At 44.7% G+C, this 205,449-nt stretch overlaps 1 protein-coding gene across 1 annotated transcript; it reads left to right on the top strand.

Moving 5' to 3' along the window:
* The first annotated feature begins 16,584 nt into the window (after positions 1–16,584).
* On the top strand, positions 16,585–183,989 carry Sh3rf1 (SH3 domain containing ring finger 1). The gene is made up of 12 exons (XM_041674767.1): positions 16,585–16,972; positions 18,469–18,955; positions 119,160–119,435; positions 120,414–120,509; positions 143,944–144,243; positions 149,248–149,358; positions 156,910–157,094; positions 158,198–158,368; positions 162,089–162,348; positions 163,624–163,982; positions 172,736–173,088; positions 181,598–183,989. The coding sequence occupies exons 2-12, from the start codon at positions 18,563–18,565 to the stop codon at positions 181,764–181,766; spliced, it is 2,673 nt and encodes an 890-aa protein (XP_041530701.1). The 5' UTR covers positions 16,585–16,972; positions 18,469–18,562; the 3' UTR covers positions 181,767–183,989.
* The last annotated feature ends 21,460 nt before the right edge of the window (positions 183,990–205,449 follow it).

The raw sequence follows: 205,449 nt of genomic DNA, 5'->3' as shown, positions 1-205,449 counted from the left end.
GGAGAGAAGACATTGGGGGCCAGTCACCTAGCTACACAGCAAGCCACAGAGTAAGAGGTAAAGAAAGGCATATAGAATAGAGAAAGATAAAAGTCCAGGGGCAAAAGGTAGATGGGATAATTCAAGTTAAGAAAAGTTAACTAGAAATAAGCCAAGCTAAGACCAGGCATGTGTGAGAAAGAATAAGCTTCTGAGCATTTATTTGGGGGCTGGGTCATGGGCCCCCAAAGAACAAAGAGAAAAAAAAACAGCCTCAGAGGGAAACTATTATTAGCAAAATCTACTTGTGTCAATAAGGGAATACTAATATTCCAAATTTTAAAAATTTACCTGAAGGCTGGTGTGCTGGCATGAGTTTATCTGTTCCACTTGTATGTAGGTGTTATTGGAGGTCAGAAGAGGGCATAGGGTCCCCCAGAACTGGAATTACAAGCAGCTGAGAGTGACATCTGGGTGCTGGGAACCAAACCCAGGTCCTTCGTGGTAACAGTAAACTCACTTAACCACTGCGCCACCTGTCCATCCCTCATATCCCAATTTATGTCGTTTGGTTTCTCGAGACAGGGTTTCTCTGTGTAACAGCCCTGGCTGTCCTGGAACTAGCTCTGTAGACCAGGCTGGCCTCGAACTTACAGAGATCTGCCTGCTTCTCCCTCCCAAGTGCTGAGATTAGAGGTATGTGCCACCCCCTGCCCGGCCTTGAGCTTTTCTTTTCCCCTCATCTCCCAATTTTGATGGGGTTTCTATGGCTATATAAATGAATGTGCATCCGTGACAGATCATGTTAGCAAATTACTTTCAATTAGTTTAGAAAGATCAAAATTCTTCATATTGTAACTTCAACTTTTCTGTAAGTTTGACTGTTTCAATTCTTTTTAATTAAGAAATTACAGAGAAGTGAAAAGACTTCCTGCCAAACTACTTTAGCAATGCTAGTATCAGATAAATAGTTAATGTTTTAATGCATAGACTATTTTGTTACTAAGAATAAAAAGCTAACAAATTCAAACAAGGAACTGCAATGACAAATAGGCCAAAAAAGGTACTTTAGCAGTAGTCAAGATAATGCAATTTAATGCAACATTAAATTAAAATGTTAATCAAATGTCATAAAGGACCTACCGGAATTATGAACTTTTCAAAGCCAGCATGGGTTATTTGGGGCATGTTGACCGAGTGTTCTCGCACTTTGATGGAATATGGCTAAGCCCTCTGATTTTCTGTTGTGAACTTGGCAAATCCATAAAAAAAATAACCATTCATCTTGACCCAGACATTCTACTCTGTAGGATCTATTTATTAGAGAAGGAAATAGAAACAAGAATATTTATTCCATCTTTGTTTTTAGTAGCATAAAACCAACATTTAGAATGACAGCTAACTATTACGATAATGAATGAACTCTAACTATGCCATAGATAAGAATGTAACTATTACTGGAAGTCGATACCAGCTGACTAACAAGAATTCCATATATTTGTATGTGGGTCTATATGTACAGGTTTGTGCATGTGTTCCCCTCCAAAGGGGAAGAAAAATATGCAGAGAAATAGATACAATAGAATCCTCTTGCTTAAAAATAGTATATGTGTGTGTGTGTGTGTGTGTGTGTGTATGCTTACATAAATGCATAGAAAAATTTAAAAGGAATCCACATAGGCTGTTCCATCGATTAGGGTGAAGAGTTTATACAAAGACAGAAGAAGAGAAATCATTTGGATGGTATTGTACCATCTTGACTAATTTCTATCACTCTATGCGACAACTTGTACCTGGATCGCGGAGACTCTGCCCATTTGGATAAACTATTTAAGGAAGAAGACTACTGTGAAAACAGTGGGAAGTATCATCTGTAGATCGACTGCCAAGCTCCAACGTAGAAGATGAAATCTGAGAAAACCAGCAGTTGGAAGCAGGACAAGTAACTAACAAGCTCAGAGAAAAACATGTGAGGATGGAGATCAAATGCACGGGTGAAGACCAGCGTGCCAAAATCAAGAGAGATGGCTGTCTTAGCTAGGGTTTCTAGTGTTGTGAAGAACACCATGGCCACATCTCTTACAGAGGAAAACATTTAATTGGGTGGCTTCCAGTTTTAGAGGTTCAGTCCATTATCATCATGGTGGGACAAGGGCATACAGGCAGACATGGTGCTGGAGAAGGAAGTGCTGGAGAAGGAGCTGAGAGTTCATACATCTTGACCAGCAGGCAGAAGAAAATGGTCTGAGCGTCACACTGAGTGAAGCGTGAGCAAAGGAGACCTCAAAGCCCACTCCCACACTGACAGACTTCCTCTAACGAGGCCATGCCTACTCCAACAAAACCACATTTCCTAACAGTGCCACTCCCTTTGGAGGGACATTTTCTCTCAAACCATCACACTGGCTAAGAATGGATAAGGACTTAGAGCAGGGCTTGCTTGTTGTGTGCAAGTCCGGGTCCTGCTCCAGTAGTCCAGATTGTTCTAGAACTTACTATATACTCTGGAGGAGCCTTGAAATTGTGATCGTCCTGCCTCAGCTTCCTGACTGCTAGAATTAAAAAGTGTGTGTATGACTCAGGAGTTGATTGTTTTATTTACCTAGTTTTTCTAGCTTGTTTACATTGTATTGTTACTGGTTTATTACATTTACCATTGGGCAACCTAATGCATGTATATAAGGCATTTTGAGAATTCTCAATCTCTACCCTTTTTTTTCTCGTGCTAACCCTTGTCTATCCCCACCCTTCGTCCCTACAAATCTCTTTCCCCCATTCTTATTTGTTTTGTCTTTGTGACTTACTGATTTAACCAGGGTTATCTGTGTGATTGCGGTTTTGGAGCTATCCATTGGAGCCTAGTGGGCTCTGCAGTGGGTATAAAATGGAAAAATGATGACATCACCTCCCTCAGAACCCTTCATTACCCAGTAGTTCAGTAGGGAGAAGGTAGGGCTCGAGAACTCTTTGATCCATGATTGACTCTTAAAAAGCCCAATTTTGTGTGGGCCCAGTGCAGACACCTGCAGCTCCAATGAGCTCATGTTTGCAATGGCTGTATCACGTCCTGTGCCAGGGATCAGCTTTGACAAGGATACCAGTTACCAGGATAGGGGCATGGGGATTAGAAATTTAAGAGAACGAAGATGCACAAGTAAAAATAATAAAAAAGAAGCACAGTATAGTATCGAGAGGGAGTTCCAGTGACTACTGAAATTGCCTGTGGTTGATTTTCCATACACTTTTATAACCCAATACAACAGAGGGGAGAAGGCAAAAGATGCTTTAACATGATGTAAGGGACAACTCGAACAGTTATTTGCTTCAATGCTTTGAGACATCAAGCCATTAATCAAGACATCAAGAGGAAGTCATTCTGTTTAGGCAGTGAGCCCGCCTCTAGACCAAGTATCCTGTATGCAGCCACTCCATAGGTCAAACCTCCTAATTCAAAAGAAGGAGCAGAAGTATGCTTGAATTCTCTGACCTCCTGTCAGGGTGTAGAAGATCTACCTGTAAGGCCCATCTTAATGTCCAAAACACCAAGTAACCACACCCTAGGTGAGGGTGGGTAGCTACACTTGGGGTCAACAACTTTGAGCAAGGTCAGTTCCCTGACCTTCAGACAAGGTGGAACAGGCTCACATTTTCTGGGGCGGGCCTCCACAGCCCTGAAGATAACATTTTACAGCTCTTACATTCTTTTAGCTCCTTCTTCCACAATGTTCTTTGAGCTGTAGGGGGTTGATTAAGAACACTCATCCCTCACTTATTCTCAGTACCTTGTGTAGCCACTGAGTCTCTGCATTTACCACCATTGGTTACCAAGATAAATTCCCTTGGTTAATGATGAAAAGTATTTTCCTATGTGTATAAACATAAATATTTGGAAAGCTGCTTGGTCTATGTCATCTAGCTAAAGCACGGTAGTACATTCTTTCCTAGGATCTATGGATGTTAAATCTAATCAGAGAGTAATTGGTGGCTATCATTACAGCTATACCACTATTGTACCAATGGGTTCATCTTTCCCGGCAGGTCGGCATTGTAGTTCGTAGAGTTCATAGTGGCATAAGACTGTTGAGTTGTCCTCACCACCACTGCCCCAGAAGCCTGCATATATCTCCTGGCTCTATGAAAGCTAGCCAATGGCAGGGAGCTTCTAGCTCAGATATAGATATCTCAATATCTTGCAACTAAAGTGTATGATGTCTTCAGTAATAGGGTTTTTAAAAAAGATTATTTCATTTATTATGTATACAGTGTTCTGTCTGTATGTTTGCCTGCATGCCCAAAGGGGGTGTCAGATCTCATTATAGATGGTTTTGAGCCACTATGTGGTTGCTGGAACTCAGGACCTCTTGAAGAGCAGTCAATGTTCTTTATTTCTGAACCTTCTCTCCTGCTCCAGTAATAGGGTATTATTACCTAGTTTTGATGGGAAACCAAGAGAATTGACAAGAGTCTATATTATTTTTGTGGGCTTCTGGTACCTCCCTGGCCAACAATTCATAAGGAGGTGTCTCATGACTGGCACTGGCTGGGATTTTTGTTTGATGGCTTCTAGGATCAGTGTTATTCAGCAACGCAGGATATCTCTCCTCTAGATCTTCTTTTTAAACATTATATTTATTTATTTGTGTGCATGTGCTCACACATACAGGACAAGGAAACATTTTTGTGGGAGTCGGTTCTGTTTTCACCATGTGTATCCCAGGGATTTAACTCATGTTATCGGGCTTGATGCAAGTGCTTTTACCCTTCAAGTCATCTCACCAGCCCCTCCTTTCCCCTTTTAACATGCATGCACACAGCACACACACACACACACACACACACACACACACGCACACACACACTTGGTTTTTCGAGACAGGGTACCCTGGCTGGCCTGGAACTCACTTTTGTAGACCTCAAAGTCTCTGAAATCTCCCTGCCTCTGCCTCCCAAGTGCTGGGACTAAAGGCATGCATCACCACTCTTAAAATACTTATATTTTTTTAATTGGCTTGCCAAAGTAGTGGTTTTTTTTTTTTTTTTTTTTTTGTCTTTTTCAGGCACCTTTGTTTTGGTTAACCTTTATTCCTGCCTCCTGGTTTCTTGCATCCTCTCACCCTGTGCAGTAGTTTATACACGTGGGAGACGGGTGTGCAGTGTTGGTCAATTATAGTGGAGAATATGGACAGTATGGCGTTGCTGAGAGGGACCCTGAAAGACTCCTCCTAGATAACGCTTGTAAATTTACTCTGTTAGAAGCTTCTGGTTCCTGCGCAAATGGTACAAAAAGAAAAAGGAAAGAGGAAAAAAAAGATAGTAAGTACAAATATTTATAAACATAGAATTCTAGAGCCTGGTGTGATGATGCATGCATTCAATCCCAGGGTGTGGAGGCAGAGGCAGGTGGATCTGTGTGAGGTCAGCTAGCTTAGTTTACGTAGAGAGCTTCAAGTCGCCAGAGCTCCATAGTGAGATCTTGACTCAAAAACAAACCAAACCAAAACAACAGACAAAGCAATAAAAATATGATATTAGTAAGAGATGTTCCCATGGAATAATAATCCTATCAGCACTAACACTAGGACTAATTAAGTTTTCCTGAGCTCTAACATGGCCGTGTTAAAATACACTAAGGATTTCAATGTATCATTTCCTTTAAGCTTCCCTGCAGCCTACATGGTCGAAGACATTATCCACACTTTCTATGCAATGGAACTGAAGTTTATAGAGGTCACAGTAATAATCTCAAAGTTACAAAGGTAAAACTTCCCACCCAAGACTTAAACCACCAGTCCATAGTTCCCTACTCCACTCCTGCCATGGCTGCTGTTTGTGACCATGGCCCAGAGGAAGCTGGAAACACTGTCGTTTTCAGTGTCTTCTGCTCCAGAGCCGAGGGACACGTGCTACCCTTGGTTTGCTTTATCCAAAACAGAAGCCAGAGTGACCCACTATTTGGAGATTCTGGATAGATGAAGCTGTAACTGTGTTTTGTAAATCCTTATGAGATTTCAGTAACTGGAGCTCTACAAAATTAATTAAATTGCAAGTAAAATTTTTATGAATTGTTATAAAATGTATCAGTTATACATTCTGAGTGCCACGTAGATTAAATATATTGCATTTTTTAAAAAAAAACCCTCAATTTAACAACAAACATGCATCTTTGGTGTTTCTAAGCAGAAATTTTTTTCAAAATAATATTTCACTGTGGACTTTTCCTTGGCAATTCATATGATTTCCTAGAGGCTCCTGCTGAGTATACATTTACTATGTAAACATAAAACTTGACTCCCCTAGTCAGAGCAACAACTGCCTGTGAGTGTCGGTGCACTTTATGGATATGTGCAGTCTGAATAAGGCCTTCCCTGAGCCCTGCCCTACTTCCTTGGTATTTCATAGTTGGTCTCCAGAAGCTATTTGTCCCAGTGTTTTGACTAAACATTCCTTTATTTTCCTAGAGTCAAGAATATAATTTTAAAACTCTTCCCCGATCACATTTCTTCCAATATGTCTGTCAAGTCAGCCATAATTGCTTTGAACATCTAACCTTTCCCTAACCCTCCACCACATCCACACAACTACACATAACAATATGCGCAGCTCTTTTTCATTTTCCAAAAGAAAGGAATCCTTGGGGGGAAAAGATTTGACAGTCCCTGTTATAAGATAATTGTAATATTAAAAAAAAAAAGAGAAGAGGAAAGAGAAAGAGAAGCGAGACAGATGGTGTACGCTGGAGACGTGTGAACGCTTACTTGAAAAATAGCTTCAGAAATTCAATTGAGACTGAAAGGAAATTATGCAAATCATCATTTTTGCACAAAAGCATCATGGAAAAGAAGGAAATTGTCTTGGTCTTTAGTCTTCCACAGTCCTGTCAAAGAAAGATTGTCAACTGGACTGTTAACATCCTGAATTCTGATTAAAGGAAACAAAACAAAATTCTATCGCCGCTCATTTGAATCACAAGGAAAAGAGATTATTTTGAGTGAAATCACCAAACGTTATTTTCTATATTGCTCTGTTCAAGTTTCACTCAGTACCATAACCATTACTGCATTCTTTGATGAGGTCTTCGGTATTTCTATTAATATAATACACATAGGAAGTGCTTCATAATAAACGTATCGGCTAGCCTATTGGTTTAGTTTATGTGCCATTAAATCATGATGAAAATTTTATTTTTTAAATTATGCTGATTGCTTTAAGAAATGATTTTCAAATTTCCCTCTTAAACTTTATCTGCTCACCTAATTCATATATTCCATGAAATTTCAAGAGATGTGTAAAGGAGTCATGTACATGTAGTTTTCAGTCTTCCTTACACTGTGGCCTTTGAATGTGGTTCCTCATGCTTTGGAGCCCCCCGACTATGAGATTATTTTCATTGCTACTTCATAACTGTGATTTTGCAGCTGTGAAGATTCATCATGTAAATATGTGTGTTTTCTGATGGTCTTAACAACCTCTGTGAAAAGATCGCCCGAACCACAGGGTCGCGACCCACAGGTTGAGAACCACTATCTTGTAAGACCTGAAATTCTGAGGAATAAGGTAAATGCTGGTGGTAAATTTTTTGTAATATTGGTTGTTTGAGGGAAACAAGGAACAGAAAAAGAATAAGAAAATTTATTATAAGGGATGAAGAAAAATAATGACCTCAGGCTAGTTTTCAGGAAGATGTGGCTGAAGTGAAGTGTCATTAGTGGGCTAGCTCGTGTGGATAGTCACGTGCTTTATTTAGGATCAGGAGAAAGCTGAGGTGAAGAGTTAGTTATAACAAAGTAAAAGGTTCCGATGAGACCTTTTCTCCTGTGACAAGACAGAATATAGGTTTCTGCTTTATTTTACCCAAAACTTAGGGTGGGTAATCTGATAACGTCCACAACTTTCCCATAATATCTTTAAAAAGGAAGGAAAGGAAAGGAGGAAGGATGGAAAGCAAAAAGAAGAGAGGGCCAGTGTGGCGGTCCACCTTTAATCTTAGTACCTGGAAGGCAGAGGCAGGGGCATTTCCAAGCGGTCCAGGCCAGCAGACCTTACACGTTCCATTCAGGCCAGCCAGGACTACACAGTGAAATCTCTCTCTCCTCTCTCTCTCTCTCTCTCTCTCTCTCTCTCTCTCTCTCTCTCATGGTTAAGAGTGTAGTGCTCCTGCTGGAGACTTGAGCTGTGTCTACCACCAATGTCAGATTGTTTCTAGCTACCTGTAAGAGCAAATCCAGCTCCAGGGGATCTGGGACCACATCGGGCACCTGCTGGCACCTGCACACACCCTCCCCTGCCTAATTTAAACAAACAAAAAAGGATCTAAACATCAAGAAGCCCTGGCTCCTAACTGTTTCCTCTCTAGTGCATTCCCGTATTTTCTCTATGTGTGCATTTTAAAGCGACCTACTCGCTGGCCTTAGGAAGGCCTACATTTATCTTTAAATTTTATCAGAAAGAAAGAAGGCTGATAAATAATTCTTAATATAAAAAGACAGTTTACCGTGGAAGATTATGAAATTTCATTTCCCAAAGATGATAAAGCGATGGATATTTATCGACTTTCTCCCTAACAGCTCGGATTAGGTGACATTTTCTTGGAAGCAAAAAGTCTCCTTCAAAGATTTAACTTTTCAAGTAATAATGGGATTTGACAAGATAAAGTATTTCTAATAGAAATGAAGAAATCCTATTATTTTTCTCTCATATAGGTTAACGTTATTTTCAAGTGAACTTGGAACTGAAAATATATTAGGGAAATGTTTTCTTTGTAATTTAATAGTACTAAGCAAAATTATTTTCTGAGGCTTGCTGTATGTGGCTCCCACGCACTTTCAGAGCCCTGGCGTGAGCTTGTGTCCAGCAATGTGTGTCTGTCTGGGCAGGCCAGTATTCTAGCTTCCCCTGAAAAGATTCCTTCACAAGTGAGTTCAACGTTTACTAAGACAAGATAGCACCGGCTGAGATGCGCAGGGCGCAGATGCAGGCTGGAATCAAAGGAGGTAATAGCACTCAATTACTCTTATTTTTCTTGGCAAACCCCTCGTTCCAAGATTCCAATGCCTTCTCAACAAAGCCCAAGTGCTGTATAGTCCTTTCTGGTCTAGCTCCGCTGCTCAACACTTGACTTACTTCTCCAGTGACGTTCCTGGAGGGACTCTGCGTTCGTGTTTCTCCACTTGACGTTCCCAGTGTCACCTATGTTAAAAATCACCTGACTCTTGAAGCCAGGCTGGAGCTACTCCAGCGATGAAGCTGGGGCATCGGAACAAACGTTTAATGAGCCCCACAAGTGATTCTGACTGAGCTCAACCCTAGGAACCCTCCCCGGAGGCTCGCTGGGTTAGACTTAGTCAGTTTCGAGAACTCCGACTCTCCCCAGGTACGCTGCTGTCAAACACAGCTCCCCAAATGTTCAGACCTGTTTCAGAAAGGCTGGCTGGCAGAAGAAGCAGTTCGGCTGCCTCCTACTCTCTCACTTGACTCTCTCCTAGCGCCCGCCCCCCAAACTTCCTCTCTGACTGAACTGAAATCCATGGGAAGAGGTGCTTATAAAAACTCCATCTGCTCAGAGTTTTCGCCAGACAGTGAAGTCGGCGCCATCTTCCCACCTCTGCAGACCAAAGTAGCCTTTCTGGGCCTGTCTAACTCTAAGAGGCCTATTACCTGATAATTGCCACACCTCATGGCCACGTGGGTTCTCACAAGAGGGACTGCTTTGCCCTTGATGCAGTTAGGATGGAAATAAACTCTTAATGCTGGGAAGAATGTTTATAGATCATGAACTTACAGTAGATAATATATTCATTGGTATAAATAAGGAAGTTTAAACTCAGAAAATCAATCTGTAGCCATTTAGTCAACAGAGATTAGACTTACGGCTTCAATAAAAATGGGAGCTATTTGGAGGTTTTTTTGGGGGCTCCTCTAATCCTAGCATTTGGGAGACAGAGGAACTCAATCGAACTAGCCTTGAATGGCTAGCTACATAACAAGGTCTCTTTTCAAAAACACAAATAAAAAGGGGAAAATAATCTCGTAAACCTATTATTCATTGTCTTGGTCAGTCTGTTGCTGTGGAGAGACACCATGACCATGGCAACTCTTATCAAAGAAAGCATTTCATTGGGGCTGCCTCACAGTTTCTGAGGTTTAGTCCATTGCTGTCTTGGTGGGAAGCATAGTAGCGGGCAGGCAGACATGGCACTGGAGGAATTCTATGTCTGTATCCACAGGCAGCAGGAAGAGAGAGACACTGAGCCTGGCTTGAGTGTTTGAAACCTCGAAGCCCACCCCCAGTGACACAAAGTCTCACCTCCTAATACTGCCTCTCCCTGGTGACCAAGCCGTCAAATCTATGGGGGCATTCTCATTAAAACCACCACACTTATTAACACTTATGCTGGGTGTAATTCTGAACATTAAAAAAATTACATACAGTTGCCACAATCCCTTGAGGTAGTCTCATGCCCTTTTTACAGATGACATTTTGACACAGAAGACTTAGAAACTTTCCCAAGATCACCTAGTTAGTGGGTGGTGCTAGATTTAATCTCTATGAAGCAGGTACTCTGGGAACTGGCTCGGCAGTTAAGAGCACTTGCTGCTCTCCCAGAAGACTTAGGTTTTCTTTCCCAGTACTCACATGGTGGATTAAAACAGCTCTAGTTCTGGGGAAATCTGATGCCCTCTTCTGGTCGGTATGAGTACTACATACAACATGGTGTATATGCATACAAGCAGGCAAACAGTGTATACATGAAATGAAAATAAACAAATTTTCCTTTAAAGAATCTTTTAAAAGATCAAGTAACTTGAAGCGATGGGCCTGGGCAAGTTGTTACTGTCTAAGCAGATCTACGAGCAGGGCAGGAATTAGGATTGGAAGGTTGGCGAAGTTAAGGACCCCCCCCCCCCCCGGAAAGCTGTTGCACAAATAATAAAAACCGAGAGACAGACATTGGGGTTCAACCTGAGGCTCAGAAAATAAAGCATCCAGCCACTAGAGATACCTTTTACCTCTAGCAAATCTTTAGACCGAGAGGGAAAGATCCTATTTCCATGAATCCTCAGAGTCCACACTCCAGTGATTTCCTGTCTCTTTCCCTTCATATTCCTTTCTCTGCCCAGCCATAGAGCTCCTGTCTCTACCTCCCTCGTGCCAGGATTAAAGGTGTGAACCACCACCACCTGGATCTGTTTCTGGATCAATCTTGTGTAGCCCAAGGTAGCCTTGAACTCACAGAGATCTGTCTGCCTCTGTCTCCTGAGTCCTGGGATTAAAGTTGTGTGTGCCACTACTCCCTGGCCTGTATGGCTGACTAGTGCAGCTGTTTTGCCCTCTGATCTTCAGGTAAGCTTTATTTTTTAAAACACAAATAATATCTCACTATAAAAAGCTGGTAGACTAACCAACCCAGCTACCACCCAGGCCCAAAATCAGGGCTGTGGGTTGACCCACCCTATCATCCACCTCATCTATGTACTGTTGGAGCAGGCAAAGGGGCCAGGCCTGCAGATCCAAACATGCAGGCTCTCCATGATGCAGGACAACACCCGGATACCTAAGAGGAGCCCCAGTGAGAGCCTTTATTGATGATGTAGCAGAGGCCAGAGGCCTGGAACCCTTTCGAGGGGAGATGAAAGGGCCAAAGGATGACCTGTGTAACCCTCTGGGCCACACTACAGCTTCCATGGTGACATTCTTCTCTCTCCTTTCTTTTTTTTTCTTTTTGCTTTGTTTATTTGGTTTCATTTTTGGTTTTTCTTTTAAATTTTCTTTTGTTTTGGAGGGGAGGTTTTGGGGTGACAGGAAGATGGGTGGACAAGATGCACAATATGAAATCCACAAAGAATCAATGAAGATTTTTTTAAGCATCCCAGATAAGCATCATCTCTCTGGATAAAAGGATGAAGAAGAGGGATCAGAGAAAGAAACATTGAGGTAACAGCACTCTCTTGCCTGTTTGAGGAACTAAGGTACTAAGATGAATACATTGCTAACTAAGGCCTCACGTGAAGATAAACTGACATTAAATTTATAGTCGGTATGAAAGAGCTGGTATTCATTTAGCCAATCCCTCAGTTTCACTATGAAATAGAAGAGGAAGTATTATTGATGGAAAGAGTATGATAAAGATGCTTAATGAAACTGGGGATATTGCCTGTCTGGTTTCCCATCTATAGGACAGTGAAAAACTACACATATATCCATCCATCCATATGTATTCACACATATATATGCATACATCGCCTCAGGATAGCTGTAAATAGAACCCTAGTGGATTGATTGCTCAGCTAAGAATTACTGATCGCCATTATGAGTTGGCTGTCAAAGGTCTAACGGTAACAGAGACAGCCCCACCCTGTGCTCTGGGAAGCATTCATATGTTCAGACAAAGGCAGGCAATAAACAGAGAAGAGGGGGATTAGCCAAGTGCCATGAAGAAGAGGAATGACGTGTTGTGGTGGAATATGGTGGCATAAGGTCTGAGAGAAGGGAAGATGCTCACTTTTCACTCTACTTTTGAAGGGAAGAAATAAATGAGCCTGAGCAAGGGAGTGACATCTTCTGTAGCCTGCTCTGAGATATCACTACAGTCAGGGCAAGCTACGGCGGCGAAAATGGAAGGAGCGAGCTGGTTAGAAGGGCAGAGATAAAAGGTGACAATGGCTTAAACGAAGGTGTGACGGAGTCCTAGTCTGTGTTCTGTTGCTCTAATAGAACAATGGAGTCTGGGTGCTTTGCTTGGTTTTACTAGCATGTGCATGAGCTCACATGTGAGTGTGTGGGTACGTGTGCACATGTTCTGTGTGTGGAGGCCAGAGAAAACCTCCAGGTCCCCTTCTTTTGGGATGGAGTTGCTCACTGGCCTTGAACTCACCAAGGAGGTCGGCTGACCACCGAACTCCAGGCGTCTACCTATCTCCTCCTCCCTGGTGCTGGGTTTAGTATCATGCACCATTACATATGGATTTTATTTATTTACTTATTTTTAAACATGGGTCCCGGGAGTTGAACCCAAGTCTTCACGCTTACAGTGAGCGATTTACCGACTGAACTCTCTCTAGCTCCGGTAGGACTTATAAAGGAGAGATTTATTTGGACACATGTTTCTGTTTGGGTTTTTTGTTTTGTTTTTTCAAGACAGGGTTTCTCTGTGGCTTTGGAGCCTGTCCCGGAACTAGCTCTGTAGACCAGGCTGGTCTCGAACTCATAGAGATCCGCCTGCCTCTGCCGCCCGAGTGCTGGGATTAAAGGCGTGCACCACCATCGCCCAGCTTGGACGCATGTTTCTGGATGATGGGAGGAGCAGAGACCTGCTATCTTCATGGATTCTGCTAAGGCGTGTGCTGCATCTGAGCACGGGACACAAAGGGACAAGGCTGACTTATAGCATCCACTTTCATGGGGTAGCTAATCCTGCAGCATTATCTCGGTCCCCTTAGAGTGCCGTTAATTCAGTCATGACTCAAAGGTCTGTTAAAGGTCCTTCAGGGCTGTTATATCAAAGACCAGACCTCGTGAGTTTTGGAGAGAACAAAACACATCCGAGCCATAGCAGAAGGCACAGGGCAGTAGGTAGACTTGAAATGTGTTTGGGCAGGTGATAGTAGGCTTGTTTAAGGAAAGAGGTAGACAGAAAATAGGGGGGTCAAGGGTGGCCTCTATATTTCTAGTTGGAACAACTGGATATACGCTGCAATCCTTTACCAGTATCATGACAACTGGAGGAAGAACTAAATTTGAAGAAAAATGATTAGACACATGTATGTACATGTAAAAAGATATAAACACTACAGTAAGGTTTATCAGAGCACTTGAGACTGGGAATTTACAGGCCTGGTTTGAGTTAACACTAGAGGCAAAAGATTCTCTAGTCCTCCCCCTTCCCCGTTCCCATCTGAAACCCGGGGATAATTATATGTCTTGCTGCTTTGGCGGGATGCTGAGAAGATAAATGAGATAATATACACGAGAAGACTTTGAAGTCTTTGGAGGATAAGAAGCTGTCATTATTATGTCACCAAGTGTGCTTATATTTTTCATGTATCTGCTCAAAGCCTCTCAGGACGCCAGCATAGCAGACATTCTTTCTCCATGCTCCCTTCCCAGAAACAAGATGAGCATGCTTCTCTGGCCTCGCTGTCCCTTCCCCTCTCAATTCCCCCCACAGGACTTCCAGGCCATGACATTTTTAAATGTGGGAAGAGAGAGAGTCACGGGTATAGCTGCAACGTTAGCTGTTAATGATAAAGATCCCTTCGTACGGATTACAATGAACCTGCAATCTTCTCACCAACGTCAGATGTCATATCAGCCTAATACACTTTTTCCTATTTGACAGAAAATAGCTCAAGAAATTAAAGCCACGTGTCAAAGACGTCCTTTGACAGAGCAACACTAGCAGATGTCTGCTTCAGAAGCCATAGCTAGAATCTACCAGGGCGTTCAAGGAACATAGCTACATCTCAGGTAATATTCCTGGAAGGCATGTACTTCTTTCTTTATCATGTCAGTTTTGGGAAACGTTGTCTTCACTTGGCCACACCTGGCCAACAGGTGAGTCTTCATGAATTCTAGGCCTGCCAGGGCTACATAGTGAGACTTTGTATAAACAACAACAAACAAAACAAACTTAAAAACCCAAACAGGTGGAAATAAGAAATAAACTTCTTTTAGATTTTGAGACATTACGGCTCGAATATAAGATCTCTCCATAGGCTCCTACGTTGAGGTCTTGGTTGTTAACTCTTGTATTTTGGGAAGGTGACAGATTCCCATCAGTGTATGAATCCCTTCATGGGAGGAGGTGCCAAGAAGGAAGCAGAGCCAAGCTGTAGTCACTGGGCGTTTGTTCGTGGGGGGCTGTATCTTGGCCTGGTCCCTTTTTTGGGTTCTCTCTCAGCTTCTTGTGTGTGAAAAGGTGAACAACTCTCTTCCACAGTGATGTCTTGTGCCAGTGCTCGGGGACAATAATCATGGTAGAACCCTCTGAAACAGTGAGCTAAAATAGCTTCTCTCCATTTAGATGGTTTCTGTCTGGTATTTGGCCACCACTATATAAAAGTAAATAGTGCAGCAGATTAATTATATGATGAAGCTTTCCTTTTCACTCGGAAGAAACACCGACTTGGCCTCTAGTTGGCCTGTGGTGGGTGAGATAATGGTGAGGACAAAGCTGAGAGCCCACAGGTCTCAGAGTCAGGAGAACCGAGTTGAGTTTTCCTGTGGGATGTAGGGAAGTCACCCAACCTGATCTTCAGTTTTAATAACTACGAAATGGGTGTTTTCTGTCTATGATTTTTCCAGTCCGCTTGGTCTTCATCTTCTTAGCTTCAAATGCAGGGCTCACTGGGCCAAACAGTCATTTTCAGGGTGCTGTGTTTGTAGGTGATTGTATTGCCCCTTGTTCTATTCATCCATTCCCCCTCCCTTGTCTTTCTCAGCTCACTCCGCACACATATGTCTTCCCTTCTAGCCGAAAAGGAAGTGGGCAATTATTTTTGGCATTCATACAGTATAATTCTCGGCACATTAATCTCTCTAGAACAAAGTTGAGGTAGGCTGACATAAAGGGCTGCTGGGAGAATTGAATTAATATGTATAAGTGTTTAGCACAGCGCCTGGCTTAAAGTGAGTGATAATTGTTACTTGTTATAATTTTTTTTCTTAACTTAAATGATCCTCATTTATCTCAAATGGTTTAGCTGTGGCTCTAGCTGGAGACTAACTGATAACCTGAGATTACTCTTCAAGCTGTCTGCTTGGTTGGTGGCCTGGCAGGAATTTCTTTTATAATCTCTTGCAGCCCTTTCTTGCCTGCTCGCTGGTTCATGTTCATTCTTTTTCCTGCCTAGTTTCTGCTCACTTTTGAGGAAAGAAGTAACTTTTGGTAAACTGACAGTCGGTGTAAAGGAAGTCATGCACCCTCTGACAACATTTTAACTTATCTCTGAAATAAGTTTGACAAACACACACACACACACACACCCTTGGACACCACTGTTTTTCAAGCCCACACTTCAGAGTATACAGGTGTGCGCTCGGGGCAACAAAAACAGATTACAGTGGTGGTGATGACTCCCTCCAAGGCGCAGATGAAAGAGGTGCCTCCCATCCAGCTTCAAGGCACCGGCCCACCTGGGTCAGACTTTGTATTCACCCCATTTTAGGCAGGTAGGAAGAGCCTACCCAAGACCGGCTTTTATAGCACACCAGTTTTTCTAGTTGTTTTTTTTTTTTTTTCTTTCTCGTTTGAAATTTTGGGATCAGCAATTCTTCAAACTTGCTTGGATTTGTGTCCCGGTCTGCTACTGATGTGGGGTTCAATGCTGGGTGGAGGAGGAGGCCCCGGGGATCCACAGGGTGGTCAGCAGCTTGGACCCCAGAACTAAGGGGGTTCCACTTCTCTCTGCGTGCATCTCCATAGGGAGTGTGCACGTCCGAGTAAAGCCTTCCCGCCAGGTCCGCTCCCTCCCTGACCCTGGCCATAGCCAAGACTCGGTCTCCAGGCACCGGACAGGCGGAGCCCGAGGCCGGCAGGGCGCCCTCGTCCCAGCCTCTTCCTGGTCCCCTCGGCGCCACTCCCACCGCCCTCCTCCGGGGTAGTTCCAGTCGCTCCAGGCCCGCGTCCTCGGGGTGAAGGCGCGGTTCCCCGAGCTCCGCTCCCGTGGCTGCTGTCCCCGAGGCCGCCGCCCGCTGCGGGGGTCCCACGCGGGTCCCCGAGCGGCGGGTGGCGCTGTGGCGCAGCCCTCCAGCCCCGGGCGCCCGCTGCGCGCGGCCTCCGCCTCCTTGGCGCGTCGTGTTCCCCCGCCCTCCTCGCTGGGCGGGTGGGAGGCGGCGGCGGCGGTGGCGTGCTGTGTGAGCGCGCGCGAGGGGGGCGGCAGCAAGGAGGCTCCCGGTGCCACCGCCGCGGCCGAGCCACACGGGCGGCGGGCACGGCGGGGTCGCATCTGCCGGCGCTGCGAGGCCGCGAACAAAGACCAGCCGCCGAGGCGCGAGGTAGGGCGCTCGGCGAGTCGGGGACGCAGGGCGCGGGGTGGTGGCCGGTGGTCGCCGCATCCCGGTCCTGCGCGCGGGCCGGTCCCCCGCGCTTCCACTCCTGGCTCCCCGGGACCTGTCGGGAACGAGCCCTGCAGCCTCACTCGCCTCCTCCGAAGCTGCCCGGCCTCGGGGCCGCGCTCTCCCCAGACGCAGCCCTGTGCCTCCGGGATGGCAGTCTCTAGGGACTGTCGCTGAGCTCATCCCCGCGGGGTCACTGCTCTACTTCCCGCCGCACTCCCAGTCCGTGGCGCTGACTTTCGTCAACTTAGGCTGCATCTTTATTTTTCTTTAAGTCCTTGAAAACTTCCAGCGATCCGTGTTGGGCAATTTTTGTCCTGGATTTGACCTAAAGGGAGGCTTAGAGGAGGCGTTTGGGCGAGATCCCCTATTCCTGTAGGGACCCGGCCGCAGGCTCATGTCCAGCCCGGGACCGTCCTCCCTGTCCCCGGTTGGCGACACCTGGCTCCGGGATGTTTCTGAGGCGAGCACCACGCCATGCTGGTGGTCGGGGACTACCTGTGCCCCACCGAGTGAAGAGGGGCGCACCCTGGCTCTCCCTAGAACCGACTAGCCGGGAACAGCTGTTAATGCAGCCTCCAAATCCTCTCACCTCCTCTAGGCTTCCACATTTAAACATTGATTGAGGTGGTGGTTGTGGGGACAGAGACGAACCTTCAGATATTTTCTCCACCCCCCCCCCCCCACTCCTGAATGGCCCGTTTTTCAGATTCTACCCAGAGTTTTCAGGCCAGCATTCCATCGGCGAATTCTTGGTGATCATTTTGCAAGATTTTCTGAATGGGATTAGGACAAGCCGTTCAGAAATCTGTTTCAGAGTTTGTCAGCCCTGCCGCGAAGGGTGGATATGTTTTAGCTATTTTCAAGCAATCCTTGGTTATATCTTTTAGAATTACCCACCATCAGCTCTTTTTTTCGGGGGGGGGTGTTGGATAAGATGAAGATGTTCTGTTTCTCAGACAGGAAAGAAACATATGTATTTAATATTGGGGTCATTTTCCACAAGGATCACCCAAGGCATGGCTTCTTTAACCATAACGTGGCTTAAAAATTGGGGATGTTGTTGATTTAAAAGTATTATTTTAGAGGAAACTTCGTAGTCGATTTTGCTTAGCTTCTCCACCAAGTTGAAGACTTCATCAGGCAGCTGATATCAAACCTTTATTGCTTTCTCATAAGTCCTGCTTATTGCTTGCTAGTTATTTCTGCCCAGTGAAGTTCTAGATATCTTAAGGGATTAAGTCACAATCGTTTAAGAAGCCTGTTTTGTTTTTAATTGTTGACTTTGGAGTTCAGAAACCACATTCCAAAGCCAAGCTACACCATGCAGAGGAAGCACTTTTGTGTACTTTCTGGTTCTTGGCTCCACTGTGAACTTTTCCCCCAGATAACAACACTCATTTTTCTCTTTCCTCCCTCTCTCCTCATAACTCCAGAGCAAAGTCTGAAATGGATGTTACATGAATCACTTTAAGGGCCGTGCACGACTATGAACGTTTCGAAGCATTTTTCTCAGTAAAGGAGATCACGATGGATGAGTCTGCCTTGTTGGACCTTCTGGAGTGCCCCGTGTGTCTAGAACGCCTGGATGCTTCTGCAAAAGTCTTACCTTGCCAGCACACGTTTTGCAAACGATGTTTGCTGGGGATTGTGGGTTCCCGGAATGAACTCAGATGTCCCGAGTGCAGGACTCTTGTTGGCTCTGGCGTCGAGGAGCTCCCCAGTAATATCTTACTGGTCAGACTTCTGGATGGCATCAAGCAGAGGCCTTGGAAACCTGGCCCTGGTGGGGGCAGCGGGACCAACTGCACCAACGCATTAAGGGCTCAGGGCAGCACTGTGGCTAATTGTGGCACAAAAGACCTGCCGAGCTCCCAGTGTGGGCAGCAGCCTCGGGTGCAAGCCTGGAGCCCCCCAGTGAGGGTGAGTAGCTAGCTTGTCGTGGCATTTGGGTGAATCCAGGTGTTGATGACCACAGCTGTTCTTTATTCTTAGCTCATTGCTCAAGAGGCCACACCTACCTGGGCAGATAGGAGACTAAACCCCAGGATCTCATTTTCTCTTGAAATGAGACTGGATATGGCAAAAATAAATCTTGTTTTTAAAATCTTCTCTGATAATCTCTATTGTCTGGTAGGATGCGTTTTTAGGAAGCAGGTACCAAATGCAATGTGAACGGCAGCCTTTTGATTTTGTCTAGGAAAATTTGGGTATGGTCTCACCCTTTTGGTGGCATTGGGAGAATCCTCTGTATGTGTGGTGTGTATACATGTGTATGTTTATCCAGTAAAGATGCATACGAGCAAACCACAGGTAAGAGCGCAAGCCTTGATTTTTTGTGCTACTGAGAGCCATTCTGTTGGTTTTATGAATGCACAGCACAGAATATACTGGTTGGAGGAATTTTTAACAAATCATGGCCACAGGTAGCAGCTCCGTTGCTATAGCAACAGAACGTCACGTAGGACTATACTATTCCATCTAGCTGCGTGCTGGGCTTTGTAGGGAGTCAAATGAAATACTTCCAGCAAAATGTTTTTTTTTTTCCTTGGTGTTGGGCGGAAACAGTTCTAAGTGAAGTTAAATATCTATACCTTTACTGCAACTTCATTTTGTAAATGAAGATTCTAAACGAGTAGGAATTACGTTTCACTTACTGGATCGCCGATTAGATGGGCTTTCGTTGTTTCTCCTAAGTGGAGGCCTCGTCTTTGACATCGGCTAATGAGACTCACTCCATTTTGGTTGGAAGGAGCAATTTTGATAATTGACCCTATTTTTGGCAGATGAATAGATTTTATAATCTATTAATATTTTATTGTTTTAGATTTCAAAAATTGTTATTTGTATGAGTGTCTTGCCTGCACAGGTGCGTGTGTAGCACATGTGTGCCTGATACCCACGGAGCACAGAAGAGGGCATCAGGTCCCCTGGCACTGCAGTTAGAGACAGTTTGGAGCTGCCATGTGGGTGCGGGGAATTGAACCTGGGTCCTCTGCAAGAGCAGCCAGTGCTCTTAACCACCGAGCCATCTCTCCAGCCCCCAGCCTTTTTAAAAAACAGCTAAGCTGGTTGAGATTTTTCTCACCTACAGATCTATAGTCAGCACTGATGACTTTTCGTTTAATGAGGAGCTATGCACCCGGATGGCGCTGCGTGGTATAAATTCACACCTGTGGCTGTCAGACACCGCATCCTTGCAAGTGATATAAATGATGAAGAACATTTACATCACCAGATGAAAATTATAGAGTGTCTTAATCCTTGAGCTCTTTATATATTACTGGAAAGCAGTTCTATCATTAGGCACCCAGATTTCTTTTGATTCATATTCATGATTTATAATTAATATTTTTTTTTAAATTGACCTAGGATGGCTTTCTTCCTTCCTTTCCTCTTCTTTCTATAACTTAGGCTAGCCTGGGATTCACTGTATACCCCAGGCTGGCCTCAGTGTCATGCTCGTGCCTCAGCCTACCAAGTCTGGGGTTACAGGCATGAGCCATCCAGCCTTTGGGAAAGCTTTCTTATTTGGAGCCCTATGTATGAACTACTAGATCTCTCGTATGGTACCGTTTCCTGGCACTTGGGTTACTACATACCTGCTCGTGAATGTTTTAATCCCATAACTAGTGGTCAAGTTGATCATTTCTGAGCCGTGGAGCCAGGTCTGCTTACCGCAAGGAAGGGGCAGATTTGCATCTTCGGACGGCTTTTGTTTCCTGTTAATTAGACCTGGAGTGCCTTCTGGCTATGAACAGGAGTGTCCCAGTTGTTGCCTTACCTGTTGTGAGGAATGCTATGAACGTCTGATTGCTGATAAGGAGGAACTTAAGGAGAGGCCTCAGCAGCCCACGGCTCCAATGTTCTTTCCGACATAGACATCGACTAGGAAATACTGCAAGCGGAGGTCCTGTGTCTGACTGGCTGCGCTTTCAAAACCGGCTTTCACTTTTCTTGGATACTTGGAGGTTTTGGTCGTGTTGATAATACTTTTCGGGTTTATATGATTCTCAGTTTGCTTTCTGTTTTTCTTTGGCATCTGACAAACACTTTGCAAAGAAGAGCACGTATGAACTTGAACATAAGCTTTATGAGTTCATGTAAAGTTCTTGAGGACTTTGTAGAGAGTGGGGGTGGGGAAAAACCGACAAGTGAAAGTCTTCAGTCTTAGAAGCAATGATTTCCGGGTTACTTCTGCATTTACTAGTGCCCTTTGCTTTCAAGTATTTAAAGCACCTGTGGCTTCATATGTATGGAATAAGCACCCGGAAGGTAAATAGATCCTCAGAACATCCCACTTTACAGAGTCACAAACTGGTCACTTCACCGCATGGAGACCTACTGTGCCCCTTTGGATACTTCCCCAAGGTGAACAACAATAATACATCACAAACGTTCATCCTCTATGCTTAGATATTCTGACAGAGCCAAGGGGTGAACTGAGCCCGTTTTCAGGGGCTCTGTGGAGCTGAAAGTGAGAACCCGTGCCAGGTCGTTCCTGGGGAGGTTGTGGCCATGTGGCTTCCTTATGTTGCTGGCCGATAGATTCAGTGTTATCAGCAGACTCAAATATTTCCAATGTGTGACCCACATCTTATTCCCAGAATTTTAGTGTTTCCTGCTTACTAGAAGAGGGATGGAGTCCCTGTTGGATCGGAGTCACCATGAGCCTTGCCAGCTCTTAGTTTAAGCAAAGAATTCCTGGTGGGTTTTGGTCAGAGTCAAGCAGGAGAATGAACCACAGGAGGAGACTAGATATTGTTTCAGTGGATGGAAGGTGTACCTATGGGCAATTACTGTTGTCTGCTCATATATCTTTAAAGTATACATATATATTTTACCTAATGATTATGTATATATCCACACACATACACAGACATAGGGATGATGTAGAAAATTAAATATGTTTAAGTAATTTCTACAGAATTGTAACCTACAAGGATAAACTTCTGCTTTCTGAAGTCATTTGGGTTTGGTTATTGTTGTCATTATTTTTTTATTTATTTTTTAGGGGATCTTGCTATTGTAGCTCAGGCTAGCCGTGAACTTAATTTAAGTCCCAGCCTTCTAGAGTGCCAGGAAGATGATGATGGGGAAGCCCGATACGGATTCTGCTCATGAATTTCAGAGTGTGTGGTCAGTCTCGGGGGAGAGATTAACAGCATTGCGGCAATGCAGGGGTGTAATAAACATGGCAAGGTCTATGCCCAGAGCTCAGGAGCTTGCACGAGGAGATCGGAGAGGCCTGAGCTCAGGGTGAAGGGAAGGATGCTCATACGTGAGGCCCTCAAAGCTTCCTCAGGGGAGAGGCGTTTGCTCTGAGATCTTAATGATGATAGTGTGATTGGATGGCTGGGCAGAGGAAGGGGCAGAAGGGAGGAGCATTCTGAAAACATTGGCTTATAGAGCAAGAGGGGGCTTGTCTTCCAGGAGAAATGACGGAAGGTGAATGTGAACTAAGCAAGCCACAGGGACTGTGACCTAGACGAGGCTTCAAACGTGAGAGCCAGAGCTTATAGGGGCCACGGCTGGATCCAGCCTGGTGGATAGATGGTGCCAAGAGTAGGGCTCTGCGTTGGGACTGAAGAGACGGATCATTGGGGCAGCAGCGATGACTCAGGCTTTAGAACAGGTAGAGGGTTAAAGGTGAAATCCAGAAGTGAGACTGTGAACAGAGAGGGACATCTAGATGTGGCGCACAGACTTCCTTCCTGCTGGAGATGGAAGATGTGCTTTCATTCCTTAGGGCTGCAGTTCTGTTCCTTTGTCTCCCTGTTGTCTGTACTGGCTGGGGCTTGTGTTGTGCAAAGTTCCTCTTGTGGAAGTGCTCCCTTCAAGTACCTTAGAGTGTGGCTCTATGTGGGGAAGTACTAGCCCCAAGTACCTCAGAATGTGGCTCTGTGTGGGGAAGTACTAGCCCCAAGTACCTCAGAATGTGGCTCTGTGTGGGGAAGTACTACTCCAGGTACCTCAGAATGTGGCTCTGTGTGGAAGTACTAGCCCCAAGTACCTCAGAATGTGGCTCTGTGTGGAAGTACTAGCCCCAAGTACCTCAGAATGTGGCTCTGTGGGGAAGTACTAGCCCCAAGTACCTCAGAGTGTTGCTCTGTGGGGAATTACTAGCTCCAAGTACCTCAGAATGTGGCTCTGTGTGGGGAATTACTAGCCCCAAGTACCTCAGAATGTGGCTCTGTATGGGGAAGTACTAGCTCCAAGTACCTCAGAATGTGGCTCTGTGGGGAATTACTAGCTCCAAGTACCTCAGAATGTGGCTCTGTGGGGAATTACTAGCTCCAAGTACCTCAGAATGTGTTTTTGTGTGAGGATAGGACCCTTAAAGTGGTGGGGAAGATGGGTAAAATGAGGCTACAGGAGTGGCCATAATCTAGTGTGACTGGTGTCCTTAGCGGAAGAGATCATAGCCTGTAGAGACACAGAGGAAAGGCCATGGGAAAGCACACAGAGAAGGCGGCAGACCACGCGCTAAGTGGAGAAGCACGAGAAGAAACCGTCTTCCCAAACCTTCTGTTGAAGCTGTCTAGTCTGTGGTATTTTATGGCAGAGACCAAGTACCCACTTCTAAAGTCAGCCCCTTGAGTGACCGACTTGTCGCTCTCCTGCCAATCCAATCAGTCCTGGTTGCCCACAGAGACGTGCCATGATCCATCCAGCCCACTTACGTCTTTATTTCTGCCATGGAACCTGTGAGAAGTTACTTAGGCCCCCTCTACCCCTTCAGCTGGCCAGATTGCCTGGTATAGTTTCATAAGTTTGGCAGGGATTTCAAGAGAAGATTGGCACTCACATGACAATGTGCCAAGCAGAAAGTTTTGTAGGAGAAGGAACACATTGGGCAGGGAGCAGGACTCCTTTCCCATCTCCCTACTCTGCCTCGCTCTGTGACTTAAGTTTGGGGAGGCTGGACGCACCGTTGCTATGGTGTTGCATAACAAAGTCAGCAGGAAGGGAATTGAAAGAAGGGTCTTGGAGTAAAAGCTCCAGGTACAGAGGGGAGGTGGAGGTTGCCCCTAGATTGTATTTGGCATCCCAGGAGCCAGCAGGTGTCTGTGGAAAGCTTTCTAACTCAGTTCTATGCTGTGATCTCTACTATGTTAGGACAAAGGTGACATCCGGCGTTAGGGACTTGTTGAAAATACTTGCGTTGGGTGGCGGTGGGAGGGGGAATGGTAAAATTCACAGGAAGCAGCAGGCTGTGGAATAAGATGGAGAGTGTCTGTGTCTGAGGTTTGTGTTCAGTGGTCACTGATTAAATACACCTGGTGGACCAAATGTGGTCTAGACACGCAACGCCTATGTGTGAAAGGGTCAGTACAGATGCTGTCACAGGGACTGACGTCCCTCTCATTGGTTGAAGCAAGAATCTGTCGTAATTCTTACTTGATCTAAGAATAATATTTAATGGAGTTATTTGAGTGAGGATGTTTCGGCAATTGCCCAACTGAAGTAGAAAAAGTAAGATTTTTTTTTCTCTCTTGAACATTTGTATTTTATTTACCCTGGACACTTACTTGTGACTTCTCTAGGTTTCATCCTAGAACTCAGTGGTGAGGCTCTGGGGTGTGCCCTTCTCTTTTGTGTTGATGTAGGTTGAACCCAGGGCCTCACACCTGCTACATACGTTCCCTACCCCTGAGCTTTTTCTCGCACATCTGTGTAGCCCTGGGCTCTGGGGTCTTCAGTGTGGCAGAAGGCAGGAGTAGGGAGTGGGGTCTTTGGCGCTCACCTATTGGGAATTTAAAAAGTGAAATGCTTTTAAGTCACACTCATCTTGCATTAATGGCATCTCTCTGGGGGCGGAGTGGATCATTTCAAAAATGAAACTGTAAATTTCAGAATAAATAAATTTATTTATTTATTGTATTTAAATACATTTAAAAACAATTTGGTTTAAAAATTTCATTGTTAGAAAAGTATATGGTGTTAAGTGTTTGTATCTGTGTGTGTGTTTTATATAATATATATTGTATAAAACATTCTAGATCACCTTGTAGACCTTTGTATGTTTTATGTTTTTCACATAAATACTTGAGTTGCTAGATTCTTTACTCTGTGGAGTCCTTTCATGTTGGAGCACAGATCAACTTCATTAAATGGTTTGTGCATAACAGACACGCAGAGACGTGCACAGAGTAGAAGTGTGTCCCTTGTGAGTCACCGTGCTCCATTCTTCTTAAAACGATGAGAGTGGTTTTCTTTCTGTTTTCAAAACTGAAAGTCAAATGGGCTCCCAGCAAGACATTTAGTGCAGGAAATGGTGTGTCGAGGATAATTGAAGCACCCAGTCTTTGTATTCCTTCTCCAAGGGGTGCGAACTGTAAAGAGGTTCGTGTGCTCCACCTCACGCCTCCTGGAACAAGGAATCAATAGAAATGGGAGCATTTCCCACACGCCACTCCGCAGGTTGAGGTTGTCTCCTGAATGGTATTTCTTGACAAGCTTCCTCCGTGTTCCCACAGCCACCTGTAGGAAGGCGTTTTCTATCAGTACTCTCATACATAGATGTAGGAAGGCATTTTCTATCAATACTCTCATATATAGATGTAGGAAGGACATCTAGAGTACTTCTAACGTTCCTGGATTCTCCTAGCTGGCAGTGGTGGAGCTAAGATTGTACCTTGGTCTGTAAAACTCCAAATGCTTCCTTTCCATCCGTACCACGTGGGACTTCTTCTTGTTCTCATTGGGGAACACGTTGCCCAGCCATAGCTAGGAGCAGGTTTTTTTGTTTTTTCTCAGCATGCTTACGACCTGTGAGTGTTTTATTGTGGAAAAAGAGATGTGTGTGTGTGTGTTGGAGAAGGGGAGAGAGTACGAAGAAAACTCAGTCATAATGAAATTGGACAAGGAAGCAGTGTACTTTGAAGGTTATAAATCCACAGTCTCTGGTTCCAGCACTGCAACCACCTGGGCTTCATTTCTTCAGCACACAAGTCCAGGTCCTTGGCAGACTTAGAGACCTTCTCCAGGCGAGGGAGAGGAGGACATGGTGGTGAGGGCACATGCCGTGAGTTGAGTTGAGTTAAGCTCATTAAAAAAAATACTACCTTAAGTTTTTTCCTTTGACATTCCTGTCCATGTGTCCTCTACATTCTGATTGCTTCTTTTTCATCCTTATCAACCCGACTGCACACACCCCTATTGCACATCCACGTCTTGGCTTTTCTTTGTGGCCACTGCGTCTTCCCAGGGCTCTTTGTTAGGAGCCTGGTGGGCACACTGTGGGCACACAAGCGAGAAACAGCGACCGTGTCTCTTCTAGAACCCACCAGGAGAGGGTCATCTTTGGTTTTCAGAATCCTTTCTAGCCCAACACAGGACACACTCAAACGGGGCTTGCTGTGTGAGGAAGACCCAGGGGAATGAAGGCCAGCTGCTCTCCAGAGAGCCTCAGTGGCGCATTCAACAGTTCCTATGTGCATACTAATTTTTGTTAATTTTAGTCTTGTTTCCCCCACAGAGGGTAAACAAGGATAATACTCGCTCATCCTGTCTATGGGTAAGCACAAGGAATCTAGGCACAAGAGTTTTTGAAGATTGTAGAGACTAAGTAAATAACTGTGTTGTTATACAATTAAGTATTCATTTTTTATTAATACTTAGTAGTGATGAGAGGCTGAGTACAGAAAAAGGATAATCATAAAGGGGTGGCAGTGTTTCGATGCAGACCTACCCCAATGGGCATCCGAGTTAGGTATTTGCTGTCACGCATGTGGGCAACAGCCTGACGGACATCCGTTCTCTGCCAGCCTCTGGGGTTGCTTTAGGTCCCCTGCTTACAGCCATGTGCTTAACCATGAGCAATGCTTTGTAAGAAATGTTTGCTGTGCGCCTTGTCATAGAAACGTCATGGGGATAGAGGTCAGTCATGCAGCGCTTTGGAGGCAGTCAAAAAAGATGGTGGAGTGTGTGTATGTGTGTGCACGTGTGCGTGTGCCCTGCAGGCGCCCATGTATGGAAGCCAGAGGACAACCCCCGATGATATTCCTCAGACACCATCCTGTTTGTTTGTTTGTTTGTTTGAGACCAGGCCTCACTCTGGCTTGGAGCTCCCCGAGGAGGTTAGGCTGGCTAGCTAGCCAGCTGCAGTGATGGTCTGTCTTCATGTCCCCAGTACTAGATAATATCCATGCACTACCACGCTCAGCTTGTTTTTAAAATCTTATTGATTTTTGTTTTTTGAGACAGGGTATCTCTATGTAGTATTGGCCGTCCTGGAACTCACTCTGTTGACCAGGCTGGCCTTGAACTCATAGAGATCCTCCTGCCTCAGCCTCCCAGAGTGCTGGTATTAAAAGTGTGCGCCACCACGCCTGGCTTTTTTTTTTCTTTTTGTGCTCCGTCTTCATGCACACCAGAAGAAGAAATCTGATCCCATTACAGATAGTTGTGAGTCACCATGTGGTTGCTGGGACTTGAACTCAGAACCTTTGGAAGATCAAGTGCTCTTAACCACCAAGCCCCCTCACCAGCCCCAAGCTTAACTTTTTAAACATAGGTTGTGAAGATTGAGTTCAGGTCGTCACACTTGCGAGTCAGGCATTTTGCTTACACACTATCACCCCAGCCCTGGTAAAGATGTTTTACTGTAAACTTTTCTCTCAGTAGAGAACACTCTAAATATGATAAAAAAATGAATATGTAAACCAGGAAGTCGTTTGTTATCGTTATGACATATTACTTGCTATTTATAAGAGTATTTTTAAAAATAGGACTGGCAGTGTCGTAGCCCTCTTGACACTCTCTTCATGAGTAATGTGGGCACTGGAGTCTTAGGACGGCTTCAGTGTTATTAGATGGGAGGAGAAACTTCAGCCACATTATAGTCCATTGGATATGCACGTGACTGTATGTCACGTCACCCCGCCTCCTTTGGATGGCTGAGGAGGGAAAGGGGAGCACAAGAACGGGAAGAAAGGGACTCTGTGTAGCACTGCTTGGGCCAGAGGTCCTCTCTGTTCTTGGGAACGTCCCCACTCTGTCCAGTCAGTCATCGGCTCCAGCCCCCACTCTTGGCTTCCACCTCCCCAGGAGTGGAAACACCACAGTGTTTACTGGTCTGTCTCCCATCCTCCTGCGCTGCCCTGCCCTGCGACTTTGGTTTGCTCTGCCGGTGTCTGGAAGGGTGGGGGTGCGGAAGCCGGGGAACTAGTGGAAGACAGTGGAGGGGAAGGGAAGGAGGGAGACTCTTGCCTTCTTTGACCCTTAGTTAGTTAATGGTCACAGAAGGAGAGGTCAAATCAGAGAGGCAGAAAGGCACCGTTCCCTCCCCCATATCTTTCTCCTTGGCGAAGCTTCCCAGCGTCCCTCACTCCTGGTCGCAGGCGTAACTTTCTCCTCTCCCAGGAAGAACGGCTTTCCCCCGGGTACAGCCGACTACTCCATTTGGTCCCTCATCTTCTCTCCAGTCATTTGATAAGGTTTAAGCTAATCTATAAGAGCATATGGAAAAACTTTTTATTTAGGGGCAAAGGGCAGAGCACATTGTAATTCATTGTAGCAGGATTTCCCATAAGGATCCATAACTGTATAGCAACCCAGTGCGCGTTACCTACCTAAGACAGACGGTAAACACAGCGCAGGTAGAGGGGCTCAGGCAGCCGGCAAGCCTCACGTAGCACCCGGTAGAGGCAGGCATACTTACTGTAGAAATAGGACCGTTATGGTTAAGGGAAGTGAGGAACTCAGCCGGCAAGTCTCACTTAGAAAGCAGCAAAGTCGAGAGGGGTATAAGCAGGGTAAAAATGCCGGGCTCAGAAACAGCAATGTCAGAAAGTCTCCCTCTGCGCCCAAGGCCCCCTTCTTTGTGGGTCCCCAGTCCTTTCCAGGATGTGTGCCTGCCAATGCCTAGTCAAGAGGGTGGTAACAGTTGCTCTGTGAATGATGACATATGGGTGGCTGTAAACACAGCCATTTTAAAGCCAGGCGTGTGAGTGGTCTCTTAGGGTATCAGGGAAGGCAGCGGCGGTGCCAGTTCAGATGTTTGACAGTAGCAGCTAAGGAGATGATTTGCATGGCGAAAACACGGAGAAAGTGAGCAATGGGGGTAGGTGCAAAATGAGTTTTTAAGTCACATCTGATGTCGGGCAGAAAAGCGAGGGCTGTCGAGTTTGACTATGTCCCAATTAGCCTAAGGAAATAAATGCTTATGTATTTTTAAATTTTTGCTTATGCACTTATGTATGTCTGTGTATGTATACCGCAGGGACATGGGTGCCCTCGGAGGCCGGAAGAAGGTATTGGAGTCCCAGGCAGTCGTTAGGCATTTGACATGGGTGCTAGGACTTGAACTTGGGTCCTCTGGAAGAGCAGCGATGTCTTAACTACTGATACATCTCCCCGACCTCCTTTGGCCTCTAAAGGTTTTTTTGTTTGTTTGATTTTGTTTTTTAAATTGATTTTTATTGAGCTGTGTATTTTTCTCTGCTCCCCTTCCTGCCTCTCCCCTCCCCTTCAATCCTTCCCCAAGGTCCCCATGCTCCCAATTTACTCAGGAGATCTTGTCTTTTTCTACTTCCCATGTAGATTAGATCTATGTAAGATTCTCTTAGTGTTCTCATTGTTGTCTAAGTTCTCTGGGGTTAATTGTGGGCTGGTTTTATTTGATTTATGTTTAAAAAATACCTATGAGTGAGTACATGTGATAATTGTCTTTCTGTGTCTGGGTTACCTCACTCAAAATGATGTTTTTTAGCTCCATCTATTTTCCTGCAAAATTCAAGATGTCCTTATTTTTTTCTGCTGTGTAGTACTCCATTGTGTAAATGTACCGCATTTTCACCATTCGTAATTTATCCTCCAAGAAAGAGGGAGCAGAAACGGTTTCATTATATGAAATGTAGTGTGCAGTCCCTGTCCAGTGCGTGCTGCGGAAAGGAGCTTGCTGTGGAGTATGTCGGGTCTTGTCCCGCTCCCCACTTTTGAGCCAGAGTCTTGCTATGTACCCCAGGCTGGCCTTGAACTCACAGACTCCGAGTGCTAGGATTACAGGAGTGCGCCGCCATACTCCGTTCCATATCTAGTTTAATTTAGGTGATATCTGACAAAGGTGGTGGCGTACATCTTTAATCCCGCATTCAGGAGGCTAAGGCAGGCGGATCTTCATGTTCTGAGTTTGAGACCAGCATGCTCTGCAGAGTGAGTTCCAGGACAGCCAGGACTACACAGAGAAGCCTTGTCTTATCAAAAAAAAAAAAAAAAAAAAAAAAAAAAAAAAGAAGCTCATGTTGGCTCACAGTGTAAGGGTGCAATCGCAATCCATGATGACTGGGAAGGATGCTTTGCTTTGCTAGGCTGTCCCTGTTATGCAGTCTGGGAACCCCAGCCTTGAAATGCTGCAGCTACTTCAGAGTGCGTCTCATCTAGTCTCATCTAGATAATCTATAACAGCAAACCTGGAGTCCACCCTAATCTCGATAACTCCTTATCGGCATGCTGCCCGGAGACTTTTCCCTAACGATCTAGATTTTGTCAGATTGACAGCGTTGTCCATCACAGGGGTTGTACCCCAGACCCATAGCGAAGCTTTAGAGGAAGAAAAAAGGATTTGTGCAAGTTGGTAGTTTTGCAGGTTTCCTGCAAGCGAGTTTGAGCACTAATCACTGAGAGAGTTGAACATTAGCTGTCTTCTAAGGACCTTTCGTTCCTCTAGCCCTAAATAGTCTCATATAGTTTGCATTTCTGTGTGTTCTTTTAGGCAGCTTGGGTTGGTCTCAGACTCCCCAGGGGGTCCTGAACTCCATTCTTCTGCTTCAGTTTATAATCCCCGGTAGGATGATAGACATGTGCCATCAAGATGGCTACCGTTGTTTTTATCTTGAAACAAGTAAACTCACATTTTGATCATTAATGCATATGATAAAATTACATTTCAAACTTTAAATTTTATTTCTTCAGTCAGTCCATTTGTAAGTTTGCTCATCCGTCTTTTATTAAGCTTATGTCTTAAGTGCAGCCTTTGGCGACTCCCTGCCAGCCCCTCCTATGCCCTCACTTCCCCCGCAGCGACACACAGTAGAGGAGCCCGAGCCCATGAGGCTAATATTTTTGGCAGGCCTAATTACTTTTATTTTGCCAGTGTCAGCACTCTGCTTGTTATCTACTTTTATAAGACAGATCCAGAAGATTGGAAGCTACACAAGGTGTCCATACTGTATGGACTGATGTGCTGGGATGGAAGTCGCTTTATGGTCACCATCATGTCACCTGTTTCCAGGAAGCTGATGTTCTCTGACCTACACTTGTGTGCTGAGGGTTGTGTGTGCCTGTACCCCTAGATAGGAATCCCTTCTTACACACACACACACACACACACACACACACACACACACACACACACCAAATCCCACAAACACTAAAACAAAACACACACATACACACACAATCACCACAAAACCAAACCCAAACACACACACACACACACACACACACACACATCCCAAATCCCACAAACACTAAAACAAAACACACACATACACACACAATCACCACAAAAACAAACCCAAACACACACACACACACACACACACACACACTGACATGGCATCAGAAGCATTGATTCTCTGTGTTTGGGGCCTGTGTTGAGACTGCTTGTCACTGTGACAAATGCCTGATTTAAGCTCTGTGGGAACGGACTGACAGCTCATGATTCCAGTGCACCCGGTGAGAGAATGTGGTTGGGCAGAACAGCTCCTGTTACAGCAGCCGGGAAGTGGAGCAACAGAAGGGCACACCGCACGTGATCTCAGTTTCTCTTTGACTCTCTTTAGGTCCTTAGCCTGTGGAATAGAGCTCCCCGCGTTCAGGACAGGGCTCCTCTGACTTGGTGGCTTGGGTCTGGAAACTCTGTTTCTGACACGCTTATAGGTGTGCCTCACCAACTTCTTGAGAGCTCTCCAAGGCCATCCAGTTCATGATCAAGTTAGCCAACCGTCACAAGGCAGGAAACTGCACTAAGGAAGGTCTGCTGACTTTGTGCTTGTAGGCCAGTGTTTTTCCTTCTGTAGGCCACACTTTCTTTTCATTAAAGGAGGCTTAACCGGAGATACTCCCTTGTAGCCCTAAGGTTTTAAACATAAGCCCTAGGAAAAAGTTGACTTTGAAATTGGATATTTATTTTTTTAATTAATGGTTTAGATTAGCGTACAAACTTTCCTGGTTTGCTTTTTATTGCTGTGATAAAACACTGACCCAAAACAGCTTGGAAGAGTTTATTTCAGTTTACAATTTGACTTCCTGTCACTGGAGGAAGTCAAGACAGGAACCTGGAGGCAGGAGCTGAAGCAGAAGCCTTGGAGGAATGCTGCTTACTGGTTTGCTCCTCCTGGCTTGCTCAGTTGTTTCTTATACAACCCAAGACGTCTTGCACAGAGGTGGCACCTCCCACAGTAGGCTGCGCCTTCCCACATCTATCATTAATCAAGACAATTCCCTAAAGACTTACCTATAGGTCTGTCTAATGGAGGCATTTCTCAGTCGAGGTTCCCTCTTCCCAGATGCTGTTAGCTTGTGCCAAGTTGACAACACATACACACACACACACACACACACACACACACACACACACAAAACTAACTGGCACACAAAATAATAGGCTCCATTATGACATCTTCATGCATACACTTTACTCATGGCTGTACCTCCTCCTTCTCTTGTTCCCATCACTCTGGTTCCCGATCAGTCTCCCTTGAACTTTTATGTCGTCGTGTGTGTGTGTGTGTGTGTTAATGTGTATGTCGTCTGTGAGTTATGTGTTGTGTGTGTGAGTTCTGTGGTGTGTGTGTGTGTGTTGTATGTATGAACATTTAGAACAAACTGATTGGTATCTCAGCATCATCCTAGATAAACATGGTTTCTTATGGTCACCCGCGGACAGCAATATTTAGCCTCTGCCTTCCCCTTAGAAGCCTCCTGTCTGCCACAGGAACATTTAGGTGCACTTTTGATGATCTATATGTACATTTGGGGGCGGGGAGAGGAAGAAGAGAGAAGAGAGACAGTTAGAGAGCCTGACTTAGGCTCGAGCTTTATGCAGGTCGAGTTTAGCATGTAAGTCTCATCTGGCTGCAGTGACTGACTTCTGTTCTGCTAAATATTATCCTTATGTCCGATTGTCACTCTGAGATTCCAGCAGTCAGATCCCGCTGAAACAGGCTGCTGCGGTTGGGATGAAGTTCGTGGCCCAAGAACTGCAGCGATGCATCCAGATAGCATCTGGTTGCTTGAGTGGAGGGAATAGGAGGGGCAATGTGTGTTTATGGGGAGAGGGCATGTGATGTTGGTTATTGATCTCATCATCCACAGGGGGACACTTGTGAGGGTGTAGAGGGACGCTGTTGGTAATTTCGCAGAGTCCGAAAGGGTAAGCCGGGGCAGTCTGGGTCAAATAGGGCCATATGTTAACCCGAGCTGAGGTTAGGGTATACAAGCCCAGGAGACAGAAGGAAGTTTCATCAAATGAAGGAGATGCCAAAGGGCACGGAATCCTTAAAAACGTAGTTGGGGGGGGGGATGCTGAGGAATTGATTTCTTCCTCTGTTTCATTTTTTATGAACTCTGCTTCTTGCTGAGCAGAAAATGTAAAGCAGGAAACCAGGGGATTTACTTAGCATTGCCCAAAACTTCTAAACATTGTTATCTGTGTTGCTCTTGGGCAACTTATTTCCGTGTGTGTGTGTGTGTGTGTGTGTGTGTGTGTGTGTTCATTTACTGAAGAACTGTAAAGAACCTTGGGTACTTGCCCAATAACCAGAACCCTTCGTTTTACCTTCCTGGAAATGAGAACTTATAGTTCCGTGTGGCCTTGCGCTATAAAATAACGCACTTGAGAATGTGTGGGAACCTTGCTGGTTTAATTTGCTAGCATTTGCGATGCTAATGTGGTAAGACCCTTCGTATTGTTTTAAACAGCAAGCTTACACTTTAGGCACTCAAGCGGTTTATAGTTCACGACTCCAAGTGATAAATTACTGCTCAGTTGTGATCCTGCTACGGGATATAGAATGACTAGAATGATGCTGGTTAAGTCAGCTTCTGTGGGTCGGCCGTTCTCCTCTGCAGGAGATGATGGTGAGCAGCAGTGTCTAGGACCCCTTCCTTTCCTGTCCTGTGATGTCTGGCCAGCAGAATTCTCCCTCTGATAGGTTATTTCTGACCGTGGTTATCCTCCATCTCCTCTCTTTCCCCTTCCTTCCCTTTCTCACTCCTGGTGATGTAGGTCAAAAGTAAAAATAGCTCTAGGAGTTTAGGAAATGTATTACTTAATTCTTTAGAGGAAAATGAAGACGACTTAGGTCCATGCTTACGAGTCAGCAACTCTTTTCTATGACAACATGCTTGAGAAAATCAACCTAAAAGGAAAGGGTTATTTTGACTCAGTGTTGGGCTCACTGTGGCAGGGGTCTCACTCCATGATCTTCTGGGCCTGTTGTTCGGGTCCTCTGGTGGCGCAGCATCCAAGGAAGGCATGAATGGGAGCATTGGTTCCTTCACCTCATGGTGTCTAGGAACAAATGAAAGATTCTAGGCCCCTGTAACCACTTCAGGAGCATGTCGCCAATGGCCTTCTTTTCTCCAGAGCCCATCTTCTAAACATGTTATACCTTTTAAGTGTAATAATTTTACCTGAGAGGGGTCTTGGCGGTGGCTAAGAGCCCACAGCGGGTGAGAGACAGACAAATACGTCATATAGAAAGAGCTTAGGTGAGGATTTTATTGAGATGGGGGAAAGGTTAGAACAGAGAGAGAGACAGAGGAAGAAAGAGGATGGGGTGCAGAGACCTGTTTGCCTCTTCAGAATAACACCTGGAAAAGAGCAGGAATGGGCAGAGATTGTCTCTTAAAGGGACCTTTGTACCTGCATACAGACTACAGCCATAGAACCCTGTGCTGACTGTCCAGGGTCTCCTGAGTGCATGCTGCCAGGTGACAGGGGACAGCATAATGCTTGGATCCTAACACTAAACTTCACAGGGTGGAAGACAAGCCTTTGGGAGGGAGTCAGAGCCACTTTCCAGCGGTCCCTGGATCTTTCTGTAAGGGAAGCTGTGTGTGCATTGTAATGCCATTCTGGTTCTCTCCCTTTTATTTCATTTATTTATTTTTTTTTGAGGCCCAGGGATGATTTTATTAGAGTTTTAAAAGAAAAATACCACAGGGCAGCAAGCCTTAAATCTCAGCAGCTGCCCAGAGGAGGAGGACGATGGAGAGAAGGAAAAAAGCCACACTGTTTGGGTTGTCATCTGAAGGGCTGCCCCATGGCAGCAGGCAGCCACATGACAGGGATGGGGCTTAGAGGAGGAATAAGGAAGCCCAGAGTATCAGGAAAGTTTCTATAGGTTCTAACTAGCATTCAAAAGAGGGGCAGCGGTGAGATGGGGAACTTGAGCCTTTCTGGGTCGGGGCTTCCTATTTACCCATGTTTCAATGGCTGTTACATCTCTCATCTACAGTGACTGAGTCCTTTTTTTTTTTTTTATTTAAGTGTGACTGGTGCTTTCCTGGTCTTACATATACGCCAGGGCATTTACATAATCGATAGCTTTCTGATCAGTTTTGGAGATGCAGCTCTGGGCGAGAGCCCCAGTATGCTCCAGCCTTCAATAGCTTTATGCATTTCCTAATGAGCTTTTATTTATATGTACTATGATCCCTTACTGATTTCGTAGGCTAAGGGCACCGGGTGCACACTTCATGACAATAGTTGTTACTGTATTTCCACAGCTCTCTAGTAAAGGGTGTCTCAGAAGCTTGTTGGTAATTTATCCCAGAGCCTTGTGGTCCTCCTAGCTTTGGTTCTTTTTGTGTCTGGTTTAAATCGCTGTCCTTGCTCTCTAATCTCATCCCCTGCTCCATTTTAATGGAAAGGAAACTCCCTCTTGTCTTGTCAGCCCTTGACCTTGCGGGCCATTTTCCAGCCCTTGCTCCTTTATCTCCTCTGAGTAACTGTTTCTTTTCCGTGTCCCCTCAGGACTTGGATCTGAGCATTTCTGTCACCTCACTCACCTTTGGACATTCTCCAGCTCCTGCTTTTCTTTTGTGGGTTCAAGTCCCCAAGTGCTCTTAGTGTGGCGATACAGTTCTGCAAAGGGCTCCAGGTTATCACGTGACACTCCTGAGCATGCTGCGTGTTTCGGCTCGGTTTTATGTGCCTTTAAGAATGCAGGACTACATTGCTGTTGCTGCTGATTCATACTTGCCCTAAGACCTCAGATTTCCTTTTCTTTTTACTTGAATTTAATTTTCTGTCATCACTTAAGCGAGTCTCCCCTCCACACCTTTTCAATTAAACCGTCCCCTGCTGTTTCTGTAATCTTTATGGTGGCACCAGCAATTTGCAGCTGTTAGCAGGCATTGATAAACAGTGTCAGTCTGGACTGGAGAGAGGGCTCAGCGATTTAGAGTCCTGGTTGCTCTTCTGGAGGACCTGGGTCGAATCCCCAGCACCCACAGGGCTGCTCATTGCCTGCAGGAATGCCCGCTCCAGGATATCCCAATGTCTTCTTCTGTCCTGCACAGGCCCTGCCTACACATGGGGCTTGTACGCGTAAACATTACAAAGAAAAGAAAAATGCCCATCCAATGCTGTTTCTTGATAAATGTTTGTAATTGTATGGATGCTTCCTTTTAAACGCATATATTGTGTCTCCTCTGTCAGCATTTGACATCAAGTTATTCTCTGATTAACTATGTCTCAGTTTTGTCTCCTGTACACAGCTGTAAGGAACTCTAGGGAGATAATAGTTTGTGTGTGGCTGTGTTATTTTTTTTCCTGTTGTTTCATTTGGAGGAGGAGTACTGGGGTTGACTGAATTCTGGGTTTTGCATATGCTACGCATATCCTCTTCCACCAAATAGCCTCAATCCATCCTTTCCTTTGTATAAAATGTCTTTAGGTATTCAGTTCAGGAAATGCTTCTTGATGGAATCAAGAGCCCCAAGATGTGTTTGGTCAAGTTCACGTGTTTGGAAGGGTAGGCTATCCCACCACGCATGGATGCTTAGTGACCTTACTCACACACACTTCTCCATGATTTGAGTCAGCTATAAAAGTGTTACCAATGGCTGTGTAAGCCCTCGTGAAAGCTGACTGTCATCGAACCCAAGTTAAGGTTTTCTTGAGGATGGCCCTTGAAAGAGTTGTGTTGCACCTGCCGCGGTGGCCTAGAGCTCATGTTTTCCTGGTTTATTAAAAAAGGAAGTTCTGAGTTGAACTGAAAGGTAAACTATGATGTGTTCTCTCGTGTCCCTCAGACAAACCGTTCTCACCTGGAGGAGGGTGAAATAGGCACCTATCAGGCATCTTGGTCTTTACCAAAGACCTTAATGATTTCATTGCTTGCACATCTGCTTTGGGGATGAGAATGTTCCAGTGAGTAAATGCCTGCTTCAGTGCAGGCTGACTGTATGCTAAGTGATTCCTGGAGTTAGGAAATCCTCTGCATGGTAGGAAGTGCAGGTAATGCTGTGGTTAGCAACAGTGCCTCCTCGTTTTAAATCCCAGGAGGGGCAACATGTACATTCAAAATTAAATTAAAATTCTTGAGAATGAAGAGAGAGGGAAGAAAGGGTAGTTACAAGTATAAATTAGTCTCCAGAGATCCCCTCCAATTCCCACATTAGAAGCCAGCCAGCTGTGCTATGAAACCTGACAAGAGCCCAGGGGCTCTGGAGTGAAGATCCCCGCAAGGCTGGTCCTCTGTAATCATGAATGTGTCGCAGTGTTTAACTTTATGCATGGAAATACCTGGAGTTATTATTACGTCTCCCGGGAGAGGAAGCTACCCGATACCAACAGGTACGACGCTGGAGCCACCTGATAGTTGGTTACAGATTAAAGAGAAGGGCAGGTCTGGCAGAGGAGCAGGTTGGGAGGGCCTGGTAACTTTAGAGACTTGTCAGGCGGTGCTTCTGAGTTTGCTGTGAATGAGGAGCTTTGTGTGCAGGGGGTGGGAACGTCTTAGTGGCTGTTTGTTGTGTAAATCCACATGTGTTGCTAGGTTTATTTGAACTTAGGTTTGTTATTTGTAATCCACACCTTCTTTCTCTTCCTGGACTAAGGGGAATTTTCTTGTTCACATTGACCTTATATATAGACTCCCCAGACGCCCATGCTCACCTCCATTCTTTGTGCAGATGATTAGTGTCTGGCTAGTTAGTATTTGGGCAGAGGGTACTTCTCCTTAACAATGAGTATCTGGTTCTTTTTTGTGATGGTCACTATGTTACAGTCACACATCCTGTCTGCTAACTCTGGACTGTTGACAGTCTAGAACTTATTCAGCGATACCTTATATTCAGAGATGTGTATTGAACTTTAAAATATATGGAAAATTGTGTTTTGGTTATAAATATGTCAGCGCACCAAAACATATTCTGCACCTGGATAGAAAGACCACATTTTTTTGTTACTACTGCTAGACATACAGGGATCATAAGACAAAGAATAGAGGATGTGGGTCAAAGATAAATTGAGGCAAAACTTGATTTAAATTCAATGACTAAATCTATTGTCAAGTCAATTGAATGTTATCTGAAGCTGTATGGTTTATGCCCAGGGAGAAGTGGACAGCACCTGGGCCAGCAGATGGCTTAGTGGGTGAAGGGGAGAGGCAGCTCCTGAAAGTTGTCCTCTGGTTTCCCATGATGCATGTGTGCCACTTTCTAGTCACATACACGGCAATCATAGTAAAGGAAAGAAAAAATGCAAGACAAAAAAATGAAAGAAAAAAATAGCAGTCATTTATTGATAGTTTCAGAATAAAAACAGCTTGTAAAATTTGATAGGTGAGATCAGGAGACTATTTTACGAGCTAATCCTATGGAATATTTGTGTATCTGATTCCAGAAACTAAACTGTCACCATATTACCTTGGAGGGGATATGCCACAAAGATTTTTCTATGTTAAAGAAGGAAGAAGTGTTCTTTAGCAGTGCCCTGTCTGTTGTTGCACCTGGGTTTGTACACTCCTCAGCGCTCTTGGTTTGTATTGGCTGTCACTGCTTGACGAAAGAAGCGTTGATAATTTCATAAGCTGGCTCTGAATCGTGTACATGCATTCTGCCTTAAGTGCAGCTTGTAACAGGAATTTAATTGCCCTGTCTGCCACATCTCACTCGATTCTCGGCTGTCTGGACAGTTCCTCCAGGCCTCCAGGCTGCCACTGATAGACTCTAGTCACTGAGCGTGCATCTCCTTGGTGTAGACAGCTGTGATCAAAGGTGATTGGAACAATGTATCGCTTTGATTAATTATTATGCAAGGCTTTTTTTTTTAATGTTTGAGCAAGGAACGATCCCACAAACAGTTTCATTAATAAAATAAATAGAGGTTAAAGAACAGAACTGTTTGGGATGACTGTCCAACCCTGAGTCATTCACAAGTAATGAAGCTGCTCCCTGAGACGGATTGAGTTTCTGCAAGAAGGAAGCCACCTTTGTTCCTAGTCCCCAGCGCATTTCTTATAGGTGAGGTCACACTACAGGGCAGATAGCTCTCTGTTTCCTAAAGAGAGGCTGCCGAGGCCCCCAGTTTCTCACAGACCCTAAATGAGGCTTAAATGTACCTGTCCATTAAAAGCTTTTGAAGGACAAAGGCAACCTCAGAGGCTTTGTGAGCCCTGAGTTGACAATAAAGGACAGTAAGGTCTGTTTTTCAGATAGCCTCGTTAAGAACAAAGGAGCTATTCACGCTGACATGACTTTCATGTGGTTCTGTGAAAAGGAGGCAGATGGTCATCTTGTCATGTGCATGAGTTTGAAGGCTGCTTGACTGGGATGATTTGAGACAATCGTTTTAGTTACTCTGATTTAATGAAGTCCTGGAGAGGAATTGTGTTAGGGATATATACACATTGCCACTTCTGTTTCTTAGACAGGGAAACTTTAAAAGTAATTCCCTCAAAAAATCCTAAGAGCAAAAATGTTTGCTGAACAGCAGCTCAAGCTGTCGGCCCTGGAATATTCTCCTTGCTGACCTTGCTCCACCTGTGTCTTTTATTTTTTTGAGACAGGATCTTGCCATGTTGCCTAAGTTGGCCTTGGATTCCTGGCCTCAACTGATTTTCCTTGTCTCAGAAGGCATATGCCACCTGTTTGATCCTAGAGAAGCTCCCCTCCGCCTCTGTTAGTGTGACATGCCACTCTTAGACACAAAGCTACCTGATATAGTGACCAACCAGATTTGAGCCATACAGCCGAGCCTTGCCTTTCCCTCTCCCTTATCTCTTCAGTTTATATGGTAGCTTTAACCCATACAGGCTGTTCATGAAGCTATGAGGGCCGCAGGCCTTTCTTTGCCCCTGTGCTTTGCTCTGCTGGTTGGATGAGCCACCATTACTTCAGCTGTCATGGCTGCTTTATATCTGTTTGGTCTCTTCTCAAATGTCACTGAACAGAAAGGTCGTCTTAAACCACTCTTTCCAAAAAAAGTCAACCAACCAACCAACCAATGAACCAAGCAACCAACCATCCAACAAAAACAAAAATAACCAACCCTCAGGTTTCTGTCAACCTTCTTAGATTTTCCCTTTTTAATTTTCTCTGTGACACTTCTGTTACCTACCATGGCCCTTGTGTGAGAGCCAGGACTGTGACCAGCTATTACCAGCAGCTGGAATATGGCTAGATAAGGTATTTATGTCTTCTTATTGTGACCATAAATACCTGTGAGTCAGCATCTAAGGGAGGAAGTGCTTGCTTTGGCTTTCAGTTTCGAAGATACAGTCTGTATAGAAGGGAAGGCATGGCCATAGGTAGCCTGAAGTGGAGGGGCCTGTGCAGCTGTGACTTCACTTCCTCTTGTCTTGGGGGGGGGGACAGGAAATAGACAGCAGACAGGAAGAAGGGCCTGTTCTAAATCTTCAAGGCCCGCCCCTGGTGATCCAATCCTCCAGTGCCACTCCTAAAAAGGTTCTACAACTTTCCGAACCTGGGGTGGCAGCCGAGGACCAAATGTTCCGACACGTGAATGATGGGTGGGCAGGACATTTTTCCTTCAAACCTCAGTTGCTTATGCATAGTTTGCTCCTTTACGAATTCATCAAATTAACAAGCCAGCGACTTGAAGCGTGCTGGTGTTAATGATTCTGAATGGCTTGTTAAAATGTGGCAAGGAAGACAATGACTGGTAGCCTCCGTTTCAACTGGATCATGAGATTTTGTTGACGGGTGGATTAAGTTGTCACGTATGCTTATTTGGTACGTCACTATGTACTGCTTTATGATTGTCACTGTAGAGTGATTTCGGCAAATGATGTTGTCATGAGATATCTTTTTTTTTTTAAACCCAACATCAATATGGAGCCAAACTATGGCAGCAACTGTGTTTGACTCCCATTGACGAACACAGATCCTTTATTACGAGTGCCATTGGTGAGCTTCCGCTCACCAATGCTCTCGATAGTGAGGGCAAGGGTGGGAACACTTTTCATGCATTTCTGCAAAGCTCTATGCTAACATATTCTTGAGAAGTGACATTGTTTTCTGTACCTAAAACTGTTTAAGGTGTGGGTGGAAATCCCTATTCATCTTGGCTGTGTCGTGACTTCTGCTTGTTTCTGCGTACAGTCTAGTGTAGGTTCAAATTAGCCTTCCGATATCCTTTTCTTCCCCCGTGGTAAAATAATACAACCACATCGGGGGTGGATTCTTTTTGAGTGTCTGGATCCAGATGATAGAATGAATTTCTTTCTCTAACATGAGCATTCCTGTCAATGTAGATTCTATGTGCGTTTGTAAACATGGCCACAGTCACATGTTTCAACATTTGCCATTCTGACACCTGCACATGCTTTCTCCAACTTTCTTACCCAGGGAGTCTTCTTTTGCTGAAAAATTTATTCTTCCCATTATTGCCTTATCTGTGTTCAAAAGAGGAGTAGGTGCTTGTATTTTTTCCATCAATGGATAATCATGCGTTTTATGGTCGTCTCACGTAGAATTAGAATTAGAAATCTCCTATGGTATCCTACCCTCTTTCTGCGGATAGGATGCCCAAGGTCACATATAAAGAACAGACATTTATTTCCCATAGTTTAAAGTCTATGAGGTCCAAGATCTAGGTACCAGTAGTGGTAGTCACTAGGTGAGCACTTCTTCATGCGTCAGGGTGTGTTCCTCTAGGAAAATGTCTTTCTTAGAAGGCGGAAGGCAAGTTCCTAGTGAATTCTCTCTCATGCTGGTCTTCCCTAATCCCATTCCCTTGGGAGGCCTGCTCATGATCTAATAACTTCTTAAAGGCACCCCTTTCAATACTCATCACATTGAGAACCCTGGAGGCTCCCAAGAGACCCATTTAAACCAGTGTGTGGAGAATCTATCAAAATAATGTAGATGAATTTTGGAAGGTTACCACAAGTGATGTCACCTTTCAGGTGGTAGGAACCCCCACCTCAATGCGATGGCCGCAGCTGTCTAAGGACCGCAAGCCCTGTGTTGGGAGCCCTCTGTATTCTAGCCTTCCTCTTGAACTCGGGCACAGCCTGTGGTGGCCTTCCTCCATCTGTCTTGTCTTCTCTAGGCTCTGTCTGTAAAGTCCCAACCTTCAGACTTGCTTTCTATCCAGGCCTGTCTGAACTCTGTTGCATCCCTCACTTGCCACTTGGCTAAACCGTCTCCTGGACCAGGTACCACCCAGCTATATTGGCGTGAACAGCAGAGTTCCACACTCCACGAGTCCCGTGGATGTTGAGCCTGCCCTTCCTGCTGCCCTCTGCACTTCTATCGAATTCTAGTAACTTTTTTTTTTTTAATTTCTAGCCTCTTTACTTCTAGTTTACCTTTGACTCATTCCCTCCCCCCCCCATCTCCAATTTTACTATGTGAACTTTTGTGTTCAGACATGACTCTTTTTCCAGTCAGCACGTCTTTTTACTTTGGTAAATTGCAACCAGAAGCCCTTTGTTGCAGTTCCTTAACTATTTCTGATGCATGATGGGAGAGCCAGGGCATAAGGCACACACTGAAAGATCGCTTTCATAGCACGTATCTCTGATTCTCCCACACGCTGGGACTGACCGCACTGCTTTTACGCCGAGAACTATGGGATTAAGTTTTTTATTTTCAACAAAAGTTTTATAGGACTGTCATATTTACCGAGGGATTATTTTATAGATGAAATAACTTCAATGAGCTTTTAGTTTCAGAGCAGAATAATTGCCGGTTAAATGACTTTGCAGTAGAGGATCGGACCCAGTTAATGTAAGTTTGCATCTCCCTTAAAATAAAAGTTGAAAAATTGAATTTGTTGCTTGGTAATTTAATTTGTAGGAAGTGGGGGAACAAAGGATTCCAAACCGTGTTTTAAAAATCAGTTCTAATTAATTGCATGTGCAGATGCACCAGCTCCGATTGGGAGGCAATTAGTCTAATTATGTTTAAAGTACAGTTGCATGCTTAAATAGATAATCACACCCGCAGGCCTGCCTATCTTTTTCTGCCTTCTCCTTTAGGCATGTAGTAAATTTTTTGGCCATTAAGCATGACCTCTTCAGAGTCTGTGGAGCAGAACAAAGTGACAGAGTGCAGATGGCAGGGCTGCACGTACTCCTTGTGAAGTCTGATATTCGAGTGATTCTCTGTAGAAGATGCTAGATGAAAACTTTGATATATGCCAGGGAAATTTTATATCCTGTAGGTAACTTGTATTTATTTTCCTTATCTTATTTTGGGTAAATGAAATAATCTGCCCAGCACACTGTGTTATACTGCATTTCACGAGTTCTATGAGATCATTTGAATTTCGGAAAGAAACTTTAGTGACACCTTGCGGAGTTGTATCCCTGTCTCGTGAAAGCCCATTGAGCTCAGGAGGGCCCAGTAGATTCTCTTCTGTGGGGCTTCTGTAGGTGTTCTGACCTGCCGAGATTTCAGTTGCAGCCTTGCAATGGATGGGACGGACAATTTTTCTTTTAGACTTAAGCAGTTGGTATTTGGAAAAATGATTGCTCATGGGTGTTTTTGATTATTTTGCCTAGATTTCCTTAAGAACCAGTGTGACCTCTTTTTAGGGGACTGGGTTTTATCGGGAGGTCTGCTGAAGGTGGTCTCATACAGACACTCCCTTTTGGCTCCTCCTTTGGTTCCCTGCAGCATTTAAAAATGATTTAAAATCTCACTTTGATTTTACATGCCATCCCTCAGTTACAAGACTCCAACAGGTCTTCATTACTGACCTACCACAGAGAGTTTGCTCTTTATGGCTGCTATTCCTGGCCATATTTCAGCAGGAGCAGGGGTTTGCTCTCGTTGTTTTATCAGGATGGTGTGATTTGCCCAGGAGCCAAGCGTGAGATCTAGGTTGCTAGGGAGATTGGGGTAGTCCTGACCGAGTACAAGCTTGCATCCTTGGACTGGTTGGTTTTGGAAGAGGGAACCTCAGTTGAAAAAATGCCTTATCAGACTAACATTGGGGCAACTCTGTAGGATTAAAGATTGATATGGAAAGGCCCAGCCCACCATGGGCCATGCTACCCTTGGACTAGTAAGTCCTAGGTTGTATACAACAACCAGGCTGGGCAAGCCAGTAAGCCGCATTCCTCTGTGGTCTGTGTGTCAGTTCCTGCCTTCACGTTCCTGTCTTGAGCTCCTGCCCTGACTTCCCTTCCTGAGGGACAATAAACTGTAAGCTAAATAAATCCTTTCTTCCCCAACTTGCCTTTGGTCATGGCATTTATTTCGGTAGTAGAAACCTAACTAGGACTATCCTTGGTGTGCACTGTAACAAAATACAGTGGATGGAGAAAGACTATGGATGCACTTAGAGAGGAACTTGACGCGGACATTTGAGAATCTAGGTGGTTGGCCAATACGGCTTGTAGCGTGACTCCAGTGTACACAGAAGTATTAAAGCCCTCTGTTCACGCCTCATCCACACACAGGCTGAACTCCTATGGGATTTGCTCAAAGGGACAGCTCAGGTTGGCTTTCTTCTTGAGGAATTACCATCGGAGTTGGGCACACTGTGTTAAAAAGTAGATTCTTCTGAGCAGCTCTTTGCATAACATGGGACCTAAGACAATTCTTGTCCATCTGAGCTAGTTAAGACTTGAGTTCGTAAGGTAGTAAGATGCAAGTGATTGTTTTGGCCCAAGTTTGATGTTAGTCCCGTCGCTCTGGTGAAATGCTGTTTGCTGTGCTCAGCTTGGTAGGAATATATAGGCAACTATTTCTTTTTTGGTGTTGTTTGTTTTTGGTTTTTCGAGGCAGGGTTTCTCTGTGTAGCCCTGGCTGTCCTGAAACTTGCTCTGTAGACCAGGCTGGCCTTGAAATCAGAGATCTGACAGCCTCTGCCTCCTAAGTACTGGAATTAAAGGCGTGTGCCACCACTGCCCAGCCAACTGGTTTTTTTCTTTAAATTTATTATTTTATTTTATTTTGTGTGTATGTGCCTGGGTGTGCATTGTACATGTGCCATGTTTGTTGAGGAGCCCATGGAGGTTAGAAGAAGCATCAGCTCCTCTGGAACTGGAGTTACATGTTGTTATGAGCGGTCATGCGGTCCTGGAGTTGAACCTGAGTCCTCTGCGATAGCAGCAAGTGCTCCCAACCACCGAGCCATTGCTCCAGATCCGGCAACTCCTTTCATAAGCATTTTCCTAAGACGTGGATGTCTTCTATTTTGGGTTATGATTTTGCTTCTTCACGCCAAACCCATTTGTTTCCCGCTGGTAAAGCGCAAAGCGATGGTGCAATTTATGGGCTTGTATGGAAGTTTCAAGTCACAAAGGCAAGTGTCCTGGCGAAGTTTAGAAATACTCATCACTGTGGACATGACATTGTGCTTCATGACACACACATACATTCATGCCTACCTCATATACACACATACCCCCACACTCATACACACACACGCTCACACTCATGCCCACTTCATATACACACACGCTCACACTCATGCCCACCCCATACACACACATGCTCACACTCATGCCCACTTCATATACACACACGCTCACACTCATGCCCACTTCATATACACACACGCTCACACTCATGCCCACTTCATATACACACACGCTCACACTCATGCCCACTTCATATACACACACGCTCACACTCATGCCCACCCCATACACATACACGCTCACACTCATGCCCACCCCATACACACACACGCTCACACTCATGCCCACCCCATACACACACACGCTCACACTCATGCCCACTTCATACACACACATGCTCACACTCATGCCCACTTCATACACACACGCTCACACTCATGCCCACCCCATACACACACACGCTCACACTCATGCCCACCCCATACACACACACGCTCACACTCATGCCCACCCCATACACACACACGCTCACACTCATGCCCACCCCATACACACACACGCCCACACTCATGCCCACTTCATACACACACACACTCACACCCACTTCATACACATACATGCTCACACTCATGCCCACTTCATACACACACACACTCACACCCACTTCATACACATACATGCTCACACTCATGCCCACTTCATACACACACACTCACACCCACTTCATACACACACATGCTCACACTCATGCCCACTTCATACACACACACACACTCACACCCACTTCATACGCATACATGCTCACACTCATGCCCACTTCATACACACACACACTCACACCCACTTCATACACACACACGCTCACACTCATGCCCACTTCATACACACACACACTCACACCCACTTCATACACATACATGCTCACACTCATGCCCACTTCATACACACACACTCACACCCACTTCATACACACACACGCTCACACTCATGCCCACTTCATATACACACACGCTCACACTCATGCCCACTTCATACACACACATGCTCACACTCATGCCCACTTCATATACACACACGCTCACACTCATGCCCACTTCATATACACACACGCTCACACTCATGCCCACTTCATACACACACACGCTCACACTCATGCCCACTTCATATACACACACGCTCACACTCATGCCCACTTCATACACACACACGCTCACACTCATGCCCACTTCATATACACACACGCTCACACTCATGCCCACTTCATACACACACACGCTCACACTCATGCCCACTTCATATACACACATGCTCACACTCATGCCCACTTCATACACACACATGCTCACACTCATGCCCACTTCATATACACACACGCTCACACTCATGCCCACTTCATACACACACACGCTCACACTCATGCCCACTTCATACACACACACGCTCACACTCATGCCCACCTCATATACACACACGCTCACACTCATGCCCACCCCATACACACACACGCTCACACTCATGCCCACTTCATACACACACATGCTCACATTCGTGCCCACCCCATACACACTCATACCCACCCACTGTCCACTCGTCCCCCTTACTTACACACACATCATACCCCCGTCACTCTCATGCCCACCCCCACACACCCACGCACAAACATACCACTTTGTGTGCTGTTTTATTATGCTCTTCCCCTCCCGTATCAGTTTATCCTGCTTGTTCCCGCATTCCTTTCGGCTGCATTTTGTGTTTTTCCTCTCCAAATAAATGCTGACTTACGTAGATGAGTGTAGGAGATTGATTGGCATTCCAACACGGGGCAATAATATGTTCTTGAGTCCACGGAAAGATGTATTGTCTGTGTTGTGGCTTAAGAAAGGAAAAGACCCAGGAAGAGCTTTATGAAAGCAGCAGGAAGTGCTTGCTGAAGCAGCGCTGATCCGCTGTGTGGAGGGGTTTGCAGATTTTCAATTAGCTGCTGCAAGCTTACAGCCCGCTGTTCACATGAAAAAATGTAAATTGTGTGTGTGTGTGTGTGTGTGTGTAGCACGTGTACACCTGCATGTTTGAGTAGGTTAAGCAAATACAAAGACCTGACAGTAAAAATTCAAATTAATATGTGGGGGAACCGCAAGGAAAACTGAAACGAGGGTCTTAAAAAGCGAGCGGAAACCCGCCCCCAAAGTCTACATAGTTTTGAGATCAGACAAAGGGATGGCCGCAGGATGATGGGGGCATGCAGAAGCCTGTTGCTCAATCCGAGAGGAGCAGGAATGCAGATCCAAGCTTCATTTACTACTCCTTTAGTCTGTTGCCCTAGAGACAGACTTAACATATTGACTCTGGCAACCCCAGGGTAGCTCGCCATGTCTGCAGTTATTACAGAAATCCATGACTTGGCGTGCAAGTTCGCTGCCGTCCGTGCAACAAATTACGCTTCTGGTTGAGTGGGTGTCTCCAGGTTTGTACGTCACACTTTGGAAAAGAATAAAATAAATTAAGTTGATAAAATTCGTTGCATTCTGAAAGAGTTCAAATGCAGCTGGAAAGCAAGGCTTGTTGCAATCTACTGCGAGAGGCTGTTGAGGACCAGGTTAAATGCCGGGCATCTTCTGGTCTGATCATAAATGAGGTAACTGGAGAATGTGGATAACAAAATTAACAGTCAGGGGAGTATTTAAATATTATTTAAGGACGGTAATGAGAAAATTAGCCTAGAATGATCAAGATCTCAGCCAGTTCTAATTTTAAACGATTCCCCAGAACCTTGCAGCTTTTCAGCTTGCTCCTGTTCTAGTGCGCCCTGCCTTTTGATAGAGTTCTTTTTCTGCAGTTGTCCTGGGAATAATGATGCAGACATCGCCTTTGGATCACAATAATCTAAGTGTTTGAAAGCCGTGCAGCGAAAGGAACAAAGCCTAAAGTGGGAGAGGGGCCTGACGAATTGATAGCCACTTCAGAAGTGAGCCCCACTTGGCGGTATCTCCTCCAGGGCTGGTCTGAGGTCCACCTGTCTCAGGGACACTAGCATTGATACAGCTCACACCCTCTAGTCTCCACCCCAACCTGCTGGATCTGATTTCCTGAGGACTACTGAGACCTGGGGATCTCTGGTTTCCAGATTCTCCAGGGGATTCTTTCACGTGCTCCTGCTGAAGGTGCGACATTTCCACGATATTTGAGCAGTCCATAGTTGTTAAGATACAGGGGTTTCAGGTTGCAAGTCTTCTCCTGCTGGTGATAATTTTGCAAGTATTTTACCTTAAAAATATTGCTTGAGGGGGCTGGAGAGATGGCTCAGCGGTTAAGAGCATTGCATGCTCTTCCAAAGGACCCGAGTTCGATTCCCAGCAACCACATGGTGGCTTACAACCATCTGTAATGAGGTCTGGTGTCCTCTTCTAGCCTGCAGGCATATATGCAAACAGAATATTGTATCCATAGTAAATACATATTAAAAAAATATTGCTTGATAGGAAAAGTTGCAAAAGATGCTGGAACAGGAGTCATTGCCCAAGCAAGGTTTTGGAGTGATGAGTTTTCATATTTGTGTTGGAATTACACTCAGATTCATCGTGGAAGTGCGTGTAATAGTTTAACGGGGATGACCTTGATGGGTTGGAGCCAAGGGCCACTCCAAGTCACATCCTGCAGCAGAGCTTATGTGGGAGGTGGAGTGGGGGATGGTGCAGAGGCACCCTCTGAGCCAGAGCAGAAAGAAGAGAGAGAGGGCCGAGAAGGACTTGCTTTTGTATAAGATGTAGCGTGGGTGTCCAGGGAGAATTCGCTACTCAGTGGCCACAGTAATCCCAGTGTCACATCTGGCAGCTGCTAGGTCCTGGGAAGGCATGCTGCTGGAAATGCCTGACCGCTAAGGGTGGGTTTAGGCAGAGAACTCCCCCTTGATTGAAGAGCGAAAGACAGTCATTTAGCATTCTAGTTTTGGTTCCTGGGAAAATGGTGCAGAGTTAAGAGTCTGTAACTTCTTCCAATCCCACCAAAGAGTCTCTTTGATATCTAATAGTCTATAATGTATAATAACTGCTCATATATGTATATATAATTATCAGACTTTTATTAAACCAGAGGGCTGAAGAAGTGGGAAGCCCAGGGCTGACTTTGCCAAGCTGTTCGAAGATGTCCCAGGAAGAAGCCTCTTCCCGCTACCCGGAAGTGCAGTGTATCTCAGTGCTTGAGCTGTGAGATCAAGTGTCCCTGTGGGCTCCTCGGAAGACCTCAGCGTCTGCTTCTGATGGTGTCATGTTTGTTTGTTTGTTTTTAGCAATAGCTGTGGTCTTCCTTGTGTGTAGACGTGTTTCTGGTGCTTTATAATTCAAGCTCCGGCCCTATGGGTGGATGCTGGCTTCGTTTACTGCCTCCTTGGGCGGAGTACAGATGTTGGCTGTGGGCCTGTGCCAAAGCACATCCTGTTTGTTCGGATGCCGCTAACCCTTCTTCATCCCTCGGGCCCCTAATCCAGCTTGTGAGAATTTACGATACAAACAGAAGCCTCCTTCCTCCTCCAAATCAGATGAAACAGCCCTGTGCCGGACTGGGGATAACATCTGCTGCATTCCTGACAGAGAATGATTTCTTTTTCTTTTTGAAGAAAATCTATTATATCCATTTTAATTCTTTGCCTTCTCTTCCGCTTTCTGTTTTCTAAGACAGGGTCTCACCATGAAACCAAGGCTGGCTCAAGCTTCATGTCTTCCTGCCTCAGCCTCCTGACTGCTGAGATAGCAGGTGTGAGTCACCGTATCCCAGCTTTAAATCCCTTTTAAGACAGGAAATGTATGCCTATGTTAATTTGAATATTTAAATTTGGGTCCATTTTGCCTAGAGTAGAACAATAATAGTACAGGCTTAAATTTTCGTAGCTCCAAATAGATAGCTTTAAAAGGGAGGCCTTAGTGCTTTTGCAGTGGCTTCCCAGCAGTGAGAGGGAGGCTGGTTGATGGGCCTTGAGAGCCCGTAGTGGGTCACTGCACTGATGGGCTTGTGCACACACAGCGGAAGTCAGGAACGAGTGAAGTGGGTGACGGCTGCACAGTGACATGACCAGTTAGCAGTCATGCGCGGCTAACCCTGGGGATCCCCGAAAGCAAAGTCGGAGTGTTAGTATGACCAGAGCACAGCCATTGGCTCACTCAGATGGAAGGCGAGGTGATGGAGGTGCGCCTTTCTGTGGTTTGATCATGCAGGTGTCGAAAAGTATACTTGCATAAACCAGGATGAATGCAGTGTAGTAGGTGACAAGTTAAGGGACCACTATTTTATGTGTGGTTCGTCATTGGCGGAATTGCCGTTGCATGACGCATGGTGGTGTGAGGTGGTGGAGATCGCAGTCAAGTTGAGGTGGCCATGGGTTATAGACATCATTCTATATATTATAACAACGTCTCATTTGTTATCCACGAAACCAAACCTCTACCCACATAGAGCACAGTAGTATCTGTGAACATAATTTCTCATCCCAATACCTTGAGAGTCTTTAATTAACGTCAGAAGAAGTCAGCTGGCCAGGACTAGCAGAGGTGTTCCAGGGTCTGTGTTGTCGCTTGGTGTCCTTGTCTTACATGTTAGCTTTTTCAAGAGTTCCTCAGGCCTGCGTCTTAGGTTTTGCTTTACAGTTCATTGCTTGTTTACATTAATATACAAATATTTGAAAAGGTACATAGCTGAAGGGGAGAAATGGTTCAGTGTTCTGAGGCCTTTTAATTCTTTCAGGAGAGTCTTGGGTAAAAGACATGGGGCTGTGATTATAGCCCTTGCCTAGCACGAGGTCCGAGTTTGAGCCCTAGCACTGCCAAAAAGGAAGAAAAGGAGTTCCCATTGAGATCTTATTTTAAATTACAACCTGTCTGTAGACAAACTGAGTGGCAGTGACTGGTCCGAGATGTCTTTTTCTTCTTCCTGAGCAGTTGTGGCTCACAATTCACTTCATTACCCTCCCATTCTTAGCCTTTTTTTTCTTGCGCGTTGCTTGGGTTCTTGGCCTTCAACATATTTTAATAAAGATAGTGATGATAACAAAACTATTCCCCTTATATGAGGTAGGTGGATTTATAACCAGTCTTGTTGGCACAATCTTGGCAGAAACATCCATCTAACATATGGTTGTGAAAAGGGAAAAGTTCCAAGATGAAGAGGAAGGCAGGTAACAAAATATATTGATGCAGCGCTATGCGCGTGAGCCACATGCATCCAGCGTATCCCACTGAATGTAAGAACCAGCTGAGGGCGGTGCTGAACAATTCAGTCTCATTTTTGTGGGGTTGTAGAGAACTGACCTTGGATTGCATGCAAAAAAAGGACAAAACAAAATTAGCTTTGGAGTTATTTAAATTCAACTTTTATGTCTGAAATAATTAAATGGCTTCAAAAATCAGCTAGGAAGGAAACAGGGTGGAGAAGCGGTAGAGGCCGAGTCTGAAGTGATGGAAGTGGGGACCACGGGCAGGAGGGAGGAAGGGGGAGATGATGGTCCTGATAAAGGACACTTCCCTTTGCAGCAGTGAGGACGGCCCACGTGTTTCCATGGTTGAAGTGAGCATTCACTAAGCTGACAAGCCTCTAGTCACTTTTATTTAACAGTGAGATGGTGTAGGACGTAAGCCCTGGCGATATGGTTGGCCAAGTTGTGCCAGATTCAAGAGACAATGGCTTGCTCCCCAATCAGGGCAGTTCTGGACCTTTCTGCTGTCACTTCCTTACCTTGAGGAAGTCGCAGCACCTTCTGCTGCAGTTGATGACCTTGAGCCCCGTCTCCCTGAGCACAGCCTGTAAGGATGCAGCTACCCCGGCTATCCCAGAGCGTCTGTCTGCCCAGAACATCTGAGGAGCAGAGGTTTTGGTGAACTGGGGGGGTCCTCAGAGGATCTCCCCATCTCAGTATTCTTTTTCCTGTCCTTGAACATGGTTCCAGGCTGCTTGTTATGAGCTCTGTGGGAGTTGCACGCACTTCCTGTGTGCACGGCACTGGTGGCTTGCTGCTTTCCGTGCGCGGCTGAGCTGCCAACCTAATGCTGACTGAGCGTGGAGATGTTAAAGGAAAATTTATCCTGACTTCTACTAAAACACTAATGAAGACTTCAGGGAAGTTTCCCGCATGAGGGTTTTGTGATAGAAAAGAGATCAGGCTCAGTTCCCCTGTAGCTTGGGTATCGGGAGCAGAGCAAGGGGCCAATGGATAGAAAACCACTAAGAGCAAGTCTCTGTGTCAAGGATGGAGGGCCTCTGTCTGAGCTGACTCCTGCTAAGCTCAGCCTGTGATCTCTGTAAGGTCATTCTTATTTCCACTTTGAGATGGCAGCTTAGGGATGCTCTCCCTGCCACCTTGGTCCACATGATCACTTTTCTGTCTAGTGGCCTCTCGCTGTCCTTTCTGGTTCATTATTCTGCATGAATCACCTGGCAATGTCATTTCTTACAATAGCCACATTGACGGCCTTGTAATTCAAATTCACATTGAAAACCCTTTCAAAGCGCAGTAAATGAACAGGTTTTTGTTGTTGTTATTTTGTTTTTTAACATAGCAGGATGTGTGTTTTGTTTTGTTTTTATCATAGCAGGATATGTGTGGGTTTTTTGGTTATTGTTTTTGTTTTGTTTTTAAGGTGTAAGTCTAGTCCTTCTCACCACCTTTTAGGAAGCCTTTCCCTGTTTTCTCCAGTCAAATCATGTGAGCTCAAGACTTTCAAAACTTGTCTTTTGCGCCCTGGTCATTCATGTGGCTTGACACACTGTGGTCACACCCAGTCATTTCTTCTCTTGCAGTCATTTTAATTCTCTACTTATGTAAGAAAACGCCTGTTGAAATCACCGTTCCAAGAGCGTATGCCTTTTGATGCGTTCCGTGATTCTAAAGATGGTCTCAATCCAGTCCCCTCGCTGCTGTGTGTGTAGGCTCGTCCCAGGTTGGTCCTCCCCCCCCCACCACGTCATGTCTGTTCTGCTCATTGGCATAGCAGTTACTAGCTGCCAGGGGCTGCTTTTTGGGTAGACATTACTGTGCATGTCACACAGCCAGTTGGCACCACGTTTTGGCTCCCTCTGTGAATCTCTTTCTAGCTGGCTGGCAAGGGAATCTGTTCATTGAGAAGCAAGAGTGTGTGTATATTTGTGTATTTGCGCTTGTTTGCTTGTGCAATTTTGGCAGGGGCTGAAGCACACAAGCAGAAGTTGGGTCAGCTAAATACAACCATCTCTCTTCTACCTTTTAGTATTCATTAAAAAAAATGTTTCCCCTTCTTCCCATGCTTTTTTGCAACAGAGAATAATCTGTAGTTTTGTTATCTGGTTTGCTGTGCTAATCAACAAGGTATACGTTTGCATTTAGTGGGTCTTTATCATTTTGCTATTGGAATAATAAAAACAAGATAGAAGAGTTGATGTATTGAGATATCCATTCCTTGAATTGTAGAGACCTGTGGCCATAGTGATGCTGCGGGAGTTAGCTTGAGTGAGGACATGTGAGCTCACATTTGCCTGGTGATACTCTGGGTGTATAGTGCGCATTGACTTAAGTTTCACAGCGGCAATGTGAGGTCGCCACTGCTTTTACAGGTGCAGAAACAGACCCAGGAAGGTTAAAGAACTTGTTTAAAGTTACATGGCACATAGTAAAAGTATCACTCACACTAACCTTAAATTGTGGCACAGGAATGGGCAACCCTGAAACCTGGAAGGTTTAGTGTAACATAGCACAATTCTCACTCGTCACGCATGTCCCATGAGCCCTTGCTCATCGTGGGCAGTATGCTCACTCAGGACCCAGGCTGACAAACTCCATCCCAGCGCCAGCTTCTAGGAAAGCAGCTGGCGGAGGAGTGCTGGCTTCATCTCTACCTGGAAGTATTATATTTTACTTCGCACATTTTCTTGTCTGAGGCGAATTATTAGGCCATAATTCTACCTACAGGAGGTGGGAAAAGTACAGCTCTGGCATCCGTGTTTATGGTAGAGTTGGAGCTGGAATCCAGGCAGCTGGGCAGCAGAAGTGGTGCCAGGGGCTCTACTAGGAAAATGCGTGGCAGGTGTCCTGAGACCCGTGTTAAACAGGGCAGGTGAGGCACCTCGAAGTCAGAAGACATGCCAGTGGCAGAAATTAATACTATCCCTCTATAATGTGTTCATTCTACGGGTTTGCAAGTATCCATATGATGTTGTATGGCAGGCGTGTAGCACAACAGCTAAGAACATGGCTGCATCCCTCCTCCGCAGCCTTCATTCCTCTACTGCCTCTCTTTCTTCTCCCATGCTGGGCATTGAAGACGGAACTCAGGGATGTGCTGGACAGCCGCTCAACAGTTGAGCTACATTTGATTCCCACCGACGTGGATTCTTCAATTAATCTGCATGGGCCTGAGTGCCAATACCGTCAACAAGTTCACCATTTGACTATGGGAAAGATTTTACCTCCACGCTTCGTTTAAACGGAACCTATCTTCTGCGTAGAAGTGGAATAGATTTTTTAAAGTGTGTTTATGTGTACTGCTATGAGAACAGTGGTTGTGCACAGGTTGGATAAATGTGAGACTCTTATCCTTTACCGCGACTTTTGTCATGCCACTGAGAAAATGACGTCTTTAAAAACAGCTATAAACAGAAAGGTTCCGTGTTAAAGTTGATCTGTGAAGACACCACTGTGCACATAACTGGATTATAATGCATAAGTGTCGTTTTGTGTTTTTGTTTCAGTATTTGGAACCTGGCTTGGTGTCATATGCCTGAAATTCTAGGGCTTAGAAGGGAAGTTGAAGCAGGAGGGTTAGGAGTTCAAGACCAGCCTGTGCTACTTGAGATTCAATCTCAAGAAGACAAAAGTAAAATAAAATTTGTAGGTTTTGTTTTTCTATGATAAAGTTACAATTCTCCTTAAGGAATGTCAATTTAAAATAAACTTTGAATGCGCAGATTTCAGTGGTTAATGGGAGTAATCTTGTCTCCCAGACGATACATAGTAGCCCGAGGAGGCGAGGTTGCTGTAGACTTCTGGTGTGGAGAGACCAGAGAAGCCTGACATTTGACCATGCAAGCATAGCCTCCGGCTCCCACAGGAACCATTAACCTCCAGCGACACGTGGATCGACACTGACAAACTCGATCTCTCAGTTTACTAGGAATTATATTTCATAGAATCCTTAGAATACAAAGTGCATGTAGGTCTCTGCTGGAAGTATTAGGTAGTGGCTTGCTGGGCTCTACTGTCGGCCGGTTCCTAGCGCCGTCAGGGAATTCTTTATGAGGAAGCCTGCTAAGCTGTATAGTAAGGTCGTGAGATGACGAACACATGTTAGTAAATTCTTACCCATGAAGCGGACATCACTGTGTGGAAGTAATGTTCTTCTTCGTCAGGATGTTCCTTAGCTGCCATGGTAATGTAGCTGAGGAACTGTGTTTTCATTGGCACTCAGCGATAACTGGAAGATTTGGAACCTGATTTGAGATCACGTTGTCAGTCATGGCTTCTCAACCTTGGGGTGACCCAGTATGTGTGTGTTTGTGTGTCAATGTTCATGTGTGTGTATACTGTACATATTATATAATATATTTTTTTTGACAGGAGGTATAGGTATCTTTTCTGTGCATTGTGTGTGGCTTCCCTGGACCTCACCTACTAGATGCCAGTGGCACACTCTTCCCTAATCCCTCGGTTCAAAGTCAGAGTTGGGGTAATCAAAATTTGCTGTGGGCAGATGTTCTCGGGAATGGAAATCCACTGTCCGGTAACTATTTAGAGGAGGGCACTGCTTGCCCAGGTGATATGCGCACTGAATAGAGAGAATACGAATTAGCCGAGTGTGGCCGGGAAGGAAGAACAGTAGCGGGCAAGCTGGGCTGTTTTCCCTACGCCTTAGGTTCAGGAAAGTGCGGCATATTAGATTGGCAGTTGGAGGAGATTTCAGAATATAGGATACCGAGGCAGACATACATGTTCTGTCACTGCGCTGGGGCAGGGGAAGGTAGAGGAATTGTGTGGAAGGAAGAGCCTCAGATGTACCTGAGAGCTAGATTTTCAATTATTTCCCCTAATGAAATGTCAGCTTGTGAGGGCAGAGCCGCCAGCATGAAAGACGAATGGCTCTGTGGGATGACGGGATGCAGGCAGGGCCTTCGCTGATTAAGTCGCTCATTATCTGCAGGCTACAGGGACAATCAGCCAATGAATTATTGTGGTGAAATATACCTTTAATTTTTACAGACGCCCGACAGCCAAGGCAATCTCACATAACTAGATTTGTCCTTAATGACTTTACAAGAACTCTTGTTTATCACTGAGCTAAATGAAGTAACCTGTAATGCAATGAGTTAATCGGTATAAACATGCCGAGAAGTGCCTGCCAATGGTAGGCGTCACTGAATGTTAGTTATTGTTGTACGTTACAGGGAAGACCCTGAATGAGCGCATTCTGTATGGTTTTAGCCTTAAGTTCTTTGATTATAGTTTTCTGAAAATTGATAATTCTTCTATTATATATGTGCATGTATACTATATACTAACTGCCAGATAAACACATTATTAAATTAATGACAATATCCCACTTACTAGGTCTTTCAAGTCAAAGCCAGAAATTTTGGAATGTGTGTTTGTGTGTGTGTGAGTGTGTGTGGTCTTTGTGTGTGAGTGTGTGCATGTGTAAAACGGGGTCTTGTTAGTTTGCCCAAGCTAGCCTTGAACTCACCCTCCTTTTCCTGCCTTAGAGGCGAGCTCCTCTGTGCTTGTCTGTACCACAGTTTTAATGGAATTTGCTGCACACGAAGGCTTTGTATTTACAACCAGACCATTTATACTGTGGATCGACTGGTGAGTAGATTATACATTCAGAGTTTAGGCACTGAGGTCCTGCTCACTTGATTGATAGGTGTGAACCTTATTTGGAGATCACCATATATATGTGGGTGTTTTGCATGCATGTACGCCACGTGTTCCCCAGTGCACTTGGAGGCCAGGAGAAGACATCAGATCACCTGAGACTGAAATTACAGGGTAATTAGGTACCACACGAGTGCCGTGAATTGAACCCAGATCTTCTGGAAGAGCAGCCCCGTGCCCTTAACCACAAAAGCATCCCTTCAGCCCTGTATTTGGGGCTTTGAGATACATGACTGGTAAAAAGGGTGGTGCAAATATCCAATAGCAACTCATTTTCAGTACTAAATCATAGCTCCTCAAAATAATCTGGTGTGTGTGTGTGTGTGTGTGTGTGTGTGTGTGTGTGTGGTAATCAGAGTTATGAGTTATCTAGCCATCTTCAGTATATTTGCCCCAGTTATTGCCCAGGGAAGTGATATGACCTAATTATGACTTCAAAAGATTGGAAAGTGAGGGCCAGGAGAATGAAAACGCAATAGTTCTAGTGTTTATGTTCAGCCTTTTATTCATTAATTTGTGACCCTGAGAGAGCCTTTTAATCTAGTTGAGATGCTATTTCCTAGTTCGTCACTTTGGATCCTCAGTCCCCATCCAGCAGCTACTGGAGAACTGCAGGGCTGGAAAGGCGCTATGAAGACTCGCGGCTCCTCGCTTGGACCCCATACCGAATGTGAAGACATTATGAAGACACACTGCAGGCCTGTGAAGGCACTATGAAGATGCGCAGCTCCTGGCTCCATCCCCTTACCTTCCTCCATTTCTTTCTCCACATTGTTCCAGGCTCTCTCTCCAGTGTTGATGTGGACAATTAACTCTTAAAAATTCCTTTAAAGTCGACCGTCATACCTGGAACAAAGTCCACAAATTTCAGCATGTTCTACAGCAGCCCCGTGAGCTGACATCTTTCCTGGTCTTGCAAGTCGTTCCTATGCCCTTATTGGTTGTCTAGATCACCTTATTGGTTGTCTAGATCACCTTATTGGTTGTCTAGATCACCTTATTGGTTGTCTAGATCACCTTATTGGTTGTCTAGATCATACAGGGCTCTGAGCCGGGTCCTCTGACCTGCCTTGGTGTGCACTGTTCTCTTATTTGCTGTGTCTCTGTTTGGCCAGGGTCCTGGCCTTGCACAACTTTTGCTTTTTTATCCTAAATACAATTCTGTGAAGTTCTACAAACTGTTGAATCTTTCTCCTTTCCCTTTTTTTTTAAATTAAATTATTTCAAGACTTTTTAAAATTTGTGTATATATGTATGTTTGGTTTTGAGCATGTGTATGTGGGAGCTGGTAGAGGGCATCAGATCTCTTGGAACTGAAGTTATGGGTGGTTGTGAGCCACCCAGCTTGGGTGCTGGTAACTGAACTTGGGTTCTTTGCAAGATTACCAGAACTCCCAGCCTCTGAGCCATTTCTCCAGCCCCTCTCCTTTTTCCCTTTATGAACTGGAAGTCTGTAAGGTCATCACTCGGGCTAGTGAAGTACCCCAGTTGGTAGATCGCTTGCCTAGCATGCCTGAAACTGTTTCCCCATCACCACGTAAATGAATGTAATATTGCATGCCTCTAAGACATCGGTTCTCAACTTGTAGGTTGCAACCCCTATGGGGTTACATATCAGATATCTTGCATATCAGATGTTTACATTACGATTTATAGCCATAGCAAAATTATAGTTTTGTAGTAGCAAAATGAAATCATTTTATGGTTGGGGGAGTCACCACAACATGAGAAACCATATTTAAGGGTTACATCATTAGGAAGGTTGAGAACCACTGCTCTAAAGTAAGGTAGAAGTGGGAGAAAATTCAAGTGGTTTTCTAGTTATATAGTTTAAGGCCAGACTGGGAGACATGAGACTACAACAGACCTCCCCCGCCCCAACACACACAAACAAAAGAAGACACCACTTGGGACATTTAGCAATATTTGAATAATTAATACCTAATATTTTTAGGTTAAATAACAAATTTTAAAACTTATGTTTTCAATAATTCAAGAATTTTATGGACAGTAAACCAGAATACAAGTCATTTAAGAAATTTCCTAATGTTTCAAAATGCACTTTAATTTCTTCTAGTTAAATGTTTTTGCTTGCTTAGTATGCAAAGAAGGAGCCTGTGGGGTGCTTTTTAAGAAGCCTATTGGCTGGAAAGATTGCTCAGAAGTTAAGAACACTTGCTGTTTTTGCAGCACCTGTAGGGCCACTCCCAACTAACTGGAATTCCAATTCCAGGGCTCTGATACCCCTTTATGCTTGTTGGCCCCAGACATTGGGTGACATGAATACATACAGACAAACACTCATACACATCAATATAACATTTTTTTTAAAGAGTCTGCTGCTCAGTTATGTGAACGGGAGCATTCCATGGCTTTAGCTGTGGGAGAGTATCTTGACCAAGAGGCGTTTGCGTTAGTTATGAGCACAGTCACGTTTATATATAGACTTGCCCTGTTGAAAGCCCAACTGAAGTGGGCATTTGTTTGTAAATGACAGGTAACAGAACCTTCTTCGTGTTTGTGTTGTCTAGAGTAAATTTTAATCATAGTTGCAATTTGGCTTTGATCCTGTATTTGATATTTGCAAATGCTTTTCTATTTATTCGTCCCCTCCACACTTAAAGGCTGAGCTGAGGTTGGCTGTGTTCCCAGATGGGATGAGTAAGTTGTGAGTGCTTCCTAGACGAGAAATCCTTGAGGGGAGGGATTTGCTGGTCATTTCCCTCCTCTCTCTGGACTGAGGGAGATGAGGGGCAGGAAAACTTTCTGAAGACATCGGTATTAGACTCAGAGGCTTTGCTGCTTCAGGATTTCTGACAGTACTCTTCTTCATGGCCCTCTAACAGGGAGGTACGGTGGACATGCTTCTTCATGTATGTGTGCAGAACAGCTATTTCTTTTGAATGGAAGTATGTCCATCCATATTTACAGGTGTTTTAAAAGAACACACTTGGAAAAAACAAGTCATGTATTGTAAAAATAACTATTATATTCAGGTACTGTTTGAGAATTTTTATTACATTAAAATTGTAAAATTATGTTTATTTTTTATTTGTGTGTGTGTGTGTGTGTGTAGGTCAGAAAACATCTTTGGGGTGTTGGTTCCCTCCTTCAACCACTGAGGATTGAATTTAAGTTATGAGACTTAGCAACAGAGACCTTCATCCACCCAGCAACCTCAATAGCCTGATTTACGCTTCATTTATTTATTTGTTTATTATTATTATCATTATTATTATTATTATTATTGTACAGTGTATTGGGGGTGCACACATGTATGGTGTATGCGTGGAGGTCAGAGGACAACTTACAGGGTTGGTTTTCTCTTTCAGCCATGCAGGTCCCTGGGGATGAAACTCAGGTCATTGAGCCTGCCAGCAAACACCTTTCCCAGCTAGCAATCTTTGGCCCCTTAGATGCTGTTTTGAGGGTTCAGAAAATTGTCCCTGTTAGCATTTAGTGGCCAGAAAGGTATTAAAGAATTGGATTGTGTCTGACAATGATTCCTTTTTAAAAATATTTATTTTACTTTAGATATATGTACCACATACATTCCTGGTACCCAGTGAAAACAGAAAAGGACATTGTGTGCCTTGGGACAGGAGTTAGAAATGATCGTGAGCCACCATGTGGGCGGTGGGAAATGAGTCTAGGCCCACGGCAAGAGCAGCCAGTGCTCTCAACTGCTGAGCTATCTCCCCAGCTCCTGATAACGTAATTATTGATTATTAATGCGATCGTTCTATGTAAGTTACTTCTAGAAATAGAAAATGAAGAAAAAGTACAAATACAAGCTTATTTTCCTATCGATGAGGTTGGAATGAAAATATTATAATTTATTTTTATTGGAAAACAGTGACAGAGTTCAGATATCTTTGTTTAACCAAACGAAGGCCTTAAGTAATTCTGAAAAAAAAAATTGTCATTTGAGACAAAACCAAAAACGTAGCCACGTGTCCGCCTACCAATAGCTGTGTAAGTCGTAACTATGGGCAGGCCGTTGAAGACCGAACGTTCCAGTGTGATTGTGAATGGGGCCATTGTGGTTCTAAAAACTAAATTGAGCTATTACTGGTTTTGCACCTTTGGAAACATCTAGATTCTTTTTTTTTTTTTTTTTCAGAATGAGTTAAAAAAAAATCAACTCTACAGAGCCAAAGGCATCTGTAGACACATTCATCAGAATTAGGCTAGAATTCCTGAACTAGACAGGGAACTCTAACTCGTGTGTGAGCCTGAAGACCCTGTGGATGTGTGGCTGGTTTATTACCGGTAAAGCAGAACTAATGGTCTCCTCGGCTGACCTTGACATGAGGAGCCAGGGTCGCCTAAGGGTCCCGTGTAATCACGGGAGTTTTTCCAGGTGGGTGGAGGAGGCAGAAGAGCAGACGAGGGTGGTGTTGTGTGATGAGCCCGCTGTGGCAGAGAGAGCAAGGAACCACAGAACAGTGTGCAGCCGCTAGACGCTGGAGGAGCTGAGAAAGTTCATTCTCTCCTAAAGCGTCCAGAGCGGAATGCATCCCTGTCAGCATCTTGAGTTCAGCTCGGAAGGACCCCTTTCAGAAATGTGATCTCTAAAACTCTGAGTTCATACATTTGTGCGGCGTAAAGATGTGAAGTTTGTCGTAGCTGTCACAGGAAATGAGTGTGCGAACACACATTTGGCAGCTGTGCGTGTGGACCATCTACGCTTGCAGATAGTCTCTTTATGCGAGAATTTTTTAGTGTAAGATTTTTTGTTGTTGTTTTATTTTTTAATTTAATTTTTTTTGCTTTGTGTGTGATCCGCCTTCCTCTGCCTCCTGAGTGCTGGGATTAAAGGCGTGTGCCACCCCCACCTGGCCTTTTTTCTCCTTCTCCCATTCAGAGCAGGAGATGAACCCAGGGCCCACATCTTTAGCCTAGTGCAGATTTTTAACCTCACAGAAGACTCCATTAAGACTATATATTCAGTGGCGATCTAATTACAGCTTACAATGCAGAATAGTGCAGTAAGTATCAAAGGGGGATAGGAACTGAAGTACCTGGTGTAACTTTAAAAAGGCTACATTGTTTCTTTAGTATTTATGCACGGGGACACGTGACTTAGTGCAGGTGCGCAGGTCCCATGGCGACTGCAGAGTTCAGTTCTCTCCTGCCTTGTGGGAACTCAGCTCATCGCAGTTGGCAGCACCTGCTGAGCCACCTCTCTGGTGTAACTTTTATAGGAGATAAAATCCTCAATAAAATTCAACACAAGCTTTTGGGATGTCGACTCCACGCCTCGGCGGGTCCTTTCGTCCAGTCACGATTCTGCCTTTTCATTTCCCGACTCCAAGCTTTGGGGACTGCAGTACATTCTGCTTATATATCCTAGGGCGATGTGCGTTCTTTGCGCTGTGGCCTTCCCCTTTGCAACCCCATGTAAAGTACTGGGTTTGCCTGTGAGGGCAGGCTGTGGTTGGAGATATTTACACTTGTTGGGAAAATTGTTTCCAGCCCACGGGTGGAGCCAGGCACACAGAGTGATCTCAGCCCTATATGGCAGTGTGAGAAAATAAATAATGCCTGGTTCTTACAGAGCACCCAGGGATCCCAGCCACCCTGGCCAAATGGTTCAGAGCGTAAAATGCTAATTCAGAGTTTTCAGGGAACATGTTGCTGTGGCTCCTTTACAAGCTACAGGCATGAGTTCTGCTCAACACCTGACACCTGTTCGGAGCCCCCACCACATGTTTCTGTAGTCTATGGACGGTCTCCAGGGATCGGTTTTCCATATACCTGTCAGGGAAAGGTGAACTATTGTATGACAGATGCCATTTGTCCGAGGGGAACATTTTTCAACGTGAAGTGGGGAGCAGTCTTTTGTTTTTCATTTGTCATGTCCATGCTTTTAGTACCTAGAAACTCAGGCTTTTGGAAAGAGGTTATTGACTGATGGTTGGGGTTTAGTGATTTGTATTCGTTCTCACCCTCTGTGTTTTTCTTTCTCGCTCTTCTGCAGTGCTAGGCATCGAACCCAGAGTCTTTTACACGTGAGGCAAGTGCTAGACCCAGGGCCATATCCTCAGTTCCCTGCTGTCATTTTCTAATCAGAAATAGTGCGCATTTCTAATATATATTTTATATATTATAGTATAAATATATATAAACATATCTCTAATATATATACATGTGTATATACTAGTCACTGTCTTATAGATCAGGCTAGCCTTGAACTTGTCACATCGCCAAGGCTAGTGTCAACTTCTCCACCCTCCTTCATGCTCCTGAGTGCTGGTTTCACAGATGTGTGCCACCACACCAATGTTAGTTGAACTGTGATTTTTCCCCCCACGTCTGAAATGTGTTTTTAAGAGCATTTATGAGACTGAAATAGTACAATGTAGATTTAGCATTAGGGGATGACTAATGACAGTTTAGCTTACTTAGTCCATCACCTTATCATGGTTGAAAGACTAACCTCGTAGGCAATTTTGGCATAGTGTATTAAGTAGATTTACAAAGACAGGTTTTCATTATCTACAGTGGTCACTCATAAAATTGATGGATCATTGTGGAGAATGATTTAAAAGCTACTGACCTAGTGTAGTGGTACCTACTGCTGCTGTTTGCTTTCTTAGTCTGGTCTTCTCTTGGGGCATAAGGGCGTGGTTACGTGAGGTGAACATGGACCACGATTATCTCACCCATTACCAAATTGCCGTGTTCTAGTCTCCCCTTTTTAAAAAAAAGATCAAGCTGCATCAGATTTATTGCATTTTACATGATTTGTTTTTCACTGCTGTGGAATGGTTTTGTTATGGTGGTCGGGGGGAAAAACGCTTGATATGTAGGTAGTTACCACAGAGAGCAAAATCCTTTTGATTTATGACGTCGAAACTGAGCTGTAAATGTCAAGTGATGAGAGAAGACAAACCCAGTGCGAGCTGAGCTTCATTTCAGAAGCAAAACATCCTCTTTTATGTAACGCGTGATTTGTGTTGTCTGGAAGGTTCTCCTTCATTCTCGTACCTAAGTTGCTCACTTACCCGCCTCCTTCATTCATCCACGAAACAAAAGGCAAACTCTGAGTCAACAGTTGGTTTCTCTAGTGTCACGACACTAACTGGAATAATGGTGTTAGTCAGAACATTGTTTCTTCTAAGAGTGACTTTGGAAGCGTGCGGCTATGTTTAGCTCAAACTCTGCTTCCTTCGGAGAAGGCTCTGAGCAGCATGGCCCGTGCCTCGCTTGTCTGACAGAGGAAGATGGAGCCCCTCATTTGGGGGCCTCTGTCTTTCTCTTGGCTTTTCTCAGTACTTAGTGGCCTGCGTCATCCTGCAATTTCAGTCCCTTCCTTTGCAGTGGCTTCTTCTCTCCAAACATCTCAAGTTAATAATTAACTCTCATTCTTAGAAACAGACACAGCCTTCGCTCAGCTCTGCTGCTCCCTCGAGCTGCCCACCTCCCCCCCTCTTTCCTCTGAGAAGCCAGCCCTGACAAAAACCTCTGCCCTCACCTGCTCGTCCTCCCACTGACTGACTTCTGTGAATGCCTTGCTGTCAGCCTTCCCTCTTGCAGAGACTGCTCTTGTTCACAGTGGCCAGGCTGCCCTTAGTCACGAAACCTGCCCTTTCCTCTCAGCCTGGACTCTGGGCCATTCTTGAAAAGGCCTTGTTCTTCCTGTCCCCAGCCCTTTGCCTGAGGCGTTTCCTCTTTAGTCTCCTTTCTGGCTGTCATATTGAATTCTCTATTGGTACTTGTTTAGCGACTCCTGGCCAGTGTCTTGCAGACACTCCTTGGCATTTCTGACTTGGGTCTCATCTCTGGTTTCATTCAGCCGGCTGCCTTTCCTACCTAGAAGCTTGGCCGGCACTACCACCCAAAGTGTGTGATGCTGCCCTTCCTACCTTTGTTCCTCAAATCATCTTCCAGTGACGTCTACTTTGGCTTCTGATATTGTCTTCCTTCTGTTGCTCAGCATGGAGGCCCAGGGTCACCCAGTCATTAGTCACAGCACCACCTTTTTCCTGAGACAGTTTCTCTGTAACAGTTCTGACTATCCTGGAACTCGCTCTGTAGACCAGACTGGCTTCCAACTCAGAGATCCTCCTGCCTCTGCCTTCTGAGTACTGGGATTAAAGGCTTGCGCCACCACACCCAGCCAGCATCCTTGTTTTTGTGAGGCTTTTGGAAGTTATCACAGAGCCTTGTTCTCTTTACCCACAGGAGTGTGGTAGCTGGGCTCATCTTTCAGTCAGTTTCCCCTTTTCTCCTTCTTCCTCTTTCAGGGCCTTTGGGTCATTCTGCATTAGGGACGAAGCCCTTCGCTGGCACCGTGTCCTCTGTAGCATGAGACTACAGACCTATGGGCTGGTTCCCTAGGCCCTCAGAAATCTGGTTATAATTTTCCATTTATGTGTCCTCTTTGATTTTTCAAAACTCTACTCTGACCGGTGAAGTCACATTAGGAAAAGTCCCAATGGCAGAGTCTTCAAAGGATCCTGTCTCTCTGGTGGGTACAGCCCCTGCCATTACGTCACTCCAAGCTGCCAGGGTTTCCTGCACTCCTGCGGTAGCCCTGTGCCTGGCTAGCCTGTAGCCACTTTTGCCTCTTATGGTCAGTTTTCCACTAATGCATGGGATTCCCTTTACTTCCCTGTTTTTCTCCTCTTCCCCGCCTCCGCCTCCTCCTCTTCCTTCTCCTCCCCTCTTCTTCTTTAATGGAGTCTACCTAAATTGGCTAGGATAACTGTAAAATTGCATCCTCCCCTCTCCCCACCTTCAGAGTAGCTGGGCCTACAGCTTGTGGCTCTGTACCAGCCAAATGTAGCCTTTTAGAGTAAAACTTGGATCTGAGATCTATAGACATAGACTATGTACCATCTTCTCTGTTTACAGCTCTCCAGTGGCTTCTCTTGGACCCTCAAAACAAACCTCTACCAATTGTTTATATGGTCAGTCCATATTGGACCTTTCTCAGTGGGGCATTTCTTCCTGCCTGACAGCCACAAGGAAGGCTTAGAGATTAGCGCTGGTTTCTTTGATCGCTTCCATGCACTGGCCAGGCTGTGAAATGGGAACCCAGTCACACCATCGGGCTGGGAGCAGAGGTGCACAAATGGGATCCCTCACTTGGGAGTTTGGGAGGATCCTGCAGTTGAGACCTGCCTGGGACACCTAGCAAGACCCTTTCAGAAAAAGCACTATTGTTATCCTGCACCAAGTGTTAGAGGGTCTGTGGATGGAAGCACACCTCTGCTCCATTGACCTTGGCTGTGTTTAGAGCTTCGCAAGCTGTTCTGCCTCAGGGCCTTTGTTCATGCCCCCTTCTCTTTCTTTGGCTCACCTCCCTCCATTGGTCACTCTTAGAGTATTCTCTCTCCTCCCATCAGGTCCCTCTGATGCTTTATTTATGTTCTTAGTATTCATCACTGTCTGATGTTAACTTCTGTCTTCCTATAGTGATCTTCCTTCCTTCCTTCCTTCCTTCCTTCCTTCCTTCCTTCCTTCCTTCCTTTCTTTCTTTTTACACTGCCAGAAAGAGAACTCCATGAGAGCAGTGGCCATCAGTCCTGTTCCCACTGTTTGCAGAATCCAGAGCACTGGAGGATGCCGGGTGCCTTGCCCTTTCCTGCCATGTGCCCTGGTATTTTTGTCACTGATTTAGAGTGCACTTTATGTGCATCAGCCCCATCCAGAGCTGCCCCGTCTTCAGGCTGCTTTCTCTCATCGCTCCCTGGAACACCTGCCCTACCTCTTACATGTGATGCACTTTATTCGGAAATCTGGCTCCCTGCTTGTGTTTCTGTCTTCCTCATTGGTCATGCTCAGTGACCCCCATCCTGGCAGTTTTGCATGGTGAGAACAGCACCGGGCACTTGGTGGACTTTCATCACCTGTCAGTCAAATTGGTTAAGACACGCCCCCTGTAAGGATTCATGCCAGGAGACCAGGAGCTCCTTGGCTTAAAGAGGGATGATTCCCTTGTGAAGCTGGAGGCAAAATAGTGGGTATTGGACTGTTGCAAGGCTCTTGCACTGGGAAAGCCTTGCAGGCTACCGTAGAGCACCTCCCACAGATTCGCCCGAGGTTGTCCATGCTGGCATTTATCCACTTACTTGTCAGACAGTTGAAAAGTCTCCATTTCTGGACCGTGTTCTCAGCTGACCTCAAGTATTAGAAGTGTAGCTCGGAGCAGGAAGGGATAAACATTCGTGAGCGTTAAAGTGTCACAAAATAGGGAGTCGTTAATGCAAGGTTTTGCTTTTCTCACTTTTAACTGTAAAGTACATTTTAGAGGGTGAAAGATTAACAAGGGAAGCAGTAAACGGACTGAGATTTGTCCTCAGGTTACCATCCCACTTGTACGGTCGTTGTTATTATTTTATTGTATTTCCCTAACAGGCTGCTAATTGGGAGTTAAGTTCGGTTATCTTAAGTTTCTGTTAGGAAGTTGTCAAAGCCTAGGAACAACTGCTGGTATATCACTTAGAATATAATAATCTCCACAGCAAGGGTGCTCCAGGCAGAGGGTTTTTGCCTTGGGGTTGGCACTAGGTCAACCTTAAAATAGCCAGATAGATGAGTTGAATATATATTGTTATCACATAGCAAATACCCGTCCGTGCTTGATAATGTTACAAAGGAAAAGAAGACTATTGTGGGCTTTCTTCTTCTTCTTCTTCTTCTTCTTCTTCTTCTTCTTCTTCTTCTTCTTCTCCTTCTCCTCCTCCTCCTCCTTCTTCTCCTCCTCCTCCTCTTCCTTCTTCTCCTCCTCCTCCTCCCTCCTCCTCCTTCTCCTTCCTCCTCTTCTTCCTTCTTTTCTAATGGCCAAGGGGAGAAAAAAGGCTTACTTTCAGAGGGGATGTATTATGGTTTGAGGTCAGTCTGTTTACTCAGCACTTACATAGGACGTTTATAGTTTAGCTTAGCAGTTCATTACGTGTATGATGTAGTGACTTTGGGTCCCTGGGACAACAGGCATTTAGAAGGGCAGAATTCAGATATTTCAGGAAGAATGAATCTTAAAATTCTTGGCAACTTTTAGGGGCTCGAAGGTGAAGGGTTATATCATTTTGAATTGCACAGCTGTGTTCTTTGACGATAAGGCCTAAATGGTGTTCCCTTTCATGACAGATTAGAACGTATGTCACAGGCGTGCAGGGCACATGCGTTGCCGTGCAGTGCTGTCATGGAAAGCTTTCTAGCCTAACACCGCATTTACCTGGAGCCTCCGAATTAGTGTTAGTGTCTCCCAGCTTCCCTCACGACTGTTGTCAGGGTGACAGGTTATGCTGTGTAGGAAATTATCCATTGTTTGTCCTTGATAAGGCTTCAGCCCAAAAAGTCGGATGATTTCAAGCTTGATTTTTGTGGAAATTAGGTTTTTAACACTTTCCAAATCCTGCTCAGCGGGCTGAGGGCTCGGCCGGCTGCTTGTCTAGCACAGCTGGTTGGAAGGATGCAGTTGTTGGTGTGTGCAGACAATTCTCAGAGTGCTCTTTATAAATGCTGTCGGAGGTCCAGTGCGTTAGGCACCTTCCACTTGGAAGCCAAACAACAAAAAGATTAAAATCATGGCCGCCTGGCCCCTCTTCAGGGCTATGAGGATTACCCTTGCTCACTGGGGAGCTTGGAATGCTGTGTCAGCCCCAAATGCTGCCTGCACCCTCGTTTCTGATTAACTACTTCAGACATTTTCCCATTAAAGTTAACTTGTATTTCAGTTGCTTCAACACAGTGTGTTCAAAGACTCACCACCTAAACTGAACCAGAACTGGTTTTGCCAAACTTGCCTTGAAGGTTAATTTAACCTGTGCCTGACCTCCGGTCTCATTAATTTTTACCAGTAATCAAGACATTTTCAAAGACCTTGTGTTTTTGTGTGTAGACATATGTGTGGGTTTGGAAGTGCATACATGTGTGTTTGGGAGTCGTGTGTGTGTGTGTGTGTGTGTGTGTGTGTATGTGTGTGTGTGTGTGTGTGTAGGCCAGAGGCAAGCCTTGGTTGTCAGTCCTCAGGAAGCCCCCCCCCTCCAGTTCTCACAACCAGGCCAGGCCCCTTTTGCCTGAAGCCAGGCAGGCTGGCCAGGAGCCCAGGAATCTGTTTATCTCCACTTCCTGGGTGCCTGGATTCTGAGCACTTGCCTGGCTTTGTGAAATGTACTTTCTGGAGATCACACTCAGGTCCTCAGGCTTATACAGAGGGCTTCACCAACATCACAGGCATCTCCCTGGCCTGTGACTTTGTTCTTGAAAATTCTAAATGCAGTTGCCCGTGGTTTCAAATTCCTGTGCACTTTACACACCAATAAATACTACCAGGTTTTATATTCTAGCTTTGTGTCGCACCAAGGTGAACTGGAGAGATGGTGGGTCAGCTCTTTGATGGGAGGTTCTGAGGGAGCGAAAGCCTGTCAGATTGTACCCCTCGGCCCGGCTGGATGCCCAACATACTAGGAGACTTCCAGTACCAGAAATTGCTCTAGTATCTAAAAAGCAGACAGTAACTGAGCTCGCGGAACAAAGCCAGTCTTCCCACTGCTACTACCTGCCCCACTCCCTACCCTTGCCAAAACACGGGCTCCAGAAATAGTAGAAAAACGAAATTTTATTCTGCGGAGAGAGGATCAAACGAAGTTCAGTTGGCTCATTCACTTTTGACGGAGGAAGGCTAATGTAAATATTTAATCACAGACCGTGTGAAATGACACGTATTTATAATGAGATTCAAAGGTCTTCAGTGTTCACGCGGGGCTGTCTATGGGCAACTTGATGCTTTTCTTCCAGCTATGTGAAGTTCGTAGTAAGGAAGGGGAAAACTTTATCAGTTTCAGGTTTGTTACTATACTAATCAAAATCACTTGCAGCAGATAGCACACTGTTTCCTGCATGGGGGTGTCTTTTTCTCAGTTACAGACAGGCAGTGAAGAAGGAGGCCCGCCTGAGGCAGATGGTTCATTTTGATTTGAAGTTATTTCTTTGCGGCAGAAACAAAGTTCCTTTTTTTTTTTTTTTCCTTTCTCTTTTCTTTTTCCTCCCCTGGCTGTCTTTCTCCTAATTTACATGACCACATGCTAATTTGAATTAATTGCCTGGACTGTGGTTGTCAATAAGGACCTTTCTATCTGAGAGTGTCATTCCAGTCATGGTAGACAAAGTGAGAACCAGGGTGTGAAAAGTTGTCCTGTGCAAGTGAGCACGATTATTTTATCCAGAGCAACACGTGGCTCAATGAGAGAGGGGTGTGAAAGGGGAGATGCTCCCTCCTGAACACAAAGCGCTGGCATTAGTAGCAGGAGCGCGCGGATACGCAGCTCTTGAGTTATCAGAACAGCTGTCTGCTGGCCTCCAGCCTACAAACAGGCCCGAAGGAAATGGAAAACAGTGGACAGAGAAGAGCAAACACGACCTGCCCCTTCTGCCCGTTCCTCAAATATTTGGTTAGAGATGACGGAGGAACGATGGAGTTTTCTTAGCAGATAATTTTTGGTCCTTTGAAATAGTTTCTTTTTGTCGGCAAAACTTAAAAATAAATGGCTGATTCCTTTAACTAGACTGTGGTTAGGCAACAGCGGGTTCTCACGGGTATGTATTTAGCTAGCTGAAGTCTGTTTGCTCTGTCAAGTACCAGAACCCTTTAAAGAATTTTGGTGATCTTTGCTGAATATTTTCTGAAATAGATCTGTTATTCTCTGCTTTGATTGCACAAGGACAACGAGGCTGGTGTAAGCCAACCCTCCCCTGACAAGTTGTGATCACCCTTACATAGGTGTTCCTGGTGGGACCAGAGTTTCTTTCGCTGACCTTTGTCGAGGTCAGATTGTCACGGGTTGGCTTTTCTATGGTTGGGTTTCCGCCCATCAGTGACTCCTCCTTTGGACTAGTTGAGAAGTGGGCTGACTAAGCTTACCATGAGCTCCTCGCCAGGCTCGGGAGGATTCTTAGGGAGTTGCCACGCCGCGGCTTCGTGGGAAGGTGCAGAGGTAAGAGGACTCCAGGGACCATACTTCTTGGCTCAGAGCTGTTTTAGAGTAGTAGTTCTTAACCTGTGGGTCACAGCACCGACCCTTTCACAGGGGGTCCCCTACCAGGGATCTTGCTTATCAGATATTTGCATTGCGATTCATAACAGCAGCCAAATGACAGTTACCAAGTGGCAGCGGAAATACTTTTATGGCTGGGGGGGTCCCCACATGAGGAACTGTACTAAAGGGTCGCAGCGTTGGGAAGGCTGAGAACCACTGTTTTAGAGGGTTTGGTCGGTCAAAAGTACGACTTCTCAATTCTGCACTGGTTCCTTGAAACCCGGGGAGTTAAGACCTATTTACCTAAAGGGAAATTTTACGTCCAGATTAGTTTTACTTAACAGATTTTTTTTTTTTTTGCTTTTAGTGCCTCTTTCCATTAATTAATGAAGTATTTTTTGTATTTATCAAGCCCAGCGCTATTCCTTTGCCTACAAGTGCAGCTCAGTGTTTTAACCAGCTTGTAAGTAACTAAAGCTCTTGTCGACGTTTTCCTCTTTGCAGAAATGATTCCTCACGGCCCAGACTGTGCTAGCAAGCCTCCCACGTGGCTTTTCTCATCACTAAATCACGTTGACTGGGGTTGTGTTGGAGTTGCTTCCTTCAGGTTCTACAGACTCTCCTGGGATGGCGGGAATGGCTGAATCTAGTCACCCATTTCATCCATCTCTCCCTCTCCAGGGAAAGGCGGTTTATACCGGGTGTGTGTTCCTCTCTGGAGGCCGATACTCTCTATGTAGTGGTATATGTGTGTATGTAAAGCCCCTCTGATACCCACATACACATTGATAAGGCGTTGGAACTTGATTCTGGCCTGGACTCTGGCTGCTGGTTGTTCTCCAGGGACTCCAGGGACAGTAGCCATCACATGGAGTTCTTCTTTGTTTCTTTTTTTGGTTTTTTGAGACAGGGTTTCTCTGTGTAGCTTTGGTTGAGTTCATTTATTTTATTTTATTTTGGCCAGGAGAATTTTTTGCCAGCATGGGGGAGAATTTGTCATGTGACAATGGTTTGAAAGGTTCAGGGACATTGAAGAGACACAGTGACTCTGATCAGTAATACCAGAAAATATTTTTCCTTCTTTCAAAAAAATATACTCCTCTCTCTCTCTCTCTCTCGCTCTCTCTCGCTCTCTCTCGCTCTCTCTCGCTCTCCCTCTCCCTTCCTTCTCTTTTCCTTCCTTCCTTTTTTCTTTTCTTTTTCCTTTGAGGTGGGATCTCACCATGTAACTCTGGCTGGCCTAGAGCTCACCTGAAACTCACAAAGACCCTTCTGCCTCTGCCTTCAGAGTGCTGGGATTAAAGGCATGCACCTCCACGCTGGGCCAGAAACGTGTCTTTCTTAACTCCACATTCCTGTTTTAGATAGTCCTAATTCTGTTTAGAGCCCCAGCCAACCCTTCAATCTGGAACTTTCTGTCCCCTGTTCCCATTATATTACCCTCAAATTGCAAGCCAGTATCTTAGGCCTTTTGCTATTGACTTCCCTTAATTTTGCCAGCTGTTGCTTGCCCTTGGTATATGTGCCTTAGACCTGGGGACAAATAACCCCTCTCGTTTAAAGCATTATTTCCAAGCCAACATGCCCCCGCTCCTGCTTTTTCCTAATCTACTCTTGCCTGCTGCTTTATTTAACTGGGGGCAGCATTGGGATGGGCTGGGAGGAATGAGACTAGCGTGCTCAGAAGACAGCGAAGTTGCCGCTCTGCAAGCTTGCATGTTTGACGAGAAGCATTCCTTGAGATTGGGCAATGCCGCGCTGAAAGGAAATATTCTGTCTCGGAGTGTTTTGATTTCAATTACATGGGAAAATGTTAGCTTGCATTTTTGGAAAGTGTGTCAAAATACTGAAAACTTCTTAATCACGGGAGCAGGCTCGTGGGAAATCCTGGACATGCGAGCCGGTCATAAAGAAGAGTGACATCCTGACATTGGCAGGGAGATAGATGGAACCAGAGGACACCATAATAAACATACCACATCCAGAAAGAATGACTTGCTCTCACATGTGGGAATGGAAAAAAATGGGGGGGGGGGAACAAATACAAAATAAAAACCAGTCCTCTCCACATCCCTTATTTTTTCTTCTATGTTTTTATTTTTTTCCCTTTTCTCGAAGCCCAGGCTGGCCTTGAACATCTGATCCTCCTGAGTGCTGGGATCATAGGGGTGCACCACGATGCCCAGCTCTAAAACCACACCCCTAGCGGTGACAGTTTGGCTGGACCGACCGGTTCTCTGTTGCTGAGCCTCTGGCTTCCAATTTTCTTCCAAGGCCAGCATGTTCGCCCTTCATTTGCATTTGCTCCAGGTCGGTCTGGTGCTAGCCCTGTCCTGCCTACTCACGTCGAGGCTTGTCTGCCGTCAGTGGAAATATCAAGTAGATTTTAAATTCTAAACTCATTCCTTCTATTGAGGACTACCAAGGGTCTGTTGAACAGAGATACTAAACAGTATTTAACTTTACTACCTTACAGTGTTAGAAATGAATTTTGGTTACCAGCTTTTCTTACATTCTGGTGTGTAAGGTAGTCATACTGACAAGGCCCCTCTATGTGACGGAGTCAGGAACAGAAGCCATTGGGACTGGAGCTTTGGATGAGGTCGGCGAGATTCAAGTCTGGCTGGTCTCTGACAAGTTTCCCCAGCAGGAGGTGAGGTAGAATGTTAGGATACTTAGAAACCACACGGCTACATGTGATTTTCATCTTGACCTTTAGTTATGAGAAACACCTCTAGAGCACAGACCTCGAGTTGAACTGTATGAGTTTTCTTATCTTCAACTGTCCCATCCCTGTGACAAACCTTCTCCTAAAGTCTCCATCGAGAAGGCAGCCTGGTGCTGCTTGGTTTGCTTCTTTTAGAGAACGGATCGGGGGATCGGAAAACTGAGTCCTGTGAATCCAGGGACAGTGGAGATTTTTCATGGGGTTTTAGGTTCAAGGACGTGTATCCGAGGGTGACAATGGCTGGGATGAAATACCATGACCAAAGCAACTTCGGGAGGGAAGGGTTTATTCTGCCTACACCTTCATTTCGCTGTCCACCACTGCAGGCGGTGCGGAGAGGAACTCAACCAGGGCAGGAACCTGGAGACAGGCACTGACACAGAGCCCATCCATGGAGGGGTGCCGCTTAATGGTTTGCTCATCATGGCGTGCTCACCCTACTTTTTTATGGAACCCAAGACCACCAGCCCAGGGATGGCACCACCCACAGTGGGCTGGGTCCTCCCCCACTGATCACTAATTAAGAGACTGCCCTACAGCTGGATTTTTTAGAAGTATTTTCTCAATGGCAGTTCCCTCCTTTCAGATGACTCTAGCTTGTGTCAAGTTGACATAAAACCAGCCAGCATGGTTTTTTTTTTTTCCTTTTATTTGTGTTGTCCTCCCAACCCGACTTGTTCCTTTTGGACCAGTTTGTTTAGTTCAGGCTGGCAGGCACCATTGCCTTAGCTTCTTTCCTTGTTCTGTGATAAAACAGAGTGACAAGAGCTACTTAAGGGGACAGGGTTTGTGGCTCCCATTGCAAGGAAGAGGGCAAGGCTGCAGGAACTTGAAGTGGTTGCTTGCCATGTACCCACACTTAGGAAGCAGGGAGCAATGGATGCAAACTACTTGTGTTTAGTGTGCGCCTCCCATTTTACGGGGTCCAGGCATCCCTGTCCAGGGAGTGGTTCCTTCCATAGTTAAGATAGGTCCTTCTATATCAATGAATGTAATTACAATAATCTAGAATCTGTCAGGTTGACAAGTAACTAACCAGCCCCATGCACCATGCCCAGCTTAAGTCATTCTGTCTGGAGGAAACGATTTTTGATAACATTGACCCCGCCTCCCCCCCCCCCTTCTCTCTCTCTCTCTCTCTCTCTCTCTCTCTCTCTCTCACACACACACACACACACACACACACACCCCAGTCATGTAAAATTACGGATTTTTTTTTGGAAAGAAAGTATTTCATATGAAGTCAATGTAGTTCTACTTTAGAATTCTTTTAGTTTTAAGAGCGACTTCACCTATCTTGTAAATAAGTCTTTTTGATGTTTCACTGTAATTTGGAAAATTGGATTTATTCCAAGTACTGCATCATTTTAGACACAGTCATAGGTGAAAAAAATGTGAATCAGGAGGTGCGGTTCAGATTCAAGTGCAAATGCTCCTTTGTGGTGAGAAAATGGAATAAGTAAAGGAAACAGGTGAGTGGGAGGGGAAGAGCTGAGAGAAGATGGGGAGACACAGATGGGCGAGAGATGGGACCAGTCATAATGAGAGAGCGCGGAGAGCAGGAAAGTTGGTCACGTTCACCATGTACTATGGCTCGCGCCAGCTCTAGCAGGCTGTGTTATGGTTCTTGTCATCTCCTTTCATAGGCAAGGGAGCTTGCACATCTTTGAATGGCAGTGGAACTTGGGTTTGAACTGATAATGTTATGTTGGTACCTGGTGACTCACCGTGCACTAAACTCCACCTCGAGGATGCTATCGTACAATCTAGATATTTCCCACCTCATGCAGTATATTCCAGTGGGGAAGATGGATAAGTAACTATTTACGTATGAGGCTGGGTTGCCCCTATTGCTGACTGGGGATGCAGGAGGAGAAGATCTCAAAAGAAACAGGAAGCCTGTTTCGTCCTGATTGAAGGTCCTTGCTCCAGAGTTGACTACACCCCTCTCTTACAACTCACTGCTTTACTTTCTGTGTTCCTTAATTTTTCCTCATCTTTTTCCTTATTCCTTTTTATTTTCAGTTCCCTTCTTATTTTTTCTGCCACAGTGATGTTGTAATATAAGTTTGCATATCTAACTGGCAGATCTTGGGCCTCTCCAGCCAGCTTACCCTACTTGGCAAATCCCAAACCAAGAAAAGGGAAAAGAAAATGTGAGGGTTCCTGAGGAAAGTCACCCAAGCTTGTCCTCTGTCCTTTATATGCCCGTGCACATTCACAAGCCACACAGAGAGATGTGTGGATAGACGGATGGACAGACAGACAGACAGATAGATTTAGATAGATGGATAGATGGATGGATGGATGGATGGATGGATGGAGAGACAGACAGATATAGATGGATAGGTGGATAGACGAATAGATAGATAGATAGATAGATAGATAGATAGACAGACAAACATATGGATAGATGGATGGATGGATGCATAGATGGATTTAGAGACAGACAGATATAGATGGATAGGTGGATAGATAGATAGATGATAGATAGATAGGGACAGAGGAGGAGGGAGTGGAGGATTTTTATTAATGTTTAATGGTTTAACGATTGAGTTCTGGTCATTTCTCCTCAAATCATAAAGGACTTGCATTGACTAGTGTGTAAGTTTCTAGGAGCTGACCCTAAATGAAAGAGAGACGGGTGGGTGAGATAAGAAGTCCCAAGGGGGTTTTAGGATACATGTTTGGTGCCATCTCTTGCCTTTAGGGTACCAGGGTAGAATGAGTATGATTAACATGGCCAGTTATAACTGCCGGTCCTGTAGGTCATATGTTCTTAACAATTAGGAATGACGATCGTTCATTAGGACAGAAGTATTTGGCCTACTGTCCTCCCACCCACTCCTCTCTGTTCCCAAGAAACTAACTTTCCTGTTTCACCTACAAGAAAGCATAATCATAGCATGGAGCTTACCCCCACCCACCCCACCCCCAGCACTGTTTCCTCTGCTCTTCTGCTGTCTCCTTCGGGTGGGTGCAGGAGTGAAAGTGAGGGAAGCCAAGGGCACAATGGGGGTTTAGTGGGTAACAAAAGGATGAATGAAATTCCTGTAGAAGATAAAGTGGATGGAAGGCCAGAGGTCATTTAAACTCCGGGGTCAGCCAGTGAGGGGAGGGAGGGAGGCTGTTGGCAAAAGAATGTGCTTTCTTTTTAAAGGAAACAAACCCCCAAATCTGAAACCTTAGATCAGCAGCTCTGCGCTGGGTCTTTACACTTCTAAGTGTTCTTTTTCTTTTTTTAATTTCCTGTTTCATCCTGCTTCCTGCACAGGGCATACGGTCTTACCTACAGACAGCAAAGCCTGCCAGATTCCATGAGAAGTTTCTGGGTTTTATTTGGGTTCCCCAGGCCCTGTGCCCATCTTTGGGGCAGGATACACCCACCCCATCTCTGCTCCCTATGGAGTCACCAGGCCTCTGATCTGAGGCCAGCTCTGCGGGAGGGAGGGGCTTGCCTCTATTGGGGCCGAAAGTGGCACCTGTCTAAACAGCTCAGTCTCTTGTCCTCTGCTGAGGCTTAGCTGACCTAAGAGACTGGGAGTTAAGAAAAAGAAAGCTTTTTGCTGAGTGTCTTCCCTTTGCTAAGTGCTCCAGAGCCCTTGCTGTCACCGGCCCAGCCATCACATTCCATTACTGGGCTTACCTTCCCAGCAAACGGGCAGCAGCCAGAGCCTGGAGGCTGAACCCCAGAATGTAGAGGGCCACTGTGGAGCTGACCACATATTATAGACAGAGCTGCAAGCTTCTAGGATCTCTCTAGGCTATTGTTGACTCCGAGGCTGGTGTCTAACGCTAAAGGATATTAGTGCACTGTTGAGACTTGTTTGAAAAATGTAGGAAATTCGGTTTCATGGGTGGCATGCTATCTAGAAGTTAGCAGATCCACTTCTTAGATTTCTGATCTGTTCACATTGCCGCTATGATGCCCCCTGGTACTAAATGTGATCTTCTTGTTCCTCTCATGGCTTGGGTGTCTTCTACTGTGTATCCCGAAAAGATTGGACCATTGATGCTTCCAAGGTCCTCTGTGAACACGGCACACATTGCCAATGTCCTCACTGTAAAATGATTCCTTTGAGGGTATGGTCAGACCCCTGGCCGAGGTTAGTCACTAAGCTGTCATGACGAGCGTGAAGACAAGCATGAAGACTTCACTCACCCATCCTAGATGGAGTTTCTCTGTGGCGCACAGAACTATTACTTTCCAACGTTCTGGACTTCTGCCATTTGTAACAGTGGAGATTTCCTGGGTTTTGGTGTATCCTCTTAATGGTCCCCTTCCCGATGTCTTTTGGTGAAGCTTTGGTGAAGGCTGATATTTCAGGACTGTTATTAACAAATTTCTTAAAGCTATCGGTTTGGGGAGGCTTTTCATTAGGATGTACCATCTATGTTGCCACCCTTGCTGGGTTTCCCAGCTTATCACTGTTTATCCATTCATGAATATAGCCTGGAGCTGGGGAGATGGTAAAGTACTTGCCATGTAAGCCTAAAGACTGGAGTTTAACACAAGAACCCATGTGAACAGCCTGGCATGGTGTGTGCTTGGGGAGGTAGAGACAGGCAGATCCCTGGGGCTCCCTGGTCAGCCAGCCTCACCCGAAGCCCCAGTGTCTCAAAAGAACAAGGTGGCTGTCACACCTGAGACTGGCTTCCACATGCACCCGTGACATCTCCCCTGAATGAACAATATGAGCTGGGTGTGGTGGGAAATGCTTGTGTCTCAGCTAGCTAGGAAGGTTCTGAGTTCAGCCACTCTGAGACACATAGCAGGACTTGTCTCAACAAAACGCACAGAAACAAGTGAGTGTGGTTTTCTTACAGTGCTGGCAGTGGAGGAAAGAACAAATTGTAAAAGGCCCCCAATTCTAAGTATTGAAACATAAATGTCCCCAACAGATTGCAGCATCTTTTTCAGAGATCATTCTGCCAAGGCATGTCACATGTCACTTAGTCGGGTAGCTCTGCTTCCTTGGCAGGCTGTATGTTTTGTTTAGGTCTGTTCTGGTTACAAAATTTTTTGTTGTTGCTATTTTCTGATACAGGGACTATATAGCCTTGACTGGCCAGGAATTCATAATATAGACCAGACTGGCCTCAAACTTGCCGCAATTGTCCTGGTTCTGCCTCCTGAGTGATGGGATTAAAGGTCTCTGTCACCACGGTGGGCTCGGTTTAGTAACTGTTTAAATATTCTTAGGATTGTCTTTCTTTCCTCAAGTTAGAAGCGTTTTTATTTAGCACTGGTGTGGTGTGTTGGTAAATTCCGAGAAAGGGAGAGACAGAAATGAATTAGTCTAGCTGATGGATTAGCCTCCCTTGGACTTCCAGAGTGAGAAAATACATGGAGGATTTTCCCGACAAGGTGAGTGTCTGTCAGCATTTTGATGAGAGCAAATGTCCGGAAAAATAACCCGAGGAAGGACACTCTGTGGGCAGCGCTCTCCTGCTTGGGGCCATTTGTTTGACATGCCTGGAAATTCTCCTGCATTTTTCAGTGATTTGATCTTATTTTCCCTAACTCAATTATTAACCGAAAAGAGATAGAGGCTTGGGAGCATTTCCCAGGCTGATTACTGTCTTATCAATGGGATTACAAAACTATAAATTAGTTTCCTTGATAGAAATCTCACAAGCCATTTCTGTGTCTCCGAAGACATCCATGTGGTGTTAATTTTGACCTGATTCATGGGTCCTCCAATACCCCGGCACACAAAAGGCAGCCCTAAGAAAGCTAGACTTACTGGCATTAGCAATTTTATTGCTCTTGCCAAAGGAATACTGTGTACTTGATCTGACTCTGGTTTCAAAACAAATGTCAAAAACTGAAAACACTGGACGTTGTGGAACGTAAATAGGGCATTTAACGAAGCAGTTGCCCCAGGCTTCCTCCTTACCCTGTCACGTCAGGTGATCCCTTTGCTGGTCATGTCCCCTGTTAGTGTGGGATGCCTCCTCTGCCTTAGTTTTCTGTGGGGTGAGTGACGTATAGACACTTCACTTCCTCATAAAGTTTTCTTTTCTTCAGTCAGCCAGTCAACTTCTTACTTTTCAAAGATTGGTTCAAATGACAGAAACAAGGTAAGTGTGTAAGGCTGTCCTTGCACGATTCCTACCAGGCACATCCCAGGGAGTTTTTGCCTCTGATAAGACAGAAGGCTCTAATGTTAATTGTCAAGGTTAAACACTTGACTTCATCCTTTGCTTTTAGCAATTGAAACGTGAATCTTGGCTTACTTTGGGAAGTTTAGGGGTTGCTGGAGGAAAGAGGTATCGTGCTATTTGGTCATAAAAGTATGTTGTTTTGATTGGGGGGGAGGGCGGCGATAAAACCTTGGCAGAAAATGTAGTTTAATGAAATACACGTTGGGAGTTTTGTTGATTTAGTTTGATTAAAAGAAGATGTGCGCCTCAAAACTTAAACAAAATACCAATTTAAAAAAAGAATCCTGCAGGACTTAAGACCTTTGAGCTCGTGTTAAGGGAACCCAGGGGAAACGCTAGGAGATATAGTGTTACACCTTTCGAAGCTAATTCTTTCCTGAAGACCGTGCTCTATGTGCGGTTTGCTTGTTTGGGTTTCATCTCATCTGACCGTCCACAGTGAAGTTCCCTTTTCCTCAGAGCCTGTCAGGGTGAAGTAAGTTAGAGCGAGGAGCGGGAAAGGTGCTTTCTGAGTGCTTCCTGTGTGCCAAGAGTATGCTGGACCCTCTTCACTGCAGAGCTGTGGGCTAATTCTTTCTTGGCAGAGACACAGCGTTCAAGGTCACACACCATCAGACTCCAAATGCAAACCGTTTACCACCACCGTCTGTCTGTCTTCCTTAGCGTGTTCCTTAACATGTGACTTCATGGAGCCACATGCCTATGCGACCTCTTGGAAGTGGAGAGGACCCTGTTAGAAAAGTGTGTCTCTTCACTAGAACTAATGGAAACCCGGAGGGCTGGAGCTGTCGGTAGAGTGCTTGTCTAGCGTGTGTGACACAAACCTCTAATCCCAGCTATGGGAGGACGGAGGCAGGAGGACCAGACATTCAAGGCTGCATGGTGGGCTTGAGACTAGCTCGGATTCTGTGGGACCCCGTTTCAAGGAAGGAAGAAGCGAGTGAAGGAGGGTGGGCGGGAAGGCGGGAGGGAGGGAGGAAGGAGACCAGTCATTCATTCAGCAAATGTTTGATGCCCTTTCTTCCCAAGAGCCATCCCCTAAAGCATTCAAGAGAATACGTGTTACTACCCAACCTCAGAAAGCTTCATTGTCCCTTTATTTATTTTATCGTCTTCTTGCTCAGAAAGTGTGCAGTTGTCAGTATTTCAGGTTCCTTTTACTGAAGTCTACCCCAGCATTTCTAACAGTAAATTCACTGAGCTCTCCTTTAGGGGCAAAGTTTAAATATCCGAAGGCAATAACACAGCCAGGCAGTTCCGAAGGGTTGGGCTTTCCTTTCGCCCTAAAGTGCTTCATGACGTTGGGAGATGAAATGATTGCTGTGCCTGCTTTTGTAGAAACAGGCGGTTCTCCAGGCCTGGAATTAACTGATGCTTTGGTTTCTGAAGGTGGGTATTTACTTCCATTGTACTTTTAGAGGCCCAGACAATTGTGACTCTGCTTTCAACCCAAATAATAATTATAAACAGGCTGGAAACTGAAGACTTGTTCATTTTAATTTATTCTTTAGAGAGAGCTTCAGATGAGATGGCACACTGAAATCGCACTGCCCAGCCTGAGCCTGAGTTCTCATCCACACAGAGACCTACTGTTTCAGGCTGTTAAATGTGTACTCTATTTGCCTGGGTGTGTGGGCACAAGAGAAATAGCGAGGGCAAGAATCGAGGTTGATCTGATGCCAGAAACCAGACCTCTGCCGAAGTTAGTAAGCACTGAGCTAAAGCACTGGGTAAAGAAGCGGTGTTTGTTAGGGCCCAGGCGCTCACACTGTTCCTGTCTTTGCAGCAAGGAGGACGCTGTGTTGCACAAAGCAGGCCCCTCAGACTTTGTAGAGTGAAGACAAAGATGTCATCCATTCCAGCTCGTTGACCTGGGGTCAGAGATAACGAAGTTCTGGTGGACCCTCCTTGTGTTTGCTTTTGAGCTTATGTTGGTCCCTTGCTATGCTATCCATTGATACATGCATCGTGTCCTCAAATTCTCGACACGATGCCTTTGCCTTTTCCAGATGGGCAAACCAGACCTGGAGAGCATCAGATACTGTGGAGTCTGGATGTGAACCCAAGTTGACTGTCCATGCATTTGCCCTTTTGACCAGGATCCTGGCTTCCTGATTTTCCCTACTTGCTCGTAGTGATGGATGGAGGACTTTTGGCTTGAGCCCTCATCCTCAGCACTAAGAATAGTAAATCTCTGGTGCTCTTTGGAAAGAATAAAATCAACACACTACCTCAGCCGGGAGATGGGAGCTGGGGGAGAAGTCAGCAGTGTTTTCTCTCTGACATCACAGGAAGTTGCCATGGAAATGATTATGGTATTATGAATACAAAATTATAACTTTGAGCAGGAAATAAGCTGCCTGAGGAGGCAGAACACGGAGGAACAGCCACGCCGTTGTCATGAAAATGCCTTTTAGGTTTTAGATGAACAAATTTAGCAACATGAGGTCTGAATGCCTGGTCTCTTTCAACATTCCCGAAACATCAGTGTTAAATTATTCTTTTTAACTCGCCTCAATTTTGTTCCTACTTTCAGAACTTGTTGAAAGTAAAACAACTCCCATGTGTGCCTATGTGTTTTTAGTTTAGCAAATATTGTTTTTTAAGATCCTCCTTGCCTCAGCCCCTGTCAAATTCTTGCTTCAAAATATTCCCAGTGGAGATAAACTGTTTCCTGGCTTTTTCGTCAACAAGTGCTCTGCAGGAGAAGTTAGAGCTGGTCTTAGTTAATTGCTGAAGCCAACTGTAGCAATTGGTCTGGAAGGGTGTATAATACAACCCTAAATATAATTTCTTTCTAATAAAACCTTCAATTCCCAATTTCATTATCCGTGTTTCTCTTTGTGAAATATAAAGCTTTCCAACAGTGTTTGTTTAGAGAAGGTTGATCGTGTTTTAAAACTTGCCACAGGGAAGTTGTTTCGGGATGCCAGCCGTCAGAAGTGGCGACATCCCATCAGCGCCTGCCATTTTCTTTACGTTCCGAAGGGTTGGTGTCTTTGTTTATTTGCCTTACCGGCTCCAGCACACACTGAAGACAGCTGTCCTCTCACTGGTGGCATTTCCCTTTGAAAAGGCCCAGAGTTCTGCACAGGGGCTTCATAGTTGTTTGAGCTTGGGAATAGTGTTTCTCAGCCTGTGGGTCCCGGCCCCTTCATAGCTGTTCTATACCTATCAGATATTTACATTATGATTTATAACAGGAGCAAATTTACAGTTGTGAAGTGTGACCAAATAATTTCATGGTTGGGGGTCACCACAACATGAGGAGCTGTATTAAAGGGTTGCAGCGTTAGGAAGGTTGGGAAACACCGCTCTAGAAGCTTTGGTGTCCAAACCACCTTTCTCAGACTATTCTGGGATTTGCCGTATCCTCTCAGTCTGTGAATAGGAAGAAAATGGGAAGCACATTAGCACTAACAGGGGATTTTAAGATGTCGACTGGGTGCTGGGAGGGTAACGGAGCGACAGATCCAGTCCCCTACACTGCTAATTAAATAAGCAAAGACATAAGTTGGTAAAGGAGCACACATGTGTAGCTGAACTGGTCACGATGTAGGTGACAGTGCATCCCATGGTAGTAATCATTAAGATGTATGAATGGTAATGTAAGTTACATTTGGAGCATGCAACTTGCCTGTCAGTCAGGGAAGCTCCCTCCTATTTGATTGCAGATCATTTACTGACGACTGATTTCACATTGTCCCATTCTTCCCGCTCTTTCCCATCTTACGTTTATCATCCGTTCGTCTTGTAAAAGGAGCGTATAGTCCGTTGTATAAGAGAGCAGTAACGCTAGCTGTAGCCATTTTTACAAAGGCCAGTGTTTCCAATTTATCCATGTTATAGCGAGCAGGGCTCATTCCTACGGATGTGGACATTTCCTTTCCAACTTTCACTTTGAGCTGTGGATTGCTTGGAAAGGATTCACAATTTTCTAGCAACATGTGGGAACTTAAAATTCATTTTTATATTATTGATTTTTTTAAATTGCTTTGTGATTAAGGGACATGGTTTATTGAGGCTTTTTTTGTGGCTTATCACGTAAAACGTTTAGAAAATCTTTACATGAAAGTGATATTAAAGGTAGACATGGCACAGGTTTGTAAGCCTCCAACTCAGAAGGCTGAGGCAGGAGGATGGCCGCAAGTTCATGGCTGGTCTGAGGAGTCTAGTATGTCCCTGGCCCCCTTGGGCTGCAGTGTGAATAAGACACTGAAAGCAAGCACGTAAAGAGAAAGCACGCTTTATGTGCTACATATTCTCTGCTCAAACATGTTTTAGAATCTCCTGCTATTAATGGATTCATTTCATCATTTAATATTTTCGTTATAGATTGCTATATATATAGACAGCTGGAATTTTTCGTTTCTCTGTAATTCAGGCTAGCCTGAAACTCACTATGTAGACAGGGCTGGCCTAGATATGTAATGCTCCTTCCTCAGGCGCCTAAGTGCTGGGCTCACAGGCATGTGTGGCCACGCCAAACCACCTGAAGCTATTTTAATTGGTGCATGCATCATGGAATAATAGTTTTCTGTTAAAATCTTAATCACAGATGATCTCTCTCTTTCTTTCTTGGCCAGAGGGGGTGAAATCTACTTATAAAATGATAACAATGTGAGTGCTGGACTCTATTAGGTTCTCCTAGGCTTTTGCTTCATATCTGTTTTACATGAGTTTCTTGCAAATATTATAGTGCTGGATTTTATTGTGATGCTTTTAAAATACACTATAGTCTGATGTTTAACTAACAGATTAGTTTGCAATTGTGCTGCTTCATCATCATCATTATGGAGACAGGATCTCACTGTGTAGCTCTAACTGGATTGGAACTCCCTATGTAGACCAGGCTGGCCTCAAACTCACTGAGATCTCTGCCTCCTGAGGACTGGGATTAAAGCTGCGTGCCACCATACCACATTCATCTCCCCTCTCTGGCCATCATTCTTGCTCTTGTCTTCCTTTGTCTATCATCGGTAGATTTGGAAGCTTTGATAGGAGTTTCTACTGCTTTCTTAAATGTATTAGTTGTCCTGTACTCTGGCTTGGGCGCCGAAGGTGAGATCACGTGCTGTTAGTGCAGCCCATGTGACCGGGATCTGACGTGGGAGCTGACGTAGTATATGATGTTTCCTGGCAAGGTTCTTTGGGAGTGCTTGAAGCTCATCCCAAGCCCCACTCTGCCTTCTGCCTCTGGATGGGAAAGATGGGAAAATGCAAGGATCGAGTCTTGGGAGAAAAGCAAGAGTTCAAGTCTCTGTGTAGAGGAAACTTCCCAGCCAACTGGTCCTTAGACTGGAATGAGAAAGCAGCATTGTCACTGAGACCTAGGGCTTCTCACAGCGGTTGGTCTCCCTAAATGATGGAGAAATTACACACTGATTGTCTGGTAGCTACACACAGTAGAGTCTCAGTCTAAACCCAGTACCAGATTCCTCTCTTGAGATGCCTAAGCTCCACCCACCTCCTACCCACCTCACAGACTGCCTGAGGGCACAACAGGCAACAGAAAGAACCTCAGACACTTCATAACACACAGATAGGAAGTGCCCAGTATTTAGGTTTGCCCTCCTCTGACCAATTATGTCTCCTGATTGCCCTTGAAGCCTCCTCTCCAGGGGGCCTTTGCTCTCCTGAAGTCTGTCCTTCAGAAGCCACAGTTGGCCAGGCCCAGCCACTAATCCCGCCCCTGTGTTTTCATCTTTTCACGCAGATCTTTCTCTTGTTTTTAAATCTGGGTTGGTTTCTTTTCGTTTAGCACTTCAAAGATGTTTCCACAAACCTTTGGCCTCCGTTGTTTCTGTTTTCTGTTGAAGTCCCTATTGTCTGTCTTTTGCTAAATTATGGTCTCTTCTTGAATGTTTCTGTGTTTGATACTTTGAGGTTTTATTCTAATGAATATCAATGTGATTTCTTCTTACACACCCTCTCTAGTATTCATTTTGATAAATGTATTAAAATATACATTTGTAAATGTTTACATAAATTGATGCTTCAAAAGAAAAGATCATTTGGTTGATTTCCATGGAGAATACATTATTCCTAATAACAAATCTGTTTAAAAATATACAAATCAGAATGAATGACCTGACTCTTTTATTTATATTTAACATAGGAAGAAGAAAATATGACAAGTATATGTACTTTGTGATGTTTATGAAGATGTATATTTTAGAGCAGAACACTGTTGTGAATGTAACTGGGCTTGGTCGGGGTGTTCTTTGCACCAGCCTTGACAGTTAGGTCTTTCATAAGGGATTTACAGTGTGAAAACCTGCAATCATCTGTAAGACAATTCCTGATCATGGAAATGGTCTAGAAGGTGGAATCATACAACCTCGTACTCTTCTGTAACTTACTCAGCAGAGAAAACAATTAAATCATTGATCAGTATCCTACAGTTAACAGTTCTTAGGTTATATCTCCACCCCAACCCTGTGTGTGTGGTCTATGTATGCTTGTAAGGGGGGGAGGGTCATCTATTTTGCATGCAGAGGCTAAGGGACTTCTGAAGTCCTCCTCTATCATCCAACACCTTATTCCCATCAGACAGTGTCTTTTCCTGAGCCAGACGCTTGCCACTTTCAGTGAGGCTGGCTAGCCAGCAGTCCCTAGCAGCCACCACCCCCATCTCCACATCCCCAGCACCGGGATTCCAGAAATGTACAGCAACAACAGGTTTCTATGTGGGTTGCTGGGATCTGAACTCAGGACTTCACGCTTAGACAATAAGCCCCTTTGCCCACTGAGCCATTTCCCCAGTCCCAAACCCCACATTTAATCATATTCTAAAGGTTTGAAATACTCTCCTGAACAAACAATATTAAAGAAATGTCCCTTGTATTCACTGAAGGATTGCTAGATCTATAAATCTGCGATGTCAAGACAAAAATGTCAATACTTCTATTTATTTGCAGTATTGACATGCTGTTTCAGTTATGATTCTGTTGTGTATAACACACAGGGAGCTTGGCGGAGTATTCATTACCAGTCGGTTGGGGTTTAGGATCATCTGGTGTGCTATGGAGATATTATGGGGATATTCCCAAAAGGATTTAACCGAGGAGGGATGGCCCTGACTGTGGGCCGCAGGGTGATATGGGCTGGGATCCTTTTCAGAATAAATGGAAAAAGGAGGCTGAGGACAAGTAATCTGTGCCCATCCTGCAGATAGAAGTGACTGGTACCTCATGCTCCCGAGCCCTTCCCTTCCCGCCATGGTGGGCTGTACCCTTAAATTATAAACCCAAACAAACCCTTTGTCAGCTGTTGGTCCTAGAAATGAGAAAGCTAACTAGCTTGTTACTGGGCCAGATTTCTGTGGTGAAGGTGAAAGTGGCAAAATTAAAGATGACTTCTTTGAGTGTTTCTTTTTCTTTTTTAAAAAATATTTTTTTTTTTCTCAGTTGGGCTGTTTTAAGAAGAGATAAGAATTGACGATGTGGAGCATAAAAGAGGACCAAATGAAAATTCTAGAATTGGAAATTATAGTCAACACAATAAGCAGTTTGTTGAAGGGTACTGCCTCAAAGTAGACTGGATGCAAGCACAGAGAACTGGAACTCGTTCTGTAGACCACGTTAGAGCAGCACGGATTTCTTTCCTAGGAATTATATTTCTAGGAGTCAGGGAAATAATGGTCTCTTTAATGTGTCGAAAGAAATAACTGCCAATCAAGAGTTCTGCGTCTAATAGGGAGATCCCACACAGTATGCAGGTGAGGTAAGGATGTTTTCAGAGGGGTAAAACTGAAACTTTCTGTTAGCAAAGCACTTTGATCAGAGGCAGGGTGGAAGGTGTTCCTGAGGAGAAAAGCTATTTCAGAGGCAAGTTCAGAAATCAATATTGACTGTATAAAACAGTATTTTTCAATCATTGTTGACTTCTAAATGTAACATTTTTCAAGATGGGAGGCATTGGAAAAAGTGCACGGTGTTATTTATCACAGGGACACGAGAGAAAATTGCGGGGAGAGACAGTTTCACCCACCTAGTTGGGCAGGGACTGGAAGCACCTGGGGTTTTGATGGTAGTTATGAGGCCCATGCATCATTTCTGCTGCACTGGGCTCTATAATGATACAGCACTTTGACTGTTTAAAACATAGTTAAAAGATGCTCTAACAAAAGGCACGTTCACGAGCTTTCATAGTGACACCATCCATGAGAATGAAAACCAAGGGATTCAGCTGTTCTGTAGGTAATGTATAGCCTGTCATGTGGTCCTGTGTTGGAATCGTATGCAGCCCCAACAATGGTGGATAGACACCTAACTCACAAGCGTAACGCATAGCAGAATGAAGTTGTCCATAAGGTAATACCAACCGCTCAACTGCATTTTAAGATGCCCAGACAGAAGTACAGTGTCCCAAGAGGTAAAACTCTGGATGGCGGTTGCCCTTTTGGAAAGAGAGGAGTTGTGAGGGGCGGTTCTAGGTTCTAGCAAGCCCTACTTCTGGTGATGGATATGTGTTTCCTTTGGTAATGACTTGTGAACTAATATGTTGGGTTTTGTGAGCATTTAGTTCATAATTAACAAAAGGTTAACATTCTCGCCCATACAATTTTAATATTAAATTGACCGCACAGATTATTTTTTAGATGGAGAGATATTGTCATGTCCTATGCCTGAGTATGCTCTCTGTTTTGGAGACTTGCTTGGCCTGTTTCCTAACATTTGTCAGGCCGGCTACCAAGATGGACTAGTCCCCTCTTCCAAGTCGAGCCCAAACAGGAACACATTTTCCATTCTATGGGGTTCTTTAGAGCAGATGAAAAGAAAGATAGGATCAAATACCCAGGGAGGAGAAAACAGAGAAGAAAATACCATAACAACAACAACAAAAAAAAAAAGAAAAAGGAAAAAATATGCATCAACCTGCAAATGTGTCTTGTGCAGATATGGACTGTAACCACAGTTCATGGAGTCCTCAAGTTCCCGGAGGCCGTCTGTGTCCCCCATCGAGGGTCAGCTGCTAACTAGAGCCCTCACCCTCCAGTCCCCAGGCCACAGTGGCTGGCAGGGCCGTGCACTGAGACTTTGGCTCCTCATTCTATGCTGGGAGCAGAATGTTCTCCCAGTACCCGGAGAACAGTATGCTGTACTAAGCCATACAATAAGCCATAGCATCCTTAGTAACAAGGGATAAAAATCTATTTATTTGTCCCAAGGGGAACGATTTTGGAATGACAGTTTTAACTTGCAGGCTTAATATCTGTGTATACCGAAGTAGAACATAACAGTCCTGAAATAGCTGCAGGCATTTATTTATGCTTAAAAGGGGGAAAAAAAATCTCCTTCAAATAACTCTGTGGGGGTGGAGTCCTTGTGCCTTGCGTTGGAGGCTGCCACCGCGTTTCTTGCTCAAGGTTAACACTCAAGACTAACTTAGCTAGAGGAAGGGAAGAGAGGTGGAGGAGCCCACATAGAGAGTACCAGGCCTCAGTGGTGCTGGCTGCATCCCGGGGCTTGATCTTCATCATAACAACGCTTGACTGCAGAATCCAGAACGAGTCCAGGCTCAGCATGGGCAGGACAGGTGGGAGCCAGGCCTGGTTCCCCCCCCCCCTCAGCCCCGTGCCTCTTTCTCGGATGGTTTCGGGGTAATCCTGAAGGAACTAAGAAAATGTAGGGCCCAGAGCTGAGACAGCTCCGTCAGTGCAAGTGCTTGCCATCTTAAACAAGAGAACTTGTCAGGGTGAAAAACTGGGAATGGTGATGTGTGTGCTTGCAATCCTAGCATGGGGGACACGGAGCAAGAGGATCCTTGGGGTTTAACTGACTGGCCAACCTCGGTAGACAGTGAGAGACCCTGCCTCAAATACACAGTAGAAGGCATCCTCTGAAACACCACTTGAGATGTTGACATCTGGCCTGCTCTCTTTCTCTCTCTTTTTCTCTGACACACACACACACACACACACACACACACACACGCACGCACGCACGCACACCACTACCACCCTCACCTCCACCACCACCCTCACCTCCACCACTTCCACCACCACCCTCACCTCCACCACCACCCTCACCTCCACCACCACCCTCACCTCCACCACCACCCTCACCTCCACCACTTCCACCACCACCCTCACCTCCACCACCTCCATCATCACCTCCACCACCACCACCACCACCCTCACCTCCATCACCACCACCACCACCACCACCACCACCACCACCACCACCACCACCTCCTCTGCACACAGTTCTTTCTGCCCTAACAGCTCTTAGGCAGTTTCCCCATCCAGAGCTGTGATAAGGAGTAAGAAAGCTTGAGCTGGCTCATGTGACTTCTGCCACCTTGCTAACCTCAGGCATCTTTGAGACTAGAGCACCAGCACCTTAGAGGAGAGAGTTCCTGGAGCCGAAATCAGCAGCACGAGGTCAGCACAAGGTGACGGGGCTTGACTAATTGCAGGCACAGACCTTATTTTCCAAATGGATTTAAATGGCTGGGAGGGAGGACATTCCACTTGCGTGTTGGGAGAAATTTGCTTTCTTGTGGCTGCACTTGAATCCTCGAGGGGAATGGAATCCCGAGACCCCTAAGAACCACAGCTTAGATGTTTGCAGAACATTCCACATGAACCAGTAAGTGTCTCCAAGCTGTTTCATCTTCAGGAGGATTAAGAGGTAAATTTTATCCCTAGACGTTTCCAGGTGATCCCTGCCCTCTTCTGCTCTGTGTAACTTTTTGAAGATGTCAAGGCGACCGTCTCCCTAAGCCCTACAGCCACAGGCGTCTGTAGTCATTGGTGAACTGTTTCCCCTGTGACGCGGCCAGGTGATCCCTGCCCTCTTCTGCTCTGTGTAACTTTTTGAAGATGTCAAGGCGACCGTCTCCCTAAGCCCTACAGCCACAGGCGTCTGTAGTCATTGGTGAACTGTTTCCCCTGTGACGCGGCCACCTGAATGTTGACTAAGAAAAGAGCACATGTTAACCCCCCCCCCCCCCGAGAGCTTGCTGCACGCACACAGACTTGAGAGAGGGAGTATGGAAGAAATTATTTTGCCAGCGTTGGCCACTTGTGCACAAAGGTTTTCACTTAGCATTTATTGAACTGTGGCAGGCAGGTTGGAATTGTTAAACAAGCCAGAAAAGCCTAAAAGGCAGAGTGTTGTCGGTGTTTTCACATGTGGACTCCCCCCCCCCCCCCCCGTCAGATTTCCAGTGAATTATAATGATTGCAACAACATTTTCATTGCTCCTTTGCCGTCAATAACGGGAGGGCTTTCAGAAATGATTAGGGAACAGTGCGCCCTTTCTTCACGGCCAGGCCATTAGATGCGCAGGCTGTGCACACACACGGGCCTTTCTTTGTCGCAGATAGGTTTGGCATTTACCTCGAAGCAGTCTGGGGCACTGTGCTTCCTGACTGTGCGCACATCCTAGCTTCCAACCCGGGGAAGGAAATGTGAAGCTCGTACTCTTCACCGGGAGTTGGGCCAGTCCTGTGTGTCTTCGCAGCAGCCAGTGTTGCACTTTAGGGATGAACTGGTTACAGAATTACTGGTTTTCTCCCCGTCTTACCTTTTAGTTAATGATACTGTGTAATTCTAGGGCTGCTCTAACTGATTATCACAAGCAGAATAGCTTCAAACAGACATTTACTCTCGGGGTTGTGGAGTCTAGAGGTCTGGAACCTACGTGCAGCCTGAGCCATGCTCTTAATGAAGGCTCTTGGAAAGCATCCCTTCTTCATTCCTGGTTTCTGGTTGCCCCTCCCCCATGTTTACCATTCCTTGGCTTTTGTGTCTGTAGTGTCTGTCCCAGTCCCTGAGCCTTCCTTGCTCTGATGCTCTGAGTGTTCCCATGTCTTTCTTATAAGAGCGTTAGTTAGTAGATGTGTGGCCTATGTCAATCAATGTGACTCAACTCAAAGACCATATACCCAAATATGCTAGATTCGAAGGTTCCAAGATCAGATGAATGTTGGGAGAAAGGTGGACACTAAACAACCTTCTCTGTTTGTTTGATATAGCACACTTATTTCTTGTATGTGTGTATACTCTAGTGTGTGTGACGTGTGTTTGTATATGGTGTGTGCACATGTGTACACCACAGATATGTGATCTTTATGGAGGCCAGAAGAGGATGATGCATGCCCTGCTGTATTGCTCTTCATCTTCCTCCCTTGAGATGGGGATCCTCACGGAATCTGGAGCAGCTTGCCAGTCAGCAAGCCCTCATAATCCTTCAGTCTCTACCACAGTGTTGGGATTATAGGCATATACAAAGCTACACTCTTGGGGTTTTTTCTTTAATTTTTTAAAGATTTATTTACTTTATTTTATTTGTATGACTGCTTTGCCTTTATGTATGTATGTATGTATGTATGTACGTATATATGTATATGTATCTGTGTGAGCTACATGTGCTCAGAAGGGGACATCAGATCTTCTGGAACTGGAGCATGGGTGGTTGTGAGCCATCATGTATGTGTTGGGAAACCAATCCGCAACCAGGTCCTCTGTAAGAGCAGCAAATGCTCTCAACCAAGGAGCCATCGCTCCAGCCCCTGCAGTTCATTTTCTTGTTCTTCTTTTTACACGAATGTTGGGATTTGGCCACACTCATGAAGCAAGCCTTTTTATCCAGTGAGCCATCTCTCCACATTTATTTCTTTTCAATGGTAACTTTATTACGGCTGATCTGAACACACTATATCATCTTTATTTATAGATTCAGATGCTTGGTTAGATAATAAAGTTTAAAAAGACGTCATTACTTTGTTATTGGAGACTGCATTAGTAAAACGAAAATAAGCCTTGCAAACTGCACGTCAGCTGGGCATGCACATTTGCAATCCCAGCTCCTTGGAGATGGAGGCAGGTGTGTCGGGAGTTCAAGATTATCTTTGGCTCTTTGCTACACAGTGAGTTTGGGGCTAGCCTGGGCTATGTGAAATCCTGTCTAAAAAAGGAAACACACAAGCAGAACCACCACACCACTCTCCTCCTAAAAGCAACAACTAAAATAAGAAATTTAAAAGTGACTTCTGGGGCTGGGATGGAGAGGGAGAGAGAGAAAGTGGAGCAGGCAGGCGAGCACGCATGAACACATGCTCTCATAGAAGGGATCTGAAAATATCTGTCATTAAAATACTATTTAGACAATCTGTCTTTTAACTAGAAAGTAGAAAAATAGTTCTAGTAACCCTAATAGTTTGAAATATCACAAGAAGTTTTTTATGTAAATTAGAGATTTTGTGTCTTTGAACATGACTTTTATCTTTCCTTGAGTAGATAGAGTGCAATCTGACTTATTTGTCGGAACTACAGCCTCACCAGTGCTAAGCAAACACTCTACCACAGTTGTATTCCCAACCCATACAACCTGAACTTAGATGATAGGTTTTTTTATTGATAGGATATGATAGAATATTTTAATAGTCAGAAATGTTTCCGGTTATAAAAATTTTATTTTACTCTTGATATCATTTTCTTGAAAAACAGTTTGGGATCAATGAACTCAAATGTATTTGTTTTTAAATTATTAGAATGTTTTATTATATTCATTTTTGTGTTTGTATTGTATATGTATGTATGTATGTATGGATGGATGGATGGATGGATGGGTGGATGGATGGATAGATGGATGGATGGATGGGTGGATGGATGGATGGATGGGTGGATGGATGGATAGATGGATGGATGGATGGGTGGATGGATGGATGGATGGTTGGATAGGTGGATGGATGGATAGATGGGTTGGTGGATGGATGGATGGGTGGGTGGGTAGATGGATTTAATGGATGCATGGATGGATGGATGGATAGATGGTTGGATAGAAGGATTGAATGGATGGATGATGGATGGGTGGGTGGGTGGGTGGATGGATGGATGGGTGGGTGGATAGATTGAATGGATGAGTGATGGATAGGTGAGTGGGTGTGTAGATGGATGGATGGGTGGGTGGGTGGGTGGATGGATGGATGGATGGATGGATAAGTGGGTGGGTGGGTGGATGGATGCATGGATAGGTAGGTGGGTGGGTGGGTGTGTGGATGGATGGATGGATGATGGATGGGTGGGTGGGTGGGTAGATGGATGGATAAGTGAGTGGGTGGATGGATGCATGCATGCATGGGTGGATGGATGCATGGATAGGAGGGTGTGTGGGTGTGTGGGTGGGTGGATGGATGAATTGAATGGATAGATGGATGGATGGGTGGAAGGATGCATGGGTGGGTGGGAGCCAGCATGCCACGGTGCATGTGTGGAGGTAAGAGAGCAACTTACGGGACTTAGTTCTCTCCTTCTCCCTCTTCCCGGGGGACTCAGGGATGGAACTTGTGTCTTCAGGTTTGGCAGCAAGTGCTATGACCCATTGAGCCATCTCTCTCCAAAATCCTGCTTATAATAATTTAATTATTTAACTGTTTTGTGTGCCTGTAGGAACAAGGAATTTTATAGTGGAGTCAGAAAGAAAACATTATTTGATATGCTCAATTATTTTATAGTTAGTTTCTGAGAAATAGTATCATTTTAATAAACTGAGCCACATTTTTTTTTCTGGGCTGTCCTGGAACTTGCTCTGTAGACCAGGCTGACCTCGAGCTCACAGAGATCCATTACCACCCAGAGGGAGTCCCGCACTTTGAAACTACACTTTACTTGAAGTTTTGCCTGCATGTATGTATGTTACCACGTGTATGCCGGGTGTTTACAGAGGCCAGAAGAGGTCTTTGAATCTCACAGGACTGGAGTTTCTGATGATTATGCCACCGTGTGGGTGCCAGGAACTGAACCTAGGTCCTCTGGAAGAGCAGCCAGTGCCCTTAATGGCTGAGCCACCTCTCCAGGCAAACATTGCTTTCTTTGCTGATAAGAATGACCTAGGTGTCCACTCCACATACTGCCGGAGGTTGTGTCCTCCCGAGTGTTTCTAAGGATTCTGAGCCCAGAGTGGACAATGGACAGTGTGGGCGGGGTGAAGGCCTGTGTGCGGGAGCTCAGCTATGCAGTTTTCAGGTTTCGCTAAGGTCACTACCCTGCCTAGTTCTCTTTGATTGCTGCCTTCTTTTCACCACATTGCCTCAAGCAGGAAAATGACCCAGACTCTCATTCCTCAAAGCAGCATTTATTCAAAACTGCTATTATAGCAGTCGCCAGGCAGGACACTAGGGACAAAGGAGGCTCAACTAGGGACAGAGTTTTAGCTCCTATGGCTATTGGAACCTCCTTGGGTTGTGCTGTGACTATTGTATGGTCTTGGCCTCTGGCTTGGGTCCATTTCCTCTTCTCTCTTCCTAGGTCTATACATTGAAGAGAGGGACAAGACATTGTTAGTCACCTTGGGACAATCAAAATATTTCCCTATTAGAAAAAAAGATAACGCTTACCCTGAGCGCTGTTTCTTGTTCCAGCTAAAGATGTCAGTGAGATTAAACAGACCTCAGGGCTTGTGTTGGAGAGCTACCCATCCCCCCTGCCCTGTTTGTTTGAGTACCATTGGCTTGCCTTCAGGTGTGGGCTCGGTCTACAGAGGCCATATCTGCCTTCTTCATCATTTCGTGCTTGGGTTTTTAACCTCACGCGTTGGCCTGTGGTAGGACCCTAAAAAATATTTGTGGGATGAATGGGAAAAATGAGTGACTAACCCTTTTAGATAGTGATCTTAGTAACCCAGAAGGAAGGAGGTCTGAAAATTCTTCTCAACAATTTGTCCTTTGGAAGAAAGCATCACTCTAAAAAACAGATAAAGTCCTGGTCACACTTGCAAGATGCCAGGAATAAGGACGCCTTTGTCCGCCCGGTCCTGTAATACCACTACTTGAAAGAGACACCGAGGATTTGAGTCAGGAAGTAAAACCCTTTATCTCACAGATAATCACCCACCAGTACAGTCTTGCCCACTGCTGTCCCTAAAGCTCTTAGTCTCCTTCCGTCCTGTTATTATTAGTCTTATGTTATTCAAGGAATAATTTAGATTGCATCTCCTAGCACAGCCTTGATCTTGGCATCCCCACATTAGCTGGGGTGCAAAAACCAACACAACTCCTCTCACCATGGCTAAGTAGAGAGTTAAGAATCCTTGCCTCTGGCCTTTCTTGTCTTTGAATCAGGATTCCTTTCCCATTGGCTCATAGTTTATTGGTGGTTGCCATGGGCTCAAAGTTAAGGTTATGAGGTTTTCTTCAGATTATTATTGCTTTGTTAAATTTGAAGAGCTGTCTTCATGGGAAACTCAGGGCAGCAGAGGGACCTGGGATGAAATGAAGCAACCCAGACTGAAATGGACCCAGGTCTTACTTCACAGCCAGTGTGTTTTTCTAGAGCCTTCCAGGAAGGTAGGTCAGGCCATGTCCTCCGGTCCCTGCCCATGGAACTAGGAACGACTTAAAATCTGAGAAGAATTGAGCAAAGGATATGGCTGGAAAGCAATCTGTAGAGAGTTTGTCCTGGCAACGCAGATGCCCTGCATGGGACTGCATACTGAATGGATGGATGCCAGGGGCAGGGGCTGCAGCACTGCAGTCAGCCTGCAGTGGGTGCAACTGATGGCTGCACCTCCTGTGCTCTGCCAGTGCTCCTGGGAGTGGATTTTCATTAGCCACCAAGGACTGTTTGCTAACTGCTCCTGCCTCTTGCTGCTACAGCCCAGGTAACACATTTAAGTAAAAAGAATGACATCAGCTCTTATTGCTTTAAAAACAGACAAAGCTCCCTGGGAGTCACACCGATGGAGACAGTCTTGCAGCTTTATTCTTGTAGCCTCCCTCATAAATGTTCTGATGTTATAGACGTAGAGAAAGGCTCCTTCTATATTTCTATTGTTATAGCAAAGATTCTCCGCCACAGTGATACCCTGTCTTGTTTCCTGATGCTATTTCTTTTCTATTTTTTTTTTCATCTTTAAAAACTACTAGAAGCTACCTGACTCTTTCATGTTACTGAAAAGTAGTTCTTTGTCTAGCATATCTATTATCTAGTATCATTTCTTTAAGAAAGTGGTAAAATTGTCCTAATATCTGGATGGTTAAATATATTGCCATCCTCTGCACCTGAACACTGTATCCTTTGTATGTCCTTCTGCAGTTTAGCCTGCTATGAAGGGACGCAAGTGAGAGGGGAATGAATGATTAACAGTGAAATCAACCATTTGTGTCTGTGAAAAACATTGCCCATAAGACTGATCTCAAAATCACTGTAGTGGAGAGCCATAAAATGCCTTCAACTCAGAGGTTAGCTTTTATGCTGATCTGGTTTTATATCCTCCAATTGTCCATCATAATATTAGAAAAAGTTTCAGGTTTCCTTGGTGATACTGAGAAATTAAGAACAAAGTGAAAAAAGACTATTCTTAACTAATTATACCCTCCATAGAAACTTTTATATATAATATAACAGTAGTTACTTAGTATATTTTTGTTGTCTGTTGTGGTTGTGTTTTACCTGCTTTGAGTAGAAAAATCAGTTATTTTTAAGAAATCAACTGAGATAATGTACCATCTTTTCTGTCATAGAGTAAGGTGAAAGTAGCTTCAAAACTATTAAGTTGACTGTGAAGAAGGAGGGCCACTTGGTTGTTCCCGGCCACTTAGCCCTGAAATAATCACACAGAAACCATATTATTTACAAGACTGTTTGGCCAATAGCTTAAGCGTATTTCTCGGTAACTCATATCCTAAACTAACCCATCTCTATTAATCTTTGTATGACCTTGTGGCTGTGGCTTACCGGGTAAAGTTCCCGTGTCCATCTCTGGTGGGGCTACATGGCTTCTCTCCGACTCTGCCCTTTTTTCTCCCAACATTTAGTTTAGGTTTCCCCATCTAGCTAAGTCCTGCCCTGCTCTAGGTTTAAAGCAGTTTCTTTATTCATTAACGGTAATCACAGCACACAGAGGGGACTCCCACATCATGACTGCATCGGATAAAGGAAAGCTAGTACAAATTTGGCAGTTACATGTTGGGGTTCACCCGCATTTTCTGTATATTACCCCCTCAACAAACCAGCAGCAAAAAATCCATGTCTTCATTCAAAAGCAGTTGTTTGAACTCCAACTGTGTGCCAGGCACAGCCCGAGGCACTGACAATACAATAATAAAAAAATATATGCTTCTTTTCCTGATTAAAGAGGAAAGACAGGCAATAAACACCAAAGATAAGTAGATAACAAAAGAGCATTCTATAGATAAACACGAGAGATTACCATAAAGAAAAATGAAGTCAAGAGAGCTAAGGGGTTTGTGTAGCAGTGGACAGATAAATATCAGGTACTGCATAGTGGGCCCCACATCCACCCTCCTGGCACTATCATCTAGAATAGTAGCAAAGGGCAGGGAAGATGGTACCTAATAAAGATCGAATAAGGCAGCAGTATTAAATGTACATGTCTGTAGTAGATAATTACATAGGTAATACAGATGGACTATGCCGGGGAGACCTTTACATACCCTGATACATCATCACTGTGATTTTAATTGCTTGGGGCTCAGAAAGATTTTACCTCGTAGTCATCGAGAGTGAGGATGTAAAAGTGTGTTCAAAGTCAGTACTTGCTCAAGAACTTTGGAGTTACGGTGCCAGAACAGGGAAAGGATGCTTAAAAGTGGGGGCCTCCAAGAGGGAGGAAAGAGCCAGGGTTTGTACCACAAAGAGGCTGTTCTCTCCGTGTGGCTGCTTTGGAGGAGCAGGGCGGCAGCCCTCTGCCCTTACCCTAGTGAAGCGGGGGAAGTAGCTGTCCTGGAATCTTCACTCTATGGGGTTCTGTGTGTAATTGCAATAGTGGAGGGGTCTCTTTGTGAAACACGAGTGTGAGAGGTCATTTCTGAGTTCCCTTCAAACTCTAGCCGTTTGGACTGTACTCCTAGATGAGAGGCAAGAGGTAGCTACCGTCCCTATGCAGGTCTGGGCGCTCGTGTGCAGTGTGTCCAGCTGCTAGTTCGGAAACTTTATCTGAGCCTGGGCTCGGCTGTATTTCAGATGTCATTTATTTGGCTAAGAAGAGAGTATAGCACCCTCCAGTCCTTGGAGTGAATGTGTGAATAAGGACGGAAAGAAACAGTCCCTGGAAGATAAAACTTTCTTTTAGTAGGTTCCGAAGCTGTCTGAGGAATTGTTTAAAAATTATTTTAGTATTTATTTAGGTTACAGATTTTTTTTTTTTTAGTTGAAGAATAAAAGTCTCTGAAAGTGCTTGGATTAAGTGTTTTTGTGTATGTTAATGTTTATGGCTTTGAAAAATAAAGTACCCACATTTCGGACAGACAGTAATTTTGCGACTTTTTATTTTTTGCTAGCTCACAGCTTATGTGAGGCGCTTCCTGAATCTCATTTACTTAAGGCAACAACCAAAGGCTGGCTTAACTAAATAAAAGCAAAGAACAGACGGAGGTATACTAAATACCCTCAAACCCCAACCCTGGATGGGCCTGGCCCTTGTCTTGCTCGGTGGTAATCTCATTCTAATGTTTTCCTCCCCGCGTCTGCTTTGAAGACCGGCACAGATGTAGCTGGTGACAGGCAGTTCACCAAAGTAGTTAAAAATTCCTCCAGTTGTGGTGGCGTGTTAAACTGCAGTGTTATTATTGTAACCGGCTAATTACGTAATGTCAACAATTGGATGAGGCGGAGGCTCCATCTTCATCTAAACCAGACTGGGAACATGAGCCCCAGGCTCTGGTCTGGGCACATTTTTTCTCTGTAGGTATTCAGTTTAACTCCACTCCATCCCCCATCCCACCCTGCATGCCTTCCTTTTTCCTTTTCTATACTTTGTTCTTCATGGGAAATTTCTTTCCAGATTGTGACATAGTCTGGAGAAAGCTGAAAGGAGGCTATTAAAGCTTGGGTTGCGTCTTGCTGAATTTGCCATCATAGGAATGGCCTGACTTTCGTTGTTCATTGCTAACAACGGGTCTTGCTTGCTGTTCCCATGCTACGGAGATGATGTAGTCCGTGTAGGCATTTCATGCATTTATCCTTGCCTCTAAAAAGCCTATTGCAGGGCAGAGATGGAAGGGATCTGTGTTCAGGAAGTCATCTTATGTGATTACCGAGGCTTCTGGTATGACTTAGTGGGTGGAATATGTCTAAGGAAAAGAAAAGTACGTAACTCTGACAAGATGCTTTTTTGAAAACTCCAACCAGCTGTTTCGAGTAGAAGACTGTAAAATTTGTTTCCCTTGGAAGCACATGTAGTTCAAAGAATCTGCTAAAGTAAACAGTCAGATGTGACTTGCTGGGAGTTTGTGCTCTGTTGTGTTGGTCAGGCTGTTGGGAGCCTCCTCTGCTGTCAAGCTGGGCCCCGGTCTGAAGTTATCCTCATATAACCTGGGGATGGTGGGAAGGTCCTTGAAAGTGGAAGGCTAGATTTCCTCCACATGCCCTTGTTCCTCAGACGGCCGCATGAGCTGGATGGCTGTTGGCTGGTGGGGCTCTAAGTTTCCTCTTGCTTCTGGGATGAATTCCAGTGAGCCGAGTGGCCTCAGACTGCATTGATGAACTTACAGTTTATCAGACCTCTGACATGGGTCTTCCTGGGCCAAAAATCAAGGCGTAGGTGGGACTTCATGACTTTCTGGTGGCACTAGGGGAGGACTCCTTGCCTTGCCTGGCTTCTGATCCTATTCCAACATCTTCTAAGCCAGCAAAGCTGTGTATGTGTTTGAACTTGCTCAACCCAAAGCTAGGCTGGGACTGCTCTGATTTTAGAGCCCACCTGATTTCATTCAGTGCACCCAGATGACCAGGACATTCTTTCCTTGCCTAAAGTCTCTTTGACATGCAGAGTGAGAGACTCAACAGGTTCTGGGGACTGGAATGTGGGTGCATTTGGAGCCATCTTTTTTGTTTGGTTTTGGTTTTGGTTTTTTGAGACAGGGTTTCTCTCTGTAGCTTTGGAGCCTGTCTTGGAACTTGCTCTGTAGACCAGGCCAGCCTGATCTCACAGAGATCTTCCTGCCTTTGCTTCCCAGGTGCTAGAATTAAAGATGCGCACCACCACCACCCAGCTTGCCATCTTCTTTCTTGTCACCTATGTGTAGGGGCTATTTTGGAATACATTTTTTTCTTTAATCACTTCCCATATTTAACAAGAGTATTAAGCTATTAATCTTCCATGCTAAAAGAATAATTTTCAAGAATACAGTCAACATTTTAAGGATTTTTTTTGTTCCAATTGTGTGTCTAAAGGAAAGAGGGATACAGTGAAGGAAGTCTGAAACAAGAGGATAGCAAAGAAATACTCTTCTGTAATACCACATGCGTTTGTGCATGCGTGCGTGTGTGTGTGTGTGTTTGTACACTCACACAATCTGAGTCAGATTCAACTGATTCCCATACACATTCAGGAGAGAAAGGAATAAAACATTTAAAGTTTAGCACCACACAACACAGCTGAAACTCTTTCTAACTTTACTTGGGGCCCTTCTTACCAACAGCACAGCCTGGATTCTGGAGCCCTTTTACCTAGGTCTGGTCCCTTGTCTCAGCTTCACTGCTAGCTATCCATGGGCAGTCAACTCGCTTTCTTCTCCCAATGTGAGGAAATAGGGCTCAATAATCCGTTAAGTCTCTTTCAGCTCTAAATTCCTATGATTGAATGCTTTAAGAAAGGGCCTAAACATAGTTCATCTGTCCTTCTCTCCTTCCTCCATCCCTCCTTCTGTCCCTCCGTCTCTTCATATATGTGTGCCCCCATGTGTCTGAGTATGTACAGACTCAGGTCCTCAATGTCCCTCCCTCCATCCCTCTGTGTGTGTGTGTATGTGTGTGTATGCACACACACACGTGTGCCCATGTGTGCCCCTATATGTCTGAGCATGCACAGACTCAGGTCCTCAATGTCCCTCCCTCCATCCCTCTGTGTGTGTGTGTGTGTGTGTGTGTGTGTGTGTGTGTATGCACACACACACGTGTGCCCATGTGTGCCCCCATATGTCTGAGCATGCACAGACTCAGGCCCTCAGTGCCCATGCAGCATGCACTGTGCTGACTAAGCTGTCTCCCCAGCCCCCGCACATAGTGTCTGAGAAAAAACAAAAATATTCTCAAGGATCTTGCCTGTGAAAACTAAAGTTTTAGCACTTTTATCTTTATCTCCCGACCCTGGGTGTTTGTGTGTGTTCTCATTATATATACAAATATATAATACTGTCACTTTGATATATAATGAAGTGTATTTGTGACTACGTATAGCATATTTTGTCTTTTAATCCCTAAGTTCTATGGAAACGCTTTTTTATATGTAATTAAGTTAAAATTACAGAGACATGAAAACATTTGAGTAACTGTAGCTTGATTAAAATTGAGTGAAGCCGACAGCTAACACAGTTCAAATGTGTCTAATTGCAACACTGACGTAGAGAGTAACTTCTGCTCTCTTAAGTGATGTGGGCGTAGGAAATTGGTTCTTAATGTCCTTTCCTACCCATTTAGTGCACTTTTTTAGTGTACTTTTATAGCATGTACAAAGTATGTTAATCTTTCAGTGCTACAACCGGCCCAGCGCTAGGGGTTGGTCTGACCAAGGTAACGGAATGAAGAAATGACAGAGACACCAACATCCAGAACAGTTGGGGGTCTGGTAGGCTGTGTGGTCTCATGGAGGAGTCCAGCAGACTGGAAACTCAGCATGTTTATACTATACATCTGAATTGAGGAGGCAGGTTTATTGCACACAGATGAACAAGAAGGTGCACTTAGCTAATGTAGCGGGTGTCTGTGGGGGCGACTCTCTGGCTGTAGTCATCTGGGAGGAGGAAGCTGTGGTTGATAGTTTTTGGATACCCTGTCAACTTCTGCCTTGATCCCAGTGTAAGGCCTTGCCACACCTGTGGGTCTGAGGCATTGGCACCCTTGACATGGCAGTGCTCATGCTAACGACACATGTTCACTCAGGACTTCATCTGCTCCCCACACGGCAGTGCTTAATGTTATACTATCTTTGTTTCTGCTCCCACAATCTTGGCTTTTGTTTAGTTTATATCTTAGAGAATAAAACAGTTTCCTTTGTTGCAAGTGGGCGTTTGCAAAGATCCTCTGCTGTACAAGCTGAGGGTGTTGTCAGGAAAAGATGCCTGTTGTCTAAAAGTACTTAAAACGGGAGGACACCGCGATAAGGAAAACCATAATAACGGATGTGTTTCTGTGTCCCAGGCAGTGGCGTGTGCGGCTGACTTCAAGAGTATAATGCCGTGTGTTTGTTGTAGAATAACTGGATCGTATAAAGCCCTACTGAAGGATGGATGGCTTGCATCCCTTCAAACGTCACAACCACCAGACCTTCAAAGCACTGTAAAAATCACCACTCAGCGTTCTTTGCTCCGGGTGTGAAGTTGTGGAGTGAGGAAGGAGAAATAAATTGCTAAAAAAATAATGCTGAGGGGGGGAGGGAACCACAAAGGTCCAGCAGGCAGCACATGGGTGGGTGGTGTGCTGGACTCCATGTTGATTGGCAGCTTATGATTAGAGAAATTCCTCAGCTCTGACACTGAAAATGAGCTTGGGCCCTGTGTAATAACTTCCGTCTGTTGTTTTTGGTTTAGCTCTGGAGCCAACATGTGATTAATAGTTTAAAGGTTGAGATATTCTTCATTTTCACAGTTCTAGAATCTAGGAAGTCCGAGTCTGGGTGCAGGCAGCCATATTTGCTTGTAGTAAATGGGGCCTCAGGACAGAAAGCAAGAAGACCAGGGGAAGAGATTTGTCAGATATTAAGCAAGTGGAAAGCCATCATGAGACTGACAGACAAGAGACCGAATAAAGGATGAATGGGGCTGGGCCAGTAGGAGCAGCACGAGCAGGGTTGCTGGCTTAGGCGGCTGCAGTGGAGGCTATAAGAGGCGGACGGGTGCAGCGTCTCTAGAAGTTAGAGCCAGTAGGCTTACTGAGGGATTGAATAGTGAGGTGAAGAGTAGGGTGAGGTGGGTAAAACTGGTACGGGGCAGGTAGAAATCCGGAAGTCAGTTTCAGACATGCCAGCTTGAGATAAGCTGAGGCCTGAAGACTTTCGGAGCACAGGTGAGACGTGCTGGCAGGGATCGGATCTCGGAGGTATCATGCAGTGGACCAGCAGTTTGGTGAACCAGACATAGTTAGCTAAGCCTTTGGGGAGTCATCCAGGAGCTCTTAAAAATGCACAGGCTTCTGACCAACCCTAGAGATGCTGGCTTAATTGGTGGGGGGCCTTAGGAAACTTTAAGACAAGAAGGAGGAAACCGGAAACTTCCTGGTTGATTCTGGTATATCGCCATGATTGAGAAGGCTTACACACCTGGCTTCAAGGAAGGAACTACATGAGATCGTCATCTTAGGAGTGAAGTTAGGTAGTGAAAGGACTCAGAGATGGAGCCCTGAGGCAACTGAGAAAGAAGAACCAGCAAAGGAGTTTGAGGAGAAGACTGACCCTAGATCCCTTTGCTGTTCAGATTGTGGATTCCCTTGACTTGCTCCTAGAAATGCAGAAGCTACAAGTCCCAGCCTGCGCATTTAACAAGCATCTTATTAAGTAGGTTCCAGGGCTGGGCTGCTTCTCTTCAGGTATGAATCTAGTTCATTCTCTCCCTACTCTTACACACATACACACACCACACACAAACACACACACACACACACACACACAACCGCACATGCTAACCATCTAACTAGGTATCCTCTTAAAAATAGTGAGGGTCATATTTTGGTTTCTTCCCTTGCATAAGAAGGAGGTATTTTTGAAGGTGCCATGTCAGGTGCTTTCCATGTGTTCACAAGTTTAGTGAACTAACCTGTTTGGAACTGAGGGAAGGTGTTCAGGCTTTCATTATTTTCCCCAAAGTTAACATGCTTAACCCCCAGGCTCCAAGATCTGCAGTGCCATTGGATCACACTGTCAACAGAAGCCCTCCAAGTGCAGTCGACTAATTAATTGTGTCACATGAGCCTCAGAAACAGAGCACATGATTGTAGAGACAGCCTGGGTCCTATTTTCCTTTCCTTTCTTCCTATTTTGTTGTTGTTGTTGTATTGTGTTTATTTACCACTAAATTCCCCCATATCCATTAAGGAACTTAGCACAGTAAAGTTGAAAGTCTAGTTATTATCGAGAGGGAGCCTGAATAATGGGGACAGTGGGCATTGCCCTGTGGCATTGATGCTGCGTGGAAGTTGCCAATTATTTAGTGCAGCTGAACATGCCCGTCAGGGTTAGTTAGGAGCGGTTTGGAGCGGGACTAAGGGGGATATGTGCAGCCAGGAGCCAGCTTTTCATTCCGTTTAAGCTTACCCACTATATCACTGGTGAAGTAAAATGCAGGAAGTCTCGATCGCTTTTCAAGTGGTTTGTGTCTCAAGTGAGGTTGTTATTATTGGTAGTCTTTACGTGCAGTTACTCAAAAAATAATCTATTGAAATTTATAGCCGGGACACTAGAATTTCATACACTGTATTCCCCCTAGTGCAGGTTACTGTTAAAGCAGTATTGTTTATGATAGCACTCATGTTCCTTTTCTGTCACGCCGTACCCTGCCCTCCAGAGGCAAATGCGTATGCATGTTCTCGGTCCTTTAGTTCTGCTTGTTATTACTATATTTTCAGAAAATAGATTCCTGGTCCTGGGGAGATGTTTAAGTCAGCACTGTACTTGTTGTGCAAGTGTGAGGCCCCCAGATTCCCAGGACCTACATAAAAAGCCAGGTGTGATGGGACACACCTGTAATACCAGCACTCAAGAGGCAGAGGCAGGAGGATTCCTGGGGTTTGTTGGTCAGCTAGTCTATCTAACCGCGTTCAGAGAGAGAGCCTTTCTTCAAAAACTAAACTGGAGAAAGACTGCCCTGGGTGCTCCCTCTGGCCATGGACTGTGTCTTCTGCTATTACCGCTGCTCCTGTGATGTGTGACTGTCACATGAGGTTTATATTAAGCGCTTAATAAAAGTAGCCTCAAATGTGCATTTTGTGTGCTTTGCTACATAAAAAGAGATACATACATACATACATACATACATAAGAGCCCAGGCCAGTGGTGCATGCCTGCAATACCAGTGCTCAGGAGACCGAGGCAGGAGGATCACCCGACTGCACTTCATAGTGAGTTTGAAGCTAACCTGGACTACATAGCAAGAAAAAGAGAGAAGGGGAGGAAGACTATGAGAGAAGAGGGAGGGAAGGGAAGAGAGAAGGAAGGAAAAGAGAGAAGGCAGGTGGGAAGTGTTCTGAGTCTCCACTCCTCACTTTGCACCTCATTAATACGTCCAAAGGAAGAAGGAAGGGAGGGAGGGAGAGAAGAGGGGCGAGTCTGGGTGAGGAGGAAGAAAACCATTTACATAAATCATTCATTTTGTTTGGAAACATCTCTAATTCATATCTCCTTGTCTAATTACTTAGAATACAGTGAGATCTGGAGAACAAGCTTAGCCACTAAGCCTTTGCCCCCGTTATTGCACTGTTTCTTTATTCCTCATTTGAGGTGATGCTCATTCTTCAACTGGACTACTTTGTTTGGAGGGACGCTCTGATAAAACATGCAATTCCCTGCTGGTAAGGTGTTCTAATGTGGATTCTAATGTTTCGTTTCAGAGGAAGGAGAGGATAATGGCAGTTAGTGTCTTCAAGTATTTTATTACTACAGAATATTTTTTTGTGTATTCCGGAATATCCGAAAATATTCCAAAGTATTTTTCGAGCATCATTTCTCACAATTGCAGGAGGAGCTCAGCTGGGAGGTTGTTGAGCTACCATCTTGGTTACTCCATTTTGAAAATCAGAATTGCAAAGCTTATGCATATATAGGATTTGGGAGTTGGCTTTTTTTTTTTTGCATGAAGAAATTTAATTGCATTTTAAAGACCTTGGTTCTGTATTGGGGCTTTCATGGGATTGATTTTATTGTCCTTGTAATGAATTTATTTGAAACTAAGATGTTGTTTTTCTAAAGTCATTATTCAGCCTTTGCTCCGCAGCTCCACATTTAATTGACTGCCAGAGCAAGCCTTTGAAGAGCAGGAATGGTGATATATGTGTGCCCCGTGTGACTGTTTCATGGCTTAAGTAGCTGGATAAAAGGCAGTGTGGCTGGCTGGATGATGACAGCACTCCCAGATTTTCCCAATGACGCTGTAGCGGGTTACAATAGGTTTGAAGGATCCAGACTGTCTAGATGTCATGTTTCTGTAAGTTCAATGTCTGTTCTCTTTCTAAGTGTGTCCTTGCCTACCTCCTATACAGCATCCTGTACCTTATTCCTGTGCTTATTGCTTAGATACTTTCTGCTGCTGTGAGGAAACAGCATGGCCCAAAAGACCATCCTCAGGGGAAGCCACGACAGGGCTGAAACAGAGGCCATGGAGGAGCGCTATTTAATGACTTGCTCAGATTACATTTTTATACAGCCCTGGACTATCAGCCTGCCCAGGGATGGAACTATCCCCAGTGGGCTGGGTCCTCCCACACCAATCATTAATCAGGAAAATGCCCCACAGACTTTCTTATGGACTATTCTGATGAGGGCATTTTCTCAATTGAAGTCCCTCTTCCCATATGACTTTAGGTCGTGTCAAGTACAAAACAAACAGTCTAACCATTATACCTATTCTTGAGCCTACCCTTCAAAGAGATATAGGACAAAAATCAATAACTTCTATATAAATAGTTTGATTGCTAAAGAGCTCATAGTATTCCTAGAAACCCCTGCCAGTAGGCAGAGCCAAGCTTGCGAGACACTCCTATTTTCACAAGTCTCCAGCGAAGGAGCTATCATAATCCATTGCAATATTTAACAGCTCTCTGTCAGGAGATTCTCCTATCCATCTTAAATAATGCATGCGTTGGTCTAAGCTGTGTTTTTTCTTCACTATGAACCGGTCTTGCTCTCTTTGTGAGAGACCTTTTCAGAGTGTTGAAAGCTGAGCTCTGAACCCTGCTCTGTTAATGCACCTCAGTTCTGCAGCTTGTCCATCATACCGTATGAAAGTGCGGCCACACTTTATTCATCTTCTCTCCGTCCCCAATGGCCGCACACGTCGTAGTTCTCTCTTCCTTCGTCCGTGAGATTTAGAGGGCATCTTGGGTGGGGGATGGACAGGTTGCCTGGCGCTCAGTGCTCAGTCAGGCTGTAGCCGACTTTCTACATCTCTTCTACCCTGCCTGCGTGGAGAGAGCTTTGCTCTCACAACAATGTCTGTCCTCGCAGGTTTGTCCAAATGCAGCCCGCACGCCACATGCAGTCAAGGAGAAATATGAAAATGGCCTGCCACAAAGTTCTAAGCTTACTTAGAACATTATGAGGTGTGTGTATGTGTGTGAGAACTTGATCATGAAGTTCTCAAACACGAACTTTGAAGGGAACAAGGTCATGGTGCATGTTGCAGTGCCAAAATGTTGGGCATACCCACCTCATCCTTTAGATTTCTTGTTTTCCTAGCTTTGCCATTCTGTTGATGGGCAGTGTAGCTTATTCCCTCAGAAGTTTTGCATGTCCCCCACTGTGTTGATGCATGGTAACATGCCTGGTGTGTTAGGTCATTCTAGAGGTTGTTGTATTTTTAATCTAAGTGCTGCTTCTGAGTTTTATCTCTAATTTTTTTTAATTGGGGTAAAAGTTACATATGAAGCTTGATTCAGAAGTGAACAATTTGTTTCATTTTGATATGTGTTTACCTGGGTAACTCATGTCTCTGCCTGGATGCAGAAAGTCATCTTGAAAATCTTTCCCATCTTGAAAACCTTGCTGCTACACACTTGCCATTTTGCACGGACCTGCAGTTCTGATTTCTGTCACAGTTGGTTTGCCCTGCTTATTTCTGAATGCTGTATCAGCGTGATCTCATGGTCATTATGTGGGATTTCCCCACTGATGTGCAGTGTGTTTGTGAGGCCGCTGGTGGGGGTGCTGGAGGTTGAATTCAGGGCTACAGCATCACCAGTTGCGCCCATAGCCCCATTGATATAGTTGGGTAATGTCCATTGTCTGTTCTCATCCTGATGGGCGTTGGGGTTATTTTTGGTATTTGGTATTTATAAACAGTGCCCCAGTGAGCATTTTTGCACAAGTCTTTGTGTGACCATAATGTTTCTATTCCTTGTTAGTTAATACACAAGAGTGGAATTGCTAGGCCATAGAGTAAATTGTGTATCTTTATAAGAATTTGTCAGTTTCTGTCTCCTGCCTGTTATATTTGGCAGTTCCATTTCCTTCTCTTTTTTTTTTTTTTTGGCATTTTCTCTTGTCAGTCTTTAACTGTTCACTCACGCACTCTTTTATTGTCGTTGACATTGAAGCCCTAGCGAGTGAGCCCAGCGCCTCCCATGCTGGGCAAGTGCTCTATGACTGAGCTGTAGCCCAGTCATCCTTAAATTTCCTTTAGGCTAGTAAATGTGAAATCCTATCTCATTCCAGTGATATTTTGGACGCCATTACTACCCAAGGGGTTGAGTTCTGATCATGGCCATGTAATACAACTTCCTTTTCTGTATTTGAATCTTCAATTTAGAAAAAAAATATATGATTTACTTTTATCATTTTAATTGTACATGTGTATACATGTATCGCATATAGGTATGTGTTCCTATGTATCCACATGTAGGTATATGTGTGTTCCTGTGTATCCGCGTGTAGGTATATGTGTGTTCCTGTGTATCCACATGTAGGTATATGTGTGTTCCTGTGTATCCACGTGTAGGTATATGTGTGTTCCTGTGTATCCACATGTAGGTATATGTGTGTTCCTATGTATTCACGTGTAGGTATGTGCTTCCATGTATCTGCATGTAGATGTATGTTCCTGTGTATCCACATGTAGGCGTGTGTTCCTATGTATTCACATGTAGGTATATGTGTGTTCCTGTGTATCCACGTGTAGGTATATGTGTGTTCCTATGTATTCACGTGTAGGTATATGTGTGTTCCTGTGTATCCACGTGTAGGTATGTGCTCCCGTGTATTTGCATGTGGATATGTGCTCCTGAGTGCAGAGTTACGAAGGCCAGAGGCATGGGATCCCTGGAGTTGGAGTTATAGAGGGTTGTAAGCTGCCTAGTGTGGGTGCTGGGACCCAAACTCTGGGTTCTGCAACAGTGGTGTGAGCTCGTGACGGCTGAAGCATCTCTCCAACCCCCTTTTGCCCCCTTTCTAAAGCAAGTAGCTTGCTTCTGGTTGGTTCATAGGAGTTTTGTGTTTCTGGATTGAGTCTTTTGTTAGATTTTAACATTGAAACTATTTCCCAATATATCACTTACATTTTTATTTCCTTCATTGTCTTTGGATGAACAGAACTATCTAGTTATAAGAAAGTCCAGTTTATGAACGTTTATGGTTAGTTTTATTTTGTGTTTCATCTGGTCCTTTACTAAATCTCAACATATTTTCTGTTTTCCCCCTGGAGAGTTTCTACTTTCACATTTGATTATGGAAGTCGTCTGAAATCAGTTTTTTTTTCATATGGTATGAGATAGGGGTCAAGTCTCGTATCATCTCAATCGTCCCAGCATCTTTTGAAAAGCTTATCTCTTCTGCAGTCAAATCTCCTTGACCCTTTTGTCTGTTGACCGCATATGCTTGGATCTATTGCAATGTTGTTTCAATTGTGAAACTATTTTCCACATTCATTGTTTAAATTAGGTGGGCACACTTTCTCCAGGGTCCTAAAGTGAAACATTGTAACGCATAGGCGCAAATACGAGATTAAGTCATCAGATTTGATTTAGAGTCTTCTAGGGTTTTTACAACAGCCCGGCCAACTCGCACGCCTTCTCCTTGTTCTTTCTTGCCTGGGTTTTTGGGAGGGTGCACAGTTCCTGGTGTGTGGCCACTCCTGCCTGTCTAACCCTCAGCCCTAGCCCAGGTCAGATGCTTACTATGGGGCGGGGGCAGGGAAAGGACAGCTGCTTTACTAGGAACCATTTTGCCTCATGCCTTGAGTCTTCAAGCTAGCGAAGCAATTCACTGCAGGGGATTTTCCGGTGCATTTCCGTGCTTTCTGCAAAAATACTCTCACAGTTATCGAGCACATAGTGAAATAGCAAACGAACGTTCAGGACACCGAGTGACATGAATTTCCTGCATTGTACTTTAGTGACTTACATTCTCAATTGCTGTATCCCCTTAAAGACATTCATAAGATTTGTTTTAGCGTTCTGTCTGTCAGTTGGGTACTCCCCTTAAGGCCATCCAAGAAAAACGTATAAATCAGCCATAGGACTATTTCCTCATAACCGCCGCATGAATTTGTAAGGAAAATATTTGTTTGCTGTGGTTTGCTGCAGAGTGTTGTGCATTTTTCAAATGCCAGCAATTTGCTTCACAGAATGCATCTGACTGTTCATGTTCGGAACGTTTTCTGTGCATGGGTGTGGTTCTGCACATGGACGTGACTGGCAATTAGCAGGATGTTTTCTGTATGCGGACGTGGTTCCGTAGATGGATGTGTCTCTGTACTTGGATGTGGTTCTGGTAGTGGACGTGGTTGCCAATTAGCAGGACTTGTCCTATTTTTCTAGGTCTCTCTGGAACACTTCTGAGGGCCTCGGGTTTCCCAGAGCCCCAGGAGTGGAATGCTTGCTCCTTTTGAGTTCCTATGCTGTTCACACTTTGGAATCCCATGCCTACTGTGTAACATGCACAGAGGATACATGGAAGATAACTTCAAAAGGACAATGTAGCAGTCAGCCCTGGAGACTCATAATTATATGCATGTATGTACCGTACAGTATATCCAAAGCGGGCGAATCTACCTACACAACCGTCTTTTTAGTTACTTTACCTTGAATACAATTTTCTTCCACTTATCCATCGACACGTTAGCACTCAGCCCACTAGGGACAACATTTTTTTTCATTCCAGCAAGAATTTATTCTCAGACACTGAGGTCGGTGCTCAGAGGGTACTGAGAGGGATAATGCAAAGCCCCACAGTGCAGGATGCTCTGGTCTAGGGTTGGGCTTCTACACTGAGTGAGGTACATACAATGACAGTAAGAGTAGGGCAGTCTGGGTACACATAGAGTAGCACCTCAGTCAAATGGAGTGGGAAGAATATTCATAAGGAGACAGAGCCTGTCGACACAACTGAGCCTGGCCTCATTTGTGCCATCGCAAACAACAGAAACAGCCATCCTAGATAGACGAAGAATGCCAGCAAAAGAAACAATGTGTAATTATCAGCTGCAGTTTGTAGGCAGAGCTTTTTTGTCAGGACCTCTGGTCAGCTCTGTCCTGCCAGCTGACTCCCAAGTATCCACACAGAGACTTAATATTAATTATAAATGCGCAGGCAATAGCTTAGGCTTGTTACTAACTAGCTCTTACAACTTAAATTAACCCATATTTTTATCTGTATTTTACCACGTGGCTTGGTACCTTATCTCAGTATGGCATGCACATTTGCTTTCTCTGCATCTGCCTGGAGACTCCTCAGGCTCCGCCCCCTTCTTCCCAGCATCCTCCTCTTAATCTGACTCTCCTGCCCAATCTCTTCCTGCTCAGCTCTAGGCCAATCAGCTCTCTATTAACCAATGAGAGTAATATATGTTTTCACTGTACAAAGATTGTTCCACAGCAGGGTGTAGGCAGTGAAACATGGCTAAGCCCCAGACTGGGCGCAGGAGACCTGGGCTGCTCACAGTAACTCCTGCTGGTAGAGAAATGGCATGTGTGGGTCTGGAGGTGATGACAGCAATGGCTTTGCTTGCTGAGGGTAGAAAAGATGAGGTGGAATGGTCAACCCAAACTCAGGACCATAAAGCCAATGATTTAGAACATCGATTTGATTTAGGAGGCCACTGGGAATCATCTCTATTGTAAAGGCATTGTTGATGTTGATAAGACTGTGTTTCAGGAATTATTCTTGCTACCGTATTCATTTTTGCTGGTTTTGTCTACCTCTTCATCCTAGTTTTTATTTTGTTTTGTTTTGTTTTCCTGTTTCTTAAATATAAGTTTTTTTGCCGAAGTGTTCTGTGATTCACTTCTTCAGTGGGTAAAGGGGCTTTCTGTGTAAGACTGGTGATCTGAGTTCAATCCTCAGCACCCGCGTGGTGGATGGTGAGAACCAACTCCACAAGGTTGTCCTCTGACCTCCTCATGCTTGTTATGGCACATGTGCCCACATGCACTCACACCTGATGAACATGTGCACACATGCATTCACACCCGATGCACATGTGCACACATGCATTCATACCCGATGCACATGTGCACACATGCATTCACACCCGATGCACAGGTGCCCACATGCACTCACACCTGATGCACAGGTGCCCACATGCACTCACACCTGATGCACAGTGCCCACATGTACTCACACCTGATGCACAGGTGCACACATGTACTCACACCTGATGCACAGGTGCACACATGCACTCACACCTGATGCACAGGTGCACACATGTACTCAAACCTGATGCACAGGTGCCCACATGTATTCACACCTGATGCACAGGTACACACATACCCAAATAAATGGCCTTATTTTTAACATTATTTTTTTTAATCCACTGTGCTGCTTGATCTCTGCGTACAGCACCGTCTCTTATTTCTCCCTTCTCCGTTCTTTCTGCAAAGTTTTTGAAGTTGAGCTGGAACCAGGCCAAGTTAAATGCCAATTTAGATATAACTGAATTCACATTTTATAGCCATCCCCGCTGTACGAGCAGCTTTTAGACCTTCTTTTCGGTAGGTCGTTGAATCTGTTTTACTTTATGGGGCAGTAAGAAATGCCTGGAGGCATGTGAATTTAGAGAGGTTGCCGTGCATGTATATCTGGGCATTGGCATTTCGAGTCCAGGAAATAAATTGGCAGTGAGTGTTTTATTTACCTATTGGGCGCTCAGCTGGCTCATCAAGGAGCATTTTGTCAGATATATTGGAAAGTGCTTGGTGGTGCAGAGATGGAAGTAGAAAGCATTTCATCACAAATATTTGTGTGCAGATCACGTGAGGGTTTAAATGCCATCTGCAATAAAACTTGAATGTGTAAATCAGAAGCAAACATTAATTGCAAAGTAAAGTGGGCCCACTGTCCTGCTCTTTTTAACAAGCAAAATAATAATCCAGTATTTATTGGAATTACTGCCGATGAAGAATTATTCTACTGCTTCGCCTGTGTCTGTTGCCAAGGCCTTTGATAAAGCTGGCAGCGTGAGTGACAGCCGCACACCCCAGGTTAGGCTGCGGTGCGGTTTCTCTCTGGCTTTCTCTCTTTCTAAGCCTCCCTTTCATGTGTAGCCAAGTGAAAGTCTCCAAGTGAAATCTAAACCCCGCGGTTCCTCGGGGGCCTTGGCCTGGTGTGAGGATCCAGAGACAAGCAACTGAAGGCACAGAGGGCAGAGGCCGGGGTGATGCCACGACACCCAGACCTTTCGGGGAGATGAATGGGAAGGCCTCGCCTCCCTGGGCTTGGGATGTATTTTACCCAGAAGACTAGTTCCTAGGGTTTTTCAAACCAATTGTTTTGCCTTTTCCCTTCAGATGTTGCAGGAAAATGTGTTCTTTTATTGCTCTTCCAAGTCGTTAAACCATTTATCCTTAATCAGCTGCAGTCTGTATGGGAATAAGTTTTCTAAAGATCACTGAACTTTGCTCGATTTGAAATCAGGGGAGAATTCATTTTCTTTAATGTGGGAAACCTTCTTTTGAGAAACTTGACACAAACTGGCTCCTTTAGTTCCTTCGGATTTAATTGAAAAAAGAACACCATAGAAAAACACAGCCAGATGCACGAATGTCTGCCCGTGGGTTCGGTAGCCATAAGCTTTATGGCTCTTTTCTCTGTGGTTATTGATCACCGAAATAACCGTGGCAGTCAACCTTTAGCAAGTCAGTGTGAATTAATGAAGTTTTGGTTGTGTGGGGGCCAGTAACCCCGGGCTAGCCATAATGCATAGTGCCATCATCGTAATAGGTTTTCCCGTCACTACTTGTTCTATTAAGGATGCTTGATGATTTTAGGAGCACTTAATAGATTCGCTTTGTGGAAAAGTTAATAAGTCCATTAGGCCACCGGGGTGTGGAAATGATCTGTTAAGAAATAAATTCCCTCCATTTCCACATCAGCATCTCACAGAAGCTTTACGGATCTCTTCGAGGAGCAGTTGAAAGTGGTTTCTATACATCTGAATCTTGGTCTGTGGATTTGTCTGGCATGAATCTGGGGTAGAGCCGGCCAACACAGAGCTAATTGAGGTGTGTGTGGTGGAAATTGAGAGAACGGGGCCATGATGGCGAATAGAGTTATTTGTCACCAAGTTCGTAATAGGATTTCCAATTAATTCATGCAGGCCTCCAATGCCTTACATTAGCCCTGTCAAGATGAGCTACGGCCACCTCTAAAATGCCAGCCCCTATTAAACGGTGCATGTCAGTGAATTTGTAATTTCTTCTGTGCCACCAGAAGATGAATGAATTCGTCTCCGAAAACAACCGTGTGCTTCAGAAATGCACATTTCAAAGTTCTTGAGCAGTTCCTGGGAGGAACATTCTTTGTGTTGTCGTACAGTGACTATATATATATATATATATATATATATATACCATATATACACACATACACATATACACACACACATATATACATATACTTATATGTATGAAATGTGATGGCTATGTGTATCCATCCCAAAGCAAAAGGGTTCAACTGCATGAAAACAAATGCATTGTCAAGTGCCCCATTTCACTGGTGACCAGGCTTTGCACACTGATCAATAATGATGGTCGATGATGATGATGATGATGATGATGATGATGATGATGATGATGATAGTTCACAGATGTAGCATTTTAGTTCCTTCTAGGCTATTTTTTATGGGATGTAAATGCATAAACTCACCAAATCCTCACCACAATTCCAGATGACGAAGTCAGGGCACAGGGATGCCGACCTGCCCAAGGTCGCACAGCCAATAAGCAGCCCAGCTGATGGAGTCTGCTACCATCCCCTCTGGTCCCTCACAGTCTCATCAGATGCAAGACTTAGCTCAGTCTCTTGTCGTGTCCCTGCCAGTCCTTTCTATTCCCCCTCCCCAGCAACACTTACTGCTGTGCCGTTTTACATTTGTCTCCTCAGACTTGGCTTTGAGAAGTATTGCTAAGCAGTGGAAAAACAGGCTTTGGAAATACATAATATGAAGAGCATGTGGGAGGAGCCAGAGGGCACAGCAGCAGACGTACTCACAAGGGCACATCAAGGTCAAGTGACAAGAGTTATGCTGTTAGAAGCTAGGTCTCAAGGCAGGATTCAAAAAGGCGCATGAGGGCATCAGTATTTCTAGATGGTTCAGCTCTTGCCTTCCAAGGATGCTGATGTTCAGAGCCCTTTTATTTGGCTTCCGATGGTCCAAGCCAAGGCAAGACGACTGCCGAATAGCATCTTGAAAGAAAGAATTACTATTTACCTTAATTCAAACAGAAATATTTAGCAAAGAGGTTTGGATAGACTGATGATAAAACAAGTTGGGATCTATTATAAAGTTTTGTTTCTGTCAAGGGCATTAAAAGTTGATCTTCTCTGTATATATGAGTGGAGTGTGGAGAACATGAACACATGCACTGCTTTACTTTCTGGGAAAGATTAAACTTAAAACAATCAGCCATGCACAGCTCTGTTTTACATGTAGCTGTCTGATTCCTGCTATGCCGTTTTCTCTTTGACTGCGAGCCTCATCTGCCTGGACCATAGTGTGGCACAGGCATCTGTGCTTCAAGCCCTCGACTGTTGCTCGAAGGGAGCCATTGATCTAAGACTGTTAACAGTGTTGTTCAAGACCCACTGTAAATTTGACCTTATTGGCCTCTTTTGAACCTTACGTTGCTAATGCTCTTCCCGTGCCTGTGTTCCTGCTGGTGTTCCTTGCTAGTATTATTCCCTCTGAGTGGAATGCTTCCCGTTTTCATATTTACCCCTCTACCCCAACTTTGCTTAGCCAACCCCTTAGGTTTCCATGAAGACTTAGGGAAATAGGTCATTTCTCCCATCTGCTAAGTCCCGAGTTCTCTCTTCCCATTACCAGTGGACGTTTCAATCTCCCAATTTACACCACTGGATTGTCATTACTCCACCTGCCCTGTCCCTCAAGGAGGAGAACTCTGCATTATTCCTGTTAAAGACTTTAGCACTAGCACATTGCCTGGTCAAAAGTAAAAGCTTGATGAGTGTGTTCCACATGAATGGATCCATGAATGAAGATATGAGAAGCAGAAGGCTGTAATCTAATTCTGCACATCATTAGGGATGTATTATCCTCTGTGTCAGTGATGGGCAGCGGTGCTCCAGGGAGGCCAGAAAGCTTCAAGTGCTGACTCATGTTCACGGATGGGCATCAAGAGCCACTGGGAAGTGTCACACTGAATTCATTTAACTCATGTTTAAATTGTCTTGAAAGTGCATACCTTTTTTTAGCTTGCCTTTTAAAACTAAATTGCAATGTTTAAAGTCTCATCTCTTCGCTTCTTGGCCTCGCAATTCTATTTAGGCAGGAAGAACATGCTGCATATCTTAAATTGTAAAAACCATGTCTCAAATTGTTGATGATAAAGCCTCAGAGGGCGGTGTTCTAGATTCCTTTCTGTTGTGGTGCCAAAAATTCTGGCCAAAAGCAACAAGTTAAGGTTTTATTTGGCTTACACTCTGGGCAATAGTCAAAGAGAAGTTGAAGCAAAAACCATGGAGAAAAACTGGTGGGTGACTTGCTACCAGGGTCCTCCTTAGCTGGCTTTTTCATACCTCTCAGGACTGTGTTCATGAAATGGTGCTGCCCATAGTGGGCTGACAATCATGTCAATTACAAGTGACAAAAAAAATCCAACGTGGTAACTCTTAGCAATCAGGACAGTCCCTCACAGACAAACCTTAACAATCAGGACAGCCCCACATAGACAAACCTTAACAATCAGGACAGACCCACGCAGACAAACCTTAACAATCAGGACAGACCCACGCAGACAAACCTTAACAATCAGGACAGACCCACACAGACCAACCTCTAGCAGTCAAGACAGTCATCTATGATGCCTACAAACCAATCACATAAAGTTAAGTGTTCAGCTAAGACTTTCTCAGGTGCCTTTGGGCTGTATCAAGTAGTGCTACCTAGTACACTCAGGTTCTGAGAGTCTTAACTGCTGTGTTTCATTCTTGAGCATAGAAAGGTGTTTTAGTAAATACATACTAAGTTCATAAAAGATTAAGACCTGGAGCCACATCAGAAAAATGGTTGCCCCAAATCTAATCTGCTTAAGAGAAGTCATGAACCTGATAGATCGGGTTTTGGTTTAAATTTTTCTTCACCAACCGTGTCATCTAACTTGATGAATAAATCATTGGTGTAAAAACTAAGTTTGGTTTTTACGAATTTTTGAATTTCATACCAGGAAACAGACTTAGACAATAATCCCAGGCAAACAAAACCAAAGCTCCACTATATTAAATTTAGGCATAGAGGCTATCCTGTGAATAACGCAGAAATACCATGCTCTTTGTATTTGTACCGTAGTGAATGCAATTAGGTTTTTATGTAAGGTTTTCTTCTAAGTGCCAAGCTGCTGGATATGATCGTGACTTAAAGTCACAAATGTGATCATCTTTTCGGAGACGCTATGTGACTGCTATCTCACGGAAATTCCTCTCTTTCTTTAAGGGTATACCTCAGTTACCATGTGCCAAAGCACTATATAACTACGAAGGAAAAGAGCCTGGAGACCTGAAGTTCAGCAAAGGCGACATCATCATTTTGCGAAGACAAGTGGATGAGAATTGGTACCACGGCGAAGTCAATGGGGTCCACGGCTTTTTCCCCACCAACTTTGTGCAGATCATCAAACCTTTACCTCAGCCCCCACCTCAGTGCAAAGCACTTTATGACTTTGAGGTGAAAGACAAGGAAGCTGACAAAGACTGCCTTCCCTTTGCAAAGGTAAAGTGTCCACGAGATTGCTTTCAGCTTCCGTGGGTATTCCCACACACCTGGAATATGACTGGTATTTCATCTTGCAAAAAGAGAAAATAGTTTATGTGAACTCTGTCGGTGTGCTCCTAAAGATCCCAGAAAGCCGTCTGCAGGCCGCTAGGAGAGGAATTCTGTGTGTGGATGTCTCTGAAGGATAATCTGGGCTGATGTTCTTTGTAGCCTCGTTCTCCTGTTTAGAGTCAGTTTCTTTCTGAGCCGCTTTAAAAGGGGGCGTGTGTGTGCCACCCGTGGGTGCCAAAGTACAATTCCAGAGAACATATAAAGCATCATTACTTCTTACTTTATATGTAAGTTTCTTTGCTTAAAAGCATACAAGAATATATATACCGAATTGGTAAGACAGTTTGGAATTTTAAGCAGAAAGCCGTGTTTTGGGGAAGTGAAGCAGTAGGAAGTTTGTTTCAGTGATGTCAACTATAGCGAGAAATACCCGAGGACAATTTAAACAGACATCCATCTGAGATGCTAAGGGAATGGCCTTCGAGTTGCAGTTTAGGGTTCTAAAAGGAAGCACCTGGACTCTTGGTAGGCGTTTGCAGTTCTACAGATGTCTAAGAGAACATTAGGTCTTGGCGAGATGGCTCAGTAGGTGAAGGCACTCATTGCTAAGCCTGACCAGTGTTTGCTCACCGGGATCCGCATGGTAGGAAAAGCCACCTTCCCCAAATTGTCCTCTGACCCCCACGTGCACACTACCGCTCATTCCCCACCGCCACTACAAGGGATGTGAAAACAAAATTTAAAAGATATTAGGTTGATCGGTAGTCCTGTGTACTTGATGAAAACATTATATTTTTTGTATTAAAGGCATGTTACAAAATTTTTACTAGCCTACTATTAAGACTTCAGTCCCTTTATTTAGGATGCTAATTAGGTGATAAATTTAATGTGATCAGAGAGACTCATGATTGGTTGTTTCCTCAGGATGACGTCCTGACTGTGATCCGCAGAGTGGATGAGAACTGGGCTGAGGGAATGCTGGCAGATAAAATAGGAATATTCCCGATTTCATATGTTGAGGTAAGCTCATTTGTACAATGTTGAATCATATTCAGCTTACTTAATAAATCTTAATTGTGCAGATTAGGTATTAAGAGATCCTCGTGGCACAGAGAACTTGAAGGCGTAAGTCACAAACAATGCCACACCAATTCGGGGTTATGATTATTAGGGTGATATTTATTTAAAGGGGAAAAAACTTACAGATCACTGTCCCAGGCAACAGCCCTCTTCGCAACCAGGAAAGGAGTCTAGTCGAAGGCGGAGCAGGAAGTGAAGAGAGAGAGAAGAGGGAAGTGGCCGCTTTTTTAAAGGGAGAGAAACCACGCCCCAGTGGGCTGGTACCTCAGCGGTGATAGGCTGGAGGAGTGGGAGGACCTCCCGCAACACCTCCCCCTTTTGTTTAAATAAGAGAGTTCTAAACCTACTATGAAATTATATACAATAAGTACAAATATCCTATTCTAACTAGCTTAGGTCTTGTATAATAACTAACTTGGCCAAGTCATGAGAGAAAGTAACTACATTTATATAGTCTTCAACCCCATCGAAGATCTGAGAAGGGAAATAATGTTACCTGGGTAATTAGGAAGTTCAGTAGAACAACTTCCAAAACATGCAACAAATTACAGAGACAACTAGCTACCTGGGCAATCACCCAAAGTCACATTAGCAGCGTTGAAGCAACCAACTTTGGCTAAGGCCTAACATAACTGACATACCATTTTCTAAGGCAAGCAACTTTTCAAAACTATCTTACCCTGTCTTGGCAGGATATGACAGTCCTGTTTTATCCATTGATGCATGCTCTGTATCTTTGTCAGTTGTTGAGGTATGGGCATTTCTTTGCCCAAACGCCAGTTCTGCCAAAAAGAAAGGCTCCAGGTGGAGTGTCTTTGGTGCTCAACATTCTCTCGGGAATAGAGTGGTGTTGCCAGGAGCAATTGTGTCTCACTACCACAAAACTCTGAGTTAGATTAAAGGCCATTTTCTACAGCTCTTTGAAGAAGTTGAAGATTATCTATCTATACTGAGTATAATCTCTATATATCTAAAGAACCTGATTAGTCTATTATAAATGACAAACTTAGATGACTATTAGTCTATATAATTCTCAATATCTATCTAACTTAAAGACTAAGACAATAAACGACTGTGAAACAAATGAGGACAATGACCTCCAAATATAAACAATGTACAAATATACATTGCAGTAGGCAAATATATATCAATACACAATCATTATATAAGTATCTTAATCAGAGGTAGAAATGTACACTGCAATATGGTAAATATATACAATATATATATATATATATATATATCAATACAATATATGTCAATACATAAAAAAATGTTTTAAACAGAGGTAGAAACATGCATGCGTACAATAGTCAATATAATTTAACTTTGTATCAATATACAAGAATCTATACCAATGTATTTGTCTAAAAACAGTAACTCACAATTACAAATCTATTATCCCATCATCCCTCTTTTTTTTTTTTTTTTCAAAATGATCCCTGAGCGTATAAAATTCCTCCCCCAACCCTCAATCGTATACTAATTATAATCAACCCCTAAATGATGTCCCTAAACCCAAGGGCAAGTTTTACTGGGAAAGGGGACGTCGTCCTCTAGAATTACTTCCAGCTGTCATAGGGGCGACGTTCTTTCTGGGGGATCCTGTGAAAGTGAAATGATGGTTAAATTTCAAGATCAATGTCTTTTAAAATTGCCAATAGTCTCTGAGTATTTTGTGCAGGTCTGGCCAAAATGTTGTATAAGATGTGCACCATTTCAGCTAACCAAGTTGGAACTGTCTTGTGCAGCTGGTACCAAAAGCAGGTCTTGTAGTAGCGCTATCAGTATCATGACGTCATATCAACCAGGTGGAGTTGTTGTTATGGGGCCCCATCTTCTTCCTGGAAACTTCAAATGTCACTTCAGGAAAAACTCATTGTTCATTATGAAAAACTTAAACATTAATCATATAGACATATATAAACATATATATATATTCAATGAAAGACATGATAGATATATTCAATGAAAAGTATGATAGATATGAAGAAAAGCAAAGATGTTTTCTAAACTCATATTTCTTTCTGTCCCATATCATGGCTCTTGACATGAGACAGAAACTCCAGAAACTCTGGGTTTTTCTCTTACTAACAGGCTTGGAATTGGAGAGGGACTGAGCCAAAGTCCAACTTCAAAACCAGCTTTATAAAAATTTAGAAATATGGTTTAATATTACTTACACAATCCATTCAGTTGTCTTCATATTTCCTATTGGGCAGGTATTTTTCCATTTGTCAGTATCCAAACATCCAGGGTCCCTTGAATTTCTCAAAGATGAGTGTTTTCCTGTGGAGATAAGAACAGAACCCTGCCCCCATTCTATATGTTTTTCTTACCACCTGTATGAATATCATCGTTGTGGATGAGTTGTCATTTCTCCTTTCCAAGAGGTTTCTCCTCTTCAAATCGAAACTTTATTAATTTTGATGGTATCCACAATTTTTCTTCTCCTGTGGAAACAAGAGCAAAACCCCTTCCCCAACGTAGCACATCTCCTGGCTTCCACTGAGAGGTCAGCACATCTTTGAAATAAATCGGTTGATTTAGTTCAGCAGACTTTTCCATTATCCAATGTCTTTCTGCTGCTGTCGTTCCTTTCTCATTAGCGTTAAGAAAATTCAAGGTTAATAAAGCATTATGTAATCTATTTCTGGGGGTATTTTCAGTCCCTTTCTGTTTGTTCAGCATATCCTTTATAGTACGATTTGATCTTTCTATAACTGCCTGACCTGTAGGATTATTTGGTATACCTGTAATGTGTTTTATATTATAATAATCAAAAAAGCATTTCATTTTCTTAGATACATATGCTGGACCATTATCTGTCTTTATTTGCGCAGGTATACCCATGATGGCCATAACTTCCAATAAATGTGTGATTACTGAATCAGCCTTTTCTGAGCTCAGGGCAGTAGCCCATTGAAAACCTGAATACGTGTCTATGGTGTGGTGTACATATTTTAATTTACCAAATTCCATAAAGTGGAACACATCCATCTGCCAGATTTCATTTCTCTTAGTACCCTTTGGGTTACTCCCTGCAGGCAACGGTGTTTGATTATAGAAAGAACAAGTAGGGCATCTCTTTATAATGTCCTTAGCTTGTTGCCAAGTAATGGAAAATTCTTTCTTTAGGCCTTTACTATTGACATGATGCTTCTTATGAAATTCCGAGGCCTGCAACACACTTCCAATCAATAATTGATCAATCTCAGCATTGCCTTGGGCTAGAGGACCAGGCAGACCTGTATGGGACCGGATGTGTGTTATGTACATCGGACAAAGCCTGTTCCTGATTATGTCTTGTACCTGGATAAACAATGAAGTCAACTCTGTGTCATCTGGTATAAATTCAGCGGTTTCAATATGCAAGATAACTCTTTCTGCATATTGTGAATCTGTAACTATATTAAGAGGTTCTTTAAAATCCCTTAGCACCATAAGAATGGCATATAATTCTGCCTTCTGGACAGAATTATAAGGGCTTTGTTCCACCTTACTCAATTCATCTGACTTGTAACCTGCTTTCCCTGATTTATTTGCATCAGTATAGAACGTACGGGCTCCAGTTATTGGAGCATCACGTACAATTCTAGGAAGAATCCAAGAAGTTCTTTTTATGAGATTAAGTCTATCACTTTTGGGATAGTTGCTATTAATTTCTCCCAAAAAGTTAGCACAAGCTCTTTGCCACGGTTCATTGTCTTCCCATAACTTTTTTATTTCTTCAGTAGTAAAAGGCACTATAATTTCTGCTGGGTCTATACCTGCTAGTTGACGAAGTCTCAGCTTACCTTTTATAATTAATTCAGAGACCTTTTCCACATAAGTTTTTAATTTTTTACTTGGTTTATTAGGTATAAATATCCACTCTAAAATAATATCTTCCCTCTGCATTAGAATCCCTGTAGGAGAAATTCTGGAAGGCAATATGACTAGGATGCAGCTAAGATTTGGGTTCACCCTATCCACATGTGCCTCCTGTAATTTTTCCTCAATCATTGTCAGTTCCTTTTCTGCTTCAGCTGTCAGTTCTCTTGGACTATTCAAATCTTTATCACCATCTAAGGTTTTGTTTAAATGAACTATTAGATCAGGTGTTATCCCAACAGCTGGTCGTAGACTGGAAATGTCTCCTAACAATCTTTGGAAGTCATTAAGAGTCTTTAACCGGTCTCTCCTAATTTGTGCCTTTTGCGTTTTAATTTTCTCTAACCCTATTCTGTAACCTAGGTAATTAATAGAATTTCCTCTTTGAATCTTTTCAGGGGCAATTTGTAATCCCCACCTAGGCAAGACTTTCTTTACTTCTTCAAACATCCTTTCTAAAGTATCTTTATTTGAATCAGATAATAAGATGTCATCCATGTAATGATAAATGATGGACTTGGGGAATTGTTTACGAATTATTTCCAATGGCTTACTTACAAAATATTGGCACAGTGTAGGACTATTGAGCATACCCTGTGGGAGGACAGTCCACTGATATCTCCTATTAGGCTGAGAATTATTATAAGTAGGCACTGTGAAGGCAAATTTTTCTCTATCCTTTTCTTGTAACGGTATAGTGAAAAAACAATCTTTCAAATCAATAACTATAAGAGGCCATCCTTTTGGTAACAGAGAAGGCAAAGGAATTCCAGATTGTAGTGGGCCCATAGGTTGAATTACTTTGTTGACAGCTCTTAGATCTGTCACCATTCTCCATTTACCAGATTTCTTTTTTACAACAAACACAGGAGAATTCCAAGGGCTGGTTGATTCTTCAATATGGTGAGCATCTAGTTGCTCTTGCACCAGCTGTTCCAATGCCTGTAGTTTATCTTCAGCTAGAGGCCATTGTTTGGTCCATATTGGCTTCTCAGTTAGCCATTTTAAAGGTAGGGCCGTTGGTACCTCTAAAGGTTTGGTATTTGCTGTATGTTCTTGTACAGCCTGAATGGCTGGTGACCTTTTCCCATAATACCTCATCATATCCTTCCCAGAATTATGAGTTCCTGGAAATACAGGAATGTTAATCTGGGTATTCCATTGCTGTAGCAGGTCATGGCCCCATAAATTTATGGCAATATTGGCTATATATGGCCTTAGTCTTCCTATTTGCCCTTCGGGCCCTATGCATTCAACCCATCTTGTGCTTTGTTTTACACGAGATAGGGTTCCAATTCCCAGGAATTGAACATCTACCTCTTGAAGAGGCCAATTCGGATGCCAAGATTCTGGGGTAATGATACTTACATCCGCACCTGTGTCTAATAAGCCTTCAATAAAAGTGCCATTTATACAGACTCTTAGCTTTGGTCTTTGATCATTAATAGAAGTCTGCCAAAATATACGTTTACTCTGTCCTATTGGGTTTTTTGACTCATCCTCCACACGTAATTCTTCATTTAGACCAGTATTACTTTTTACAGCAGAAATTGGAGCTTTTAATTTTCTTGGTGAGGCACGTTCTCCACTGTGACTGGGAATGACTGGGCCACTGTTGGCTTGGGGGCCTGCGAGAGGCCCCCCAAGGAGTTTCCCGATGATATCGGATTGCCCCGTCTGTCTGTTGTTGACCTACATTCGTTGGACCAATGCCTGCCTTTACCGCATCTCCTACATATACCTGAAGGCCGAGGTCTCCTATTTTTGTCATTCCCAGAAGAGATATTATTCCTAGAACTTCTTTGCCTGCAATTCCTTTGCAAATGTCCTAATTTACCACAATTAAAACACCTGGCAGTTTGATGTCTCCTCATTGCTTTGGAAATCGCTTCTCCTACCCAAGATTCATCATTATAGCTAAACGTCTCAACATTCATCGTATGCTGAATCCATTCATCCATAGGTGCTGATCTAGACTTTAAAGGCCCAATTATCTTTTTGCATTCTATGTTTGCATTCTCAAAAGCTAGAGATTCAAGAAGTATTCGTCTAGCTTCTGGGTCTGTTACCCCTATGTCCAGAGCCTTAATTAATCTTTGCAAAAAGTCAATAAAGGGTTCTCTCTGTCCCTGCCTAATTCTGGTATATGATTCAACCCTTTTTGCTGGATCTTGTATCCTATTCCAAGCATTTAAAGCTGCTTGGTGACATAGACACAGTACTTCATCGTCATAAAGAGCTTGGACCTGTGGATCAGCATATTCTCCTGCACCAAGAATTTGATCTTGGGAAACCTCAATACCTTTTGCTCTTCCTTGCTGTTCCATATGTTTGGATTCTTCTCTGAAATAAATTCCAAACATCAAGGAAGGTCCATTATCTAAAACTGCAGACACTAACTGATGGAAATCATGGGGAGTAGCTCTAGCATTAGAAGCCCAAGTCCTTATCATTTCCTTTACATATGCATTGTGCAAGCCAAAATTAACAACAGCTTGCTTAATTTCTTTCAGATCATTCATTGCTATTGGCGTCCATCTAGCTTCTCTGACTCCCTTTGAGCCTTTAGAAGTTGATGCTTTTTCAGAATTAAGTATAGGGTATGTCGCTAGAACCCTGGGTAAGCCAGTTCTAATAGCTGGTGGAGGCCTTGTATCCTGTCCTTGTGCCTCCTTACTCTGTTCACCAGCTGCAATAATTTCCCCAATCTTTTCAAATCTTTTTATCATTGTCTCTCTTAAATCCTGAATCTCCTGACCTGTATATATTTCCAGTGATTTCACTGAGGTATCAATTTTTTGGTCCCCATTCTGCACCTGTGATTCCAAAGCTTTAATTTTTTCCTTCAAAGATAACATGTCCTCCTTAAACTTTTCTTGTATATCATGTAGATTCCCATCTTGGAGGTACATTCTGTCTGTTACCTTATCAAAACTTTGTGATAAAGTCTGAACGTCAAATTCAACAGCCTGAACCCTTTCAGGTAACTTTCTAATACCCTTGGATATGGAATCAATTTTGTCTGTCATAGTATCCACTTGTTCAGATAACCTCTGATTTTCAATAATTTTAATCCTGTCAATTAGTTGTTCATTATTAGTTCGTAAAGATTCTATCATTCTTAGGAGTGCCATATTCTTCTGTTCATTATTAGTACGTAAAGATTCAATCGTTCTTAGGAGTGCCATATTCTTCCTTAATGATAGAATATGGAAAAGAAAACTGAAGGCTAGTAACAAGCAAATTAAGGTATCCCCATAATCATATAAACCTTGTATGATGTAATTCATTGTATTAGTAAATATAAATTTACTAATCCATTGTATTAGTGAAAACAAAGCAGTAAAATTTGCGTTAGAAACAAAAACTGCAATATTACCTATTATCCAGCAGGTGGCGCTGTTGCAGAGTCGCGGTGAAAACATGGTCCTGTTTCAGTGCCTTAGTAGATGTTAAAAACTGGAAAATTCAAGTTTCTCAACAAAATAAATCTAATTAAATCAATTCCTGAGACGGAACAAGTCACCCTGAGGGGTTTCAGCTTTCAGCAACCACGTGCTCTGGTTCGTGCCACTTAAGAGCTGTACTTGCAAGGGAGATTTAAAAATGACTCAGAAAAGAGCAAACCACGCGGCCAGAGACTACGCGGGCCTGTGGAGTTTAAATCCACGTGGGGAGTCCAAGGCCGCTGGCGGCTGAGGAAGGGGAGGGCTCCCGCCAAGCCGAACTAGAGCCCGCCAAGCCCGCGGCCGCCAAGCTGAACTTGCGCCCGCCAAGCCCGCAGCCGCCAAGCCGAACTTGGGGCCGCCAAGCCGAACTCGCGGCTGCGAGTGGGGAAAGGAGAGGTTCTAAAACCAAACGTTGGGCGCCAAAATGAAGGCGTAAGTCACAAACAATGCCACACCAATTCGGGGTTATGATTATTAGGGTGGTATTTATTTAAAGGGGAAAAAACTTACAGATCACTGTCCCAGGCAACAGCCCTCTTCGCAACCAGGAAAGGAGTCTAGTCGCAGGCGGAGCAGGAAGTGAAGAGAGAGAGAAGAGGGAAGTGGCCGCTCTTTTAAAGGGAGAGAAACCACGCCCCAGTGGGCTGGTACCTCAGCGGTGATAGGCTGGAGGAGTGGGAGGACCTCCCGCAACAAGAACTGGCAGTGACTTTTTTTAATTGATATTTTTTGAGGTCTACATTTTTCTCTCCCCTCGCTGCCTCTCCCCTCCCCCCTTTAATCCTCCCCCAAGGTCCCCATGTACCCAATTTACTCAAGAGATCTTGTCTTTTTCTACTTTCTACTTCCCATGTAGATTATATCTATGTCAGTCTCTCTTAGTGTCCTCATCATGGTCTAAGTTCTCTGGGACTGTGGTTTGGCAGTGGCTTTGAAAGGGTGTGTTGTTGGATTAGAAAGACTTTCTTCCTCGTGTCCTTCAATTACTGAAGATCATAAAATGTGGTTTTTTGTCTCACGTTTAGAGGCATTCCTAGGATAGATAAGGGACCACATGCTTACTGTCCATCACCTATATGATCTGGTTTCTGCCTTAAGGAAGGATTGGGAAATTTGTAAAGTCCCCAAGAAACATGAGAAGTTAATATATTCATTTTACTTGTTTACTTATTTCTCCTATTTTTTTTTATCACATCTATTTATTTAAGTGTGTGTGTAAGCAATAGGTCATTGGGAAGCTGTTCCTTTGCACCGTGTGAGACCGAGGGACCAAACTAGAGTTAATCTCAATGGCAAGCACTTTTATCCACCCTTGTTTTCTTAAATTTTTCATAGTCTGCCGCATCATCAGAACGAGAATAGTGATTCCCTTTGATAAAATTCCCTAAGTGAATGGCCCCTTCTCCATCATACACCAAGAACTGCTTAGTCCCCTTTTTCAATAGCTAGCGTTGTTCAGAAAGCCTTTTGATCAAACCTGAGTGAAATCTTTTTAAAGAAGTTGCATACTCATTATTCTAAACAAGATCAAATTTAAAAACCAACGGGGGCGTGCAGAGAGATGGTCCAGCCAGCGCAGTGCTTGCTGCATACGCACGAGGGCCTGAGCTGGATCCCTAACACCCACTTAAAGGAGATGAGCTCAACGATGCACAGCTGTAAGCCCAGCTATCGTGAAGCCTCGGGGTTTGGTGGCGGCCAACCTGGGTTCAGGAAGAAATTCTGTCTTTGTAAGGCAAGGCAGGAATTGACGAGCTACCCAGTGCTGGGGCCTCCATATGGACAAAGGTCCACGTGCACCCATATGCAGACACACACACAAAGTGAACAGGGAACACCCATTACATCATTTGTCCTGAATGGTCAGCTGGTAATGAGTATTTCTTGCTGAAAACAAAATTGAAGGCATTTTTGATGAGTGAAACCACCAAAGCCCAAACAGCCACTCTGAGTTGCCGAGGTCAAGGAAGACTTCTGGAAAGAAGTTGGTGTCTCGCGACGTGTGAGTAGATGTTACCTGAGAGAGATAAGAAGTGCATTTGCTGTAAGCAGAGGAACACCCAGGTGGAGAGGCCGGCATCTGCAGAAGCCAAAAGGCAAGAGAGATCTCAGACTGTTTGGGGGAATTAAAGGCAGCTCTGTTGTCTAAAACATCAAAGTGTCTATCTTGAGCATGTAGAAACAAAACAAAAAAACCCACTATCGCTTTTCCTGCCATCTTTTTATCTGAGACATTTGGGTTGTCAGGAGTCTGAAGGCTAAAATGGCAAACTGCGTCTCTGTAGCCAGCACTCTGTGTCTTCCTGAGGCGGTGAGATTGCCGGGGTTTCCTAAAGCCTCCATGTGTCTGCTGTGCATCTGTGAGAAAATAACCCCAGCTAGCTGCGGCTCTGGAGCGCCGGCCACACATGCAAATGCTCCTCTTGGTGTAGATGTTTTCTCCTGCGTGAGAGCAAGATAGGAAAAAACATATCCTTAACAAGCAACCCTTTCTGTATATTATTTGTGTACATCCTAAGTACAGGTTGTGGGGAAATCCTGGCACCTCCAGGGATTTGAGTAGTTAGGCTAAGGAGTGTGTGCAAGCAGAGCTTAGGAAAGAGCCTGCCCTTACTTGTCAGGTGTTACCACCGTTCATGCTGATGCTTGGTCTGGCATGCGTGAGAGGTAGTACTGTGTGGGTTGGGTTGTTTTTTTGGTGTGGGGGGGGGAGTGATATAGGGCAGGTATAGACTCCTTCAATTGGCATAAAAAGATCCACCCACAGAGAGGCCAGAGTCGCTTACAATCATTGGAGTCGTAGGATTATTTACTCTGACTTAAGTCGGAAAGGTAAATTCCTACACAGGGGGAAAGGGTTTTCATCCTTTGCTCCACCCCCACCCCTCAGTCATGAACATTTTCCTTATTTGAACCAGAACTTTTCTAGTAAGACATGAACCAAATCATCTGTCTGTTGGAGTCTGGGAACAGGCTTTGATGTCTGTCACGTTGTAGCTCTTTGCCGGGAGCAGAGCACCTGGGGCTGAGTGACACCTGGTTGGCAGATGTCAATCACAGCCAGCCCGGACCCAGGCATCTCCGTTAGGGACAATGTCTCAGGACAGTGTCTGATGAGATAAAGCAAAGGAGACAGACAAAATAACGAGGGTTTTCCCTAAATAATGCTTTCTCTTGCTCTGCAAACCTTTCCCATTTAGCCAGCTTGAGAACACAGGGCATGCTCACTTTAAACATGGCTGTACCACAAAAGTTCACTTGTAGATTTTCTTTTAAGGATGGGGGTGGGGTGGGTGGGAAGACGATCTGTCTCTGTAACCCAGGCTGACCTGGAAGTCACCGTGTAATTCAGGCTGACTTTGAACTCACCATCTGCCTGCTTCAACCTCCTAAGGGCTGGATTTATAGGTGTGTATCACCATGCTTAATATTTTTCTTCAACCTTATAAACCGACATATAACCCTTAGTCTGCCAGAGTATAGCAATGGTCAAATAAATAACCATTGTCACCATGCGCAATGACGGGGTAATCTCAGAACTGAATTTGGAGTCTCAGAACCATGTCTTTCCTTGCACAGTCCTGCAAGCAATCATCCTCACCCCAGCCTCATTCCTATCAAAGACTGACTGGAGGACAGAGGATGAAATTCAACAGATAGAGTGCTTACCTAACGTACCTGGGTTTGAGCCCCAGCATGGCATAAAACTACTTAACAGCAGTGTACACATGTCATCTCAGCACCCAGGGAGAGGCAGCAGGAGACCAGAAGTCCAAGTCTGAGGTCAGGTTGGGGTCTGAGACACTGTCAGTCCCCTGGAGTCCCTGTCTAATTATGGTGAGAATTCTTGCCATGCTTTTAATCCCAGCACTTGGGAGGCAGAGGCAGGCAGATCTCTGTGAGTTCGAGGCCAGCCTGGTCTACAGTGAGATTTCCAGGGCAGGCTCCAAAGCCACAGAGTAATTCTGTCTCGAAAAAGCCGAGAGAGAGAGAGAGAGAGAGAGAGAGAGAGAGAGAGAGAGAGAGAGAGAGAACTGAGAGAATTCTTTTGCTTGAATCTGATCACACACCCCCGACCCCAGACAGTCTCTTATCAGTTCCCTGTTCGGCCACACCTTCTACAGTGTAGGTTGTGTTGTATATGGACAAACTCTTCTTCGCCTTGAGTTAGCTGGAAAGCAGCTAGGGATAAGAGATTCTTATGGAAATCTAGGGGATTCTTAAAGAAACCACCCCAGGATACGTATCAAGGCCCAGTTGAGTCAGAAGGAAGAAATTAGTACCCTATTTCTCTTTGTTCAAATGTACCAGTTGACTGCAAAATAGACGGAATGACATTAGCCACCTCATTAATTCCGTGCAGACTCTCTTGGTTTAGCAGTCATTTGGACAAGGATGACATGATTCTCAGCCAGCAGAAAGTTTGCTTGAAGACGGTGCTAAATGTGAAATCCGGGGCATCTCTTGGCCGTTGCTGTACGTTGTAGACGAATATTGAAGTAGACATTTTTATCGAGTTTCTCATTTGATTTTGATTACCAGTCATTTGTTTACAGTCTCAATCATCCCAAGTTTTTAAGCAAATAAGAAGTCGTTCAGCTACTTGGTGTTTTCGTCATAGGGAGTTTAAGACACGCATTCCTGGTGTTTTCGTCATAGGGAGTTTAAGACACGCATTCCTTCTGTGCAGACGGCGTCGAGTAGGAGTGACTTAGGCGGACAGATGTTCTTACGGCTCCATTCCCGCCAGTGTTCCTTCTTTGGGCACCTCCCAGCTGTTAATCCTCAGGCAGACTCTCTCTCATTACCTTACCTAAAACACTTACTCCCCTCTTCTTGCTTTATCTCAACCAATAGTGTGATGGAAGGGGAAACTGGGAATCTGGAGCCTGGTGGCAGGGGATGGAAGTGGCAGCCCAACCTGTAATTCTTTATGTCTTCTCATTGTCAAAACTGTAGCTCCTTAGGAACGGAGCCTGGCGCCCTTGTGGTACCCGTGTGTGACCACAATCGCCATCGTCACTCTTACTCTCTCGCTGCACCTCTTCTGCCTGCCATCTTGCAGGTTTTTGTTATGATGACTAACCACTGTTCCCCAGACTCCCTGACCCCATCAGAATGGAAGCCTCCGTGATGGCCGTGGACTATATAGCTTATTGCGGTTTCCCAACGTTCTCTTCGAGTGTTGTTCATGGCAGGCTCTCAGTAAAAACTGCTTGAATAAATTAATAGTCAATCTAAGAAATTGTAAAACAAAACTTTCTAAGCTTGGTTTGTAGAGTTTTGTAGTTTGTAGATTTTTATGTGCTTGAAATTTTTTTAAGTTGATACTCTCATCTTTCACCACCTGGTAAATATTTTGTTACTGGTTTATCTTGTCCTTACATTAGGAAGTTACATGCATAGGAGCATTGGGTAGGTGTGTGACCTGGCTGAGGTCATTTGTTTGGTTTTATAGCCCAGTTAGCCTCAGACTTGCAGTGATTCCCCCTGCCTGCCTCAGTCCTAGCTTCACAGATATGTGCCACCATATACAACCCTCCTTGGTGAAATATTTTCCAACTTTTTGTTTTTGTTTTGTGTAACTAGGCTGTAGTTGGGTAGGCATGGCAGTTGGGTAGATGTGGTGGCATATGCTTCTAGTCTAGACAGGAGGGTCAAGGGTTTGAGCCCGGGTTGGCTTCCTAGCAAGACCCTGTCTCAAATAAATAAGATGTGAACAACAGCAACAAAACCCTGAAAACAATAAACAAAATAAAAAATATAAGCCGAGTAATAACTCCTTTAGAATTTTCCCAGGCTAAAATAGTAATAATTATATGCTAGATTAAATCTGGAACTCCTAATTGTAATTGAGGAAAAAAAAATTGCCGGTAGAGGGTAGCGTTGGGGAAATGTTAGGCAAAGGTTGTGAAACTTTAGTTCAAAGGGATAAGTCTTGAGGCTGTGGCATACCAATGAGAAGTCAAATAAGCTGGCTTTAGCACGCAAGGCTCCAGAGTGGGACTCCTAGCATCTCCCTTGGTACTGTACAGTCTACAGTGTTGCTCCTGTTTCTCAGGTAGGAAGTGGAGCTTGAGTGCAGAGTTTGAAGCTGTCAAGGTGATCTCATAGAGCTAAGAATGGCATTATTGACTTTATTATGATTTATGTTGTTAAACCTCTCTAGAGAATAATAACAGCAGAAGGGCACAATAATAGTCTTTAATCATCAAAGAGTTGATTGAAGTATATGAAAAGATTTTCTCTCATGTATATTTTTGATGTTTTCCCCTTTAAAATGAAAAACCATAATCAATGTTGATAAAAAAGAAGTTTAGGGGAATTGTTAGAAAGTTGGGAGGAGAATTACCGTATTGATTAGCGTCCAAGTTTCTATTGCAATTTTGAAGTCAGTTTATTTTTAATAAGTGAAATTTCAGGATACGTGTGAGAAATCAGGAAGGGAGAATTACTGTGTTCTCGGCACCACCCTTCTTCATTCTGACTGACTGGGTACCTTGGGTGTGCTTCTGGGGAGCTTGTTTTCCCATGGGCATCGTGGCCACATCCCATGGCATGGTAGGATGGCAGCCTCACAAAGGTAGGTGCTGCTTTTATTTCTGCCACAATAATGAAGGGAAAATGGGCACTGATTCCTGTAGCACAGTCAAGAGCAGTGTCCTGTAAGCTCCATGGACAGTTCCTTAGTCGATGTGGCGAGCAAGGGACTTGCTTAGGTTTGGTAAGGAGTCCTTGCAGGGAAGTTCATGCTCCCTCTGTCATTTTTCAGCAGCCTGTCCTCTAATTTAAGAGTTTCCTGTCAGGAGAGCATCCAGGGAGTGGAGAGTCCAGAGATCGGTTAGTGTGGTTTGAGTTCTGACTGCATGGATGGACAGTTTGCGGTACCCCGGGCAGTTTTATAGGACATGCAAGTGCACATCTCCTGGCTAGCTTTAATCAGAGCCTTGAGATAATGATCAAATATTATTATCTAATATTATTAATAGCCACCGTGTTTCCCCAAAGGATCCCCAGACTTTTCATCCGGGCCATTCCCCTGCAGGGACAAGGGCGTGAGCCAAGCATCACACTTTGGAACCTCTGGCTTGTACATCTGTAATGTTTCTTTGCATGTCCTTATAGAAAACCACCCTTTCTTCAAGATCCCAGTAGATTGGGGTAGATCTTAGGAAGCCTCTCTTTCTGATTTAACAAGATGCATCCTATGAAACCCAAACCAAGTATCCCTGTCCTTGTGTGACTTCCGTAATACCAACTTTGCACCATCCCTACAGGCCTGATGTGGGCTCAGGCTCTTGTGATGTGTGCAGTGATTCACTCTTCCTGATTTCTCTGAGGATACAGTCACATGCAGAATATTCTAAATATTTTACTCCTATAATATGATCATAATCTAGAAAACATGGAGAAATAAGCCTAAATACATCACATAGAAAGCTAAATAAATACCCCTCCTTTTTTCTTCATTATGTTTTTATGGTATTAGATTGTTTTGTCTCTCTCCATGTCATTGTATTGCCAATAACCAATGTTTTTTTTTTAAACTACATAAGAAATAATAGGTAGGCTACAACTTATTTATTTTTACCACTTTTAGACAAGTGTCTTGTTTTGAGTAGTTGCCGAGTGACGGCTCCCTAACCTGCCTTAGGCTCTTGCCTGCCTCGCTTCAGAGGACATGTGGTAACTAGCCTTCCTAATGGTTCGCAAAACCACCGTCCACTTTGCTTTCGTGCATGCAGGTTTTTGCTTTTCATAAAAACATGAAACCATTCTAAATTCCAGCATGTAAGAGGTTCATTTTTCAGAATGATTAATTACTCAGTTTCAAAATCCGAGGTTGCCTTTGTTAGAGAGAAATTACAAATCAGTCAAAGCCATAATATTTTGATATGTGTTAACTTTATTTTTTTAAAAAATAGATTTGTTATAATGTCGTATACATCCTAAGTGTTGCTGGTAATTAAGGGTTTCTTAAGCAAAACTAGGTTCAGTTTGATCTCATATGAAGGAGGCCTACATGGATTCTTTATGCTCTTCTGGGCACTTGAGTATAAATGGGTTGAGCAGAACCCTTGTGTATAGATGTGTTGTGTACAGATGATTTGAACAGAACCGTTCTGATGGTGCAGTCATTGGGAGAAAAATCTCCTCTGTAGTACAGTAGAGTGTTCCACAAAAGGTTTTCCCTAGGTGTTGTAAAGCAGTGGTACTTTTTATAATGCAAACCTCCTGTCGATGCACATCCTGGGTACACAGGCTGTGCAGAGCATCTCTGAGAGCGGAGGAGACCTAGATGAAGGTGCTGTTTCAGTGCTCACCACCCTCAGTTCTCTGTCCATCTCCTCATCCTCACGCTGGAGGAACCTGGGGTAGGGAGAACGGCCTGCTCGCTGATTTATTAACTGAGTACATGTTGCTGTGGAATTTCTGTCTGCGTGTCATTTCTCATTGACTAAATTTTACTTAGACTTTAATGACAATTCCATGCTCTTTTCCTCTTGGGAGATATGTATTTCCTCTGTTGTGTTCCCTTGTCTGGTAATGAGGTTCTGGAAAATAAAATGTATTGTTGGAACATATCCTCCTAGTTAATAGGTGTTTCTGATTTATGATGTGTGTATAAAATAGAAACACATATAGACCGTATATCTTACCAGTTCCTATAGGACACAGACATCAACTGATCTCAGTCTTCAAGTTGTGGGCGGGTCTCTCTTCCCAGCACAGTGATTCGCTGTGGATGCATTGCTTCAGGTCTAGTGGGTACCAGCAGCTCCTGAATCCTGACTGGGCTTTGGGGTGGTGCTTGCATCTGTCTGGGAGCTCTTCTATGGTTTGACCGTGAGCTGCTTCTCCTGCTGCAGATTTGCTGTCTTCCCCAGGCTTTTCATCCTCGAGGAATCTGATCACCTCATTTATCTTTTCTGCAGTGCGTGCACTTACCTTCTTTCCCTTGGTTCCCCGCTTAGTGTGAGAACATGATCTGGTTTGGCTCTCCCGAGTGTTACACGGTTACACTCACTTCAGCTTCTAGCTCTTACTTTCCCCCCCACCATAATGCTCAAAAGGTCCACTTACCTCACTGTCTTTATCTCTGTAGTTAGTTCTTGACCCCTCTGGGCCTGAAATCGCCATCTTGGCTGTCACAAACTCCTTTTCTTAGCCTTTTTCTTTTCCCTGAATAACATCTACCACTATTCGTAATCTCCTTTAGGATCATTGCCCTTTTCATTTCCGGGGCCTTGGTTTGGTGGCTGTCTTGGAACACACAGCAATGTCTTTTGGTTGGCAGGCAATCCTGAGTGCCTTGTAGTTTTCTTCCTATAGCTGCTGTTTTTCCCTTTGCCCTCCATAAAGCAGAGACCACTCAAGCGTGACCCCCAGCTGACTTCCTTGCTTGACCAGCAAATGGTTTTGTTATAATTGCTTGGTCAGGTCCAGACTCAGGAGATTTTCTTAAAGCGTACTCTCTAGGTTTTGTTTTCCAAACAGAAAGTCAGCCAACGATGCTCAAAGGTTGTTCTTGAAAGGCTCATGCAGCCTCCCTGGGTCACTGAGGTGTCCATCATACGGCGTTCATCTGCCCGGCCTTCATTGACTCACCTGCCCGTACTCTGTAGACATGTGAACGTGTATCTTCTTGCGCTAATGTCAGGAACCTGTTCCATTTCCCAAGTCCTCTGTTCTCATGACTCAGAGAGGTGTGTTGTTCTCTCCCGCCGAGTAAGCTGTCCTGCCCAGTTCTGTGCTTGGCATATACAGTCACTCAACAGCAACAAGAAAGCCCACACTGACAGAAGGAATTGAGCTCTCCATTTGCTCTGAGTCTGGTCACTCATGGTCCAGGGGCTCTCGACCTGAACCAGAGATCTGCCTCTTGAGTATTCTGGGGGGACATTTGCGTTTGGGGTGAGGGAAGGTGTCCTTAGAAATAGAACTTTACAGTTCATTAAATCTGACTTCGTGTTATGTAAGAGATGTTGGAGGCACATCCAGAGAAAGTGACTTGCCTGAGGCCAGGGTAAGTGAATCGTAAACATGGGCTCTGAGTCATTAGAACAATACTTATTTGGACTGGATTTTACAGGCTGCGAAATATGTTAGACCATACTCATTCCTGTGTGAGGGACTCAGGGGTGACATTACCTTAGTACAGCTAAGCAGACTGAAGTCGGGACAGTAAGTAGTGACTCGGGATGGCTCAGGCAGTGAGGACAGAGGGCGCAGCCTAGGCTAACCCACATTCAAGGCTCTCCGGGTGATGTTTTTCCTCTGAGAGAACCTCCGTCATGAGGTTTTCAATGGCTTCCAAATCAGAAAGTTGAAAAGGAAAGTTCTGATTTTTTATTTATGTTTTAACAGCTAGGCCCAATAGAAGTGAAGGCCATTTTGACAAATTTGGAATGGCTCACTGACCTTCAGGCCTCCCGCTCGAGGGGCGTCAGGTATTCTGCAAACCCCCTTTCCGTGGCAGGCTCTAGGAAGGTTTGTCGTCACTGTTGCTTACGTAAGTGTTTCTTGTCCTTAGGGTTTTTTAGAGCCCAGGGAGCTTCAGAACTATAGACTTAGGGAGGTCGTGGTAGTTCAGGAGGCCAGAGGTAGCCTTTGGCAGACAGCTCCCTTCGGCTCTTTCTCCTAAGAGCTTTCAAGGGACTGGAGCTGAGCCGAGAGGTGGCCAGGTCACACAGACACGGGATACAAATCCTGTTGACTACTGTTTGAGATAACGCTTTAGGATTTGAGCACCACTTTAGGATTAAAGGCAGGACTCTGCAGTTGTCCCTTGGTGTGCTATTGGTATTAGTTCTAGGTGGAAATGATAATATTTTCTTTATACTGGGCTAGATAAAATATAATATTAAATCTACCTGAAAGCTTTTTCTTTTATTCTAAATGTAGCTATTTGAGAACACGGTATTTAATTGAATTGCTATAATAGAAAATATTGCTGTATCTGGAGTATAAAATAAAAATTTATTTATAAACTAGTAACATGAACCTATATTTCAATTTAGACATATCCACAAATGCATATAAAAATTCACATATATTAAACAAAGAGTACTTCATATAAAAAAATATTTGTAGTACAAATTTGTTTAAAAAAAAAGCCAAAAACCTAGTAGAACTATGGGTAAAGTATGTAAATAGAAAACACTACAAAAGAGATCTGTTTAATCTCATTAAGAGAAATACAAATTAAAAAATATGAAATAATTTCAACTAGTAGAGACTTGAACATGATTATTAAGGCTAATATTTGGAAAACAATATAAAGTGAAAATTGAGACTTCTTTGGGATACAAATGTTTTTTAAAGCACACATTAATGTAACAATTTCACCCCATGGTTGTGCTGTTATAAGCATGTCAGCAATATAGTAAATAATGGTGTTTCCTCTATATGGTAGAAAGCCACGCGTGCGCCTATGGGTATGGAAAGATGTTCACTAGCTGTTCAGTGACAATGTGCTCTGCCTGGATTCAGCCGTGGTAAAGAAATCAATAAAGTAGATGCATATGTGGCAGCATTAAAATTTATAGAAGGCTGTGCTGTAAACTGTTAAACATGAATGCCCCTGGAAAATGGATTGGGAGAGAAAGACAGGCGTAAGGAACTGGCTGAGATCTTTGGTGTTTGGTCCCATAATAGTCTATACAATTTGCTTCATGTTTAAAGATAATTACCCTTTGGTTCGTTTGTGTTAGAGTCTCAATCTGTAAGGCAGCCAGGCTTGGAAATCACCTCATAGACTGGGCCAACCTTGAACTTGTGACATTTATCCTCTCAGATTGCCCACCCCCTTTCCAGTGTCACAAGCACAGGTGTGAGCTACCAGGACTGACTGTTCAATTACTTTTATAGTACACTTTAGAAGTTTTATTTGCCTTAGGGAAGAAAAAAGTTCCGTACTATTCTACTCTAGTGGATTATAAATTATGATAGTTTCTTCTCAAACCTGCTTTTGGTACTCTATATTATACAAAAGCTGTACATCCAAGAGTAACTCTTGTGTAGGAGTTCTTATAAAATAGTGACTATCAGAACCATTTTTCCTCAGGGTGAAAATGTTGCCTTGTCCTTTAAAAGGCCATATTCTCTTTAGCAAAGACATCAACCAGATATATTTTAATATTCCCTAGGATGTTTTGTTTTTATTAGCATTATTTTATCAATATTTCCTCTCAGATTTATTTGAGACTCTTTCTCAAAACATAAATGAGAAGGCTGGGAGTATAGCTCAGTGGTATGGAACTTCCCTCATGTGTGTAAGACCCTGCATTCACTCGCCAGCACCACAAAAGTAAATAAATTAAATAATAGGAAAAAATGTAAAAGTTCATAAGAAATTCAAGAAAATCTCTTTAGGCCCTAGAAGGCTGATTTCTACTTTGTGTCCCACCTGAGTCTTATCTGAGGCCTTTCCCTCACGCTGAAAAGGTCTTTTAGGGCAAGCTTTGTTTTGCACGGGATGAGGGATGAGCGCACTTTTAACTTTAAAGGTCATGGTGGGATAAATGTCAGAGGAAGCCCACGCCCACTGAGCTCAAGCAAACATTCGTGAATTTTATCAAAATTTTGTTAAAAGTTGTCAGACCCTTGACTCCCTCTTGTTACAAAGGCTACTTTATACTCACAGTAGAAGGCTTTTACATTTCTGCCAGATTTACCTAATGCTCTACTCGTAGCCCTTCATTTGATGGTTTTTCTCTGGAATTTAGAAAAAGCAAGGAGCTGCGCTACTAATACCAACCTCTGCCGTTCCAGAAAAATCTAAAGTACTTTTAAAGGATGATGACATCTTGCTAGTGAATGTTACTGTCACATGTAAAAATAAAATGGCGGGGAACTAAAGTAGGGTGTTCAGAGGGCTAGAAGGGAACCAGGAGATTGAGCTCTGGGTTCCTTTTGGGGAAGAGATCAAAAGAGACATATCAGAGTTGTTGGCTTTCTTGTATTTACTCACCTGTCCCTGAGGAGTTGTGGTCAGTAGCTGAACAATGGCGGCCTTGGGCATAGAGCTGGCCAACAGCAGTGCCCAAACTAGAATTGTGGTCCTTTGCCAGTTACTAGTTGAGCCACCCACTATGAGGTCTACCTGTGTAGAGAGCTATGCCATCAACTGGATTATTCTAGGTGAGGTTTTCTGTCCACCAATTATGTACATTTTTTTCCTGGCAAGATTGTTCTTCATAAACAAAAATCTATTGGAAGGTCAGAGGAGAAAAGTTGGTGGACAAGTATAGAATTAGACACAGAATGGGTCCTTTGCCACAGTTAAGGAGAAAAAACATTTGGTTCATCAAGTAACATGAACAAACTGCAAAAGGCAGTTGAGCAAAAGCTGCTGCATGTAAGATCACAGAAAGCGTGCCCATTATTTTTATGTCTGTTTATAAACTCCTTCAGGGGACTAGAGAGGTAGCTCAGCGGTTAAGAGCACTGGATGTTCTTCTCGAGGACCTGGGTTCAATTCCCAGCACCCAGATGGCAGCTTACAACTGTCTGTAGTTCAGTTCCAGGGGATCTGATACCCTTACACAGACATGCATGAAGGCAAAACGCAAATACATGTAAAATAAATCATTTAAACATTAAAAAAAAACCGTTCAGATTGTTTCTCTTCATCTATTATGTCCAGCAGCTAGTAAATTACTCAGCATATAGTGTTCACAAGTACTTACTTAATGGAGGGTAGATGTGGAAAAAAGACCTAAGAGGGACCTAGTATTATTTTCACGACAAACTAGCAAGGTAGTCATATCAGAGCACAGTGAATGGAAGTCAGCAGTGTTCACAGGTATTAATGATATCTGCTACTTGCCTAGGTGAAACCCTGACAAGTATTTTGATAATACTTCACAATATTTTAATACAGGTGGTCAGGTGAGCTGTCTCAGCAGGTAGAGGTGTTTGCCACAAGCTTGATGGCCCCAGTTTGGTCACAAGACCCTCAGGGTTGAAGGATAGAACCACCTCCTGTAAGCTGTTCTCAGACCCCCACAAATGTACTCGGACACATATAGCCACCCACACATACCGACAAAATATATAAGTGTTTTTAGAAGACCAGGTGTGGCCAATGGTTTGGGCTCAGAGTTCATTTAAATGTGGTATCGGACAGATGTAGCTTTTTCCTTTATTAATTGTATTTGGCTCCCGTGAGAAAGAAATCTTTAGTTTATCCCCGGTTTCTTACTTCACAGAACAGCACACAGAGCTGATCGTCCACCTCTGTGTTTTGACTAGGACCTTGTTCGGAGGATTTGTGGTATCGGGATGGAGGTAATGGGCACATAAGAACCCTCTGCTCCTTTGCCCCTGCCTTGTTGGGGCATTTGCCTTTCATGTCAGTCCTGAGCTGGAGTGGGAAGAGCAGTTACTCTAGCCTGCTTGGCCGTGTAGGAAAGATGACCGCCCCACGGGGCTCACTGCAGCTCACCGAGGTCTCAGAGCTGTGCCCCCGTCAGAATAACCAGCGTCACAATCGCTTCATTGGGGCATTTGGTTCTCTCACACCCCCACTCTGAAGAGGGAGATACCTAGATCAAAGCAGGATTTATAAATTGTGGATCTCCTGACCCAATGCCATTATAATGCTCCATGTGGGCCTCCCTTTAACACGTTCCTTTACCCAACACATGCTAGTGGCATCTCTATCCTCCTCCTCTTTCTGGCGGTCACCTGCTTGTTGGTAAGGTGTGACTGCCTGTTCTGGAAATTTCTCCCGTGCACACTCTTTTTCAAAGGGTAAAGAAGATGCTTGTGTTTGGAAAGGGTTGGCCCTACTAATTATGCCAGACAGGCCATCTGACTGCACGTCCCCATGGAGCCACAGGAACAAATTGCCGGTCGATCCCCAGTCATCTGGAGAAGCTCTGGGCTACCAAGCCGCAGTTAACCCTGCCTCGTGGCTGTGGGAAGCAGGCTCTATTTCCTCTTTAGATATCGACCCAAAGGCTTTCCTCTTCCCTAGCAGGGGAGTCTCACCAATAGGGTGAGAAGACATGGTTTGGATAATTGAGGTGGATAGAAAAAAAATAAAATATTAGATGATGTTAATTTGTATAAAGCAGTTCCCGCAGGGCTGAGAGTCATGTTGGGAGAACCCCTCTGACCCCACTGTGCCTTTCAGAAGTATGTGGTTCATTTTCAATGTCTTATATTTCATCTCAGTATTTTTGTGCTCCTTAAGTTGCTTATCACAGGAGTCTCTAATGTATGCAGCCTTTTATCATCAAGGCCTTTCCGGAAGTGTTTTGTTTCACCTCAGGGAAAACAAACAGCCTAATGTTCCCTCCTTTCCTGCCGATGTTATCAGTCCAGCTCACCCTACTTTGTCCCCTTCTTCACTTTACCCTGGGACTTCAGATAGACCAAGCGAGGGTGACAGCTGGGCTGGAATTTCCGCTCTAACCTTGCTGAATTTTGAGCACATGTGATAAGTCTGAGGAGGAATAAAAAAAAACAGCAACAAAAACCTGGCAGGAATTTCAACCAACTTTTGTGAGATTTCCCTCAAAATATGGGGAGAGAAACAAGGGGAGTTAGCTTGTTTGAAGGTCCACACCTCAGTATTGCATGGTTTTGGTCTTTATTTCCTTGTTTGCTTGTACCAAACCCATCTGTTGTTCTTCCTGTGTTCAGCCCTGAGGCAGTCGTTACTGGGGACCGCGCTCAGTCAGACAAATACATGAATACCCTTTTCATTGGTCCTCTCTCTGTTTCAGTAATGAGCCAAATTCTTGTATTACTGGCAAATGCCAAAATTAAACATCTCCCAAATTCTTAGGAACGTGTCTTTATCTTTTCAGCCTTATGTTGGAACTACTTATTTTTATGTTAATAACTACCTGTGGCGTAGGTACATCGAGGTCCCATTATGAAGACGTGTCGCGTGGAACTTGCATATGCAAGTGTTAACATGGCGGCTTTGAGTTATAAACAAAAACACTTTGAGAAAAGCATGCTCATTGAACCCCCCCCCCCCCCCCCCCCCGCCAGAGCTGTCTGACCTTGTGCTGTTCTGCTGCTTGCTTTTGCAGTTTAACTCGGCTGCCAAGCAGCTGATCGAGTGGGACAAGCCTCCAGCACCTGTAGACACTGCAGAATGCCCTTCAGCGACAGCGCAGAGCAGCACCGCCCCCAAACACGGTGACACCAAGAAGAACACCAGGAAGAGACACTCCTTCACCTCCCTTACCATGGCTAATAAGTCCTCGCAGGCATCCCAGCACCGCCACTCCATGGAGATCAGTCCTCCTGTGCTCATCAGTTCCAGCAACCCCACCGCCGCGGCCCGCATCAGCGAATTGTCTGGGCTCTCCTGCAGCGCCCCGTCTCAGGTACAGGGGCAGCGTTCGCTGCAGAAGCGCTGGCTCACCACGGGGAAAACTTCAGAAGAGGGTAGCTTTCCTTGCTGCCTTCTTCACGTTTGTCTTAGCTACTTGCTGTGATAAAGCAACTTGAGGGAGAAAAGGGTTATTTTGGCTTCCCCTTCCAGAGAGATGCGGTCTGTCCGGCTGTGATGGGAGACGTGACAGCAGACAGGGAAGGCATGGCGCTCAGAGCAGAAAGCCGATTGCTCACATTGTGTCTGTGCTTAAGAAGCTGAGCGTAGACAGGAGTTGGCGGACGGCTACCAAGCCTCCAGACCCAGGGCCTACGATTCATCCTTTCTAGATTCCGTCTCCTAACGATGTAATGACTTTCCCAAGCAGCACCTTCAACTGACCGCCAAGCATTCAAACACATGAGCCTATAGGTGACATTTCACGGTCAAAGCACAACAGTGTTCTCAGTAGAAAGATGTAGAAGGGAAAGATAGCTTGAGTGTATCAGGACTCAGAGAAAATATTGGAACCTACAAAGTGTATCAAACAATGCTATCGATTTCAGGCACTCGCTGAGTTTTACAAAACTTCCCAGTGCTATCCTGGGAGGTCTTGTGCTTGAGAACTTCATCTTTGTCCACGCTCACAGTTCTCAGTACAGTGCGCTCCCATCTGCAGCTTCTCACAGTGCGGCGCTTTGGTTCCCATCCACACAGTAGAACAAGAAGAGAAATTGAGAAAGCAACAGTCAGCGTAGAAGTTAACCTTGCCCTTTTGAAAATCTCCTTACTCCATTGAGGCTCGAGACTGTACTAAATAACATGGTCACGTGCTATTTGTGTGTTAAAAATGTAGGTGTCGATTGCAAACATTCACTCATGCGTTTGGCAATTGATTGTTGAATGTTTTATTATCAGACTCCTGGGCACAGTATGTAATGGGATTTATAGGGATGTATGGAGGGCTTACTCTGGTCTAGTGTGCCTCTCTGTCATTGTTACGTTCCTCCCAACCTGGAGGTCAGAGAGCCGTGTCCAAAGCAGCCTGACACAGCAGGGAGCATGAGCTTACTGATCATTTAATTTCATGCAGATTTCATTCTACAGTGTAACTTTAGGTTGTTTTTCCTTAAAATATAAAAGATGAAATTCCTATTAAAGAAAAAACATGAAGTAAAAAAAATATATAATCCCAACCCTGAAAAAGTTCATATAGTTTAATAAGTCTCTATATGGTGTTGCAGACTAAAAATTGGGCTTTTCTGGTTAATTTTATTAAAAGTTGGTTTTTTCTTATCTATTTGATTTGACATCTCTGGATTGACACATCATGTCAGGAATTAAATGCATTACTCCAAGGTTATAGAACTTTTGATTTGAATGATGAAACATAGAATATACGCGGATCCATTAGCATGAGTGCAAGGGGGGGCTTCATTTTGCTCACTCACTGCGTATGGCTTACATCAGCAAGCACTCAAATGCTGGTCCAATGGATGAGTTGCTTGGAAACTAGATGGTGAGAGAAGTGCTTTACCGTTCACATAACCAGTGGTCGCATGAAATTGGGGGCAGGGGCTGGAGAGTTGACTCCTCAATCATTAAGAGCGCTTGTTATTCTTGTGAAGGACACAGGTTCGATTCCCAGCGCCCACATGAGGTTCCTCACTTGCTCAGGTACCAGGCATGCATGTGGTGCACAGACATACGTGAATACCGAGCCCTCATATGAGTAAAATAAATGTAAAAACCCCATAAGAATGAAAGAAAAGAAAAGACAGGGTTTTAGAGCAGAGACTGAGCTTGGCTTGTAAAGCAGAGGACCAGCGCCAAGTGAACTGCGGAGACTCAGAACGGATTTGTGACTAAGGGGCTGAAGAAGAAGACCGGTAAAGATCCACTACCAGAAAATAAACCGCTTTGAGTGTGTGACACCAATGCCATTTCCACAAGGAGATTTTCTTGATGTAGAGTCAAGCTGTTGTGGGCCCGCTGAGAGCCCTGGGTGAGAAGAGCTTTAAGAGCGTGGACTGGGATGCTTTTGTAGTGGAGAAGGTTGGAGGAGAAAGCACAGAGCTGTGTCCTGTGGAGAACTCAACGGCCAGGTGTCGGCACGTCTGACGTGGCCACACCACACGCTGGGGATAAAGGCTGCGAAAGCGGGGCTATTTTTGCTTGAATTTGAGTAGTTTAGGGGACAAGGCTCTTTCTGTTTTCTTGAAACAGTTCCCCCTTCAACCAACCTCCCCCCCCCCCCCTGCCTCTTTCTGGAACCAGTTGGTTGTTTGCAGTGGTGGGTGTTGCCTCGGGGAGAAGTTATTTCAGGCAGAAGATGGGAGGTGTGTGAAGAGCTGCCTGGCTCTCCCGCTGAGGTTTACAGAAAACACCACTTATCTAGGGCACCGGTCCACAAGGAACCTTGAGAGTATGTGTGTGAGAGTGTAGTGTGCATGTGAGTATGTGTGTGTGAGTGTGTATGTGTGTGTGTGTGAGAGAGAAAGAGAGAGAGAAAGTGTGTGTATAGGTGAGTGTGTGTGTGTATATGTGTCTGAGAGAGTGTGTGTGAGAGAGAGAGAGTGAGTGTGTTTGTGTGAGTGTGTGTCTCTGTGTGTGTACTGCCGGGCTCTCCTGCTGAGGTTTACAGAAAACACCACTTACCTAGGGCACCTGTCCACAAGGATCCTTGAGTGTGTGCGTGTGTGTGTGTGAGTGTGTGTGTGTGTGCTGCCTGTACCACAGGCACATAAACTGTTGTCATCAGCATGGAGAGGAGTACATGCAGGGAAATGGCCATGGGAAGCTGATCCAACCGGCCTGTCCCAAGAGATGCTGTCCCAGAATCCTTGCCACCAGCACGATTTCATTTTCCTTCCTGACACTCACCTTTAGCTTCAGTTGTCTTTCATTCTATTTTTTTTCTTCTTAGTGGGTTAGTTAGGGTTTGATTTTGTTACAGTTATTAGAAAATAAGAAGAAACGAACCTAACCACGTCCGTATTTGTTTGTTTCTCGCATCTGAATGAGAGCTCAATGATACAGAGGCATAGGCAGTTGAGTGCTGGTGTAATGCTACTTAGAAAATGGGCTGACTTGGACCCCACTTCTCCACCGTATGAAAAGTCCGTGTCGTCATGCTGTAGGTGATAAAGATCCCAGTGTCGTATCCAGAGTCTCCAAGCGGCAGAGGGGCAAAGGGCTTGCTTGCCATTGTATTTAGTGTCTGTTGAGTGAGGACTGAACTTGAAAGTGTATAAACTAGAACCCAACCTCCAAGCTTTGCCGTGCAGGTGGACCCCTGACACACGTGCTCACGGGTGTTTGTGACTGACATCCATGAAGCACGTGAAGACATTCGGTCTGCCCCTGACCATACCCCTGATGACTTCTGCATGAGTCACCCGGAGGCAGGATTCACGATGTCAGGTGTTTCTGAGGCATTTTTATATTGCCCTGGTCCCCCCGGGAAAAGCAAGAAGACCCATCCGATTGCCCTGATTTTTCTCCCCAACCCTTCTCATTTCCCTAGCCCCTTCTTGTACAAGGGACTGACTGATGGTTGTGGGTCCAAGGGGAAACAGGTGCTGGGTAGCTGCATTGCTGTACATGTGGAGGACAAGACATCCCATCCGTTGCCATAGCTACTCTCCTCGCGTCTGGAGCATCAAGTAGCACCCCCAATGTCCTGCAGTTGTATCTGCCCTGCAACCTGGGTGAGACTGATCAAGTAATGGGCAGCAGGGACATGACCAAAATAACTCAATTTCTTTCTGGTAGATTAATCTCAGGTCTTGTCATGGATGACACCTTTGAAAACAGTTTGCCTTGGTGTTATTCCTGTAAGGTTCTATAGTGAATTCTCGGCTGTAGGCACGTCGCGGCAGCTGCGTCTTGATTGCCAGTCCTCACTGAAGGATAGAAGTCTGAAAGCATAATCTTGAAAATAGAAAAATACCTCAGAATTTTCCATAGATTTGGCAGATCAGTAGAGGAACAAGTGTTGAGCCATGGCTGACCTTAGCAGGGCCTTCGCGGGAGTGTGAAGCTAGTTAGCCCCAGGCTGACCATCTGAACAGTTGGATTTGTGGTAGCATATTGTGTGAAATAGCACATTGCAGTGACTGGCATATCAGATACATGTTAGATCATTGAACATTTTGGGATTGAATACAAGGAAAAGGATTCTGCCTCCCCAAAATAGCATTCTATACAGATTTCTTTTTTATGTGACTTCTACTTGTAGAATCTGTTGCATTAAATATCCAGGCGAGGGAGAGAGAGCACGAGCAAGGAACTCAGGACCATGAGGGGTGCACCCACACACTGAGACAATGGGGATGTTCTACTGGGAACTCACCAAGACCAGCTGGCCTGGGTCTGGAAAAGCCTGGGATAAAACCGGACTCTCTGAACATAACGGACAATGAGGACTACTGAGAACTCAAGAACAATGGCACTGGGTTTCTGATCCTACTGCACGTACTGGCTTTGTGGGAGCCTAGGCAGTTTGGATGCTCAACTTACTAGACCTGGATGGAGGTGGGGGGTTCCTTGGACTTCCCACAGGACAGGGAACCCTGATTGCTTTTCGGGCTGAAGGGGGGGGGACTTAATTAGGGGAGGGGGAGGGAAATGGGAGGCGGTGGCTGGGAAGAGACAGAAATCTTAAATAAATAAATTAAAAAAAAAAATAAATAAATAAATAAATAAATAAATAAATAAATAAAATAAATATCCAGGCGAACTTGGGTTGGGGAGATGGGCTCGGTAAAGCGCTTGCCATACAAGCCAACTTGTTTGGCATAGGTAACTGAATGAACAAGAGACCCTATCTCAAATAAAATAGATGGGGAGATCAGCATCAGAGATTGTCCTCTGACCACCACAATGCGCTATGGAACATGTCTACACACACATACGGGAGGGGGCAGGAGGGGCGAGGCAGGGAGAGACAGACACAGAGAGAGACAGATTTTTTAAAAAATATGCTGTCTTTTTAATAAGTTGTTCTCCTTGGCAGGTTCATATTAGCACCACTGGGTTAATTGTGACCCCACCCCCAAGCAGCCCTGTGACAACTGGCCCTTCGTTCACGTTCCCGTCAGATGTCTCCTACCAAGCTGCCCTTGGAGTAAGTACCATTTCCGTGTCTTTATTTCTCTATGAGGCGTTTAAGTCTTGAAGATTTGGCACATTCCGACCAACTCCCGCAGTGCACACGGACGCTTGCCAGGTGGGGCTGCGTCTGCCCTTCTGTTGTCTCTGCAAATCGCACAAAAACAAGTTAGACGACTTCTTGCCACTCACCTGCAAAGTTTCTAACGGTGGCAGTCGCTGGCCTGGAGCTATGAGAACTCTGAAAAATACATTTAATTTTGTTGAAGTTCAGTTTGATTTCCCAAAGGCTTAACTTTTATTTCTGTGGGGTTTCTAGCTTCTGCTTATTCTTTTTGAAGATATATTTTACAGAAATGTTGAAGACATGGATCTTCCCAGGCTAAGCGGCTTGGTTTCATTCACACACTAAAATGATGCCAAATGTCAGCTTTTAGGGGTCATCTCTAGTTTCTTCTCCTCCATAGCTCATAGAGATTCTTTCAAGGTCCCTGCTGCCCTGGGAAGGTCCTGTGGAATATGTTGATGTTTCTTCTAAAAACTCCACAGGTAGGGCTGGAGAGATGGCTCAGCGGCTAAGAGCACTGACTGCTCTTCCAGAGGTCCTGAGTTCAATTCCCAGCAACCACATGGTGGTTCACAACCATCTGTAATAAGATCTGGTGCCCTCTGCTGGCTGCAGGCATATATGTAGGCAGAATACTACATACTAAATAAATTTAAAAAAAAAAAAAAAAAACAACTCCACAGGTAGACTCCAGTCATCAATTGCATGGAGTGGGAATTGGGTGTGTTGTCCCAGAGAATCTTAATAGGCAAGGGAGATGGGTATAAAGAAAGAAGAACACTGTGGAGGAAAACAAGCAAATACACCCTTAGGGAGTAGACCAAAAAAAGCCCAATTGGTTCAAAAAAGCACAGTTCAGTGAGCCACAAGGCACTGGAGAACATGAGACATCTCTCACTCAGGCTAATGTCTTGGTTAAGCGTTCAGACCACTGGTTTTAGCACCAAGTGGAATGAGGATAGACATCATCACTCAATCAGACAGCCTGGTGCCGGATCCTGGCATCAGCCTCCCTGGTCCAGCACCTGTAGCCCGTTGAAGGGTGTTAGGCTTGGAATGGTTCAGCTCAGCCTTTCATTTATCATGTGACCCTGGAAAAGTTATTCAGCGTCTTCCAGCCTTGGTGTCTGTGCGTGTTAGTTTCTGTCAACTTGGCACAAACCTAGACACACGTAGGAAGAGGGAGCTTCAATTAAGGGACAGCCCCCACAAGATTGGCCTAGGGGTGTGTCTGTGGGGCATCTTCTGGATCATTGATAGATGCAGAAGGGCCCAGCCTACTGTGGGAACATACCAGCCCTAGGCAGTGGGTCTGGCCTGCAGAAGGTACCTGAGCAAGCCACAGAAGGTACCTGAGCAAGCCACAGAAGCCGGCCAGTCAGCAGTCTCCGCCCACCGTCTCTGCTTTCCTTCCTGCCTCCAGGTTTCTACTCTGAGCTCCTTGGAGCCCTGCCTTCCTTGGTGGTGGAGGGGGAGAATGAGGGAGGGTGGCCCCTGCTGCTCTTCTCTGGGCTCTCTACTGACAAAGTGGGGCTGGGACTGTGGCGTTGTTGCCCAAAGGATGCCATGGAGAGCCAGGTGCACTTGGGTGCGGTTTTCCCTGCTCTCTGTCCCAGCCACAGTGAGGCTTCCAAGCAGCTGCTCTGTTTTTAGGTTGTGGATTTTGTGGGGGTTGTAAACATGGTTTCCTCTGCTAGTTTCTGTAAAAGCTGGCTTTGTAGCCAGGACCTCACAACTGTAGTGACTCCGCCAGGCTTTCACTGCCTTCCTTTTCCAGCTGCGTCATTCTCCTTAATGTTAATGTTGGCTAGATAAATTTCCTAGCTAATGAAAAGACGAGTTTTAGGACAAGGTCCTAAATGACTGTAGCTTTTACCTGACTTCTCTCAGACTCTTAAAGATGCTCACAGAGTAAACCATGTTCTTCAGTTCAAGTGCACTCTGGCAGGTTCTACTCACAGGTAAAAGCTGCTGGATTTTCCTTTTTTTTTTTTTTTTCCTTTTTTAAAATGCTCCCTGAGCAATTACAGCATCCTTGCTAAGATAGCAGCTTAGTGAAAGAGACATGGCCTCGGTTCATCTGGGGAGAAGATGAATTTCAGCGAGCATTCATTAAATGTGGTTTCCATAAGATTCCGTTAACCATGGATGTCTCACTGAAGCCAGATTTCATAACCCATCCTGCCCTCCAATCTCCAAGGGAGTCACTTCTTTTTTTTTCCCCCCACCAACAAAACACATCCAGCCCAGCGTAGTTCCACACGAGAGGACTCTGAGCGAGGAAGCGGTCCAACTCCATGTCTTCAGGGGGAAAGGGATGACTGACTTTTCTGATCTTAGAAAAAATTAATTAGTGTAAAAGATACAAGGCTGGCCAAGTTTTAGCCCCTGTGAACTGAAAATTTTATAATATAATAAATGGCCAGTTCTTTGCTGGGGGTTGACTCTAGGCCAAATCAATGGAACAGGCCACAGGAGAGCGTCTAAAACTTAATTCATGTTCAGTCATTTTTATCCTAGGATTTTTATAAGAAAGACTGCATATTAAGCAAGAGAGAGATTTATTAAACACTGTCTACTGTGCCAGCTCCATTTAATAAAAAACTAATTATAAACAGGCTTGCCTGTCATCCCCAGAGATGGGTAGATTGCAAAGTCTCTGGTAGGTTGATGGAAATGCTGTGGACTTACTGTTGGGTTTGGATAGGAAACTCTATCATAGCACCTGCCTTCGTGCCCTTGGTAGCTCCAATTAATTGTGGCAAGGATTTTGGTTAAAACCTGCAGCATTTCAGGAGACTTTGCTATCATAGCAATAGAAGGTAGCTTGGTAGGGGGAAAAAAAACAAATCCAACAGGCTTTTCATGGTGTTGATTAATAGGAAGTAAATGTCACCTGGGATAGGAAATGAAAATTATTTCCAATGCTTTTTTTCATAAATTGAGATTTTTAAATCTTTTATGCAGAATGAAGTTATTTATGAGCATATGTCTCCAGCATGTCCCATGCAGCAGTGAGAGTGTTAAGTCTCCTGCGTCGTGAGCAGAAGTGTCGCAGCTGTCTGGTTCAGGCATGAGCCTATTAATAGGAGTTGGCTGTTATTGTTGCTGACTTGTTTTGTGGGATGAGGAAGATGGAGATCTTAGACCTGTAGCCCTGGCACAGGAGCAGAAGAATGTCCAAAAGGAGTAATTGCTGAGACTGTGTGATGTGCTTAGCTGTAAAGAACCACAAGGCAGCCGGTCATTGAAGGCCAAATACTGCCTGCAGCAGCTTACAGCTAGGTTTAACTCTCAAGGTTAGAAACCCTGCTTAAGCTTTTTTCCTTCTCTTCTTCCTCCTTTTTGAGACAGTATCTCGGGTACTCCAGGCTGGCCTTACACTCACCAGTAACTGAGGATAACCCTGAACTTCTAATCTTCCTGCCTTTATCTCCCAAGTACTTGGATTCTGAGATTGTGTGTGTGTGTGTGTGTGTGTGTGTGTGTGTGTGTGTGTGTAGAAACATTAGGGTTGTCTATGTCACTTGGTTGGTAGACTGCATCAGTATGAAAGAACTATATCAGAAGTAGGGCACAGATGGAGACCACAAACCTTGTTGCTTGGGGAGAAAGGAAAGTCTTTGGCAGAAGTGAAAATCAGGCTACAGGGTAGGGTATGATCAAAAGTTTCTTTGTTTGATCAGAATATATATAAATATGTGTGTGTGTGTGTGTGTGTGTGTGTGTGTGTGTGTACGCACACACACATACATATTCTCTTTTGGTTTTCATAATAGGGTCTAGCTGTGTAGCCTAGGTTGACCTCAATCTCTGTGTAGCTCCGACTGGTCTTGAACTCATGATGCCTCTTCCTCAGCCTGCCAAATGCTGGGAATACAGGCAGGAACTATCTTGCCCAGCTCAGAACCTCCATAGCAACCACAGGAAATCACCCCAGCATCTAGATCCAAATGGTATCGTCCTAAGAGGCAATGAGAAGCACAGAATGTTTCACAATTACTAGCATTCACTGAGGGCCTCCTGCCTTCTGGCTGTAAAGCCCGGAGCCAGGAGAGTAAGAGGAAGTCAGTCTTGGCCTCCAGAGCTCCTTAAATCATAGTCTGCCTTCCATCCGCTGGCCTTTGACTGTGCTCTTTGCACTGGGGAAGGCAACACACACTGTCCATAGTTATTGTGAGGATAGAAACAACACATATTTTCTACAGTTAGCTGCAATGGAATTCTCTCCTTTTTCTTAGAGATCAATTGTCAAATAGCAAGTCATATACATATCGCAGTACAGCGAAAATCGGCAGCATTATTCTTTCTTTACCTAGTCTGAGTCTCTGCATCCCACCCAGAAAGGCCATTTAGAGATTCTGAAGTGTGGGGTTGAGAGTTAGCAACAGTGATGGGTTATGGGATGGTAGATGGTGTCCTATGAGGTGTGTGAGGAAGAGACTCATGGAAGAGACATGAAAAAGGAAAGGAACCTTTGATGTCACCTGAGCTTGTACCTAAAGCGACACCCTTTAGCGGTAAGCTGGCCTTCAACCCTTGGCCTCAGGCTTGAAACCTCCTACGTGTTTCTCCGTCCCAGTCTTAGCCGAATCCAGGTCTGGCTACTCTCTGTGCTTGTGTCATGAAAGGGCAAGAGGAGAAAATCATCTAGGAAGGAGCAGCTTGTGTCCACATACTTTTTTTTTTTTTTACATAGAGAGTTGAAGGCTTATTTTTATTTTATTTTTATATTTATTTTTAGAGCAGCAGTATTTTCACACCAAAATGGATAAAAGATTACCAAAAATTCCCACATACCTGCTGCCCCCAACATGCATAGTTCCCTCATTACTGACACCCACCATAGTGGGACTTCCATATACTCAATGAACTACACTGACACATCATCATCACCCAGAATCCATTAGTGTCCTGCCAGTGTCCTGCAGCAGCTCCTACTGAGCTACAAGACGCTGCCTCCCTAGGAAACTGGGTCTGCCCCAACAAGCTGGCCAGGATGGATATCTGTCTCCCTTGCTTCTGCAAGACTTGTCAGCTCACTAGGGGGACAGAACCTTAGCACGGCGAATGATGGCTGTGTCACGTGGGCAGGCCATGCCTGAGTCCTGTGTTTGATGAGCAGTATGGGACCCAAAGACCTGTAGGAGTTTTTGCTGGTAAGGGGAGTGCATCTCTGGTGGCTGGCCCAGACTCCGGGATAATAGGTAGGTCTCTAGGTCAAGGCCGGGTGAATAAAAGGCCATGGTTCTTTTTTATAGAGATGTCAGGTCTTACAAGATAGCCAACTGCCCACAGCCCATTGCAGGGTGGATCACCTTTTGAACTTATTGCAATTGAGATTGTTTATAAAGCAGCCCTCAGACTGGTGTATCACGGCTTTGCATTCAGAGAGTCCTATCATTTTCCCAGCCCATGGGACCAAGCAGCGTCTAGGACTCTTGATTTTAATCAGGCATTCTCAGTCGAACACATACTCACTCAGGGTTGAGAAGGGGGAGTATCTGCCCAGTGTTATGAAAAGACCAACTCTTCTCTTTCAAAAACAAAGAGCGATGACTGTATTTGCTGAGACACCAGCTTCAGGTCTGGCCGTGTGAATACCCTCTTTTCTGCCGTCTCTCAATGCATAACTCTTCTTTCATAAGCTGCTACATTCACTTACTGTTTTATAACAAGCTGTGACCCTCATTATGTTTTAATAAAATGTGAAGTCTGTTTTTTATAAAATCAGGTCCATGTGATTTTTTTTTAAATTTTTGCCTCTTTTCTAAGACATAATTTAGCCTGGTTGCTTTTTTTCAATTTTTTTAAATTATATTTTCTTGTTGAACACATGTCACCTTGCCTTCTGCCTTTCCATAACCACACTTTCTTGAGAATGGGTTTAGAAAGATTGGAGTGACCATCGGGCCAATGAGGATTCCGTGGTTTCTCCATGAATTCCTCTGTGTGCAGTTAGACCCGACCCCTCTCACCTATCAAGCCTCTGACATGGAGCTGCCTTTGAATAGCAAAGATCACATTTTCTCACAAATTTGCCTGGATTATCTTTATTTTTCCCTGCTTTGTCACTGCAAGTAGGCCAGACAGCAAGAATACTTGATTCTCCGCTTAAAGGGTCAAGGCTCCGAACCTTAGAACACACAGTGCTGGCAGCATAGTGGACCTAACGCTGCCCAATGCTGCCCCGTTTGTGGGGCGAGCACCAAGCGACTTCTCCATGACTTTGTGAACACCCTGTCCTGTCCAAGCTGACCCTCTGTAAGCAGTTCCACGCCTCATTTGCTGCTGCGCTCCACCGTCTGCTGCAGTGTGGGAAAGTCCTCCCCGAAAGCCGCGTTAGCAAAAACTTAAATATAACACAGTTACAGGTCTAGTCATGTGTGAATGTCTGGAATTGTGCACTTTAATAGATAGATAAGTGTTAATGGGATTGATTTTCATTTCAAAGAATTGTAACGCCGCGACTGGAAATCTGCTTTGAAATCACTGGATTTTTCTCAGTGGCACTCTGATGTGCAGAAGCTGTTTGTGCTTTCTAGGTGTTTCCTTTTGTCTCTCAGCTTCTCCCTCTAGTGTTCTAAGATTCAGGGAGGATGAGGTAGGGGTTCAGGCAGGCATTGTGTGCCTGTTTTCCCAGGAGTTTCGGTGTACAGCCCCTGAAGAGTTAGCTGAGGTTTATAGATCAGAAGGTAACAATTGCTCCATTGATTTTCAAAGACCAGGATTCCTGGGAGCAGAACCCCATTAGACTGTGCCCAGAAAGGGCCCGGGCGGCTTTTCACTGGTGTCTGTGTTAACGATTACCAGCCTTGATAGTCCTAAATTTCAACAACTGGCAAAGTGAAGCAAAGAAGGTAGCAACAATAGCCTTGTGACTGTGGCTGGCCATTGTTTGCACTCCGGGGAGATCAGGCTTCAAAAGAACCGACTGCCGGAGCAATGGCTTAATACAGTGCAGCCAAATCGTTGTGTGCTGTATTTAAGTTTCAGGTTACAAAACCCATCATAAAATTAATTTTGGCCAACAACACGACATTGTAGCAGCTTCCTTGAAAGGTATCTCAATTCTTGTCCAAATCTGCACTTAAAATTTTTAATTCTTATTTATTTGATGTGTATGAATGTTTTGCCTGCATATATGTCTGCGCACGGCATGTGTGCCTGGGGCCGGCAGGAGCCAGAAAAAGGTGATGGATCTCTTGGATCTCGAGTAACGGCTGGTTGTGAGCTGCCTTGTGGGTGCTGGGAATCAAACCTGGGTCCTTTAGAAGAGCAGCCCGTGCGCTCATCCACTGAGCCATCTCTCCAGCCCCAGTTCTGTTCTTTCAGTGTGTTAGGAATCTTAAACTTTGACCCAGTCCTTTAGTGAATGGATGCTGTTTTATGTGGATTTCGTTCTGTGGGGTTTTGACTCTTTTTCCCTAATACCTTCCACAGAAGAGATACATAAATATGATTTGTGCCCTCCTCCCCATCTTTTTTTTTCTGTTTTAGACTATGAATCCTCCTCTTCCCCCACCCCCTCTCCTGGCTGCCACGATCCTCCCATCCACACCGTCAGGCGCCTCTGCCGCTGCCGTTGCCGCTGCTGCTGCTGCTGCTGCTGGAATGGGAGCCAGGCCTGTGGCGGGATCCACTGACCAGATTGCCCATTTACGGCCTCAGACTCGCCCCAGTGTGTAAGTGAGGTTGTCTTTTATTACTGTGTAAGCATTCGTGTCAAACAGAGCCCAAACAACACAGACCAAGAAACACGTGTCATGTCTGAGATGAGCTGGTGGCGGGCTTAGAGCTCACCAAGTGGTTTGTATTCTGGAAACTTCTACCTGGTCATGCATATAATTAGGAAGACACTTAGATAAAAGGAGCCTCACATGAGCATGGTAGATGGCTGTCCTGCTGAGACATGGTTTAGGGAGATTTCTGTTTCCCTTCTTTGTAGGTTGTCTGCATAGAGAACGGCTCTTTTTCCTGTGCAGCTCCTGGGTGACCTTTTAGTCTTCATTTTCATTACTTGCAGCAGGATCTTAAGGAGCAGGAAGGCATCGCACACACATCAGGTCTCCTTGCAGAGGGCATTTAGAAGGCTGTAAATCCCCAGCAATGAGCGTCCAGAAAGGTCCAATTGCCCTGTGCGGTTTGCTGAGGACGGAAGGCTTCTGCTTTCTGTGAATCTGCACCTGGAGAGTCGGTCACTCGCCTGCCTGGCTTCTCTGTGTGGACAGGCACCTTGCTCTGGGCAGCTGCTTTGCGCTCTCTACGACCTAGACTTTCTGTTCCTTTGGCTTTGTACGATACAATCAGCTTCGTGGCTGAGCTCAGAAACGCAGGTGCGCCTAAGCCTCTGGGTTCAGCGCGCGGAGAAGGCGCATACTGTGTTTCCAAGTGGGATTTTCTGCCGTGTGTCCTCGTCTGGAGCTCATTCCCAAGTGTAACAAGTGCCATTTAAAGAGCTCCGTTTCCCCACCGGGCCCCTAATCCACAGCACTAAGGTAGGACTCTTGGAAAACGCACTAATTCTGTCAGAGCACATGTGCACCATTTGGTGAGCTAATCATTGCCGCGCCAGGAGGAGCGCTCGCAATCAGGAAGGCCTCTGCCTGTGGTTAACGTGCAGACAGCAAACTTCTTTCCATAGAGACTTCCCAGGGCCACTTGCAGGTCAAGATTTTACTACCTATCTACTTCTGTATAAGATACTCAAAACTTATACCAAGCAAGGGTTTGGAGATCTTAGGGTTTGTCTGTCAGCCTGAGATCTCTTTTTTTCCCCTCGTTCTAGGTATGTTGCTATATACCCCTACACTCCCCGGAAAGAAGACGAGCTTGAACTGAGAAAAGGGGAGATGTTTCTGGTATTTGAGCGTTGCCAGGATGGCTGGTTCAAAGGGACATCGATGCACACCAGCAAGATAGGTGTTTTCCCTGGCAACTATGTGGCTGCAGTCACAAGGTATGACGTTGGCTCTGTGGTTTTTCTGACTTCCAGATAGAGCCTCTTTGTTCCTCCCCAGGCTTTCAGCCTTTCCAGAACCCTGCTCACATAATTACCTGTTACCTAGCCAAAGTTTGTAAAAATCCATATCCATAGCTGCTAAAATTCCTTCTAACATCAAGATTCTTAGCTCACTTTTCATGTGGATATGTGTTGAAATTATAGGTTTCTACCAATAAATGTGCTGGGGTGTAATCTCTTTGCTTTAATTTATATGTGAAAAGACTCAACGGTTCCATTTTCAGTGTTTTTCTACTAAAGAAATAAAAGGCACAGTATTTTAAATGAACAAAAGCTAAATTATGAATGCGTACCTGTCTGTGTGCTGTCTGCTCTTTATACCAGACAGGTAGACTTCTAAACATTACATTATTGACTCTTGGTCTTTAATTCACTAATGTAATTGTTTTTAATCATAAATGGGGAAATTGAGGCACAGGGAGACTAAATAACTCTCCTGAGATCACATGGTAAAGAAGTGCTCAAACCCACACTGGCTAGGTCTGCCTTTATTTCCTTAACTTATTAATTACTTTTGATTTCTGGCAATTACTCTTTGTAATGCAGCAGAAAACAAAAATTCCTTAAATATGACATAAGTGGACTTTAAATTAAGATAGTTTTGCTCCTCCAGAGTTATTTGTCAATACCTGGGCATATTTTTGAATCTTGCAACTGATGATACAGGGTACTGATGGCATTTAGTGGACGGAGGTGAGGGAGACTGCTGAATCTCTATGCGGGGTGGCTCCTGCTATCCCTTCCGTTGTTGAGATAAAGTTCTCTGACCAAAAGTAAGTTAGTGGGGAAATGTTTATTTTTTTGCTCACAGCTTCAGGTTCTAGTTTATCCTTGAGGAAGGGCCAGGTAGGAACTTGAAGGCAGGCCTGATTGCTGCTCCACACAGCTTTATGCCACCCAGGGAGCTAACGTCACAGCCAGAGAAGTCGGGCAGGCACCATAGTGGATGCTGCTGGCTTAGCTATCTTTTCATCCAGTTCGGCATCCCATGCTCAGGAGAACAGTCTACCCACAGTGGTCGGGGCCTCTGGTAAGAAAGGATAACTCTCCATACACACGTCCACAGGCCAGCTGGTCTAGGCATTTCCTCACCTGAGGCTTCTCCTCTCAGATGCCTGTAGGCTGTATCGAGTTGATATTCAGAGCTATCCAAGATGCCCTCAGAAAAGAATAGTGAGACCCAAGATGTCACTCAGTCTCAGAAACCCTAATGTGTAGAGTGCACATGTACACAAACACACACACACACATACATGTTTGCACATCTCTCCTTTTTTTTTAAAAAAAAAAAGTGATGTGCCTTCTGGCCATTGAGGAAAGTAGCCTTGAAAGTTGGAAGAGATGACCTGTAATGAAATTAGCACTGGCCCAGATTTTGAGCACTGACTCTTAATAAGCAATTGAGGTCTAACTGTGTTAAATCATGCCTCCAACCTCCTGATTTTAAACAAATGGCTTAATGAACTGACATGTTTGTCAGCTGTTGGGCTTGATTTATAGGCTGGCCAGCAGCCTAATCAAATGAAAATCATCATTGTTGCAGATGGTGACAGAATGCTAGCTTGAATTTGCCTTGCAAATTTTGAATCAATATACATCTTCTTTTCTGTGCATGTTAAAATAATACATTCGGGATCTTACACATCCAGAAAATGGCAACCAGAACCTTCCTGGTGCAAATATTTATGTTCATATGTATTTGTATATGTGCTTCTACATAGAGAATACAATACGCAATTAGTAAAGAAGGAAATTAACAAAAGGTCACACTTTTACAAGATTCAAAACCAAGTTGTTAAAAGCCTGTGCACATTTAACTCCGGAGAAAGACTTGCTTGATGGCAGATGCTCTGTAACTCACCACTGTGGAAGGATAATCTTGATAATGAAGTATTAATTGTAGATCAATTATAAAGTCGCTATACCCAGAATTGCCATTTAAATGAGTTGAGACTATTTGGAAATATACATTATACAAACCTTCTCCATACTTGGTTAAACTCAACTAATAGGTAATATTTAGAACTGACTATATTTCTGTTGCTGAGAAGATTATGAGTGGATGGGAGGGAAGCCTTGTGCCCTGGCCTGGACGCTGAAGCGTCTTTTGTGGGAAGTGGGTATCTGCAGCAGAGCAGGGGGTGTGCACCAGACAGGGCTTTTCCTGCATGGACGAATGGTAGCTCTGTGACTGTGCACAGAGATCAGGCTGGCACAAACCCCAGCATGGATGGGCAGGGCTAGGGGCTCACGACTCCCAGCCCTACCTGAGGCACTATTGGCAATTGATGGCTGCTAGGAGAGGGAGAACCAGTGTTTTCAGGGATGTGGCCCCTGAGAGATTGTCCATGCTTCTGGAGATGGTCCTGCACCATGCTTATGATGGGAACATCAAGTGGATTCGGTGGATTTAAACAAACAAACCAGAACCAAAACCAACAGCAGCACATGAAGTTGGGACAGAAACACAAGTGCTCATGTATACACTGATGTACATACATACACATCACACATACACACACATGCACTGATCTACACACATACACTATACACAGAGACACAGATATTTCCCATCTCCAGGAAAGAACTTGAACTTTAGACGTTGCTTCTTGAAATAATTGGATCTTGAACTTGAGACTTGAGATACATAACAGAAAAAATCCATAAGGGCCATTCCAATTATGTGTATAGTGGTGTGTGTGTGTGTGTGGTGTATGTGTGTATACACATCAGTGTATGTGTGTGTGGTGTATGTAGTATATGTGTTGTGTGTGTCTGTGTACACCAGTGTATGTGTGTATGTATGTGTGTGTGGTGTGTTTAGTGTGCGGTGTGTGTGTGTATGTGTACATCAGTATATGTGTGTATGTATGTGTGTCTGTGTGTGTAGTGTGTGTATACCTCAGTGTTTTTGTGTGTGTGGTGTATATGGTGTGTGTTGTGTGTGTATGTATACAACAGTGTATGTGTGTATGTATGTGTGTCTGTGTGTATGTATGTGTGTGTAGTGTGTGGTATGTGTATGTGTACAGCAGTGTATGTGTGTATGTTATGTGTGTCTGTGTGCATCAGTATATGTGTGTATGTATGTGTGTCTGTGTATATAGTGTGTGTGTACCTCAGTGTATTTGTATGTGTGTTGTGTGTGTAAGTGTACAGCAGTGTGCGTGTGTATGTATGTATGTGTGTCTGTGTGTGTAGTGTGTGGTATGTTTAGTGTGTGGTGTGTGTGTATGTGTACATCAGTGTGTACACGGACACTTGTGTTCTATGTTAGAGGCAAGTTGAGAAAGTCAAAGCAGGAACAGCTTGATGCAAATGGTGGGTCTTGGCTCAAGGGGAAGCCGGAAAATTCAGGGCTTTAAAATTCAGTGGAGCTGAGTGGCCACCAAGTGAGAAGCTGACCCTGGTCACTGTATTCTTAGGCAGAGTATGACGTGCAGTTTGGTGATTCAGAGTAATTCTAAGACCATTTTCTCTCTCGGGGCTGTCATTTCCTTGAATATGCTGTTCTTAAAACCTTGTAAAAATAATTTCATTCATTTTTTTTGAAATGTTCTGACGTTAGACGTTAGAGTGCTGACTCATTTTTCCTACCTTGTTCTCTGCCTCCCACTTTGCTGATGGACCGTTTTCCATCTGCTTCTATCTTGGCAGGGCGGTGACAAATACCTCCCAAGCTAAAGTCCCTATGTCTACTGCGGGTCAGGCCAGTCGGGGGGTGACTATGGTCAGCCCTTCTACTGCAGGAGGGCCTCCCCAGAAGCTCCAAGGCAACGGCGTGGCTGGGAATCCCAGCATCGTCCCCACGGCTGTGGTGTCAGCAGCTCACATCCAGACGAGTCCTCAGGCGAAGGTCCTGCTTCACATGACGGGGCAGATGACAGTCAACCAGGCTCGCAATGCCGTGAGGACAGGTAAGAGGGAAATGGGGCTGGACCGCAAGAGGAGGGGTCTTAGCTGAAGACACAGGTCACTTGATATGACAGGTGTTGAGAAAAAAAGGTAGGAATTTAAAATCATTGCTGCCATTGAGCAACAGAAACTAGCAAACCTTGTCACCAGCCCATCTTTGTCACTGTGACAGATACCCAGGGCAGAAATAACCAAAGAGTAGGGGATGTTTCAGTGGCTGCCAGACGCTGTCACTGAAGATCCATGCTGAAGCAGAACACAATGCGAGAGGGTTTGGTGGGGAAGGGAGGCTACCTTTGTGTTGGCAGGAAAGGACCAGGGCAAATATACCTTTCCAAGTAAGCCTCAGTGACGGACATACTTATTCTACTCAGCCCACCTCCGAGTGGCCCATTGATGAGGCTAGCGTCTTATAAGCAAGCCATCTCTCAGTACCATCAGCTTCTGACCAAGCCTTCAACACAGGAGCCCTTTCAAGGGGCATCTTACGTCTAAACCATACCAGGCATTTTTTTTTAACTGTTTGCTTGGGCTAAGCACACCCTGCACATTAGTTCAAAGTGGATAAATCTAAATTCTAAGAAGAAATAGGCGGACTCTAAGAATACAAATCATGCGGCCCCTGAAACATGACTTTTGTGCTCAATATCTTGTCTCCAACCTCACGGTTCCCAGCCATGTGACTGCTGTGTGATTCTCGGCTAAGCCATGTGCTGGTTATTTCTGATGAACTTAGTCACAAGTCTATTTTCGACTCGATGGGCATCCGAGTGCCATTCTCAGTTCCGTAGCATTGGAAATCTCCCGAGAGTCTTGGGTCACAATAGTGGAGTAAACTAAGTACACGTGAATTCCTTCAGAAAGGACATCCAGAAAAATGGCTAGTAAATAAAAAGAGAGAGAGAGGGAGGGAGAATATGTAATAAGGCAAGCACTTAAGACTAGTGTTTAGTTTGTTGCCATGGAGAGCCATCGGAAACTGGCTCGGTGTCTCACGCTGCTGAGAATGATTGTTCATAACTGAAGGGCCTCGGGGGTGGTGATGACGTATCTCCTAAGTCCTCAATAGTCTCAACCGCTCACCTGGAAGGAAAGTATTATCTAGGGACCCAGCTAAGACCTAAGTGTGCTAAGCTATTTCACATCCGCTCTTTATGGCAATAAATGGCCGTAGCTGCCTCTCATTACGGTCCGACACAGTGAAATGACTCACGTTTTGGTTAGTGGTGCTTATTAGGCCATTGTCCTTTTCTATGTTCTTTTCTGTCTCCCATCAGTTGCAGCACATAACCAGGAGCGCCCCACAGCAGCAGTGACACCCATTCAGGTCCAGAATGCCGCCTGCCTCGGTCCTGCATCGGTGGGCCTGCCCCATCATTCCCTGGCCTCTCAACCCCTGCCTCCCATGGCGGGTCCTGCTGCCCATGTTGCTGCTATCGGCATCAATCGAACCAATGCTTCCCTGGCCTGTGCTGCAGGCGCCTCTCTAGCCTCCCCAAACATGACCTCTGCTGCTTTGGAGACCGAGCCCAGTGGTCGGACAGTGACCGTCCTCCCTGGACTCCCCACGTCTCCCGACAGTGTTGCAGCAGCGTGCGGGAACAGTTCAGCTGTGAAACCAGACAAGGACAGTAAGGTGAGAGTCCCTCTTTCTCTGTTCTGATAGGTCGCGCAGTGTCTCGCCAATGGCCGGATCCTTTGTTCCACGGTGCGTCACGACTTTCCGTGGGCAAGTTCATGTGCCAAGAATACAGCAGTGCAGAAACCCGGCTACTACCCCAACCTTATAGATAGACCTTGTCCTTCTCAACATTTCAATACCCTCAGGTTGCCAGGCAACCTGTTGGGTACTAGGGAGACCACAGTGAGCAGGAGTTAGTCAGTCTCAGCTTGCAGCCTGCTGCCTCGAGGAGGAATTTCTCCTCTTCCGCTCACTCTCCCATCATTCTGTTGTCCTCAGATTTTCACGTTCCGTGTTCTTGCCTGTTGACAACTCCTTATTTAAAAGTGTTTTAATCGATGAGAGGTTGGAAACTGTCCACCGAAACTGTTATTTGCAGACCCGGAGAGGTGGCGTAGCAGTTCGCAGTGGAAGAGCATGGCTACGCTGCTTCCACAGGACCCAAGTTCAGTTCCCACTGCTCCCAGCAGGCAGTTGGCAGCTGCCCGTTGTGGGGATCTGATACTCTTTTCTGGCCTCTCTCGGCATTGCACTTCTGTGCACAAGTACGCACGCACAACCAAAAATAAATTTAAACATTTTTAAAGTTATTTGCAAATGTATTGTAGCTATAGTACTTTTAACCATAAATCAGCAGGGTTCCTTGTGAGATAGGGGGAAATGTGGAAGTAATCTCGCCTTTGGGACTTGGCTTCAAATAAATACAATGGGAAACTGTTTTGAAAGTTTCCTCTGTGGTTGTGGGAAACAGGGAGTTGAAGCAAGAGAATAAAATTGATAGTGCTTCGTCCTTAGTCGTGGATCAAGTCCGGAGGGTTGTGCCTCAGCTTTGCCTTCTGCTCAGAATTCCTTGCGTTTCCCATAAAGCTCTGGAGCAGGGCTCTGGGCCACCTGGCTCAGTGGTAATGTACGTCGCTCTACTTAAGCGGCTTGAAGAGCCTGTAAATAGAACTTTATAAGGAAATAAACTTTATAGCCTGCTGACAAGTTAATATTTAATTAACTATTAACATGAACTTTAGAAAAGATCGGTATCTGCTCAGTGTTTGTTATTAACCATGCTAGACTTGCGCCCAAACTGACGTGTCCAACTTGGGATTTTCAAAGAAGCGTTTTAATAATTCCAACTTGGGCACAGTGAATTCAGTCACTGAGGACGGAGGCGCTTAGGCCTGTTAATAGAATTCATTGACAGGTACCTGCCGTGGACCTCATATTGGTCCTTGAAGATGTCCTCTTCCTGGTCCCAGGATCCACTCTGACTGTTTCCTTACTAGCAAAAAGGACTTTGCAGATGGAAATAAATGTGCACTTTTGGGTAGATCCAATGTTCAATACAGGAATGTTCTTGTAAGGGGACAGGTGGGTCAGGGCACTTGAGATAGAGACAGGTGGAATGACATTGTAACTACAACTCACACCATGGGACGCAGGAGGCTTCCAGGAGGTAGAAGGCCAAGAAACAGAGACCCGGAAGCAGGTTCTCCCCTCTCTTTGTCGACATGGGAGGTCTTCCTGCAACATCTGGATTTCAGGATCTGGTTTTTCTTTTCCCCCAAAGTTTGCAGGAATTCGTTTCAGTGGTCACTCAAGTATGACATTGTCATCCCTTTGACTGCCCATCAGTGAAAAATGGTCATCAACCTCTCTCTTCTGGGACATACCAGTGATTCCAAGTGTCCATCTCCAGATGATTTTCTTGCCCACTGCAGTCAATTCTTAGCTTAGCGGAAGCTCATCAAGCATAGTCTGTCTCCCCATGCCCTTCCTTCATCTTAAGACCCTCAGAAATCACTGTTTTACCCAGTGCCCTGAAGTGCTTTCCAGAATTGAAACTGTACTCTCTTAGGTTCTTATATATTCCTCTTGAAATAGATTTCAACATTCCCTTCTTACTGTAGACGCTTCTGGCGGCATTAATTCTGTAATTTCATGATTAGCATCACTTACACAATCATGGCTGCTCAGGACTGCGGCCATGCTTGGCCCGCTGTGTCATATCGCGAGAGATGTCATTAGGTGCCCCTCTGAGATCCAACTGTTGCCCTATCATGTCTGCTGTTGTTTATTGGTAGTAAACTCTTCTGGAAAGGTCTCCTCCTTAGAGTCTCATTTCCGCCTGTCAGCGCTTGTAAACCTTTCCTTTAATGCCATCCAAGAATCGCCCAGATGGTCTGCAACTTGCCTTAGAGCAGCCATCAAGGCCCATTAGAAAAACCTGCTGGTCAAGAAATAGACTCTTTAGCCTGCTTGGAGCCCTAAGTTTCTAGCTGGGTGGGTCAAGGGGCCAAGCCCAGAAAGGAAGGACCTCTGCTAGGAAGGCAGGCTTTCCTTAAGTCATGGTAAAGAGTTAGATGGAATAATCGTTCCTTTAGTGAGATGCTGGACTCTTCCTTCCTAGAATCCCTGCCCTCAGGGCAGTCCCTACAGTCTGCAGTGAGGTTGCTAGGGGGTTAGGCTGGGTCTTGTCACCCTTTCTGACTCTCAAAGGTACTGCTTCTTCCTTCCTTCCTTCCTTCCTTCCTTCCTTCCTTCCTTCCTTCCTTTTCTTTCCATGCATGCTCTCTCTGATTCTTCAGACGTCCTTACCCTTTCTCTAAAGCATTTCTCCTTGTCTTGTAGCTATGGGTCCAGCGTGTCTGACTTACAAGTCCGCTATCTCAGAGGCGTGGCTTTTCCCCTTCTCTCATCCAGGGAGCTGCTGCAGCTACCTGATTCGATCTGCCTAGTTTTCTTTTAATCTCTCATATAGTTGTCTTCGGGCATCTGTTAAGCCAATTCTTAAATCCTTTTATTAATGAAACTAAGAACCCCAAGAGGGGAAACCAATTTCCCTGGTGTCATCTGGCGACCACAGAGACTCCCCCTGCCCCCCAAAACAAACAAACAAAAAACTTCTGGTAACGCCTCATCTTCTTTTTAAAAATTGGAGCCAAACATAGCCATCTTTCCCTTTTGAACTGACCCTGATTCCAGAGTCACCCGAATTAGTTTCTATCTCAGCAGTTAATTTTCTCTGTGTGTGGAGATGAACCTATTCGGATCTCTTGCATTCCTCCATGCCAAGGCTTGTGCACGATATCCTCCCCTCTCTTCCTCCTAGCTAAGAGCCACTGACAGGAGGCTTGTGTTCCTTTGTTACAAGTGTAACCTTAACATAGCCTTTTAGTTTTTCTTTTTCCTTAGGATTTCGAAAAGTTTAAATTCATTCGAAGTTCAAGCCTCCTTGCATCGCTATGGGCCACGCTATGCTCTTTGTGGCTGGCCTTTTTGTACGTGGCCTTTAAGAGATTTTGAGCCCATTATGCCACACCTTGGGGGCTCACACCAGGACCTCTTAGAGGTCTCCATTTTCATCTCAGGATAATTTGCAATTGTAGAATTTCGTGTTCCTCTTCCAGCCGTCTCCCTTTTGAACTTCAGGCTATGCATGTGTTTTCTTTAAACTTTTAAAATTGGTTCTTTTCAACTTTATCACAAGCTTCTCTGGAGAACACTTTTTTTCTAAGTTCTCCAAATTTCTGCCACTCCTCCTGTCTGGTTTCTTCTTAAAAGTCGTTCCCCACCCCAGTTGCAATTGCTTTCTGTGGGTTGATCTATAGGGGAGTCAAGGGTCAGAATGGGAGATGGAGATGGAAGTTTGGGTTGAGACTTGGGCAGAACTCTGAGTGTTTGTAGTGTGGCGTCTGCCCTCTGTTCATCTCTTCCTTGTCACTCTGTGTCAACACCAAACACCAGGGCCGTGTGGGAGGTGTCTTAAATGATGGCGTCGCATGCCTGCTGCCCGGGAGAGGGTATAGCTCTCTGGACCTAGGTTATCAGTGGGCTGCCACCGGTGCCCCGCCATGTAAATCGCATTCATGTGTACTTCCGGGTCTACTTGCACTCCCTTAACTGGGGCCATTCCTTTGGTTATTTATCTGGGAGTCCTCTGCCCCCAAAATCACAAGGAAACAAGATGTCATATTTTGTCCTGGGGCCAAAACCCTGGCCAGCTTTGATTTATTTTTTACTTTATTTGAGGATAAATTCCTGATTCTATTTGTAACTATTATTTCTTGGGTTTCAACTGTCTTCAGCCTTAAGTGCTGAGACGATGCACAGCCATTCCCAACCTGTGTGTTGAGGCTTCTAACTTAGGTCCCCTGTCCACACAGCAAGAACTCTCACCAACTGAGCCACCCCTTAGTGCCTCAGATTCTTCAAGCCCCTGGATCCTTGAGATTGTGTCCCTGAGAGAGACCTCAGGCTTCCTGACCCACACTTAGGTTTGAAGGCCTTTACTGTAACCCTCACATAGAAGATCCTGTCCCTCTCGTCTTCTCCTCTGTTCTCTTTCCTGGCTGTTTTCTTTGTTCGGATGATTTCCATTCTTTCCAGACCTGTTTTGCTGTCAAAAACAAACTCATCTGCGTTCTTTGTTATGGAACTTTCTTAGGGATCTATAAATGGCCACATCTACCATCTCTGCTCTTGCTGAGTGCTGGGATCCAGACCTAGTCTTCAGAATGCCTGCTTGTACAGAGTTCAGCAGGGAGCTGTGGGGTGGGGTGGGGTGGGGACAGAGAGAGAGAGAGAGAGAGAGAGAGAGAGAGAGAGAGAGAGAAAGAAAGAGAGAGAGACTGTTTTGCTCTTAGCGGTCTGCAGAGTAGAATCTCATTTCCACCCCTTGCTAGCATTGTGATTTTAGGCAGGCTTTCAGAGCTTCAGGCAACAGGAATAATTAATTCCTACCTCATCAGGTTGCCATGAAGACTAAATATGGAAATTCCCTGATAGCATTTAACAAGACTCTTAAAATGGGTGGTGTTTAATCATCCCTAGAATTTCGGGAAGTCTCCTTCAAGAAGCCCCACCACGTCCCCCACTACACTCCAGACTCATCCCTTCCCCCGTTGGGTTCTTGGGCAGAGGCCTCGGCCTCTTAGACAGCCGTCCTTGTTGCTGTCAGACACAAACTGTCCTAGACACATCACTGTCCCCAAGCTGAGCACGTTGCCAGCTTCATGTTGGACGCTCAGACATATTTTTGCATGAAATCTGAAAGATTATTTTGAACCACATGGCTAAATTCTCTTTGAGTTTCCATTCTGAGGACCATGAGTCTTACATATTAGAAAACTGGTATAAAAAATATGGTATGTATTGTTGATCTATGTGCCCAGGAAGACTTGGTAATTTCTCTATGTACCTTGAAAGGAAGGAAGAAAGGAAGGGAAGGAGGGAGGGAGGGAGGAAAAGAGACAAGGAAGGAACCAAAGGGGGCAGACATGTGGTTAATTTTGAGTTGTTTAAAACATTTATTATTTTGCTTCTGCAAGAGCCCAGATTTAATGTTTCCTATAATGTATTCATCGTTTATTATATATCTAGTAGTATGAATTAAATGAGTGGTCAGATCTCTGTTTCGTCTGTGCCTCCCACCTCCACCGCCTCACCCACCCCACACATCACTGTGTGTTAGGGATTCACCCAACACTTCTCGCGTGTCAGGAAAGTGCCTTATTGAGTTCTATGAGTTTCTATGCATTGGCATGTGTGTTTCTGTGTGTGTTCAGGTGCGTGTGTGTGTGCTAGTGTGTAAAGGTGAAGGCCAGACATCAGTCTCCCATGTTGGTCCTCAAGAGACATCCATTTTGCTTTTCTTATTTTTGAGATAAGATCTCTGGATCTCATCAGCACAGACCTTGATGATTGACGAGGTTGACCCTCAGCTTCTGAGAGCCAACTCTCTTCACCTTCCCAGACCAAGTGGCCCAGGTTCTTACAGAAGTTCTGAGGACTGCTCTCAGATTCTCCTGACTGTGTGAGCAGTGCCTTACTGACTGAGCCATTTTCCCATGACTCAGTTTTTGTTTTGAGGCTCAGTTTGAACAGGCTAGCCTCCTACTGGGGATCTTCCAAGTAACTGGGATCTTAGGAGTGCATCACCAAATCCTGCTGGAAAATATTTCGAATATCAAAGTAACTCTGGTTGTCAACTGATTGGTTTTGGATCCAGATAGTTTTTTTTTACACAGGATACATCAATTCTGAAATGATGCTTAAAACATCATTTCATTCTGGGAATGGCTCCTAGGAACACCTCCCAGAAGATGAGTTATCAAGGTTCCTCAGAGAATATATGCCCCGTTTTTCATACAGGCTAACGTTATTTCTTCTAGATCATTTTACGAAAGAATAGACTATTAATTCTCCCATGTTTTTCATTTGTGCTGTTGGATTTTGAAATAAACAAAGGTGCCCTTGGCTAGTAAGAGTGTCTGAACTTGCAGGGTTATTTCTCTCAAGTGGCACATTTTTCTTCTAATACAGCCCTGGAATATAAATAGCACCGCTCCTCATCTTTCCTGTGTTGGCACCCCCACCCCCTACCTTCTGCACCCCACCACGGCCCCTAATCCTCTGCCTTCTGCTCCATGGGAAGTCAGCCTTGGTTGATGATGATAATGCATCCCTTAGAAGTCATTAAAGCAAGCTGTGTTTAATGCGTTTAATCATTTTCAATGAACCAAGTCATCTTTCTCCTTAATCACTTTAGAAGCTGCTCCCCGAGCGCAAGTCCCTTATCTGATAGTCTTCTGAGTGCCCAGATCTGAGCTCTTAAAGTAGCATCTTTAGCTGTGGCTTGCTGGGGTTGTCATTTATCAATAGATTTGATGCTCTCGGCCAATCTGTGGGGTCCGGGGATTAGCACGAGAGGAATAGCTAGATGCTGCCTGCATCTGGCAACCTTAGAAGGCGAAGCTACCAGACATCTTGCTCTTTCCCAGTGCAGAGTCCCCACAAAGTAGCGTTGTCACAGAATTGGCGGTCAAGCTGCTTCACTGACCATTGTTTTATTTCCTCTGGATTTGGGAAACCCAAACCATCCTGCCCTGATGCTCCATTACTGTTCTCCATTTCTTCTTTTCATCTTACTCTCTCGCAATATTTTCTTGGGCCTCTCCACTTCAGGGGTGCCCTACCCTGTCCCAGGCAATGCGTGAGATTCAGCAGTATGCACGATAATGTCACTACACCCAAGCTAAGTGTGGGGGGGGTCATTTACTGGAATGTGCATGGTTGATCTTCAGAAAAATGGGACGTCCAATAAGAGAATGAAGCGAAACCCAACGAGATGAGTTGAGACCCGATGAGAAATGCAAAAGGCTCTCCCTCCACTGGCTCTGCGGTCTGTAGCCCAGGCCAAGAAGGCACGGAGATAAATGACGCTAGTGCCCACTCCTAGCCCCCCCCCCCACACACACACTTTGCTTTTCCTGCTTCTAACCCATTGAAGGGCCACACACTCTGAACCGTGTTTCTAACTGGAGACTGTGTGTGATGTCTCAGGATCTTTGCCCATCATCAGATAAGTGGCTGCTCTGGGCTCCTCCTGTTTTCTGCTATTCTGTCTCTAGTGGAATTGTGTTGCTGTAGAGAGAGAGATTCATCCCCCAAGGGGATTTGTATTGAGTGTGACTGACTCAGAGTACCAAGAACTCCTCAGTGTTCTACCTTCTTTTGAGCCCTCAGGCCGTGTTGCTGTGAGTGGGCTTTGGTTCACTTGTGAGAAACTGGTGTCATTTTCAAGCAGTGTTGCTATTCAGAGGACTTAATTGCGTCATTGACATCTTGGTAAAACAATTTCAGAGATCTGACAGTGACAGTATTAAACCCAGTGACTGGAAAGGGTTGTGGCAGATTCTGAAAATAAAGTAGTTAGCTCAACATCTGGCTTTCTTTGGAGAGCAAAGAAAGGAGAGTGTCAAGAGACAGATTCGGAGTATGGTCTTTAGAGAATGCGGCTGTTGTGGGGTGGGGGCTTTGTGCATTTGCTTGCAAGACAATAAGAAAGAAAGAAAAAGGAAGGAAGGAAGGAAGGAAGGAAGGAAGGAAGGAAGGAAAGGCATGAAGACGCTGTAGTGCCGAGGCTGTCCTCAGACTTTGGTGGTCTGGTTTCAGGGTTTGCCATCAAGGAAGGGCTTTCACGGTGCAAATGCTTTGGCTTCTGTCACCGCGGCTGCTTGAGTTTAATCAAGGTGGTGACATGTAAGAAGTGCGCCAGCCCTTGAGTCTGACCGGGACGCCGTTCCGGAGGATGATAAGGCTCAAGCGTGTTGATGTGGACGCGAGTGTTGTCAGGCTTCAGTAACTCGGTACACCACTGGCTCACGTAGCAAGAGTCAGAACAGGCAGCATTTCAAGAGGTTCAACTCCTAATCTGAAGCTTCCTCTTTAGTCTGCGATATCTGATTGTGATTATTTCACTGGCCGCGTTTACTGCGCCTGCTCGTGTGCTCTCCTGACACAGCGCCTCAGAGGGCGGCATGTAGTTCTGTGTTCTCGACCGCATGGGGTGTGGGGATGGACCGGCTTCCAACTTGGCAAGCTCCTTTACCCGCTGAATCATCTCACTGGCTACTTGTACGTTCATCAAAGTAAAATACAAATTGGTTTAAAAAAAATGTTTTACATCTTTTTAAATCTGTTTATCTTGCTGCCCCAGTAGAAGAGAGTAATGAACAAGAGAATGTCCAACCCAAACAGAAGCAGAAAGGGAGAAATAGTAACAAAAAGTCAGGTTAACTTCACCCAAAGACTGCCCAGGAGGTAATGAGCAAATGTGATGTAATCAAAAAGCGACACAGTGCGCTGGAAATCACAGGAGCAACACAGTTGCTGATCTTCAACTAATATCCTTGTTTCTTTTTCTTTTTTTCCAGAAAGAAAAAAAGGGTCTCCTGAAGCTCCTCTCTGGGGCTTCCACCAAACGCAAGCCCCGAGTCTCCCCGCCAGCGTCACCTACCCTGGATGTGGAGCTGGGTGCAGTGGACATGCCCCTGCAGGGAGCAGTGGGCCCCGAGTTGCCGCTAGGGGGCGGTCACGGCCGGGCGGCCTCCTGCTCCACAGATGGAGATGGCCCAGTGGTCTCAGGGACAGCAGCCCTAGCCCAGGACGCTTTCCATCGCAAGGCGAGCTCCCTGGACTCCGCCGTGCCCATCGCCCCACCACCTCGGCAGGCCTGCTCCTCCCTGGGTCCCGTCATGAATGAGGCCAGGCCTGTTGTTTGTGAAAGGTGAGTCCCCCCTCCTCTCTATCAAGCTCTAGGCTGGACGTTTTATTCTCATCTAGAAGATGAAATTTCAAGCCGAATTGGTAATGACATTCGAGCTCAGTGTTCCTTGTTCTGCTCGCTACAGCAAACCATTCACTTTATCTCCTTCATTAATTCTAACACGCCGGCCTTTCCCCTGCTTTCTAGTTATTGGCTCCAGATTCGTATCTCCATGACATCTGCCAGTCACTGTCTAATCCAGGGATGCTCAACATTCCTAATGTCACGACCCTTTAATACGCTTCCTCATGTTGTGGTGACCTCCAATTATAAACTTTCATTGCTACTTCCTAGCTGTAATTTTGCTCCTGTTATAAATCATAATGTAAATATTGTTAGAGGTAGCGGTTTTGCCAAAGAGATCGATACCCACAGATTGAGAACCACTGCAATCCTTTGTGTCTATTAGGAGCTTACACTGCTACCCGGACCATCCTGCTACCCAGAGAATTTTTTCTGCTTTCTCCTGAGCCAGAAGAACACGGTGTAGATTCAGATGGCTCTCTCAGTTAGTTCACTCAGAATGAGAAACATTCTGCTAGTGATTCTGGCTTTGAACAGCCCTGACAAGTGGGAATTCTGTTTCATGCAGCCATGGGGGTCTAGGCATGTGGTAGGGAAGAAAATATACTTAATAAGATATATATCTACCAGGATTATAAAAAACTGGAGAGTTAACTGCTACTCATTACCAAAGGAACGTCATTCAGCGCATGCAAATTGCTGGTCTGTTTTCATATAATGTAAGCACTAAAGCCTCCTCTGTTTGTTTCTGTATGCTTCATTCTCTCTGGACTCGAATTTTATAAGATAAGCGCATTTCTAGCTTTTAGAGGTGTTCTCTTTGGTTGACATGCTCTGTGTTACAGAGTTGGTAGTGGAAGCTTTAACTCATGTTGCCCTGACTGGTTTCAAACTCCTGAATGCAAGCAGCTTCCACCTCAGCCTGCCACGCTGAGCTAGCGCAGTTGGTGGGCACCACTGTGCCTGACTTTGTGTGGGAGATTGGAAGTTTTATGTGAGACATTATCATTTAAAACGGGTTTAGGCTGGAGAGATGGCTCAGCCGTTAACAGCGTGCACTTTTCCTGCAGCGGACCCGAGTTCAGTCCCCAGCCCCAGAAAGATTGACTTCTCTTGCCTTATTGGGTACCAGCATTCAGGGGCACACACCCATATACAGCCACACACATATACATACATCTTAAAAATAATAATAACAAAGTCACTAAGATTCACTTTCCCTTTGTATTTCAATTGGAACCATATAAAACATTTGTATTGAAGCTTTATGATTTTGTGGCCCATTTTCAATTAAAAGTGAACTATGAAAGTGGGAAATAAATGTCAAACAACCTATTTTTATAAAGTACACTTTATTATGCATTTTCATCAAGAGGTAAAAAATTTCCTGTAGTTCTGACTGATATAAAGCCAGTTTTGAAATGACATATTGCCCTAAAAATGCCCCCCCCCCCCCCCCCCCCCGGCCACCCAGCCACACACATCCTCTGTGTTTCTCCTTATCCATTGTGTTCTCCGTAAAGCTTTGAAACTGAGTCCCAGCTTCGCTCAAGCTTTGATTCTGGCGTCAGCCTCTCTCCCGCAGAGTTCTGCTGCTGTCCAGGGGCACCGCCTCCTGTCCCTGGAGCTAGGCCAGTTAGTTAGCCTGTCTACTCCCTTCAGCCGCAGAGGCTTCCTCTCTCCCTCCAGGCCTTGCTCTGCAGTTTCCCTCAGGCCCCAGAGGCCCTTTACTTTGTCCCCCTCATCCTTTGTGGGATCTATTGTGACTGTTTGGAATGATGGCTCACTCTGCCCACATTCTCCCTAGGCCTTGGCTGGGCACCACTGCCTCATTGCCACCCCCATTATGCATTCCTTTTCAGTCGCCAGATGTCCCCAATCTCGGCGGCTTCTGCATTCCTATTCTTCCTCTTAAAAAGCGCTTTCCAGCAGCAGGCTTTGCCTTTTAGGCCGCCTGAAAGGAGAGCTGCTCACCAGACAGGTGATGGCGTTTGGGGAGTGAGGGAGGCACATCAGATAGGGAACATGAAGAATTTAATGACGGGACAGATGGACACGGGCACTCTGGAAATCTCTGGCAGGTTTTTATATAGCCATTTCAATTTTTTAAGAGAGGGACGGGGGTCCTTAGGAAAGATTTCAGCCTAACTTTATATTTTTATAATCCATATGCTCATTGGAATATTAAATGTAATAGCCAGCCCCAGCAACTTTCCATAGCCCTTTGCTTTCTTTTTCTGCACAGCACTGGTAATGGTGTTTATTTAACTTGGATGCTTAAGTCTGTCTGACTGTGCAAACAACGGGAAAGTGGTCTGTTATCCACCAGGAATGGAGGGTTTTGGTTAATAGAGACCTAGCAAGCATATCATTTAAGGATTACCTGTTTGCATATTTTGAAAGTTTCGACACAAGGAGAAGTACTTAGAGCCTCAAATGGAGGAAGTGCGGTCCAGAAAGCACTTGAGGGGCTTTGCTCCTTCCTTCACAGGGTACACACCGGCCCTGGGCTCATCGTGCAGGACTCCGTCTGAAGGACTTGCATGAAAACGTGTTTCAGGGTGTGATGCTCGGACAGAATGAGCCCACATTCTTCTGCAGGACTGGGCAAGAACGAGTGGAAAGTCCCCTCTCCCACTGTGGTCCTATTTCATCAATCTCTGGAGGAGGCGGGGGAGGGGGCAAAGTGACTGAGGTAGCTGTGAGTGGAAAGGAGTGGTCACATGACACGAAGAGACAGTCTCATAATGAGGAAGGATGAACCTTGAAGTGTGTTGACAGGTCTTGGTGTCAGCTGAGAGAAAAGTCTCCTGGGGAACAAAGCGATTCTTTTGTGTGTGTGCGAGAGAGGGCTGCAGAAAGCAAGCAAGAAATAGAATGGTATCCTGGAGGCCGGGGATGTGTGTGTAGTTGACGGCAGCAGAAATCACGGGACAACTATTTTTAGGTTCTGTTTGAGAGGATGGAGGAAAAAAAATAATTAGGAGATTGCAGGGTGAACGTAGAAATAACGTATTTCAGAGGAGATGGAAAATAAGAGTACGCGTGACTTAACACACGCACATGCATGCACACACGCACACGCGCGCACACACACGCACACACAGATAGCGTAGGGAAGTGCAGCCAGTCCCCTTCACCTGTGTGTATTTTGAAGTTTAGGAATTAAAGCAATAACCACATACCCTCAATTGGGAAGGAACCCATGGTCTTTGATCAGGGGTTACACTAGCATTCTTAGAAACACCCCAATTGGATAGCGGTAGATTTGCGGAAGGCAGGCCGTCGGGTTTAACCAGCATGATGAATTTCTTTGAGTCAGTGACAATGAGCCCACTGGGTGAAGCCATGGACATAATTCATTTGGACTCTGCACGTGATGCAAAGCCAGCGCGTGTGGTTTTGCCAGGAAAACATTTAATTGGATATTAGATTGCTGTGGCAACTGGCAGGAAGCGGTAAATGGTTACTCACCCAGCCCAGGCTGATAGGGTGCTTCTCGGGGTCACGGGTGGGGGGGGCTCACTGAAGGCATACGAGGGCAGATTAGAAATGACCGCATGGGAACTAGGGACTGCCAATGAAGGCAGAAAAAGAAATGAAAGAAATTGAAGATTGAGCAAAAGACTACAGGTATCTGTCCATATAGACGTTAGAATTCTATGACCCAAACCAGAAGTTTGGTATCGTCTGTCGTGTGATAGTGTGCCTTCTTCATACGACAGCAAGAATCTTCCTCCAGCCCCATCCTTGTCCCTGTGGCAGCCACCTAGAGGTGGTAGCCCATCTAAAGCAGAAACAAGCCACGCCCAGTGTGCTTTGTTCAAAGGGACTGAGTAGTTCCAGCAGCCTGAATGCCTGTCTGCCCTTCTCACCCTTCTCCCCACCCCTCTCCTTCCTTCTCCTGCAAACACACGCCCTACCCAGGCTCTCCTGCAGTCTTCCACTCACTCTGTGTCTCTCCCTCTTTTTTTTCACTAATATTTCCGTTGTTTTTAGTTATTGACACATTTCATTTTTTTAATTGTGTAAAATATAGTTAGCCCATAGACAGACATAATGCAGAGAGTGTGAGACCTTGGGACACCCAGTCCTGAAAGGGATATCTCCATCAGATCTCCCCCCCCCCCCCAGGACTCAGGGAACCCTGCTGAAGAGGAGGCGGAAAGAATGTAAGGGCCAGTGGGGACGGAGGACACCAGGAGAGCAAGGCCCCCTAAATCAGCATGAGCAAAGCTTGCATGAACACAGGGCCTGCATGGGTCTGCACCAGGTCCTCTGCATGTATTTTGTGGTTCCAGCTTAAGGTTTTTTATGGGATTCATGAGCGTGAGAACAAGTGGGTCTCTGATTCCTGTACCTTCTCTTGGGCTCTTTTCCTCCAATTTGTTTGTCTTCTCCAACTCTGGTCTGATAGTTCTAGTTTTCTCTTACTGTATTTTATCTTGTTATATTGTATTATTATCCCTTAGACTCCTGATCTTCTCTATAGAGACACAGAAAGGGAATGAGAGGGGCGGTGGGAAGGAACTAGAACAGTAGAAAGAGGGGAAACTGTAATCAGAATGTATTATGTGAGAATAGTATCTTTTTTAAGTACAAAGAAAAATAAAATATAGTTAAAATTTACCCCTCTTCAAAAGTAAAATCCATTGTACCGAGTTCCTTTACATTGGTCATTCCTTACTGTCCATGTCTAGAAATTTTCCTTCCTCCCACACTAAAACTGAATCACATCTCCCTGTTTCTTCCCTATTCTGCGGTCCCTGAAGGAACCGTTCTGCTTTCTCTCTGTATGCTGGTCCCTTATCAATGGAACCGTTCTGCTTTCTCTCTGTATGCTGGTCCCTTATCAATGGAACCGTTCTGCTTTCTCTCTGTATGCTGGTCCCTTATCAATGGAGCCCTTGCAAAGCTTCCCTTTTTCACGTGGCTTATTTCTCTTAGCCTCACGTTGTCAGGATTCCTCCCTGTTGTGGCATGCCTCGGCATGCCGTTTGTTTGTGAAGGACATTGTACATATTTAAACACGCTTACCGTGTGGTTAGATCTCCTCATTCAGTGTGCCTAATGAGCCTCATCATATGTTCGTCACTTGGTAGCGTGAGGCTGATCGAGTGAATCTGGCACCACCCCACAAAGCCGAGAACAAATGAGACGGGAACACAGATGGCAAAAATCCGGTGTGGACTGAGCTAAGTGCCATGAGAAATACACACGGGTTCCTCTGGGATCTAGTCGAGCGTGAAATTACTTCCAGGTACGGGGCTGGAGATTTCAGAGGGGAGATTTGGAGCCAGACCTTGAGAGATTGATAAGGCGTGGATGGACAGAGATATTGTCAAAGAAATCCCCAGTCCGAGGACCTGCGTGAGCCAGTGTGTGGAGTAGGAGGAGTGAGGCTATATTTAAAGAGACGTAGTCAGGCTTCGGAATGTTTGTGCCGATGATAGCAGCTATCGCTCCCTCTACAGCAGGATTAAGGCCGGATTGTCTGGGCTTTGTGTAGGGGTGTAAGGATTAACCTTACAGACAGGGAGAGCCTGTTAATGGTTTCTCACCATGGGCTCCTACAGGTGGAGTTACTGAATGTAAATCTTTGAGTTGTGTGTGCAATGGATTGGGGACAGGAAGAAATAGGATGCAAGAAGGCGGTAGTGGAGGTCGCCAGCCAGGATGGTGAGGACGCAGTGAAGAGGGCTGATTCGGTCGGGTACAGGTGTTGGAGGTGGCTCAGAAGTTCTGGAGACTGTGACTTTGGTTCAAGATGTCCAGAAGTGCCCAGGATCCCTATTCGTACAAAGGCAAGCATAAACCCAGCGAGACAGGGGGCGGGGCAGCAGACGTAGGCCTTCGCAGCTGGGTCGCACATCTGCTTGCTGGTCTCTAAATATTCCGCTCGACAGAGCTTTTTGGTGTCTGAGCTTATTAGGCTTTTCTGCCAGCTTTTGGCTTTCGGGGTCTGTGTGAGAAGTCTCAGTGCAAACCACCTCACGAGGCCCAAGGCCAAGGGCTGAGCTGGAAGGCTTCTAAGTGGAGTCTGTCACTGCCGCACCTGGCGGTCCTCACGTGATGAGACTGTGTCACAGTTTCCACTATGCACGGGGGGCTCCTTGCGCCACCCCTCCCCCTCGAGCGCTCTAACTTAGCAATGGAAATTTGCTCCCACTGGGAGCTTGGCAGGAAGATAATGTTCTTAGCCCAGCAGCCATTCTACTGCTGGGTTTCCTGACAAAATTGGTTTAGTACATTTTTTATAAAATGCAAATATTAATCTAATTCACTTCGAGTTTTTCAAACTATTCTTGTTCCATTTTACCTTAAAGCAGCTTGCAGACTGCCAGTCAGAAATGGATCTCGTGAGAGATGGTCTCAGCATAAGCTTTCAGTCCGTGCTCCTGGCCCCTCCTGAGCTGCAGGGCTTCGCTGAAACTTTAACTCGCCCCCAGTGGCAACTACATCATTGCTTTTTATGTGGCTTGTTAGCCTGTTGGCATCAGACTCGAGAAATCACATCTGGGTCCTTTCTTTAGATCAGCCCACGATGAAGTTGTGAGTTTGCTTTTAAAGATGTCAGGAAAAGGATTCCAAAACCTATGTCATTCTAAAGTGTGTGGACTCTCGGTATCGGGGTGTTCTTTAACTTGTGGACTGAGTTCATTTGTAAGCTGTGGGCTAACCTGTGCCTTAAAAGTCCCCTGCAGACTTCTGTGTACTCTTGAGTAAGCCACAGGCTTGAAGTAGAAGCTGACTTTCTGGTAGAGTCTGTCACCACTGTTCTAAGGACATCACTCTTACAATCTCCTTATCCTGCCTGTGAAATACTTTGCCTAACTCACTGAAGCCCCATTCCCCAGGTGAGGAAGCTGGCTCTGTTAAGATGCTCTCCCTGACCATAAAGACCGCGTCAATCCCCCTCCACCCACAGTGCCTCCCCTCTTCCCCTGCTCTGCATTTGACTGACCTCAGCTGTCTGACCCTCATGTCTGAGCTTACTGAACCCTTCTTGGAAAGGATAAACCAACCCAGTGCTGAACTTTGGCTGTAGGCCTGGGAGGGTAAATTGGTCCCTGTGCCCCCAGGGAGCTGAGCAATTGTTGGGCAGCTATATTTGAAAACTGAGACCGCTTGCTGTGATCTCCCCCAAGGTGGGTAGATTCTGGCTGTTCTGGAATGGGGCTTGAAGGAGGAGCCAGGCTGTAAAGATGCTTGACTGGGGATCCAGGGTCCCGTTTTAAGGTGACTCCTTCATGTTACTGTTGACTGGCTTGGGGAAGATGCTTCAGCTCTTCATATGGTGCCCTCCTTAGGGATATCCAGTAGCCTCCTTCGTGGTGCCTCATTTCCCCATCTTTGGTTACCTAGCCTCCAGAATCTCACTGTCACAGGGCATCCCTGTGCATTGTAGAGGAAAACTCTGAGAGCGTGAGGGCAGTAGAGGCAAGGATGACTACAGGATGGCTACAGTACACCATCAGCTACTTCAACTGGGAAAAGCAAGAGGAAGGAGAAAGATAATGTCTAGTAGAGAAAAGACTCGGGTGGGGGGGACCCCAAAATGAGTTACCGCCACCTTGCTTCCTTCGCTGCTAATCATAATTCTGCATTAGAGACTGAAGAAGGAGGCGGGAAGATAGGGGATGCTAATCCACAAGGGGAAGATAGGGGATGCTGATCCACAAGGAAGGGGAAGATAGGGGATGCTAATCCACAAGGCTACTGGGGTATTTAAGCTGCACTTCCTTCCACTGAACGTCCAAATTGAGAACCAAGGACAAATTGATTGGAACTAATGACGATTGGAATGTCAGCATCACTACTAATGGTGGTGGACAAAATTTGAAGCCACAGTTCTCTGCTCTCTGTCTGGACCTTGGGACCTTCTCAACAGGGGACTTGGTATGTAAGGCAGGCAAACTTCCTCAGAACCATTTCCTTCTGGATATCAAGCTCAGTATAAGGATATAGAAGGTGTCCCTCTAGGTAACAGACCTGGCACCCTACATCTCCCGGCTCATAGTGGGAAGGCAGAGGAGAGCCCATACAGTCTGTAGGAAGCAAGTCACAGCTACTGTGAGCTCTGAAATCAAATCCACTCATCGCTTCCTAGAGTAGAGGGTAGGGCAGAAATGGTTCCCCTGTTAAAAGTCCATATAAAACACAACCTTTGGTATGGTCAAGATACAAAATACTGGAAGCAGATAAAAATGTTCTTCCCTGTGTAGGTAGCTCAACCACAGCAGCCTGGCCAATACTAGTGGATTAAAATGAATACCCAGGCTCAGTCTTTGTTAATGCCAAGTCTGCTAAACAGAGATTCGCCGTATTTTGAATTTTATGAACTCTTGTAAATTCCTGTGTTAACCCTGTTTGCATGGAGGCATTGTGCTGACTGATGATGTGTCATTTTTACTGCTGATCTGAATAGTCTACTTCTCTTTCGTAGGCACAGGGTGGTGGTTTCCTATCCTCCTCAGAGCGAGGCGGAACTTGAACTCAAAGAAGGAGATATTGTGTTTGTTCATAAAAAACGCGAGGATGGCTGGTTCAAAGGCACATTACAAAGAAATGGGAAGACCGGACTTTTCCCCGGGAGCTTTGTGGAAAACATCTGATCTGAAGGAGACTCCATGCCGAGAAAGGGTGACATCACATCACGTGACTAAGAGCACAAGGCAGTGTCATAGGAAGAGCACATCTGTGGACTTCCGGGTCTCCAAGAGCTGAGCAGAGGATGGACACGTGACTCCAGAGCCGGGACCTGGTTACCCCAGCAGATAGAGTGGAGGCGGCACCTGTGTGGGTTCCATCCCTCTGGGTTCTGATGTGTGAAGTGTGCCTTGTACTGTCTAGTGGACTATACAGAGAAATGTCTTTTTTTTTTAAAGATGTATAACTAAAATGGACAATTGTTTACAAGGCTTAACTAATTTATTTGCTTTTTTAAAACTTGAACTTTCTTGTAATAGCAAATTCTTTGGATTATGATTTTTAAAAAAAATATTAATTTATGAAATGATGGCTAAGGAGAAGCTGGATTCTCTCCTGTTGAGAGCAAGAGGTTCTTTCTGACATAGAATGCACCCCCTCCCCTGCTCGCTGTCCTCCTCCCCCAGTTATACTTGGCTTCTTTTAGACAAAAAATGCCAGTTTTCCAAACAGACAACTGAATACTGACCATCAAGGACCTGGGGCGGGGAGACAGCGGCTTCTGGCTGGAAGAGCCAGTGGGGCCAGCTCTCTGCTTTGTTCAGAAACCAACCCCGAAGATCTGATCCTCGATTTCATTTTGTGGGTTTTTCATTTTCCTAGAATGAAGTGGGTGAAGTAGGAAGGAAAATAAAGCACAACCATTGCCTAAAAATACGTACTTGTTTGCTAACACAAGCAGCTCCGTGCGTTGGTTGGGAAGTAGGAGAAATTGAAGTTGTACTTGCTGTGTGTGTGAATGACTTTGAAATGTAATTCCCGTTTTTCCCCTCAAGTGAATCTGCATGCCAAGACACAGTAAAACTTTGTGAGTCGGTGGTGGTAAGAGATGCACCCGCGTTGAAGTCGAGAGCTGTCAGAAACACTGGGAAAGTTCCCGTTCATCTATTGTGAGTCCTCTGCCATCTTGCATGTGTTCCTGGATCCCCACAGTGATGTGGACTGTGCATGGTGTGTATATCTCGCTGCAGTTTCCACTCAGAACTGACCGATACGGGAGGTTTAAACAATAAACAGCATTCTCTTGTCTACCCCACCGCCACTACTGACCGAGATGTCTTGAGCGTGCCTGCTTGCTCTCGGAAGACATACCTTAGCCAGCACACCAGTGGTTCGTTAAATGCTCTTTCGTATGAGCCCCTCCCAGCGGACTGACGTGAAGGGCGAGTGTATCCAGGAGACCACTCGCTCCTGTGACTGAGTAGAAGCTCTGCAAGGCTTGCTGGGAGTGGCTGTGCCCACACCTTACAATTGCTGCAGGGTCCAGCCGAGCCCATCTTTTTATATCTATCCATCCTTTGATGTCCGGTGGTGTCTTCTTCCAGTTTCATCCCAGCCGTGGGTCTGGGTAGTCCTGGAAGCAGCTGGAGGAAAGACAGCCAGGTAGTGAACGAGATTGTTCTACAGTTCTCTTCTGGGTAAGGTAAGGAAGGAAGGCAACATACCACCAGCCTTTTCCTTTGCCTCTTTTAACTGTGAGAAGAAAGTAGCTGGGAAATATCCACATGAACTGAAGAATCAAGTAATTGCAAGAGATTCCATTGTCTTCAAAAGTTATGTAATGTGGTTGGAAGTGGGATCATTCCTATTAACCATTTTTTTTTATATAAAAACACTGTATATTACGTTCCTCTGTGTTGAATTTTTTTAAAAAAAATACTTTACTTGGATATTCATGTAATATATAAAGGTTTGGGGAAATGAACTTTAGTTAGAAAACAAAGCTGACATCAGCTTTCATCTGGGTGAGTTGACACCAATGTGTCATAATATTCTTTATTTTGGGAAATTCGTGTATTTTATAGAAATTTTAAAAAAGCAAAAAGACTACTACAAGTTAAGAGGATTTTTTTTTTTACCTGTCTTTTCTCCATATTTTCAGCTATGTGATTGAAGTATCCTTGGTAATAGTTCCCTGGTATAAAGTTGATTAAAATGTCATCTCTTGGTAGAAGATTAGGTGATCTAATGTGTGGGCTTCCTATTGGTTGTTTTGGAGACAGTAGATGGATGTTGTAACAAGGGCTTGTTACACAGTGGTGGTAATGATAAAATTACACTTTATCATTCCTTTTGTGTGAATTTTGAGGACTGGATAAAAGGTTACATTATTAAAAGTTGATGTTCAACCCTTTTATGCCCTTTGTGTCAGTCTTTGAAATATTTTCTCTTTAAAATGAACAAAAATAAAACACCTTGGGGCTGGAGGGGCGGCTCAGCCCTAGAGAGCAGGGACTGCTCTTACAGAGGCCTGAACTCAGGTCTCACACTGGTTAGCTCACAGCTGCCTGTAACTCCAACTCCAGGGGACCCAATACTCTCTGACCTCTTCAGTGTTGTACTTATGAACACACACACACACACACTTAGAGAGATTTTGAAAACTCGGTCACGTTTGGTTTAATTTCTTTCATTATTATTTCATTTATTCTTTGACTTAATTTCTAAATGGCAAAATTCTTTGCATGCAGCTCAGACTGGAGGTGCCTCCCATGATGGTCAGCCTGATGGTTATGATTTTTTTTTTTTTTTTTTTTGTCCTTTCAAACAAACCTTAATTGCTTAGTTCTCTAAGAAGCCTAAACGCTTCAAGGAGTTTCTGGGTTTCGGAAGATAGTCTGTAACCTTTGCTGAGCTCGGTCCCTCCAAGATTCCCAAAATAGCCTAGAGAGTGCATGATTTCAAAGTGTGGGCATAGCAGAGCCAAGCACATGGCCACTCCAGGTCTGCTGCGGCGTGGGAACGCTGTCCCTCAGCTGACCACGATTTTAATCTCCCATGAAATGAAAGGCCCATGCAAGTATTGTTTAAAAATATGTTTTTGTTGACTTTGGGTGACCGTATCAAATTACTTGTAAGAATTAAAGGTCAGGGATTCTAGGTTGTATTGAAGCTGTATCCCAGAATCTCCCTTTGTAATTGCCTGTGTAAGCCAATTATGACGTAGGATCCTCCTGGTCTTGCCCTGTATATCCTGCTATATACAGGTGAGGGGCAATGAAGAAAGGGTTGCTGTTTGAAGAGTCTCATGTTTTTCTCCTCTCTTTCCTCTTTTCTCCCTTCCTTCCTTCCTTCCTTTTTTTTTCTCTCCCTCCCTCCCGTCGTCTCCTTTCCTTCCTTCCTTCTTTCCTTCCTTTCTTTCTTTCTGACAATCTATATAGTTGGCTAACCTAGAACTTGCCATATAGACCAGACTGGCCCCAAACTCACAGAAATCAGCTTTTTTCTGCCTCCCCAAGTCCTGGGGTCAAAGGAATGTGCCATATCATGTTGAAATGTGTAATATTAATTTCATCAAATTTTAATCAAAATCTTTTGCCTTCTCCCTGTAGGGCATATTACCATATGACAGAATAGATTCCTTTCAGGGTCTACGTGCATTCCAAAGGAACACAGAGGAACAGACAAAGGCACTGTTTACAAGGTCTCCACACTTCAATTTCTGTTCCTATAATAAAAAGACATTTTCTTTTTCTCGAGATGGCATTTCATCGTGTAGGCCAGGCTCCCTTTAAGCTCCTGGGCTTAAGTGATCCTCCTGACTTAGACTCTAAATTTTTCAAAAAGCTAGAACCGTAGATATGGACCATCATGTTCAGTTTAGGGCCTCTGAGCGTCAGGGACTATTCTGACTCGGGATTATAATGACTCTAGAATTCATATTTGGAAAGGGCTTTTATTTAGTGCCTTGTTTGTATGTATCCATGGGAAGCTTTTTATTTTTTCAATTGTGTGTGTGTGTGTATGTGTGGTATATACATAGTATGTGTGCCTCAGCATTCCTGTGACGTCAGAGGAGAACTTCGCAGAATCAGTTTTCTCCTTCCTTTCCATGGCTTCCAGGGATTGAACTCTGGTTGGCAGATGAGCTTGGTAAGCTCCTTTATCTGCTGAGCCATCTCAGCCATTATTATTATTATTGTTGTTATTATTATACATAGGGTGGGCAGGGGCATGCACAGTGATCAGGAATCAGTTCTCCCACCGTGTGCTCTGGGTATCTAACTTGGAACATCCACCTCACACAGCAAGTGCTTTTACCCGCTGAACCATTTTGCTGGCTCATGTGAGGTTATTTATTTATTTTTTTAATGTATTTTAAACCAATTAAATTGCGCTTATCAAGGAAAGTCCAACTGAAAACACTCCACAAAGGAAGCTTGTCTGCCCCTGAAATAAACCTGAGTGTACTCACAAAGGAGACTGGCCAGTCTGGCAGAGGGGAGGGACCGTCCTGTGGATCCAGACTGTGGGGAGTGCTTGGGACTTTGCTCTGCCCCACAGCCCCTTATCAGCAGACACAGGAAAGAGCTATCAGACTGAGTAGCCGACCAGCCAAAGTAAACAGGGACAGTTTTACTATAGGCGTCTCTGGTTGGTAGATTTGTGTTTCCTATTACAGTTAACCCTTGAGCAATGCAGTTTTAAACTGGGCAGGTCCACCGTATATATAAAATTTAGAGATTTGTGACAGTTTGTGGGATGGTGGGGCGGGTAGCAGGGAGGAGACCCAGACCACAAACCCAAGCAATATCAAGCAAAACCAAAAAGCATACAATGTTTGTAGATAACAGTCTCTCATTCACTGCCATAAAATACACACGGATTTGTTATTTTAAAAGTTAAAAATTTATCAAAACTTACACAAACACAGACTGCCCGGAGCATTATCTGCAGCAGCTGAAATGAAGAAACAGAAACAGAAAAAAAAAACAAAGACATGATCGCAGACATAAGACACAGCATAAATCTTTTTTTTTTTTTTTTTTTTTTTTTTTTTTTTTTGGTTTTTCGAGACAGGGTTTCTCTGTGGTTTTGGAGCCTGTCCTGGAACTAGCTCTTGTAGACCAGGCTGGTCTCGAACTCACAAAGATCCGCCTGCCTCTGCCTCCCAAGTGCTGGGATTAAAGGCGTGCGCCACCACCGCCCGGCCACAGCATAAATCTTAACTGCGCAAAAGGGCCTGCAGTGATCCTGCAGCCGCCGCCTGCTGTTGCTGTTGCCGAGAACCTGGGGGGGGGGGGAGGGGAGGAGGCACCTGCTTAAACCTCCTGGTGAGCACGTGATCCACACGGGACCCTTCCTCATGACAGGAAGTGAGCACCAGTCAGCAGTAATGGCCTCCAGCGTACACACGTGTTTTTCCCACCAACCAACCAACCGATGGTGTCCGCAGAGAGGCTCCCAGTCCACTAGCTGAGTTTTTAGAAAGGTATAGGTAGGTTTTTGACTCCATGAGGAAGTTGGCACCCCTGACACCTGCGTTGTTCACACGTCCAAACACCCTGATTTAGCTTAGATTTCTGTTTCAGGACACCGTGCAGAACTTGCTCCGTGTGGCTTCTCGTCTCACACAAGGGTCAGGAGTCCGGTAATGATGTGGAAGGTAACTGCAGGTGACATTAAGGTTTTGAGTCCCCATTCCCTATCTTTGTACAGGGTCAGACTAAGTAGTATCGTGGTACCATTAAGTCTCCAAAGATAAGGGGATTATCCCAGCTACCAGTGAGCCAGATACCACTGTTCTTGCCTTCACCTTAGAGAAAATATTTGGTTCCAAGAGGTTGCTGGCCTTGGAGTTGAATCTTTCAAGATTGGGATGTTTGTAAGGGAATAAGAGAGAGAAAGAGAAAGAAAAAGTGAAGTGAGAAAGCCTTCCTAAATAGGACTCAAACCTAATGTCTATAGAAGAAGAAAAACTGGTCAATTCAACAAGAGAACATTTGAAGTATCTACACTGTAAAACACTATAACCAAAGTCAAAACAATGATGGGTAGGGGGGATGTAATTCAGCAGTTTTCAACTTGTGGGCCACTGCCCCTTTGGGGGTTGAAAGACCCTTCCACAGGGGTTGCTAAAGACCATCAGAAGCCGGGCGGTGGTGACACACACCTTTAATCCCAGCACTTGGGAGGCAGAGGCAGGCGGATCTCTGTGAGTTCGAGGCCAGCCTGGTCTACAAGAGCTAGTTCCAGGACAGGAACCAAAAGCTACGGAGAAACCCTGTCTCGAAAAATTAAAAAAAAAAATCAGAAAACATATATTTACAACATGATTCACAACAGCAGCAAAATTACAGTTAAGAAGTAGCAACAAAAATAATTTTATGGTTGGGGACCACCACAAGGTGAGGGTGTTTATTAAAGGGTGGCATCATCAGGAGGGCTGAGAACCGCCACTGTAATTCCTATAGCGGATAACAAGATATTGCCTTTACATGTAAAGGGCTCGTGTAGTCAGAACAACCTGATGACAGAACCTACCTTTGTCTCTTGTCTTCTATCATCTGGGTCTAGTTTAACAGTTCATTTTCCAGTCCTCCAGGTTGGATACAGCTGTCTTCCTAGCTTGGATTGTCATTGTGCGAGGCATAGTATGGATGCCTCAAAGTCAAGATTCTCCTGCCTCAGCCTCCCCAGTGCCAAGATTTCAGACACATGCTGCCCTGCCTGGGACTCTGCTAGGTTCTTGGTGAGATATAAGTAAAGTGATAAAAGCAACTTCTGCTAGATTATTCTTGGGAGAAGCGCAAACCCTTTGCCATTTTGTGTACCTGGTGCTTGCTACCCTTCCTTTAAGCATACCATGTAGCCAAGGAGACTGTCTTGAGTCACATTTTGTATTTTTAGGAGGGATTGTTTAGACAGAGCTACAAGTAGAACCAAGAGATACTCAGGAAAGCCCTGATTATTATACTCGCGGGCTCTAGAGAATTCAGGAAGCGGGGTATAACACTCAAGGCCATTAAAAGAAAAAAAATTAAATATGAACAAACAAAATAACTCGGAGTGGTCAGGAGGCAGAAGATAGGAACAAAGGAAACATTTAGGCTGCCGCTTCTATTGGATTCTCGCAGGAAATCCAAGTTGGACAGGATGGAGAGTTTGCGCAATTTCAGCAGCTTTAGGCTGTTGGGGTGGTCTCCCGATGCCTGGCACCTAGCCCTGGGCAATGAAGGCCGAGGAATGCTGGGGCACCCGTGGGTAGAGGAGGCCCTGTGCTAGTGTGGGTGGGTTAGATCGTATATTGAGGCTTGTTCCCACAGGCCCCTGGCTACATTTTGGAACTGTTCATCCCTTAGAAAGGAGCAGTTTCTATCTACAAACCCAGCAGTGCAAGGGAGAGAGAGCATGTCTCTGTCCTGCACCGGCAACAGTAGAGGGAGAGAGAGTCTGTGTACCTGCACACCCAGCAGTGTCCATGTGGAGATCAGCTCTGGGAGTCTGTTCCCTCCACGAGTCCCAGGGATCGAACTCATCAGGCTCGACAGCAAGCCGCTTTTACCCACAAAGCCATCTCATAAGCCATTCTTTTTTGTTAAGATGTCAAAACATTATAACAGAAAAATTATAAATGCATATAAACTACAAAGTACTCTTCAAAGTGGAAGCTACTCACGTACTGAGATGATAAAGAATGAATTTGAAAGCTAAGTCTCATCCCAGTTAAGTCTCCTCTGCCACTCAGTGAAGCGACACTCATCCTACACACCAGAGGCCCTGCCTTCCATTCTCCAGTGATGGAGGAAACAATACAAGATCACGACGAAGCTGTAGGCTTAATGCAACCTAAATTATTTCTCTCTAGCTGGGCTGTATATGAGACTAGTCTTGAGTGAGAGCCACTGTGCTCTGGTCTCTTTCCACCACCAGTCTATTGTTCCCGGAAAGTGGAAGTTCATTAAAAATAAATTAGGTGGATTCTAGTGGCACCTGCCTGTGGTCCCAGGAGGCAGGGGGACTCCAGTTGGAAGACAGCCTGGGTCTAACTCAGCAAGGAGAACTCCAATATGATAAAAACTCCAGCCAGGCGAACAGGTGAGTGAGCTGCAGCTCTTCACCACTGCGCTCTACTGAAGCCATCCCCAAGTCTCATCTCCAGCTCTGCAGCCTGTACTGAGGCCTCCCTTCCTTCCCCCCCTGCCCCCAGCTCCAGTGATTCTCATAGGTCTCCTAACATCCCTTTCCCCACTCATCGCTTTATTCTGGGCCTAATTCCAGCAGGCACTCCCTGGGAACCCACAAGCCACTCCGGCAGGCAAAGCAGATAGACTGAGAGCAGATCTTAACTACTCCATCCACCCATCCCTTGAAGCCCAACCCCCTAGTCTCACCTCCAGCTTTGTAGCTGACCACTTACTTCGGCCTCTCTTCACTCTCTACCCCCATTCCCAGAGACACTTGCTCAACCATGTTCATTGCTGCTCAATTCATAATAACCCAAAATTGGATGTCCCTCAGCAGACACAGGGATATCTGTACATGTAGTACATTTACACACTGATATATTACTTAGCTCTTAAAAAATGTAATCATGAAATCTATAGATAAATGGATGGAACTAGAAAAAATCATCCTGGAGTCAGGTAACCCAGACCCAGAAGGACAAATATGGTATGTGTTTGCTTATATGTGGGTATTAGCTGTTATGTCAATGATAAATAACCTACAAATTCATGGAACCACAGAGGTTGGTTATAGAGTAAGGTCTGGTAGCAGGGTAAGGGATGTTAGATATCCCTACAAAATATAAATAGAATGGACAGTTATGAATAGATGTGGTGGGAACTAGAACAGGAGACTGAGAGGGAAGAGGGTGATGATATGGCAGAGACAGCTAAAATTAAGGGCCATTTGAGGGGTAGTATGGGAACCTTATACAGTAGATGGTTTCTAAAATAAGTGCATATGTGAAGGTGAGCTAAATGAAGTCACCAAATAATGGAGATAAAGAATCAACTAGCCATCTCTTGTTACCAAATGGATCTTCCAGTACCAGGAATGGGATACATCTAATTGTGTTGTTGGCCAAAGGGGTCTCGTGGGAATCTCCAAGCACACCAGACTCTTGCCAAGACTACAGGTTGCTCTCCACAAATGGACAACAAGGCCCCATTGCTTAAAACGACACCCACACAACTCATTGAACATGGAGAAGTTGAGCTGGTGACTGCATAGAACCTTCACCCTTACATTCCAGTGTCTTTGGTACAGGAAGGTACTCTGCAGGCTACCAAAGAGAAATGTGAATACTGACCCAGCCACAAACCATTTGCTCTACAACGGTGTTCTACCTGCAAGATACGCTAGTGCAATGGTGGCCAAAACTTGTGGGAGTAGCCACCCAATATCTGATTTGACTTAAGGCCCACTCCACAAGTTGGATGTCATACCTAACACCAATTGGGTGACTAAGAACCTGAGACTATATAGTCCAAAGACTAGGGTAAAACCAAATACTACTGTTCTAAAAAAATAACATAGCAATAAAATGACTCCTAATGACATTCTGCCATAGTCGTAGATGAATGCCTTACTCAGTCATCATTATAGATGCAAATGGGAACAAATACAGAGACCCACTGTTATTGAATATTAGTCTAAGATGTGTTACATTCATTTATGCTGTGGAATAGTTTTTTAATGATGCAAAGATATATTACATTCTTTTATGTTGCGTTTGTTTCCCTCTGTGAAGCTGTGTTACTATGCTTGTCTAAAACACCTGATTGATCTAATAAAGAGCTGAATGGTCAACACTTAGGTAGGAGAGGGGTTGCCAGGAAGAAAGAATAAATAAGAAGAGAGAGAAAGAAAAAGAGAGAAGAGTAAGGATCAAAGAAAGGAGGAGAGGAGGGTGCCTGCCACTCAATCACACAGTTAGCCATGGACTAAGAAGGAAAGAAAGATTATAGGATAAAGGAAGGTAAAAAGCCCACAGGCAAAATGTAGTTAAATAGAAACAGGATAATTTAAGATAGAAAAGCTGACTAGAAACAAGCCAAGCTAAGACTGGGCATTCATAAGTAAGAGTAAGTCTCTGTGTACTTATTTGGGAGCTGGATGGCAGGCCTCCGTAAGAGTTTTTAAAAAACCCAACTATAACCCACAGATAGATATTATGAGAGAGTGAGAGACATTAGAATACTCACCCCTAATGGGATGTCTCCATTAAATCCTTCCACTAGGGCTCAGAAAACCCATTGGAAGAGAATGGAGAGGGGTTGTAAGAGCCAGAGACAATGGAAGACCAGGAGAAAAAGGCCCTCTACACTAACATGAGCAAAGCTCATATGAATTCACAGGCCAGGACCAGGTCATCTGTATATACATTATGGCTTTTTAAATAGTGTTTTCATAGGATTCCTGAGTGTGAGAAAAGGTAGACCTCTGTTTCTTGTGCCTTCTTGGGCTCTTTTCCTTCTGGTTGTTTGTTTTGTACAATTCTGCTGTGTTAGGGTTTTTTTAATCCTATTTTATCTTATCATTATCCCTTGGAAGCCTGCTTATTTTTAATGAGAGACTGAAAGGCAGTAGATTCAAATGGAGGAGAGGTGTGGCAGAACTGACAGGAATACAGGGAGTAGAAACCAAAATTTGGATATATTATGTGAGAAGCAGATCTATTTTCAATAAAAGAAAAAAATATCTATCAGGAATCCAGAGAGAGAGAGAGAGAAAGAGAGAGAGAGAGAGAGAGAGAGAGAGAGAAAGAAAGAAGGAGGAGGAGGAAGAGGAGGAGGAGGAAGGCCTCTTGTTCATCCCTCCCACCCAGAACCAAAATAACCACATAGAAACTATATTAAATAATATAGTTTTAAATAAAACACTGCTTGGCCCATTAACTCTATCTTCTTATTGGCCAACTCTTACAGATTAATTCAACCCATTTCTATTAATCTGTGTATGGCCACGTGGCTGTGGCTTACCAGTTAAAGTTCCAGCGTCTGCCTCTGGCAGGGCTAAATGGCTTCTCTCTGACTCTGCCTTCCTCCTCCCATGCTATAAGCCAAGTCAGTTTCTTTATTTATTAACCAATAAAAGCAACACATAGACAGAAGGACCTTCCAAACCAGAGAGAGAATAACATAAAACATTAAAAGTTTCATTTTTGTATAAATACACATTAAAAATGGGAGATATTATTTTTTCACATATAAAATGGGGACTTTTAAAAAGTCATTATATTGGCAAAATAAAATTTACTCAGTATGAAAATTACAAATATCTTAGCCCCTTTTAGGAATCTAGGGTCCTGATGTGCCTATTCATTAAGCATGAAATGACACCACATATTCAGAAGTCTTCCAATTTGTTTTGGAGACAGGGTCTTGCTAAGTAGCCCAGGTGTGATGGTTAGAAAGAAAATGACTCCAAAGGGAGTGGCACTATTAGGAGGTGTTGCTTTGTTGGAGTGAGTATGGCCTTGCCGGAGGAAGTTTGCCACTGTGGAGGTAGGAGGCAGGCTTTTGAGGTTTTATATATGCTCACACCACACCCATTGTCTCAGTTTACTTCTTGTTGCCTGCAAGATGTAGAACTCTCAACTGCCTCTCCAGCACCTTGTCGGCCTGATGGAGGAAGGTCATTGGTTAAATAAAGAAACTGCCTTGGCCCTGATAGGTTAAAATTTAGATAGGCAGAGTAAACAGAACAGAATGCTGGGAGGAAGAGGAAGTGAGCTCAGACACCATGCAGCTCTCTCCAGGGCAGATGCAGCCAGCCACCAGGTCAGACATGCTGAATCTTTCCTGGTAAGCGTACCTCGTGGTGCTACATAGATTATTAGAAAGGCGTTAAGAGGCTGAAACTAATGGGTCAGGCAGTGTTTAAAAGAATACAATTTGTGTGTTGTTATTTCGGGGCATAAGCTAGCCAGGCGGCCCGGAGCTGGGTGGCAGGAACGCAGCCTGCAGCTCCTTCTACATCTGCCTGCATGCTATTATGTCCCACAATGGTGATAATGGACTAAACCTCTGAAACTGTAAGCTACCACCTCAATTAAATGTTTTCATTTATAAGAGTTGCCATGGTTATGGTGTTTCTTCACAGCAATAGAAACCCTCACTAAGACAGAAGTTGGTACCAGGTACTGGGGTGTTGCTGTGATAGGCATGACCATGCTTTTGTTTGGAGGAATTTGAACTCTGGGAGTTTGGCTTAGGAAAGCAGCAGTGCTAGGAGTAATTTGAACTATGGGGGCTGCCTCAAAAGGTTTCAGAGAAGAAATATTTAGTATGCTGCTGAGAGATCATTCCTGTGGTATTTTGGTGAAGGAAGTGGCTGCTTTTTGCCCTTGTCCAAAGAATCTGCACCATGTCTGCCTGCACACCACAGTGTCCCACTGTGATGATAGTGGACTTTACATCTGAAACTGTAAACTGCCACCTCAATTAAATGTTTTTAAATGTTTTTATTTTTAAGAATTGTCACGGCCATGGTGTCTCTTCACGGCAATAGAAACCCTAACAAAGATCTAGGCTAGCCTGGAATTTACTATCCTGTTCCTGGGGCTCAAAAGTGCTGGGATTAAAGTAATGACCTACCTACAGTATTATATATATGTATATATGTATATATATATATATATAATTAAAATATTGGAAACAACCTGATTATCCAATGATTTTTAAAAAACTGTTAAATATACCCTTTTTATGTTTGAGATGCCACTCATGGCTGTGAAAGCTTTAATGTAACTACTTGGACTATGGAATGCTATTTCTAATGAGACTTTATTTAACTAATTCAGATTTAAATAGCCACAATGGGGCTCCTTATAGAATTGGATGAGTGAAGTTCTAGTGAATACAGCTCACTTGCATGTATGTGGTCTGGGGGACTGCGCCCAGGGTCTTGCATACTACATGAGCACCCTACCACTGAGCTGCACCCCAGCCCTCTCAATTTTCCTATGAGACGAGTCTATCTAATTTGTCCAGGTTGGTCTCAGACTTGGAATCCTCCTGCCTCTGCCTTTGAGATACGCTAATTAGTTATAAAACTCTTTCTAAGATTCTTGAGGAGGCAGAAAAGCAAAATGCACCCTGTATGCAGCCACTTTTAGCAAGGAGCAACTTTAGGCATTTTCAAATTTTCACCTTGAACTCTGGTCTTCTTCCTGGTCACTCAAGTGAAGTGAATTCCTCACTCCACCAATGGATACGTTAAGGGTTACAGAAATTGATGTGAGAAACCCTGCCCAATATGTGAAGACATTGAAATTTTGGCATTATTCTTTGTGTGTGTGTATGTGTATTGTGTGTATGTGTGCGCGTGCGTATGTGTGCATGTGTGTTGATGAGAGATTTCCACCTCTCGCATGTTAGAAACATATTCAATACTGAACTCTCACCTCAGCCCAGACATAATTTAATTTGGAAGAGTTTTCTCCTCCCCACATGCTCCACAAGCAAGCAAAGAAACACCATTCAGGAAGCAAAGTGGGGAGGGCTGGCACTATGGCTCAGCCAGGTGGAGACACTTGCTACCAAACCTTATGACCTGAGTTCAGTGCCCGGGCCCACCGCGGTGGAAGCAGAGAACACATTCCTGTACATCATCCTCTGACCCCCACACATGTGTAGTGGCATATTCCCCTACCCACACATTAGTAAATAAATTGTGATTTTAAAAATTTGGGGCAGAGGAATAAATAGGTAGTTCTACTACTAAAGCCTTGGGTGTGTCTGAGTGGTTGTCCCAGAGAACACACATGTCAAGTTCTCCATATATCAGTCAAATCTCTTCCAGCCTGTCCCGAGTTTCACGTCTGCTCTGGTCTTTCGTCCACTGAAGAGCCACAGAATGAGCATGTGACCCCCTTCCTCCCCGGGCTGCTGGGGTGATGATCACATGATCTGCCCACTGTGAACAGCATGGATATTTTCTCAACAAATTGAGACTGGGGCTCACAGAGGGGAACAATGGCGCTGCAGCCCTCTAATTAAACATGGGCTGACATCTCTGGCACAGAGCTTCAGCTTCTTAGTCCCCTGGAACAAGGTCAGGGGAGTGAAGGCCGGCTGCCTGCGCCTTATCTTCCAGTCCCATCTAGTTCAATTCTCCTACCAGTGGGAATTGAAAGTTTAATGGAATTACCTCTCTCTCTCTCTCTCTCTCTCTCTCTCTCTCTCTCTCTCTCTCTCTCTGTGTGTGTGTGTGTGTGTGTGTGTGCCCCCCCCACACACTCCTTGTCTCAAGCACTCAAGGTTGCTACATCATGAAGCCAGAATGTCCTTTTAAGTAAAACCAATTTCCTTATAAATTATATCACACACGTACATTCAACCAACTCCCTGATGGCAGAAACACTGTAAAGACTGATATCTTGCCGCCAGCTCACTCTTTAATACAAGCTAATTCAACCATCCCCTGTGGTTTCACTTGTAATTCCTCTTTAGTTTTCTTTTCCTATCAAGGTCTTGCAAAAACTCCAGTTAAGGATTGTCTGAGCTCCGCCGTGGCTCTGTGGCACAGCATGGACTTAGCATGCACCTGGCCCTCCATTCAGTCCCCAGCACATACACATGCGTGCGCGCGCACACACACACACACAAATCAAGAACAAAAAAAGTGACTCTAATTTCACACTTGGGATTGGTGTGGTAGCAGGGACCCTATGAGTAAAAACTCTTTTTATGGTTTTGAATAAGCACTAATAGTGCCACTGAGGTTTCTGGTCTTTTATGCAAGAGCAACTGCTGACTTTGGAGGCCCTGTGTCACAAAAGGCCTCCTCGGCTGTGGAAACCCTCTCTTACAGCAGAGAGAGATGGATAAAGAAAGGAATTTAGGAACCTAGTGTGTGAAAGCACCTCATTTATTAAACTGGCCCCCAGGGGGTTCAAGCAGCCAAGCCCATGAAAAATAGCAACCTGCAAAGGACCCAAGCCTGAGAAAAAAAAAAAGCAGAGTCCTTCATTCCTCATTACAAGGAGAAAGCAGAGCTTCACTGTCGGCCTGGGCTTGTCCAGCAGGCTGCCTCCCTCTTCCTGCTCAGCCAACGCAAGCAGGAGGGCAGTCAGTCTCCATAGATAGCCACACCGCAGCTTCTTCTGCCGGGGTAGCAATTGTGGACTCCTGTGATGTGGTGATGGTTTGCAGAAATCAAAGTCAGAATTGAGTTCCTACCCTTTAAGCTGAAGCGATTCTTTCCTGTGATTTCTTTGCCTGAAACAGATTGTGGGATTGGCATAGTATCATCGGGGCCCGAAAATGAAACGGGAGTGAGTGACAGGGGATGGTGGGAGGAGTGGGGCTCTACTGGAGTCTCTTCTACCTGCTGAGTTCAACCAGCAACTTAGATCTAAAGACAGTGGAGCCACAGCCTTGGATTCATACCCGGAGCCTTTGGTCTTGCCCTGTCACATACGCCAGACAATGGAGGTTTTTCTTTTCTCCTTAAAATATTTGGTATTCTGCATTCCTTCTTCCCTTATTACAACTCCTTAAGTCACCCTCTCTATCCATCTCTCTGTGCAGCCTGCCTCACCCCACGCCCCAGCCCCGCGCTCTCCTTGGTAGTCATTTTCGGCAATGGAGCTTGATGTGCCGTGGAATCATGCATAAATAAGAGTCCGTATTCGGAATGGGACACTCCCAGCTGTTCTCCTTAAGTTCCTCGTGCAAAAAGATGGTGATGGTGGGTAGGTGGGTGGATTCGTTGCTTGGGGTTCTTTTTGAGACAAGGTCTTACCTTGTTCCTGACTTGCTTTGAACTCTTGATTCTCCTGTCTCAGCTCTCTCCCACAACCAATACTGAGATGATACCTAAGTCCTTCCAGTCTGGGCCCAGTTCCAAGCCAGCCTCAAACTCACCAAGACCTGGCTGCCTCTGTCTCCCGAGTGCTGAGATTAAAAGTGTGTGCAACCAGGCCCAGCTGCATCCAGGTTTCTACAGAGCTTAAAGATATGTTTTATTTGCCTGATATAAATTCTCATGTGCATTATTATATTTCACACATGTTGACTGGGTTCTCTGGGGGCACTGTTTGTTTGGCGAACAGTAAGATGCTGTGAAAGACACAGGAGAACTACTTGAAATATTTTTGTGACATTTATGGGTAGTGTGTGTATATATGTGCATTCATAGAGTGTGATAGTGTGTGTGTCTGTCTGTGCACACACATGTGTGTGTATCTGAGAGAGCAAGAGAACGAGATTGAGCAAGAAAGCAAGAGTGCAAAAGAGAGAGAGTGAGAAAGAGAGAGAGAGGACAACTTGTGTGGGAGCCCACAGAAGTGGGTCCATTCCACCTTGACCAAACATCAAAGAATTCAAGCCTATTCCTGCTTCTTCAAGGATATGACAGGAGGTTTGACCCAGGGAGTGGCTGCCTATAGGACTCTTGGTCTAAAGAGTGATCTCTTCATGTCCTGACCAAACAATAGAATCCTTAACTCAGGATGTAGTTGCTTAATGTTTCAGTTATTGGAGGAGGTAATTGCTCTGTTCTTTGTATCATGGTAAAGCAGTCTTTTGCTCCCCCCCCCCTTTTGGATTGGAGTATATAACCATATGGAAAATAAATGCAGGTGAATTCAGTATTCACTGGATTGGCCTCCTGGTTCTATTCTGTGTCTTTATTCTTTTTTCTTTTCTATCTCTGTTCCTTCTGCCTAACATTTCTAATCCTCACATCCCTACTTTGGAATGTGCAAACCCCATCGAGGTTGTACCCCAACAAATTTGTTGGATTTGAGTCTCTCCTTCCACTACATGAGCCCCCAAGTTCAAACTGAGTCATCATTGTTAAACCATCCTCCTTGCTCAGAAATACTTCTTAATTTCACAAATGGTTGTAGATGATTTATTACAATATAAAGACAGAAGAGTAAAAATAGATATGGATTGGGGAAAATCAATAGGCCCTCAAGAAAGGATAACCAAAACAGATGACACTGTCCCTGCCCTCCAGATTATAATATGCTAGAGAGGCAATACAAACTCAAAGCATTATGTTAGAAACAGTGTGCTATTCCCATAACTTCAAGTCACCAGAGTATGGAACTCTTATTAAAGAATTAAAAGGACCAGGAAGTCTTATTGGAGGAAGTGGGTCACTGGAGGTGGTGGGCTTTGAGGTCTCAGAAGCCCACGCCAGGCCCAGCATCATGCTCTTCTCTTTTCCCTCAGATTAGGGTATAGAAATCTCAGCTACTTCTCAGCACCATGCTTGTCATGCCTGCTGTCAAACGGAAGTTTCGTCTTGATGCTGTGGCAGATGTCATATAGAGAACACAGTGGAGGCCTGGCCTGTGGAAGCAGAGACTGAGAGAGACCACCTACTGAGGCCGAGGGTCAAGGAAATGCAGAGAAGATGGGATGAACTGGCGGATAGAGGTAGAAGAGGCATGTTTAGGAATGAGCCCCAGTAGGGTGCTGAGTGGTGGTTGAGCCAAGAGGAGATTAAACACAAATTGAGTATTCGGGTCCACACCTGTAACCCCAATATTTCCAAGGCTGAGGCGGGAATAGCATGAGTTCAGTGACAGCCTGGGCAATGCAGTGAGATCATGTCTACCAAACCAAACCAAACCAAACCAAACCAAACCAAAACATAAATCAGTGTAATACTCAATGTCTTTTCAAAAGACTGTGGCCATAATGGGGCCTTTGAAACAGTCATCGCACAGCTTGTATAAGAAATGTGCGTCCGGCGTGGGTTTTGTTTTGGAAATACTGTGGTCGAAGTGATGCCATGGGTTAAAACTAAATGTCTTGTATAAAGCCAAACAGATGAAATTTGAATTCATGTGGGGTGAGTGCTAAATACCAATTGGGTGAATCTGAACTCCTAAGTTTACAATAAAAGGCTCTGTTGAGGATGGTGGGCCATTCAGTGGGTAGAGAGCTTGTCTCACACACACAAGGCCCTGGATGCAGTCTCCCACAACACATAAACAGGGAACGGTGGTACATGCTTGGCATGCCAGCACTTAGGAGGTGGAGGCAGGAGGATCAGAAGCTTAGGTCATCCTCAGCTACATATTGCGTGTGAGGACAGCTTTGGCGACATTAGACCCTATCTCAGTAAAGAGTAAAGGGGCTCAGCGGTTAAGAGTGCTCGCTGTTCTTCCAGACGATCCAAGTTCAGGTCTCAGAGTCCACATGGGCAACCCGCAACTGCCTGCAGCTCCAGTTTCAGGGGATTTGATGCCCCTTCGTGGCTCTGCAGAAACATACACACACGTTTGTGTGTGCGTGTGTGTGTGTGTGTGTGTGTGTGTGTGTGCATGGGTAGGTGGACAGTGGTTACAGTTTGAAATGGTTTCAGAGATTCAGCGACATGAAGATCAAAATCTTCAGAGTGTTTTCTCTGGGGAGCCAGGGCAAGAAGAGAGGATCAAGATGAACTAGCTGCACATCAGAAGGCTTCGGTGGGAAACCCTGCAGCAGAGAGAAGAATGAAAAAGGACTTCCCACTTCCTGCTCTCTTCTCCGAATCCCTCAATGGGATGCCCCATTCCTGAGAGATTTCATGCAACATATCACAGAAGCAAGCCAAGCAGTTCTGGCAGCAACCCTGACCCTCTTATTTTTAATTTCTTCTGTTTAAAGAAAAAAACATAAATAAAGCACTGCTATTTCTCTTCAGGAAAAGAATGCAAGGATCTTGTAGGCCCAATCAACATTGAAATGCAATTTCTGTGTTCTTCCCAGAATGGGGTTGTGCAATGATGTGTAAATCCTGCTTGCAGGTCACAAGGGGTTGACATCTTAAAAGGATGTCTTTAAAATCATATTAAATCCCCCCCCCAGAACACAGCATGGTGTTTGATGTATAAATTTGACAATGATTTTTTCCTTACATTGATTTTTTTTCTGTGGATGTGAAATACATTTCTGAAAACAGGCAATTTTCACCCTGCTCTATGGCACTCTTCTAGGCTGTGTACAGAGAACTTGCATCCCGTGCGAGCAGACACTTGATGCTGCGAACACTTACAAACACCCCATTTTCTATTTGGGTTGGAATCTTGGCCAGTCCCTCTATCTATGTGATTTTTTCCATCTCTAATAAATAATTTTCTCTGCTTCCTACATTACATCTCTCCTTCTGGGCATCTGGCCACAGAGAGGGAGGGAAGGAGGGAGGAAGGGAGGGAGAGGAAGGGAGGGAGGGAGGGTATGCTGTTGATTCTGTGAGGCTAGTGTGTGAGAGGGGAGAGCACACATTGTTGACTATGGGTGGGGAGAGGCTAGTGGTGGTATCTGTTAACTCTGATGATGATTTCCCAAGATCAAGAACATGGGGTAACATTTGAAAATGTGGTTGTATGTGTGTTTTCTCACTTTTTTCCCCTGAGAAAATGGAAAAACTACTGGACCTATTTGTTTCTCCTTGCAGGAAACAGAGATGTCTTGTTCTTGGGGTTAGAAACCCTTTGTTGATCCCCAAAGTTAGCAAGTCAAGGCCATGAAATTTGCACACATGTTTGAAGACCATAATTTCCATCATGGGTCTGCCTTTGTTCTGGGTTAGGAGACTTGGGGGTGGATTATCTGGTGATATTCAAAAGCTCCCATCAGCAACTTATTTTTGATCTATTTCTTCTGCCCTGGGTTAGTTGATTACTCACAATCCTGACAAGGAAAGGGGCAAACAAAGAATTCCAGGAAGCAACCTTTGTTAGCTAGCACTGTGGGTACCAAATGCCCCTTCTAAAAGCTCCTGTGTTGAGGGCTTGGCTCCAAGCTACTGTTACTGACGAGAGGTGACCAGGTCATGAGGGTACTGACCTAATCAATGAATGAATTATCTACTGACTGGTTCAAACTGATCCAGTTGTTAGGAGGTGGGGGCTGAGTTGGTGGAAGTCGGTCACTGAGAATATGCCTTAAAAGGATATATTTTGTCTTTGTTTTCTTCCTGTCCCTTCTACTTCCTGGCTGCCATTGGTCACCATAAAATCAACAGCCTTTCTCTCCCATGACTTTCCTGAAGGAAGCTCCCACTTGGCCATATGTCAAAAAGTACTGGTGGGGCTAGCAAGATGGCTCTTGAAGAAGACCCAGGTTCAGTTCCCAGAACTATATAGCTTACAGTTATCCATAACTCTATGGGCACAAGGACATGTGTAGTACATGCAGGCAAAGCTTTCATACACATAAGAAATAACTTAAAAATATGTATGTATAGTTTTAAAAAGCAATGCTGGGGGAGTGTTTGGGGACGCCCGCTCTTTCTCGTTTGTAATTACTCATATTAAAAATACTTGGGGCCAAGGATGCAGCTCACTTGGCAGAGTGCTTACCCTGCGTGCATATAGCCCTGGGTTCCATCATATAGACTCAGCATAGCGGCACATGCCTATAATCCTAGCACTTGGGAGGTAGAGGCCGGAGATTTAGAAGTTTGTTGGGTTTTGTTTGTAATACATTTGAATGGACACCGGCTTCTCAGAGGTCTTCTGTTTTTTTTTTTTTTTTTTTTTTTTTTTCTGTTTTTTGTTTTTCGAGACAGGGTTTCTCTGTGGTTTTGGAGCCTGTCCTGGAACTCGCTCTGTAGACCAAGCTGGTCTCGAACTCACAGAGATCCGCCTGCCTCTGCCTCTCGAGTGTTGGGATTAAAGGCCTGCGCCACCATCAACCGGCTCTCAGAGGTCTTCTGCCCTAAAGGCGGAGAGTCTTAATCAGTGTTCTATTGCTATGAAGAGACAAATGACCACAGCGACTCTCAGAAGGGAAGGCATCTAGTTTGGGCTTACATACAGTTTCAGTCTCTGTCTTCTCCTGCGGGAAACTGGCTGGGAGCGGCGCTCTTTTGTAGGAGCTGGGTGCAAACACTGACATTTTAGAACAGGTTGTTTATGGATACCTCCCTCTTCCCAGGCACACAGTGTTACTTCTGCCTTCTCAGAGAAAAGCATCCTTCAGACCAGAAAGTACAAATCAAACATATAGGATGGTTATATGGGAATATCTCCCTAGAAAGAAATTCCAGGATGTTGAGGGAATTTGCAGATATGATTAATAGCCTATGTGTGGGGAATCATTGGGATAATGTCTGAGCCACAATAAATAGGAGGAAGGTCATTCTAATTTTTTTTGAGACATGGTGACCTCAAATGGCACCACATAGTTGAGGATGACCTTGAACTCGTGATGCTCCTACTTCTACTAGCCAAGTGCTGGGATTACAATTGTATGTCATCATAGGTTTCCCGTAGTGACAGCCATCAGACCCAGAACTTCTTGTATTCCAGGCAAGCACTCTATTAACTGAAATGCATCGTAGCTTCTTTATTTTGTGTTTCAAAAAGAAAAAGGAGCAGAGTCTAGGGAACATGGGCTAGTGAGCATGATGTTGGTAGTCCTTAGCGAGTTTCCCAAAGAGAACGCTATAAATGCTGGGTGAAGTGGTATACACCGGTAAGCCAAGCTATGCGGGGGACAGAGGCAGGAGGATTACAAGTCTGAGATCAGTTCAGCCACAGAGTAAGACCCTGCCTTGAAACAAAATGCCAAAGAAAAGAGGAGAGGCCAGCTATTTCATCTTTGCTGACATAATTATCCCGCTGAGAAACTAGAGGAGTGGATCTGCACGGCGTGTTTACATCTCTGGAGGGAATCTGATACGGCCACGCCAGCGCATTGGGGATGAGGTGGAGCAGGGAACTGTCACTTGCATTTACTTCAAGAGTAACAGAAGCGATCTCGAGTTAAAGAGTAGGGGATTTTACATACTCTCCAAATGGGGAAGGCAGCCAGGCTTATCACGAATTGGAACCCCCATCCAAACAGCATCACAGTGTGCCCAGCTGACGCCACTGATGCTGATAGCCTCCAATTGGCACCCAGCCATCACCTCACCACCAAAGCGGACTCTGTTAAGTCTCCAGTTGTGTGTGCATCTCTTCCTCCTGACTCGGAGCTCATGTAGCCTCTTTTTGGCTGACCCCAGAAGACACAGCTAAATGTTAGCTTTAGGGGCGCTGGGAGAGCCCTGGCTGACATTTTTCTCTATATTGGTAAGATATTTTCTGTTTTGTTTTAAAAAAGCATTTGTTCTTTAAGAATTTTGTACGCGTTTTGGTCATGTGCACCCTTTCTCCACTGACTCTTCCCAGATCCAACCCTGCTTCCATACCCAACCAGCTTTGCCTCCTCTTTTGTTTTCCTCAACCAAGGGCAATTTTTGCTGCCCAAGTATTCTTGGATATGTGGCTTGCTATCATTACTCTGTTTTCTAAAAGGCTCCTAAGGCTGCTAATTCTCCCAAGTAGAAAGGGTGTTCAGTACCTGTGGGGCCACAAGAACAGCGGGGTGTTGAGCTGGTTGATAGCTATTTGAAGACTTGCAGCCAAACACTGTTTACTAATCGGTCTTTTTAAATACCAGGTTTGCATTCACACGATATGACTTTGTGTTTTCATGCTACACAAATGTGATTTTTTAAAAAAATCATTAGCTTGACTAAAGACCCACACTTAGGCTTATTGTATCTTCAGGTGACACAGAGCTAATGGGTAATGACAAACATTCGAGAACAAAATCAAAAATCCCCAAAACTCTTTAAAATGCTGAACCAATGAGCCCTGGTTGGGGGAGAGCAGGGAGACGTGTAGCGTTCTTTCTTAGCATGCACAGAGCACTGGGGACCATCTACAGCCTAGGACAAAACAACAACCCAGAAACAAAAGAAAACATCAGTGGGAAACGGCAGGCTCTGGGGTTATAAAATCCATCTCCTCGGCCATGTAGTTGCTGCTAAGAAACAAGGCGTAGTTTAATGTGGTTGCCAAGAAGGCTAATTAAATCCTAGGCTGCTTACCACATATGTAGTGTTTAGAACAAAGCCTTCTGCCTTGATCTGCATTCGAGAGTGTACAGTTGAACCCTGTGCCAATTTCACAGCACTGCAACCTAGAAGGCGTCCTAGCAGGCTAGGATCTGTCCAGGGATCATCAGGATGGCTGCTCAGCCCGGGCGGGAGGAATGAAGGAACTGGAGGATCTCTGCTGGAGCATAGTCTTGAAGGGAGGGAGGCAGTGGAGGTACCTGTGGTCTCACTGACTTGGGAGGCCAACCAGAAGGATCTCTTGAGTCTAGAGATTCAAGGCCAGCGTGGACAACAGGACTTCATTCCACAAGCAGAGAATTAAAAGCGTGTTTCAGTGGCAGAGACTGCGTATGTCTTTGTACACAGGACCCCCGCTTTGACCCCAGGGTCAAGAGCAGCAGCGACCAAGATAGTGGTTTCTAATTACGGATAGTCTTTCCCATGAAAGATAGGCCGGCAGAAGCAAATTATAGTCCTCAATTGAAAACTTTCATCCAAGCAGTCTGAAGATGGCTCCGCCCATGTGGACAAACAGGCCAAAGGTGAAATTAGAAGGTCAGTATCCAAGGTGCTGGTGAAGGGACGCCAAGCTGTGCATGAAGAAGCGAACTTTCGGCTTTGAGATTCTATGTTTTTCATACAAATATAAGGTATTTCAAGGTAAGAAAGATAGCTCTGGAAACATTCTTCAACCTTTTTTATCCGTTAAGACAGTGTCTCCATATGTAGCCCAGGCTAGCTGTAAATGTCTCATCCTCCTGCCTCAGCCTCCTGAGTGCAGTTATTATTTAAAACGTCTAAACTGTGAAAAGCATTGAAATGTTTCCTGCCTGGGTCGAGGCTGATAAAGACTCAGTAGGAACACACACAGAAAGTTCAAAGGCAGGGAAAACGTGTGACAGTGGGAAGCCTTGGAAGCAGCCACCAGGGTGTCTTCCTGGGCTTGTTTGCTTTGGACTCCGTGAGCATGGGCCACAATAACCAAGAAATAAATTGCTAGTAATTTAATCCCCTTTTAAGAAA

The sequence above is a fragment of the Microtus oregoni genome, unplaced genomic scaffold (assembly GCF_018167655.1).
Source record: "Microtus oregoni isolate MIOR12 unplaced genomic scaffold, Mior012 000025F_ref0000491, whole genome shotgun sequence".
Lineage (NCBI taxonomy): Eukaryota > Metazoa > Chordata > Mammalia > Rodentia > Cricetidae > Microtus > Microtus oregoni.
Note: the sequence above shows the minus strand (reverse complement) of the source record. Positions and strands in the feature narration are given on the sequence as shown.

Coding starts and splice junctions, on each gene's coding strand:
- Sh3rf1 (XM_041674767.1), top strand. CDS start 18,563: ATGGATGAGTCTGCCTTGTTGGACCTTCTGGAGTGCCCCGTGTGTCTA. Junction 149,359..156,909: donor CCTACCAAGCTGCCCTTGGA/GTAAGTACCATT, acceptor TTTCTGTTTTAG/ACTATGAATCCTCCTCTTCC. Junction 162,349..163,623: donor TCGCAATGCCGTGAGGACAG/GTAAGAGGGAAA, acceptor GTCTCCCATCAG/TTGCAGCACATAACCAGGAG.